The following is a 288,358-nucleotide window of genomic DNA, read 5'->3' on the forward strand; positions in this document are numbered from 1 at the left end:
TATGAGGAAAGGAGAGGACGGCAACAAGTCTTTATGAGGAAAGGAGAGGAGAGGATGGCAACAAGTCTTTATGAGGAAATGAGAGGACGGCAACAAGTCTTTATGAGGAAAGGAGAGGAGAGGATGGCAACAAGTCTTTATGAGGAAAGGAGAGGAGAGGACGGCAACAAGTCTTTATGAGGAAAGGAGAGGATGGCAAGAAGTCTTTATGAGGAAAGGAGAGGACGGCAACAAGTCTTTATGAGGAGAGGAGAGGATGGCAACAAGTCTTTATGAGGAAAGGAGAGGACGGCAACAAGTCTTTATGAGGAGAGGAGAGGATGGCAACAAGTCTTTATGAGGAAAGGAGAGGAGAGGACGGCAACAAGTCTTTATGAGGAAAGGAGAGGAGAGGACGGCAACAAGTCTTTATGAGGAAAGGAGAGGAGAGGATGGCAACAAGTCTTTATGAGGAAAGGAGAGGATGGCAACAAGTCTTTATGAGGAGAGGAGAGGACGGCAACAAGTCTTTATGAGGAAAGGAGAGGACGGCAACAAGTCTTTATGAGGAAAGGAGAGGAGAGGATGGCAACAAGTCTTTATGAGGAAATGAGAGGACGGCAACAAGTCTTTATGAGGAGAGGAGAGGACGGCAACAAGTCTTTATGAGGAGAGGAGAGGACGGCAACAAGTCTTTATGAGGAAAGGAGAGGACGGCAACAAGTCTTTATGAGGAAATGAGAGGACGGCAACAAGTCTTTATGAGGAGAGGAGAGGACGGCAACAAGTCTTTATGAGGAGAGGAGAGGACGGCAACAAGTCTTTATGAGGAGAGGAGAGGACGGCAACAAGTCTTTATGAGGAAAGGAGAGGACGGCAACAAGTCTTTATGAGGAGAGGAGAGGATGGCAACAAGTCTATGAGGAAAGGAGAGGAGAGGACGGCAACAAGTCTTTATGAGGAGAGGAGAGGATGGCAACAAGTCTTTATGAGGAAAGGAGAGGAGAGGACGGCAACAAGTCTTTATGAGGAAAGGAGAGGAGAGGATGGCAACAAGTCTTTATGAGGAAAGGAGAGGAGAGGACGGCAACAAGTCTTTATGAGGAAATGAGAGGACGGCAACAAGTCTTTATGAGGAGAGGAGAGGACGGCAACAAGTCTTTATGAGGAAAGGAGAGGACGGCAACAAGTCTTTATGAGGAAAGGAGTGGAGAGGATGGCAACAAGTCTTTATGAGGAAATGAGAGGACGGCAACAAGTCTTTATGAGGAGAGGAGAGGACGGCAACAAGTCTTTATGAGGAAATGAGAGGACGGCAACAAGTCTTTATGAGGAAATGAGAGGACGGCAACAAGTCTTTATGAGGAGAGGAGAGGACGGCAACAAGTCTTTATGAGGAGAGGAGAGGACGGCAACAAGTCTTTATGAGGAGAGGAGAGGACGGCAACAAGTCTTTATGAGGAAAGGAGAGGACGGCAACAAGTCTTTATGAGGAGAGGAGAGGATGGCAACAAGTCTATGAGGAAAGGAGAGGAGAGGACGGCAACAAGTCTTTATGAGGAGAGGAGAGGATGGCAACAAGTCTTTATGAGGAAAGGAGAGGAGAGGACGGCAACAAGTCTTTATGAGGAAAGGAGAGGACGGCAACAAGTCTTTATGAGGAAAGGAGAGGAGAGGATGGCAACAAGTCTTTATGAGGAAAGGAGAGGAGAGGATGGCAACAAGTCTTTATGAGGAAATGAGAGGACGGCAACCAGTCTTTATGAGGAAAGGAGAGGAGAGGATGGCAACAAGTCTTTATGAGGAAAGGAGAGGAGAGGATGGCAACAAGTCTTTATGAGGAAAGGAGAGGACGGCAACAAGTCTTTATGAGGAAAGGAGAGGAGAGGATGGCAACAAGTCTTTATGAGGAAAGGAGAGGACGGCAACAAGTCTTTATGAGGAAAGGAGAGGAGAGGATGGCAACAAGTCTTTATGAGGAAAGGAGAGGAGAGGACGGCAACAAGTCTTTATGAGGAAAGGAGAGGACGGCAACAAGTCTTTATGAGGAAAGGATAGGAGAGGACGGCAACAAGTCTTTATGAGGAAAGGAGAGGACGGCAACAAGTCTTTATGAGGAAAGGAGAGGACGGCAACAAGTCTTTATGAGGAGAGGAGAGGATGGCAACAAGTCTATGAGGAAAGGAGAGGAGAGGACGGCAACAAGTCTTTATGAGGAGAGGAGAGGATGGCAACAAGTCTTTATGAGGAAAGGAGAGGAGAGGACGGCAACAAGTCTTTATGAGGAAAGGAGAGGACGGCAACAAGTCTTTATGAGGAAAGGAGAGGAGAGGATGGCAACAAGTCTTTATGAGGAAATGAGAGGATGGCAACCAGTCTTTATGAGGAGAGGAGAGGATGGCAAGAAGTCTTTATGAGGAGAGGAGAGGACGGCAACAAGTCTTTATGAGGAAAGGAGAGGACGGCAAGAAGTCTTTATGAGGAGAGGAGAGGATGGCAACAAGTCTATGAGGAAAGGAGAGGACGGCAACAAGTCTTTATGAGGAGAGGAGAGGATGGCAACAAGTCTTTATGAGGAAAGGAGAGGAGAGGACGGCAACAAGTCTTTATGAGGAAAGGAGAGGAGAGGACGGCAACAAGTCTTTATGAGGAAAGGAGAGGAGAGGACGGCAACAAGTCTTTATGAGGAAAGGAGAGGAGAGGATGGCAACAAGTCTTTATGAGGAAAGGAGAGGACGGCAACAAGTCTTTATGAGGAGAGGAGAGGACGGCAACAAGTCTTTATGAGGAAAGGAGAGGAGAGGATGGCAACAAGTCTTTATGAGGAAAGGAGAGGAGAGGACGGCAACAAGTCTTTATGAGGAAAGGAGAGGATGGCAAGAAGTCTTTATGAGGAAAGGAGAGGACGGCAACAAGTCTTTATGAGGAGAGGAGAGGATGGCAACAAGTCTATGAGGAAAGGAGAGGAGAGGATGGCAACAAGTCTTTATGAGGAAAGGAGAGGAGAGGATGGCAACAAGTCTTTATGAGGAAATGAGAGGACGGCAACAAGTCTTTATGAGGAAAGGAGAGGAGAGGACGGCAACAAGTCTTTATGAGGAAAGGAGAGGAGAGGACGGCAACAAGTCTTTATGAGGAAAGGAGAGGAGGGCGGCAACAAGTCTTTATGAGGAAAGGAGAGGATGGCAACAAGTCTTTATGAGGAAAGGAGAGGAGAGGACGGCAACAAGTCTTTATGAGGAAAGGAGAGGAGAGGACGGCAACAAGTCTTTATGAGGAAAGGAGAGGACGGCAACAAGTCTTTATGAGGAGAGGAGAGGAGAGGACGGCAACAAGTCTTTATGAGGACAGGAGAGGAGAGAATAGCTATAAGTCTGATGAAACGCAGGGTAGCGGCGATGGGTTCCTAACAGCCTGTCCAGTAGCATTCTGTACTCGTGATATCACGGCTCCACCCCCCCATTACGCACAGGCTCCCTAGCAGGGGGGGGGAGGAGAGGTAGAGGGGGAAGGGGGCTCAGCCAGAGGGGCTCTTTGTGTTATACAGCGATGTGGTTAACCTAAAGACCTATCATGGACGTCACAACCCCACCCCTCCTCCTCCCCCTCCCTCAGAGTCCTGGGTGGTTAGGGGAGGGTATGGATGGCGTGAGGAGGGGGAGGGGTTGATGAGGCTCATGGGAGGTGATAGGTCATTATTCAGCATGGTGAAAAGCAGCAGGAGATGGGACACTTTTTCATACTTCTCTCTGTCTCTCTCCCTTTGTCCTCCATCTCTCCCTGTGAATTAGATCATATACAAAAGTGAAATAAAGAATAAAATGAACAGTAAACATTACACTCACAGAAGTTCCAATATAATAAAAACATTACAAATGTCATATTATGTATATATACAGTGTTGTAGCGATGTACAAATATGGGTTGTATTTACAATGGCACACTGGGATTTTAACCTAGTAGATATGGGAGTTTAATCAAAATTGGATTTGTTTTTGAGTTCTTTGTGGGTCTGTGTAATCTGAGGGAAATATGTGTCTCTAATATGGTCATACATTTGGCAGGAGGTTAGGAAGTGCAGCTCAGTTTCCACCTCCTTTTGTGGGCAGTGTGCACATAGCCTGTCTTCTCGTGAGAGCCATGTCTGCCTACGGCGGCCTTTCTCAATAGCAAGGCTATGCTCACTTAGTCTGTACATAGTCAAAGCTTTCCTTAATTTTAGGTCAGTCACAGTGGTCAGGTATTCTGCCACTCTGTACTCTCTGTTTAGGGCCAAATAGCATAGTTTGCTCTGTTTTTTGTTAATTCTTTCCAATGTATCAAGTAATTATCTTTTTGTTTTCTCATGATTTGGTTGGGTCTAATTGTGTTGCTGTCCAGGGGCCCCGAGGGGTCTGTTTGTGAACAGAGCCCCAGACCAGCTTGCTTTTAGGGGACTCTTCTCCAGGTTCATCTCTCTGTAGGTGATGGCTTTGTTGTGGAAGGTTTGGGAATCGCTTCGTTTTAGGTGGTTGTAGAATTTAACAACTGGATTTTGATAATTAGCGAGTATCGGCCTAATTCTGCTCTGCGTGCATTATTTGGTGTTTTACATTGTACACGGAGGATATTTTTGCAGAATTCTGCACGCAGAGTCTCAATTTGGTGTTTGTCCCATTTTGTGAATTCTTGGTTGGTGAGCGGACCCCAGACCTCACAACCATAAAGGGCAATGGGTTCTATAACTGATTCAAGTATTTTTAGCCAGATCCTAATTGGTATGTCGAATTTTATGTTCCTTTTGATGGCATAGAAGGCATTTCTTGCCTTGTCTCTCAGAACGTTCACAGCTTTGTGGAAGTTGGCGACTGGACCTTTTTTGGAACACCATTATTTTGGTCTTACTGAGATTTACTGTCAGGGCCCAGGTCTGGCAGAATCTGTGCAGATTATTTAGATGCTGCTGTAGGACCTCCTTCGTTGGTGACAAAAGCTGCAGACTGTTCTAGTGCCCTCGCAAATTCGTTGATATATATGTTGAAGAGGGTGGGGCTTAAGCTGCATCCCTGTTTCACCCACGGCGCTGTGGGAAGAAGTGTGTGTTTTTTGCCTATTTTAATCGCACAATTGTTGTTTGTCTACATGGATTTTATATTGTCGTATGTTTTCCCCCCAACACCCCTTTCTATCAGTTTGTATAGCAGACCCTCATGCCAAATTGAGTCGAAGGCTTTTTTGAAATCAACAAAGCATGGGAAGACTTTGCCTTTGTTTTGGTTTGTTTGTTTGTCAATTAGGGTGTACAGGGTGAATACGTGGTCTGTCGTACAATAATTTGGTAAAAAGCCAATTTCACATTTGCTCAGTACATTGTTTTCACTAAGGAAATGTCTGCTGTTAATGATAATGCAGAGGATTTTCCCAAGGTTGCTGTTGACGCATATCCCACTGTAGTTATTGGGGTCAAGTTTGTCTCCACTTTTGTGGACTTTTGTGGATTGGTTACAAATATTGGGGAAGATGCTAAGGATGATGTTAAAGAGTTTTAGTATAGCCAATTGGAATTAGTTGTCTGTATATTTTATCATTTAATTGAGGACACCTCCAACACCACAGGCCTTTTTGGGTTGGAGGGTTTTTATTTTGTCCTGTAGTTCATTCAAGGCAATTGAAGAATGCAGTGGGTTCTGGTAGTCTTTAGTAGTTGACTCGAAGATTTGTATTTGATCATGTATACGTTTTTGCTGTTTGTACTTTGTTATAGATAGAGCCAAAAGGATTGGAGAAGTGGCTTACCCATACATCTCCATACATCTCCATACATCTCCATTTTGCATAGATAATTATTTGTGTTGTTGTTTGTTTAGTCTTTTCCAATTTTCCCAGAAGTGGTTAGAGTCTATGGATTCTTCAATTACATTGAGCTGATTTCTGACGTGCTGTTCCTTCTTTTTCCGTTGTGTATTTCTGTATTGCTTAAATGGGGGGGGATGTGGATGGTGGTGCTGTGGTCTGGATGTAGGTCCTCTATTGAATCTATCACTCCAGTGTTAATCTGCTAAATTGTAATTACTTCACTACTATGGCCTATTTATTGCCATACCTCCTCACGCCATTTGCACACACTGTATATAGATTTTATTTTTTTCTATTGTGTTATTGACTGTACGTTTGTTTATTCCATGTGTAACTCTGTGTTGTTGTTTGTGTCGCACTGCTTTGCTTAATCTTGGCCAGGTCGCAGTTGTAAATGAAAACTTCTCAACTAGCCTGGTTAAATAAAAGTGAAATATATATATTTTTAAAGATATGTTGCTCCTGTGTGAAGTGTTGAGGCTGCGTTTGAGAGCGATGTCCTTTAGGGCCCGGGCGAAGGTGGGTACTGCTGCCTTGTAGAGGTGGACCTGGTCGCAAAGGCTGTTCATGTCCAGGGTGGAATGGTGGGCCAGGTAAACATTTGGTTTTGAGGCACCGTCACAGGAAATACTTGCGTTTAACCGCTGTATGGTAGCAGGGTAGACGTCTTTTTGGGGTAGCAAGGTTGAGATAACCACTTGTGTTGGGGAAAGTAGAAGAAGCTTTTTCAATCACTCCCTTGAGTGCTGTGGCCACCCTTTCCTGCTGTGCTCTCAGGTTGTTTGTACCTGTGTGTATTAATATGTGGCTGGGTGACCCTAGTTGGTCCTCAGACAGAAGGTCTAGGGCGCGCTGGGTGAACCTAGTTGGTCCTCAGACAGAAGGTCTAGGGCGCGCAGGGTGACCCTAGTTGGTCCTCAGACAGAAGGTCTAGGGCACGCTGGGTGAACCTAGTTGGTCCTCAGACAGAAGGTCTAGGGCACGCTGGGTGAACCTAGTTGGTCCTCAGACAGAAGGTCTGGGGCACGCTGGGTGAACCTAGTTGGTCCTCAGAGGTCAGAAGGTCTCAGACAGGGTCGCGCTGGGTGAACCTAGTTGGTCCTCAGACAGAAGGTCTAGGGCACGCTGGGTGAACCTAGTTGGTCCTCAGACAGAAGGTCTAGGGCTCAGACAGAAGGCTAGGGGCACGCTGGGTGAACCTAGTTGGTCCTGAAGGTGAACCTAGTTGGTCCTCAGACAGAAGGTCTAGGGCGCGCTGGGTGAACCTAGTTGGTCCTCAGACAGAAGGTCTAGGGCACGCTGGGTGAACCTAGTTGGTCCTCAGACAGAAGGTCTAGGGCACGCTGGGTGAACCTAGTTGGTCCTCAGACAGAAGGTCTAGGGTGCGCTGGGTGTATTATTGTGTGGCTGGGTGAACCTAGTTGGTCCTCAGGAGGGCTGACGGGGGGGGGGGTGCTCACAAATGTTCAATTGAATTGAAAGGGCTTTATTGGCATGGGAAACATGTTTACATTGCCAAAGCAAGTCAAATAGATTAATCAAATAAAATGTTATTTGTCACATGCGTCAAATACAACAGGTGATTTTCACCTTACAGTGAAATGCTTATTTACAAGCCCTTGACCAACAATGCAGTTAAGAAAATAGCTATAAAAAAAAAGAGATAGGAAATAATTAAAGAGCAGCGGTAAATAAAAATAGCAGGGCGAAATACAGGGGGTACCGGTACAGAGTCAATGTGGAGGCTATATACAGGGGGTACCGGTACAGAGTCAATGTGGAGGCTATATACAGGGGGTACCGGTACAGAGTCAATGTGGAGGCTATATACAGGGGGTACCGGTACAGAGTCAATGTGGAGGCTATATACAGGGGGTACCGGTACAGAGTCAATGTGGAGGCTATATACAGGGGGTAGGCTATATACAGGGGTACAGAGTCAATGTGGAGGCTATATACATACCGGTACAGAGTCAATGTGGAGGCTATATACAGGGGATACCGGTACAGAGTCAATGTGGAGGCTATATACAGGGGGTACCGGTACAGAGTCAATGTGGAGGCTATATACACAGTACAGAGTCAATGTGGAGGCTATATACAGGGGGTACCGGTACAGAGTCAATGTGGAGGCTATATACAGGGGGTACCGGTACAGAGTCAATGTGGAGGCTATATACAGGAGGTACCGGTACAGAGTCAATGTGGAGGCTATATACAGGGGTACCGGTACAGAGTCAATGTGGAGGCTATATACAGGGGGTACCGGTACAGAGTCAATGTGGAGGCTATATACAGGGGTACCGGTACAGAGTCAATGTGGAGGCTATATACAGGGGTACCGGTACAGAGTCAATGTGGAGGCTATATACAGGGGTACCGGTACAGAGTCAATGTGGAGGCTATATACAGGGGGTACCGGTACAGAGTCAATGTGGAGGCTATATACAGGGGGTACCGGTACAGAGTCAATGTGGAGGCTATATACAGGGGGTACCGGTACAGAGTCAATGTGGAAGCTATATACAGGGGGTACCGGTACAGAGTCAATGTGGAGGCTATATACAGGGGGTACCGGTACAGTGTCAATGTTGAGGCTATATACAGGGGGTACCGGTACAGAGTCAATGTGGAGGCTATATACAGGGGGTACCGGTACAAAATCAAATCAAATCAAATTTTATTTGTCACATACACATGGTTAGCAGATGTTAATGCGAGTGTAGCGAAATGCTTGTGCTTCTAGTTACGACAATGCAGTGATAACCAACAAGTAATCTAACTAACAATTCCAAAACTACTGTCTTATACACAGTGTAAGGGGATAAAGAATATGTACATAAGGATATATGAATGAGTGATGGTACAGAGCAGCATACAGTAGATGGTATCGAGTACAGTATATACATATGAGATGAGTATGTAGACAAAGTAAACAAAGTGGCATAGTTAAAGTGGCTAGTGATACATGTATTACATAAGGATGCAGTCGATGATGTAGAGTACAGTATATACGTATGCATATGAGATGAATAATGTAGGGTAAGTAACATTATATAAGGTAGCATTGTTTAAAGTGGCTAGTGATATATTTACATAATTTCCCATCAATTCCCATTATTAAAGTGGCTGGAGTTGGGTCAGTGTCAATGACAGTGTGTTGGCAGCAGCCACTCAATGTTAGTGGTGGCTGTTTAACAGTCTGATAGCCTTGAGATAGAAGCTGTTTTTCAGTCTCTCGGTCCCAGCTTTGATGCACCTGTACTGACCTCGCCTTCTGGATGATAGCGGGGTGAACAGGCAGTGGTTCGGGTGGTTGATGTCCTTGATGATCTTTATGGCCTTCCTGTAACATCGGGTGGTGTAGGTGTCCTGGAGGGCAGGTAGTTTGCCCCCGGTGATGCGTTGTGCAGACCTCACTACCCTCTGGAGAGCCTTACGGTTGAGGGCGGAGCAGTTGCCGTACCAGGCGGTGATACAGCCCGCCAGGATGCTCTCGATTGTGCATCTGTAGAAGTTTGTGAGTGCTTTTGGTGACAAGCCGAATTTCTTCAGCCTCCTGAGGTTGAAGAGGCGCTGCTGCGCCTTCTTCACGACGCTGTCAGTGTGAGTGGACCAATTCAGTTTGTCTGTGATGTGTATGCCGAGGAACTTAAAACTTGCTACCCTCTCCACTACTGTTCCATCGATGTGGATAGGGGGTGTTCCTCTGCTGTTTCCTGAAGTCCACAATCATCTCCTTAGTTTTGTTGACGTTGAGTGTGAGGTTATTTTCCTGACACCACACTCCGAGGGCCCTCACCTCCTCCCTGTAGGCCGTCTCGTCGTTGTTGGTAATCAAGCCTACCACTGTTGTGTCGTCCGCAAACTTGATGATTGAGTTGGAGGCGTGCGTGGCCACGCAGTCGTGGGTGAACAGGGAGTACAGGAGAGGGCTCAGAACGCACCCTTGTGGGGCCCCGTGTTGAGGATCAGCGGGGAGGAGATGTTGTTGCCTACCCTCACCACCTGGGGGCGGCCCGTCAGGAAGTCCAGTACCCAGTTGCACAGGGCGGGGTCGAGACCCAGGGTCTCGAGCTTGATGACGAGCTTGGAGGGTACTATGGTGTTGAATGCCGAGCTGTAGTCGATGAACAGCATTCTCACATAGGTATTCCTCTTGTCCAGGTGGGTTAGGGCAGTGTGCAGTGTGGTTGAGATTGCATCGTCTGTGGACCTATTTGGGCGGTAAGCAAATTGGAGTGGGTCTAGGGTGTCAGGTAGGGTGGAGGTGATATGGTCCTTGACTAGTCTCTCAAAGCACTTCATGATGACGGAAGTGAGTGCTACGGGCGGTAGTCGTTTAGCTCAGTTACCTTAGCTTTCTTGGGAACAGGAACAATGGTGGCCCTCTTGAAGCATGTGGGAACAGCAGACTGGTATAGGGATTGATTGAATATGTCCGTAAACACACCGGCCAGCTGGTCTGCGCATGCTCTGAGGGCGCGGCTGGGGATGCCGTCTGGGCCTGCAGCCTTGCGAGGGTTAACACGTTTAAATGTCTTACTCACCTCGGCTGCAGTGAAGGAGAGACCGCATGTTTTCGTTGCAGGCCGTGTCAGTGGCACTGTATTGTCCTCAAAGCGGGCAAAAAAGTTATTTAGTCTGCCTGGGAGCAAGACATCCTGGTCCGTGACTGGGCTGGGTTTCTTCTTGTAGTCCGTGATTGACTGTAGACCCTGCCACATGCCTCTTGTGTCTGAGCCATTGAATTGAGATTCTACTTTGTCTCTATACTGACACTTAGCTTGTTTAATAGCCTTGCGGAGGGAATAGCTGCATTGTTTATATTCGGACATGTTACCAGACACCTTGCCCTGATTAAAAGCAGTGGTTTGTGCTTTCAGTTTCACGCGAATGCTGCCATCAATCCACGGTTTCTGGTTTGGGAATGTTTTTATCGTTGCTATGGGAACGACATCTTCGACGCACGTTCTAATGAACTCGCACACCGAATCAGCGTATTCGTCAATATTTCCATCTGACGCAATACGAAACATGTCCCAGTCCACGTGATGGAAGCAGTCTTGGAGTGTGAAGTCAGCTTGGTCTGACCAGCGTTGGACAGACCTCAGCATGGGAGCCTCTTGTTTTAGCTTCTGCCTGTAGGCAGGGATCAGCAAAATGGAGTCGTGGTCAGCTTTTCTGAAAGGGGGGCGGGGTAGGGCCTTATATGCGTCGCGGAAGTTAGAGTAACAATGATCCAAGGTTTTACCACCCCTGGTTGCGCAATCGATATGCTGATAAAATTTAGGGAGTCTTGTTTTCAGATTAGCTTTGTTAAAATCCCCAGCTACAATGAATGCAGCCTCCGGATAAATGGTTTCCAGTTTGCAAAGAGTTAAATAAAGTTCGTTCAGAGCCATCGATGTGTCTGCTTGGGGGGGGATATATACGGCTGTGATTATAATCGAAGAGAATTCTCTTGGAAGATAATGCGGTCTACATTTGATTGTGAGGAATTCTAAATCAGGTGAACAGAGGGATTTGAGTTCCTGTATGTTTCCTTCATCACACCATGTCTCGTTAGTCATGAGGCATACAGAGTCAATGTGGAGGCTATATACAGGGGGTACCGGTACAGAGTCAATGTGGAGGCTATATACAGGGGGTACCGGTACAGAGTCAATGTGGAGAATATATACAGGGGGTACCGGTACAGAGTCAATGTGGAGGCTATATACAGGGGGTACCGGTACAGAGTCAATGCGGAGGCTATATACAGGAGGTACCGGTACAGAGTCAATGTGGAGGCTATATACAGGGGGTACCGGTACAGAGTCAATGCGGAGGCTATATACAGGAGGTACCGGTACAGAGTCAATGTGGAGGCTATATACAGGGGGTACCGGTACAGAGTCAATGTGGAGAATATATACAGGGGGTACCGGTACAGAGTCAATGTGGAGGCTATATACAGGGGGTACCGGTACAGAGTCAATGCGGAGGCTATATACAGGGGGTACCAGAACAGAGTCAATGTGGAGGCTATATACAGGGTGTACCGGTACCGGTACCACCGTTGTCGAGGTAATTGAGGTAATTATGTACATGTAGGTAGAGTTATTAAAGTGGATAATAACAGAGATTAGCAGCAGCGTGTGTGGTTGGAGGGGGGGGGGCAATGCAAATGGTCTGGGTAGCCATTTGATTAGCTGTTTAGGAGTCATATAGCTTGGGGGTAGAAGCTGTTTAGAAGCCTTTTGGACCTAGACTTGGCGCTCCGGTACCTCTTGCAATGTGGTAGCAGAGAGAAAAGTCTATGACTAGGGTGCCTGGAGCCTGACAATTTCCAGGGCCTTCCTCTGACACCGCCTGGTATAGAGGTCCTGGATGGCAGGAAGCTTGGCCCCGGTGATGTACTGGGCCGTACGCACTACCCTCTGTAGTGCCTTGCGGTCGGAGGCCGAGCAGTTGCCATACTAGTGTAACGGATGTGAAACGGCTAGCTTAGTTAGCGTGCGCGCTAAATAGCGTTTCAATCGGTTACGTCACTTGCTCTGAGACCTTGAAGTAGTAGTTCCCCTTGCTGTGCAAGGGCTGCGGCCTTTGTGGAGCGATGGGTAACGATGCTTCGAGGGTGACTGTTGTTGATGTGTGCAGAAGGTCCCTGGTTCGCGCCCGGGTATGGGCGAGGGGATGGTTTAAAATTATACTGTTACATTGATGCTGTTGACCCGGATTACTGGTTGCTGCGTAAAAAGGAGGAAGGTCAAAAGGGGGGTGAGTGTAACGGATGTGAAACGGCTAGCTTAGTTAGCGGTGCGCGCTAAATAGCGTTTCAATCGGTTACGTCACTTGCTCTGAGACCTTGAAGTAGTAGTTCCCCTTGCTCTGCAAGGGCCGCGGCTTTTGTGGAGCGATGGGTAACGATGCTTCGAGGGTGACTGTTGTCGATGTGTGCAGAGGGTCCCTGGTTCGCGCCCGGGTATGGGCGAGGGGGACGGACGTAAAGTTATACTGTTACACTAGGCAGTGATGCAACCCGTCAGAATGCTCTCGATGGTGCAGCTGTAATAAACAAAAGTTAAATAAACTTAAAATCAGAAATTAACAGTAAACATTACTCACAAGTTTCAAAAGAATAAAGACATAGTTCTGGCTATTTAAAGTGTTGTAACAATGTGCAAATACAAAAGGGAAAATAAATATTATTTTCTTGTGGCAATAGGTCACACATCTTGCTGCTATGATGGCACATTGTGGTATTTCACCTTATAGATATGGGAGTTTATCAAACTTGTATTTGTTTTCAAATTCTTTCTTTCTCTAACACACACACACACACATACATACACACGCACACTCAGCCTCTCCCACACACACCACCCCCTCTGCGTTTGACAATGTTGTCCCCTCTCGTCCACTTAATGACAGTGTGAGTGTGAGAGGAGTCTCAGTGTGAGGGCCCTAGCTGCCCTCTCCCTCAGGCGCTGGCTCTTTGTAGTGTAATGTAGTGGCAGTGCTAAGCAGGTGGCTGTGTCTGTAAGTATGGCTGCTAAATAATCAGCAGCACCATCTCCTCATCCCCTTAGCAACAATATAAGATGGGGATTGGAGGGGTGGGGGTTGGAGTGATAAACACACATCAATGTCCCAGTGTGTGTTGCAATGATGTCAGGGCATACAGAATGAAAAAATAACTGTAATGAAAAATATACATTTGATTAATAATCATTTTGTCATCTTCATGTTTCATCATGTCTTTTCTGCATAACATTTCTGAACTAGTACTTGTGATGTGGTACAAAATCAGGGGAAAGGTAGCCTTTCTCCCGGCCTTCAAACTCCATTGACATGACTTCTACCTTATACTGCCAGCTAACAGATGCCGAAAGGCAGGCATCACTGGTTTTCATGTGTCAATATTTCCCATTCATGGCCTCCGAGTGGCGCAACGGTCTAAGGCACTGCATTGCAGTGTTAGCGCCGTCAATACAGATCCGGGTTTGATAATGGGCTGTGTCGCAGCCGGCCGTGACCGGGAGACTCATGAGGCGGCGCACAATTGACCCAGTGTCATCCAGGTTAGGGGAGGGTTTAGCCGGCCGGGATGTCCTTGTCCCATCACGCTCTAGTGACCCCTGTGAGGGCCGGGTGCATGCACGCTGACTTCAGTCTTCAGGTGTACAGTGATTCCTCTGACACATTGGTGCAGCTGGCTTCCGGGTTAAGCAAGCAGTGTGTGTCAAGAATCAGTGCTCTCGACCTTCACCTCTCCCGAGTCCATAGGGGAGTTGCAGAGATGGGACAAGACTGTAACTACCAATTGGGGAGAAAAAGTACAAAATAAAGTAATTCATTTTCATTGTACTCAAATAATAAATGTGCATGTGTATTAGCATGAAAAAAGTAATGGGAATGGCAGGAGGACAGACAGAAGGAAAGGTGGGAGGACAGACAGGAGGATAGACAGAGCTCGTTCTGTCTGTGAACGTCACATGTCATATATATTGTATCTGGAAACAGTTTTCAAAGATGGATTTTCTAAGAAAACAGCGTTAGCTTAGGAACCTACAGTACATCAATATAGAAGGTTTGTGTGTGTATGTGCACTGTGCAGGCTAAGCGTGTGTATGTGCACTGTGCAGGCTAAGCGTGTATATATGCACTGTGCAGCCTAAGCATGTGTATGTGCACTGTGCAGGCTAAGCGTGTGTATGTGTACTGTGTAGGCTAAGCGTGTATATATGCACTGTACAGGCTAAACGTGTGCATGTGCACTGTGCAGGCTAAACGTGTGTATGTGCACTGTGCAGGCTAAGTGTGTGTATGTGCACTGTGCAGGCTAAGCGTGTGTATGTGCACTGTGCAGGCTAAGCATGTATATATGCACTGTGCTGGCTAAGCGTGTGTATGTGCACTGTGCAGGCTAAGCGTGTATATGTGCACTGTGCAGGCTAAGCGTGTGTATGTGCATTGTGCAGGCTAAGCGTGTGTATGTGCACTGTGCAGGCTAAGCGTGTATATATGCACTGTACAGGCTAAACGTGTGTATGTGCACTGTGCAGGCTAAACGTGTGTATGTGCACTGTGCAGGCTAAGCATGTATATATGCACTGTGCAGGCTAAGCGTGTGTATGTGCACTGTGCAGGCTAAGCGTGTTTATGTCCACTGTGCAGGCTAAACATGTATATATGCACTGTACAGGCTAAATGTGTGTATGTGCACTGTGCAGGCTTAGCGTGTGTATGTGCACTGTGCAGGCTAAACGTGTGTATGTGCACTGTGCAGGCTAAGCGTGTGTATGTGCATTGTGCAGGCTAAACGTGTGTATGTGCACTGTGCAGGCTAAGCGTGTGTATGTGCGCTGTACAGGCTAAGCGTGTATATATGCACTGTACAGGCTAAGCATGTGTATGTGCACTGTGCAGGCTAACACTGTGCAGGCTGCATGTATATGTGCACTGTGCAGGCTAAGCATGTATATATGCACTGTGCAGCCTAAGTGTGTGTATGTGCACTGTGCAGGCTAAGCGTGTTTATGTCCACTGTGCAGGCTAAACATGTATATATGCACTGTACAGGCTAAATGTGTGTATGTGCACTGTGCAGGCAGGCACTTAGCGTGTGTATGTGCACTGTGCAGGCTAAACGTGTGCATGTGCACTGTGCAGGCTAAGCGTGTGTATGTGCACGGGGCAGGCTGCATGCACTGTGCAGGCTAAACGTGTGTATGTGCACTGTGCAGGCTAAGCGTGTGTATGTGCACTGTGCAGGCTAAGCGTGTGTATGTCCACTGTGCAGGCTAAACGTATATATGCACTGTACAGGCGTGTGTATGTGCACTGTGCAGGCTAGTGTGTGTATGTCCACTGTGCAGGCTATGCATGTACAGGTAAATGTGTGTACACTGTGCAGGCTAAGCATGTGCATATATGTGCACTGTGCAGGCGTATGTGCATTGTGCAGGCTGTGGATGTGCACTGTGCAGGCTAAGCGTGTGTATGTTCACTGTGCAGCCTAAGTGTGTGTATGTGCACTGTGCAGGCTAAGCGTGTGTATGTGCACTGTGCAGGCTAAGCGTGTGTATGTGCACTGTGCAGGCTAAGTGTGTATATATGCACTGTACAGGCTAAACGTGTGTATGTGCACTGTGCAGGCTAAACGTGTGTATGTGCACTGTGCAGGCTAAGTGTGTGTATGTGCACTGTGCAGGCTAAACGTGTGTATGTGCACTGTGCAGGCTAAGCGTGTGTATGTGCACTGTGCAGGCTAAGTGTGTGTATGTGCACTGTGCAGGCTAAGCGTGTGTATGTGCAGTGTGCAGGCTAAGCGTGTATATATGCACTGTACAGGCTAAACGTGTGTATGTGCACTGTGCACTGTATATATGCACTGTGCAGGCTAAGCGTGTGTATGTGCACTGTGCAGGCTAAGCGTGTGTATGTCCACTGTGCAGGCTAAACATGTATATATGCACTGTACAGGCTAAATGTGTGTATGTGCACTGTGCAGGCTAAGCGTGTGTATGTCCACTGTGCAGGCTAAACATGTATATATGCACTGTACAGGCTAAATGTGTGTATGTGCACTGTGCAGGCTTAGCGTGTGTATGTGCATTGTGCAGGCTAAATGTGTGTATGTGCACTGTGCAGGCTAAGCGTGTGTATGTGCATTGTGCAGGCTAAACGTGTGTATGTGCACTGTGCAGGCTAAGCGTGTGTATGTGCACTGTGCAGGCTAAGCGTGTGTATGTGCATTGTGCAGGCTAAACGTGTGTATGTGCACTGCAGGTGCAGGCTGTACAGGCTAAGCGGGTATATATGCACTGTACAGGCTAAGCATGTGTATGTACACTGTGCAGGCTAAGCATGTGTATGCACTGTGCAGGCTAACATGTATATATGTGTGTATGTGCACTGTGCAGGCTAAGCGTGTATGTTCACTGTGCAGCATGTGCACTGTGCAGGCTAAGCGTGTGTATGTGCACTGTGCAGGCTAAGCGTGTATATGTGCACTGTGCAGGCTAAGCGTGTGTATGTGCACTGTGCAGGCTAAGCATGTATATATGCACTGTGCAGGCTAAGTGTGTGTATATGCACTGTGCAGGCTAAGCGTGTGTATGTGCATTGTGCAGGCTAAACGTGTGTATGTGTACTGTGCAGGCTAAACGTGTGTATGTGCACTGTGCAGGCTAAACATGTGTATGTGCACTGTGCAGGCTAAGTGTGTGTATGTGCACTGTGCAGGCTAAGCGTGTGTATGTGCACTGTGCAGGCTAAGCGTGTGTATATGCACTGTACAGGCTAAACGTGTGTATGTGCACTGTGCAGGCTAAACGTGTGTATGTGCACTGTGCAGGCTAAGCGTGTGTATGTGCACTGTGCAGGCTAAGCGTGTGTATGTGCACTGTGCAGGCTAAGCATGTATATATGTACTGTGCTGGCTAAGCGTGTGTATGTTCACTGTGCAGGCTAAACGTGTGTATGTGCACTGTGCAGGCTAAGCATGTATATATGCACTGTGCAGGCTAAGCGTGTGTATGTGCACTGTGCAGGCTAAGCGTGTGTATGTCCACTGTGCAGGCTAAACATGTATATATGCACTGTACAGGCTAAATGTGTATGTGCGCTGTGCAGGCTAAGCGTGTGTATGTCCACTGTGCAGGCTAAACATGTATATATGCACTGTACAGGCTAAATGTGTGTATGTGCACTGTGCAGGCTTAGCGTGTGTATGTGCATTGTGCAGGCTAAACGTGTGTATGTGCACTGTGCAGGCTAAGCGTGTGTATGTGCATTGTGCAGGCTAAACGTGTGTATGTGCACTGTGCAGGCTAAACGTGTGCATGTGCACTGTGCAGGCTAAGCGTGTGTATGTGCATTGTGCAGGCTAAACGTGTGTATGTGCACTGTGCAGGCTAAGCGTGTGTATGTGCGCTGTACAGGCTAAGCGGGTATATATGCACTGTACAGGCTAAGCATGTGTATGTACACTGTGCAGGCTAAGCATGTGTATGTACACTGTGCAGGCTAAGCATGTATATATGCACTGTGCAGGCTAAGCGTGTGTATGTGCACTGTGCAGGCTAAGCGTGTGTATGTGCACTGTGCAGGCTAAGCGTGTGTATGTGCACTGTGCAGGCTAAGCGTGTGTATGTGCACTGTGCAGGCTAAGCGTGTGTATGTGCACTGTGCAGGCTAAGCGTGTATATGTGCACTGTGCAGGCTAAGCGTGTGTATGTGCACTGTGCAGGCTAAGCATGTATATATGCACTGTGCAGGCTAAGTGTGTGTATATGCACTGTGCAGGCTAAGCGTGTGTATGTGCATTGTGCACTGTGCAGCAGGCTAAAGCGTGCACTCTGCAGGCTAAACATGTATATGTGCACTGTGCAGGCAGGCTAAGCGTGTGTGTGCATTGTGCAGGCTAAACTGTGTAACTGTGCAGGCTATGCGTGTGTATGTGCACTGTGCAGGCTAAATGTGTGTGCACTGTGCAGGCTAAGCGTGTGTATGTGCACGGTGCAGGCTAAGCGTGTGTATGTGCACTGTGCAGGCTACGGTGCAGGCGTGTGTATGTCCACTGTGCAGGCTAAACATGTATATATGCACTGTACAGGCTAAATGTGTGTATGTGCACTGTGCAGGCTTAGCGTGTGTATGTGCACTGTGCAGGCTAAGCGTGTGTATGTGCACTGTGCAGGCTAAGCGTGTTTATGTCCACTGTGCAGGCTAAACATGTATATATGCACTGTACAGGCTAAATGTGTGTATGTGCACTGTGCAGGCTTAGCGTGTGTATGTGCACTGTGCAGGCTAAACGTGTGCATGTGCACTGTGCAGGCTAAGCGTGTGTATGTGCATTGTGCAGGCTAAACGTGTGTATGTGCACTGTGCAGGCTAAGCGTGTGTATGTGCGCTGTACAGGCTAAGCGTGTATATATGCACTGTACAGGCTAAGCATGTGTATGTACACTGTGCAGGCTAAGCATGTGTATGTACACTGTGCAGGCTAAGCATGTATATATGCACTGTGCAGGCTAAGCGTGTGGATGTGCACTGTGCAGGCTAAGCGTGTGTATGTTCACTGTGCAGCCTAAGTGTGTGTATGTGCACTGTGCAGCCTAAGCGTGTGTATGTGCACTGTGCAGGCTAAGCGTGTGTATGTGCACTGTGCAGGCTAAGTGTGTATATATGCACTGTACAGGCTAAACGTGTGCGTGTAAACGTGTGTATGTGCACTGTGCAGGCTAAGTGTGTGTATGTGCACTGTGCAGGCTAAGCGTGTGTATGTGCACTGTGCAGGCTAAGCATGTATATATGCACTGTGCAGGCTAATGTGCACGGGGCAGGTGTGTATATGTGCACTGTGCAGGCTAAGCGTGTGTATGTGCACTGTGCAGGCTAAGCGTGTGTATGTGCACTGTGCAGGCTAATGTCCACTGTGCAGGCTAAACGTGTGTATATGCACTGTGCAGGCTAAGCGTGTGTATGTGCACTGTGCAGGCTAGTGTGTGTATGTCCACTGTGCAGGCTAAACGTGTATATATGCACTGTACACTGTGCAGGCTATGTGCATTGTGCAGGCTGTGTGTATGTGCACTGTGCAGGCTAAGCGTGTGTATGTGCATTGTGCAGGCTAAGCGTGTGTATGTGCACTGTGCAGGCTAAGCGTGTATATATGCACTGTGCAGGCTAAGCGTGTATGTGCACTGTGCACTGTGCAGGCTAAGCAGTGCAGTGTGCAAGCGTGTATATATGCACTGTGTGTATGTGCACTGTGCAGGCTAAACGTGTGTATGTGCACTGTGCAGGCTAAGTGTGTGTATGTGCACTGTGCAGGCTAAACGTGTGTATGTGCACTGTGCAGGCTAAGCGTGTGTAAGTGCACTGTGCAGGCTAGTGTGTGTATGTGCATGTATATATGTACTGTGCTGGCTAAGCGTGTGTATGTTCACTGTGCAGGCTAAACGTGTGTATGTGCACTGTGCAGGCTAAGCATGTATATATGCACTGTGCAGGCTAAGCGTGTGTATGTGCACTGTGCAGGCTAAGCGTGTGTATGTCCACTGTGCAGGCTAAACATGTATATATGCACTGTACAGGCTAAATGTGTGTATGTGCGCTGTGCAGGCTAAGCGTGTGTATGTCCACTGTGCAGGCTAAACATGTATATATGCACTGTACAGGCTAAATGTGTGTATGTGCACTGTGCAGGCTTAGCGTGTGTATGTGCATTGTGCAGGCTAAATGTGTGTATGTGCACTGTGCAGGCTAAGCGTGTGTATGTGCATTGTGCAGGCTAAACGTGTGTATGTGCACTGTGCAGGCTAAACGTGTGCATGTGCACTGTGCAGCGTGTGTATGTGCATTGTGCAGGCTAAACGTGTGTATGTGCACTGTGCAGGCTAAGCGTGTGTATGCTGTACACTGCACTGTACAGGCTAAGCGTGTGTATGTACACTGTGCAGGCTAAGCATGTGTATGTACACTGTGCATGCATGTATATATGCACTGTGCAGGCTAAGCGTGCACTGTGCAGGCTAAGCGTGTGCAGCCTAAGTGTGTATGTATGTGTATGTGCACTGTGCAGGGCGTGTGTATGTGCACTGTGCAGGCTAAGCGTGTATATGTGCACTGTGCAGGCTAAGCGTGTGTATGTGCACTGTGCAGGCTAAGCATGTATATATGCACTGTGCAGGCTAAGTGTGTGTATATGCACTGTGCAGGCTAAGCGTGTGTATGTGCATTGTGCAGGCTAAACTGTGCAGGCGTGTGTATGTGCACTGTGCAGGCTAAACATGTGTATGTGCACTGTGCAGGCAGGCACTGTGAAGGCTAAGCGTGTGTATGTGCATGTGCAGGCACTGTGCACAGGCTAAGCGTGTGTATATGCACTGTACAGGCACTGTGCAGCGTGTGTATGTGCACTGTGCAGGCGTGTATGTATGTGCACTGTGCAGGCTAAGCATGTATATATGTACTGTGCTGCATGTTCACTGTGCAGGCTAAACGTGTGTATGTGCACTGTGCAGGCTAAGCATGTATATATGCACTGTGCAGGCTAAGCGTGTGTATGTGCACTGTGCAGGCTAAGCGTGTGTATGTCCACTGTGCAGGCTAAACATGTATATATGCACTGTACAGGCTAAATGTGTGTATGTGCGCTGTGCAGGCTAAGCGTGTGTATGTCCACTGTGCAGGCTAAACATGTATATATGCACTGTGCAGGCTAAATGTGTGTATGTGCACTGTGCAGGCTAGCGTGTGTATGTGCATTGTGTATGTGCACTGTGCAGGCACTGTATGTGCATTGTGCAGGCTAAACGTGTGTATGTGCATGTGCAGGCTAAGCGTGTGTATGTGCATTGTGCAGGCTAAACGTGTGTATGTGCACTGTGCAGGCTAAGCGTGTGTATGTGCGCTGTACAGGCTAAGCGGGTATATATGTGCACTGTACACTGTGCAGGCTAAGCATGTGTATGTACACTGTGCAGGCTAAGCGTGTATATGTGCACTGTGCAGGCTAAGCGTGTATGTACATGTGCACTGTGCAGGCTAAGCGTGTGTATGTGTGTATGTGCACTGTGCAGGTGCAGGCACTAAGCGTGTATATGTGCACTGTGCAGGCACTGCAGGCTAAGCGTGTGTATGTGCACTGTGCAGGCTAAGCGTGTGTATGTGCACTGTGCAGGCTAAACGTGTGTATGTGTATGTGCAGGCACGTGTATGTGCACTCTGCAGGCTAAACGTGTATGTGCACTGTGCAGGCTGTGCACAGGCTAAGCGTGTGTGCATGTGCACTGTGCAGGCTATGCGTGTGTATGTGCACTGTGCAGGCTAAACGTGTGTATGTGCACTGTGCAGGCTAAGCGTGTGTATGCAGGCACGTGTGTATGCAGTGTGTGTATGTGCACGGTGCAGGCTAAACGTGTGTATGTGCACTGTGCAGGCTAAGCGTGTGTATGTGCACTGTGCAGGCTAAGCGTGTGTATGTGCACTGTGCAGGCTAAGCATGTGCACTGTGCAGGCTAAGCGTGTGTATGTGCACTGTGCAGGCTAAGCGTGTGTATGTGCACTGTGCAGGCTAAGCGTGTGTATGTGCACTGTGCAGGCTAAGCGTGTGTATGTGCACTGTGCAGGCTAAGCGTGTGTATGTGCACTGTGCAGGCTAAGCGTGTGTATGTGCACTGTGCAGGCTAAGCGTGTGTATGTGCACTGTGCAGGCTAAGCGTGTGTATGTGCACTGTGCAGGCTAAGCGTGTGTATGTGCACTGTGCAGGCTAAGCGTGTGTATGTGCACTGTGCAGGCTAAGCGTGTGTATGTGCACTGTGCAGGCTAAGCGTGTGTATGTGCACTGTGCAGGCTAAACGTGTGTATGTGCACTGTGCAGGCTAAGCGTGTGTATGTGCACTGTGCGAGCATACATTAAGCGTCACTGCCAGCGTCACTGCCAGAATAATGTAGCGACCTCATCAAGGGGTTTGGACCTCTTAGTGTAATGGTTAAGGTGTTGGCTAGACAATCGCTGGACCCGGGTTCGAGTCTCGGTCGGGGCTACCCCCTGAATTTGCTACAATATGTCTGTGCATGCTTGCATGTTCTGCCCACCAGTGTTGTTGACATTATTATGGATGTAATATTTGTCCTCCATTCTTGTGGAGGTTTCACCATACTTCTCTATTTTTTGGGATAGTGACTGAATAAATATCAGAGGAGGCTGGTGGGACCGTGGGAGGACGGAATGGAATACATGGAACGGAGTCAACACACAGAGAGATAGAGAGCGAGAGAGAGAGAGAGAGAGAGAGATTACTCAATTAAACCCCAAAACAAGACTGACTGGGGAGTATGGACATAGCTCAGCTCACAGTGGAGATCCATCTTGGCCCAATCAATATTCAGTGTCATGATGAGGTCATTTATGGGGCCAGAATCTTTATGAGATATGAGACAGAGTGAGACATGATAAAACACTGTAGCAGCTGCCTGAAGACGGATGCCTCTAAAAACCTGTGCTCATATTTCACCAGGCCTCTCCTTTAATTTAACACCTGGGTCCCAAAATCTGAGAGACAGATATCGCCCAGGTAAAGTATGCGTAATGAGAGTATCGGCATGGCTCGATTTTACTGTAAAATACGGCGCCCAGATAAGGTCTTTATTGTGAGTTACTGCACCCTTAATCCCAATGGTCTCTCAAAGATATGGGATGTTGGAATGCTGGGATTTACTTCCTGTTTGTTGAAAGTTGATTTGAATTTCAGAGATAGGAGTGATTATTGATTTTGTAGGAGTATTTATTTACATCAGAATGTCTCTATGAAATACAAAGGTTTATATCATCCAATCAAACACAGCCCCAAGATTTGTGGGATAAATCAAACACATCTGAAAATGCTTGTGGTGAAGGATTATGTGCAACCATTCGATGCGTAGTGCTGAAGATCTGGGCTACAGCATGATTGAAATTTAAAGGCAAAGTTTGCACATTCGCAGAGACCGCATTCACAGTGAACACTGCATATTCCGGCAAAATCAGAAATTACTTAAACATTTCAATCACGCCGTAGCACAGCTTTTCAGCTCTAGGGATTGTATCTAGCCCTAACTCAGCAGTACATTCATTAAACACACTTTCCCACCTTGTGGGGAGAATGTAATTTACTGACTTTCTCCAGGAATCCAGTTTCCATTTTTGATTGATTTGGGCCCTGAGTCTTTGTTAGGCCTTCAAGCTATAGGGAATCCCAATGGTTACATACAGTTTCTTTTTGATTTCACAGTTGTATATCTGCCCCCAATGCCAATTCAGTGTTTCCCAAACTCAGTCCTGGGGACCCCAAGGCGTGCATGTTGAGTTTTTTTGCCATAAAACTACACAGCTGATTCATATTATCAAAGCTTGATGATTAGTTGATTATTTGAATAAGCTGTTTAGTGCTAGGACAAAAAACAAAAATGTGCATCCAGAGGGCCCAAGGACCGAGTTTGGGTAATCCTGCGTTCATTTCAGTCTGGCCCTCAAGCTACAGAGATGCTTTCACTGACTAATACGGCACAGTCTCTCTTGGGCCTCAGAGCTACAGGGAAGCTTTGCTGTGAAATATGGTTTATTTTCAGATTTCACAGCTACAAGAGGGAGACTTTCCAAGGCTTTAATATCCCTGAGATATACTGTTTCCTCACTCGGGCCCTAAAACTACAGGGAAGTGGAATTTTACTACTATAAATTCCCTGGAGGACCATTGAGTGAAAGGCCCCTGGTTGGTTTCTCTCTCTGGGTTTTCACAGTTAGAGTGGCTGCTAAACTTCAGAGTGAAATCTGTTGTCACTGTGAAGGCCTTAAGTGACAGTACTGGAGGACTGTGTGTGGGTGCGTGTGTGTGGGTTCGTGTGTGTGTATGCGTGTGTGTGTGTGTGTTATATCTCCATAGAGTCCAAAAGGACAGAAGAGCCAATGAAACCATGATGAGTCACCACCTCAGGCCTGATTCAAATGACAGTGTTGTGCTGCAGCATATCTTAAACCACAGATTCAATTTGCTAATAATATAGAATTATAGGACAGACGTACATTGTGCTGTTGTCAGGGATTGTATCAAATCCTAGAGTTTGTGCTGTTGTCAGGGATTGTATCAAATCCTAGAGTTTGTGCCGTTGTCAGGGATTGTATCAAATCCTAGAGTTTGTTTGTACCCCTTATGTATGCTACTTGACCCAAGCCTTCCCATAATGCTGGCTAACTGCATGAATGACAGCTGACAGGAAAGTTGAAGAGCATTAGCAAAGTGTGGAGGTGAATAGTACTAACAGGGGTCTTCTATTGCAGTGTGAATACTGTACAGGGTTTGTGCTGTTGCTCTTTCAGCAGAAACCTCACCTAGCATCCAGGGCCTGATGGTTGGTTCTCTGTAAGTGCGAAAGTGTGCATGCATGAATGTCAGCGTGTAGGTGTAGGAGGGGGGAACTTATGTACACATGTATAAGCGTGAGTGTGTTTTACTGCCTCCAAATGTATGTGTGTGTGAGTGTTTGTGTGTGCGCATCAGTGGGTCTTTGAATGTGTGATGCAGGGGAGCAACTTTCACTGGGGACAGGAGGGACATGTCCCCCCACATTCTGAAATGGCATTTTTGTCCCCCCAGTTTTATCATTGGAATGTGATATAAAACTAGGCTACGGTGTGCTTTAGGACCATGCGGACGCCTCCGACTCAATAAAAAATTACAATAATTATGTCCCCCCCCCACTACTAAAACCAAAGTAGCGCCCCTGGTGTGAGTGTATAAGTGTGTGTTTGTGTGTGTGCGTGCATGTGTGTGCAGTGAGGAGCAAGATACTCATCATGCAGCCCACCCTCAATGTCACGCGCCACTCATCCGTCTCCTGGGGAACCGGGTGGTGTGAGAGCGTGTGACACTTTTAAATCCCCTCAGGTGGAGAGGAGGACATCTGCCCCCTCCTTTCCCCTCCTCTTTTCTCTCCTTCCCCCTTTCCCACCCCTACCAACCGGTGTCTCCAGCACAGGTTACTACGATAAATCACGTTGCCGTGAGAGCGAGGCCCTGGGTCATCACGGCGATTGCAGATGGCTCTTTATCTGCGAGGAGCAGAGCCCCCGCCGCCATGGATGGGCTGAATTAGGATTTATCCGGCTGCACTTTCAACAAACAGCCTTCTGGACTGACTAGGGCTGCAGCCTGCAGCAGGATCTGGTGAGAGGTGGACCTCTGGGCAGCTTTAGGCCTGGAATAGCTATTTTGCCTGTCGAAATACTGGACTGACAAGATCTAGTTTGGAATATCTATTCTTTCTGTTGAAAACTAGACTGGGCAGTTCTAGGTCTGCAATATCTATTGTATTTTGTCTGGTGAAATGGGTGGGCTGGCTGGATATAGCCCTGGTATGTCTACAGATCTATCAGGCATAAAGGTATATACGTAGATAGTAGTAGCTAGCTGGTAGCTTACCTAGGCTAGGGACTATGTAAATTCACTAGTACTAGTATATTCTCCAAATAATGTGAAATAGTCTGAAACACACTAGATTATATGCAGACACTAGGTTTGTATGCAGACCAATGGAAAGGTGCGTGCATGCAGAAGTAGGCCCAAATGGCATCCACAGATGTGTATTAACTCATTAGGGCCTCGCAATTAGCATTAGTCTCACTCCAGCAGGCCAGCCTTCTATCCTGAGCACTGAGCAGTCACAGGCTGCATCTCAATAGTGATCATGGTTTCCTCTCCTGGTCTCCTTATGTGCACTTATGTGAAAGAGCTGAACAGTACAAGAGAGATTCTCTATAGTAGGACATTGCATTGCTTTCACCTATCCTTTGTTTTCAGGGTATCAGTGCAGATGAAATGAAGATATTTTGGAGAGGAGGCCGTTTATATACAAAACCATTGAATAACAGAATCAGGGAGGTTAACTTGCTTCTGTCAATCTTGACATGCTTTTACAAGGTTTGACCTTGTTGTATTGAAGTGACATTAGGGATGTGAGGGAGCCCTGCACTTCAATGAAATCTAATCTAGCCTACAGTAATTATTCTGCTCTTTGAATGGAGCGTACAGTACAGTGTACACTCAGCCTCCACTACACTTAACCTTGAATAAATGCAATATGTTTGTCCTGTTAATAAGTACATGGATTTGGGGTGTATTGAATAATGGTTATAAGGAGACTGATATAAAGCTGTTATCATTGTGTCATATTAAATGTAATAACTTTTACATACAGTTGAAGTCGGAAGTTTACATACACCTCAGTCAAATACATTTAAACTCAGTTTTTCCACATTTCCTGACATTTAATCCTGGTAAAAATTCTCTGACTTAGATCAGTTAGGATCACCACTTTATTATAAGAATGTGAAATGTCAGAATAATAGTAGAGAGAATATTTATTTCAGCTTTCATTTCTTTCATCACATTCCCAGTGGGTCAGACATTTACATACACTCAATTAGTATTTGGTAGCATTGCCTTTAAATTGTTTAACTTAGGTCAAACGTTTTGGGTAGCCTTCCACAAGTTTCCCACAATAAATTAGGTGCATTTTGGCCCATTCCTCCTGACAGAGCTGGTGTAACTGAGTCAGGTTTGTAGGCCTCCTTGCTCGCACACACTTTTTCAGTTCTGCCCACAAATCTTCTATGGGATTGAGGTCAGGGCTTTGTGATGGCCACTCCAATACCTGTACTTTGTTGTCCTTAAGCCATTTTGTCCATTTGGAAGACCCATTTGCGAACAAGCTTTAACTTTCTGACTGATGTCTTGAGATGTTGCTTCAATATATCCACATAATTGTCCATCCTCATGATGCCATCTATTTTGTGAATTGCACCAGTCCCTCCTGCAGCAAAGCACACCCACAACATGATTGCCACACCCGTGCTTCACGGTTGGGATGGTGTTCTTCGGCTTGCAAGCCTCCCCCTTTTTCCTCCAAACATAACGATGGTCATTATGGCCAAACTGTTCTATTTTTGTTTCATCAGACAAGAGGACATTTCTCCAAAAAGTACGATCTTTGTCCCCATGTGCAGTTGCAAACCGTAGTTTATGGCGGTTTTGGAGCAGTGGCATCTTCCTTGCTGAGCGGCCTTTCAGGTTATGTCGATATAGGACTTTATTGTGGATATAGATACTTTTGTACCTGTTTCCTCCAGCATCTTAACAAGGTCCTTTACTGTTGTTCTGGGATTGATTTGCACTTTTCGCACAAAAGTATGTTCATCTCTAGGAGACAGAACGTGTCTCATTCCTGAGCGGTATGACGGCTGCGTGGTACCGTGGTGTTTATACTTGCGTGCTTTTGTTTGTACAGATGAACGTGGTACCGTCAAGAGTTTAGAAATTGCTCCCAAGGATGAACCAGACTTGTGGAGGTCTACAATTTTTTTCTGAGGTCTTGGCTGATTTCTTTTGATTTTCCCACAATGTCAAGCAAAGAGGCACTGAGTTTGAAGGTAGGTCTTGAAATACATCCACAGGTACACCTCCAATTGACTCAAATGATGTTATTGACTCAAATGATGACACTCAGAAGCTTCTAAAGCCATGACATCATTATCTGGCATTTTCCAAGCTGTTTAAAGGCACAGTCAACTTAGTGTATGTAAACTTCTGACCCACTGGAATTGTGATACAGTGAATTATAAGTGAAATAATCTGTCTGTAAACAATTGTTGGAAAGATTACTTGTGTCATGCACAAAGTAGATGTCCTAACCGATTTGCCAAAATTATAGTGTGCCTTTCCATATCATGTACATTCAATTAAATTTACCATAGGTGGACTCTCAAGTCCATCTCAAGGATGGTCAATGGAAACATGTTGCACCTGAGCTCAATTTCAAGTCTCAAAGCAAAACATTTCTAAAAACCTATTTTCACTTTGTCATTATGGGCTATTGTGTAGATTGATGAGGAAAATGTTTCATTGAATCCCTTTTAGAATAAGGCTGTAAAGTAACAAAATGTGGAGAAAGGGACGGGGCCTGAATACTCTCTGAATGCCCTGAATCTCATTCATTTTTTCAACTGGTACCGGGGGACCTTAAGGCAAGTCTTGTGAGGCCTGTGGGCATCCTAGAGCAAAACAACCAACATGCACATGTTCATGAGAGTCTCACCCTTCCACAGAGGGGTCATATTAGAGTGTGTAGCCCAAACTGTACGGACGCTGCAAATCAAATCAAATGTTATTTGTCACATACACATGGTTAGCAGATGTTAATGCGAGTGTAGCGAAATGCTTGTGCTTCTAGTTCTGACCATGCTGTAATAACCAACGAGTAATCTAACCTAACAATTCCAAAACTACTACCTTATACACACAAGTGTAAAGGGATAAATAATATGTACATAAAGATATATGAATGAGTGATGGTACAGAACGGCATAGGCAAGATGCAGTAGATCGTATAGAGTACAGTATGTACATATGAGATGAGTAATGTAGGATATGTAGACATTATATTAGCATTGTTTAAAGTGGCCAGTAATAAATTTCCATTATTAACGTGGCTGGAGTTGAGTCAGTGTGTTGGCAGCAGCCACTCAATGTTAGTGGTGGCTGTTTAACAGTCTGATGGCCTTGAGATAGAAGCTGTTTTTCAGTCTCTCGGTCCCTGCTTTGATGCACCTGTACTGACCTTGCCTTCTGGATGATAGCGGGGTGAACAGGCAGTGGCTTGGGTGGTTGTTGTCCTTGATGATCTTTATGGCCTTCCTGTGACATCGGGTGGTGTAGGTGTCCTGGAGGGCAGGTAGTTTGCCCCCGGTGATGCGTTGTGCAGACCTCACTACCCTCTGGAGAGCCTTACTGTTGTGGGCAGAGCAGTTGCCGTACCAGGCGGTGATACAGCCCGACAGAATACTCTCGATTGTGCATCTGTAGAAGTTTGTGAGTGCTTTTGGTGTCAAGCCGAATTTCTTCAGTCTCCTGAGGTTGAAGAGGTGCTGCTGCGCCTTCTTCACGACGCCATCTGTGTGGGTGGACCAATTCAGTTTGTCCGTAATGTAGTTATCAGATCGGCTGTACTGACTTCAGACTAATCACTTGTGGGGGTCATAGAGCACCATCGTGTTCCTGAGTCTCCTCTTTCTATAGAGGAGTCATAATAGTTTTTAGGCCAAACCGTTTGGATGCTACAGACGATTTTGTGAGAAGACATATCTCTAGCTTAAACTGACTGATTAGATTTCCGCAGGGGCGCGGACATCGAACTTAGTGAGTTTTAAACAGGCCGCTGGGCCAGACAGAATACCAGGATGTGTACTCAGAGCATGCACTGAACAGCTGGCAAGTGTTTACACTGACATTTTCAACCTATCCCTGACCCGATCTGTAATACCAACTTGTTTTAAGCAGGCCAACATTTGTCCTGTGCTCAAGAACACCAAGGTAACCTGCCTTAATGACTATCCAATTCACACACTGCTCCCAAATCAAATCAAAGCACATGCGCCAAAAACAACAGGTTTACAGTGAAAGCTATGAAGTGCTTTGTATTTACTAAAATAAAAAGTAAAAAACAAGCTGGTCAGTAGCAAGGCTCACATCAACACCATCATCCCAGACAGCTGTTAAGAAGCCTTTGGGCCCACTCCAATCTGCATACTGCCCCAACAGATCCACAGATGACGCAATCTCTATTGCACTCCACACTGCCCTCACCCACCTGGACAAAATGAACACCTATGTAAGAATGCTGTTCATTAACAACTCAGCATTCAACACAGCCTATAGGGAGGAGGTCAGAGACCTGGCAGTGTGGTGCCAGGACAACAACCTTTCACGACAGCACCTATTCCCCACTCAGGAGACTGAAAAGATTTGGCATGGGTCCTCAGATCCTCAAAGGGTTCTACAGCTGCACCATCAGAGCATCCTGACTGGTTGCATCACTGCCTGGTATGGCAACTGCTCAGCCTCCAACCGCAAGGAACTACAGAGGCTAGTGCGTAAGGCCCAGTACATCACTGGGGCCAAGCTTCCTGCCATCCAGGACCTCTATACCAGACGGTGTCAGAGGAAGGCCCTGGAAATTGTCAAAGACTCCAGACACCCTAGACATAGACTGTTCTCTCTGCTACCGCACGGCAAGTGGTACCGGAGCGCCAAGTCTAGGTCCAAGAGGTTTCTTAATAGCTTCTACCCCCAAGCCATAAGACTCCTGAACAGCTAATCAAATGGCTACCCAGACTTTTTGCAGTGCCCTCCCCCCTTTTACGCTGCTGCTACTCTGTTTATTATCTATGCACAGTCACTTTTTCTCTACCTACATGTAAATATTACCTCGACTAATCTTATATTTCTTAAAACTGCATTGTAGGTTAAGGGCTTGTAAGTAAGCATTTCACTGTATTCTGTACATGTGACAAATACAATTTGATTTGATTTAGTCCAGGTAGCCATTTGATTAGTTATTTATCTGTCTTATGGCTTGGGGGTAGAAGCTATTCAGGGTCCTGTTGGTTCCAGACTTGATGCACTGGTATCCGCTTGCCGTGCGGTAGCAGAGAGAACAATCTATTGCTTGGGTGGCTGGAGGGGAATAGGCTTTGTCGTGCCCTCTTCACGTCTGTCTTTGTGCGGTTGGACCATGATAGTTTGTTGGTGATGTGGACACCAAGGAAGTTGAAGCTCTCAACCTGCTCCACTACAGCCCTGCCAATGAGAATGGGGGCATGCTCGGTCCTCCTTTTCCTGTAGCCCACAATGATCTCCTTTGTCTTGATCACATTGAGGGAAAGGTTGTTATCCTGACACCACACGGCCAGTTCTCTGACCTCCTCCCTATAGGCTGTCTAATCGTTGTCGGTGATCAGGTCTACCACTGTTGTGTCATCGGCAAACTTGATGGTGTTGGAGTCGTTCCTGGCCATGCAGTCATGAGTGAACAGGGAGTACAGGACTGAGCACACACCCCCGAGGGGCCCCCATGTTGAGGATCAGCGTGGCGGATGTGTTTTTACCTCCCCTTACCACCTGGGGGCGGCCCGGCTATATTAGCCACGACTTACCATTCTTTGCGCAGCTTCAAATATCGAACAAAGTTGGAAGTTGTTGCTCCTCCATCTGATATTTTCTTCCTGCATGTTCTGCAAGTTGCAATACGTTTTTTTGTTGATACAGCGTCGTCTTTATATCCGAAAATAATCATTTTGGGTATCATCTTTCCAAGGGCTCCATCTGAATTTCTCCTGCTGACATTCCTCTGCACTCCCATGCGCAACATCTCTCAGCTGGCACAATTTGATTGGCTGCTGTCCGATTCAAACTGTAAGACGTTAAATGAAGAGTTGATGCGCTGCACACTTTTTAAAAATAGCATACATTTTAATATTTGGGCTTGGGGAGGGTATCATCGGCTACGAAAAGCCAACTGACATTTACTCCTGAGGTGCAGACTTGTTGCACCCTCGACAACTACTGTGATTATTATTATTTGATCCTGTTGGTCATTTATGAACATTTGAACATCTTGGCCATGTTCTGTTATAATCTCCACCCGGCACAGCCAGAAGAGGACTGGCCACCCCTCATAACCTGGTTCCTCTCTAGGTTTCTTCCTAGGGAGTTTTTCCTAGCCACCGTGCTTCTACACCTGCATTGTTTGCTGTTTGGGGTTTTAGGCTGGGTTTCTGTACAGCACTTTGTGACATCAGCTGATGTAAGAAGGGCTTTATAAATACATTTGATTGATTGATCAAATCAGTCCAAGATTGGTGTTAAAGTCAAAGTTGAGTTGCAAGTCATCATATTTGTGACTCGAGTCCACAACTCTGGTACATAGGCATGTTATTTTTACTCGTAATTTATTCACTCTGTATTTGTGTCACTATTTCCTTTTTTTCATCTTTAACTCTGCATTGTTGGAAAAGGACCCTTAAGTAAGCATATCACTGTTAGTGTACACTTGTTGGCTTCGAAGCATGTGACAAAGACAATTTGATTCGATTTTTAAATTATTTTTCCTTTTCAAGTGTCCCTTTCTAACACGGAAAGCTTCCCAGACACAATGAATGCTGGGAAAGCACAGGAGAACAATGTATTTCACGACCCACTTCATCGAGAGAGCACGATTATGAGAGACGTCTGTCAGGGGAAAACCAGTCGCCCATCCAGTCTCCTCTCCATCCGCTAGAGTAAACACACACACAGGGTCTCCAACTCCCCACCACACGGGCTGCCTCGTCTGCCCCTCCTGTCAGTATGTGTCATATCAGTAGGTCCATTGGGAAAGCTGCCATTTATGACAACTGCCCGAGTTACCAGACCGACAGCCACCAGGCAGCATATGGGGACTCCGATGGCCCAGTTGGTTGGAACATGGTGTTTGGAGCATAAATCTTAGATTTGATTCCTGCATGGGCCAAATATGTTCAAAGGCCCAGTGCAGTCAAAATTATGTTCTTCCTGCATTTATCATATTGAACAGCTGATGAAACTAACAGAGTTCACCCCTCCCCACTCAGACCACTCCCAGACAGTCCAAGCAAAATTCTTGCTTGCATCTGTTGAAAGACTATCATGAGGCATATGCCCCAGTAAGAAGCCAAGTTAATGACCCTTAGGACTCCCATTCTCAAATGGCCTCATTACATCCATATTGGCTCCTTCTCATGACTATAAAGATAAGAGGACTAATTAGGGTTGTATGAGATTGCTTTCACCTTCTGATCAGGTGAGAGGAGAGCTGACAATCAGCCAAAGTCTACATCTCTAGGTAACTGTCCCCTTCTTTCTTAGGGTGGATGGATGGTGTCACTGTTCTAGTGAATTGCAAAATTACAACATGTGCAGACAATTATTTTGCTATGAAATTAAATGTCTGACATGTAATTCTTAAGTGAATGTCGTTGATTTTATTGAATCGTTAGTGGATATTTGTAATAGACAGAGGCAATGAACACATTTGGCGTAAAGTGGTCCATCTGCACTTAGAAACCCTTTATTTTCAGATTCTGGGGTATTTACTTAATTTTCTGCTGCTTTCTGACAATATCACCACCATGAATCAACCAACGTCATTTAACACTCAAAATAGACATCTACATTTAACATCTAATTCCAAAACAGTCACAACAAGCACTCTGGGTTTGGTTTCCTAGGCGAATATCATGATTCACTTTTATTAAAAGCGTCATAACAGTTCATCATACGATGTTCCAAAAAAATAACAGACACACAAAAAAACCATTTACAACGTATGTCTGTAAACTTCAAGGTTAGTTAGAATTGAGGTAATGCTGTTCAGCTTGGTGGCTAAAAGAAACAAAGTCCATTCAAAGATAAAAGGTACCTGATTATTTTACTCTTACACCAGTGCATCATCAGGAATAGTGAGACGAATTGCTTGCAGAACGTTTTAATGTAATCATTTGTATGCAATTTCGTTTCTCTTTTTCACCAACACTTGTAGTTGTGTTTAAATGGGAGAGCGATGTTTGAAACATTCAAAAGCTGCCTTCGGTTATTGCTGTCTCACTCGCTTTGTGGGAGAGAGGATTCTCCTCTGCTCGGCTTTGTCAGTGTCAGACTAAAAACAGGCAGGAGACTCGGGGCCATCGGTCGCTGTGAAACTGGAAAACTGTTTCTATAACCGGTGTGACTTGGAAGAGTCAGACAATATGGGTGTTAATAGTAGACAGAAAACAGGTACTGAGAAGGGTAATGGGAGAGGAACGGTTGGAGGGTGACGGTAGGACCGTCAGGTTGGATTGTTAGATTGTAAGACTACAGGAATAGACAGTCGGGTGTGTGTGGGTGTAGACGTGTGTGTGATCATCAGTGAGGGACTGGGAACAGTCAGGTTGGATTGTTAGAGTGTAAGACTACAGGAATAGACAGTCGGGTGTGGGTGATCATCAGTGAGGGACTGGGAACAGTCAGATTATTAGGCCATCTGATTTGTGAGAACTTCATCCTGCTCTTAAAAGCAGAACAGTACAACAGCAAAATCTAAATTACCCATGATCCTTTTCATCAGCAGCATATAGACAGACGCTTAATGCCGTTAAATTGTACGCCACTGGAGAGATACGAGATGCTACTTACTGTCACAATATCCACAAAAATGTAATAATAAATGAACCAGAAAAGCAGCATAGCACTATTGGAACGATTAATTCCTGTAATAATATTTGAGGAAATTTCCCATTTCATCTAGAATGCACCGTTCAGTGAACAAAGACCAAAAATAACACCCTTAAAACATCCGCAAAACTCTACTTCAGTTAGTTTTTCCCCTGACTATGCCATTAACAATACATTAAGAGCCTTTTAGCTACATATGCTCTCCCTGATTTAAATGTTTACCTGTGAAAGAAACAAAAACAATGAAAACAAAAAAGAAAAAACAAATTCATATGTTTGGATATCAAGTTGGTGGGGGGGTCAAAGGCCAGTTAGATTCAGTCACTTCTCCTCCTCCTCAAGGGCATCCTCTCCTTCCTCCAGGTCTTCCGGTGAGTCGGCTTCCCCTGCCAATGCAGAGGTCTCATCTTCTAGCGCAGACAACTCTGCAGTCTTCTCCAGGCTCTCAGCTGAGTCACTGTCATCAGCAGTCTCTGGGTCTGCAGCAGCAGGGCAGTCCAGGGCAACCTGGCTGGGCTCCTTCTCCCTGCCCTGAGCTCCAGAGGCAACACCCATGGCTCCAGCCATGGCACTCTGCAGGTCGGTCAGGGCAGTGGGGGGGAAGCCAGGCAGGGTGAGACCTCCCAGGCCAGGGGGCAGGAACATGTAGGGGGAAAAGAGCCCCGGGGCCATGGTGGAGAGCAGGAAGGGATTGAAGGCCAGGGAGTTAGCCGACATGCCGGAGGCGGCCATAGCGGCAGCAGCCACATTCAGAGCCGCAGCCTCCCCAATAGCCTTGCTCGACTCTTCCTCCTCCCCAGTGTCGTCCTTCTCCTCATCCTGCTCTTCTCCACCCTCCCTGGCGTCTCTCTTCAATGTCTCGTCCGAATCGTCCTCGTTGTTGGTGCCATTGGAGGCTGCAGCATGGGAGGCTGCAGCCAGGTTGCTTGCGAACAGGCCTCCCAGGCCAAACATGTTGGGCAGAACGCCCATACCAGCCATGCCAGGCAGCATGAGAGGCAGCATGGCCGAGGGGTGTTTAGCGTCAGCCACCCCCATGCCGGGGAAGCCCATGAGCTGCAGCTGCAGACTCTGGAGGCTCTGTAGGCCCTGCAAGCTGGTGAGGTCCATGCCTCCAAACAGGCCATTTATCAGCAGGGGGTTAAGGCCCCCAGAGGATGCAGCCGAGGCAGCCGCTGTTGCCTTGGCGATCTCCGATTTGGGACGTCTTCCCCGACGACGGACGCCCTCCTCACGCACCAAGGGCCCAGTCAGGAGACGGTCGAACATGGCCTCAGGGAGGAAGCCCTAAGGAATGGAGAGGAGACCACAGTTAGCTTGACGTTACACTCATGGCAGTCAATGATAATTTAGCGATTAGGCATAAATGTATATTCAAACATCAGAATTCAAACTGCTTGTTGCAATTCCATCAGATAGTCAAAATATAAAACAAGTGCTGATTGGAATCATTAGATGGCTAAACAGGAGGACAAATGACTCACCGATTGCTTGACAATGTCAGTCCAGTCTGGAGCGACGGCAAAATCTGAGTTCTCCAGGAGCCATCTGGGAAGATCCTTCATGGGAGGGGCCATGGCTCCACCCATCTGGGAAAGAAATGGAACGAAATGGTTCATAAGCTACCAATACCTTCTATGAAAATACAAAATCAGGTCTTTGAAACTGTTGCTACACAGCGACCAATGCATTTGTGAAAATGGATTTGTACCGAAACGAGCCCAAACCTTTCTGTACCGAAACGAGCCCAAACCTTTCTGTACCGAAACGAGCCCAAACCTTTCTGTACCGAAACGAGCCCAAACCTTTCTGCACCGAAATGAGCCCATACCTTTCTTCCATTTCTCCGGTTGACCACGGGAACCCTCTCTTCTCCGGTGAGCGTGTTGATGTCGATCTTGTTGGGGTTCCGGCAGCGGTGTCTCTTTTGCTTGGGTTTGGGGAACTGGGAGGAGAGGAGAGTTTCCTCACTCTTCTACAGTGAGGCAGACAGGAGAAGGGACAGGGTTTAGGAACCATGACAGGACCAGACATCTGAGATTTTTTAAATACTTTTTAGTATACTACAAACGTTACAAAATGGAATAGCTAAATGTTATATTTTGTAACCATAGTTGAATCACTGAAAGGGTTGTGGTAAGATTTGATTTAGGAAAGGGAACAGGGAGTTGAAGTTAAGGGGAAGTCATATTCCACATGAATGGATAGTTCCACTGGATAGGGAAATCTGATAAATATTGTATACAAAAAAAGTCTAGTACATACTGGTGTGTACGCAGTAGGCATGTCCATGGTGTATGTGGGGTGCTGTCTGAGCCAGTCACTCAGGTCTTTGTTAGAGGGGGTACCAGCCTCCCTGTCCTCCATAGCGCTGACAGAGGGGACACGGGCGGAGGTGCTGGGAATGTTGTGGCGGTAGGAACGTGGGGGCATCTGCAACCCCTTCACTGAAGCTTTGGTCCTCTCTGAATCCTCCTGTTGCGGGAAGGCAGGAGAAACTGTTCATTACCATGTAAAATTAAATCATAATCTGTTCACTACCATGTAAAATTAAATCATAGAGTATTTGTGTGATTTATCTTTAATTTTTTAAAATCAAATATATACTGAAAAAGAATAAACGCAACATAAGTTATTTCAAAGATTTTATATAGCTCATAAGGAAATCAGTCAATTGAAATAAATTAGACCCTAATCTATGGACTGTGAATACAGATATGCATCTGTTGGTCACAGATACCTTAAAAACAATTGGCCTCGTCATGGTATTTCTGCCCATCCCATAACCTCACCTCCACCATGAGGCACTCTGTTCACAACTTTGACATCAGAAAACCGCTCGCCCACACGATGCCATACACATGGTCTGCGGTTGAGGCCGGTTGGATGTACTGCCAAATTCTAAATCTACGTTGGAGGTGGCTTATGGTTGAGAAATGAACATTCAATTCTCTGGCAACAGCTCTGGTGGACATTTCCGCAGTCAGCATGCCAATTGCACTCAACATTTTGGACATCACATTTTGGACATCTGTGGCATTGAGTTGTGTGACAAAACTGCATATTTTAGAGTGGCCTTTTATTGTCCTGAGCACAAGGTTTACCTGTGTAATGATCATGCTGTTTAATAAGCTTCTTTATATGCCACACATGTCAAGTGGATGGATTATCTTGGCAAAGATTAAATGCTCACTAACAGGGAAGTAAACAAATTTGTGCACCAAATTTGAGAGAAATAAGCTTTTTGTTATTATGGAATATTTATGGGATCATTTATTTCAGCTCGTGAAACATGGAACCAACACTTTACAGTTAAATTTTCCTTCAGTGTAATTTGATGTTTTCATTCCTATCAAATTTATTTGAATGTAGTTTAGCCTAATTGAGAAAGCATGCCTTTTGCCAAAAATATTCAATCTGTATAATGTTCAGGGCATTTTACAAAAATGTTCAAAACTATATCCATCTGTTTATTTTCTTTATAGTTATTCACGTAACATGCATTTCTCTAGTAATGAGTCCTGTACCGTGGCTCCTCTCATGAACAGCAGCTCCAGCCCCTCCACATTTTTCCTGCGGCCCCGCCTCCTCCTGGTGGGCAGGTCAGCCTCGGCCAATGAGCAGTTGGCCCTGTGTCTGGAGGGTGTGGCCGCCTGCAGAAGCTCCATCTGTGCCTTGAGGGCAGCAGGTGACACCATGCTGCTGGAGTAGCTCACCGGGGACGGCGCTGAAGACTTGTGATGCTGGTGCAGAATACCCTGGAAAAGAGAAACCAGTATGGAAACTTTTAGAGTAAACGAATAGATTAAAATACAATCCCCGTAACAAAAATGGAAACTTTAATATAATAATTTACATAGTGCTTTACACATTTGATTAATTTATATTAATAGACGTTATGATAAATACATTTTATTGGGATCCATTTTACTCATACACATTTTATTAAATTTTTATTTGACCTTTATTTAACTAGGAAAGTCAGTTAAGAACAAATTCTTATTTACAATGACGGCCTAGGAACAGTGGGTTAACTGCCTGTTCAGGGGCAGAACGACAGATTTGTACCTTGTCAGCTCAGGGGTTTGAACTCGCAACCTTCTAGTTATTAGTCCAACGCTCTAACCACTAGGCTACCTGCCGCACATGATATTTAAATTTAAATATTTAAAAATCAGGGACCTGACTCAAAACTATAATTTAAAAAAATGATACAATGCAGTTGTAAAAAGTGAAGCATAAATCTCATTTCTGAATTTAGTATTAATTCCTAATTCTAAAGACTGTGCCTTGGTAAGATCCATGGCCTGGCTCTGGGACTCTGCAGCGTGAGATTCTCTGAGCTGGGCCACCATATCCATCAGGTTCCTGCGCTTGGCCGCACGCTCCGCCTCTATCTCAACCTTCCGCCGCCTGCGACGACGCTGCTTCGGCAAAGATATGCTCAGAGCATCCTCCTATACGGAGGAAGGGAAGAAGAGAGGGAGGGATGATTAAGATGTGATCACAACAAAATCAATGAAATTAAATTGCAATGATGTAAGGAATAAGTGTTTTTATGATTAATAAAGGAATATCTATTTACACACTGCATTAATAAATTAACTTCAATTAATATCTCAATAAAGTATGCAGAACAAACTAAACCTACTTTGGGAGGGTAGGGATAGTCTTCAGTTAGCGGTTTCGGGCCTAGCTAGCGACTTACATTAACCTGGGGCGAGAGGGTGAGGTCCTCGCTGCCACTGAAGTTGGTCTGAGCGGCCGCTGCCATCGACAGTTCGGCCAGGCTCTGCCTCGGCATGGGGCTTTCAGACGTCATGGGGCCGGGGTATCCAGGCAACAGGCCCGGGAAGTCAAAGAACTGGCGTCGGTTGGCGGGCCACTTGCCCTTGATGACCGCATCGCAGATGTTGTCCATGCGATTGATCATGACACGGTCCTGGAAGGAGGGGACAGAATGAATTCTAGAGCAGGGTTTTTATAGAATACCACTAGTACTTTCATGATGGAGTGATGTCAAACTTGAACAGGTCTTTGCTTGTTTTCCAAAAATGTGTGTTATATCAATACAGAACTTAAAGGGAACTCATGGATACCATTTTTATGTCTCTGTGTGCAGTTTGACAAAAGTATGTGGAACCTGCTCGTCAAAAATCTCATTACAAAATCATGGATATTAATATGGAGTTGGTCTCTCCTTTGCTGTTACAACAGCCTTCACTCTTCTGTGAAGATTTTCTACTAGATGTTGGAACATTGCTGAGGGGACTTGCATCCATTCAGCCACAAGAGCATTACTGAGGTCAGGAACTGATGTTGTGCGATTAGGCCTGGTTCGCAGTCGGCATTCCATTTCATCCCAAAGGTATTTTATGGGGTTGAGGTCAGGGCTCTGTGCAGGCCAGTCAAGTTCTTCCACACTGATCGACAAACCATTTCAGTATGGACCTCGCTTTGTGCATGGTGGCACTGTCATGCTGAAATAAGAAAAGACCTACCATAAAGTTGGAATCGTCTAGAATGTCATTGTATGCTGTGGCGTTAAGATTTCCAGTCACTGGAACTAAGAGGTCTAGCCCGAACCATGAAAAACAGCCCCAGACCTTTATTTCTCATCCACCAAACTTTACAGTTGGCACTATGCATTGGGGCAGGTAGCGTTCTTCTGGCATCTGCCCAACCCAGATTTGTTTGGACAGCCAGATGGTGACGCATTATTCATCACTTCAGAGAACGCGTTTCCACTGCTCCAGGGTCCAATGGAGGCGAGATTTACACTAATCCAGCTGACGCTTGACATTGCGCATGTTGATCTTAGGCTTGTGTGAGGCTGCTTGCCAATGGAAACCCCTTTCATGAAGCTCCCGATGAACAGTTAATGTGCTTACGTTGCTTCCAGTGGCAGCTTGGAACGCAGTAGTGAGTGTTGCAACCGAGGACAGATGATTTTTACATGCTAATTGCTTCAGCACTCGGAGGTTCCATTCTGTGAAGTTGTGTGGCCTACCACTTCGTAGCTGAGCCGTTGTTGCTCCTAGACGCTTCCACTTCACAATAACAGCACTTATAGTTGATCGGGGTAGCTCAAGCAGGGCAGACATTTGAGGTGGCGGCATCCTGTGATGGTGCCATGTTGAAAGTTGCTGCGTTCTCCAGTAAGGCCATTCTACTGCCAATGTTTCTCTATGGAGATTGCAAGGCATGCTAGCAGTTACGCTAATGCTAGTTAGCAACTTCCTTCAAACTGCAGACAGACATAAAAATTCATCTGACTCCGGGGAAGTAGATAACCGGCTTCATGTCAAAATATTGAAGTATCCCTTTAACACTCTGTCCAATGAGTACTTTATGTACACCAAACATTAGGAACACCGTCCTAAAATTGAGTTGCACACAATTCTTGTCTTGATAATTCACCCTCTGAATGTCACACACACAATCCATGTCTCAATTGTATCAAGGCTTAAAAATCCTTCTTTAACCTGTCCCCTCCCCTTCATCTACACTGATTGGTGGATTTAACAAGTGACATCAATAAGGGATCATAGATTTCACCTAAATTCACCTGGTCAGTCTGTCACGGAATGAGCAGGTGTTCTTAATGTTTTGTACACTCAATGTATATAGTGTGTGCCTAACATCCACTGACAGTTCCAACAATGTGTGTTTTTATACATTTGAATACATATGTTGAAAAAAATACATTTGTATATATTGTTGGGGGTCAATTGTCAACATGACGGGTGTTTTCATTTGTTTATTCATATAATTCACCACTACATTAATACACATGAGAATGTATATCTGACTGAATGTATATCGTTTACTACCAACCTTGGGCCAGAAGGATGAGGTGGCTCTCTCCTGGAGGGCCAGGATGGCAGAGGGCTCTTCCTCGGGGCAGAACCCGTCGCGGGTCTCATCTCTGGCTGTGGTGCTCAGTGAGGCGTTGCTCTCCTCGTCAAAGTTCTTCTGCTCTGAGGTGGCACCTGCTGAAAATCAACAACAGTGCTTTGTCAATACCAGCCACAGGAGAATCTACAAATGGCTTCATATACAGTACTTCCTTAATACTAGACACAGCAGAATACTACGAGAACCATACAGTAAGTCCTCAATGCAAGCCTAAGCAGCCTAATTATACAAACACACAGCCATGTCCTTTCTAAATGTCATCTAAAGCAGACCAACTACACACTGCCATTAACTGTTGTGGCTGGATTCAACATAAAGCAGTAGACCCATCTAAAGCAGACCAACTACACACTGCCATTAACTGTTGTGGCTGGATTCAACATAAAGCAGTAGACCCATCTAAAGCAGACCAACTACACACTGCCATTAACTGTTGTGGCTGGATTCAACATAAAGCAGTAGACCCATCTAAAGCAGACCAACTACACACTGCCATTAACTGTTGTGGCTGGATTCAACATAAAGCAGTAGACCCATCTAAAACAGACCAACTACACACTGCCACTAACTGTTGTGGCTGGATTCAACATAAAGCAGTAGACCCATCTAAAACAGACCAACTACACACTGCCATTAACTGTTGTGGCTGGATTCAACATAAAGCAGTAGACCCATCTAAAACAGACCAACTACACACTGCCACTAACTGTTGTGGCTGGATTCAACATAAAGCAGTAGACCCATCTAAAACAGACCAACTACACACTGCCATTAACTGTTGTGGCTGGATTCAACATAAAGCAGTAGACCCATCTAAAGCAGACCAACTACACACTGCCATTAACTGTTGTGGCTGGATTCAACATAAAGCAGTAGACCCATCTAAAGCAGACCAACTACACACTGCCATTAACTGTTGTGGCTGGATTCAACATAAAGCAGTAGACCCATCTAAAACAGACCAACTACACACTGCCACTAACTGTTGTGGCTGGATTCAACATAAAGCAGTAGACCCATCTAAAACAGACCAACTACACACTGCCATTAACTGTTGTGGCTGGATTCAACATAAAGCAGTAGACCCATCTAAAACAGACCAACTACACACTGCCATTAACTGTTGTGGCTGGATTCAACATAAAGCAGTAGACCCATCTAAAACAGACCAACTACACACTGCCATTAACTGTTGTGGCTGGATTCAACATAAGGCAGTAGACCCATCTAAAACAGACCAACTACACACTGCCATTAACTGTTGTGGCTGGATTCAACATAAGGCAGTAGACCCATCTAAAACAGACCAACTACACACTGCCATTAACTGTTGTGGCTGGATTCAACATAAAGCAGTAGACCCATCTAAAGCAGACCAACTACACACTGCCACTAACTGTTGTGGCTGGATTCAACATAAAGCAGTAGACCCATCTAAAACAGACCAACTACACACTGCCATTAACTGTTGTGGCTGGATTCAACATAAAGCAGTAGACCCATCTAAAACAGACCAACTACACACTGCCACTAACTGTTGTGGCTGGATTCAACATAAAGCAGTAGACCCATCTAAAACAGACCAACTACACACTGCCACTAACTGTTGTGGCTGGATTCAACATAAAGCAGTAGACCCATCTAAAACAGACCAACTACACACTGCCACTAACTGTTGTGGCTGGATTCAACATAAAGCAGTAGACCCATCTAAAACAGACCAACTACACACTGCCATTAACTGTTGTGGCTGGATTCAACATAAAGCAGTAGACCCATCTAAAACAGACCAACTACACACTGCCATTAACTGTTGTGGCTGGATTCAACATAAAGCAGTAGACCCAACTAAAACAGACCAACTACACACTGCCATTAACTGTTGTGGCTGGATTCAACATAAAGCAGTAGACCCAACTAAAACAGACCAACTACACACTGCCATTAACTGTTGTGGCTGGATTCAACATAAAGCAGTAGACCCATCTAAAACAGACCAACTACACACTGCCATTAACTGTTGTGGCTGGATTCAACATAAAGCAGTAGACCCATCTAAAGCAGACCAACTACACACTGCCGTTAACTGTTGTGGCTGGATTCAACATAAAGCAGTAGACCCATCTAAAACAGACCAACTACACACTGCCACTAACTGTTGTGGCTGGATTCAACATAAAGCAGTAGACCCATCTAAAACAGACCAACTACACACTGCCATTAACTGTTGTGGCTGGATTCAACATAAAGCAGTAGACCCATCTAAAACAGACCAACTACACACTGCCATTAACTGTTGTGGCTGGATTCAACATAAAGCAGTAGACCCATCTAAAACAGACCAACTACACACTGCCATTAACTGTTGTGGCTGGATTCAACATAAAGCAGTAGACCCATCTAAAACAGACCAACTACACACTGCCATTAACTGTTGTGGCTGGATTCAACATAAAGCAGTAGACCCATCTAAAACAGACCAACTACACACTGCCATTAACTGTTGTGGCTGGATTCAACATAAAGCAGTAGACCCAACTAAAACAGACCAACTACACACTGCCATTAACTGTTGTGGCTGGATTCAACATAAAGCAGTAGACCCATCTAAAACAGACCAACTACACACTGCCATTAACTGTTGTGGCTGGATTCAACATAAAGCAGTAGACCCATCTAAAGCAGACCAACTACACACTGCCACTAACTGTTGTGGCTGGATTCAACATAAAGCAGTAGACCCATCTAAAACAGACCAACTACACACTGCCACTAACTGTTGTGGCTGGATTCAACATAAAGCAGTAGACCCAACTAAAACAGACCAACTACACACTGCCACTAACTGTTGTGGCTGGATTCAACATAAAGCAGTAGACCCATCTAAAGCAGACCAACTACACACTGCCGTTAACTGTTGTGGCTGGATTCAACATAAAGCAGTAGACCCAACTAAAACAGACCAACTACACACTGCCATTAACTGTTGTGGCTGGATTCAACATAAAGCAGTAGACCCATCTAAAGCAGACCAACTACACACTGCCATTAACTGTTGTGGCTGGATTCAACATAAAGCAGTAGACCCATCTAAAGCAGACCAACTACACACTGCCACTAACTGTTGTGGCTGGATTCAACATAAAGCAGTAGACCCATCTAAAACAGACCAACTACACACTGCCACTAACTGTTGTGGCTGGATTCAACATAAAGCAGTAGACCCATCTAAAACAGACCAACTACACACTGCCGTTAACTGTTGTGGCTGGATTCAACATAAAGCAGTAGACCATAAAGCAGTAGACCCATCTAAAACAGACCAACTACACACTGCCACTAACTGTTGTGGCTGGATTCAACATAAAGCAGTAGACCCATCTAAAACAGACCAACTACACACTGCCACTAACTGTTGTGGCTGGATTCAACATAAAGCAGTAGACCCATCTAAAACAGACCAACTACACACTGCCACTAACTGTTGTGGCTGGATTCAACATAAAGCAGTAGACCCATCTAAAACAGACCAACTACACACTGCCACTAACTGTTGTGGCTGGATTCAACATAAAGCAGTAGACCCATCTAAAACAGACCAACTACACACTGCCATTAACTGTTGTGGCTGGATTCAACATAAAGCAGTAGACCCATCTAAAACAGACCAACTACACACTGCCACTAACTGTTGTGGCTGGATTCAACATAAAGCAGTAGACCCATCTAAAACAGACCAACTACACACTGCCACTAACTGTTGTGGCTGGATTCAACATAAAGCAGTAGACCCATCTAAAACAGACCAACTACACACTGCCATTAACTGTTGTGGCTGGATTCAACATAAAGCAGTAGACCCATCTAAAACAGACCAACTACACACTGCCACTAACTGTTGTGGCTGGATTCAACATAAAGCAGTAGACCCATCTAAAACAGACCAACTACACACTGCCATTAACTGTTGTGGCTGGATTCAACATAAAGCAGTAGACCCATCTAAAACAGACCAACTACACACTGCCATTAACTGTTGTGGCTGGATTCAACATAAAGCAGTAGACCCATCTAAAACAGACCAACTACACACTGCCACTAACTGTTGTGGCTGGATTCAACATAAAGCAGTAGACCCATCTAAAACAGACCAACTACACACTGCCACTAACTGTTGTGGCTGGATTCAACATAAAGCAGTAGACCCATCTAAAACAGACCAACTACACACTGCCATTAACTGTTGTGGCTGGATTCAACATAAAGCAGTAGACCCATCTAAAACAGACCAACTACACACTGCCACTAACTATTGTGGCTGGATTCAACATAAAGCAGTAGACCCATCTAAAACAGACCAACTACACACTGCCACTAACTGTCGTGGCTGGATTCAACATAAAGCAGTAGACCCATCTAAAACAGACCAACTACACACTGCCATTAACTGTTGTGGCTGGATTCAACATAAAGCAGTAGACCCATCTAAAACAGACCAACTACACACTGCCACTAACTGTTGTGGCTGGATTCAACATAAAGCAGTAGACCCAGCTGTTTGTCTAGACTTTCACAGACTCACTGTTGATGGTTTAAAATGCATTCAAACACCAATTGCCCTAAAATGGCATTTTTCCATGTGAAAATACTTTTTTAAGCAAATGGAGTTAGGAGTAGGACCTACCTTCAGCTTGAGAAGACTTCTCAGACTTGTCGTCTTCCTCCATCTTCTCCTCACCGGGCCCTTTCTCAGCCACTGGTTTAGGAGACATGGCAGGGCTTCCTTCTTTCTCATCGCTCTCTTCCTTCTTGGTTCCCTGCTGTTCTGATGCTTTAGGAGACTCTGATGCTTTAGGAGACTCTGATGCTTTAGGAGACTCTGATGCTTTAGGAGACTCTGATGCTTTAGGAGACTCTGATGCTTTAGGAGACTCTGATGCTTTAGGAGACTCTGATGCTTTAGGAGACTCTGATGCTTTAGGAGACTCTGATGCTTTAGGAGACTCTGGTTTCTCCTGGAAGTCCAGCTTTTTGTCCTGGTCCTTGGTCTCCTCAGTGGGAGCTTTGCACTCCTTCTCGGATTTGGCCTCCTTGGAAGTCTCTCCGTCAGCGTCGCCGGTGACCTCCACTTTCTCCTCTCTGTCTTCCTCCTCTCCCTTCTCTTCCTCCTCGTCCTTCACCTTCTTGGGAGACTTGGCCTTCTCTTGCTTCTTCGCCTCCATCTCTTCTTCCTTGACTTCGTCTGGTTTCTCAGGTTTAGTACATGGAATATCATCACCTTCCTCTTTCATCTCCTTCCCTTCTTCCTCCTCTTGGACAGGTAAGGATTTCTCAGCACCAGCAGTAGCTGTGGCCTGCTCAGTAGAAGAGGAAGAAGCAGTAGAGAGAGCTCCATCGCGGGGCGGCTGAGGCACCCCAGCCGATGCCCCCTTGGTGAACTTCCTGTGGGCCTCCAGGAAGCCCAGCGCCGGGTCGTTGAGGATGTGGTAGTCAGTGCGGCTCACGCCGTGCTTGGAGGCGCCCAGGAGGAGGTCGTGGTCGTGCCGGCAGCAGGCCCACCACTCAGGCAGGTCGGAGCTAGGCTGGCAGAGGCGCAGGCGCTCACCTAGCAGGGGGTTGGGCAGCACCTGCTCGCGAATGCGACGCAGCAGCTCAATGCGGTAGAGGGTGCGTGAGGCGCGCTCCTCCGTGATGGGGTCGATGATCAGGGTAGGGTCTGGGAGCTCTGCCAGACAGAAAAGAGGGAGGGAGGAAGGAGGGTGGGGGGTAGATAAGGAGTAAGAGGGTGGGGGGTAGATAAGGAGTAAGAGGGTGGGAGGGAGGAAGGAGGGTGGGAGGGGGAAGAAGGAGGGTGGGAGGGAAGAAGGAGGGTGGGGTAGATAGGGAATAAGGAGGGTGGGGTAGATAGGAATAAGAGGGTGGGGGGGTAGATAAGGAGGAAGGAGGGTGGGAGGCAGGAGGGTGGGAGGGAAGGAGGAGGGTGGGGTAGATAGGAGTAAGAGGGTGGGGTAGATGAGGAAGGAGGGAAGAAGGAGGGTAGGGTAGATAAGGAGTAAGAGGGTGGGGTATATAAGGAGGAAGAAGGGTGGGAGGGAGGAAGGAGGGTGGGAGGGAGGAAGGAGGGTGGGAGGGAGGAAGGAGGGTGGGAGGGAGGGAGGAGGGTGGGAGGGAGGGAGGGAGGGAGGAAGGGGGTGGGGTAGATAGGAGTAAGAGGGTGGGGTAGATAGGAGTAAGAGGGTGGGGTAGATAAGGAGGAAGGAGGGTGGGAGGGAAGAATGAAGGTAGGGTAGATAAGGAGTAAGAGGGTGGGGTAGATAAGGAGGGGGTAGGGTAGATAAGGAGTAAGAGGGTGGGGTATATAAGGAGGAAGAAGGGTGGGAGGGAGGAAGGAGGGTGGGAGGGAGGAAGAAGGGTGGGAGGGAGGAAGAAGGGTGGGAGGGAGGAAGAAGGGTGGGAGGGAGGAAGAAGGGTGGGAGGGAGGAAGAAGGGTGGGAGGGAGGAAGAGGGTGGGAGGGAGGAAGAGGGAGAGAGAGAGATGGGGATAAAGGAAGAGTTGTCTTTTCAGGGAAAGGTACTTTGCTTTAGCGCAAGCAAATTTGAACTATGAGTGAGGGTTGTTGTGGTCGGAGACAACAGAACTTGATCATTGAGGGCCCTTACCTGTGTTGGCCTTGACCTGCATGCGACACACCCGTTTGCACATGGCCAAGAAGGAGAAGTAGTATTTCTCCAGGCTCTCGTCACTCTTCTTGTCCAGCCGGGCGAAGGCCCTGAACTGGGTCCAGTCAAAGAGCTGGCGGTCCGTGTCATAGATCACACCAAACGTGGACACAACCCGGTAGAAGTCTGATTCCTCACGCCTGGTCCACCTCAGGGAACAAGACAAGGAAAGGGTTAATCCAACAACCAATGGGACGAAAAGCAATGCATGAATAGTGTATTGATAAGGAGACTGGAGAATTGTGGGTACTGTAGTACAGTTAGAAGTAGGGCTTCTCAAACGATCATTCAGGAACAGTTGATATTGGAGAGCTTCTTGTAAGTTCTAATGCCTTCTATACAGCAGGCTAACAAATTCTACTGTTTATTATACACAAGTCATCATAAACTGTCCATATGGTTTATCTTGTACAGCATCAGTCAGAGATCTATACCTCTGACGCTTCTCTTTGAAGGCGACCCCTCCTTCCGCCGGGAGCACCGTCGCCTCAGGTATAAAAGCACCGCCCTTGGCCATATAAGGACTTCCCTCTGCCATGAAGGCTCCGTCCTCCTGCACGTAGGCCCCTCCGTCTGTGACCATGGAGAAGAGATGCTCTCGGGGCCGGCGGCGGCGGCGTCCGTCGGGCCGGGCCATGGCTTCCTTGCGGAGCTGCTCCCTCTTGTGCGTGCGCTGGTAGGCCGTGATGAGGCGGCGGAGTCTAGCGGTGAGGGCCGAGGTCGCCGGCCAGTACAGACGACCCGCCCCTCTGCTGCCTGCTACATCCTCACCTGGTTTAGCTGGGAGGAGGAGGAATATTAGAACTACTAAATTAGTCTGCATACTGTTGTGATGAGTCTGAAGAGCAACTTTGGTTTCTTTAGATGCGCACATTGGTGGTTTGATACAAAATAGAAATGTTTCAATTAAATCACTTAAATGATGGACTGATGAATGGTAAATGATCCTCTGATTTCTATCAGATTGCTCAGAAATGTCATTTTCAACCTTTTTATTCCACTTATCCCAAATGGTGTTTTGTCATATGACAAAGCGAGACAAGCCCAGTCATTCACTTACATTCACCACTCTCAACGTCCACAGTCTCGTCTTTGTCATCCAGGGGCGAGTTCGCAAAGTCCTCCATCTCATCTTTAAAGGTCATGCGGAGAGGCTTGTACTCGGGGTCTTCATCCTCTCTGTACACACAAAAAATGGGGATGGAAAGAAAGAGAAACAGAATGAAACAAAGGAGCAGGGAAAAGAGGGGAACATGGGAAAGAACATGGGGAGAAGAGGGAGATGGGAGGTTGGAATGAAAAGGAAAAAAAGATGAACAAATGGAGAGAGACAGGAGGTGGAAAAGAAGAGGAGGAAAAAAGTGGTGGTGGTGAATATTGGCTGAGTGTCTTACCCCTCCGGACCATCTGCCATCATGTCCGCCCCCCTCTGCTCTGCAGCGATGGCCTTGGCGTCGGGCATGCCCACCCGCTCTAAGAAACACAGCGCAGGGTCGGCACGCATCGAGTTATACTTCTCATAGCCTGGATAGACAGACAGGAAGACAGACAGGAAGACAGACAGGAAGACAGACAGGAAGACAGACAGGAAGACAGACAGGAAGACAGACAGGAAGACAGACAGGAAGACAGACAGGAAGACAGACAGGAAGACAGACAGGAAGACAGACAGGAAGACAGACAGGAAGACAGACAGGAAGAGAATGAGAGAAAATGGGTAAGACAGTGATTGAATTACTGAGTTCTACTTTTCACATCAGGGGAGGAGGAGAGAGGAAGTGGGTGAGAGATTATTGAATTATTATGACTGGGAACCTACATGCATAGGAACAAGGCCTATAACTAAGTCGAGTTTGAATGACAATTTACATTGAAACTATATAGGCTACACACACCTAGCCGTCACTCACGAAAGACACCGTAGCATCAATCATGAAAGATAACGAAATGCAATACCACGCCAGAAGGATCCGCTTGCATACAGAGATAAAACTAAACCATTATGAAATTCACAATTAGAATAAAACATAACTGCCATCCGTATGAAATGCAGCTGAAGAGGAGAGAAAAACAGAAAGCATGACCCCAGGATCCAGATGCAGACAGAGGGCAGCGCCTGTTGGAGTTGCGTCAGTGGGTGTGTGGACAAGAAAATCTGTGTCTAAGTGTGTGTGCGCATTTGCCCAAGTGTGCCAGCGAACGAGAGAGATTACCCGTTGAAGTCATCCAAGCAGAACAGATAAGAGCCTGCAGATCCGACTAAGCACGGCGGGTGGGAGGAGGGAGGGAGAGAGGCACAGGCTGGACAACCGTGACAGTGAGCAGACCAGACCATCAGCCCCCCCCTCCACAAAGCCCCCGCAGAACATCACATTTCAATTAGGATTTATGCGGTGACACATTGTTCCTAACCGCCGCTGCGCCCCGAGCAAAGCGCTAATCATGAGGGGCTTTTATAGGCCATCACTCTTCCTCTTGCAGTCCTGGAGAGTGTGCGCGAGTGTTGTGTGAGACAGTGTGTGTGTTTGTACGTTGTGTGCGTGTAGGGTGTGTGAGGCAGAGATCAGCATCCTCCCCAGGCCTCCCAAGTGAATGAGGATTATGATTAACTATAGGCTAGCTCTATTGTATCCATGTGTGTTTGAGACAGCGCCCGTGTTTGTGTGTGTGTGTGTGTGTGTGTATGCTTGTCAGGGCTGAGGCACAAGGTGGCAATTACAGAGAATAATGACAATTATCCCAAATTAATATTAATCACCATCAATATAATTACCACTATTAAATCATTAGAATTCTAGCTTGTAATCTTGTTTGGCACTGTAATACAATTCAAATGGTCCAATGTAAACCAGCTAACTCATAGCTAGAAGAGATCAAACAGACGTGCGTCAACCAACTGCGGTGGACAGAACACTGTCTAACCATGAAGTACAACACGTCCACACACCGACAGCCTCTTCTCGGGCGGCTGGACATGGCCACCAATCAATCTCCTGACGTCTCACTGAGCCAGCTGTGCTCCGCGGTCGCTATGGGAACACCAATCAAGATGAAAAAGCCAGGGTTGTGTGTGTGTGTGTGAAGCGGAGGGGTTGGGCTTACCGTGTTTGAAGACACCGATGAGCAGCGATTTGTCTGCCTCGCTGTCCCACCAATCGGCGGGCACCTCGGCGTGGAAAGGCTGAGGGATCCAGATATCCATTTCACTGTGGGCTCAAACAAAGGAGAGAGAGAGAGAGAAAAAGACAGACCGAGAGACAGGCGGAGAGGAAAACGGATTAAAATGGTCTAAAATCAACACGCAATCGTTGAATCTGATGTGTGTCTGTAATGGGCCCCATCTCCAGGGGTATGGGGGGAAATATGGTCATAACCAACTCTGGAACATCTCAAAAGAGGCCAAATGGTACCCTATTCACAACATTGCGCCTTGACCAGAGCCAAAAGTAGTGCACTATATGGAAAAGGGTGCCATTTGGGAAGCAACCCATCTGGAAAGAGACAGGCAGAAGAGGCCAAATACCATCACCACTACCAGACAACTGTCCCCACCACCATCACCACTACCCGACTACTGTCCCCACCACCAGACTACTGTCCCCACCACCAGACTACTGTCCCCACCACCAGACAACTGTCCCCACCACCATCACCACTACCCGACTACTGTCCCCACCACCAGACTACTGTCCCCACCACCATCACCACTACCCGACTACTGTCCCCACCACCAGACTACTGTCCCCACCACCATCACCACTACCCGACTACTGTCCCCACCACCAGACAACTGTCCCCACCACCATCACCACTACCAGACAACTGTCCCCACCACCATCACCACTACCCGACTACTGTCCCCACCACCAGACTACTGTCCCCACCACCATCACCACTACCCGACTACTGTCCCCACCACCATCACCACTACCCGACTACTGTCCCCACCACCAGACTACTGTCCCCACCACCATCACCAATACCAGACTACTGTCCCCACCACCATCACCAATACAAGACTACTGTCCCCACCACCATCACCACTACCAGACTACTGTCCCCACCACCATCACCACTAATACCAGACTACTGTCCCCACTACCATCACCACTAACAGACAACTGTCCCCACCACCATCACCACTACCAGACTACTGTCCCCACCACCATCACCACTACCAGACTACTGTCCCCACCACCATCACCACTACCAGACTACTGTCCCCACCACCATCACCACTAATACCAGACTACTGTCCCCACTACCATCACCACTAACAGACAATTGTCCCCACCACCATCACCACTACCAGACTACTGTCCCCACCACCATCACCACTACCAGACTACTGTCCCCACCCACCAGACTACTGTCACCACCACCACTACCAGACTACTGTCCCCACCACCATCACCACTACCAGACAACTGTCCCCACCACCATCACCACTACCAGACTACTGTCCCCACCACCATCACCACTACCCAACTACTGTCCCCACCACCAGACTACTGTCCCCACCACCATCACCACTACCAGACAACTGTCCCCACCACCATCACCACTACCCGACTACTGTCCCCACCACCAGACAACTGTCCCCACCACCATCACCACTACCAGACAACTGTCCCCACCACCATCACCACTACCCGACTACTGTCCCCACCACCAGACTACTGTCCCCACCACCATCACCACTATCAGACTACTGTCCCCACCACCATCACCACTACCAGACTACTGTCCCCACCACCAGACAACTGTCCACACCACCATCACCACTAATACCAGACTACTGTCCCCACCACCATCACCACTACCAGACTACTGTCCCCACCACCATCACCACTAACAGACTACTGTCCCCACCACCATCACCACTACCAGACTACTGTCCCCACCACCATCACCACTACCAGACTACTGTCCCCACCACCATCACCACTACCAGACTACTGTCCCCACCACCATCACCACTACCAGACTACTGTCCCAACCACCATCACCACTACCAGACTACTGTCTCCACCACCATCACTACTACCAGACTACTGTCCCCACTACCATCACCACTACCAGACAACTGTCCCCACCACCATCACCACTACCAGACTACTGTCCCCACCACCACTACCAGACTACTGTCCCCACCACCATCACTACTACCAGACTACTGTCCCCACTACCATCACCACTACCAGACAACTGTCCCCACTACCATCACCACTACCAGACAACTGTCACCACCACCATCACCACTACCAGTCAACTGTCACCACCACCATCACCACTACCCGACTACTGTCCCCACAACCATCACCACTACCAGACTACTGTCCCCACTACCCGACTACTGTCCCCACCACCATCACAACTACCAGACTACTGTCCCCACCACCATCACCACTACCAGACTACTGTCCCCACTACCAGACAACTGTCCCCACTACCAGACAACTGTCCCCACCACCATCACCACTACCAGACAACTGTCCCCACCACCATCACCACTACCAGACAACTGTCCCCACCACCATCACCACTACCAGACAACTGTCCCCACCACCATCACCACCACCCGACCACTGTCCCCACCACCATCACCACTACCAGACAACTGTCCCCACTACCAGACAACTGTCCCCACTACCATCACCACTACCAGACAACTGTCCCCACTACCATCACCACTACCAGACAACTGTCACCACCACCATCACCACTACCAGACAACTGTCACCACCACCATCACCACTACCCGACTACTGTCCCCACAACCATCACCACTACCAGACTACTGTCCCCACAACCATCACCACTACCAGACTACTGTCCCCACTACCATCACCACTACCAGACTACTGTCCCCACAACACTCACCACTACCAGACTACTGTCCCCACAACCATCACCACTACCAGACTACTGTCCCCACAACCATAACCACTACCAGACTACTGTCCCCACTACCATCACTACTACCAGACTACTGTCCCCACTACCATCACCACTACCAGACAACTGTCACCACCACCATCACCACTACCAGTCAACTGTCACCACCACCATCACCACTACCAGACTACTGTCCCCACAACCATCACCACTACCAGACTACTGTCCCCACTACCCGACTACTGTCCCCACCACCATCACAACTACCAGACTACTGTCCACACCACCATCACCACTACCAGACTACTGTCCCCACTACCAGACAACTGTCCCCACTACCAGACAACTGTCCCCACCACCATCACCACTACCAGACTACTGTCCCCACAACCATCACCACTACCAGACTACTGTCCCCACTACCCGACTACTGTCCCCACCACCATCACAACTACCAGACTACTGTCCCCACCACCATCACCACTACCAGACTACTGTCCCCACTACCAGACAACTGTCCCCACTACCAGACAACTGTCCCCACCACCATCACCACTACCAGACAACTGTCCCCACTACCATCACCACTACCAGACTACTGTCCCCACCACCATCACCACTACCAGACTACTGTCCCCACCACCATCACCACCACCCGACCACTGTCCCCACCACCATCACCACTACCAGACAACTGTCCCCACTACCATCACCACTACCAGACAACTGTCCCCACTACCATCACCACTACCAGACAACTGTCCCCACCACCATCACCACTACCCGACTACTGTCCCCAGAACCATCACCACTACCAGACTACTGTCCCCACTACCAGACAACTGTCCCCACTACCAGACAACTGTCCCCACTACCAGACAACTGTCCCCACTACCAGACAACTGTCCCCACTACCATCACCACTACCAGACAACTGTCCCCACCACCATCACCACTACCAGACAACTGTCCCCACCACCATCACCACTACCAGACCACTGTCCCCACCACCACCACTACCCGACCACTGTCCCCACCACCATCACCACTACCAGACTACTGTCCCCACCACCATCACCACTACCAGACTACTGTCCCCACCACCATCACCACTACCAGACTACTGTCCCCACCACCATCACCAGACAACTGTCCCCACTACCATCACCACCACCAGACAACTGTCCCCACTACCATCACCGCCACCAGACGACTGTCCCCACCACCATCACCAGACAACTGTCACCACTACCATCACCACTACCAGACAACTGTCACCACTACCATCACCACTACCAGACAACTGTCACCACTACCAGACTACTGTCACCACTACCAGACTACTGTCCCCACTACCAGACTACTGTCCCCACTACCAGACTACTGTCCCCACCACCATCACCACTACCAGACTACTGTCCCCACCACCATCACCACTACCAGACTACTGTCCCCACCACCATCACCACTACCAGACCACTGTCCCCACCACCATCACCACTACCAGACTACTGTCCCCACCACCATCACCACTACCAGACTACTGTCCCCACCACCATCACCACTACCAGACCACTGTCCCCACCACCATCACCACTACCAGACCACTGTCCCCACCACCATCACCACTACCAGACTACTGTCCCCACCACCATCACCACTACCAGACTACTGTCCCCACCACCATCACCACTACCAGACTACTGTCCCCACTACCATCACCACTACCCGACTACTGTCCCCACTACCAGACTACTGTCCCCACTACCAGACTACTGTCCCCACTACCAGACTACTGTCCCCACTACCAGACTACTGTCCCCACTACCAGACTACTGTCCCCACTACCAGACTACTGTCCCCACTACCAGACTACTGTCCCCACCACCATCACCACTACCAGACTACTGTCCCCACCACCAGACTACTGTCCCCGCCACCAGACTACTGTCCCCGCCACAATCACCACGACCAGACGACTGTCACCACCAACACCCGACTACTGTCCCCACCACCATCACCAGACAACTGTCCCCACTACCATCACCACTACCCGACTACTGTCCCCACCACCAGACAACTGTCCCCACCACCATCACCACTACCAGACAACTGTCCCCACCACCATCACCACTACCCGACTACTGTCCCCACCACCAGACAACTGTCCCCACCACCATCACCACTACCCGACTACTGTCCCCACCACCATCACCAGACAACTGTCCCCACTACCATCACCACTACCCGACTACTGTCCCCACCACCAGACAACTGTCCCCACCACCATCACCACTACCAGACTACTGTCCCCACCACCATCACCACTACCCGACTACTGTCCCCACCACCATCACCACTACCAGACTACTGTCCCCACCACCAGACTACTGTCACCACCACCACTACCAGACTACTGTCCCCACCACCATCACCACTACCAGACAACTGTCCCCACCACCATCACCACTACCAGACAACTGTCCCCACCACCATCACCACTACCCGACTACTGTCCCCACCACCAGACAACTGTCCCCACCACCATCACCACTACCAGACAACTGTCCCCACCACCATCACCACTACCCGACTACTGTCCCCACCACCAGACTACTGTCCCCACCACCATCACCACTACCAGACTACTGTCCCCACCACCATCACCACTACCCGACTACTGTCCCCACCACCAGACTACTGTCACCACCACCACTACCAGACTACTGTCCCCACCACCATCACCACTACCCGACTACTGTCCCCACCACCATCACCACTACCCGACTACTGTCCCCACCACCATCACCACTACCAGACTACTGTCCCCACCACCAGACTACTGTCACCACCACCACTACCAGACTACTGTCCCCACCACCAGACTACTGTCCCCACCACCATCACCACTACCAGACTACTGTCCCCACCACCATCACCACTACCAGACTACTGTCCCCACCACCAGACTACTGTCCCCACCACCATCACCACTACCAGACTACTGTCCCCACCACCATCACCACTACCAGACTACTGTCCCCACCACCATCACCACTACCAGACTACTGTCCCCACCACCATCACCACTACCAGACTACTGTCCCCACCACCATCACCACTAATACCAGACTACTGTCCCCACTACCATCACCACTAACAGACAACTGTCCCCACCACCATCACCACTACCAGACTACTGTCCCCACCACCAGACTACTGTCCCAACCACCATCACCACTACCAGACAACTGTCCCCACCACCATCACCACTACCAGACAACTGTCCCCACCACCAGACTACTGTCCCAACCACCATCACCACTACCAGACAACTGTCCCCACCACCATCACCACCACCAGACGACTGTCCCCACCACCATCACCACTACCAGACAACTGTCCCCACCACCATCACTACTATCAGACTACTGTCCCCACTACCATCACCACTACCAGACAACTGTCCCCACTACCATCACCACTACCAGACAACTGTCACCACCACCATCACCACTACCCGACTACTGTCCCCACAACCATCACCACTACCAGACTACTGTCCCCACTACCCGACTACTGTCCCCACCACCATCACAACTACCAGACTACTGTCCACACCACCATCACCACTACCAGACTACTGTCCCCACTACCAGACAACTGTCCCCACTACCAGACAACTGTCCCCACTACCAGACAACTGTCCCCACTACCAGACAACTGTCCCCACCACCATCACCACTACCAGACAACTGTCCCCACCACCATCACCACTACCCGACTACTGTCCCCACCACCAGACTACTGTCCCCACCACCATCACCACTACCAGACTACTGTCCCCACTACCAGACAACTGTCCCCACTACCAGACAACTGTCCCCACTACCAGACAACTGTCCCCACCACCAGACAACTGTCCCCACCACCATCACCACTACCAGACAACTGTCCCCACCACCATCACCACTACCCGACTACTGTCCCCACCACCAGACTACTGTCCCCACCACCATCACCACTACCAGACTACTGTCCCCACCACCATCACCACTACCAGACTACTGTCCCCACCACCAGACTACTGTCACCACCACCACTACCAGACTACTGTCCCCACCACCATCACCACTACCCGACTACTGTCCCCACCACCATCACCACTACCCGACTACTGTCCCCACCACCATCACCACTACCCGACTACTGTCCCCACCACCAGACTACTGTCACCACCACCACTACCAGACTACTGTCCCCACCACCAGACTACTGTCCCCACCACCATCACCACTACCAGACTACTGTCCCCACCACCATCACCACTACCAGACTACTGTCCCCACCACCATCACCACTACCAGACTACTGTCCCCACCACCATCACCACTACCAGACTACTGTCCCCACCACCAGACCACTGTCCCCACCACCATCACCACTACCAGACGACTGTCCCCACCACCATCACCACTACCAGACGACTGTCCCCACCACCATCACCACTACCAGACTACTGTCCCCACTACCAGACAACTGTCCCCACTACCAGACAACTGTCCCCACCACCATCACCACTACCAGACCACCATCACCACCACCCGACCACTGTCCCCACCACCATCACCACTACCAGACTACCAGACAACTGTCCCCACCACCATCACCACTACCAGACCACCATCACCACCACCCGACCACTGTCCCCACCACCATCACCACTACCAGACAACTGTCCCCACTACCATCACCACTACCAGACAACTGTCCCCACTACCATCACCACTACCAGACAACTGTCCCCACTACCATCACCACTACCAGACAACTGTCACCACCACCATCACCACTACCAGACAACTGTCACCACCACCATCACCACTACCCGACTACTGTCCCCACAACCATCACCACTACCAGACTACTGTCCCCACCACCATCACAACTACCAGACTACTGTCCACACCACCATCACCACTACCAGACTACTGTCCCCACTACCAGACAACTGTCCCCACTACCAGACAACTGTCCCCACTACCCGACTACTGTCCCCACTACCCGACAACTGTCCCCACTACCCGACAACTGTCCCCACTACCAGACAACTGTCCCCACTACCAGACAACTGTCCCCACCACCATCACCACTACCAGACAACTGTCCCCACCACCATCACCACTACCAGACTACTGTCCCCACCACCATCACCAGACAACTGTCCCCACTACCATCACCACCACCAGACAACTGTCCCCACCACCATCACCACTACCAGACAACTGTCCCCACCACCATCACCACTACCAGACAACTGTCCACCACCATCACCACTACCAGACTACTGTCCCCACCACCATCACCAGACAACTGTCCCCACTACCATCACCACCACCAGACAACTGTCCCCACCACCATCACCAGACAACTGTCACCACTACCATCACCACTACCAGACAACTGTCACCACTACCCGACTACTATCACCACTACCCGACTACTGTCCCCACTACCAGACTACTGTCCCCACTACCAGACTACTGTCCCCACTACCAGACTACTGTCCCCACTACCAGACTACTGTCCCCACCACCATCACCACTACCAGACTACTGTCCCCACCACCATCACCACTACCAGACTACTGTCCTCACCACCATCACCACTACCAGACTACTGTCCCCACCACCATCACCACTACCAGACCACTGTCCCCACCACCATCACCACTACCAGACTACTGTCCCCACCACCATCACCACTACCAGACTACTGTCCCCACCACCATCACCACTACCAGACTACTGTCCCCACCACCATCACCACTACCAGACTACTGTCCCCACCACCATCACCACTACCAGACCACTGTCCCCACCACCATCACCACTACCAGACTACTGTCCCCACCACCATCACCACTACCAGACTACTGTCCCCACCACCATCACCACTACCAGACTACTGTCCCCACCACCATCACCACTACCCGACTACTGTCCCCACCACCATCACCACGACCAGACTACTGTCCCCACCACCATCACCACTACCAGACTACTGTCCCCACTACCATCACCACTACCAGACAACTGTCCCCACTACCCGACTACTGTCCCCACCACCATCACCACCACCAGACTACCGTCCCACCACCAGACTACCGTCCCCACCACCAGACTACCGTCCCCACCACCAGACTACCGTCCCCACCACCAGACTACCGTCCCCACCACCAGACTACCGTCCCCACCACCAGACTACCGTCCCCACCACCCGACTACCGTCCCCACCACCCGACTACCGTCCCCACCACCCGACTACCGTCCCCACCACCCGACTACTGTCCCCACCACCCGACTACTGTCCCCACCACCCGACTACTGTCCCCAGCACCATCACCACTAACAGACAACTGTCACCACTACCATCACCACCACCCGACTACCGGCCCCCACCACCCGACTACTGTCCCCACCACCATCACCACTACCCGACTACTGTCCCCACCACCATCACCAGACAACTGTCACCACTACCATCACCACTACCAGACTACTGTCCCCACCACCATCACCACTACCCGACTACTGTCCCCACCACCATCACCACTACCCAACTACTGTCCCCACCACCATCACCACTACCCAACTACTGTCCCCACCACCAGACTACTGTCCCCACCACCATCACCACTACCAGACTACTGTCCCCACCACCATCACCACTACCCGACTACTGTCCCCACCACCATCACCACTACCCGACTACTGTCCCCACCACCAGACTACTGTCCCCACCACCATCACCACTAACATACAACTGTCCCCACCACCATCACCACTACCCGACCACTGTCCCCACCACCATCACCACTACCAGACTACTGTCCCCATCACCATCACCAGACAACTGTCCCCACTACCATCACCACTACCAGACGACTGTCCCCACCACCATCACCACTACCAGACTACTGTCCCCACCACCAGACGACTGTCCCAACCACCATCACCACTACCAGACGACTGTCCCAACCACCATCACCACTACCAGACGACTGTCCCAACCACCATCTCCACTACTAGACAACTGTCCCCACCACCATCACCACCACCCGACTACTGTCCCCACCACCCGACTACTGTCCCCACCACCCGACTACTGTCCCCACCACCCGACTACTGTCCCCACCACCATCACCACTACCAGACTACTGTCCCCACCACCATCACCACCACCAGACTACTGTCCCCACCACCATCCAACTGTCACCACTACCATCACCACTACCCGACTACTGTCCCCACCACCACCACTACCCGACTACTGTCCCCACCACCATCACCACTACCCAACTACTGTCCCCACCACCATCACCGCAACCCAACTACTGTCCCCACCACCATCACCAGACTACTGTCCCCACCACCATCACCACTACTGTCCCCACTACCATCACCACTACTCGACTACTGTCCCCACTACCCGACTACTGTCCCCACCACCAGACAACTGTCCCCACCACCAGACAACTGTCCCCACTACCATCACCACTACCAGACTACTGTCCCCACTACCAGACTACTGTCCCCACTACCAGACTACTGTCCCCACTACCAGACTACTGTCCCCACTACCAGACTACTGTCCCCACTACCAGACTACTGTCCCCACTACCATCACCACTACCAGACAACTGTCCCCACTACCATCACCACCACCAGACTACTGTCCCCACCACCATCACCAGACAACTGTCCCCACTACCATCACCACTACCCGACTACTGTCCCCACAACTATCACCACTACCAGACAACTGTCACCACTACCATCACCACTACCATCACCACTACCCGACTACTGTCCCCACCACCATCACCGCTACCAGACAACTGTCTCCACCACCATCACCAGACAACTGTCCCCACTACCAGACAACTGTCACCACTACCATCACCACTACCAGACAACTGTCCCCACCACCATCACCACTACCAGACAACTGTCCCCACCACCATCACCAGACAACTGTCCCCACTACCATCACCACTACCAGACAACTGTCACCACTACCATCACCACTACCAGACAACTGTCCCCACCACCATCACCACTACCCGACTACTGTCCCCACCACCATCACCACTACCACTACCAGACAACTGTCACCACTACCCGACCACTGTCCCCACCACCATCACCAGACAACTGTCCCCACTACCATCACCACTACCAGACAACTGTCCCCACTACCATCACCACTACCAGACTACTGTCCCCACCACCACCACCATCACCACTACCTGACTACTGTCCCCACCACCATCACCACTACCTGACTACTGTCCCCACCACTATCACCACTACCAGACCACTGTCCCCACCACCATCACCAGACAACTGTCCCCACTACCATCACCACTACCAGACTACTGTCCCCACTACCATCACCACTACCAGACAACTGTCCCCACTACCATCACCACCACCAGACTACTGTCCCCACCACCATCACCAGACAACTGTCCCCACTACCATCACCACTACCAGACAACTGTCACCACTACCATCACCACTACCATCACCGCTACCAGACAACTGTCCCCACTACCATCACCACTACCAGACAACTGTCCCCACCACCATCACCACTACCAGACAACTGTCCCCACTACCACTACCAGACAACTGTCACCACTACCCGACCACTGTCCCCACCACCATCACCACTACCAGACAACTGTCCCCACCACCATCACCACTACCAGACTACTGTCCCCACCACCACCACCATCACCACTACCTGACTACTGTCCCCACCACCATCACCACTACCCGACTACTGTCCCCACAACTATCACCACTACCAGACAACTGTCACCACTACCATCACCACTACCCGACCACTGTCCCCACCACCATCACCACTACCCGACCACTGTCCCCACCACCATCACCAGACAACTGTCCCCACTACCATCACCACTACCAGACAACTGTCACCACTACCATCACCACTACCAGACAACTGTCCCCACCACCATCACCAGACAACTGTCCCCACCACCATCATCACTACCCGACTACTGTCCCCACCACCATCACCACTACCACTACCAGACAACTGTCACCACTACCCGACCACTGTCCCCACCACCATCACCACACAACTGTCCCCACCACCATCACCACTACCACTACCCAACTACTGTCCCCACTACCATCACCACTACCCGACTACTGTCCCCACTACCATCACCACTACCAGACTACTGTTCCCACCACCCGACCACTGTCCCCACCACCATCACCACTACTACCAGACTACTGTCCCCACCACCAGACTACTGTCCCCACTCCCGACTACTGTCCCCACTACCTGACTACTGTCCCCACCACCATCACCACTACCAGACAACTGTCCCCACCACCATCACCACAACCAGACTACTGTCCCCACCACCATCACCACTACCAGACTACTGTCCCCACCACCATCACCACTACCAGACTACTGTCCCCACCACAATCACCACTACCAGACTACTGTCCCCACCACCATCACCACTACCAGACCACTGTCCCCACCACCATCACCACTACCCGACCACTGTCCCCACCACCATCACCACTACCAGACTACTGTCCCCACCACCACCACCACTACCAGACAACTGTCCCCACCACCATCACCACTACCAGACTACTGTCCCCACCACCATCACCAGACAACTGTCCCCACTACCATCACCACCACCAGACAACTGTCCCCACTACCATCACCGCCACCAGACAACTGTCCCCACCACCATCACCAGACAACTGTCACCACTACCAGACAACTGTCACCACTACCCGACTACTGTCCCCACTACCAGACTACTGTCCCCACTACCAGACTACTGTCCCCACCACCATCACCACTACCAGACTACTGTCCCCACCACCATCACCACTACCAGACTACTGTCCCCACCACCATCACCACTACCAAACTACTGTCCCCACCACCATCACCACTACCAGACCACTGTCCCCACCACCATCACCACTACCAGACTACTGTCCCCACCACCATCACCACTACCAGACTACTGTCCCCACCACCATCACCCGACCACTGTCCCCACCACCATCACCACTACCCGACTACTGTCCCCACCACCATCACCACGACCAGACTACTGTCCCCACTACCATCACCACTACCAGACAACTGTCCCCACTACCATCACTGTCACCACCAGACTACTGTCCCCACTACCAGACTCTGTCCCCACTACCAGACTACTGTCCCCACTACCAGACAACTGTCCCCACCACCATCACCACTACCAGACTACTGTCCCCACCACCATCACCACTACCAGACTACTGTCCCCACCACCATCACCACTACCAGACTACTGTCCCCACCACCATCACCACTACCAGACTACTGTCCCCACCACCATCACCACTACCAGACTACTGTCCCCACCACCATCACCACTACCCGACTACTGTCCCCACCACCATCACCACTACCAGACTACTGTCCCACCACCATCACCACCACTGTCCCCACCACCATCACCACTACCCGACTACTGTCCCCCCACCATCCACGACCACCACCATCACCACTACCAGACAACTGTCCCCACCACCATCACCACTACCAGACACTGTCCCCACTACCAGACTACTGTCCCCACCACCATCACCACTACCAGACTACTGTCCCCCCACCAGACCTGTCACCACCACCAGACTACTGTCCCCACCACCAGACTACTGTCCCCCACCAGACTACTGTCCCCGCCACCAGACTACTGTCCCCGCCACCAGACTACTGTCTCCACCACAATCACCACTACCCGACGACTGTCCCCACCACCATCACCACTACCCGACTACTGTCCCCACCACCATCACCACGACCAGACGACTGTCCCCACCACCATCACCACGACCAGACGACTGTCACCACCACCCGACTACTGTCCCCACCACCATCACCAGACAACTGTCCCCACTACCCAACTACTGTCCCCACCACCATCACCACCACCACACTACTGTCCCCACCACCACACTACTGTCCCCACCACCAGACTACTGTCCCCACCACCAGACTACTGTCCCCACCACCAGACTACTGTCCCCACCACCAGACTACTGTCCCCACCACCAGACTACTGTCCCCACCACCAGACTACTGTCCCCACCACCAGACTACTGTCCCCACCACCAGACTACTGTCCCCACCACCATCACCACTACCAGACTACTGTCCCCACCACCATCACCACTACCAGACTACTGTCCCCACCACCATCACCACTGTCCCCACCACCATCACCACTACCAGACTACTGTCCCCACCACCATCACCACTACCAGACTACTGTCCCCACCACCATCACCACTACCAGACTACTGTCCCCACCACCATCACCACTACCCGACTACTGTCCCCACCACCATCACCACGACCAGACTACTGTCCCCACCACCATCACCACTACCAGACTACTGTCCCCACTACCATCACCACTACCAGACTACTGTCCCCACTACCAGACTACTGTCCCCACCACCATCACCACTACCAGACTACTGTCCCCACCACCAGACTACTGTCCCCACCACCAGACTACTGTCCCCACCACCAGACTACTGTCCCCACCACCAGACTACTGTCCCCACCACCAGACTACTGTCCCCACCACCAGACTACTGTCCCCACCAGACTACCGTCCCCACCACCAGACTACCGTCCCCACCACCAGACTACCGTCCCCACCACCCGACTACTGTCCCCACCACCATCACCAGACAACTGTCCCCACTACCATCACCACTACCAGACAACTGTCACCACTACCATCACCACTACCAGATACTGTCACCACACCATCACCACTACCAGACAACTGTCCCCACCACCATCACCCTCACCAGACCACTGTCCCCACCACCATCACCACTACCAGACTACTGTCCCCACCACCATCACCACCTGTCCCCACTACCAGACTACCAGACTACTGTCACCACCACCATCACCACTACCAGACACTGTCCCCACCACCACCACCACCACTACCAGACTACTGTCCCCACCACCATCACCACTACCCGACTACTGTCCCCACCACCATCACCACTACCAGACAACTGTCACCACTACGACCAGACACTGTCCCCACCACCATCACCACTACCAGACAACTGTCCCCACCACCATCACCACCATCACCAGACAACTGTCCCCACACCATCACCACTACCAGACACTGTCACCACTACCATCACCACTACCAGACAACTGTCCCCACCACCATCACCACTACCAGACAACTGTCCCCACCACCATCATCACTACCCGACTACTGTCCCCACCCCCACCACCATCACCACTACCACTGACTACTGTCCCCACCACCATCACCACTGCCCAGACTGTCCCCACCACCATCACCACACTACTGTCCCACCATCACCACACCAGACTACTGTCCACCACCATCACCAGACCACTGTCCCCCACCACCAGACACTGTCCCCACCACCAGACTACTGTCCCCACCACCATCACCACTACCCGACTACTGTCCCCACCACCATCACCCTACCAGACAACTGTCCCCACCACCATCACCACTACCAGACTACTGTCCCCACCACCATCACCACTACCAGACCACTGTCACCACCATCACCAGACACTGTCACCACTACCATCACCACTACCAGACTACTGTCCCCACCACCATCACCACTACCAGAGACTACCAGACTACTGTCCCCACCACCATCACCACTACCAGACTACTGTCCCCACCACCATCACCACTACCAGACTACTGTCCCCACCACCATCACCACTACCAGACTACTGTCCCCACCACCATCACCACTACCAGACTACTGTCCCCACCACCATCACCACTACCAGACTACTGTCCCCACCACCATCACCACTACCAGACTACTGTCCCCACCACCATCACCACTACCAGACTACTGTCCCCACCACCATCACCACCACCAGACTACTGTCCCCACCACCATCACCACTCACCAGACTACTGTCCCCACCACCATCACCACCACCAGACTACTGTCCCCACCACCATCACCACTACCAGACAACTGTCCCCACTACCATCACCACTACCAGACAACTGTCCCCACCACCATCACCACTACCAGACAACTGTCCCCACCACCATCACCACTACCCGACTACTGTCCCCACCACCATCACCACTACCAGACAACTGTCCCCCACCATCACCACACCAGACTACTGTCCCCACCACCATCAGACCACTGTCCCCACCACCATCACCAGACAACTGTCCCCACCACCATCACCACTACCAGACAACTGTCACCACCCCACCACTACCAGACAACTGTCCCCAGCACCATCACCACTACCAGACAACTGTCCCACCACCATCACCACACCAGACAACTGTCCCCACCACCATCATGTCCCCACCACCATCACCACTACCACTACCAGACTACTGTCCCCACCACCATCACCACTACCAGACAACTGTCCCCACCACCTCACCATCACCACCACCACTACCCAGACTACTGTCCCCACTACCATCACCACTACCCGACTACTGTCCCCACCACCATCACCACTACCAGACTACTGTTCCCACCACCCGACCACTGTCCCCACCACCATCACCACTACCAGACTACTGTCCCCACCACCAGACTACTGTCCCCATCACCACTACCCGACTACTGTCCCCACCACCATCACCACTACCAGACAACTGTCCCCACCACCATCACCACAACCAGACTACTGTCTCCACCACCATCACCACTACCAGACTACTGTCCCCCCACCCACCGACTACTGTCCCCACCACCATCACCACTACCAGACAACTGTCCCCACCACCATCACCACAACCAGACTACTGTCCCACCACCATCACCACTACCAGACTACTGTCCCCACCACCATCACCACTCACCAGACTACTGTCCCCACCACTATCACCACTACCAGACAACTGTCACCACTACCATCACCACACCGACCACTGTCCCCACCACCATCACCACTACCCGACCACTGTCCCCACCACCATCACCAGACAACTGTCCCCACTACCATCACCACTACCAGACAACTGTCCCCACCATCACCACTACCAGACAACTGTCCCCACCACCATCACCACTACCAGACAACTGTCCCCACCACCATCACCACTACCCAGACTACTGTCCCCACCACCATCACCACTACCACTACCAGACAACTGTCACCACTACCCGACCACTGTCCCCACCACCATCACCACTACCACACAACTGTCCCCACTACCATCACCACTACTACCAGACTACTGTCCCCACCACCAGACTACTGTCCCCACTACCCGACTACTGTCCCCACTACCCGACTACTGTCCCCACTACCCGACTACTGTCCCCACCACCATCACCACTACCAGACAACTGTCCCCACCACCATCACCACAACCAGACTACTGTCCCCACTACCCGACTACTGTCCCCACCACCATCACCACTACCAGACAACTGTCCCCACCACCACCACCATCTACTGTCACCACTACCATCACCACTACCCGACTACTGTCCCCACCACCATCACCACTACCAGACTACTGTCCCCACCACCATCACCACTACCAGACTACTGTCCCCACCTACCATCACCACTGTCCCCACCACCATCACCAGACTACTGTCCCCACCACCAGACTACTGTCCCCACCACCATCACCACTACCCGACTACTGTCCCCACTACCATCACCACCACCAGACTACTGTCGCCACCACCATCACCCGACTACTGTCCCCACTACCATCACCACCACCAGACTACTGTCCCCACCACCATCACCACTACCATCACCACTACCAGACAACTGTCCCCACCACCATCACCACTACCAGACAACTGTCCCCACCACCATCACCACTACCAGACAACTGTCCCCACCACCATCACCACCCCAACTGTCCCCACTACCATCACCACTACCAGACTACTGTCCCCACCACCACCACCACCACTACCTGACTACTGTCCCCACCACCATCACCACTATCACCACTACCAGACAACTGTCACCACCACCATCACCACCACCATCACCACATCACCACGGACTACTGTCCCCACCACCATCACCACTGTCACCCACCAGACCACTGTCCCACCACCATCACCACTACCAGACAACTGTCCCCACTACCATCACCACCTCACCAGACTACTGTCCCCACCACCATCACCACTACCAGACTACTGTCCCCACCACCATCACCACTACTGTCCCACCCACCACTGTCCCCACCACCATCACCACTACCAGACAACTGTCCCCACCACCAGACTACTGTCCCCACTACCCGACTACTGTCCCCACTACCCGACTACTGTCCCCACTACCCATCACCCTACCAGACAACTGTCCCCACCACCATCACCACTACCAGACTACTGTCCCCACCACCATCACCACCACTACTGTCACCACCATCACCACCCAGACACTGTCCCCACCACCATCACCATCACCACTACCATCACCACTACCCAGACTACTGTCCCCACTGACCATCACCACTACCAGACTACCACCATCACCACCATCACCACTACCGGACTGACTACTGTCCCCACCATCACCACTGCCCTACTACCATCACCGCTGCCAGACAACTGTCCCCACCACCATGTCCGGGGTGCTGTCCACCACCATGGGGCCACCAGACTACTGTCCCCACACCATCACCACTACCAGACTACTGTCCCCCACCATCACCATCACCACTACCAGACACCACCAGACTGTCCCCACCACCATCACCCAGACAGCTGTCCCCACCACCATCACTGACCACTGTCCCCACCACCATCACCACTACCACTACCACTGTCCCCACAGCCATCACCACTACCGGACAGCTGTCCCCACCACCATCACCACTACCAGACAACTGTCCCCACCACCATCATCGCCAGACGGCTGTCCCCACCACCATCACCACTACGACAACTGTCCCCACCACCATTACCAGACTACTGTCCCCACCACCATCACCACTACCCGACTACTGTCCCCACTACCATCACCAGTGGACTACTGTCACCAGACAACTGTCCCCACCACCATCACCACTGCCGGTTGGTGCAAATCGCCGCTGTGGAGAAGATCCTGCCACCACGCCTGTCCCCACCACCATCACCACCACCACCCCTCCTGTGCCTCCGGACTACTGTCCCCACTACCATCACCACTGCCTACTGTTCACTACTGTGTCCCCGCCGCCGGGCTGCCTACTGTCAGACTGTCCCCACCACCATCACCACTGCCAGACAACTGTCCCCACCACCATCCCACTACCGGACTGCTGTCCCCACCATCACCACTACTGTTCCCCCACCAGACCACTGTCCCCACCACCATCTGCCCCGGAGGTCCCCCACCACCACTGCCCCACCACCATCACCACCAGACCTGTCCCCACTGACCACCAATCACCGGACCTCCACCATCACCCACCTGACTGCTGTGCCACTATCACTGGACAGCTGTCCCCACCACCATCACCACCCGGACTACTGTCCCCACCACCATCACCACTACCAGACTACTGTCCCCAGTCACCACCTACTGTCCCCACCACCATCACCACTGCCAGACTACTGTCCCCACCACCATTCTGCCGGACTGCTGGACCACCATCACCACTGCTGTCCCACCACACCACATCAAGGACTGTCCCCACCCCCAGACAGCTGTCCCCATCACCATCACCACTGCCAGACTACTGTCCCCCCACCATCACCACCACCAGATTCTGTCCCCACCACCATCACCACTGTCTTGGACTGTACACCGCCCCACTACTGTCCCCAGACCAATCACCGGACTGTCCCCACCACCTGCCACATACTGTCCCCACCACAGACACCACCAGACAACTGTCCCAGGACTACCTGTCCCCACATCACCACTACTGTCCGCCACCACTGCTGTCTACTGTCCCCACTGCCCTGCCGGACTACTGTCCCCACCACCATCACCACTACTGTCCCCAGACCTACCAGACTACTGTCCCCACCACCACCACCATCACCACCAGACAACTGTCCCCACCACCACCACTGCTGTCACCACTACCAGACTACTGTCCCCACCACCATCACCACTACCAGACTACTGTCCCCACCACCATCACCACTAGGACTACTGTCCCCACCACCATCACCACTACCAGACTACTGTCCCCACCACCATCACCACTACCAGAGCTGTCCCCACCACCATCACCACTACCAGACTACTGTCCCCCACCATCGGACCACCATGACACCATCACCAGACCACTGTCCCCACCACCATCACCACCACCATCACTACTGTCCCCACCACTGCCAGACTACTGTCCCCACCACTACCAGACACTGTCACCACTCACCACTGCCAGACTACTGTCCCCACCACCATCACCACTACCAGACAACTGTCCCCACTACCATCACACTGCCAGACTACTGTCCCCACCACCATCACCACTACTGTCCCCACCACCATCACCACTAGACTACTGTCCCCACCACCATCACCACCAGACAACTGTCCCCACCACCATCACCACTACTGGACTACTGTCCCCACCACCATCACCACTACCAGACAGCTGTCCCCACCACCATCACCACTACCGGACTACTGTCCCCCACCACCATCACCACTACCAGACAACTGTCCCCACCACCATCACCATCACCTGTCCCCACCACCATCACCAGACTGTCCCCACCACCATCACCACTACCCGACTACTGTCCCCACCACCATCACCACTACTGTCCCCACCACCATCCCAGACAACTGTCCCCACTACCATCACCACTACCAGACCGTCCCCACCACCACTGTCCCCACCACCATCACCACTACCAGACTACTGTCCCCACCACCATCACCACTGTCCCCACCACCATCACCACTGCGGACTACCACTACCTACCAGACTACTGTCCCCACCACCATCACCACTACCAGACTACTGTCACCACTACCCCACCACCATCACTGTCCCCCGCCACTCACCAGACGTTGTGTCACCACTGTCCACTGTCCCCACCACCATCACCACTGCCAGACTACTGTCCCCACCACCATCACCACACCAGACTACTGTCCCCACCGGACCGGACACTGTCACCACCTCACCACTGCCAGACTACTGTCCCCACCACCACCATCCCAGACAACTGTCCCACCACCATCACCACTGCCAGACTACTGTCCCCACCACCATCACCAGACAACTGTCCCCACCACCATCACCACTACCAGACTACTGTCCCCACCACCATCACCACTGCCAGACTACTGTCCCCACCACCATCACCACTACCAGACTACTGTCCCCACCCCCACTACGGACACTGTCCCCACCACCATCACCACTACTAGACTACTGTCCCCACCACCATCACCACTGCCGGACTACTGTCCCACCATCACCACTACCAGACTACTGTCCCCGCCACCATCACCACCACTACTGTCCCCACCACCATCACCATCACTGTCCCCCACCCACTGCCAGACTACTGTCACCACCATCACCACTATCCAGACACTGTCCCACCACCATCACCACCCAGACTGCTGTCCCCACCACCATCACCACTACCAGACAGAACTGTCCCCACCACCATCACCACTGCCGGACACTGTCCACCACCATCACTACCAGACAACTGTCCCATCACCACCAGACCACCACCTGTCACCATCACCACTACCAGACAACTGTCCCCATCACCACCGGATCACCACTACCAGACAACTGTCCCCACCACCATCACCACACCAGACAACTGTCACCACCACCATCACCACTGACTACTGCCACTCCCCACCACCATCACCACTACCAGACCACTGTCCCCACCACCATCACCAGACAACTGTCCCCACCACCCACCACCACCATCACCACTACCAGTCCCACCACTGTCACCACCATCACCAGACTACTGTCCCCACCACCATCACCACTACCAGACAACTGTCCCACCACCATCACCACTACCAGACTACTGTCCCCACCACCATCACCACCATCAGACACTGTCCCCCGACCCCCACCATCACCACACCCGACAACTGTCCCCACCACCATCACCACTGCCAGACTACTGTCCCCACCACCATCACCACTACCAGACTACTGTCCCCACCACCATCCCCAGACTACTGTCCCCCCACACCACCACCATCACCACTACCAGACCACTGTCCCACCATCATCACCACTGTCCCACCACCCACTGTCCCCACCACCATCACCACTACCAGACAACTGTCCCACCACCATCACCACTGCCAGACCTGTCCCCACCACCATCACTGCCAGACACTGTCCCCACCACCATCACCACTGCGGACACCACCACCATCACCACAACTGTCCCCCCACCACCATCACCACTGTCCCCCCCACCACCATCACCCTACCATCACCACTCCAGACACTGTCCCCACCACCATCACCACTGCCAGACTACTGTCCCCACCACACCACCATCATCACCACTACTACCAGACTACTGTCCACCAGACTACTGTCCCCACTACCCGACTACTGTCACCACTACCCAGACACTGTCCACCAGACAACTGTCCCCACCTACCCGACCACTGTCCCCACCACCATCACCACTACCAGACAACTGTCCACCACTACCACCATCGCCACCAGACCACTGTCCCCACTGTCCCCACCACCATCACCACTACTACCAGACATCACCACTGTCCCCACCACCATCACCACTACCAGACTACTGTCCCCACTACCATCACCACTACCCGACTACTGTCCCCACCACCATCACCACCACCAGACTGTACTCACGACACTCCCACCACCATCACTGTCCCCACCAGACTACTGTCCCCACCACCCACCACCACCAGACTACTGTCACCCACCTACCAGACTACTGTCACCACATCACCGACTACTGTCCCCACCACCAGACAACTGTCCCCACCACCATCACCACCACCATCACCAGACTACTGTCATCACCCAGACTACTGTCCCCCACCATCACCACACCAGACAACTGTCCCCACCACCACCACCATCCCCACCACCACCAGACTACTGTCCCACCATCACCACTACCCACTACTGTCCCCACCACCATCACCACTACCAGACTACTGTCCCCACCACCATCACCACCACTACCATCACATCACCACTGACTACTGTCCCCACCACCATCACCACCACCCGACTACTGTCCCCACCACCATCACCACTACCAGACTACTGTCCCCCCACCACCATCACCACAACTGTCCCCACCACCATCACCACTACCAGACTACTGTCCCCACCACCATCACCACTACCTGTACCCCCACCAGACTATCACCATCACTACCAGACTACTGTCCCCACCACCATCACCACTACCAGTCCCCACTATCCTACTACTAGACAACTACTGTCCCCACCACCATCACCACTACCAGACTACTGTCCCCACCACCATCACCACCAGACTGTCCACCAGACTACTGTCCCACCACCATCACCACACCAGACAACTGTCCCCACCAGACTATCACTGTCCCCACCACCACCATCACCACCACACCAGACTACTGTCCCCACCACCATCACCACTACCCGACTACTGTCCCCACCATCACCACCATCACATCACCCCAGACTACTGTCCCCACCACCATCACCATCACCAGACTACTGTCCACCACCACAGACACTGTCACCACCATCACCACTACCAGACCACTGTCCCCACCACCACTGCCCACTGTCCCCACCACCATCACCACTACCGGACTACTGTCCCCACCACCATCACCACACTACCACTACCAGACAACTGTCCCACTACCATCACCACTACCAGACACTGTCACCACCACCATCACCACTACCAGACAACTGTCCCCACCACCATCACCACTACCAGACACTGTCCCCACCACCATCACCACTGACTACTGTCCCCACCACCATCACCACTGTCCCACTACCATCACCACTGTCCCCACCACATCACCACTGCCAGACAACTGTCCCCACTACCATCACCACTGTCCCCACTACCATCACCACTACCACGACAACTGTCCCCACTACCATCACCACTACCAGACTACTGTTCCACCACCCGACCACTGTCCCCACCACCATCACCACTACTACCAGACTACTGTCCCCACCACCATCACCACTACCCGACTACTGTCCCCACTACCCGACTACTGTCCCCACTACCAGACACTGTCCCCACCACCATCACCACTACCAGACTACTGTCCCACCACCAGACAACTGTCACCATCCACCACCAGACCACTACCATCACCACCACCAGACTACTGTCCCCACCACCACCACCACCATCACCAGACAACTGTCACCACTACCATCACCACTACCCGACTACTGTCCCCACCACCATCACCACTACCAGACTACTGTCCCCACCACCATCACCACTACCAGACTACTGTCCCCACCACCATCACCACTACCAGACTACTGTCCCCACCACCATCACCACTACCAGACTACTGTCCCCACCACCATCACCACTACCAGACTACTGTCCCCACCACCATCACCACTACCAGACTACTGTCCCCACCACCATCACCACTACCAGACTACTGTCCACCATCACCACTACCAGACCACTGTCCCCACCACCATCACCACTACCAGACTACTGTCCCCCACCATCACACACCATCACCACATCACCCGGACTACTGTCCCCACCACCATCACCACCACCAGACTACTGTCCCCACCACCATCACCACTCACCAGACTACTGTCCCCACCACCATCACCACACCCGACCACTGTCCCCACCACCATCACCAGACAACTGTCCCCACCACCATCACCACTACCAGACAACTGTCACCACCCATCACCACACAGACACTGTCCCCACCACCATCACCACTACCAGACTACTGTCCCCACCACCATCACCACTACTACCAGACTACTGTCCCCACCATCACCACCACCAGACTACTGTCCCCACCACCATCACCACCACTACCAGACTACTGTCCCCACTACCATCACCACTACCAGACTACTGTCCCCACCACCATCACCATCCCACCACCCACCACCACTACTACCAGACTACTGTCCCCACCACCATCACCACTACCAGACTACTGTCCCCACTACCACTGTCCCCACCACCATCACCACTACCAGACAACTGTCCCCACCACCATCACCACCACCAGACTACTGTCCCCACCACCATCACCACTACCAGACTACTGTCCCCACCACCATCACCACTACCAGACTACTGTCCCCACCACCATCACCACTACCAGACTACTGTCCCCACCACCATCACCACTACCAGACTACTGTCCCCACCACCATCACCACTACCAGACTACTGTCCCCACCACCATCACCACTACCAGACTACTGTCCCCACCACCATCCCACTACCACTGTCGCCACCACCATCACCCGACTACTGTCCCCACTGTCCCACCACCAGACTATCACCACCTCACCAGACTACTGTCCCCACCCCCACCACCACGCCACCACCATCACCAGACTACTGTCCCCACCACCATCACCACTACCAGACTACTGTCCCCACCACCATCACCACCCAGACTACTGTCCCCACCACCATCACCACCCGACTACTGTCCCCACCACCATCACCACTACCAGACTACTGTCCCCACCACCATCACCACTACCAGACTACTGTCCCCACCACCATCACACTACCAGACTACTGTCCCCACCACCATCACCACACCACTAGACACCCGACTACTGTCCCCACCACCATCACCCGACTACTGTCCCCAGACATCACTACTGTCCCCACTGTCACCACCATCACCCGACTACTGTCCCCACCACCATCACCCGACTACTGTCCCCACCACCATCACCCGACTACTGTCCCCACCACCATCACCCGACTACTGTCCCCACCACCATCACCCGACTACTGTCCCCACCACCATCACCCGACTACTGTCCCCACCACCATCACCCGACTACTGTCCCCACCACCATTACTGTCCCGACTACTGTCCCGACTACTGTCCCCACTAACCGACTACTGTCCCCACTAACCGACTACTGTCCCCACTACCATCAACACTACCCGACTACTGTCCCCACCACCATCACCACTACCAGACTACTGTCCCGATGCCCGCAATACAGACATGCTGGCTGGCACATGCACACACACCATCAAGTGGCACATTTATAGGCGTACACAGACACTCTTCGTCACTAACTAGCTGGCACATACACATATGACCAAAGGTATGTGGACACCTTCTCGTTGAACATCTCATTCCAAAATCACGAGTATTAATATGGAGTTGGTTCCCCCCTTTGCTGCTATAACAGCCTCCTCTCTTCTGTGAAGGCTGCAGGGACTTGCATCCATTCAGCTACAAGAGCATTAGTGAGGTTGGGCACCGATGTTGGGCGATTCGGCTTGGCTCGCAGACGGCATTGCAATTCATCCCAAAGATGTTTGATGGGGTTGAGGTCTGGGCTCTGTGCCGGCCAGTCAAGTTCTTCCACACGATCTCGACAAACCATTTCTGTATGGACCTCGCTTTGTGCACCGGGTACATTGTCATGCTGAAACAGGAAAGGGCCTTCTCCAAACTGTTGCCACAAAGTTGGAAGCACAGAATCGTCTAGAATTTCATTTTATGCTGTAGAATTATTTATTTTATTTTTATTTTACCTTTATTTAACCAGGCAAGTCAGTTAAGAACATATTCTTATTTTCAATGACGGCCTGGGAACAGTGGGTTAACTGCCTGTTCAGGGGCAGAACGACAGATTTGTACCTTGTCAGCTCGGGGGTTTGAACTCGCAACCTTCCGGTTACTAGTCCAACGCTCTAACCACTAGGCTACGCTCCCTTCACTGGAACTAAGGGGACCAAACCATGAAAAACTGCTCCAGACCATTATTCCTGCTCCAACAAACTTTAAAGTTGGCACTATGCATCCAGGTAGGTAGCGTTGTCCTGGCATCCACCAAACCCAGATTCATCTGTCAGACTGCCAGATGGTGAATCACTCCAGAGAACGTGTTTCTACTGCTCCAGAGTCCAATGGCGACGCGATTTACAGCACTCAAACCGACGCTTGACATTGTGCATGATCTTAGGCTTGTGTGTGTGTTTGCTCAGCCATGGAAAACCATTTCTTGAAACTCCCGACGAACAGTTCTTGTGCTGACGTTGCTTCCAGAGGCAGTTTGGAACTCGGTAGTGAGTGTTGCAACTGAGGAAAATATATTTTCACGCCCTGAGCGCTTCAGCCCTCGGCGGTCCCGTTCTGTGAGCTTCTGTGGCCTACCAACTTCACGTCTGAGCTGTTGTTGCTCCTAGACGTTTCAACTCCACAATAACAGCTCTAGCAGGCCAGAAATTTGACAAACTGACTTATTGAAAAGGTGGCATCCTATGACAGTGCCACCTTGAAAGTCACTGAGCTCTTCAGTAAGGCCATTCTAATGCCAATGTTTGTCTATGGAGATTTCATGGCTGTGTGCTTCATTTTATACACGAGTCAGCAATGGGTGTGGCTGAAACAACCAAATCCAATACTAATTTGAAGGGGTGTCCACATACTTTTGTATATATAGTGTATATGCGCGATTACACACTAACTGGCGCACATATGCATGCACACACAATTACAGCATTTTATTCAGCGAAGAGCCTCAGATACCATCAATACAGAGCACACGTTTCTGCATTATACATGCATGCACATCTGGGTGAGGGGCGGAACTCGGGGATGGAAGAGGGAGAGAGGGAAGATCAAGCAGGCAGGGGCTTGGGTGTGTTGGAGAGATTAAGAGATGGAGGAGCATGGATGCCAACCTTGAGTCTCTTCCCTCTAGGATTCTGTCGGCGTGGTCACTGATGACTTCCTGTCGCAGATAGTAGAGCATACGGACCCTCAGGAGAACTCTGTGGGAGGGAGAGAGAGGGGAAAGAGATAGAGGAAAGGGGGGGAGATATATATAGAGAGAGATTGGAGGGAGAAAAAAAAGATACGGAGAGAGGGGGAGGGTAAAAAAAAAAGAGTGAGTTTTTAAACTCTGGTTCGTGCACGTGTGCCAGCAGCAGTAGCTGGGTAGAGCGACAGTAGTGGCTCTTTGGCACGAACCCCTGCCCATCCATCATGCTGCCAGGCCTGATCAGCCACGCTGCGCACCAGCCCCCGCGCCTGACAGATGGCACCACATAATCACCCCTGTGTGTGCCGCCTTTCACCCACATCCAACAGGTCTGCCTGGCACCTGGCCTGGCGCCAGCCTCGGCCCCAAAAACCTGGCCGTCGCAAAATCTCCCCAACAACAGCAGAGTAGAAAGAAGAAGAGCGGAGAGGAGAAGAGTTTGAGTAAATAGGACACTGCCTAGAACTAAACAAAAGACTGAAGTGAAAAGTGTGTTGGTGTTTGTCACTAGCAGCTCATGGGGAATAGGATTACTGGGGACTATGTTCTAAATGAAACCTCCATGTGTGGAAACTGGGTGTTTTGTGTTTGGTTTGAGGTTCGAGGTCAAAGGGCTGACAAAAGGCTCACTTCTTCCTGTGGCATTTGAACTACAGTGTTGGGGTTAGAGGTCAGAATTTGGGGTTAAAGGTCAGTTGTGACTTACTTGTTACAGTGGTGTTTGAGGTGTCTCTTGTAGCTGTCCTCCTGCAGTAGCAGGTCAGGGTTACAGCTGGCCAGCCACTCTGCCCTGGGGAGCTGGGGAGGGGCAGGTGGGGCTGGTTTCCCCTTCTTCCCCTTACGACCCCGCGGTACTGGAGTAGACAGACCTACAAGGGGGGGGGGGGAGTATTACAATGGGCAGACTCACAGGTTCAAAATGTCAAATTCAGGTGACATCTCTTTAAACAAGAGACCTGGGTTGGACAAGTCTATTATCAGCAAATACTTGATTATTTATTTAAACAATTTAAAATGGCTATTTGCAAACTATAATTGAAAGCAATAGCAACTAATTGGGCCAATTGGAGTCCATGTTTTTTTTTTACCAATCAGACTCTAGTGTTGGCTTCTGAGTGAAACCAATGAGGATTAAGGTCAAACAAGACAAGGAAGTTCAGAATCTGAACCAGTTGGAACCAGACCGCCACAATGTTAGAGTAAGGTCAGGTCAAGAGTCGTGGGGAGGTGGGCTTGAGTGAGGGAGCGACTTAAGTGGTGGGACTGAAAAATCCTATGGAATTCAATGGATGTTTATTCACTCTACTCCTACAAGTGGTTATTGGGAAGGCCTTGCGGAGCAGTTCATCGGGGTGTTACTGAGTGGAAAGTGTGTGTTTGTTATGTTGTAGCTAAGCTATAGTTGTGCTGCGTTAGGAGTGTGTAGGGATACATACCGGAGTGGTTGGTGAGTGTGCGGCTCTGTCCGTCCTCAGAGGGCGTGATGAGGTCCCAGATGAAGCGCTTGATGTTCTCGTCGCCACGGTAGTGCAGAAGGCAGTAGGCCAGCAGGGCGCGGCAGATGGTCTCCACGTCTTGTTCCTGCAGGGGCCGCTTGAAACGCCCGCGGGACAGGACGTCTCCCCAGCGACCCCACCTAGCAGGGAGGAGAGAGAGAGGGAGGGGAATTTAGTCTGGAGTATTATCATTTATCCTGATGATTGACATTTACAGTCTCGGGCTGGGAGGTTTCATATTGTTACATCCCTCCCTATCCACTACAGTAAATGAAGAGAGGAGGGGGTAGGTGTGGATGGGGCTGTGTTATGTCTGGCTCTCTGAACTTCAACCACGGTCCGATGTCACACCGCGATCTGATTCCGTGACACAATTCGTTCATGACCTGTCTAGACCACTGGGTTATAGGGCAAATTATAGAGCCACCACGTCTGAGGACTCTTCCCCATTCAACTGACATCCCATCTCCCTACCGTGGGTGACCCAGAGTAGAACACCAACAAGTGACAACCGACCGAAGACTCGTCTCTCCCTAAATGCTTTTACACAACAGTGAGATAACCCTAGTTGGCATTCAACCCACCAACACCTAAATTCTAGTACAATCAATTTGACTCTCTGTGTGTTTGTGGGTCGATGGAGACTAGGTCTGGGTTAGGGAAGGGGATAGAGAGAGGGAGTCAATGGCAGCAGCGTCAGTTGAGGGGAAGAGTCCTCAGACGTGGTGGCTCTATAATTTGCCCTATAACCCAGTGGTCTAGACAGTTGTCGAGTCGGTCGGATTGTGAAAAACAACCCCACTGCTGGTCAGACGTGTTTGGTGCGTGCAGCCAGCCGTGATCTGTGACTGTAGAAGGCAGTCGGGCAGGGCGACTAATAGTGTGGGTGTGTGTGATTGGTTCACTGTGCGGGTGTGTGTGATTGGTTCACTGTGCGGATGTTGGGTCATATTAGGAGTGCATGCAAGATGGATCTGGGCTCGTGTGTGTGCAAGTATGCAGGCATGTTTAATGGTCCCATGCGTGTCGGAGCCTCAGATTGCTGTGTAAGTTAAATGACCCTACATGTGAGTGGACACGCATTAGCACTCTGTGACCATTATTTCCCCCCAGACCACCTCAGCATGTGTTCAGCCACTGAGGTAAGCACACACCCTAGACCTCATCATACTTCAAGGACCTGGCAGCCAATAAAACAGACAGGATATGAGATCTCTCAGGTGGACTTCCTGAGCGAGAAGATGTAGATATGGTAATATCCCTCTGGTAGGCTTGTGGCAGTGTCTGACATATTTCTTACATCCCCCCTGCAGTCTCAGGAGTCTAGAGGTAGACATTGGAATGGGCACGTCTCCATACCAAATTTACCACTATGGCAAAACCAAGTCTATCGCCTAGTCTCTTGAGCGTGAGTCCTGGCCAGCTCTACCGCTATCTCTCTCAGAATGACCTTCTTGATCCAAATCAGTCAGGTTTCAAGACTAGTCATTCAACTGAGACTGCTCTTCTCTGTATCACGGAGGCGCTCCGCACTGCTAAAGCTAACCTCTCTCCTCTGCTCTCATCCTTCTAGACCTATCGGCTGCCTTCGATGCTGTGAACCATCAGATCCTCCTCTCCACCCTCTCCGAGTTGGGCATCTCCGGCGCGGCCCACGCAGTTGCGTCCTACCTGACAGGTCGCTCCTACCAGGTGGCGTGGCGAGAATCTGTCTCCTCACCACGCGTCTCTCACCACTGGTGTCCCCCAGGGCTCTGTTCTAGGCCCTCTCTTATTCTCGCTATACACCAAGTCACTTGGCTCTGTCATAACCTCACATGGTCTCTCCTATCATTGCTATGCAGGACACACAATTAATCTTCTCCTTTCCCCCTTCTGATGACCAGGTCATCTCTGCATGTCTGGCAGACATATCAGTGTGGATGACGGATCACCACCTCAAGCTGAACCTCAGCAAGATGGAGCTCCTCTTCCTCCCGGGAAGGACTGCCCGTTCCATGATCTCGCCATCACGGTTGACAACTCCATTGTGTCCTCCTCCCAGAGCGCTAAGAATGGCGTTCCTGGACAACACCCTGACGTTCTCAACTAACATCAAGGCGGTGTCCCGTTCCTGTAGGTTCATGCTCTACAACATCCGCAGAGTACGACCCTGCCTCACACAGGAAGCGGCGCAGGTCCTAATCCAGGCACTTGTCATCTCCGTCTTGATTACTGCAACTCGCTGTTGGCTGGGCTCCCTGCCTGTGCCATTAAACCCCTACAACTCATCCAGAACGCCGCAGCCCGTCTGGTGTTCAACCTTCCCAAGTTCTCTCACGTCACCCCGCTCCTCCGCTCTCTCCACTGGCTTCCAGTTGAAGCTCGCATCCGCTACAAGACCATGGTGCTCGCCTACGGAGCTGTGAGGGAAGGCACCTGTACCTCCAGGCTCTGATCAGGCCCTACACCCAAACAAGGGCACTGCGTTCATCCACCTCTGGCCTGGCCTCCTACCACTGAGGAAGTACAGTTGCTCAGCCCAGTCAAAACTGTTCGCTGCTCTCCCCCTGGTGGAACAAACTCCCTCACGACGCCAGGACAGCGGAGTCAATCACCACCTTCCGGAGACACCTGAAACCCCACCTCTTCAAGGAATACCTAGGATAGGGTAAGTAAGGGTAAGTAATCCTTCCCCCAACAAGATTTAGATGCAAGTGGCTGTTCCACTGGTTGTCATAAGGTGTATGCACCAATTTGCAAAACCGCTCTGGATAAGAGCGTCTGCTAAATGACTTAAATGTAATGTAAATGTAGTCTGTAAAGACTGCAAAGTGGATGGTTAACCAAATCATTAAACATCTACTAAATTCGCTCAGGTCTACGAGGGGTATGTAGTAGAGGTGTGCCGACCTGCACAAACTCTTAATCGTATCCATAAATTGACAGTCGGATTGGATGATACTAGTGATCGGAAAAAACTGTTTTCATATGCCTAAATTGGTCAGAAGGTGCATCAGCAGTTCATCTTTCCACCTACCTTCTCCCCGCTAGTTAGATGTTATGCACATTGATAGCTTGCTAGATGTTATGCACATTGATAGCTTGCTAGATGTTATGCACATTGATAGCTTGCTAGATGTTATGCACATTGATAGCTTGCTAGATGTTATGCACATTGATAGCTTGCTAGATGTTATGCACATTGATAGCTTGCTAGATGTTATGCACATTGATAGCTTGCTAGATGTTATGCACATTGATAGCTTGCTAGATGTTATGCACATTGATAGCTTGCTAGATGTTATGCACATTGATAGCTTGCTAGATGTTATGCACATTGATAGCTTGCTAGATGTTATGCACATTGATAGCTTGCGAGATGTTATGCACATTGATAGCTTGCTATCATAGTAGGCTAGCAGGAGGCAGCAGCAATCTAAACGATCTAACCGAAAGAGAAGTGATTGGGTGAAATTATTAAACAAGCGAGGACACAGAAATACAGCTCCAATCAAAGCAGCAGGATCAACGTACAGCCTGCCCTTCTATTTACAAACAGACAAACTAGCCAGTTGAGTTTAGACTACGTAGCACTTCGCACTTGATTGAAAGATGTAAGTTGGCACCCATAAATAAAAGTATTAGATCACAGACAATTACAAAAATAAACTCTTGATCATATATCGGGAAAATTGCTTATATCCATTACGATACCAGTTTTGTCCGACTACTCGGCACGCCCCTAGTATCTAGAGCGGGGGCGTATGCCTCATGACTAACGAGACATGGTGTGATGAAAGAAACATACTATGAACTCAAATCCTTCTGTTCACCTGATTTAGAATTCCTCACAATCAAATGTAGACCGCATTATCTACCAAGAGAATTCTCTTCGATTATAATCACAGCCGTATATATCCCCCCCAAGCAGACACATCGATGGCTCTGAACGAACTTTATTTAACTCTTTGCAAACTGGAAACCATTTATCCGGAGGCTGCATTCATTATAGCTGAGGATTTTAACAAAGCTAATCTGAAAACAAGACTCCCTAAATTTTATCAGCATATCGATTGCGCAACCAGGGGTGGTAAAACCTTGGATCATTGTTACTGTAACTTCCGCGACGCATATAAGGCCCTGCCCCGCCCCCCTTTCGGAAAAGCTGACCACGACTCCATTTTGTTGATCCCTGCCTACAGACAGAAGCTAAAACAAGAGGCTCCCAAGCTGAGGTTTGTCCAATGCTGGTCCGACCAAGCTGACTCCACACCCCAAGACTGCTTCCATCACGTGGACTGGGACATGTTTCGTATTGCGTCAGATAACAATATTGACGAATACGCTGATCCGAATACAAACAGTGCAGCTATTCCCTCCGCAAGGCTATCAAACAAGTCAAGCGTCAGTACAGAGACAAAGTAGAATCTCAATTCAACGGCTCAGACACAAGAGGCATGTGGCAGGGTCTACAGTCAATCACGGACTATAAGAAGAAACCCAGCCCAGTCACGGACCAGGATGTCTTGCTCCCAGGCAGACTAAATAACTTTTTTGCCCGCTTTGAGGACAATACAGTGCCACTGACACGGCCTTCAACGAAGACATGCGATCTCTCCTTCACTGCAGCCGAGTTGAGTAAGACATTTAAACGTGTTAACCCTCGCAAGGCTGCAGGCCCAGACGGCATCCCCAGCCGCGCCCTCAGAGCATGCGCAGACCAGCTGGCCGGTGTGTTTACGGACATATTCAATCAATCCCTACACCAGTCTGCTGTTCCCACATGCTTCAAGAGGGCCACCATTGTTCCTGTTCCCAAGAAAGCTAAGGTAACTGAGCTAAACGACTACCGCCCCGTAGCACTCACTTCCGTCATCTTGAAGTGCTTTGAGAGACTAGTCAAGGACCATATCACCTCCACCCTACCTGACACCCTAGACCCACTCCAATTTGCTTACCGCCCAAATAGGTCCACAGACGATGCAATCTCAACCACACTGCACACTGCCCTAACCCATCTGGACAAGAGGAATACCTATGTGAGAATGCTGTTCATCGACTACAGCTCGGCATTCAACACCATAGTACCCTCCAAGCTCGTCATCAAGCTCGAGACCCTGGGTCTCGACCCCGCCCTGTGCAACTGGGTACTGGACTTCCTGACGGGCCGCCCCCAGGTGGTGAGGGTAGGCAACAACATCTCCTCCCCGCTGATCCTCAACACGGGGACCCCACAAGGGTGCGTTCTGAGCCCTCTCCTGTACTCCCTGTTCACCCACGACTGCGTGGCCACGCACGCCTCCAACTCAATCATCAAGTTTGCGGACGACACAACAGTGGTAGGCTTGATTACCAACAACGACGAGACTGCCTACAGGGAGGAAATGAGGGCCCTCTGAGTGTGGTGTCAGGAAAATAACTTCACACTCAACGTCAACAAAATTAAGGAGATGATTGTGGACTTCAGGAAACAGCAGAGGGAACACCCCCCTATCCACATCGATGGAACAGTAGTGGAGAGGGTAGCAAGTTTTAAGTTCCTCGGCATACACATCACAGACAAACTGAATTGGTCCACTCACACAGACAGTGTCGTGAAGAAGGCGCAGCAGCGCCTCTTCAACCTCAGGAGGCTGAAGAAATTTGGCTTGTCACCAAAAGCACTCACAAACTTCTACAGATGAACAATCGAGAGCATCCTGGCGGGCTGTGTCACCGCCTGGTACGGCAACTGCTCCGCCCTCAACCGTAAGGCTCTCCAGAGGGTAGTGAGGTCTGCACAACGCATCACCGGGGGCAAACTACCTGCCCTCCAGGACACCTACACCACCCGATGTTACAGGAAGGCCATAAAGATCATCAAGGACATCAACCACCCGAGCCACTGCCTGTTCACCCCGCTATCATCCAGAAGGCGAGGTCAGTACAGGTGCATCAAAGCTGGGACCGAGAGACTGAAAAACAGCTTCTATCTCAAGGCCATCAGACTGTTAAACAGCCACCACTAACATTGAGTGGCTGCTGCCAACACACTGACATTGACCCAACTCCAGCCACTTTAATAATGGGAATTGATGGGCAATGATGTAAATATATCACTAGCCACTTTAAACAATGCTACCTTATATAATGTTATTTACCCTACATTATTCATCTCATATGCATACGTATATACTGTACTCTATATCATCGACTGCATCCTTATGTAATACATGTATCACTAGCCACTAACTATGCCACTTTTTTTTTATTTTATTTTTTATTTATTTCACCTTTATTTAACCAGGTAGGCTAGTTGAGAACAAGTTCTCATTTGCAACTGCGACCTGGCCAAGATAAAGCATAGCAGTGTGAACAGACAACACAGAGTTACACATGGAGTAAACAATTAGCAAGTCAATAACACAGTAGAAAAAAATGGGCAGTCTATATACAATGTGTGCAAAAGGCATGAGGAGGTAGGCGAATAATACAATTTTGCAGATTAACACTGGAGTGACAAATGATCAGATGGGCATGTACAGGTAGAGATATTGGAGTGCAAAAGAGCAGAAAAGTAAATAAATAAAAACAGTATAAAAACAGTATGGGAATGAGGTAGGTGAAAAAGGGTGAGCTATTTACCTATAGACTATGTACAGCTGCAGCGATCGGTTAGCTGCTCGGATAGCTGATGTTTGAAGTTGGTGAGGGAGATAAAAGTCTCCAACTTCAGCGATTTTTGCAATTCGTTCCAGTCACAGGCAGCAGAGTACTGGAACGAAAGGCGGCCAAATGAGGTGTTGGCTTTAGGGATGATCAGTGAGATACACCTGCTGGAGCGCGTGCTACGGATGGGTGTTGCCATCGTGACCAGTGAACTGAGATAAGGCGGAGCTTTACCTAGCATGGACTTGTAAATGACCTGGAGCCAGTGGGTCTGGCGACGAATATGTAGTGAGGGCCAGCCGACTAGAGCATACAAGTCGCAGTGGTGGGTGGTATAAGGTGCTTTAGTGACAAAACGGATGGCACTGTGATAGACTGCATCCAGTTTGCTGAGTAGAGTGTTGGAAGCCATTTTGTAGATGACATCGCCGAAGTCGAGGATCGGTAGGATAGTCAGTTTTACTAGGGTAAGCTTGGCAGCGTGAGTGAAGGAGGCTTTGTTGCGGAATAGAAAGCCGACTCTGGATTTGATTTTTGATTGGAGATGTTTGATGTGAGTCTGGAAGGAGAGTTTGCAGTCTAGCCAGATACCTAGGTACTTATAGATGTCCACATATTCAAGGTTGGAACCATCCAGGGTGGTGATGCTAGTCGGGCATGCGGGTGCAGGCAGCGATCGGTTGAAAAGCATGCATTTGGTTTTACTCGCGTTTAAGAGCAGTTGGAGGCCACGGAAGGAGTGCTGTATGGCATTGAAGCTCGTTTGGAGGTTTGATAGCACAGTGTCCAATGACGGGCCGAAAGTATATAGAATGGTGTCGTCTGCGTAGAGGTGGATCAGGGAATCGCCCGCAGCAAGAGCAACATCATTGATATATACAGAGAAAAGAGTCGGCCCGAGAATTGAACCCTGTGGCACCCCCATAGAGACTGCCAGAGGACCGGACAGCATGCCCTCTGATTTGACACACTGAACTCTGTCTGCAAAGTAATTGGTGAACCAGGCAAGGCAGTCATCCGAAAAACCGAGGCTGTTGAGTCTGCCGATAAGAATTTGGTGATTGACAGAGTCGAAAGCCTTGGCGAGGTCGATGAAGACGGCTGCACAGTACTGTCTTTTATCGATGGCGGTTATGATATCATTTAGTACCTTGAGTGTGGCTGAGGTGCACCCGTGACCGGCTCGGAAACCAGATTGCACAGCGGAGAAGGTACGGTGGGATTCGAGATGGTCAGTGACCTGTTTGTTGACTTGGCTTTCGAAGACCTTAGATAGGCAGGGCAGGATGGATATAGGTCTATAGCAGTTTGGGTCCAGGGTGTCTCCTCCTTTGAAGAGGGGGATGACTGCGGCAGCTTTCAATCCTTGGGGATCTCAGACGATATGAAAGAGAGGTTGAACAGGCTGGTAATAGGGGTTGCGACAATGGCGGAAGATAGTTTCAGAAATAGCGGGTCCAGATTGTCAAGCCCAGCTGATTTGTACGGGTCCAGGTTTTGCAGCTCTTTCAGAACATCTGCTATCTGGATTTGGGTAAAGGAGAACCTGGAGAGGCTTGGGTGAGGAACTACGGGGGCGGAGCTGTTGGCCGAGGTTGGAGTAGCCAGGCGGAAGGCATGGCCAGCCGTTGAGAAGTGCTTATTGAAGTTTTCGATAATCATGGATTTATCGGTGGAGACCGTGTTTCCTAGCCTCAGTGCAGTGGGCAGCTGGGAGGAGGTGCTCTTGTTCTCCATGGACTTCACAGTGTCCCAGAACTTTTTGGAGTTGTCCAGAACTTTTTGGAGTTGTCCAGAACTTTTTGGAGTTGTTTACTTTGTCTACATACTCATCTCATATGTATATACTGTACTCGATAACATCTACTGTATGCTGCCCTATACCATCACTCATTCATATATCCTTATGTACATATTCTTTATCCCCTTACACTGTGTATAAGACAGTAGTTTTGGAATTGTTAGTTAGATTACTTGTTGGTTATTACTGCATTGTCGGAACTAGAAGCACAAGCATTTCGCTACACTCGCATTAACATCTGCTAACCATGTGTATGTGACAAATAAAATTTGATTTGAGTTACCCTTCCAAAAGGGCCAGGGTTTAGAGAACAGTCAACCTTTCTGAAAGACGAACAAACATGTTAGAGATGTCCACTCACCCATAAACCAGCAGATTCTTCTCCACCCTGAAGCACTCGCTGCGGGGGTACCCGTGAGCTCGGTCCTGGGGTCGCCTGAGTTTGGTCAAGGGCTTCTCATTCTCGCCGTCACTTTCCAGCTCGGAAAACTCTGCCAATTCGTCCTCCTTCATTGAGCTGTAGTGCCGTGTCTGCTTCCGCACCCTGGGAGTGTCAATCACAAGGGTGTTCTTGGAGAAAAACAATACGTGTCAAAAAAAGCAATCACACTTTCCCCTCTCCTCCATCTCCCAAGTGTTAAAATGCAAAAAAAAAAAGGGTAGCATGTTTTTATTATTTACCTCATTAGCATAGTTTCCCTGCTAAACTCAATATAGCTATAAAAAAAGAAAACGCTGACGTGTCTGTTTATGCGGCTGGATTAAGTGCTATACTCCAGGGCCCTTGGGGAGAGGGAGGGCGAGTACGGGAGCGGCGTGGAGGAGAGGAGAGAAAAGGACTTGCTTTAGACTGACTAAGTGATGTCTCTGCTCCCCTCCGGAGGCAGCGTAAGCTGCTTACTGCCTCTGGGTCCACTGAAGAGGGGAACTCAGGGTAATTAAGGAATATAAAGAGATTCCCACGGCTACCATTTTAAATTAGCTCACCGTAGCCCAGTTATGACTGGGGCTCCACACATGGCTAGCCTGGGGTAATAAGACTAATTAATTAACGCTTATGAGGGAGAGAATACCACTGATCTCCAATATTGTAACGTGGCGTCGACAGGGAGGGTAAATGCTGGTGTGGTTTCTACCATTCCCATAGCGGTTAAGAGCGTTGGGCCAGTAACCGAAAGGTTGCCGGTTTCAAATCCCGAGCCAACAAGGTGAAATAATCTGCCGTTCTGCCCATTAGCAAGGCAGTTAATCCACTAAAGTCGATGTCCGTGCGGAAATCTAATTAGATTAATACAAAAATCTATTTAAAGTAGATGTTTATTTTTGCATTGGATGACTTATTTATTGGCTTTTATATTTATTTATTTTATCAGACAAAAGTCGGCTATTACCCTTGCCTCGGCTACATCTTGATTAACCCAGTTTATCAATCCAGATTTACCATTAAAATAAATTACCACCATTATGTAGTTGTAGTTGTATTGGTAAAAACAAAGTGAAATGTATTGTAAACTCAGCAAAAAAAGAAACGTCCTCTCACTGTCAACTGCGTTTATTTTCAGCAAACTTGTGACTAACAAATGGAATAATGTGTCCCTGAACAAACAAAACAAAGGGGGGAGGGGGGGGGGTCAAAATCTAAAGTATCAGTCAGTATCTGGTGTGGCCACCAGCTGCATTAAGTACTGCAGAGCATCTGCTCATGGACTGCATCTGCTCATTGACTGATTTGCCAGTTTTTGCTGTGAGATGTTACCCCACTCTTCCACCAAGGCACCTGCAAGTTCCCAGACATTTCTGGGGGGAATGGCCCTAGCCCTCACCCTCTGATCCAACAGGTCCCAGATGTGAGATCCAGGCTTTCGATGGCCATGGCAGAACACCGACATTCCTGTCTTGCAGGAAATCACGCACAGAATGAGAAGTATGGCTGGTGGCTTTGTCATGCTGGAGGGTCACGTCAGGATGAGCCTGCAGAAAGGGTACCACATGAGGAGGATGTCTTCGCTGTAACGCACTGCGTTGAGATTGCCTGCAATTACAACAAGCTCAGTCCGATGATGCTGTGACACACTGCCCCAGACCATGACAGATGATCCACCTCCAAATCGATCCCGCTCCAGAGTACAGGCCTCGGTGTAACGCTCATTCCTTCGACAATAAACGCGAATCCGACCATCATCCCTGGTGAGACAAAACCGCGACAGTGGAGAGCACCTTTTGCCAGTAATGTCTGGTCCAGCGACAGTGGGTTTGTGCCCATAGGCGACGTTATTGCCGGTGATGTCTGGGGACCTGCCTTTACAACAAGCCCTTAGTCCAGCCTCTCTCAGCCTATTGCAGACAGTCTGAGCACTGATGGAGGGATTGTAGGTTCCTGGTGTAACTTGGGCAGTTGTTGCCATCCTGTACCTGTCCCACAGGTGTGCTGTTTGGGTGTACCGATCCTGTGCAGGTGTTGTTACACGTGATCTGCCAATGCGAGGACGATCAGGTGTCCGCCCCGTCTCCCTGTAGCACTGTCTAAACGGTCGGGCGTGACGTTGGCCTGTTGGTGAGGTTTATGACCCACATAAATACTTTTCCCCCCTTTCCTCTCTCTCTAGTCTACAGAGTGACTCATGGAAAGCCTTTTGTTAACAGAGTGTTGGGTAACATCAAAAGGGTGGTGAACAGAACCACATTTCGGTAATCCAACCAGTTGAAAATATGCGTTGGTACTTAAAGAATATGATGTCAGATCAGTTGTCATCTGAGACATTTGATGATAGGATGACAAACTGTATCTTGGAAAGTCTACACATTCTAGTTATCAGATTCACATGGAATTGTTGTGCAATTTAAACATTTAAATATGAAACTATTTGTGAAAAGATTAAATGTAATTTTAGCTTCGAAATGAGAGAATTGTTTCCATAAGGTAAAATCTGTTCACTCTGTGGCCCCGCCCAAGTAAACAGACATTGGTTGTAAACTATGAAACACACCCTTCTCTCCCCACTACATAAGTCCCCGTTAATGAAATTAACATGTGTGTTCCCAAGGACGACGGTCCATACGTTAAAAGGGCTAATATCAAATCTCTTCTACCAAACACACGACAGTACGACAACGTATCCGTTCTACCACAAGACATACAGTGGGGCAAAAAAGTATATAGTCAGCCACCAATTGTGCAAATTCTCCCACTTAAAAAGATGAGGCCTGTAATTTTCATCATAGGTACACTTCAACTATGACAGACAAAATGAGAAACAAAATTCCAGAAAATCACATTGTACGATTTTTAATGAATTTATTTGCAAAATATGGTGGAAAGTAAGTATTTGGTCACCTACAAACAAGCAAGATTTCTGGCTCTCACAGACCTGTAACTTCTTTAAGAGGCTCCTCTGTCCTCCACTCGTTACCTGTATTAGTGGCACCTGTTTTAACTTGTTATCAGTATAAAAGACACCTGTCCACAACCTCAAACAGTCACAATCCAAACTCCACTATGGGCAAGACCAAAGAGCTGTCAAAGGACACCAGAAACAAAATTGTAGACCTGCACCAGGCTGGGAAGACAATCTACAATAGGTAAGCAGCTTGGTTTGAAGAAATCAACTGTGGGAGCAATTATTAGGAAATGGAAGACATACAAGACCACTGATAATCTCCCTCGATCTGGGGCTCCACGCAAGATCTCACCCGTGGGGTCAAAATGATAACAAAAATGATCACAAAAATCCCAGAACCACACGGGGGGACCTAGTGAATGACCTGCAGAGAGCTGGGACCAAAGTAACAAAGCCTACCATCAGTAACACACTACGCCGCCAGGGACTCAAATCCTACAGTGCCAGACGTGTCCCCCTGCTTAAGCCAGTACATGTCCAGGCCCGTCTGAAGTTTTCTAGAGAGCATTTGGATGATCCAGAAGAAGATTGGGAGAATGCCATATGCTCAGATGAAACCAAAATATAACTTTTTGGTAAAAACTCCATACCTACTGTGAAGCATGGGGGTGGAAACATCATGCTTTGGGGCTGTTTATCTGCAAAGGGACCAGGACGACTGATCCGTGTAAAGGAAAGAATGAATGGGGCCATGTATCGTGAGATTTTGAGTGAAAATCTCCTTCCATCAGCAAGGGCATTGAATATGAAACGTGGCTGGGTCTTTCAGCATGACAATGATCCCAAACACACCGCCTGGGCAACAAAGGAGTGTCTTCGTAAGAAGCATTTCAATGTCCTGGAGTGGCCTAGCCAGTCTCCAGATCTCAACCCCATAGAAAATCTTTGGAGGGAGTTGAAAGTCTGTGTTGCCCAGCAACAGCCCCAAAACATCACTGCTATAGAGGATATCTGCATGGAGGAATGGGCCAAAATACCAGCAACAGTGTGTGAAAACCTTGTGAAGACTTACAGAAAACGTTTGACCTCTGTCATTGCCAAATACTTCCACCATAATTTGCAAATAAATTCATAAAAAATCCTACAATGTGACTTTCTGGATTTTTTCTCTCTCATTTTGTCTGTCATAGTTGAAGTGTACCTATGATGAAAATTACAGGCCTCTCATCTTTTTAAGTGGGAGAACTTGCACAATTGGTGGCTGACTAACTACTTTTTTGCCCCACTGTATTCTTCAAAGGACAAGGGAGATCTCTGTTGGGCAACATGGCCTTCCATCTACGACCAACCTATTGAAGCACCGCTCAGAGTAGATATTTCTTGCATTTCCTTTTCCAAATGGGCGGTTATTTAGAATGCATTAGATTCTGTATTTACGATAGCATAGCTTCACAAGGTCCGATCAGAGACCAAGTTCCTTTGTTCCTAAGTCTTCCGGTGCTTTCATTCAAAACCCAAAACTCTTTCTTTGTGTAACCAGCCGTCATACATGTTCCGTCCGCCAGGGACGTTTTATTTTATGACATAATTAGTCATCAATATATGACGCATCTTGTGTGTGTAACTCTGTGTGATTGTTTAGGTATTTAGTAAATAAATAATTAAACCAAATTTTGCATTGCTGATTCAACTTGTTAGCCAGGGTTTGTGAAGATATCTGAAGTCGTAGAATTCTTGGTTGAGACTGAATAAGGTGACGATTAAGAATTGACCGCTATTGATGTAAAAGATTATCAGGTCTAAGAGTTTATTCGGAAGATAAAAGCTCTATAAACGTTATTTTCGTGGTACCCCAACTTTCTAGTTAATTACATTTACATGATTAGTTCAATCAGGTAATATTAATTACAGAAAAATTATTTAAAAGAAAAGCATGTCATATCACTTAATCCGGCATAGCAAAGACAACAGGCGTCTCACAGTAACACAATGCAATTTATTGCCCTGGCCACATCTGCAGTCCTCATGCCTCCTTACAGCATGCCTAAGCCACGTTCAGGCAGATGAGCAGGGATCCTGGGCATCTTTCTTTTTGTGCTTTTCAGAGTCAGTAGAAAGGCCTCTTTAGTGTCCTAAGTTTTCATAACGGTGACCTTAATTGCCTACTGTCTGTAAGTTGTTAGTGTCTAAATGACCGTTCCACAGGCGCATGTTCATTAATTGTTTATGGTTCTTTGAACAAGCATGTGAAACAGTGTTTAAACTCTCTACAATAAAGATATGTGAAGTTATTTGCATTTTTAAGAATTATCTTTGTCAGGGTCCTGAAAAAGGGACGTTTCTTTTTTTGCTGAGTTTATAATTGATTTAAGACATACATGGATGTCTCTGAAAAACACTGACGTAAAAAAATTCAAATGTAATGATATTGATCTCAAAAGATACCCAACGATTAAACAGAGCAGTAGCTAAGTTTATCTGTCTGGATCAAGTGCCACTGTGACAAGGGCTAATTAGCCTTCTTGTTTTTGCCTTGGTATCATTTTGGAATAGAGTATCTTGATGGTATCTAATATTGTGATATTAAACCTGGTATTGGTATCAAAGTCAAAATTCTGGTATCGTGATAACACTACCGGTTACAGTTGAACCCTCAGCATTTTTGTTGTTGTTGCATTCCTTGAGACAAATACTGACCAAGCCAAGTCTTTGCCCCTTACGTCATCCCGGTTACACTACATTTCCCACAATACATTTTCCCGAAGCTCACCCGTCCATTGATGGCTTCCATGTCGAGCTCCGCCTTCTTGGCCCACTTCTGCCAGAAGTCCGGGTCCTCCAGGGAAATGTCTGTCCTGTTCCCAGCAGCCACAAAGCTCGCCTGGGGAGTATGGGTAAAAGAAGAAACGGCCCCAACGGTGAATCTCCTGAATGCATTTTCTCTGCCTTTCTTTTCCAATTACGCTTTTGATTTCAAAAGTGCTGCTGGGTTGGCCACTGGAACAAGCTCCCACTGACACTGCACAGTTGGATTCTGAAAGAGCCTGGCTCTCTACTGGTAATGAGCATAGAAATAGAATTACTAGAATGGGCCATCAGAACACCTAGACCCATTGACTTGAATGGGAAATCTGTTATAGTAAATTCAATTCCTATGTTACTGACCACGCTACAAAAATGGTGCTAAGAACACATGTGAGACAGCGTATTGAAGCTACCTTGGCGAAGGTGGACCCCTTGCCCTCGGACTCAATGGTGATGGTCTGGGTTCGTCTCAGGAGGATCTGGTCAATGTCCTCTTCGCAGAACTTTGAGCCCTCGTCCTCCTCGTCCATCAGAGCTCCGTAGGCTCCTTTACGGAGGAGGTCCTCCACCTCCTTCTTAGACAGCTGTGGAACCTGAGGTGGTGGAGCACATTTGATGGTTTAGACTACTGAGCTCAGTATATCAACAATAGTTCACCTTTATTAAGACTATATTTTGTCACGAAAAGATGCTCGACTATGCATATAATTGACAGCTTTGGAAAGAAGACACTGACGTTTCCAAAACTGCAAAGATATTGTCTGTGAGTGCCACAGAACTGATGTTACAGGCGAAACCCAGATAAAACTCCAACCAGGAAGTGCCGCATTCTTTGAAACCGCCTCATGCCAATGACTCCTTCTATGGCTGTGAATGAGCGTACGTTTTCCACGTATTCCACAAGGTGTCTACAGCATTGTGACGTCATTTTATGCATTTCCATTGAAGAATAGCCGTAAGGGAGCATATTTAGCAAGTGGTCACATGGTGTCTCCCACAGAAAATCTTGCTTAAAATACTGAGGTAGCCATTTTTCCAATCGCTTCTTATGAGAAACCAATTGCCTCGACAGATATATTTTCGAATATATATGTTAAAAACATCTTGAGGATGGATCCTAAACAACGTTTGCCGTGTTTGTCGATATTATGGAGTTAATTTTGAAAAAGTTTGGCGTTGTAATGGTAGCATTTTCCGGTCGATTTCTCAGCCAAGCATGATGAACAAACGGGAGCCATTTCGCCTACAAAAAGAATACTTTTGTAAAAAAGGAACATTTGCTATCTAACTGGGAGTCTCCTGAGTGAAAGCATCCTAAGTTCTTCAAAGGTAAATGATTTAATTTGGTTGCTTTTCTTATTTTCGTGAAAATGTTGTCTGCTGCCAGCAGAGCTAGCATAGCAATATGCCATGATAAACTTACACAAATGCTTGTCTAGCGTTGGCTGTAACGCATATTTAAAAAATCTGAGATGACAGTGTTGTTAACAAAAGGCTAATCTTGTGTTTGGGGCGGCAGGGTAGCCTAGTGGTTAGAGCGTTGGACTAGTAACCGGAAGATTGCAAGTTCAAACCCCCGAGGGACAAATAAGGGACAAATCTGTTGTTCTGCCCCTGAACAGGCAGTTAACCCACTGTTCCTAGGCCGTCATTGAAAATAAGAATTTGTTCTTAACTGACTTGCCTAGTTAAATAAAGGTAAAATAAAAAAATACATTTCATTTGTGATTTTCATGAATAGGAAAAGTTACTAGGGGTATTTATGTCCACTGCGTTATGCTAATTCGTTTGAGGCTATGATTACGATCCCGGATCCGGGATTGCTCGTCACAAGAGGTTAAATGTGCGTGTGTTTGTGTGTCTTACCCCGTTGGCTGCATTTTCTCGGCCACTCATGGACTGCAGCACAGCCTTGTCGAGGCCAAGCTTGAGGCTGGCCTTGTCAAACATCTCCCTCTCATAGGAGTTCCTGGTGATCAGCCTGTAGATCTTCACTGCCTTGCTCTGGCCAATCCTGTGGCATCTGGCTTGCGCCTGAGAGAGGGAGAGGAAAAGAGTGAGAAGATTTTTTTTTTTTTTTACTTAGAAAGCTTAGATTGAGTAAAGCATAGACCAACTGACAACAAACAAAGTTATGTAGTGGTGTACCAGTGGTGTGATAACATTGTTTGTTTCCTGTTTTATGAGTTTCTCTGAACCTGTGTACTGCGTTTCAACATGTCTCTACTGTATCTTAACAGGACTGTCTTCTTTCAAAGTTTACTGAAGTAGCACGGTATTTACCTGTGTAGTAGTGACCACAGTATTCCATAAATTGCATCTTCAACTTTAGTATTTAACAAAGTGGTAATGCTCTATTTGCAAGCCCAGCCCACTCACCTGTAAATCATTCTGGGGGTTCCAATCAGAGTCAAAGATGATGCAGGTGTCGGCAGCGGTCAGGTTGATGCCCAGACCTCCGGCCCGGGTACACAACAGGAATACAAAGCGGTCAGAGTCCGGACGAGAGAAGCGGTCAATTGCAGCCTGCCGGAGGTTACCCCTCACACGACCATCGATACGCTCATACGGGTACCTGGTCGGAAGGAGACAGTCATAGTCAGCTTTAGCAACAGATAAAACACAATCATAAAAAACAAACCACATTTATGACATTGTCATTGATGTGCTCACGCAGATGACTAGTAAAATACATTACATTTATATATAGTATGAAATATGGTGAAGCTCAAATGCATTACCCCTCACACGGCCATCATCAGAATAAATAATCTATGGAGCGGCATTATAGGCTGACCACACCGCTCACGTCACGAGCGTTGCAAAATACATTTAGAAATCTATGTTATTCAATTATTTCACCCACACTACTCGCACGCGCCAACGAGCATCTGCGTTGACAAGGGCTAAAATAGAAGTCAGTTCTATTTCTGACGCAGATCGCGCTGCAAGCCCTGCCTCCCCCCATCTCCTCATTGGTTTATAGAAGCAGGTACCCACGTGCCATCTCCTCATTGGTTATACCCATATGGGTGATTGAAAGACGAAATGTGTTGCCAGTTGTCATGGTAATACTATGAAAGTGTAGATGCCATATAAGATCACCATATAAGTTCAAAGATGAAAAAGCCTGGAAGGAGGAGAGATGACTAGAAGTGATTCGGTTGACCGTTTTATGTGTGGATTAATTGTCGGAGTAGAGGGCCTTTCATTTCAGGTAAAATAACAACTCAATGTTTATATCCCAGGACAAATTAGCTAGCAACAGCAAGCTAGCTAAATAGGACAAATTAGCTAGCAAGTGAAAGCTAACTAGCTAAATTGCCATACATGTTTAATGCTTTTCGACCTGTCCCCAAATTAATGTCATTGGTTCAGAATTTGTTTTGATATTTTAACCTGCGTGTCGTGATCGCATTTGGTGAAGGGGGACAAAATAAATGTATGCATTACAGCGCACAATGGCGCACGCATGCAGCCAGTTTGGGTTCTGTGTTAGGGTAGGGTTCTCAAAATCACACAATTAAAAATTATATATATATATTTTTAAAAGAATTGGCTTGCAGGCCGCATCTGGCACACAGGGCCCCAGTTTCAGTCCCCTGGGTTAGGTAAGAGTGAAATGGAAGAGAAAATCTGGGAGAGAACATAATAGGGCTACTTCGAATCAAATCTTCAGGGGTAAAAGGTCAGATCCGTACCGTTTTTGGATGAGGTAGTCCTCCAGGATGTCCAGGCAGCGCACCATCTGGGAGAAGACGAGGACCCTGTGTCCCCCGGCCTTCAGCTTGGGCAGCAGCTTATCGATCAGCACCAGCTTGCCCGCTGCCTGGATCATGGCCTGTAGGTGGAATTGGGGCATCTCGGCATGGTGGTTCTCACGGAAGTCGTCCAGGATCTTCTCCTCTGCACCTAGAACATCATTAAACCAACGCCATGCATCAGAATCATTAAAAGCAGTGAGACTAAACCCAGCAAGTTCACAAACCAACCCAAGCTAAGTACTAACAGAGGTTAGGGCACTTCCTGTGCCCCACCCAAGAAAATTCAACACTCAGAGCGTCCAAAATAAACACTTTAAGCCAAAAGACTGAGTGAGGACTATGTTAGTGTGTGTTAAGCCTTCCGCATGCTTCGGCTGGCACCTAGCTAAACTCAGCTAGGTGACCTGAACAAATGTGTTCACATACTCCCTTAAAAGACCTTCCCTTGAAAAATGTGAGATAAAAGCAGCAATGGTACTGTTTGTCCATCTTGGAGATGCCGTAGCCAGTATAAAGACTTCAAAATAGTCCGAATTCATCTAAGATTACTCAAGACAACTGTCATTCATTTAAACTTGTTTGTCGAGGAGATCTTAGATACAATCACCAACGAAGGGACGTAGACTTCGAGAAAAATGTAGCGTGCACGAACAGCTGGAAAAACCTTTGCCGAAGACCAAAACGTTACAAAATGTTGTCATAATATATGCATAAACTGTTCAAGATGGGAAGCATGCGGACGCCAATTGTGTGCGTGTTCCGTACCATTGATGAGGTAGGGGTGGTTGCAGCACTTCCTCAGCTCCATCATGGTGTTGAGCAGATTGGGGACCTGTGCACCTCCACCTCCCCATGCGCCACCTCCTCCTCCCGGTCCACCTTTAGACAGGAAGGAGAAGTTCTTCTCCAGGATGGCCCGGTAGTACTTCTTCTGGATGTTGGTCAGCTCCACCTGAGAGCAGGAGATGGGAACGACATCAGTTAGGTAAACTCAGTGGAGAGAAATTACATCACTTGACCATGAGGAATGGACACAAAGTCAAACACAGAAACAAACACCTCGATGATGGTCTCCTCCTTGGGGGCCAGGTTCTTCTCCACGTCCTCCTTGAGACGTCGCAGCATCATGGGCTTCAGGATGGCCTGCAGCTTCTGGACCTGCTCCTCAGTCTTGAGGTCTCCAAACTCCTGCATGAAGGTGTTCTCAGAGGGGAAGCGTTCAGGCTCCAGGAAGTTGAGCAGACTGAAGAGCTCCTCCACCGTGTTCTGCAGGGGGGTCCCGGTCAGCAGCACCTTGTGCTCCTTTACAGAGGGAGAGGAGGACTTGGTTTTTACTATACTTAGGTCCTTCCAGTATGTCATTATAGATGGGTTTTTTATTACTCCTGTGATAGGAGAGGACGAAGGGGGAAACGTCCCATTGATGTCCATAAAATATGAGCATTTTATCAATAACTATTGCTTATTTTCCAACAGGTTCAATGGCAAGTATTCCAAAAAAACACAGGAGAAATAGAAGTTAACAACTAGACATCTCTCCATGTCAACTCACCATGTCCATCATCTTAAGACCCTCCAGCAGTTTGCAGTTCCTGTTCTTGAGGCGGTGAGCCTCGTCGATGACCACACAGCGCCACGAGACGCTACGCAGCTCCGGACAGTCTGTCAGAATCATCTCAAATGTGGTGATGACCGCATGGAATTTGTACGCTCCCTTTATCACACGACCCTGAAAATGGAGGGAGGAGAAGACAGAGCGAGGTCAGAACACAGGGACGAGCGTCATGGTGTATGGCCAGTAGTTTTTCCTACTTAACTTAAATCGGGAAAACTCTGGACCCTGGTCAGGGAAATCTGGCCTTTGGTCAATTTACTGAATCAAAATGGACTCAACATAATGTAAAACATATTTGCTCAATATGAGGTTGGTGGAGTAAGTTTACACATTTAAATGGTTAGTGGAGTAGGTTATGGTCCCATTTCAGTCACTCATTATTTGGTCGGTACAGTCAGTGTGGAGCTCTGATTAATGTTGTTAAATACCTGACTGTCTAAGGTGCTTCTTGCGGGATTATTCCTAGATTAGGGTTAAGAACCGACTGTACCATACTATATCCATGTGGCTCGGAAGGCTTGAGTGTCTGTCACTTAGGCCTGAGTCTTGTGAGGTTATGGTTTGTTATGTAATGGCAAGTTTATGGTGTGGTTGGGTTCGCCTCGCAGGCCGAAGTTACATAGCTATAGAACCGTTGCATTTTGGTCATGTTACCTGTGCATCTGGCCTTTTTATTTTATTTTTTTATTTCACCTTTATTTAACCAGGTAGGCTAGTTGAGAACAAGTTCTCATTTGCAACTGCGACCTGGCCAAGATAAAGCATAGCAGTGTGAACAGACAACACAGAGTTACACATGGAGTAAACAATTAGCAAGTCAATAACACAGTAGAAAAAATGGGCAGTCTATATACAATGTGTGCAAAAGGCATGAGGAGGTAGGCGAATAATACAATTTTGCAGATTAACACTGGAGTGATAAATGATCAGATGGTCATGTACAGGTAGAGATATTGGTGTGCAAAAGAGCAGGAAAGTAAATAAATAAAAACAGTATAAAAACAGTATGGGAATGAGGTAGGTGAAAATGGGTGAGCTATTTACCTATAGACTATGTACAGCTGCAGCGATCGGTTAGCTGCTCGGATAGCTGATGTTTGAAGTTGGTGAGGGAGATAAAAGTCTCCAACTTCAGCGATTTTTGCAATTCGTTCCAGTCACAGGCAGCAGAGTACTGGAACGAAAGGCGGCCAAATGAGGTGTTGGCTTTAGGGATGATCAGTGAGATACACCTGCTGGAGCGCGTGCTACGGATGGGTGTTGCCATCGTGACCAGTGAACTGAGATAAGGCGGAGCTTTACCTAGCATGGACTTGTAGATGACCTGGAGCCAGTGGGTCTGGCGACGGATATGTAGTGAGGGCCAGCCGACTAGAGCATACAAGTCGCAGTGGTGGGTGGTATAATGGTGTTGTTACGTCAGGTCATGCCTGTAGTGGATGGTACTGTTATAGTCATGGTTACAGTGGGGTCACAACGTACCTGCACGTCGCGGTAGTTCATTTCGTAGGCCTGGATGGTCTTGCGGCTGGCCTGGCTGCCGTGGTAGACGATCACGTTGAGTTCGGTCCAGGTGCGGAACTCCCTTTCCCAGTTTGGAATGGTGGAGAGGGGGGCGATGACCAGGAAGGGCCCGTGGATCCCCTTCAGGTAGATCTCATAGAGGAATGTGATGGACTGGATGGTCTTGCCCAGGCCCATTTCATCTGCTAGGATGCAGTTCCGTCTGGAGGGGAACAAAGAGAGAACATGATGAAAGGGGAACAATGAGTCACCAGTCACTGTATTAGCAGTAGTGAGTAATGTGAATGGGGTCTCCTAGGAGGGCAGAAAGGTGAGAAAACAGTGCAAATGAATGAGATGTAACAGGGATAGTCAGTGTCTCAAATTACACCCTATTCACAGTGTAGTGCCCTACCTATGACCAGAGACCGAGATAGAGCACTATATTGGCAATAGTGTGTCCTTAAGACTCTGTGCACTCTATTCGTGAGTGAGTAATCTAATGAACAGTTAGATAACCCTGTAAAGGCAGATCAATGACACTCAAACTAAGAAGTTGGCTGTGTGGCTATTGCATCATACTGACTGACTGTGTGTGTGTTGTGTGCAGCAGTGGTAGATCACACATTAATGATTGGTGTGAGAAAAGCACAGATTGGGTACACACATGTCCCTGCAACACATGGGTTGGAGGACACAATATGGGGCATGGATGTGTTGATTGTATTTACACATGCTGGGTGACATGGTTCAGTATTATCTATGCGAGTGTGTTGGATAAACACATAGCATATATGGTCCTACTTGTTATTGAGTAGTTGTGGGTTATGAAGGCAGACTTTAGTCTGTAGATATCTTGTATATTATACTATGCAATAGTTCCATAATATATACAGTACCAGTAGATATCTTGTATATTATACTATGTAATAGTTCCATAATATATACAGTACCAGTAGATATCTTGTATATTATACTATGTAATAGTTCCATAATATATACAGTACCAGTCAAATAATTGGACACCTATTCATTCCATTGTATTTCTTTACTATTTACTACATTTTTAAAATATCTTTCCTTCTTAATGCGTTTGAGCCAATCAGTTGTGTTGTGACAAGGTAGGGGGGTATACAGTCAATCAGTTGTGTTGTGTATACAGAAGATGGCCCTATTTGGTTAAAGTCCATATGGCGAGAACAGCACAAATAAGCAGAGAAATGACAGGCCATCATTACTTTAAGATTTGAAGCTCAGTCAATCCGAAAGATTTCAAGATTCTTCAAGTACAGTCGCAAAAACCATCAAGCACTATTATGAAACTGTCTCTCATGAGGACCGCCACAGGACAGGAAGATCCAGAGTTACCTCTGCTGCAGAGCATAAGTTCATTAGTGTTAACTGCACCTCAGATTGCAACCCAAATAAATGTGCCAGAGTTCAAGTAACAGACACATCTCAACATCAACTGTTCAGAGGAGACTGTGTGAATCAGGCCTTCATGGTCAAACTGCTGCAAAGAAACCACCACTAAAGGACACCAATAATAATAATAAGAGACTTGCTTGGGCCAAGAAACACTGGCAATGGACATTAGACCAGTCAGTGGAAATCTGTCCTCTGTCCAAATTTCCGATATTTGGTTCCAACCACAGTGTCTTTGTGAGACGCAGAGTAGGTAAACGGATGATCTCCGCATGTGTTGTTTCCACTGTAAAGCATGGAGGAGGTGTGATGGTGCTTTGCTGGTGACACCGTCAGTGATTTATTAAGAATTCAAGGCACAATTAACCAGCCTGTCTACCACAGCATTCTGCAGCAATACGCCATCCCATCTGGTTTGCGCTTAGTGGGACTATCATTTGTTTTCAATAGGACAATGACCCAACATACAGGCTGTGTGAGGGCTATTTTTGTATTTTATTTAACTAGGCAAGGCAGTTAAGAACAAATTCTTATTTACAATGACAGCCTAGGAACAGTGGGTTAACAGCCTTGTTCAGGGGCAGAATGACAGATATTTACCTTGTCAGCTCGAGGATTTGATCAAGCAACCTTGGGGTTACTGGCCCAACGCTCTAACCACTAGGCTACCTGCCACCCCTATTTGACCAAGAAGGAGAGTGATGGAGTGCTTAATCAGATGACCTGGGCTCCACAATCACCCAACCTCAAACCAATTGAGATGGTTTGGGATGAGTTGGACCGCAGATTGAAGGAAAAGCAGCCAACAAGTGCTCAGCATATGTGGGAACTCCTTTAAGACTGTTGGACAAGCATTCCTCATGAAGCTGGTTGAGAATGACAAGAGTGTGCAAAGCTGTCATCAAGGCAAAGGGTGGCTTTTTGAGGAATTTCTAATATATTTAGATTTGTTTAAAACTTTTTTGGTTTCTACATGATTCCATATGTGCTATTTCAAAGTTGATGCATGTAGAGGTCTGTAATTTTGATCATAGGTACACTTCAACTGTGAGAGATGGAATCTAAAACCAGAATCCAGAAAATCACATTGTATGATTTTTAAGTAATTAATTTGCATTTTATTGCATGACGTAAGTATTTGATCACCTACCAACCAGTAAGAATTCCGGCTCTCACAGACCGGTTTGTTTTTCTTTAAAGAATCCCTCCTGTTCTCCACTCATTACCTGTATTAACTGCACCCGTTTGAACTTGTTACTTGTATAAAAGACATGTCCACACACTCAATCAAACAGACTCCAACCTCTCCACAATGGCCAAGACCAGAGAGCTGTGTAAGGACAACAGGGATAAAATTGTAGACCTGCACAAGGCTGGGATGGGCTACAGGACAATAGGCAAGCAGCTTGGTGAAAAGGCAACTACTGTTGGCGCAATTATTAGAAAATGGAAGAAGTTCAAGATGACGGTCAATCACCCTCGGTCTGGGGCTCCATGCAAGATCTCACCTCGTGGGGCATCAATGATCATGATCAGCTCAGAACTACACGGCAGGACCTGGTCAATGACCTGAAGGGAGCTGGGACCACAGTCTCAAAGAAAACCATTAGTAACACACTATGCTGTCATGGATTAAAATCCTGCAGCACACGCATGTCCAGGCCCGTCTGAAGTTTGCCAATGACCATCTGGATGATCCAGAGGAGGAATGGGAGAAGGTCATGTGGTCTGATGAGACAAAAATAGAGCTTTTTGGTCTGAACTCCACTCGCCATGTTTGGAGGAAGAAGGATGAGTACAACCCCAAGAACACCATCCCAACCGTGAAGCATGGAGGTGGAAACATCATTCTTTGGGGATGCTTTTCTGCAAAGGGGACAGGACGACTGCATCGTATTGAGTGGAGGATGGATGGGGCCATGTAACACGAGATCTTGGCCAACAACCTCCTTTCCTCAGTAAGAGTATTGAAGATGGGTCGTGGCTGGGTCTTCCAGCATGACAACGACCCGAAACACACAGCCAAGGCAACTAAGGAGTGGCTCCGTAAGAAGCATCTCAAGGTCCTGGAGTGGCCTAGCCAGTCTCCAGACCTGAACCCAATAGAAAATCTTTGTAGGGAGCTGAAAGTCCGTATTGCCAAGCGACAGCCCCGAAACCTGAAGGATCTGGAAAAGGTCTGTATGGAGGAGTGGGCCAAAATCCCTGCTGCAGTGTGTGCAAACCTGGTCAAGAACTACAGGAAACGTATGATCTCTGTAATTGCAAACAAAGGTTTGTGTACCAAATATTAAGTTCTGCTTTTCTGATGTATCAAATACTTATGTCATGCAATAAAGTGCAAATGAATCTTAAAAATCATAATGATTTTCTGTTTTTTTTTTTTAGATTCCATCTCTCACAGTTGAAGTGTACCTATGACAACAATTACAGACCTCTACATGCTTTGTAAGTAGGAAAACCTGCAAAATCGTCAGTGTATCAAATACTTGTTCTCGCCACTGTAATTGAGTCTCACACACACACACATCATACATCTTAACACATGCACACACGAACAGTAGGTTTTAGTACTTCTTACGTATTGTACCAGTTGAAGAGCAGCCAGTTCACTCCCTCCAGCTGGTATTCCCTAAGTGCGTTGTCGTTTTTATAATCCCTGGAACTCTCGGATTTATGCCAGTTTTCGGTGGGAGGTCGCTCCTGTTTCAAATAAAAGTCTACCGTTAGTGGTTTCTGTGCGACCGTTAAAGGGCTGGGGCCAGAAAAGGGCAGCAGGAGATTGTATTGTGTGTGTGATGTTTTTATTTTACACACCACGCGTTTGGTCTCGGGCTGACGGGCTGCCACGGCCTCGTACTCATCGATCTTGGCCTGGTCGATGTCGGCCTTCAGCTCCCAGGTTATCTCCTCATAGGGCAGGGAACACCACTTCACCAGGTACAGCTTTACAGGCTGGGGGGGCAGAGAGAGGTTGGGGTTAGTGTGTGTGTTGGAGCAGAGAGGGCGTTAGTATGTGGGGAGGGGTAAGTCTGTGTTGGGGGGGTTAGTGTGCATGTGTGTGTGTTGAGGGGTTAGTGTGTGTGTGTGTGTTGGGTGGGGAATAGTGTGTGCGTGTGTTGAGTGGGGAATAGTGTGTGCGTGTCTTCCTGCGACAGGAAAGGAAAGGGCAACATTTGTTCGGAACTTAAAAAGGAACGTTTCGCCAAAGCATCAACTTCAATCAACGACATAACCAAACGTATTCCAACGTTTGAGGTCGTTTAGAGGTCATATAGAACAGGAAGGAGGGAGAGAGCAAGAAAAGGAACGCACCTCTCCGTTCTCATCTCTGCTCTCTGACACGTCCAGTACCCGGTCCACCTCAACGTAGTCTGGGTTGAAAGGCTCGTCATCCATCTGGAGGGAGGGAGAAAGGGATGAGAGAAGGATGGAGACCTTGAGGTTCGTGTTACCATAGCAGAGAGTGAATGGCTTGGTGAGGGAAGACAGAAAGGAAGACACTGAGGGAAGACAGAACTGTGGGACTGACCTCTGTCACAAAGGTGGGGAGGGCCTGTTTGGCCCTGAACCGCTTGACCTTCTGGTGGATCCTTTTGTCCTTCTCCAGCTCCTCCAGATCTGCCCAGCGACAGTGCAGGTAGGAGCTACACAGAGAGAGCGGGGGAACACACACCATTACATACACATACACTATTGACTCTCACTCAAATACACCCACCCGTGACAGATACAATAATATACACATCATATCTCATACACCATAAACACACCTCACAAAAAGACAATGCAAAACACAGACACCATCACAAAACCAAATGTGCTAATGTACAGCATTATACAATTTCCTCTTCGGTCCAAACATTAAACCTGTGGTTTACAGAGTGTTTATTTGATTTCACATTAATCCACCATTTCCCCCGTAGCTGGAGGAAATAAAATGACACGGTGAACCAAGGCCACAGTCGTGTTGGTACTTACAAGCTCTTCAATTTGACATAGAATTCTTCCACTTCCATTTTCTCTCCAGATTCCATCTTTGGAAAAAGTTACATTTGTGTCAGTTGTTGATTAGAGTCAGCAGATGGGTGAGTTTTAATGTTTCTCAAAAAATATATAAAATCAAGGCCACCGTTTTCTAACAAAGTAGTCAATTAACAAACATCTTCTGGCAGAGTTCTATATATTTTAGGAGACTATAACAAAACACTGTCAATAACCCCCCCCACCAACCATCTCCACATGGTGCTGTAATATCATTAACCCCCCAACCAACCATCTCCACATGGTGCTGTAATATCAATAACCCCCCCACCAACCATCTCCACATGGTGCTGTAATATCAATAACCCCCCTACCAACCATCTCCACATGGTGCTGTAATATCAATAACCCCCCCCCACCAACCATCTCCACATGGTGCTGTAATATCATTAACGCCCCCACCAACCATCTCCACATGGTGCTGTAATAACCCCCCACCAACCATCTCCACATGGTGCTGTAATATCAATAACCCCCATCTCCACATGGTGCTGTCAGATAACCCCCCCCAACACCACATGGTGCTGTAAGATCATAACCCCCCTACCAACCATCTCCACATGGTGCTGTAAGAACAATAACCCCACCACCAACCATCTCCACATGGTGCCTGTAAGATCAATATCCCCCTACCAACCACCTCCACATAGTCCTGTACAATCAATACCCCCCCTACCAACCATCTCCACATGGTGCTGTAAGATCAATAACCCCCCCACCAACCATCTCCACATGGTGCTGTAAGATCAATAACCCCCCACCAACCATCTCCACATGCTGCTGTAAGATCAATAACCCCCCCTACCACCCATCTCCACATGGTGCTGTAACATCAAACCCCCTCCTAAGAACCATCTCCACATGCTGGTATAATATCAATAACCCCCCATACCAACCATCGCCACATGGTACTGTACGATCAATACCCCCCCCACTCCACCAACCATCTCCACATGGTGCTGTAAGATAAATAACCCCCAATACCAACCATCTCCACATGGTGCTGTAAGATCAATAACCCACTCCCTACCAACCACCTCCACATAGTCCTGTACAATCAATACCCAATCAATGCACGCTCACAGACGCCTGTGGGCCCGCTACACTGTGCACGCTCACAGACGCACGTGGGCCCGCTACACTGTGCACGCTCACAGACACACATGGGCCCGCTACACTGTGCACGCTCACAGACACACGTGGGCCCGCTACACTGTGCACGCTCACAGACACACGTGGGTCCGCTACACTGTGCACGCTCACAGACGCACGTGGGCCCGCTACACTGTGCACGCTCACAGACGCACGTGGGCCCGCTACACTGTGCACGCTCACAGACACACATGGGCCCGCTACACTGTGCACGCTCACAGACACACATGGGCCCGCTACACTGTGCACGCTCACAGACGCACGTGGGCCCGCTACACTGTGCACGCTCACAGACACACATGGGTCCGCTACACTGTGCACGCTCACAGACACACGTGGGCCCGCTACACTGTGCACGCTCACAGACACACATGGGCCCGCTACACTGTGCACGCTCACAGACACACATGGGCCCGCTACACTGTGCACGCTCACAGACACACATGGGCCCGCTACACTGTGCACGCTCACAGACACACATGGGCCCGCTACACTGTGCACGCTCACAGACACACATGGGCCCGCTACACTGTGCACGCTCACAGACACACATGGGCCCGCTACACTGTGCACGCTCACAGACGCACGTGGGCCCGCTACACTGTGCACGCTCACAGACGCACATGGGCCCTCTACACTGTGCACGCTCACAGACGCACGTGGGCCCGCTACACTGTGCACGCTCACAGACACACATGGGTCAGCTAAACTGTGCACGCTCAAAGACACACATGGGCCCGCTACACTGTGCACGCTCAGACACATGGGTCAGCTAAACTGTGCACGCTCAAAGACACACGTGGGCCCGCTACACTGTGCACGCTCACAGACACACATGGGTCAGCTAAACTGTGCACGCTCACAGACACACATGGGCCAGCTAAACTGTGCACGCTCACAGACACACACACATGGGCCCGCTACACTGTGCACGCCACAGACACACATGGGCAGACCGCTAAACTGTGCACGCTCACAGACACACATGGGCCCGCACAGACACACATGGGCCCGCTACACTGTGCACGTTCACAGACACACAATGGCCCGCTACACTGTGCACGCTCACAGACACACATGGGCCCGCTACACTGTGCACGCTCACAGACACACATGGACCTGCTACAATGTGCACGCTCAGACACACACGGTTCCATTCAGAGAGGTGACCCAAGGCCTGGCTTCCTGCCAAAACCACAGCGCTACGACAGACGCCAGCGTTTCCTCTGGAAGGGTGTGTGTAGGGGGTTACCCATTCATAGCTACCTTACTTTGAGTCCCACCCGCCAGACAGCCTGTGTGAGTGTTCATATAGTTCTTGGCAGAGGTGAACCAAGCTTTATTTTGGAGCAGCTTTTTCAAAGGGTGTGAAACCCCCCCCACCCACCTCTCTCCCACTCCCGCACACACACCTCACTCCCGCACACCTCTCCCGTACACACACCTCTCCCGCACACACACCCCTCACATACCCCCACCTCACACACGCACATACCTCTCTCTCACACAAACCCCACTCAGTCACATACACACCACTCCCCCCGCTCTCTCCACACACCCTCTCTCACTCCATACACACCCCTCTCCACACAACCCTCCTCTCTCCACACACACACTCAACACCCCCCACCATCAATCCACCCCCACCCCTCTCCCCACAACCCTCCACACACACCCCCAATTACACACACCCAAACCCCACTAACTCAAACCCCACTCACACAGACCCCACTCAGTCACTCACATACACACCATTCTCACACAAACACACCACTCACTCATACAAACATCACACACACACACCTATCCCTACACCTCTCACACTCCACACACACCCTCATCCCCCCTCACAAGAACACCACTCCACCCCACTCACAAGAACACCACTCACACACACCCCCCCTCACTCCACATACACACCCTCTACCCACACCCACCCCCTCTCTCACTCCACAACCCCCACACACACAAACCCCACTCACTCACACACAGCACACACAAACCCCAATCATTCACTCCACACCCCCCTCTCTCTACACCCCCTCACTCCACCCTGCCCATACCCCCTCTCAATCCACACCCCCCTCTTACTCTACACACACATACACCCCCTCACTCCACACCCCCTTCACTCCACCCCCGCCCACACCCCCCTCTCTCACTCCACCCCCCCTCTCACTCACACCACCCATGTCCAAACCCCATCTCTCCACACACACCCACTCAAGCCCACCCTCAATCACACAAACTCAAACAAATCACTCACACGAAGACACGAATCACACAACCCCCATGTCAACAACCCTTCTCTCCACACCCCTCCCTCTTCACAGCCCCCTCTCCATCTACACACAGACCCCCCATCTCTCTCACCACACACCCCCATCAATCTACACACACCCACCACTCTCACTCCACAAACCCCCACGCACACAAACCCCAATCTCACACACACCACTCACACAAAATACGACACTCACTCAAACCCCACTCAATCAATCACTCACACATATACCACTCGCACACACAAAATACCCCACTCACTCACACACCACACACCGTCTCTCACTACACCTCCCCTCTGTCCACAGCCCCCTCTCCCTCCACACAGACCCCTCTCTCCACCCCTCTCCCTCCACACAGACCCCCTCTCCATACCCCCTCTCTCACTCCACATGTCCACACACACACCCTGTCTCACTCCACACACACAAATCCCACTCACAAACCCCACACACTCAAACTCCTCTCACACACAACCCTCCTCTCTATCCAACCCCCCAATCTCTCACCACTCCCCCTCCACACACACCTTTCACTCCACTCCCCCTCTCTGTCCACACCCCCTCACTCCACACACCCCTCTCAAACCCCAAACACTCACTCAAACCCACTATCAAACCACACACTCACTCAAACCACACAGTTCTCACACACACACCACTCACTCACATACCGCAATCACTCACACACACCCCACTCAGACACAAAATATCCCAGTCACTCACAAAACACTACTCACGGACCCCCTCTCTCTCCACATCCCCACCACACATACACAAACCCGACTAACACAAAATTCCCCACTCATTCACACACAAAAACACCACTCACTCACACAAAAACACCACTCACATACCCTCTACACCCCCTCACTCGGCACCAGCCCGTCGTACATAGCCCCCCTCACTCCACACACCACCCATGTCCAACCGCCCCCCCCTCCACATCCCGCCCCCACTCATTCACACACATCCCTCATACACACATCCCCTCTCCACGTACCCCCATTTCTCACACTCCACACCCCCCCCCATCACACACACAAAACCCCCTCACACACACACAAACATTCACTCACAAACTACACACAGCTCTAACACCACTCACTCAAAATACCCCACTCAAACATATACTATCACTCACACAGAAAATAGTACATCTCTCTCTCTCTCTCTCAACTCCTCTCTCTCTCTCTCTCTCTCACACACTAACACACAACCACTCACACAAAACACACCTCTCCATCACTCACACACAAACTCCACCCAGGTCACTCACACACAACCCCACCTCTCCCTACACACACCTCTCACCACGTACACACACTCTCACCACACACACACACACCTCTCACCACGTACACACACACACCTCTCACCACGTACACACACACACACATCTCATCCCGCATACACACACACATCTCATCCCACACACACACACACACACACTCTCACCACACACACCACACACACACACCTCTCACCACACACACACACACACCTCTCACCACACACACACACCCTCTCACACACACACACACACACCTCTCACCACACACACACACACACCTCTCACCACACACCTCTCACCTCTCACCACACACCTCTCACCACACACCTCTCACCACACACCTCTCACCACACACACACACACACACCTCTCACCACACACCTCTCACACACACACACACACCTCTCACACACACACACACCTCACCACACACACACACACACACACCTCACCACACACCTCTCACACACACACACACCTCTCACCACACACACACACCTCTCACCACACACACCTCTCACCACACACACACCTCTCACCACACACACACACACACACACACCTCTCACCGCATACACACACACCTCTCACACACACACACACACACCTCTCACCACACACACACACACACCTCACCACACACACACACACACCTCTCACCACACACACACACCTCTCACACACACACACACACACACACACACACCTCTCACACACACACACACCTCTCACCACACACACACACACACACACACACACACACACACACACACACACACACACACACACACCTCTCACACACACACACCTCTCACCACACCTCTCACACACACACCTCACACACACACACACACACACCTCTCACACACACACACACACCACACCTCTCACCACACACACACACACACCTCTCACACACACACACACACACCTCTCACCACACACACCTCTCACCACACACCTCTCACACACACACACACACACCTCTCACACACACACACACCTCTCACCACACACACCCACCTCTCTCACCACACACACACCTCTCACACACACACACCTCTCACCACACACACACACACACACCTCTCACCACACACACACACACACCTCTCACCACACACACACACACCTCTCACCACACACACACACACACCTCTCACCACACACACACACCTCTCACCACACACACACACACAAACACCTCTCACCACACACACCTCTCACCACACACACACCTCTCACCACACACACACACACACACACACCTCTCACACACACACACACACACACCTCTCACCACACACACACACACACACCTCTCACCACACACACACACACACCTCTCACCACACACACACCTCTCACCACTCACCTCTCACCACACACCTCTCACCTCTCACCACACACCTCTCACCACACACCTCTCACCACACACCTCTCACCACACACACACCTCTCACCACACACCTTCACCACAACACACACACACACACATTCACCACACACACACACATTCTCACCACACACCTCTCACCTCTCACCACACACCTCTCCTCTCACCACACACCTCTCACCTCTCACACACACCTCTCACCACACACCTCTCACACACACACACACAGTCTCACACCTCTCACCACACACCTCTCACCTCTCACACACACCTCTCACCTCTCACCACACACCTCTCACCACACACACACACACACCTCTCTACCACACCACACATGAACACACACACACACCTCTCATGAACTCACACACACACACCTCTCATGAACTCACACACACACACCTCTCACCACACACCTCTCTCACACACACACACCACACACACAGTCTCTCACTACACACACACTCACCACACACACACACCACACCTCTCACCACACATTCACACACACACACACACACACACACACACCTCTCACCACACACACAGTCTCTCACCACACACACACACACACACACCTCTCACCAAGTCTCTGCACACACACACCTCTCACTCACACACACACCTCTCACCACACACACACACACCTCTACACCACACACACACCTCTCACCACACACACACACACCTCTCACACACACACACACACACACCTCTCACCACACACACACCAACTCACCACACACACACCTCTCACCACACACACACACACACACACACCTCTCACCACACACACACACACACACACACCTCTCACCAGTCTCACACACACACACCTCTCACACACACACACACACCTCTCACTCACACACACACACACACACACCACACACACACCTCAATGACCACACACACACACACCTCTCACACACACACACACACACACTCTCACCAACACACACACACACCAACTCATGACACACACACACACACCTCTCACCACACACACACACACCTCTCACCACACACACCAACTCACCACACACACACACACCTCTCACCACACACACACACACCTCTCACCACACACACACAACACCTCTCACCACACACACACACACACCTCTCACCACACACACACACTAAACAAGTCTCACATTCACACCACACACCTCTGCACTACACACACACCTCTCACCACACACACCTCTCACCACACACACACACACACACACACCTCTCACCACACACACACACACACACACACCTCTCACCACACACACACACACACACCTCTCACACACACACACACACAACACCTCTCACCACACACACACACACACACCTCTCACCACACACACACACACACACCTCTCACCATGAACACCTCTGCACACATTCACACACACACACACACCTCTCACCACACACCTTCACACACACCTCTCACCTCTCACCACACACCACACACCTCTCACCTCTCACCTTCACCTCTCAACTCTCACCTCTCACCTCTCACCTCTCACCACACACTCTCACCTCTCACCACACATTCACCAACACACACCTCTCACCTCTCACCACACACACACACACCTCTGCACCCACCACACAACACCTCTCACCCACACACCACACACCACACACCTCTCACCCACACACCTCATTCACCCACACACCTCTCACCCACACACCTCTCACCCACACACCTCTCACCCACACACCTCTCACCCACACACCTCTCACCCACACACCTCTCACCCACCCACCCACCCACACACACACACAGAAGTGTAATGTAACATACAAAACCAGCCGGTTTTGTAGGAACACAAAGCAAGCTGGAATGCTCTTCTCCTTTTCTCATCCCCTACTTTACCTCTCTACACAACCATTACTAGAACTACACTACCACCCTTCACTGGAAGCAACAGATAGTCACCATGAAGAACCTGGACGTTTAAAGTTTCACCTCACCCATTTTTACATGGTCCCTTATTTTTCATTATCGTGGATCCCCACCAAACTGCTTTCATTAGAGAAAATTGGGAGACATTTTGCTGGGTCATCACTTGCCATTGACTATAATGCAATATGCAAATATGTCTCAAGCATATTAGAAAACACCAACTCAATGAAGTCTCTGCACTACATTCACACCAACTCAATGAAGTCTCTGCACTACATTCACACCAACTCAATGAAGTCTGCACTACATTCACACCAACTGACTGAAGTCTCTGCACTACATTCACACCAACTCAATGAAGTCTCTGCACTACATTCACACCAACTCAATGAAGTCTTTGCACTACATTCACACCAACTAAATGAAGTCTCTGCACTACATTCACACCAACTCAATGAAGTCTCTGCACTACATTCACACCAACTAAATGAAGTCTCTGCACTACATTCACACCAACTCAATGAAGTCTCTGCACTACATTCACACCAACTCAATGAAGTCTCTGCACTACATTCACACCAACTCAATGAAGTCTCTGCACTACATTCACACCAACTCAATGAAGTCTCTGCACTACATTCACACCAACTCAATGAAGTCTCTGCACTACATTCACACCAACTCAATGAAGTCTCTGCACTACATTCACACCAACTCAATGAAGTCTCTGCACTACATTCACACCAACTCAATGAAGTCTCTGCACTACATTCACACCAACTAAATGAAGTCTGCACTACATTCACACCAACTCAATGAAGTCTCTGCACTACATTCACACCAACTCAATGAAGTCTCTGCACTACATTCACACCAACTCAATGAAGTCTCTGCACATTCACACAATTCATGAAGTCTCTGCAACATTCACACCAACTCAATGAAGTCTGCACTACATTCACACCAACTCAATGAAGTCTCTGCACTACATTCACACCAACTCAATGAAGTCTCTGCACTACATTCACACCAACTCAATGAAGTCTCTGCACTACATTCACACCAACTAAATGAAGTCTCTGCACTACATTCACACCAACTAAATGAAGTCTCTGCACTACATTCACACCAACTAAATGAAGTCTCTGCACTACATTCACACCAACTAAATGAAGTCTCTGCACTACATTCACACCAACTAAATGAAGTCTCTGCACTACATTCACACCAACTAAATGAAGTCTCTGCACTACATTCACACCAACTCAATGAAGTCTCTGCACTACATTCACACCAACTCAATGAAGTCTCTGCACTACATTCACACCAACTAAATGAAGTCTCTGCACTACATTCACACCAACTCAATGAAGTCTCTGCACTACATTCACACCAACTCAATGAAGTCTCTGCACTACATTCACACCAACTCAATGAAGTCTCTGCACTACATTCACACCAACTCAATGAAGTCTCTGCACTACATTCACACCAACTAAATGAAGTCTGCACTACATTCACACCAACTGACTGAAGTCTCTGCACTACATTCACACCAACTCAATGAAGTCTCTGCACTACATTCACACCAACTCAATGAAGTCTCTGCACTACATTCACACCAACTAAATGAAGTCTGCACTACATTCACACCAACTCAATGAAGTCTCTGCACTACATTCACACCAACTCAATGAAGTCTCTGCACTACATTCACACCAACTCAATGAAGTCTCTGCACTACATTCACACCAACTCAATGAAGTCTCTGCACTACATTCACACCAACTAAATGAAGTCTCTGCACTACATTCACACCAACTAAATGAAGTCTCTGCACTACATTCACACCAACTAAATGAAGTCTCTGCACTACATTCACACCAACTCAATGAAGTCTCTGCACTACATTCACACCAACTCAATGAAGTCTCTGCACTACATTCACACCAACTAAATGAAGTCTCTGCACTACATTCACACCAACTCAATGAAGTCTCTGCACTACATTCACACCAACTCAATGAAGTCTCTGCACTACATTCACACCAACTCAATGAAGTCTCTGCACTACATTCACACCAACTAAATGAAGTCTCTGCACTACATTCACACCAACTAAATGAAGTCTCTGCACTACATTCACACCAACTAAATGAAGTCTCTGCACTACATTCACACCAACTAAATGAAGTCTCTGCACTACATTCACACCAACTCAATGAAGTCTCTGCACTACATTCACACCAACTAAATGAAGTCTCTGCACTACATTCACACCAACTCAATGAAGTCTCTGCACTACATTCACACCAACTCAATGAAGTCTCTGCACTACATTCACACCAACTAAATGAAGTCTCTGCACTACATTCACACCAACTCAATGAAGTCTCTGCACTACATTCACACCAACTCAATGAAGTCTCTGCACTACATTCACACCAACTCAATGAAGTCTCTGCACTACATTCACACCAACTCAATGAAGTCTGCACTACATTCACACCAACTCAATGAAGTCTGCACTACATTCACACCAACTCAATGAAGTCTCTGCACTACATTCACACCAACTCAATGAAGTCTCTGCACTACATTCACACCAACTAAATGAAGTCTCTGCACTACATTCACACCAACTCAATGAAGTCTCTGCACTACATTCACACCAACTCAATGAAGTCTCTGCACTACATTCACACCAACTAAATGAAGTCTGCACTACATTCACACCAACTAAATGAAGTCTCTGCACTACATTCACACCAACTAAATGAAGTCTCTGCACTACATTCACACCAACTAAATGAAGTCTCTGCACTACATTCACACCAACTCAATGAAGTCTCTGCACTACATTCACACCAACTCAATGAAGTCTCTGCACTACATTCACACCAACTAAATGAAGTCTCTGCACTACATTCACACCAACTAAATGAAGTCTCTGCACTACATTCACACCAACTCAATGAAGTCTCTGCACTACATTCACACCAACTCAATGAAGTCTCTGCACTACATTCACACCAACTAAATGAAGTCTCTGCACTACATTCACACCAACTCAATGAAGTCTCTGCACTACATTCACACCAACTCAATGAAGTCTCTGCACTACATTCACACCAACTCAATGAAGTCTCTGCACTACATTCACACCAACTCACTGAAGTCTCTGCACTACATTCACACCAACTCAATGAAGTCTCTGCACTACATTTTATTAAAGAAATGCTCCACTGTGACAAATTGATGTTAAAAAAAAAAGATGCAAATAAGGATTCATGGGACAGTGGACCATTTAAAAATAACTACAAATTGTTGAGAGATAATCAAATCAAATCAAATTTATTTATATAGCCCTTCGTACATCAGCTGATATCTCAAAGTGCTGTACAGAAACCCAGCCTAAAACCCCAAACAGCAAACAATGCAGGTGTAAAAGCACAGATAATGTAGAATGGGATTCTGATGTAATACTTTGTTCGTTTGGAGCATTTTCTAACATGTTTCAGACAGTTTCACAAAGCAATGTAGCCAATGTGTCGACCCCGAACAATGTGTCTACCAATTTTCTCTGTAATGAAACAAAATATAAAAACACTGTTTAAGGAATCAACTACAAGCACAGAAAGAGTGAAAATAAGTCTCCAGACCACTGCTAGCGTGTCCTCTCCAGACCACTGCTAGCGTGTCCTCTCCAGACCACTGCTAGCGTGTCCTCTCCAGACCACTGCTAGCGTGTCCTCTCCAGACCACTGCTAGCGTGTCCTCTCCAGACCACTGCTAGCGTGTCCTCTCCAGACCACTGCTAGCGTGTCCTCTCCAGACCACTGCTAGCGTGTCCTCTCCAGACCACTGCTAGCGTGTCCTCTCCAGACCACTGCTAGCGTGTCCTCTCCAGACCACTGCTAGCGTGTCCTCTCCAGACCACTGCTAGCGTGTCCTCTCCAGACCACTGCTAGCGTGTCCTCTCCAGACCACTGCTAGCGTGTCCTCTCCAGACCACTGCTAGCGTGTCCTCTCCAGACCACTGCTAGCGTGTCCTCTCCAGACCACTGCTAGCGTGTCCTCTCCAGACCACTGCTAGCGTGTCCTCTCCAGACCACTGCTAGCGTGTCCTCTCCAGACCACTGCTAGCGTGTCCTCTCCAGACCACTGCTAGCGTGTCCTCTCCAGACCACTGCTAGCGTGTCCTCTCCAGACCACTGCTAGCGTGTCCTCTCCAGACCACTGCTAGCGTGTCCTCTCCAGACCACTGCTAGCGTGTCCTCTCCAGACCACTGCTAGTGTGTCCTCTCCAGACCACTGCTAGCGTGTCCTCTCCAGACCACTGCTAGCGTGTCCTCTCCAGACCACTGCTAGTGTGTCCTCTCCAGACCACTGCTAGTGTGTCCTCTCCAGACCACTGCTAGACTGCTCTATGAAGTGGCTGTCTAAGAGGCAGGGTATGTGGGTGTGTAATCTGCTTGGAGCTAGTATCCTCTCTCTCTCCACAGACCCAGCTGTCTCACCTCTTTCTTCCCCATGCGTATGGACAGGATCTTCTCCACCACAGGCCCCTCTGTCTCCACCTCCTACAGTCACACAGATTGAACAACATTAGCACAGTCAAATGTAAGAGCAATGAGCACAAACCTATTCACACATTTTCTCTCTGGAACGCATGCACACCTGCACACATTGTGGGTGCTGACCTGCTGTTCAGAGGTGTTGAAGGGCGACTTGGGAGCGGGGGAAACATCTCCATCATCATCTGAGATCCTGAACTCCAGTTCCTCTGTATAGCGCTTCCTCTTCACCTGACGACTGGAACGACGCTTCTATAGAGAGAGAGAGCGCGAGGTGAGAAGAGCGAGGTTCGAGGAGCGAGGCGCGGCGGAGAGCGAGGCGCGGCGGAGAGCGAGGCGCGGCGGAGAGCGAGGCGCGGCGGAGAGCGAGGCGCGGCGGAGAGCGAGGCGCGGCAGAGAGCGAGGCGCGGCAGAGAGCGAGGCGCGGCAGAGAGCGAGGCGCGGCAGAGAGCGAGGTGAGGCGGAGAGCGAGGCGCGGCAGAGAGCGAGGCGCGGCAGAGAGCGAGGCGCGGCAGAGAGCGAGGTGAGGCGGAGAGCGAGGCGCGATGGAGGCCAAATATTGCCACAAATTATTAAAGCAACAAAAAAAATGTGTTGTAACGTTTCTAAAACAATACATGTATTACTTGTAAGAAGTAAATTAATTTATGATTTTTTGGAGACCTGGGTCTTTTAACCAAAATAGAGATAAGACAAATGTTCACCTGCCAATTTAAGGGTGGGGGGTTACCGTAGTAATGCAACCCCAGAGTCATGTGCCTGTGAGTTTCAGAGTCTGACTAATAGCCGTGCTGTCTTCTCTAGCAGCTGAAATTTCTCTAGCAGCTGAAACTCAAACATAGAAAAACAACCTGTGAACAAAACAATGTAAATAGACCAAGAAACACAAGGACAAAGTCTCACTTCAGTAGACTTTCATTTCAAGTAAACTAGACCAACTGTTCTGCCTGTCCACAGCGCTTCTAAAAACAAATCTTTCACTCAGCGCTTCAGCCAAGCAGTGTTGCAGAGCGAAGTGGGATAGGCTATAGGAGTCATAGTTCTTTGACATTGTGTGATTAATTTACCAGTTATGAATCAAGACAGCAGAAATACTTTCAACATAATACTTTTTATTCACAAATGCAAGTGAAATGCTCACACTGGAGCCCTGAGCACCTGCAAACGTGGCTGGTTAAATGGACATCTTACCCGACAATGGCAAAATCCACCCATATTTGGCAGGTGGCGGGTGTTCATTTTAGGCCGTGCATACAAACAATGAGTTTAGACGGTGCCTCAGTTGTCTTCTGTTTGGTGTTTAACGAACATGACCCAGGTATGTTATTGATCATAGATAAATCACAGGAGAAACGTCTACAGATTCATTTTAAATCAGGTAAGCTCACAACACTCCCACAACGTCCACAATCTACAGCACAGTCTAACCTAGGAGCAAGCCACACGACCAGTGTCTAGCACGAGGCAGGCAGCCCTCTCAGTCTGTCCTGAAGGGGTAAACCCTAACCGCTGCAGACATGGTATTTCATCAGTCAGGCAGCGCCTACTGGTGAACATTGGGCAGCGCCTACTGCTGAAGGCTGGTGAACATTGGGCAGCGCCTACTGCTGAAGGCTGGTGAACATTGGGCAGTGCCTACTGCTGAAGGCTGGTGAACATTGGGCAGCGCCTACTGCTGAAGACTGGTGAACATTGGGCAGCGCCTACTGCTGAAGGCTGGTGAACATTGGGCAGCGCCTACTGCTGAAGGCTGGTGTACATTGGGCAGCGCCTACTGCTGAAGGCTGGTGAACATTGGGCAGTGCCTACTGCTGAAGGCTGGTGAACATTGGGCAGCGCCTACTGCTGAAGACTGGTGAACATTGGGCAGTGCCTACTTCTGAAGACTGGTAAACATTGGGCAGTGCCCGTGTATCAGCCAGCTGGGTCACCTGGATATTTGGGTTGGTTTAGTAATTTGCTGCTAAGAGCTCCCATATGCCTGCATCAGAGTGGAGGAGTGTCACAATATTTTGATTAAAATCACTCCTGAAAAATGCCAGGACCAGTCCAAACCCCCAGAACCAGTCCAAACCCCCAGAACCAGTCCAAACCCCCAGAACCAGTCCAAACCAGTCCAAAACCCCAGAACCGGTCCAAACCAGTCCAAAACCCAAGAACCAGTCCAAAACCACAGGACCAGTCCAAAATTGAACAAGAATGCCGGTAGAAACTAGAGTCAGAAAGCGTCTCAATCTGCACCCTAGTCCCTATATAGTACACTACTTTTGTATGGCTAAATAATTCATTCAAACAATTAAGACCAGAAGTATGTCAATAAATGAACACAGGCATCTTCATAGAGGGTCGCAGATAGACCTGGGTTAAGAGGTTCTGAATGTGTAATCTGGTGCTGAACAGTTTCATCCCAAACCTGTTCTACAATAAACACCACTAGCTTCCATGATTAAGAGTAATAGCGGATGTTTGTAGAAAAGTGCTGCTTGCTTGTATTGTCACTACGCCACCCCCAGGCTCATGCCAACATTGGATAACTTTTTTTGCATTTAATTTGGAAAGGGTTTGTCTGTCTACTGTACCACCGATGTTACGGTGTGTGTTTACAATTAGCCTCTGCAGAGTCCCCCAACAACCGGATGTTCTGGTTTTCAGAGGAAATGGAAAGAGCCTACCACATGACTTCCACTTTTGGATGTTAAAAAGGAGACTCAGTCTTCTCCTCCACATTTACCGGATTGGTTGAACAGTGCAGGAGATAACGAGAGAAAAAAAAGTGTTAAGAGGTTAAGACCAGTATGTAGGGGATCTAGCTTCAGGCCAGTATGTAGGGGATCTAGCTTCAGGCCAGTATGTAGGGGATCTAGCTTCAGGCCAGTATGTAGGGGATCTAGCTTCAGGCCAGTATGTAGGGGATCTAGCTTCAGGCCAGTATGTAGGGGATCTAGCTTCAGGCCAGTATGTAGGGGATCTAGCTTCAGGCCAGTATGTAGGAGATCTAGCTTCAGGCCAGTATGTAGGAGATCTAGCTTCAGGCCAGTATGTAGGGGATCTAGCTTCAGGCCAGTATGTAGGGGATCTAGCTTCAGGCCAGTATGTAGGGGATCTAGCTTCAGGCCAGTATGTAGGGGATCTAGCTTCAGGCCAGTATGTAGAGGATCTAGCTTCAGGCCAGTATGTAGGGGATCTAGCTTCAGGCCAGTATGTAGGGGATCTAGTTTCAGGCCAGTATGTAGGGGATCTAGATTCAGGCATTTATTTTACACCTGCTATGTTAGGTTAGCTCAAAACTGATGTTACTGTGTGTGTCACTAACGTTACAGTGGGGGTGTGTGTGTGTACCTGGATACCGTCATCATCGTCGTCCTCATCGGAGGGGCCTGGGGGTGACTTCTCCACATCGGAGCTGACAGAGGGCTCCCTCATCCTCTTAGTCTCCTTCACACTGCTGCCAATGCCCTCCGCTGACTCCACCTTCTTAGTGCTTCTAGAGGCAGGAGGGGAAGAGGGGTTAGGAGAAGGATGAAAGAGCGACAGAAGAGGAGAGGGTGGGATGAAGATGAAAGAGCGACAGAGAAGAGGACGGAAGGGATTAGGAAGAGAAGGATGAACGAGAGGTTGATATGAAAGAGGTGGAGAATATGTAGAGAAGGACTAATGAGTGAACACCATCTCATGTCATCATCTTAAAACAGGTATTACAGTCAGCTTTCGCTTCTGTCTCTGATAGTATGAAGTCAACAACGCTTAAAACAGTGTTTCCCAACCCCAGGCCTCGGGTACACTCAACAGCATACATTTTTGCACTGAAGGACTGGAGTTAAGACACACTGGCCTAAAGTATAGATAACTTTACACCACAATCTTTAAACTCCTGAAAAACTCATCATCTGCTTCCACTATATAGACTTTCCACAGCATGAGGACCCACCGTAGACACCAGCGGAAACCATTTTGATGACTGTTGGAACAACAATCATCCGTACACAAGAGCATTTAGCAAGTTAAACCTGTGGTTTCAAAGTTGATGTTCAGATACACAATGAGATGTTAGTCGTGGGATTTCTAGTAACCATCTTGGAGATGCCATGTTTTAAATTAACAGTTTGAGGTCAATTCATTTAATTGAGGCTGGATGACGGACGGTAGAACCATGAACAGCTAGAGAAGGGAAGAGAGGAGGGAAGCTGTGTCTCTTTCCACACAGAGAGCGCAAGAGACCGCTCCGCTCCTCCCTACCACAGATTACACAAAGCCCTGGAGGCGAGCAGTCAACCCCCCCCTCTCCTTAGCTCACTCCCTTGCTGGCTCTACTCTAGGGTCCCCCTCTACTTTCATTTGCAGCCAAGAGCAATCACATCGCCCTGGTAACCCGCGGTCACGTGATCCGCACCTGTTCCTCTGGCTGGACTCCACAGGCTGGAGCCATCTGTTCTACTCAGACACTCTACTCCTCTCCCTCCATCACTTATCTCCTCCTACTGCTGCTACACTGAACAAAAATAAAATGCAACATGAAACAATTTCAAAAGATTGTACTGATTTTGTCTGATTTCCTTAAATGAACTATTTGAGTGAATGAATTAGGCCCTAATCTATGAATTTAACTTGACTGAATACAAATATGCATCTGCTGGTCACAGCGATGTAAAAAAAAAAAATATGGATCAGAAAACCAGTCAGTATTTGGTGGGACCATTTGCCTCATGCTGCGCGACATCTCTTTCACATAGAGTTGATCAGGCTGTTGTGGCCTGTGGAATGCTTTCCCACTCCTCTTCAATGGCTGTGTGAAGTTGCTGGATATTGGCCGGAACTGGAAAAAGCTGTCGTACACATCGATCCAGAGCATCCCAAACATGCTCAGTGGGTGATATGTCTGATGAGTATTCAAGCCATGGATGAACTGACATTTCAGCTTCCAGGAATTGTGTACAGATCCTTGTAACACGGGAACATGCAGTATCATGCTGAAACGTGATGGCAGCGGATGAATGGCACAACAATGGGGCTCAGGATCTCGTCACGGTATCTCTGTGTATTCAAATTGACAAATTGTGGTCCTTCTGTAGCTCAGTTGGTAGAGCATGGCGCTTGTAACGCCAGGGTAGTGGGTTCGATCCCCGGGACCACCCATACGTAGAATGTATGCACACACGACTGTAAGTCGCTTTGGATAAAAGCGTCTGCTAAATGGCATATATTTATATATATATTATATTACATAAATAAAATGCAATTGTGTTCGTTGTCCATAGCTCTTGCCTGTCTATACCATAACCCCACCACCACCATGGGGCATTCTGTTCACAACGTAGACATCAGCAAACCGCTCACCCACAAGACACCATACATGCTGTCTGCTAGCAGCCCGGTACAGATGAAACTGGGATTCATTCACGAAGAGCACACTTCTCCAGCGTGCCAGTGGCCATCTGAAGTGTAATGACGCTGAACTGCAGTCAGGTTAAGACCCTAGTGAGGACAACGACCACGCAGATGAGCTTCCCTGACTGTTTCTGACAATTTGTGCAGAAATTCTTTGGTTGTGCAAACCCACAGTTTCATGTACATCCCGGGTGGCTGGCCTCAGCCAGCAGGTGAAGAAGCCGGATGTGGGGGTCCTGGGCTGGCATGGTTACATATGGTCTACGGTTGTGACGTACTGGCAAATTTCTCTAAAACGACATTGGTAGAGAAATGAACATTTATTTATCTGGCAACAGCTCTGGTGAACATTGCATGCTCCCTCAAAATGTGAAACATCTGTGGCATTGTGTTGTGACAAAACTGCACATTTTAGAGTGCCCTACTGTCCCCAGCGCAAGGTGAATCTGTGTAATGATCATGCTGTTTAATCAGCTTCATGTTATGCCACCCCTGTCAGGTGGATGGATTATCTTGGCAAAGAAGAAATGCTCTCACCCCCCTTTCCTTCTCCATCTCTTTCCACTTAGTCAGCCTCTCAACCTCTTCTCCTGTCTCCGATTATTCTCTACCCCGCTATCAAGTCTCCCTTTCTCTCCTAACCACTCATTCTTCTCTTCCCTACTATCCCGCTTACTCCTTAACCTATTCAACCTATGGGGGCGCTATGTCATTATTGGATTAAAAAACGTGCCCGTTTTAAGAGCAATATTTTGTCACGAAAAGATGCTCGACTATGCATATAATTGGCAACTTTGGAAAGAAAACACTGACGTTTTCAAAACTGCAAATATATTATCTGTGAGTGCCCCAGAACTGATGCTACAGGCGAAACCAAGATGAAACCTCAAACAGGAAATTAGCTGAATTTTTGAAGCTCTGTTTTACTATCATCTCCTTACATGGCTGTGAATGTGCTGTGAACGAGCTTATGCTCTCTGCCGTTCGTCCAAGATGTCTGCAGCATTGTGACGTATTTGTAGGCATATCATTGGAAGATTGGCCATAAGAGACTACATTTGCCAGGTGTCCGCCCGGTGTCCTTTGTCTAAATTGGTGCGCAATTCTCAGCGGCAATCATTTTACCATGCGATACAGAGGGAGAAGCACACTTCCAGGAACGATACATCATTGAAGAGATGTAGAAAAACACCTTGAGGATTGATTCTAAACAACGTTTGCCATGCTTCAGTCGATATTATAGAGTTATTTTGGAAAAAGTTTGGCGTTTTTATAACTGAATTTTCGTTTTTTTTAGTAGCCAAACATGACGCAGAAAACGGACCGATTTCTCCTGCACAAATAATCTTTCAGGAAAACTGAACATTTGCTATCTAACTGAGAGTCTCCTCATTGAAAACATCTGAAGTTCTTCAAAGGTAAATGATTTATTGAATGTTTTTGCTGGTTTTTGTGAAAATGTTGCCTGCTAATGCTAACGCTAAATGCTAATGCTAAATGCTAACGCTAAATGCTAAATGCTAGTTTGCTATGGTTGAGAAGCATATTTTTGAAAATCTGAGATGACAGTGTTGTTAACAAAAGGCTAAGCTTGAGAGCTAGCATATTGATTTAATTTCATTTGCGATTTTCATGAATAGTTAACGTTGCGTTATGGTAATGGGCTTGAGGCTGTAGTCATGATCCCGGATCCAGGTTGGCTCGACGCAAGAAGTTAATACTGCTCTCCAGTAACAATGGCTTGTGGGCAGGGTTAAAGGCTGTGTGTATGCAACCAGGGGAGGAGGAAGGTAGCAGAGGCAGCAACACAGAGGGCTAACGCCTCTAACCAACGCTGTTATATAATTGTTTTTTAAAACGTAATCATTATTTAACTAGGCAAGAACAAGTTCTTATTTACAATGACGCCAACCCCGGCCAAACCCGGACGACGCTGGGCCAATAGCGCGCCGCCCTATGTGACTCCCAATCATGGCCGGATGTGAAATACTATGTTTTAGAAGGTGGCTCTAGTATGTAGGGCTAAAATACCAGTCTGCCATTATGGTGCTTAACTACATTAACAAGTGGGATTTGTTAAAGTGGACCACTGGAATTCATCTGGAATGCAGTGTCTGAGGTGCACTGGGTGGCATTTAGGCAAGTGGTCCTCCAGCAGGAGGAGAGGGAAGGAAGAAGGTCCGAGGGAGAGTTACAGGACATCTGCCGTTCGCTGGTGAGAAGAGTCATACACAGCTAGACCCCCTGACACTCCCCCCACCACCACACGCTTTTGCATACTTGCTAAGGGCAATGCATGTACACAGGGGTATATACACAGAGCTTCAGCATAGTGCCTGCAATAACTCTGGAGACATTAACAAGGTACGGTTATCTCAGTCATGTCACTGGCTTGGGAGGGGAGGTGCCTCGATGCAGAGAGAGTAAGCAACAAAATAAACAGATGGAATGGTGAGAGCTGTGTGTGCTGATTGGGGGCTGAAGGCACTTCTGTCCTTTCAGTATGAGCAGGAGACATTGTAGTACCACGCCTCTAAATGCATAGCGTTCCTCTGCACGTTGTTTTAGGGACGACCCGCTGTAGACGTCTGACTGACTACATTTTTTTGCAAAATAGGTGCACACGCGGTCAGCAAATTCTGTTCAGGGGTACTCTTAGCCAGCAAACACTTTGTGTGTCTGAGCCCTTAAGGGTTAACACGTGGTTTAGTTTGTTTGCATTCAGGGAGAGAAACACACACAGGTGAGGTGGCTGCAGCTGTGCTTCCTTCCTGACAGCTGTGTGCAGTGCAAACAAATCTAGGACACACCACGTCACACCCATCTGTGGGTGTGGCAGCAACATGAGTGATGACACAGGAGACAATGGGCAGCTATTAATAGCTCAGCTTTCTCCCAGGATGACCAAGCACACAAACAAGGTCAAAAGCCAGCCTGCTACCTACCTGCCATTGGCTCACGGACCGTCCCCCTCTTGCCTGAAGCCTCGCACTCCACCCATGTCAGTGAAGCTGGCTAGGCAAGCAAGGGACAAATAAGTCCACTCTCTCCTCATCGATTTAAGCCAAACTGCCACTTGACACTGTGCAAAGGACACATATATATATATATATATATACACACACACACACACACACCAGTGAGGAAAAGGATTGTGAAAGCAATATGGCAGAAACTTTCACATAGCCACTTCTTTTAGATCAGTGTAGTAATACATCAGGACTAAGAGTAACCACCTAGGTGCTAAGATACTAATACATCCAGGACTAAGAGTAAACACCTAGGTGCAAAGATACTAATACATCCAGGACTAAGAGTAAACACCTAGGTGCTAAGATACTAATACATCAGGACTAAGAGTAAACACCTAGGTGCTAAGATACTAATACATCAGGACTAATAGAGTAAACACCTAGGTGCTAAGATACTAATACATCAGGACTAATAGAGTAAACACCTAGGTGCTAAGATACTAATACAACACCTAGGTGCTAAGATACGAATACATCAGGACTAATAGAGCAGGAGGTGAACACTGAGGTTATTTTCCCTCTGAGGAGAGAGGACAGGGTCAAGACCAAGTTTGACTGGGTCGGTGTGGGCGGGCATGTCTAGGGTTAGTTCAATTTTCCCCACCTCATGGTTGAGACCTGGGTTGGGGGAAATCTGATAACCCAATTTCAGAGTTGAAATCTTCTGCCTGGAGCAATTAGACCGAGAAGGGTTTATTTAGTCCACCCTTCCAGTATAGGGTGGAGGTTGAGTAAATGTGCTGCCATCATGCTAAATTAAAACGACTGGCCTAGCCATCACAGAATGGAAGGTTGCAAAGAAGGGACTTAGCCCCAGTTGATTGGAGCTCATTTAGCTGTCAGCGACACAGCCTTTTTGCTGTGCCTCATTCCGGTGCTAGTCAGGCCTGGAGGCTAAATGAAGAAGCCTTGCCTTGATTACCATTAGCAGCCATTTTACTCCACAAAATACCCACTCCCTCCACACACACACAAACAAACAAACACACACACACACTTCCATCTCCCTCACATGCATACTTTCCCCCCCTCCCACAACACACACCTCCCCCATCTGCTGACCCCTGCGCTGTCACTGGCTCCTCCCTCTTCCTCTGGATGAAAGTGGCAGGAGGAGTGACAGCACTGCGGAGGAGTGCAGGAGAGGAGAGGGATAAGGGCAGTGGGATGGAGCGAGAGCAGAGAAAGAAGTGGGGGTCGGGAGGCTCTGCTGACATTCCTCAGGAAGCTCATGTTACTTCCTACACAATGAAAAGGACTCATCTCTCACTGGCTCGTTCACACGCTCTGTCCCCCTGCTTTGCATTTCCACCCAGGTCGGCAGAGAGAGTAAGAGGCATTGACCAGATACTCAACATGCTCTGCTCAAACCTAATGGTCCAAATCTAAACGAATAACAATGGATACTTTGGAAAATTAAGCTTTTACCATTTCATGCTGGAATATACAAGGTCTGAAGTAATCTGCCTTTGGCCTGGGAGACAGACCCACTGGTTGCACTTTAGGTTAGAGAGCTGGGAGTCAAAACCACCAAACTACCAGGAGTGAAACAGGGAAGGTACATTGTGTCCTGCGTGCTACATATTAGGCTTGGGCGGTATACCTTATACAACATTTTTTAATAAAACATTTTAAAAAATCTTTAAAACGGTTGAAACTATATTTTTTTACACATTTGAATATGTGTAGTTACTTTAAATAACTGCAGACAACTTGAGCAACATGCTAGGAGATAAAGGGCGGCAGCGTAGCCTAGTGGTTAGAGCGTTGGACTAGTAACCGGAAGGTTGCGAGTTCAAATCCCCGAGCTGACAAGGTACAAATCTGTCGTTCTGCCCCTGAACAGGCAGTTAACCCACTGTTCCCAGGCCGTCATTGAAAATAAGAATATGTTCTTAACTGACTTGCCTGGTTAAATAAAGGTAAAAAAAAAAAAAATTGGCTCCTTATCAAAATACCGTACGACAGACAACGTATACACCCTACATACCATTATTGACAAACAAAAACATTTGTCTCATGCTTTGTTGATTTCAAAAAATATTTTGACTCAATTTGGTGTGCTTTACAAATTGATAGAAAAACATGACATATGTTTTAGTAATAGAGGTCGACCGATTATGATTTAACGCCGATACAGATTATTGGAGGACCAAAAAAAGCCGATACCGATTAATTGGCTGATTTTTTATATTTATTTGTAATAATGACAATTACAACAAGACTGAATTAACACTTATTTTAATTTAATATAATACATCAATAAAAATCCATTTCGCCTCAAATAAATAATGAAACATGTTCAATTTGGTTTAAATAATGCAAAAAAAAGTGTTGAAGTAAAAGTGCAATATGTGCCATTTAAAAAAGCTAACGTTTGAGTTCCTTGCTCAGAACATATGAAAGTTGGTGGTTCGTTTTAACATGAGAATTCAATATTCCAAGGTAACATATTTTAGGTTGTAGTTAATATAGTATTTATAGGACTATTTCTCTCTATAGCATTTGTATTTCATACACCTTTGACTATTGGATATTCTTATATGCACTATAGTATTGCCAGTGTAACAGTATAGCTTCCGTCCCTCTCCTCGCTCCTCCCTGGGCTCGAACCAGGAACACATCGACAACAGCCACACTCGAAGCAGCGTTACCCATCGCTCCACAAAAGCCGCAGCCCTTCAGAGCAAGGGGAATAACTACTCTAAGTCTCAGAGCGAGTGATGTTTGAAACGCTATTAGCGCGTACCCCGCTAACTAGCTAGCCATTTCACATCGGTTACACCAGCCATTAGGCTGATAGGCTTGAAGACATAAACAGTGCTGTGCTTGCGAAGAGCTGCTGGCAAAATGCACGAATGTGCTGTTTGACTGAATGCTTACGAGCCTGCTGCTGCCTACCATCGCTCAGTCAGACTGCTCTATCAAATCATAGACTTAGTTATAACACACAGAAATACGAGCCTTTGGTTATTAATATGGTCGAATCCGGAAACTATAATTTCGAAAACAAAACGTTTATTATTTCAGTGAAATACGGAACCGTTCGGTATTTTATCTAACGGGTGGTATCCCTAAGTCTAAATATTCTTGTTACATTACACAACCTTCAATGTCATAATTACATACAATTCTGGCAAATTAGGCAGCCCAAACTGTTGCATATACCCTGACTCTGCGTGCAATGAAAGCAAGAGAAGTGACACAATTTCACCTGGTTAATATTGCCGGCTAACCTGGATTTCTTTTAGCTAAATATGCAGGTTTAAAAATATATACTTCTGGTATTGACTTCTGGCATTGGTGTTTATGGTAAGGTACAGTCGTCCAACGATTGTGAATTTTTCGCAAATGCGCTTTTGTTAAATCATCCCCCAGCGTTGCATTGATTATATGCAATGCATGACACGCTAGATAAACGAGTAATATCAACCATGTGTAGTTAACTCGTGATTATGATTGTTTTTTTACAAGATAAGTTTCATGCTAGCTAGCAACTTACCTTGGCTTACTGCATTCGCGTAACTGGCGAATGCAGGTGCCTCCTTGTGGAGTGCAACGAGAGGCAGGTGGTTATAGCGTCGGACTAGTTAACTGTAAGGTTGCAAGATTGTCACCTTGTCAGCTCGGGGAACAATCTGCCGTTCTGCCCCTGAACAAGGCAGTTAAACCCACCGTTCCGAGGCCGTTATTGAAAATAAGAATGTGTTCTTAATTGGCTTGCCTAGTTAAAAGTGTATATATATATATATATATATTATTATATTATTATTATTTTTTTTAATCGGGCAAAATCGGCACTCCAAAAATCCTGATTTCCGATTGTTATGAAAATTTGAAATCGGCCCTATTAAACTTCGAGATAGGGGGCGCTCTTAATTTTTGGATAAAAAACGTTGCCGTTTTAAACAAGATATTTTGTCACGAAAAGATGCTCGACTATGCATGTAATTGACAGCTTTGGAAAGAAAAAACTCTTGACGTTTCCAAAACTGCAAAGATATTATCTGTGAGTGCCCCAGAACTAATGCTACAGGCGAAACAAAGATGAAATTTCATACAGGAAATGGTCCAGATTTTGAATGCCCTGTGTTCCAATGTCTCCTTATATGGCTGTGAATGCGCCAGGAATGAGCCTGCACTTTGTCGTTTCCCCAAGGTGTCTGCAGCATTGTGACGTATTTGTAGGCATATCATTGGAAGATTGACCATAAGAGACTACATTTACCAGGTGTCCGCCCAGTGTCCTCCCTCAAAATGATTGCGTAATCTCCAGGTCCATGCGCGTTCCATTTTCTTCAAAGGAGAAACCAAACTGCCACGAATGATTTATCATCGATAGATATGTAAAAAACACCTTGAGGATTGATTCTAAACAACGTTTGCCATGTTTCTGTCGATATTATGGAGTTCATTTGGAAAAAAGTTTGCGTTGTAATGACTTAATTTTCTGTTTTTTTCTTACCCAAACGTGATGTGGGATATGCTTAACACCCCGGCAGTCCTACAATCTAAGCTAGATGCCCTCAATCTCACGCAAATCATCAAGGAACCCACCAGGTACAACCCTAACTCTAAACAAGGGCACCCTCATAGACGTCATCCTGACCAACTGGCCCTCCAAATATACCTCCGCTGTCTTCAACCAGGATCTCAGCGATCACTGCCTCATCGCCTGTATCCGCCACGGAGCCGCAGTCAAACGACCACCCCTCATCACTGTCAAACGCTCCCTAAAACACTTCTGTGAGCAGGCCTTTCTAATCGACCTGGCCCGTGTATCCTGGAAGGACATTGACATCATCCCGTCAGTTGAGGATGCCTGGTCATTCTTTAAAAGTAACTTCCTCACCATTTTGGATAAGCATGCTCCGTTCAAAAAATGCAGAACCAAGAACAGATACAGCCCTTGGTTCACTCCAGACCTGACTGCCCTCGACCAGCACAAAAACATCCTGTGGCGGACTGCAATAGCATCGAATAGCCCCCGTGATATGCAACTGTTCAGGGAAGTCAGGAACCAATACACGCAGTCAGTCAGGAAAGCTAAGGCCAGCTTCTTCAGGCAGAAGTTTGCATCCTGTAGCTCCAAATCCAAAAAGTTCTGGGACACTGTGAAGTCCATGGAGAACAAGAGCACCTCCTCCCAGCTGCCCACTGCACTGAGGCTAGGAAACACGGTCTCCACCGATAAATCCATGATTATCGAAAACTTCAATAAGCACTTCTCAACGGCTGGCCATGCCTTCCGCCTGGCTACTCCAACCTCGGCCAACAGCTCCGCCCCCCGTAGTTCCTCACCCAAGCATCTCCAGGTTCTCCTTTACCCAAATCCAGATAGCAGATGTTCTGAAAGAGCTGCAAAACCTGGACCCGTACAAATCAGCTGGGCTTTACAATCTGGACCCGCTATTTATGAAACTATCTGCCGCCATTGTCGCAACCCCTATTACCAGCCTGTTCAACCTCTCTTTCATATCGTCTGAGATCCCCAAGGATTGGAAAGCTGCCGCAGTCATCCCCCTCTTCAAAGGGGAGACACCCTGGACCCAAACTGCTATAGACCTATATCCATCCTGCCCTGCCTATCTAAGGTCTTCGAAAGCCAAGTCAACAAACAGGTCACTGACCATCTCGAATCCCACCGTACCTTCTCCGCTGTGCAATCTGGTTTCCGAGCCGGTCACGGGTGCACCTCAGCCACACTCAAGGTACTAAATGATATCATAACCGCCATCGATAAAAGACAGTACTGTGCAGCCGTCTTCATCGACCTCGCCAAGGCTTTCGACTCTGTCAATCACCATATTCTTATCGGCAGACTCAGTAGCCTCGGTTTTTCGGATGACTGCCTTGCCTGGTTCACCAATTACTTCTCAGACAGAGTTCAGTGTGTCAAATCAGAGGGCATGCTGTCCGGTCCTCTGGCAGTCTATGGGGGTGCCACAGGGTTCAATTCTCGGGCCGACTCTTTTCTCTGTATATATCAATGATGTTGCTCTTGCTGCGGGCGATTCCCTGATCCACCTCTACGCAGACGACACCATTCTATATACTTTCGGCCCGTCATTGGACACTGTGCTATCAAACCTCCAAACGAGCTTCAATGCCATACAGCACTCCTTCCGTGGCCTCCAACTGCTCTTAAACGCGAGTAAAACCAAATGCATGCTTTTCAACCGATCGCTGCCTGCACCCGCATGCCCGACTAGCATCACCACCCTGGATGGTTCCAACCTTGAATATGTGGACATCTATAAGTACCTAGGTATCTGGCTAGACTGCAAACTCTCCTTCCAGACTCACATCAAACATCTCCAATCAAAAATCAAATCCAGAGTCGGCTTTCTATTCCGCAACAAAGCCTCCTTCACTCACGCTGCCAAGCTTACCCTAGTAAAACTGACTATCCTACCGATCCTCGACTTCGGCGATGTCATCTACAAAATGGCTTCCAACACTCTACTCAGCAAACTGGATGCAGTCTATCACAGTGCCATCCGTTTTGTCACTAAAGCACCTTATACCACCCACCACTGCGACTTGTATGCTCTAGTCGGCTGGCCCTCACTACATATTCGTCGCCAGACCCACTGGCTCCAGGTCATCTACAAGTCCATGCTAGGTAAAGCTCCGCCTTATCTCAGTTCACTGGTCACGATGGCAACACCCATCCGTAGCACGCGCTCCAGCAGGTGTATCTCACTGATCATCCCTAAAGCCAACACCTCATTTGGCCGCCTTTCGTTCCAGTACTCTGCTGCCTGTGACTGGAACGAATTGCAAAAATCGCTGAAGTTGGAGACTTTTATCTCCCTCACCAACTTCAAACATCAGCTATCCGAGCAGCTAACCGATCGCTGCAGCTGTACATAGTCTATAGGTAAATAGCTCACCCTTTATCACCTACCTCATTCCCATACTGTTTTTATACTGTTTTTATTTATTTACTTTTCTGCTCTTTTGCACACCAATATCTCTACCTGTACATGCCCATCTGATCATGTATCACTCCAGTGTTAATCTGCAAAATTGTATTATTCATCTACCTCCTCATGCCTTTTGCACACATTGTATATAGACTGCCCATTTTTTTCTACTGTGTTATTGACTTGCTAATTGTTTACTCCATGTGTAACTCTGTGTTGTCTGTTCACACTGCTATGCTTTATCTTGGCCAGGTCGCAGTTGCAAATGAGAACTTGTTCTCAACTAGCCTACCTGGTTAAATAAAGGTGAAATAAAAAAATAAAATAAAAAATGAACAAAACGGAGCGATTTGTCCTACACAAATAATATTTTTGGAAAAACTGAACATTTGCTATCTAACTGAGTCTCATTGAAAACATCTGAAGTTCTTCAAAGGTAAATTATTTTATTTGAATGTTTTTCTTGTTTTTGTGAAAATGTTGCATGCTGAATGCTAGACTTAATGCTATGCTAGGCTATCAATACTCTTACACAAATGCTTGTTTAGCTATGGTTCAAAAGCATATTTTGAAAATCTGAGATGACAGTGTTGCACGCAGGCGTCCCATCTAGAGCTCTGGAAATGCAAATGCGCTACGCTAAATGCTAATAGTATTAGTTAAAACTCAAACGTTCATTAAAATACACATGCAGGGTATTGAATTAAAGCTACACTCGTTGTGAATCCAGGCAACAAGTCAGATTTTTAAAATGCTTTTTGGCGAAAGCATGAGAAGCTATTATCTGATAGCATGTAACACCCCAAAACACCCGCAGGGGACGTAAACAAAATAATTAGCATAGTCGTCGCTACACAAACCGCACAAATAAAATATAAAACATTCATTACCTTTGACCATCTTCTTTGTTGGCACTCCTAGATGTCTCATAATCACTATTGGGTCTTTTTTTCGATTAAATCGGTCCATATATAGCCTAGATATCGATCTATGAAGACTGTGATAAACGGAAAAAAATAGCGTTTCATAACGTAACGTCATTTTTTAAAATTCAAAAAGTCTACGATAAACTTTCACAAAACACTTCGAAATACTTTTGTAATGCAACTTTAGGTATTAGTACACGTTAATAAGCGATAAAATTCATCAGGAGGCGATGTCAATTCTATAGGTGTCTGTCTCGAAAAAATGTCTGGAGAGAGCTCGACCAAAACATCCGGTCGGAGACCGGAGGGAATCGGTTCCCTTGATTCGGTATGACCAAGAATCAAAGCTGAATCAAATGACAAGACTCTAGACAACGTGTGGAAGCTGTAGGCACTGCAACCTTGGCCTCATTTAATTCGGTTCACTTTGAACAATTCCTTGAAGTCGCGCATGGATATTTATTTCCATTTTCAGTGATCAGATTTTCCTGCACTTTTCGATGAAACACACGTTCTGTTATAGTCACAGCCGTGATTTAACCTGTTTTATAAACGTCTGAGTGTTTTCTATCCACACATCATATGCATATACTATATTCCTGGCCTGAGTAGCAGGGCGCTGAAATGTTGCGCGATTTTTAACAGAATGTTCTAAAAAGTAGAGGGTCGACTTAACAGGTTAACAAAAGGCCAAGCTTGAGAGCAAATATATTTATTTCATTTCATTTGCGATTTTCATGAATAGTTAACGTTGCGTTATGGTAATGCGCTTGAAGCTATAAATAGGATCCCGGATACGGGATTGCTCGTCGCAACAGGTTAAATCGGCCATTCCGATTAATCAGGGGAAAACAATTGGCAATAAAGATGTGTTCTCAGGGCTGCGAAATGAGACAGGGATGCAGCTTGAGCACCACCCTCTTCAACATGTATTCACAACCCTTCACTTTTCCACATTTTGTGTTACAGTCTGAATTTAAAATTCAACGGAGATGTTGTCACTGGCCTACACACAATACCCCATAATGTAATGTGGAAAATTTAGACACTTCTACAAATTAATAAAAAATGTAAAGTTGAAATGTCTTGAGTCAATAAGTATTCAACCTCTTTGTTATGGCAAGCCTAAATAAGTTCAGGAGTAAAAATGTGCTTAAGTCACACAATAAGTTGCATGACCTCACTGTGTGCAATAATATATAGTTAATGATAACATCTCTCTACCCAACAAATGATCTTTGACCTGTTGAGTGTATGGGGCAGGATTTTGATGTTTGGTTGAAAAACATACCCACATTAAACTGCCTAATTCTCAGGCCCAGACACTAGAAAATGCAGATTAGGAAAGAAAACTGAAGTTTCCAAAACTGTCAAAATATTGTCTGTGAGTATAACAGAACTGATATTGCAGGAGAAACCCTGAGGAAATTCCAATCAGGAAGTGCCTCTTATTTTGAAACCCCTGTCTTTCTATGCATCCCTATTGCCCATTGAAAGGGATATCAACCAGATTATTTTTTCTGTGGCTTCCCTAACATGTCTACAGCCTTTAGACAGTTTCAGGCCTTTATTTTGAAGAATGAGCGTAAACGACTACATTGAGTCAGTGGCCAGCTGAGGGCTCAGAGTGATTCTTGCGTAAAGGACAGAGGTAGTCATTTTCTCTCACTCCTACTGAAAAGCCAATTGTCGCGGTTGATATATTATTGAATAGATATTTGAAAAACACCTTGAGGATTGATTATAAAAACCGTTTGCCATGTTTGTCGATATTATGGACATAATTTGGGGGGAAAAATATGCCGTTGTCGTGACCGCTATTTCCGGAGGATTTCTCAACATAACGTGACCAACAAACGGAAGTATTTTGGGTATAAAAATAATGTTTAAGGAACAATAGGAACATTTGCTGTCTAACTGGGAGTCTCGTCAGTGAAAACATCCGAAGATCAAAAGGTAAACGGTTAATTTGATTGCTTTTCTGATTCTCGTGACCAAGCTTCCTGCTGCTAGCTGGACATAATGCTATGCTAGGCTATCAATAAACTTACAAACGCTTTTCTTGCTTTGGCTGTAAAGCATAATTACAAAATCTGAGATGACGGGGTGATTAACAAAAGGCTAAGCTGTGTTTCACTATATTTCACTTGTGATTTCATGAATATGAATATTTCCTAGTAATGTTTTTTGACTGTTGCGCTATGCTAATTAGTGCAGTTGATGATACTTCTCCCGGATCCGAGATGGGAAGTTCCAAGAGGTTAAGTTCCTTGCTCAGAACATATGAAAGCTGGTGGTTCCTTAACATGAGTCTTCAATACTACCACTTAAGAAGTTTTAGGTTATAGTTATTATAGGAATTATAGGACTATTTCTCTCTATACCATTTGTACTTCATATACCCTTGATTATTGGATGTTCTTCTAGGCACTTTAGTATTGCCAGTGTAACAGTATGGCTTCCGTCCCTCTCCAACAGCCACCCTCGAAGCAGCCACCCTCGAAGCAGCCACCCTCGAAGCAGCCACCCTCGAAGCAGCGTTACCCATGCAGAGCAAGGGGAACAACCACTAAGTCTCAGTGCGAATGACGTTTGAAACGCTATTAGCGTGCGCTAACTAGCTAGCCATTTCACATCGGTTACACCAGCCTCATCTCGGGAGTTGATAGGCTTGAAGAGCTGCTGGCAAAACGCACTAAAGTACTGTTTGAATGAATGCTTACGAGCCTGCTGCTGCCTACCACCACTCAGTGAGACTGCTCTATCAAATCATAGACTTAATTATAACATAACACACAGAAATATGAGCCTTAGGTCTTTAATATGGTCAAACCCGGAAACTATCATTTTGAAAACAAAATGTTTATTCTTTCAGTGAAATACGGAACACTTGAGTGTTTTATATCCAATATTAATATGCATATATTAGCATATGGGACAGAGTAGGAGGCAGTTCACTCTGGGCACGCTATTCATCCAAAAGTGAAAATGCTGCCCACTATCACATCAGAGTTAAACTAGTAATATCATCAACTATGTGTAGTTAGCTAGTGATTAGGTTAAGATTGATTGTTTTTTATAAGATACGTTTAATGCTAGCTAACACCTTAACTTGGCTCCTTGCTGCACTCGCATAGCAGGTAGTCAGCCTGCCCCACAGTCTCCTCGTGGAGTGCAATGTAATCAGCCATGATCGGTGTCAAAAATGACCATTTAAAAAAAAATATATATATATATTTCACCTTTATTTAACCAGGTAGGCTAGTTGAGAACAAGTTCTCATTTGCAACTGCGACCTGGCCAAGATAAAGCATAGCAGTGTGAACAGACAACACAGAGTTACACATGGAGTAAACAATTAACAAGTCAATAACACAGTAGAAAAAAAGGGGAGTCTATATACAATGTGTGCAAAAGGCATGAGGTAGGCGAATAATTACAATTTTGCAGATTAGCACTGGAGTGATAAATGATCAGATGGTCATGTACAGGTAGAGATATTGGTGTGCAAAAGAGCAGAAAAGTAAATAAATAAAAACAGTATGGTAATGAGGTAGGTGAAAATGGGTGGGCTATTTACCAATAGACTATGTACAGCAGCAGCGATCGGTTAGCTGCTCAGATAGCTGATGTTTGAAGTTGGTGAGGGAGATAAGTCTCCAACTTCAGCGATTTTTGCAATTCGTTCCAGTCACAGGCAGCAGAGTACTGGAACGAAAGGCGGCCAAATGAGGTGTTGGTTTAGGGATGATCAGTGAGATACACCTGCTGGAGCGCGTGCTACGGATGGGTGTTGCCATCGTGACCAGTGAACTGAGATAAGGCGGAGCTTTACCTAGCATGGACTTGTAGATGACCTGGAGCCAGTGGGTCTGGCGACGAATATGTAGTGAGGGCCAGCCGACTAGAGCATACAAGTCGCAGTGGTGGGTGGTATAAGGTGCTTTAGTGACAAAACGGATGGCACTGTGATAGACTGCATCCAGTTTGCTGAGTAGAGTGTTGGAAGCCATTTTGTAGATGACATCGCCGAAGTCGAGGATCGGTAGGATAGTCAGTTTTACTAGGGTAAGCTTGGCAGCGTGAGTGAAGGAGGCTTTGTTGCGGAATAGAAAGCCGACTCTGGATTTGATTTTCGATTGGAGATGTTTGATATGAGTCTGGAAGGAGAGTTTGCAGTCGAGCCAGACACCTAGGTACTTATAGATGTCCACATATTTAAGGTTGGAACCATCCAGGGTGGTGATGCTAGTCGGGCATGCGGGTGCAGGCAGCGATCGGTTGAAAAGCATGCATTTGGTTTTACTAGCGTTGAAGAGCAGTTGGAGGCCACGGAAGGAGTGTTGTATGGCATTGAAGCTCGTTTGGAGGTTAGATAGCACAGTGTCCAATGACGGGCCGAAAGTATATAGAATGGTGTCGTCTGCGTAGAGGTGGATCAGGGAATCGCCCGCAGCAAGAGCAACATCATTGATATATACAGAGAAAAGAGTCGGCCCGAGAATTGAACCCTGTGGCACCCCATAGAGACTGCCAGAGGACCGGACAGCATGCCCTCCGATTTGACACACTGAACTCTGTCTGAGAAGTAATTGGTGAACCAGGCAAGGCAGTCATCCGAAAAACCGAGGCTACTGAGTCTGCCGATAAGAATATGGTGATTGACAGAGTCGAAGGCCTTGGCAAGGTCGATGAAGACTGCTGCACAGTACTGTCTTTTATCGATGGCGGTTATGATATCGTTTAATACCTTGAGTGTGGCTGAGGTGCACCCGTGACCGGCTCGGAAACCAGATTGCACAGCGGAGAAGGTACGGTGGGATTCGAGATGGTCAGTGACCTGTTTGTTGACTTGGCTTTCGAAGACCTTAGATAGGCAGGGCAGGATGGATATAGGTCTGTAACAGTTTGGGTCCAGGGTGTCTCCCCCTTTGAAGAGGGGGATGACTGTGGCAGCTTTCCAATCCTTGGGGATCTCAGACGATATGAAAGAGAGGTTGAACAGGCTGGTAATAGGGGTTGCGACGATGGCGGCGGATAGTTTCAGAAATAGAGGGTCCAGATTGTCAAGCCCAGCTGATTTGTATGGGTCCAGGTTTTGCAGCTCTTTCAGAACATCTGCTATCTGGATTTGGGTAAAGGAGAACCTGGAGAGGCTTGGGCGAGGAGCTGCGGGGGGGGCGGAGCTGTTGGCCGAGGTTGGAGTAGCCAGGCGGAAGGCATGGCCAGCCGTTGAGAAATGATTATTGAAGTTTTCGATAATCATGGATTTATCGGTGGTGACCATGGTACCTAGCCTCAGTGCAGTGGGCAGCTGGGAGGAGGTGCTCTTATTCTCCATGGACTTCAGTGTCACAGAACTTTTTGGAGTTGGAGCTACAGGATGCAAACTTCTGCCTGAAGTAGCTGGCCTTAGCTTTCCTGACTGACTGCGTGTATTGGTTCCTGACTTCCCTGAACAGTTGCATATCGCGGGGACTGTTCGATGCTATTGCAGTCCGCCACAGGATGTTTTTGTGCTGGTCGAGGGCAGTCAGGTCTGGAGTGAACCAAGGGCTGTATCTGTTCTTGGTTCTGCATTTTTTGAACGGAGCATGCTTATCTAAAATGGTGAGGAAGTTACTTTTAAAGAATGACCAGGCATCCTCAACTGACGGGATGAGGTCAATGTCCTTCCAGGATACCCGGGCCAGGTCGATTAGAAAGGCCTGCTCACAGAAGTGTTTTAGGGAGCGTTTGACAGTGATGAGGGGTGGTCGTTTGAATGCGGCTCCGTGGCGGATACAGGCAATGAGGCAGTGATCGCTGAGATCCTGGTTGAAGACAGCGGAGGTGTATTTGGAGGGCCAGTTGGTCAGGATGACGTCTATGAGGGTACCCTTGTTTACTGAGTTAGGGTTGTACCTGGTGGGTTCCTTGATGATTTGTGTGAGATTGAGGGCATCTAGCTTAGATTGTAGGACTGCCGGGGTGTTAAGCATATCCCAGTTTAGGTCGCCTAACAGAACAAACTCTGAAGCTAGATGGGGGGGCGATCAATTCACAAATGGTGTCCAGGGCACAGCTGGGAGCTGAGGGGGGTCGGTAGCAGGCGGCAACAGTGAGAGACTTATTTCTGGAGAGAGTAATTTTCAAAATTAGTAGTTCGAACTGTTTGGGTATGGACCTGGAAAGTATGACATTACTTTGCAGGCTAACTCCTCCCCCTTTGGCAGTTCTATCTTGACGGAAGATGTTATAGTTGGGAATGGAAATCTCTGAATTTTTGGTGGCCTTCCTGAGCCAGGATTCAGACACTGCAAGGACATCAGGGTTAGCAGAGTGTGCTAGAGCAGTGAGTAAAACAAACTTACGGAGGAGGCTTCTGATGTTGACATGCATGAAACCAAGGCTTTTTCGATCACAGAAGTCAACAAATGAGGGTGCCTGGGGACATGCAGGGCCTGGGTTTACCTCCACATCACCCGCGGAGCAGAGAAGGAGTAGTATGAGGGTGCGGCTGAAGGCTATCTGGTCGCCTAGAGCGTTGGGGACAGAGAATAAGAGGAGCAGGTTTCTGAGCATGGTAGAATATATTCAGGGCATAATGCGCAGACAGGGGTATGGTGGGGTGCGGGTACAGCGGAGGTAAGCCCAGGCACTGGGTGATGATGAGAGAGGTTGTATCTCTGGACATGATGGTTGTAATGGGTGAGGTCACCGCATGTGTGGGAGGTGGGACGAAGGAGGTAACAGGGGTATGAAGAGTGGAACTAGGGGCTCCATTGTGAACTAAAACAATGATCACTAACCTGAACAACAGTATACAAGGCATATTGACATATGAGAGAGACATACAGCGAGGCATACAGTAATCACAGGTGTAGAATTGGGAAAGCTAGCTAAAACAGTAGGTGAGACAGCAACAGCTAGTCAGCTAGCACAACAAACAGCAGGTAAAATGGCGTTGACTAGGCAACGGGGCCGACAGAAAACAAACAAGCAGAATGGAGTACCGTGATTAATGGACAGTCCAGCGTGCATCAGCTATGTAGCCAAGAGATCAGTGTCCAGGGGGCAGCGGTGGATGGGCAGGGAAGCTGGACTGGCGAGTGTTATCCAGGTAAAAAAAATAAAAATAAACTAACAACGACTAAATAGCTTGTAGCTAGTTAGCTGGTTAGCGTCTGGAGGTTCTTGAGTGTGTTCTAAAAGATTAAAAATAATAGTGATTCCGTATCACAATGGGTGAGGCAGGTTTCCGGAAGGTATAAACAATTTAAAAATCAAAAAGAGATAGAAAGTAAATATGGGTCCAGAGAGTGTTTGGGACGCGGCGATTCAGACGGTTAGCAGGCCTGTGCTAACAAGCTAACAGTTCGTAGGCCCGGGCTAGACAGGGTAGCAGGGGTGTGCTACAGGTGCTCTGGCCGGGCTAGCTTCAAGCTAAGTGGGTGGAAACGCTAGCCAGGGGTAATCATCCGGGGTTGCAGTTTAGCTAGATAGCTAGTTGTGAAGATCCAGCTGAAAAATGTTCCGTTTGCGGTGGGAATCCGGGGATGAAAAATAAATAGGTGCGTTGTGCTCTGGTTAGAGTCGCGTTGTTCGAACTGGCGAGAGCTTTCCGGGCTAAAGGTTAGCTGATGACCGGTTAGCTGAAGACCGCTAGCATAGCTGGTGGATTAGCTGGCTAGCTTCAGTTGAGGGGTTTCGGTTCCGAAGTAAATATAAATACTTTAGGAAAAATAGCTACATTGGGTGAGGCGGGTTGCAGGAGAGTATTTGGAAGCTTAGATTTAGCTAAATGTTTTTAAAGAGGTATGCGAAGAAAAATATGTAAAAAAATGAAAAAGACGCGATATATACAGGGGACAGGACGACAGGACTTACTGCTACGCCATCTTGGATTCACCTTGGATTACCGATTATGAACATTTGAAATAGGCCCTAATTAAATCGGCCATTCCGATTAATCGGTCGACTATCACCTACGTCTTCGTTATGGTTCAGGGACGCACTGCTGTAACTAGCAAACTGCCTTTGCACCCTACTGCTGTCTTTCCAGAGCACGCGCTGATGCTGTAACTAGAAACTTGGTTGTCTCTTCTCTCTTCAGTGGCGTGCTCCAAACACGCATCACTCGTTTGCATACAGCCAGTAGTGAGCCAAAGCCACCCACCCCCACTCCCAAACTTTTCTCATTGTAGTCACACAAATCCCATAGGCCACCTATATCGGATTACAAACGGAACATTTTGCCAAAAAGGTGAATAATTTGCATCCCTGGTGTAATTTTCAAAAATGTCTAAAAACATGTTTTCACTTTGCCATTATGGGGTAGTATGTGTAGATCTTTGAAAAAAATGTATTTAACTTCTTGGTGACAGGGGGCAGTATTTTCACATCCGGATGAAATGCATGCCCAAATTCAACTACCTGCTACTCATCCCCAGAAGATATGCATATTATTAGTAGATTTGGATAGAAAACTGACGTTTCTAAAACTGTTTGAATCATGTCTGAGTAAAACAGAACCTATGTAGCAGGCAAAACCCTGAGGACAAACCATTCAGAATTGTTTTTTTGGAGGTGACTCTTTTCAATGAATTTTCATTGGGAATCTAGATTTCTAAGCGACCTTCTTGCAGTTCCTACTGCTTCCACTGGATGTCACCAGTCTTTAGAAATCGGTTGAGGTTTTTACTTTGTGTAATGAAGTAGCCCTGTTCAAAACGAGTGTCACTTCAAGTGTACTGTTAGATAGAGGCGCGTGACCAGAAAGCTAGCGTCAGTTTGTTTTCTTCCTGTATTGAACACAGATCCTCCCGTCCTCAATTTAATCGATTATTTACTTTAAAAAATACCTAAAGTTGTATTACAACGGTAGTTTGAAATGTTTTGGCAAAGTTAACAGGTAACTTTTGAGATATTTTATAGTCACGTTGTGCAAGTGTGTTGTTTCTGGTGTTTTTTCTGGATCAAACGCGCCAAATAAATTGACATTTTGGATATATATTGACGGAATTAATCTAACAAAAGAACCATTTGTGATGTTTATGGGACATATTGGAGTGCCAACAAAATAAACTTGTCAAAGGTAAGGCATGATTTATATTTTTGTGTTTTGTGTCGTGCCTGCAGGGTTGCAATATGTTCTCTCTCTTTGTTTACAGAGGTGCTATCCTCAGATATTAGCATTGTTTGCTTTCACCGAAAAGCCTTTTTGAAATTTGACATGTTGGCTGGATTCACAACACGTGTAGCCTTAATTTGGCATCTTACATGTGTGATTTCATGAAATTAATTTATTTGAATTTGGCACTCTGCATTTTCACAGGCTTTTGGCCAGTGAGGTTAATCAATTTTGAATTCAGGTTGTAAAATGTGGAATAAGTCAAGGGGTATGAATACTTTCTGAACATACGGTATATCAATATATTGGCATGGGCACTGGAACAGTCAGCAGCAACCGGCCTCCCCCATACTGGACTGAGAAATCAAATGTCTGTTTACAGATGATCTGGTGCCTACAGCAGCAACTATATATCCAGCCAATTACAGAATCAGTACGACTAAAATAATGCAGATCCAAAAGGCCCAGTTGCCAGAACAAAAAGTACAAATTCTAATCTAGACACCGTTGCCCTAGAGCACACAAATAATTATATCTACCTCGGCCTAAACACCATCACAGTTAACTTACAAGGCAAGGGTCTTCATGCCATCAAAAGGAACATCCCAATTAGGATCTGGCAAAAAATATATATACTTCAAATCAGTTATAGAACACATTGCCCTCTATTGTTGTGAGGTCTGAGGTCCACTATCCAACCAAGAATTCACAAAATGTGACTAACACTCAATTGAGAATCTGCATGCAGAATTCTGCAAAATGTACAACACAAAACCACAGACAATGCATCCAGAGCAGAATTGGGACTAAACTAGTTATCAAAATCCAGAAAAGAGCTGTTACATTCTACAACCACCTAAAAAAAAGAAGTGATGCCCACACATTACACCACAAAGCCCTCAACTTTTTATTTTATTTATTTTTATTTCACCTTTATTTAACCAGGTAGGCTAGTTGAGAACAAGTTCTCATTTGCAACTGCGACCTGGCCAAGATAAAGCATAGCAGTGTGAAAAGACAACAGAGTTACACATGGAGTAAACAATTAACAAGTCAATAACACAGTAGAAAAAAAGGGGAGTCTATATACAATGTGTGCAAAAGGCATGAGGTAGGCGAATAATTACAATATTGCAGATTAACACCGGAGTGATAAATGATCAGATGATCATGTACAGGTAGAGATATTGGTGTGCAAAAGAGCAGAAAAGTAAATAAATAAAAACTGTGGGGATGAGGTAGGTGAAAATGGGTGGGCTATTTACCAATAGATTATGTACAGCTGCAGCGATCGGTTAGCTGCTCAGATAGCTGATGTTTGAAGTTGGTGAGGGAGATAAGTCTCCAACTTCAGCGATTTTTGCTATTCGTTCCAGTCACAGGCAGCAGAGTACTGGAACGAAAGGCGGCCGAATGAGGTGTTGGCTTTAGGGATGATCAGTGAGATACACCTGCTGGAGCGCGTGCTACGGATGGGTGTTGCCATCGTGACCAGTGAACTGAGATAAGGCGGAGCTTTACCTAGCATGGCCTTGTAGATGACCTGGAGCCAGTGGGTCTGGCGACGAATATGTAGCGAGGGCCAGCCGACTAGAGCATACAAGTCGCAGTGGTGGGTAGTATAAGGTGCTTTAGTGACAAAACGGATGGCACTGTGATAGACTGCATCCAGTTTGCTGAGTAGAGTGTTTGAAGCGATTTTGTAGATGACGTCGCCGAAGTCGAGGATCGGTAGGATAGTCAGTTTTACTAGGGTAAGCTTGGCAGCGTGAGTGAAGGAGGCTTTGTTGCGGAATAGAAAGCCGACTCTTGATTTGATTTTCGATTGGAGATGTTTGATATGGGTCTGGAAGGAGAGTTTGCAGTCTAGCCAGACACCTAGGTACTTATAGGTGTCCACATATTCAAGGTCGGAACCATCCAGTGTGGTGATGCTAGTCGGGCATGCGGGTGCAGGCAGCGATCGGTTGAAAAGCATGCATTTGGTTTTACTAGCGTTTAAGAGCAGTTGGAGGCCACGGAAGGAGTGTTGTATGGCATTGAAGCTCGTTTCGTTATGAAAAAGCAAAAAGGATACCCATTTCACACACTGGAAAGAAATCAACAAGAAAACAGAGCAAGATTGGAATGCTATTTGGCCCTAAACAGAGAGTACACAGTAGCAGAATACCTGACCACTGACTGACCCAAAATCCTTGATCATGTGCCGACTCAGTGAGCATTGCCTTGCTATTGAAAAAGGTTACCATAGGCAGACAGGATATTTCCCCACGGTCTACAAAATGAGGTGGAAACTGAGCTGCCAAATGTATGACCACATTAGACATTTCCCACAGATCACAAAACCACAGAATTTTTTTAAAACAAAAAATCCCACCACCCATGTTTACTTTTTTGCTTGTGTATTCAGTGACTGTTGCACAGGCAGCTTCTCCTACTCTCGTTTGCACCAGAATTGAGTGAGAAAAGTGGCTAAATGCTATAAAAACCATAAAAACCCACTGTCAAAAAACTCCAAAGGCAGACTGAAATGTAGCTGTGTATTTGTTGCTAGACACTTACCAATAAACGTCGCTGGAAAGGTTTGAAAACTCTAAATATAGCGACAAAGTCGCTTAATTGGCAAAATTGATAAGGTGATGTTGATAGCTTAAGGTGACCCTCCCATATGGCCTGGGAAACAGGCCAATGAAACATAGATCAAATCTCTGATCTTGGAAATTAAGTTGCTGATGGTGGGGATGAGTATGCGCTATCAATTCCAAGTAGACTTGAGAGTAAAGTTTATCCAATAAAGTCCTAAGAGCATAAATACCGACCTGAACACAAATCAGCTTTAAGACCCTAACCAAAACACATTCACACCGGAGTGAATACTGATCCCTGAGGAACACCAAAGCTTTCATTCAAAGCATTCAATAAAAGTAGTAACAGAGAAGCTGACTTCGAGGTATGGGCCCTGCCTAGATCTAGCCCAGCTAATGTTGTGTTAGTATAAATGGCCTAGATCTAGCCTAGCTTGTGTAGTGCTGGTATAAATAGCCTAGATGTAGCCTAGCTAATGTAGTGCTGATATAAATAGTTAAGCCTAAACTAAAGTGACATTTAGTACATTTAGCTTATGTAAAGCAAATGTAACCTACCTGGGCTTCTTGGGCATCTTGACCTTGGGGGTAATGCTCTTGGCCTTCTCCTTGGGCTCTTTGGGGGTCTTGGGTGTTTTCAGAGTCTTGGGCGCTTTAGGCTCCTTCGGTTTCTTCTTTGTCTTCACCATAAGTGATTCCTCCAGGGCACCTGTCAGACAGTTAACCTCCACCCAGGGACCGTCCCCGACCTTTCGTTTCCCCTCCTCGCCACATTCCTCTATACATCCTTTCTTCTTTTTGGGCTTCTTTTCCCCCTCCACCATCACCTTCGCTTTCTTCTTTTTTGGTTTCTGCTCGGTGGGCTTCTTGTCACAGTTGGCTGGCTGGAGGTTAGCCCCCGAAGCGGGTGTCCTGTCAGAAGCTGTCATCTCAGATGACGTAGAATACTACCGGGAGAAGGGGAAGGAATAATAACCTAGTAAATATTTTCGGCAGCAGGAGAAACAAAAACCAACCAACCGCTCTGAGGCGGTTCATCAGACAACAAACAACTCTAGGTTTAAACAGTTTTTGTTAAGATTTGAACAAAATATATTTACCACAAATTTCCACTGCCTACCCGAGTCCTTACCTTTATCTCCATATGACCATTACTAGCTTTATACTATTCTTAAATTCAGCACGGTGGCAACGATAATCTATAGCTCAATAGAGAAAGAGCAAATGTCTAACTTAAACCTATTACAAAACATGTAATTTATTCAGACTGCTGGTTCAATTGAGAATTTTATACCTAAAGAGAGTGAGGGGCTAGGACTCCTCTAGCCTCAAATCCTAAAGAGGGACTTGGAAATTCTTGTCTAACCTCTATTCCTATAGAGACTGCGCTGGCCCTCTCCCCACCACAACCCCAGCAGAGCAGGGCTGATAGGGAACCAGTTGGCAGCTGTTTGGGGCTTTCAGCTGGGAGGGGGAGGGGGCAGCATTTATCAGCAAATGTACTGCAATATGCCACACTGCTCTCCAAAAGGAGTCTTCGAAAACAACACCCTTGTCTGAGCTAGTTCAAGTGTGTGCAAGTGTTTCCACTAAAGACAGAGTGAAAGAAAATTCAGAAGAATGAAAGATGTGAGGTTCTGTTTGTAGAGCACTTGCTTTATCCCGGATGCCCACAGTTCACTCAAAGACAAAACTTGAGAAACCACATCAACTGCGGCAGTCGAATGCAAATTTCCTGTAAACAGGCGAGCAGACAGATTGGTTGCATGGTGCATGCCAAACATCACCAAGGTCACAGAGAAAGCGTTTACGCCCATCTCCAAACAGAGGTGTGCAGAAGACAGGCCGACCATAGAAAGAGAGCGAGGCGAGAGAGGAGGGCTGCTGCTTTAAATGGATAAATGTCTCCTCTTGCCCAGCTTTCCCGATAATCAATCCCATGAATGACAATGGGCCCGGTGCACTTACTGCATCACTAATGTGACAGCAGCAGTGACGAATACGATACGGACGGTATTGGGTTTCATCTCTCGGAGGGGGAAGAGTGACGTGTCGGTCAATCTGACAGCCAAAGTGCTCGCTCTAGAAGCTAAATACTCCTTAAAGGAGCAGAGCAGAGGCCTGCCACCGCTGTTGAGTGGCTGTGGTCTTTCATACCCAACACTATCAGGGTGGGCAAAGGGCCTGGCGTCGCTATCGAGACTAGAGGTCGGCCGATTAATTACAGTCGATTTCAAGTTTTCATAACAACAGGTAATCAGCCTTTAGGACATTGCAATCCACGAGGAGACTGTATGGCAGGCTGACCACCTGTTATGCGAGTGCAGTCAGCAAGGAGCCATGGTAAGTTGCTAGCTAGCATTAAACTTATCTTATAAAAAAAACATAATCACTAGTTAACTACACATGCTTGATGATATTACTAGTTTAACTAGCTTGTCCTGCATTGCATATAATCAATGCGGTGCCTGAAATTGTGTCACTTGTCTTGCGTTCGGTGTAAGGGTATATGCAGCAGTTTGGGTCGCCTGGCTCGTTACGAACTGTGGAAGACCATTTCTTCCAAACAAAGACCATAATTAATTTGCCAGAATATTACATAATTATGACACAACATTGAAGGTTGTGCAACGTAAGAGCAATATTTAGACTTAGGGTTGCTACCCATTTGATAAAATACGGAACAGTTCCGTATTTCACTTTAAGAATAAACGTTGTTTTTTTTAAATGATAGTTTCCGGATTTGACCTAAGGCTCATATTTCTGTGTGTTTATTATAATTGAGTCTATGATTTGATAGAGCAGTCTGACTGAGTGACGGTAGGCAGCAGCAGGCTCGTAAGCATTCATTCAAACCACACTTTCCTCCGTTTGCCAGCAGCACTGTTTATGACTTCAAGCCTATCAACTCCCGAGATTAGGCTGGTAATACTAAAGTGCCTATAAGAACATCCAATAGTCAAAAGGTACATGAAATACAAATGGACAAGAGAGAAATAGTCCTATAATAACAACTACAACCTAAAACTTCAACTGGGAATATTGAAGACTCATGTTAAAAGGAACCATCAGCTTTCATATGTTCTCATGTTCTGATCAAGGAACTTAAACGTTGGCTTTCTTACATGGCATATATTGCACTTTTACTTTCTTTTCCAACACTGTTCTTGCATTATTTAAACCAAATTGAACATGTTTCATTATTTGAGACTAAATTGATTTTATTTATGTCTTATATTAAGTGTTCATTCAGTAAGTCATTATTACAATATTATTAAAAAAAATATATATATTTTCTAAATTAAATTTGACATTTAATTTTAAAAAATATAAAAAAATAAAAGCTGATTAATCGGTATCTGCTTTTTTTGGTCCTCCAATAATTGTTATTGAAAAATCAATCGGTCTTCCTCTAATCGAGACACTACAAATATATATTTTTTTATATTCAGTATTCCTTGACAGAGCCATAGGACGGACAATGATGCTAGTGTTGTGACAATAGCAGTATGGCAATATTTTTTATATGGCAAAAAGAAAAAACGCAAAACAGACCAAACTCTATGGTCCTTTAAAAACCTACCATATGTAAAAGGCCCTTGAGGTGGGATGGCCAATAGTGATATTTAGATGTGTCACACACCCTATCTTGTGAGCGTTCTATATAGCATGCAGCTCCAAAGGTCAAGGAACCAGCTCAGCGACCTTGAGCTGCTGACTAGCTTTTTAAGAGTACTTAGGTAGCCCGGTGCAGTGTGCACTACACACCCATAACCATATTACAGCATACAGCGCAGACACGGCTAAGAGCTGCAGGAGGTGGTCTCAGACATGTAGGAATACGTAGCCCTGCATGCCTCCCTATAACCAGAGAGAGTACTGCAAGACGGCTACCACGACCACGCATCAGAAAACACCATCATGGTCAGACATCCTCCGGGCACATTTCCCTCAGCCAGACTAACAGATAATCGGGGTACGTTCTTGCAACCAGGGACCAAAGCGCACCAAAGCGATGCTATGAGACTTAACTGTGTGCCTAACATCTAGGTCATTCACATTGGACAAATTAACTCCGACATCTTAAATGTCAACCACAAAACTCCCCAATCAGAGCCCCAGTATCGGGAGGATGGGGGAGGGGGACACTGGTAAAGGGGAAGAGGACTGGAGAGTGGCGACGATGGTGTGAATAAGGAAGACGCCTAATAGAGATGCTAAGTGCTGGATGTGTGCGCTGCCACGGGGCGACCATTGTATGTTAATGGGTCAGCAGAGGCGGCGGCTTTGAGCACAAAACAAGCTAATGGAACCCAGGACACGTGACTGACACACAAACACACACAGAGTGAGTTATTGAGAGCTGCTAACCTCCACTCCCCACCGGCTGCCCCATCCTCCCTTCTCCGCCCCTTTCCCCCTCCCCCGACAGGGCACATCCTGCTGTACACCATTAACTCACGCATGAGTCCTCAGAGACAGACAAGGCAAACACACACAGAGAGCGAGAAGGAATAGAGGGAGAGAGAGCAGAGCGGGCGGAAAGAGAGCAGACGGGAGAGGAGAGATTCTTAGAGAGCAGGAAGGGAGTATTCCCACTCAGAGAGGGGGTGGGGATGGGAGGGGGTTAGGAGATTAGCACAGTGGCGCCTGGATCTTGGGGAGGGCCAGGATATGCAGTGGAGAGGAAACAAACAGCTGTAAAAAATCTATTTCCCCACATACAAACACCTCAAAACCCCCAATCAACAGAGGAACGCTGAGTTTTTAAATGTCACGCACCCACTCACACACTCACACACAAATACGCACATGAAAACAAACTCACAAAAACCCCCACACACACAAACATCAAAGCAAACTCACCTGAATGTGAGGCACTTTCTGGGGGGTTGGAGGCGACTGGTGTCCTGCCGGCGCCCAAGGTGGCTGGTTGGGCGGGGAGCTCTGGTGGTGGGGGCCGGCCAGATGTGTCTGAGCCTGCAATGGGGGCAAAGCAGTCTGGGCTGGGTGCACCTGCTGCTGGAAGGCCATGGGAGGAGGCTGCAGCCCAGATTTGGGTGCCTGTTGCTGGGGAGTGAGCAGCCGCTGGTCCTGTGGCCCTGGATGCTCACCGTGGGCCATAGGACCTGGAGGTCTCACCTGGTCGAGAGGGCCTCTTTGGTTGGGGGACATACCCTGGTAGAGCTGCTGGCTCGGGGGCATGTGGGGGTGCTGCTGTGGGTGGGAGAGGTGCTGGGAATGATGTTGCGGTTGCTGCACGCCCAGGGGAGTGGTGTTTCTCTGAGGGGGGGCCACGGGGTTAGGGGCCTGGAGTGGCACTCCGGGGTACCCCCCTACCTCGGGAGCAAGACCTGCACTAGGGGGTTGGACCTGTTGAGGCAGAGGTGTGACCGCGGTGGTTCCCATGCCCTTCATGGGGGACATGGAGGTGGGAGAGCCGTAAGATCCATGAGGTGGTGTGGGGAGGTGGGGCTGCTTATGGGGGGTGGCCTGTGGCTGGGAGGGGTGCATGGGCTGGCCAGGGATTTGGTTGGGGTGGACAGGCTGCTGGTGTACCTGAGGATCCGGGTAGCACTGTGGGCCCCCCCCTGTGTTGGGGTAACACTGGACTTGGTCTGGCCCCATAGGCCCGCTGGCACAACTGTTGTTGTTGCTGGTGCTGCTGAGGCTCATGCCGGGACTCATCCCTGCACTGCCGGCTAATCCCTGATTAAGGTTGCCGTACTGGGGGTAGGGGGGGTACGGGCCTGAGCTGGTTACAGCACCAGGAGAGGCTGCCTGGCCGTGCATGTTGAACCCCATGTTCTGGTGTGGCCTCCCGGCCAAGCCCTGGTGCTGCTGGTGAGAGGTGTGGGAGGCCATGTGGTCCTGGGTGTGAACAGGGCCCTGGCCGGGCCGGTGGAGGAACTGCTGGGGGGGCTGCTGTTGCTGTGCCGGGTGGCCTGTCATGCTGGAGTTCTGCTGGAGCCCCACGTGGCCCATGTAGTGGTTGGGCTCCTGGCCCATGCCTGGAGGGAAGTGGTTGATCCTGGGTGGCGTCTGGGTCTGGCAAGGGTGGCCCTGCATAGTGGCATAGTCGGACCGGCCCATGTAGGGGCCCATACGGTGGCCGTGGTCCTGGGGCCCTGAGGGGTCGTGCTGCTGGTGGGAGGGGGCCTGGGGCCCAGAGGGTCCATGCTGCTGGTGGGAGGGGGCCTGGGGGGATGCCTGTTGCTGCTGGAATGGAGGCCTGCCCTGCCCGGGGCCAGTCTGGGGGCCCCATACGGCTCCTCCGTCAGGGAAGGACTGCCCGTGCCCATCGCCTTGGGCTCTGGGGTAGACATGGTGCCCCCCTCCGGGTTGTTGGGGGCTGTTGTGGTAGCGCGAGTGCGGTGTCACCATGCCGTTGACGGCGGGACTGTTGCCCTGCTGCTGCTCGTAGCCTGCAAAGGGGTCGTAGGGGTGGCCAATCTTGGGCTGTCCGGGGCCAGCCTGCGAGGGGTGGTGGAGTGAGTTGGAGGAGAGCGACCCGTAGCCCTGGTGCTCCTGCTGTCCTATGGGGTTGGTCTGGCCCTGGGGGAAGCCACAGTCCCCCAGGCCCTCCAGCCCGTCCGAGAACAGGTTGGTATCATCCCCAAACAGGCTCAACATCCCCGGGTCAGCCATTGCTGCTGGGGGGGGGGAAATGAGGCTCCAGGGAACCTGCGCTCACACAGAGGTGGATGACCTCAAAGCCTCTAATCCGCTAACTAATCTGCAGCATGTCACTCCATATTTCCCTAATTCTCCCAGAGAATGAGAATGCAGAGTCAGGCAAAGACAGGTTACAGGACCTGGAGGGAGAGGAGGAGAGAGAGATAAGAACAGAGTGTCAACCTCTCTGAGCACGGAACCCGCTAGAGGGCTGAAATTCCACAACATACGGTGATCGCTACATATATAGTCATATTAAACATTCATGAAAATACAACTGTCTCACATGTATCGAAAGCCTAGAATCTTGCTAATCCAACTGCGTTGTCAGATTTAAAAAAGGATTTACTGTGAAAGAATACGATGCGATTATCTGAGCATAGAGCCCCATAAAAAAATATATATATTTCAACCAGCACAGGCGTAACATAATCAAACTGCATTAACATAAATAGTTTACCTTTGACGATCTTCATCTGTTTGCAATCCCAATGCTCATTGTTACACAATGAATGATCTTTTGTTTGATAAAATCCATTTTTATAGCCTAACACAAAACATTTTGTGAACCACTTACGTCATGAATTCCATCTCATTCCATTTGACGACACATTCCAGGTAAATAACCCACACGGAACGTGACTTTTCCAGTCATGTTTGGCTTCACTGCAATCAACTGGTTTGTTTGTAACACAAACCTGATGGGTCATTTCGCGGGACGTATTGCCTGAAAGAAACCGATTTGAAGACAACAAGTCATGACATCGTTGTGCACCAATGATTTGCCTGCTGTTTCGTTGATTGACTGTATTTTAACCCAATGACCACTGATAGTCTTGAAATCTAGCTGGGTAGATGGCCAATGAGCTGAGGTAAACGGCAATAGGTCATGTTTATGTGTTGCAAGACCAACCCATGTAGTAATCTCCAGTGTAAAGAGAGTAATTCGCTATTGAAGTTTCATACTGGAAGGAGAAACACATTACGCACTGCATTGTTGGGTAAATGCGCAGATTCAGCTGTTTTATATATATATATATCAATCAGTATGACGACTAAGTCAGGGAAAGCTACATCTAAGTCTAGATATACAGATGTACACAATTTTAGAATACATTGATTGGGAAAGTGAGACAGATTGTTGTAGGACGATTCATTTAGCGATTGTGGAGGAATATTTTTTGAACGGGAGAGGACATCGTTTTGGACTGGTAAGTTATTATCATGCTAATGCCCTTGTTTGAAATTAATAATATAAAATGTGATTTTTTATTTATTTTAGAAGCAATATTTAAACATGTAATGTCATGAAATGTGAGATGTGTGTGTGCCACCCCACCCCCAAATGAAATAGCCTATTTGAGGCTGTTGAGGGGAGGGCAGGCCCACAACAATGGCCAAAGTGAAATGGAGACAGTAGATACAGCTGGTCTGTCATAATATAAAAGAGACAGATCTAGCAGGTCATAATAATATATTCAACCTTATGTTCCCTGTAATGTAATAAATAAATAAATTTAAAAAAATTAAAAAATATATATATATATCCTTGCGAAAGTATTCGGCCCCCTTGAACTTTGCGACCTTTTGCCACATTTCCGGCTTCAAACAAAGATATAAAACTGTATTTTTTTGTGAAGAATCAACAAGTGGGACACAATCATGAAGTGGAACGACATTTATTGGATATTTCAAACTTTTTTTACAAATCAAAAACTGAAAAATTGGGCGTGCAAAAGTATTAATTATACACACACACACACATACATAACACATATACATATATGTTTATTATACCTGTTGATACAGGGCTCATATGTGAAACTATTCTAACTGAACATTTTCTTTCACAGTGACACTGACTCCGAATGGCAGCCCCCAGGGCCAAGGTTTCCATCCCCCAATGAAAATATATATATGAAGCTGGTTCATCCAGCTCCTGCCACAAGTGGTGTTCATCTGCCCAAATGTATTTCTGCAGGCATAGATGTGCCTCAGGGCCAAAAGGGCACAGCATGGAGGCGTCGCTGTGTTCTTTGCTAAATTAAGTCCCATATCACCTGCGCCACATGCTTGGTGACCCCCTTCTTTACAGCAGAAAGAGACTGCTATGGCACCTGGCATCAGCAGCACAATATTGTGTAGAGCTTTGGCAAAGTGGGTGGGGTTATATCCTTTCTGTTTGGCCCTGTCCGGGGGTCTCATCGGATGGGGCTAGTATCTCCTGACCCCTCCCGTCTCAGCCTAGGGTCTAGGGTCAGTTTGTTATATCTGGAGTACTTCTTCTGTCTTATCCGATGTCCTGTGTGAATTTAAGTATGCTCTCTCTAATTCTCTCTCTCGGAGGACCTGAGCCCTAGGACCATGCGTCAGGACTGCCTGGCATGATGACTCCTTGCTGTCCCCAGTCCACCTGGCCTTGCTGCTGTTCCAGTTTCAACTGTTCTGCTTGCGGCTATGGAACCCTAAACTGTTCATTTTTACTCTTGAGGTGCTGTCCTGTTGCACCCTCTACAACCACTAATCTCCACCCGGCACAGCCAGAAGAGGACTGGCAACCCCTGCATTGCTTGCTGTTTGGGGTTTTAGGCTGGGGCTATATAAATTGATTTGATAGAGAACGGAGGGTCTTCCAAATATTGAAAGTTTTCCCTTTTTTCTTTTCATTTTTTCCCCTAAATCTTTTGGGGGGTGTGTGTTAGAGAACCATTTTGGTATTTTGTATATAGTTATTTGTTTCAAAATGTATACCTTCACCAATTTGGCCACATTTGGGCTACTTGTGTGGGACACCTGGGTGACTTCATGATAAATGTCATGTAGCACACTCATTTTGGAAGTTATCATTCTGAAACTTTGCACAAGTACTGTTGCCCTCATTTTTCACTGATATTGTCCCCATCATCCTATCTGAATGTTTGTTTTATCTTGTTCATCTTAAAGATGACGATACAAAAATAAAATAAAACGTATGGTTTTTTTCATTGTTTTATCTAAACCAGATCTAAACCAGACCTAGAGTGTTTTCTTTCAAATGGTACCAAGAATATGCATATCCTTGGTTCTGTGCCTGAGCTACAGGCTGTTCGATTTGGGTATATCTTCAGGCAGAAATTGCACAAAGTAGGGGGGTAGCTCTAAGAGGTTAAATTAAGCTAAGCAGGGGCTATAATCAGATGAGGTCCATTGTGCAACCTTACTCCCATTCTTTAACCTCCTGCTCATGGTGCAACCTTACTCCAGTTCTTAAACCTCCTGCTCATTGTGCAACCTTACTCCCGTTCTTAAACCTCCTGCTCATTGTGCAACCTTACTCCCGTTCTTTAACCTCCTGCTCATTGTGCAACCTTACTCCCGTTCTTTAACCTCCTGCTCATTGTGCAACCTTACTCCCGTTCTTTAACCTCCTGCTCATTGTGCAACCTTACTCCCGTTCTTTAACCTCCTGCTCATTGTGCAACCTTACTCCCGTTCTTTAACCTCCTGCTCATTGTGCAACCTTACTCCCGTTCTTTAACCTCCTGCCTGCTCTTTAACCTCCTGCTCATTGTGCAACCTTACTCCCGTTCTTTAACCTCCTGCTCATTGTGCAACCTTACTCCCGTTCTTTAACCTCCTGCTCATTGTGCAACCTTACTCCCGTTCTTTAACCTCCTGCTCATTGTGCAACCTTACTCCCGTTCTTTAACCTCCTGCTCATTGTGCAACCTTACTCCCGTTCTTTAACCTCCCATTGTGCTCATTGTGCAACCTTGCAACTCCCGTTCTTTAACCTCCTGCTCATTGTCGTTCTTTAACCTCCTGCTCATTGTGCAACCTTACTCCCGTTCTTTAACCTCCTGCTCATTGTGCAACCTTACTCCCGTTCTTTAACCTCCTGCTCATTGTGCAACCTTACTCCCGTTCTTTAACCTCCTGCTCATTGTGCAACCTTACTCCCGTTCTTTAACCTCCTGCTCATTGTGCAACCTTACTCCCGTTCTTTAACCTCCTGCTCATTGTGCAACCTTACTCCCGTTCTTTAACCTCCTGCTCATTGTGCAACCTTACTCCCGTTCTTTAACCTCCTGCTCATTGTGCAACCTTACTCCCATTCTTTAACCTCCTGCTAATTGAATTGGAGTTTAAGTGGCACATGTTCAGCAGTTTAAACAGTTGTAAGAAACCCCCCCACAAGATGGCCCTTTCATCGCATCCCCCACCCTCCCACCTCTGTTTCCATTTGCTTTCAAACAAAAGATTTTCTTCCAACACAGAGAGAGACAGGCACCAAACCTAAACCCATTCATTCTTTAGGGAAAGAACAAAGGCCTGGGCAGAAGCAGGGGTGTTTAAACAGCAGCAGCTGCCAGATCAGCCCGGCAGATGTGAAAATACAAGGAGGGAGCCACCTGCTCAAGTGTGTGTTTTGTTGGGCAGAGAGAGAGGGAAGGAGAGAACGATGCAAAGATTCAGAATGTGAATGTGTAAGGCAGTGAGTGTATGCACATATATTTTAGAGTAGCTGTGTGTTTTTGTGTGCGTGTGTGTGTCCTCAACCTGCTCATCCCCTGAGCTCTGTAATCAGATGAGCAGGGGTTATTATGGAGGTGTGAGAAACCAGGCTGAAAGGAGAGCCAGCACAGGGATTGGATGTCCAACTCAACACGCGATGTGTGTTTATGTGTGGGCGTGTGCAGACTTGAGGCTATATGTGTGCCTGTATTACTATCCTCATGTGTCCTGGAAATACCCAAAAGTCCCCACAAGGTCAGTAAAATAAGGAAAATTCTACTCATGGGGATATTTCCCAGAGGACAAAGCCTCTCCTCGTGGCTGCTAGCACCACTACCACTGACCTTACGTCAATGAACAGAACGGAAACCATTTTCTGCAAAATAGAGACTTTTCAAAAAGGGGCATAAGCCCTTGTAAAACAACTTGGAGACACTGAACTTCACTTTCTCAAACTCAAAAGGTAAGAAATCCCTGAGGTGAGAAAGAGAGCGCATCCCGCAACTTAAGTTGCTACACAACATGCTTTAGCAACAGACTCGAAAAGGAATTAAAAGAAACTTGCTGGGCGACTCACCAGATGAAGAAACCAGCTGTAACCGATCTCTAAAGACAAACCGCAACACAGGTAGCAGTGTCGACAGAGGAGACAGACATGTAGCCTAGGCCTACGCAGTAGTGAAAACACCGTATAGCAAACAGATATACTACAACATATTTTAATTAAACTAGAATTGCTACATTTGTAGAACAACCATAATACACTTATTGCTTACATCTACAGATACGATTGGACAAGTCTCAAACACAATATAGACCTAGAGCACAGACATCTAATACTACCACTTACAGTACTTGTTTCCAGTCACCTTCAATTAAACGGCCACATCATCATGCTCCTTACATTTGCCCTACATAGTTTCAGCCATAGTAGAAGCCCAGTGAAATGTATGATAATGAGTCAGTAGCAATCAACACAACACTCAAATTAATTAAATGCCACTTGGGCCTTCGAGGAAAAGACTCACGAGGGATGGAGAATTAACGAGGCAGAGGCACGCTCTTCCATTAAAAATAAAAACTGTCATATTACTGCATGGCTGGGAAAGGATCTCTTCTGTCATCTGGTTTACATTTGGAGAGATTGAGCCTTATGATTTAAAATGTCTTTCATCATGTCAAAGATCTCACTGAGCAGGAGGAATTTTCCTGCTTACTCTCCTCCTGGGCCATAGATCCCCTCTGCTGCCATTCAGCAGCTCAGCTCCTCCAGCATAGAGAGAAATCTCCCATGGCCTCCTTATGACACCACACCCTGGGGGTGGAGACAAGGCAGTGGAAGTGTGTGTGTGTGTGTGTGTGTGTGTGTGTGTGTGTGTGTGTGTGTGTGTCAGTGTTCATTTAGTCAACAATGACGACAAATACTGAGCAATGACACATTTTTCCTGACAGACGCCCTGGAAAAAACGGTAACTATTACAAACCAGCACTGAACACATGGGGTGCTGTTTTCAAAACACCATTGATACTCTAATCCGAAGGTTAGCAATGCTAACATGTAAAATCCCAAAGAGAATGCTAAATGCTAACAAGCGCATTGTGAACATTGTGTAGTTTCTGATCAAAACTACACAAATAAGTCGAAAAATCTATTTTGCTGCAAACAAAACAAATATTAGCAGGCAAGGCTCTTGATCCAGAAGGGGATTCTCTGTAGTTCCCAAGTGAATGTTTGATTTTTGAAGAAGCTAACCACTTAGCTAACTAGCAACTAAATGAGCAAACCAAATGCACAACTGCAAAGCATTTGGAACATTTTAGACAGTTAACTTGATAGTTAAGATATTTAGCTGGCAAATATTTAGCTATGAAAAGCATACTGTAATTATACTTAAATATAAGATGCAACAATTTCAACTATGTTACAAGGAAAATCAGGAAAATTCATTAGGCCCTAATCTATAGATTTCACATGACAATGCAGGGGTGCACCCACTTGGGAGTCAGGCCCAGCCAATGAAAGTGAGTTTTTCCCAAACAAAAGGGCTTTATTACAGTTTCGTCAGCTGTCCAGGTAGCTGGTCTCAGACGATCCCACAGGTGAAGAAGCCGGATGTGGAGGTCTTGGGCTGGCATGGTTACACATTGTCTGCGGTTGGAAGTACTGCCAAATTCTCTAAAATGACATTGGATGAGGCTTATGGTAGAGGAAACAACATTCAATTCTCTGGCAACAGCTCTGGTGGACATTATTTAAGTCAGCATTCCAATTGCACGCTCCCTCAAAATTTGTGACAAAACGGCACATTTTAGAGTGGCCTTTTATTGATGCAAACTAATTTGTGCACAAAATGGGAGAAATAAGCATTGTGCGTATGAAACATTTCTGGGATCTTTTATTTCAGCTCATGAAACCAACATTTCACATGTGTTTATATTCCTGTTCAGTATAGATCACCTGACGCATGCTGCACAACAGTGAATGACTTACAAGGCTCCGGTATCGCGTCGTTGTGTGCTTGTAAACAAACACCACGTGACATGTGACTGGGGACTACCGTAAGTTTCATAATGTGTCAGGTGGAATGAAGAACGCAATGTACTTTATCTCCTAACGTATTGCACAAGATTGACTGCAGATATTCACTTAAAAAGTAGCTACAAATATTCAAATGTATTTTAAAAACTTCAAAAATAAGTAGTTTCAACAGTACTGATGGTATTAAAAAAAAACATTGTGGAGTCTAAGCTGGCGGGCTGACCGTTCACCTAATTCCCTCTACAGTGACATGTGACTTATTGACAGGGCCATTCCCATGTCTCTTTCCCTCTTTCTCTACACCCCACCCCAGTGTGTGTGTGGGAAAGGAAGGTGGTTTGGAAAGAGAACAAGCTGGAGGTATAGGGGATTGCAAAATCCAAGATGGCAGCATGTCAAGTCGTTTGGCTGTGACAAGTAGATTTGAACCTACTAATAAGCTATTAATTTATGGTTGAGTAAATCCACAATTTCCTTGTTGTGTACTGCAAACTATTTTGTTTTGCTGGTGTAAAGATCACGGGCCTCCCTCAACTCAGCACATTTTTTCCCCTCGCTATTTGCACTTCTTTACTTGAGGTTTACCAAGGTAACCCCATCTCTGGCTGGCCTGAGTTGTTTCTTCAGTTCTCTCCGCAGCGTATCTCGACCAAGCTGCTCCTCTTCCCTCTCCGCCTGGTTGTCAGAGGCAGCTCAACAATCCCCAACCCGTTCTCTCAATTTACCCCAACACCCAATCGACACACACACACACACACACACACCCTCTCTCCCCTTACCTTTCCTTGGCCTCTACTTCTTACATCTCTCAGAGAAAATGACAATTTGTGGTATTGCTTTGTGCACTGAATTTACTGAACATTGTCTGCGGGAACTCAAGCTTTTTCACTCCGTCCAAGTGCCGATGCATTTGTGGTATGATGTGAACAGTACGAACTTATGTCACTACCAAAGTCTAATGGTTTTAAATGGCTGTTTTGTATTGTCTGGAAACTCACTTGTAGAATTCACTTGTAGGTCTCTTAAAAAAAAAAAAAAAGAGTCCATGCAAGGTTATTAAACAGAGGTGCTTAGTTTTTCTTCTTTTGTTGATATCAGGTAACGTGCAACCTGGCCCTGATATGCAATGTCTCTAAACCCCCTCTGATTTTAAATCTAGATCTGGTTTTGGTATTTTTCATTTAAATATACGCAGCCGGTTGTCAAAAATGGATGGGGTTTTGGGCTAAAACAAGTGATGCAATTGTGTTTTCTGAAAGCTGGCTCAGCAAGTCTGTTTGAGAAGGATATTTGTATAAGTGGTTACAATGTTAATCACACTGATCGAGTTAAGGTGGGGGTGTGGCTATACATGTAAACACTAAATTCCATGTAAGTGTGGCAAAGTCGGAAACTATTTGTAAACAGTTGGAATTTCTTGCTTTGACTAGTGGAGTTTCAAAGGGTCTCTATAACTGTGATTGGCTGTTATAGACCCCCCCTCTGCGATTGGCTGTTATAGACCCCCGCCCCGCGCTCTGTATCTGTGATTGGCTGTTATAGACCCCCACCCCGCGCTCTGTATCTGTGATTGGCTGTTATAGAGACCCACCCCGCTCTCTGTATCCGTGATTGGCTGTTATAGACTGTTATAAAACTCCTAAGAGTTTTAATGAGCAGGCTTTCCTTCATGATTAGTTTTATTTTGACTGGAGCAGATAGAGTTTATCCTTGGTGTGGAAACTGACTCAATTCTTTCATGATGTTTTTTTCCAAATAGTAAACAAACATGCCCCATTCCGCAGGTTCAGGGTTAAAGGGTGGGATAATCCATGGTTTTGTTCTGAGCCGTCTTGTATTATTCAGAAACGTAATCTAGCCTGGGCTAAAGCAAGGAAATCATGTTCTGATGCTAATTGGCTTCTATTTAGGCAGTTACGAAACAAGTGTTCTTTTCTTCTCAGGAAGGCCAAGTCTGAATATTTTATGTCTGTTACCACTGTTAACCTGAATGACCCTAGAAAGTTTTTGAAGGCTATTAAGTCTCTGGAAACCGTAATGTTCATGAATTACCATTATGTGTATTGAAGGACTCTTGCTGTATATGACAAAACTGAAATGCTGAATTGTTTCAATGAGCACTTTGTATCATCTGGTAGGCTGTTTGATTCAGTGTCCTCAGTCTCCTTACAACCCTGTGTAGATGAACCAGCGAGAGCTGGTCAAACTTTGAGCTTGTTGCCATTCTCAGTGCAGGAGGTACATAACGCCCTGAAATCCCTCGCATTGTTTGCTTTTGACAAAAAGCCTTTTAGAAATCTGACGTGTTGGCTGGATTCACAACACGTGTAGCTTTACTTTGGTATCTTACATGTGTGATTTCATGAAAGTTTGATTTTCATAGGAATTTATTTGAATTTGGCACTCTGCATTTTCTCTGGCGTTTGGCCAAGTGGGACGCTACCGTCCCACATATCCCAGAGAGGCAAAAGGAGTTATATAGGTACTATTTTATCAAATGTACCAATCAGGCTTCAGGAAGAAGCATAGCACAATTACAGCAGCCATGAAGGTTTTAAATGATATCGCCGAAGCCCTTGACAAAAAAACAGCACCGTGTCTCACTTTTTATTGATCTCTAAGGCTTTTGATAGCATTGATCATGCTATACTGAGGCAGAGATTGTTGAGTGTAGGTCTTTCGGAGCATGCAATTGCATGGTTTGCTAACTATCTATGATAGAACTCAGTGCACTCATTTGATGGGCTCATGTCTATTAAATAGTCTGTCTAATGCTGTGCCCCAGGGCTCTGTACTTGGTCCCCTCTTATTCACTATTTATATAAATAAGACAATGCGCAACTTCACTTTCATGCTCATACTGTTATTCATTGTTGTGCCTTGTCTCTCACAAAAGCTTTCCAGAACTTGCAAACTGCTTTATATACTGTTCAACAAACGTTATGGCAATTGAAGCTTATCCTCAATACTGACAAAACTAAAGTTATTTTCTGAAGCAAGAATAGCTCTCTGAACCTTTAGTCTATTACTACCTGTCAGGGCAATGAGACTAATCTCAAATATTGTGGAATTTTTATTGATGGCATCTTTTAAATTGCATATTCAACAACTTAACTTCTTGCGTCGAGCCAACCCGGATCCGGTATCATGACTACAGCCTCAAGCCCATTACCATAACGCAACGTTAACTATTCATGAAAATCGCAAATGAAATTAAATCAATATGCTAGCTCTCAAGCTTAGCCTTTTGTTAACAATACTGTCATCTCAGATTTTCAAAAATATGCTTCTCTACCATAGCAAACTAGCATTTAGCATTAGCATTTAGCGTTAGCATTAGCAGACAACATTTTCACAAAAACATTCAATAAATAATTTACCTTTGAAGAACTTCGGATGTTTTCAATGAGGAGACTCAGTTAGATAGCAAATGTTCAGTTTTTCCTGAAAGATTTTTTTGGGCTGGAGAAATCGGTCCGTTTGGTGCGTCACGTTTGGCTACCAAAAAAAACAGACAATTCAGTTATCCAAACGCCGAACTTTTTTCCAAATTAACTCCATAATATCGACCGAAACATGGCAAACGTTGTCTAGTACCAATCCTCAAGGTGTTTTTCACATATCTCTTCAATGATGTATCGTTCCTGGAAGTATGAGTCCTTCTGTATCGCATGGTAAAATAATTGCCACTGGGAATTACGCACCAAATTAGACAAAGGACACCGGATGGCCCCCTGGCAAATGTAGTCTCTTATGGCCAATCTTCCAATGATATGCCTACAAATACGTCACAATGCTGCAGACATCTTGGACGAACGGCAGAGCGCATAAGCTCGTTCACAGCATATTCACAGCCAAATAAGGAGACCAGTGTAAAACAGAGCGTCAAAAATCCTGCTCATTTCCTGTTTGAAGTTTTATCTTGGTTTCGCCTGTAAAATCAGTTCTGGGGCACTCACAGAGAATATCTTTGCAGTTTTGAAAACGTCAGTGTTTTCTTTCCAAAGCTGGCAATTATATGCATAGTCTAGCATCTTTTCGTGACAAAATATTGTGCTTAAAACGGGCGCGTTTTTTTATCCAATAATGACATAACCTCTTCAACCTATGGGGGCTCTAAGTTAGAATTTTATTTTAGGAATAAGGCCCGTTTTTCTTTTGAAGCCAGGAGGAGGCTAGTATTAGCTACATTTATGCCTTTACTAGACTATGGGGATATTTTATATATGAATGCTTCCACTCAGTGTTTGAGATTAATTGGACACCCTTTACCATGGTGCTTTGAGATTTATTTTAAAACAGCAAAACCCTTACGCACCACTGCGCTTTGTATACCAGGGTTGGCTGGCCTTCTCTAGTCACTCGTAGGCTCAGTCACTGGTATACTTTTATTTACAAAGCCATTTTGGGTTTACTACCATTTTATTTGGGCATTTTTATTGTTCAGAAATGTGGTAGGTACTCTTCATTTACAGGACTTTATCCTGCTAACTGTTCCTGCTAACTGTTCCAAATGTCCCAACTGAATTTGGTAATAGGGCTTTTTACGTACTCTGCGCCATCGTCTTGGAACACATTACAAAATACTTTTAAACTGGAAGAACTTTTCCTGATGGGTGTTTTTAAATCACTGATTAAGGATTTTGAGACCGATACCCTGACCGGTAAAAGTTTTTATTTCGCTGTTTTATAATTTTGTTATATTGTTTTTTACTAGAGTACTTGTAGTTTTGCATGTTGTCTTTCTGTAATTGTGTAATGACTTGGTGCTGCCTATCTTGACCAGGACGCTCTTCAAGAAGAGATTTCAAATCTCAATGAGCCCTTCCTGGTTAAATAAAAATAGGGGAGGGAGCAAGCAAGAGGTGGAATGAGAGAAAGATGGAGTTCAGTCAGCGGGCTGGGTGACGACCGATGAGTGTGTGGCGAGGTGCGAGTGGGCGGTCAGGCATGCCCTAATGCAGAAAACATTAGGAGGCACCTACCGGTACACACACTAACAACCAGACCAACACTTTCTCTCTTGGGGTTAGCCGACGTGTGGTGCACTCATACAGCTCCTTCAGAAAGTATTCAGACCCCTTGACTTTATCCACATTGTTAGGGTACAGGCTTATTCTAAAATGCATTAAATTGTTTTTCCCTCTCTCAATCTACACATAATGACAAAGCATAAACAGGTTTTGCGAAATGTCTCATTTATAAAAAATAAAAATCTAACTTACATAAGTACTCAGACCCTTTACTCAGTACTTTGTTGAAGCACCTTTGGCAGCGATTCTAACCTCGAATCTTCTTGGGTATGACGCTATAAGCTTGGCACACCTGTATTTGGAGAGTTTCTCCCATTCTTATCTGCAGATCCTCTCAAGCTCTGTCAGGTTGGATGGGGGGCATTGCTGCACAGTTATTTCCAGGTCTCTCCAGAGATGTTTGATCAGGTTCAAGTCTGGGCCACTCAAGGACCTTCGTAGACTTGTCCTGAAGCAACTCCTGCGTTGTATAACATGTTGACCAGACCACACGCTTGCGTGCACATGTTGATTTTGTCCCCCCACACCAGACTCGATCAGGACACGCAGGTTGAAATATCAAATTCAGGAACCAATTATATTACATTTGGGGACAGGTCAAAAAGCATTAACCTGTTAGGTTAGGGGGCAGCATTTTCACTTTTTGATGAATTGCGTGACCAAACTTAACTGCCTCCTACTCTGTCCCAGATGCTAATATGTGCATATTATTATTAGTATTGGATAGAAAACTCTGAAGTTTCTAAAACTGTTTGAATGATGTCTGAGTATAACAGAACTCATATGGCAGGCAAAACCCTGAGAAGAAATCCAAACAGGAAGTGAGAAGTCGAATTTCAAAACAATGCCTATTTAAATCCGATAGTTATGGATGTGCTTGCACTTCCCAGGGCTTCCACTAGATGTCCCCGTCTTTAGATCCTAGTTTTAAGATTATACTATAAAGGAGGGGCTCATGAGACCTCTTTTAGTGAGTGGTCTGGTAGAGATCCTCAGTCTCATGACGCGCGCTCCCGAGAATGTTAGCCCCCGTTCCAATGCTTTTATTCAGACAATGAAATTCTCCAGTTGGAACCTTAATGATGATATATGTTAAAAACATCCTGAAGATTGATTTGGAGACATGTTTTGACTTGTTTCTACGACCTGTAACGGAACTTTTTGAGTTCTTGTCATTGAGGAAATGGTCGCGCCTCATGAAGATGGATTACTGGGCTGAACACGCTAACAACAAATGGCTAAATGATGGGCTTTATGGAACAAAGTCATTTATTGTCAAACTGGGATGCCTGGGAGTGCCTTTTGATGAACATCAAAAGGTAAGTGAATATTTAGTGTTTTTTCTAACTAATGTTGACTCCAAGATGGCGGAATTGTCTAATTGTTTATATGCAGGTACAGAGCGCCGTTCTCAGATTATGCTTTTTCCGTAAAGTTTTTTTGAAATCTGACGCAGCGGTTGCATTAAGGAGAAGTCTACCTTTAATCCTGTGAATAACAGTTGTATCTTTTATCAATGTTTATTATGAGTATTTCTGCCAAATCACCGGATGTTTTGGAATCAAAACATTACTGCACGTAACACGCCAATGTAAACCAATTTTTGGATATAAATATGCACATTATCGAACATACACAATTCATGTAACATGATGTCCTATGAGTGTCATCTGATGAAGATCAAAGGTTGGTGATTAATTTTATCTATATTTCTGCTTTCTGTGACTCCTATCTTTGGCTGGAAAAAATGGCAGTGTGTTGTTTTGACTTGACTATGAGCTAATATAATCATATGTTGTGCTTTCGCTGTAAATCATTTTTGAAATCGGACACCACACACCGTGTCCGGTCTGGTCAGCATGTATGGGTCGTTGCTTGGCATTCAGGCCAAAGATTTTCATCTTGGTTTAATCAGACCAGATAATCTTGTTTCTTATGGTCAGAGTCTTTAGCTGCCTTTTGGCAAAGTGCCTTTTACTGGTTGTCCTCCTAGAAGGTTCTCCCATCTCCACAGAGGAACTCTCTCGGAGCTCTTCGAATAATTCCTTCGACCTCATGCCTTGGTTTTTGCTTTGACATGCACTGTCAGCTGTGGGACCTTATATAGTCAGGTGTGTGCCTTTCCAAATCATGTCCACTGAATTTAAATAACCACAGGTGGACTCCAATCAATTTATAGAAACATCAAGGATGATCAATAGAAACAGGATGCACCCGAGCTCAATTTCGAGCAACATCGAAAAGGGTCTGAATAGTTATGTAAATAAGGTATTTACGTTTTTTTATTTTTAATACATTTGCCAAAAGCTCTAAAAAAACATTTCTACTTTGTCATTATGGGGTAGTGTGTAGATTGCTGGGGATTCTTTTTCATTTAATCAATTTTCGAATAAGGCTGTAATGTAACAAAATGTGGATAAGTCAAGGGGTCTGAATAATTTCCTAAGACAATAACGACCCAAACCATAACTACTAATCGACAGCTGTCTAACTACCATTGTACATGAACTAGTCACAAAATTGAATGTAGCAAGTGAAAGAACAGACAGTGGGCTAGTTACACACAACCCCCCCGCGCTCTTGTTTAGCTGAAGAGACATATGTCCAGGCAATCCCCAAAATGTGACCAGGAGACATTTCCTGCTCATGGGGAGGTGAGCTGACAATGCCATTTTTGCTTTCACACTAACACAATACCATCATAATAATAGCCTTTCAGTAGAAATACTATCAGAACATTGCCGTGACCATGTATAGAAGGTAGACAGTGTGGGGAAGGAAGGGAAGTCGAAATGTTGATTGTTCCAGATAGCGTGACCACAGGTCTTCATAAAATGTGCGCTGCTGTTTTGTTTTGAATGTTGGCTGGCACGCCCAACGGCTGTGCTGCTATTGACACGAGCAACGGTGACAAACAGACAAGCTTCTAATTATACGTGATTAGGGATCATTCAAAACAGTTGGCCTCCACTTTAGCTACTCTCACAGTGCTCGTGGTTTTATGCAGTTTAGATTGCGAGAGGTCTAGGAAGAACATTGAAAATTCAAATGAGAAAAACCTGACGCCATATTTACCCCAAACTGCACTGTATCCGTATGCGTTTATAAACAAAGGAATGATTCAAGTCAGAACAAAAGAGCAAAAGCAACAGACTACTTTCCCAGTTGGAAAGGTAGAGAAGTTCTGCTTTCCAAATGCTCTTGTTCACACCTTTCTAAACAGGCCTATTTTTATTTTACCTTTAACTAGGCAAGTCACTTAAGAACAAATTCTTATTTACAATGAAGGCCTATCCCAGCCAAACCAATTGTGTGCCGCCCTATGGGACAACCAATCACGGCCGGTTGTGATACAGCATGCAATCGAAACCAGGGTCTGCCGTGACACCTTTAGCGCTGAGATGCAGTGCCTTAGTATGTGGCTCCCGAGTGGCGCAGTGGTCTAAGTTCTCCAGTAGCATTCGGTGGAGTTTGTTTACACATTTTGGAGTGTGCTCAAGAAATGAGAATATTTGACACTGGAAATTCAAGCCACTTAATTTTATGCTACAGCAACTAGCCTACTTCTCACTTCATAAACACCCTAAGCTAATGACGGATTATGTTCTTTAGCTTTAATGATAACACTAATTATGTAAATGTGCGAGTAGCAAACAAGCTTAACTATGAGAATAGTTTCACTGCAGGGTATCTAAACAGGTTGGTGCAGAAACTGTTCTCAAGGACTTAATTTGAAGTGGGTTAGTATATCTGGCTATCTACTACTGATATATTACAAGTAGAGTGGTGGTCTAAGTTTGTTGGCTACTGGCTAGATCTCTGCTTATCAAATGACACTAAGTCATTTTCACTTGACATGTTGAAAAGATCTCCTCAAAAGAATCTCAAGACAAGTTTAGCGTTACTAATTGGGTACCTGACAAATGACTGACATGTCCTAACCAAACTGTCAACATTTCAAGATTAATTGTCATACTCAACTGTCTGCTCTCTTTTATGTATAGCCTACTTAAGGCAGTCCCAATTGAATAAACTTGAACACTGCCATTGTAACTTCCAAAAGCTAACCACGCTTCCATTTCAAAAGTAATGGTCACAGGGGTCGTATTTTTAGACATCGAATTACACATAAAACATAAGTAAAAGTCTTCAGAGCTCTCAATGTCTTGGTCCCACTAATCCGGGGCTATCTGATTCAGTGGTGTCCCTGTGGACTGGCCTGGTATAATCAACTGGGGTGTCTCCCTCCCTCAGCCTTGAGAGCCCTCAAGAGTACAGGTGGCACATCATGCCCCAGTGAGAGGCCAGCCCTCTAGAGGCACACCTTATCACTGATTTTATCTATCCTAACCCCCTACCCCCCACAAGGAGGGTAGGGATGCCTGTTGTGGCTAATCGTATATTTGAGGACCCTATTTGATTTTTTCTATTCAATTCAGTCTGGTATGAGAATGGTAGTCCATATCTGCAAAAGCAGGGTATCTTGGTTATTGCTCTGTGCCTTCAAAATCTTGTGTGACTTACTACAATATATGGGCATACGAATATAAGGGCAGGTCGAGACGATGACCTCATTTCAAGATGGCTGCTATCTACATTTCAGTAGCGTTGTGAAGCATAAACATGGAATACATTGATAAACACCGAAAGACTGTACTCCACAGATCATGAGGATTTCGACACGACCAACGAAGATTGCTTTCTCGAAGGATTGGATCCACTAAGACCTACAAGAAAAATTAATTGACTTTATATTGCTAATTTAATGTATTTTGTTTTCAAAAGTTGTCTGTTTTTGTACTTTTAGTTTACATTAGGCCTTTGTAACAAGTCATTTCCATGTTAAATAATTCCAAAGTAGTTGTCTGTTTCATATTAGTTCACTGTTCTAAGTTTCATCCTTGTAACTTTGGAGGCCATTAAACTCTCATGGCCACTTTATTTATTTGTAGTTGTCACCTCTGCCTTTGGAGACCGTGTTACTGTTTACATTGTATGTGTGTGCTTCACACCTTCTGTGTGAGTCACTGTACAGATATAGTTTAGGCTTGTGTTTTTACTTTACAGCCATGTCGTTTTGTAAATTGAGTCAACTGTAATTATGTGTCTTACAACAATATATCCCTTTATTTTATTCAGGATACAGAGGATTTGAATGATGACGTTTGGGAGCCACCCCCCCTGCCGGGCAAGGTCTTCAGTCCCACACTGCAGTGTCAATCATCCTATCTGATGTTTCTACATCCACTTTTCATAGACCCCTTGAAAAATAAAAGGACAAATGGTGCCACAAGCCCCTAAAAGAACCGGTTTCCCCAAGTCCAAGGTAAACAAAATCACAAAGACAGCGGAGAGGGGGACCATACGTTGGGTCAGGACTAACATGCCGTTTTGTGTAAAATGGAAGGACACTAGGGAAGTAACTATGCTTACCACACAGCATGAGGTATTCAGTAATGACCATGTCTCAAGGAGGGTGAAAAATGCCAATGGGGCATGACATGGGTGAGGAAGAATGTCCCAGTTCCTGTGAAGGACTACAATGCCAGCATGGGGGTTGTCAACCTATTTGATGCTCTGATAGGCTACTAGCAGGTCCTCCACCAGACCAGGAAGTGGTATAAGACTTTTTTTTTACCACTGTGTGGACATTGCAACAGTAAATGTTTTCATTCTCCACAAGCAGATGTCCAAAGCAAAAGGTCAAACTCCTCTCTCCCAGTTGGCCTTCCGAGAGCAGCTGGTGTTGGAAATGGCTGAATTGGGGGCCCAAAGCAACCTCACAACCATCACAAAACCCCCCACTCAAGGTCAGCATCATTATCCAACACACATGCCAAAAGGAAGAACTGCAAGTTTTGCAAAAAAACACATGGGGAAAAGGGGTGAAATACCAGTACGCCTTTTGTTTCCTGGCAGAGGGACTGCTTCAAAGACGATCACGACAGGCACAAGCTATGGTGAAAGTGAAAGCTATTCTACACCTGGAATGTAAAACTAACACAAATGCCATTTGTAAATAGTTCAGCTTATTTCTATTTTTGTGAAGGACACGTGTAACCAAGTGTGTGTTCGATAAGACTTTTTCAAAAAAAAAATTAAAAAAATAATAATATATATATATATATTATATAGCATTTCTATTGTTTTTGTTGGATACGCCTAGGCCAAACAGGATACGCCTAGGCCAAACAGGATACGCCTAGGCCAAACAGGATACGCCTAGGCCAAACAGGATACGCCTAGGCCAAACAGGATACGCCTAGGCCAAACAGGATACGCCTAGGCCAAACAGGATACGCCTAGGCCAAACATTCAGGCACTTTGTGGTGGTGTTGTCGGTATGGTAGAAATAGTTTTTATACTGAACAAATAGCATTTAGGGAATGCAAATATGTAATTATCTATTTACAGATATAAGCCACTTTGGAGAGGTTTATGGACACTTGGACATGTCCCGTGAACACACCTGACACCACTTACTAAAACATCTGCCCATTTCAAGTTGTTAGGTCTATCAATCCCTTTTTTTCTGATATTGTTCACGTTTTGGAAGCCGTCTGATGCGTTTCCAGGTCTAGTCGTTAAAATGTACTTATTGCTTTTCAATGAAAGATTACTTTCTTTTTTTATGTTTGTGTGTGCTTGATCTTGTGTATTCTGAACTATATAACTCCTGTTTTCTGAGCATTTCCTCATAGTTGCCTAGATTTCTTCTTTCCAAATAAACCCAGTTTTTCATTGTCAGAATCAAGTAATTACACATGAATAGTTATTACCCAAAAGTATGTCTATTTAGGCGGAAATCTAAATTTTGCCATTACATTTAAGAGGTTAATGGACTTTCAGTTGTCTACAGCAGGGAGGGGTAAAACAGGAAGGAGTTCTGTTTATGCAATCTGCTCTCCACTTTAAACATGTGGGCTTAATATCTCCCGAAAAAAAATCACTGTCCAACGCTGAGGCCTTTCCCTGGTCAAGAGTGGGGCCGAGGGGAGGAGTACTCTTGGGAATACAAAAGGTTGTCAGTAATATATTCAGCAGAACTTGACTCCCAGGGAATGGCGGCACCTTGCCTTCCTCTTTGGCACTCTTCGTCTGACTGGCTGCCCACCGGCAGAGGGACCTGCTGCAGCTCCCCCTAAGCACTCACCCCTGGGGCTTTTGGGCTGGCCCGTAGCAGGCCTGGGGGCGGCAGCCATGCATGTGGCCTTGACACGGGCGTGTGGGAATAAGGGGGGCTTTAACTTCCTGCCAGGGATGTCTGGCTCAGCAGAAAGAAATGACAGAGCCAGGGGAAGAGCGAGAGAGAGACGAAGTTAAGAGGAAAGACGTGGGGAGAGAAGAAGTTCAGCTTTGGAGGTTATCTTTTTCTGTCTGGAGTCCGTGGCATTGAGGGAATGTTTGGTATGGTAGAAAGAATGGCTCAATTCATTAATTTGTTCCTCCATAAATTCAGTCTGAAACAATCCCCCAAACTGTACTGAAGTTTGTGTGTGCCATTTTTCCTGGAAGAGTCTTGTTTGCAAATCATCCAGAATGATGTGCTTAGAGTGCATTTAGAGGTTATACGTAAATAACAAATAAAAAACAGACTGGGTCATACTAAAAATGTATCCAGCACATTTTTTTTATGTTGAGATGACTAATCAAATTTTTGGGTCACATGTTTAGCAGATGTTCTCAGGTGTAGCAAAATGCTTGTGTTTCTAGCTCCAACAGGGCAGTAATATGTAACAAGTAATATCTAACAAATTCACAAAAATATACAAATCTAAGTAAAGGAATGGAATTAAGAATATATAAATATATGGACGAGCAATGTCAGAGCGGCCTAGACTAAGATACAGTAGAATTGAATTCTACTACTAGCCTCTGCTTTAAAACAGACTATTGAGCAATTCAATTGGCACCAAATACCATGTTCAAAGTTGGTCTTACTATAAGTTTAACAGTTTCCATGGTGAACAGTTAAAACACAAAACCTCTATCCTTCCATTAAGAAGAATTAATTACAGGATTCCCGGGCCTCCCAGAGAGCTAAATCATTCAGAGAGACCACCAACACAACCATGCTGAAAGTATCAGTGGCTGTGAGTGTGACTGGTGGGAGGTGGTGCAAGGGCTACCAATGCACAGTTAAAAGCTGAAGCCTCCAGGTGGGTTTAAGACGCCAGCCAAACTGAAGCAAAATTGTCTAGCCGAACAAACGCGCGCGCTTGTTTGTTCATATTGAGATGCCGTAGCTAGTATACACTCCCCACAAAAGTTCAAATGAAACTAAAAGTACGCAAGAAAGCTGTCATTAATTAACATTTTTGCAGAGGAGATCTTAGTCTAACAGCACCATCTAAGATGTTTGGTGCAGTATTTTTCAATTAAAAAATGTGCATTGAAAACAAGGTATTTCTCATTGAATGAGAGACGATTGAAGAATCCCTACTGTTGCCCAATCACCAACGAAGGGGCGTAGACTTCGGCTCCGAACTTCAGCTTGTATTTAGAGAAAAATGTGTACCCGAACAGCCAAAGTTCAAAACATCACAAAACACTGTAATTAATATATACAAACTCTTCCGAACTGTTTCAGATTGGAAGCATGCGGATGGATGCCTTTAACCTATTAGTTTTATGACACGCTCCCTCAGGTCAAATGATTTCTGACTGTATTTCCTGAGGCCCTTCCGACAGAACACAAAACTCGCCTTAGGGGCGAGGTGTAGGGGCAACTTCATCCCACTCCTGCCGTAGGACTCAAGTCATGAATGGTGTCTCCTTTTCTACCGCTGCACTGATAGCCCTGGACAGGACAACGCGAGCCCTTGTTGTCTTTAGCTGTATTGCCTTCATCTACACTGAGTGTACATTAGGAACACCAGCTCTTTCCATGATTTAGGCTGACCAGGTGAAAGCTATGATCCCTTACTGATGCCACTTGAATCAGTGTAGATGAAAGAGAGGACACGGGTTAAAGAAGGGTATGAAAGCCTTGAGACATGGATTGTGTATGTGTGCCATTCAGAGGGTGAATGGACAAGACTTGATTTAAGTGCCTTTGAACAGGGTATGGTAGTAGGTGCCATGCGCACAGGTTTGAGTGTCAAGAACTGCAGCGCTGCTGGGTTTTTCATACTAAACAGTTTCCGTGTGTTTCAAGAATGTTCCACCACACAAAGGACATCCAGCCAACTTGACACAACTATGGCAAGCATTGGAGTCAACATGGATAGTGTGTCAACATCCCTGTGGAACGCTTTCAGCGCCTTGTGGTGTCCATGCCCTGACGAATTGAGGCTGTTCTGACGGCGGGCGGGGGGGCTCAATTTGAGAACGTTCCTCTAATGTTTTGTACACCGAGTGTATATGATTATACTATCATTTCAAATCCATGCCTAGGAAGGACCTACTTTACACTAATCTAGTGAGATGCTTCCCTGACTAATGTCTTTAAAATCTCCTCTAGGCTATCTTGAGATGAATTATCCTTCAGACACTAACACTTAAGCACTACACTGAATCGCAGCTGTGACTGTGCCATGGTTTGAATAAGAGGATGAGGACTGAGAGAAAAGGCCACCTAATGAATGGACAGAGGGAAATACCCTCTACTTCTGTCATAACTAGATGATGCTACTGGATGAAAAAAATGGGGCATCTAGAAATACAGATTTGACAAAAGCTGCCTCGCAGGAGCCATACAAAGGTGAGCAGAGTGAATAATACAATCTAATCAGCTGTTGCCAATCTTTAAACACATTCTGTTCAGAAGAAAGGAACTGTGACACACAAGCAAGGCTTGGGGGCTGGCTAGGCTTCACTTCAGACAGAAGCAGCAACTCAAATCTTCACCACTACTAGAGGTAGACAGATGGGTGAAGAGGGGGGGGGGTTGCTTGTTTTCCAGGCACAGGAGGCCAGCACAGCCCTCCTGCTAACCTCGGAGGAGAGGCAGAGGAGCAAAGGGAGGCCTGGGGGAGAGGGGCATGATGACAGAACCATGCGAAGCTTCTTCCACTGACAGGAGCAACAACCGCCACTTAACTAAACAAAATGGCAGTGATAATAAGTGGTCAGATGTGATGATCTACACAGACAGTGTCCATAGCATTCATACAAGGACTCAGTTGAGAGTCTTAAAACTGTCTTTATATACCCATTTAAGTCCTGATTAAGTCAGAGTAGTAGTTTGAACGTGCAACTGAAACCAGTAGGAGTAAAGATGCAGATTTCTGGACAGGGCTGCGCTCAGAGTTTCTTGCCTTGGTAAATCGCGCTGTTAAGACACAGACGCCCTTTGCAACCATGTACCTATGTGAGAGTGGATTCTCAGCCCTCACCAGCATGAAAACTAAATACAGGCACAGACTGTGGAAAATGATTTAAGACAAGACTCTCCAATACAACCCAACATTGCAGAGTTATGTGCATCCTTTCACGCACACCATTCTCATTAACATGTGGTGAGTTCACAATTTTTGATGAACAAATAAGGTTTTATGTAAGTTGCTTAAAGAGCAATGGCAAAACACATTTGAGAGTGCTCTGACCCTGGTGCTAGAGGCACGCAGCTGGAGGTTGAATGTTTGAAGGTGTACAGGACTAGAAAAAGTTTTGGAACCACTGCTCTACACCATAAAAATGGGGAGAGGGGGGGGCGCTGCTAAACAATGCTAATTTTCACAGAAAAAACAACATGGAACTGTTTACAAGGGACCCTAGTGTTCACTCTGTCAAGAGGGAAACAATGTATCTGTCTCCTCTTGGTTTCCCCTCAACTCTCCATCTTTGCATTTTAAGTTTAGTTTCTCGAGTGTGGCCCCTAGGGATCGACGGTGTATGCTTGTTAGGATCCTGTAGTTGCATCTATTTTTACATTTTAGTAATTTAGCAGACGTTCTTATCCGGAGCGACTTACAGTAGTTAGTGAGTGCATACATTTTCATATGGGTCCCCTGTGGGAATCGAACCCACAATCCTATGCTCTACCAACTGAGCCACACGGGACATATGGGGCTAAGATCTGAAACTGGGTTGAGTCATGTTTCTTTTTTGTTTTAAATACTGACACCACAGGTCTTAAAATCTGATCTCGCATACATCTTGCCGAAACACAGTTTCTCTCCAGTCTAAAGATGGATGAACTGGCACAATATCATACAAATATGAGGTAGTAGAGATCACTCCCAAAGTACTGTATGCAATTTTCCTACACTTGTGCTAGGTGGATTCAGAAATTCCATGGTCATAATCCTTCAAATGATCTTGAACTCTGACAGGGCCTTGGATTTTGTCGTCAAATATATATTTTTGCAAAAACTGTTTAACAGTAGGGCATCAAAGAACCCCACCACACTTCATACCCGACCACTTCATGAAGTTAACGCAACTATACAAGCCAGTCGAATAAAGTACCTCAACAACCACAAGGGCAGGCTATGGCGGAAGCCACAATAGTTAAAAACATCTGTTCCGCCCGACATACCCGGGACCTCTTATCTGTTGGCTGAGTGACCCAACTGACTTTAGAAGCTGCCATCTTAGGTTCGAGACTTCGCGGAAGGTGGGGTAGTATTTCATGGGATGCTCTATTATCTGTGAACACGTAGCTAGCCTGGTCGTTCAATAAAATTTATTTTTTTCTATGTACAGTTTTTTAAATAACAGTTCGTTTTCGTTCTGTTATGAAAGGTGGAAAGTAGTCACGTCTGTAGTTGCTGGCGACCCATTATGCTGGTTGACTGATTACAAAAGAATGGAGCGAAGACCGACGCGTTCGGGAAAATAATGGTAATCTCGCACTTAGAAATACAGCCAGGAACTATACAGCGGCAGGTGCTTTTTAATCGAAAATACATGGATGAACCGATGGTAACAAGTGAAGTTATTCCAAGTTCACCCAGATCCAATGTTTATGATAAACAAGCCCCCTTAAACGTTAAAATGCGGAAACGCACTACAACTGCAACCATCGCTTGCTGTTGATCAAAGTGGCACCGCAGGAAAATGTATGTGTAGGTTTTTTTTCGACGAGCAACAACCGCCATCAGTGTAGTCCACTGGCACAGGATTAGCCTTTGGGCTAGCAGCAAGACAACGAGGGCGATGATACAGTGCTCGAATGTTGGCTCCAGGCTCAACTTCTCCACTTAACAATGGGGCCACTTCCAACTAGCTAGCAGCAAGCTAATTAAGGCCATCACACAGCTGACGGAAACGCAGAGCTCGCCTAGTTATTCCCTACTAAAATATAATAATCCCGAACCATATAAAATGAATATAGTCCATGTACTTTAACAATGATATATAGATATAAAGGGAGAGTAAAAAACATGGCTAAACAGGAATGACCGTCTGGCCTCAAGCAACCCTCGGTCCATATTCATCGTCCAATAAAACAACAGACAGGCTACTTTTTTTATCTCGTCATTAGCAAGTTAAATACCATGTGAATGAACTCAATTTAAGAAATGCAAATTGGACTTCTGTCTGGATTTATGTATCAAAATCCAGCTGTGTGGTATGCCGTATTTAAAAAAAAATAGTTTTCATAGCTAGTGTGCACCCAGGGAATATCCCTTCGCTAGCAACCTACAGTATTAAATAATTCAGCTCCGCCACCGACTCACCTCTAACTACATTTAAACCACCTCGTGTCTCACTAGCTGAACACACAATTAACTAGCTAACCCAAGCGAACGAACACTCACCCTTGCCTATTGTAGTATAAATAAATAAAACCAATTCAAAATGTTTCCAAATTCAACAAGTTGTTTACATTGCTTGCTTAACGAGATCTCATCGTGTTGGCTAGATAATATTCTTCACCTAGTGAAAAAAAAACTATGGTGATCTCAGCGGAAGGCGAGTTAAACTTGCTAACTGTAGTTAGCGTTTCAGCATGGTAGTTTACGGACCTGCAGTAACTTGTGTTGGGAAATTACTGTATCCCATTCTCATTTACTTTTCAGAATAAACTGCGTTTACAGTAATTCGCTGAATAGACCAAAAGTCAGTTTCCAAACAAACTTGCATGGTAGATTAAAAGTCGATTGTAAGTGGGAAAACCCGTTCTATAACATTACATGGGTTACTTACAGGTAAGAGTAACACACAACTAATTTACCATGTGAACAAATGGGATATAGAGCGACTACGGAATTCAACCATTCAAAAAAAAATCATTGCTCGCTTACCCAACAAGCTTGGTCAATTCAGGGTTTCTCAAATTAACTCCCGTTAGTATCTCCAGTACAATCCTTTCTGGTCCGTTAATAAATTACGAAATTAAAGTTATTTTATAATGTTCGGCGTGTCGGTATCCCGTCTTCACCGGCTCGTTTTGTCCTTTGTGTTAATTTCACTCAATTCGAGTTTAATCCGATCGATCCCGGCAGTCGCGTACTTGAGTCGTCTCTTCCAGATACTCTCTCACCTTCTACGGGCAGGGGGCGCGTTCGTGGCTCCAATGGATAAACATGCGTGCGCGTGAATGACCCTGCTGGGCTGTGACGAATGTGCGCTTTATTTTTCAGTTCTTGTAACATAGTAGATGCGATTAAAGCTGCACCTTTTAATTTCTTATTTTGGCGTAGGGTTATGGGAGTTATTGATACATGCAATGTGGACATCAAGTTGATTTTAAATTGCTCCAATTGATTCTCAAATTAAAAACTGGAACTTGGCATGGGATAATGACGTCTATAAATTATAAACCTCAAATGATATGGTATTCTAAAAGCTCATACCGTTTCAAAACGAGTTCAAAACATGTTCCCAATTGCAATGGAACTGTATCAACTGAAATGAGTGGATGGTTTTATTTGTTTGGAGCATCAGTTCGTCCCCGATAACGACTTTCATAATAATTCCACGTGAACTGCAGATTAATAATTATGATTATTAGAGATGGACATCATGCAAGTTCACGATTCAAATTGACATAATACTTGTTCTTCTACCGAGCCTGAGAGCCTATTCTACCTGGTCCAATGGGCACGCACAGGGCCAACCTGAGGATTTCAGAGTAGTTCGAGTCCTTGCATTTTGCGAAGTTAAAAGCTAAACATGTGCAACCATTTTCGATAGAAATATATCAAAATGAAGAAATATGTATTCCACACTTGTGTGAAGGTCTCATCCTTGATGAACACTACAGAGGAATCATCGGGCAAGTTACCCGCAAGTCCTTTGCGCGGTCATTCATTTGCTGAGCATAACAACCTGCCCCACAGGAGTACTGTATTTAAAGGCGCAAGCATCCACTTTCTGTATGCCCAAATAAATGTCCTCTCAAATCGACTGGATATATTTTTGTGTTTACATGTGTATGTGGTGATGAATATAAGCTTGTAAATATTCCAATGGATCACTTATACATTTTGCAGTATTCGGAACATAATTTAATAGAGCATGTCTTTAAAAATATAAATGTCCTTAGCGTTTGTGGGTTTAATTTGCATGAGAGAAGGCTATCGTGAAGGTCACACTACTTGAATTGCATTCACTAAAATCAAACTTACATTTTTGAAACAGTTAATACAATTCATGCAGTAGGCATACTACTACCGTTTCAGAGGATTCACTAATCTGTTCAACACAAGCTTTTCCGTTTTCACATTTCCTTTCTTTACTGCTTTCAAAAGTAGGTCATGAGAATTGTAAGGATTTGATCATGTGATCACACCTATAACATCATAAGCTGTTGCTGTGCGTGACTACCATCAAAAAACAATTTCAGGTTACATCCTAATGTTAAGGGATGTAATGGGGATGATGAGTAAAGAATATATCTCATGAACTATATCTGACTGCAATGCACACCCACCCAACATTGATTTTTTGATTTGCTGTTGGCCTATTTGACAAACCTTGCACACTGGGCCGGTTTACCAAAAGCATATTAACAATAAATGGATTGTTTGAACTATAGGATCATATGGTTCTAAGGATGAACTTAGCCTTAGAATGCTTTTGGGAAACCAGGCCCAGAGCAGTGTTTATTTTATAATAGACTAAAGCACACAAATAAGGTGAAATAAGGTGCATATCCAGTAAGTTATGTGGAATTATTTCATAACGACATAGGAGACCTAGAAATTAAATCACACTTTCAATTGAATATCACCTGTAAACTATCAAGGCCTACCTGAAACACATGTAACACAGAGCAAAGTGTGTTAAAAAGCCAGTTGAATTGGTACTGGGTGCATATGCCCCTTTAACCTTAGTGTTCATATTTTAATGTGTAAATCATAGTCCACAGACATACAGTAGCTTCGCAGCTCTGCACCATCTGAGGATGCAAAGCCCAAACGTGCTCCTCCCCACAATTCCCAACCAACTCGGCTCCAGTATGCATCCTCTATTCATTTGAATGTGTTGACATTTGGAGAAATTGCTTGAGCCTTGCTGAAATATTCAGAAAGAATGAAAGCCAACAGTCCAATATTCCAGAACACTGCTGTGTGTAGGGGTACCCATTTTGGACTATGATAAATACATGGAAAGGGTGCAGTGATCATTTCAGAACCAAGCCTGTATGAAAGCGTTTCCCAAACTCGGTCCTGGGGACCCCAAGGGGTGCACATTTAGTTTTTTTGCCATAAAACTACACAGCTGATTAAAATTATTAAAGCGTGATTATTAGTTGATTATTTGAATCAGCTGTGTAGTGTGCTATGATGAAAAAACAAAAGGTTCACCACTTTGGTTATGAGGATGCTGCATAATCTTACAGGAATTCCAAAACTCCAGGCAGCTCTGAAGACACACATGCTTCACTTTATAAATTGATAAATCAAGAGATACAATACAGTATGGATCCATATATATATAATCGTTTCATTCATATACCAACACAGACACTCAGAAAAGTACTATAGGGAGATGCAAAATATCAACTCTAAAAAGGAAATTACAAAATGTAAGTTTAAACATTGCACATTTCTTCCACATAAATTTATATTTCATTTTATATATTTTTTTATTATTTGTGATAGCATTTTTTTTATTTTTAAGAAAAACCAACACAGCAAACGTCGGGGGGGTCACAGACACTCCAGGTTCGGCTTTTCCCGCGCCGCTCTTACAGACGCGATGTTCACCATAATATCTACTAACAGAACGCACTGCCAAAGAAAGCAAGGCTTTACACAGCCACTCACACACCTACAGGAAAACGCTGCTCTGCACTGATGCTCCACAGCGGACTGCTTGGAAAACAAAATCCTGAAGAGAAAATATGTATGCATGCAGACTTGTATGTATAAATAGACAACTGTGGGTACACATGTATGCATTTAGGAATGCATGTACTTTCTTAATATACGTGTATACATACACACATTTAGAGCAGGGGTTCTCAATCCTGGTCCTGGTGATCCAAAGGAGTGTACAGTTGTGTTTTTTCCATAACACTGCACACCTGAGTGAAATGACCAACTCATCATCAGGCTTCAATAATTAGAGTCAGGTGTGTAGTTCAAAAAGAAAACATGTGCACCCCTTTGGGTCCCCAGGACCAGGATTGAGAACCAGTGATTTAGAGAATGTCTGCAACACGTGTTTGAATGTAAAACAAACAAAAAAAGTGTTGTGTATGTGCTGTGCATGTATAAGACTATGCACATGTAGTTAGTGGAATGATTCCTTTGCAACCTGATTATGTTTTTCTATCGTTTTTCTGCTGTCCCAATCTTTTCGTTAAGGCAAACAGCTGAGATCCCTTTCCAGAGTAGAGGTGACCAAATTCTGGAGTTTGTGGTTATTGAACACAGGTAAACAACATTTTGGCATTAAAATAGATAAGATGCAGAATATTGAGCCAAAGTTTCTATACACAGTCATAGCAGATCTAGGGCACAGAGAGATAGCGAGGGGAGGGGGGAGGCAGATGGCAGGACAAACTAAAAGTAAAATCTTAAAATGGTGTCCAAGTAGGTTTTTTTAGCAATACTGTTGCAGTTTCAAGCTCTATTCGTAAAGTCTAGATTTTTCCAAGAAATTCAAAGATTCTAGCTCGGTCAACATACACCAAAGCAAGAAAGGATTACTATATATATATACAGAATGTGAGTGATAAATACAGAATTAAAACAGCCCTGTTTTTTCTCCTTTTAGCTTCTTCACTTCAGACATGGCTGCTGCTCGACACAACTCTACGTTTCTTTTTCTCTTTTATTTCAAACTTCTGCGTTAACCACACGTTCCCAAAGCTTTCTTTCTCCCACATGAAACCAATTCAAATACTAATTGATGACCAAGCTTGTAGTGTTTGATACAATTCAGCTTTAAGTCAAAACGTCAAAAAGAAAGACATGATCCACAACTGGCTCACAGATGTACAGATAGATACGAGTCCCTATCCTAAAGCATCCTGCCTGTTTGATGTACAGATAGATATGAGACCCTATCCTAAAGTATCCTGCCACAATAGTAACAGTAAACCCTACCATTCTACAACCCAGACAGGCTCCAATGCAGGACAAGCATTTTTGCCCCAGGACCGGGGGTACTTTAACGTGTTTTGCTTGGTATATATTGACTGACAGTCATGGAGTATACAATTAGACTCTCCTGTGGCAAGGCTGTGTAGAGGGAGGGGTTAAGAAAATGTTACTGAGCCCGACCAGTCCAGAAGAAACGCAGGGGGCAGGATGGGTGGTTGGGGGAGGGGTATGAGACAGAGGGGCAGGGTGTTCAGCAGCATCCCCCTCCAGCCTGTTGGCCTCCCTGGCTACCGGAGAGTGTGGAGTTGGTGGCAGCGTGCTGGGGCCCAATCTTAATGCCGTTAGCCTGCCGAGACAAAACCAGAACATGCAAACGGCTCGTCAGGAAAATGGAACGTGATGATGGTCAGGTGTGGTTTGACGATTTAGAGTTTGAGTGTTTGTGTTTTTCTAGCGTGGATTAAATGGATATAACAAGAAATATCAATTGTGACAAATTCTCTTTGGCTCACAGTCACATGCACACTCTTTTGTAAGCATCTCTCCCACACACACCAGCAAGTGGCACTTTCATGCATTGCCCCACTTTCATCTCTCCAGTCCTTTATTGGCTGAAGAGAACACAGAGTGGCTAAAAGGCATCACTCCAATATGAGCCTGTGCTGCTGTGGCTTTAAGCAGTAGTAGCTATTAAGTCAACTCAATCGTTCTAAATCACATTTATAGTGTTCAGGGAAGAGGAGGAGGTTGGAGGGGGGGGGGTTCTCACGACGCCTGCCAGCAAGCGACGGGAATTCTGACCAGGGCTTCCCCCACGTCAGTCAGCTGATGCGGTTTGGACCGTGTCCCTGGCCTCACTTTCCCCCACCCCCTCTCCCCCTTATTTTACCCTTTACTACCTCTCAAAGAAGGCATACCCAACGGCTGCTCAGGGACTCGCCTCCTTCACGCTGGCTGTAACCTTGTGGGATGTGAGGAATTTATGCACTGGCCAGCAGCCAGGGCTAGCGGAGAGAGGGAAGGAGAGGGAGGGGAGAAGGGGAAAAAAGTGGAAGTTTTGCTCGGCTCTGCAGACTGGAACCTGCTCTGCTTCTTCTTGCCTTTCTTTAGAGGAGAGAGATGGGGAGTGGGCCGCTACAAATAAGCTGATGTGGAGGGGCTGCCTCGAAAATATGAATATGGGTGCAGTGTCTCCTAGGAGCATGTGACTTCGTAACAGAGTAAGCTAACACAATGACTTTCTGGCCTTCAAATGGGCCTTTTTTTCCCCAATAGGATTTATCCAACGTCTGCTCTGTCAAGATTTTATACTCTTCACTCTGTTTATGACGTGGGCTTAGGGCACTACGAAGGGAGCAAGGGCATTTGACCACTTGGCCATATCTCAGTTGATGACTTAAATCTAAGAAGTCAAGTCATGTCAAGAAGATGGTCTGTCAAAACTGCAGTGTACAAAATGGACACAAAATGTGTCTCTCCTATGTCAAATGACCTCATTGTTGATGTCGAAGACACCCTCCTGGATCTTCTCGTAGATCTCCTTCGCTGTGTTGATGAATGCCTGAAAAGAGAGAGTGCCTAGTTAGTATAGGATCAGAGCTGAAATCCACAGCATCTAGATGGAACCGTTGTAATAACTGATAAACTCCCCTGCAAGATATCAAGCCTTGGACCAGTCAAACCATCATATACGTGGTTCTCGTTAACTGAATAAGTTCTAAAAGAGTGTGATTTACAGGAGTTCAGCCTCTGGCTTGTTGCCACAGATAATACATCTTCGTCACTCCGCTGTACAAACCACGCACGCAGACGTATAAAGAGACCCTTAGTTTTAGCCTGAATGTACAGCATGGTAGGCCTTATATAATCATTAAGTACACCTCAAAAGCGAGACGAGTCCAGGGTGCCCATCTATAGTAAATACTGCCTGTAATTCAGCTTTTTACCACAGAGGGAGGCCTACTTTAGAATCTGAAAGCAAATGTGCACCTCACATTTAGCTCAAGAGGCTCTGGCCTGATCTAGTCCCCTCTGGCCTGATCTAGTCCCCTCTGGCCTGATCTAGTCCCCTCTGGCCTGATCTAGTCCCCTCTGGCCTGATCTAGTCCCCTCTGGCCTGATCTAGTCCCCTCTGGCCTGATCTAGTCCCCTCTGGCCTGATCTAGTCCCCTCTGGCCTGATCTAGTCCCCTCTGGCCTGATCTAGTCCCCTCTGGCCTGATCTAGTCCCCTCTGGCCTGATCTAGTCCCCTCTGGCCTGATCTAGTCCCCTCTGGCCTGATCTAGTCCCCTCTGGCCTGATCTAGTCCCCTCTAACCTCCCTGCCTCTTCACACATGAAATTGTTTATCAGCAACAGATGGGTTTCCCTCAGCCTGAGGCAAATCTCCCCCACCTGACCATGTAGGCCCAGGGCATAACCCAGGGACCCAGCATTATCCTCAACACATTACTCTCCATATAGTGCATACGATAGTAGCATAGGAGCCTGATTGGCATTCGGCTGTCACTTAGGATAGGAGAGCAGAGGGGAGGCTATGAATGTCGGCGATGTACACGTCACTGAGGGAGAGGAGAGGTATCGGAAGGATTCAGGAGACACTAATGAGACAAATGAATCATATCAGGGGTTTCTGCTGGGGGAGGGGTTATATAAACCAGTCTCCCCCTGCCTTAAATCCTCAGAGAGCCTGGCTACCCAGCAAACTGAAGAACAGATGTGTATGTGTGCGTTCGAGTGTTTGAGAGGTGGGTAATATTAATAGGCAAACGTGTCAGTTCAAACAAACAAATGCACACACAATTTAGTGTGAGCAGGAGGTACCTCTTCTACATTGGATGCGGTCTTGGCGGAGGTCTCCATGAAGATAAGGCCGTGCTCTCTGGCGAAGGCCTCTCCCTCCTCCTTCTTCACCTCTCTCCTGGACTCCAGGTCACTTTGGGGAAAACGCCAAACACATTCAGTATTTCACACACATTACCATAGTTATTTTAGCATGGTCTTGTGTCTCTGTTTTATTGCAAATGTTAATTCATTCGGTTTCGTTTTCCAGTTAGGAGATATGTCATTAACTAGAGGAGACACGAGCACACAGGGAGCAGGGCTGTGACCTGGGTGGGTGTATATCAATTGTCAAAAATGGCTTCCTCACACTTTTTCCTTTCCTTCATTTGAAAGCAAAGAACACAAAGCATCCACCATTTAGACTTGACATAACCCATGCTTTAAGATAAGACAAAATGAAGAAAAGTTGCCATTTCAGAACCTTTGAGGCATAGCCTGTTTAGTAGCCATGACAACCACGACTAGGTCGTTTGGTAACCATGAGTGACAGGGAGATGTATCTGACCTCTTGTTCCCAATGAGCATGATGACCATGTTGGAGTTGGAATGTTGGCGAGCGTCCTCTAACCAGGTTGTCAAGTGGTTGAAGGTGTCCCTTCTAAAACAAAAACAGTTGAGCAATACTTAACATAAGAACAATAAATGTTCCTTTCCTAGTAAACTAATGCATAAACATGTCCTTCATTAGGTGAATGTAGGTCCCTTTTGTAACAACAGTTGACCCACATGAGCAAAATAAGGGCATTGGGGCGGGAGATTAAATTACATCCAAAATGTATTATACAAACAAATCTCAGTGGCTCCAACTATTGTTAAACTGAATTAACTTTATAAGAAAACAACATTTCCTTTCCTCTTAAACAAACTAATATATATATATTTTTTTTTACATTTGTCAAGAGCAATAGTCATGTCCTAAATCCTAGGGTAGACTTAGTGGCCAAAGTGTTTACATAGATAAGACCTGGGGAGAAAATGGCCACCAGACTGACCTTGTGATGTCATACACGAGCAGGGCGCCAGCTGCCCCTCTGTAGTAAGACCGGGTGATGGAGCGGAAGGACTCTTGGCCGGCCTGACACACACACACACACACACACACACACACACAATTAGTGCCAAAGACAAACAGACATAGTACACACACACACAGACGCTCTGTTAAAGCAAAGACAAAGTTCAGCACAGAAGCATAGTAACCCATAGAAAGGGTACAAACAAGAGCCAGCAGTACTTCAAAGTAGTAGTAGTAAGCTGAACAAAGCAACTACTCTTAAAGGAGTCTTACTTCAAGTGCTCAAGGGTGTGTTAGACAAAATACCAACACAGATGTACTGTGTTACTAGGATCAGGGGTTCTTCTGAGTCCATGTCCTGAAACTCCTGGCCCGAGCCATGTTTTACTCATGCATGTCCTGCCTACTACACTCCTCCAGTCCAGGCTTTCCAGCAGCTTTCTCCTAATCCATATACATTCCCAACACGATAGATATTCCCAACCAGACAGCCAAGCCTCCTGATTTTCCCTGTGCAGAGAGGCAGAGCACAGGCAAACCCCTGTCACTGTGTACAAAAGGCTCCTCTCTTTCTCTGCATCCCATACCTGACTGACTGAGTCCTCATAAACAAGGGGCTCATTGTGTTCCACTATAGCCCACAATACCACATTCTACCCCTCTCCCCACACTCAGTGTTGGGTTAAAACAGCAGGCAGGCAGATAAGACCTGTCGATAGATGCCATTGTCAGCAGCTTATAAAATGGCTTCCCTGTTCCCTGGCTAGCAGCTGTTGTACCTTGGCCTACTCTATGCTGTTCTACATCAATTCCAGCCTGGCAGCAGGTGAGTGAGAACCAGGCAGCCCAGCACTGCAGCACATTTGAATTCAATAAGGCCCAGTCAGTGAGTCAGTGGCAACAGTCCCCCTGAGGCAGCTGCTAACGTTGGAGCTAATGGAGGCCATTGTGAATAAATGATGAATGACACCTTTATGCCTGCCATCTGCCAGATCTCAAAGGTTACAGGAAGACCAGAAATGCAGATTTTGGCTATTACATCACTCCCAGGCCAGGCAGTACCTCCCTACTCCTCCTCCTGTGCTCACACACACATGGCGGAACACACACTGATACAGCTACACAGACGGTACCCACGCCCTGTGTTTGATTTGATGTAAGCTAAGCCACAGACCATTCTAAGAGAGGGTATATTAATAGTGGTGTTTCGAAAATATAAAAGTGAAATTGTCATTTCTCAAAATGGCAGCTACATTACCAAAGTGCCCAATCAAAGGTTGCCATTCTTATCCCCCTTGGCATCTATTTCTGCTGAATTCCAGCCGTACCTTTTCATCAACCAAAATGCACCTGTGTTGCCATGTGGCCTAGTAAGCACATAGCAGCTGGCTTGGTCTGAAGGCCAAAAGGCCTTCAGGGCCTCGACTTGCACCATCCATCAGAATTACTGCTGAGAAATTCAATTCTTATTTATAGAACTGTGTCTCCCCCTAGAGGCCAATAGAAATACTACACTAACACCAAGATCATATCCTGTAGTGTTCATATTTCCTCAGCACAGTAGGGCACTATAAAATCCGGGTTAAGTAGAAAATGGACGTAATCATGGAATCCAAACTTTTAAATGGAATTCAACAATATATTCAACTTGAAATTAATACATTTTCCCAAGTTAATCATATGACATGAACAAACGGCATCAGTGTATTTTCCTGCAACGGTTACAGGAATGCCTGTGTTTGTGGTGTGCATATATGCCAACACTTTATGTAACCGTCAGTCATGATGGTAATGATTAGCTTCTTCTGGTAGATATGGAAAAGCTTCAACAAAAAGATCCTCAATTTAACAAAAAAAAAAAAAAAAATTTACTACAAAAAGTAGCCTATAGCAGATCGATATGATGATAGTTTATCAATCCAGTGCCAATTTGTTTTGCACACCCCAAAAAATAAAAACATTTTTCCTAAACCTCAAAAGTCTCATGATGTGTTTTAAGCAGTGTTGTGTACTTAAAGAAATACAAATTGGATGTTCTATATATTTTAAGTATGATTTAGAGAGCAAAATAGATAAATGAAAAGAAACCTAGAAAAACAAAATGGGGGAAAATATGGAATTTGGGTAAATTCTAGAAGAAAAAAAAAAAAAAAGACCAAAAAAATGTAAACAGCTTTTAATGGGCCCTAGCAAAGCACAGGGAATCCCACATAATTAACAGTAGGGCACACTGAGAAACCCTAATTAACACTTCAATCTTTACTCCTAATTAGGGATGTTAAATGGTTAACGGCTAATTGGTTAGGCACCGAAAACACATTTGACTGGTCATGCTATAGGTTAATTTGTATAATTTAATGTAATTAAAAATTCCGGTGTGTGTTAGTCGTCATGCACCTTATTTATCACATGCAGAATAGCCTATCAAATCAAACTCCAATTTATTTATCACATGCACACAGCATACAGAGCCTAGTTTGAGGAGCGGAATAGCCTATCAAATCAAACTCCAATTTATTTATCGCATGCTTCATAAACAAGAGGTGCAGACTAGCAGTGACATTTTTACATATGGAGCCTTTTCAACAACGCAGAGAGAAATGACAATAGAAAAGTAACACGTAATAAAAAGTAAACCATAAGTAACGATAAGATGTCTTTATACACGGGGTACCATTCCTGAGTTGATGTGCAGAGGTACGAGATAATTGAGGTAGGTATGTACATATAGCTAGGAATAAAGTGACTAGGCAACAGGACAGAAACAGTAGCAGCAGCATATGTGATGAGTCCAAAAGAAGTTAGTGCAAAAAGGGTCAATGCAGATAGTTAAATAGTTAACCAAAAGCCACCCGGACTAACTATTTAACAGCCTTATGACTTGGGGGTAGAAGCTGTTCATGGTCCTGTTGGTTGCAGACTTGGTTTATTGGTATCGCTTGCCGTGCGGTAGCAGAGATAATATTCTATGACTTGGGTGTCTGGAGTCTGACAATTTTAAGGCCTTTGTCTATACCAGGCTGTGTCAGAGGTCCTGGAAGGAAGGGAGCTCGGCCCCAATGGGCTGTACTCACTACCCTCTGCAGCGCCTTACGGTCAGATGGCAGTAATTGCCATACCAAGCAGTCATGGAGCCAGTCAAGATACTCTCAAATGGTGCAGCTGTAGAACTGAGTATCTGAGGGTCCATACCAAATCGTTTCAGCTCCTGAGGGGGAAGAGAAATTATTCTACCCTTTTCATGACTGTGTTGGTGTGTGTGGACATTGAGATACTAAGTGATGTGGACACAGAGGAACTTGAAGATCTCGACCAGCTCCACTACAGCCCTGTCAATGTAAATGGGGTTGTGCTCGGCCCTCCTTTTTCTGTAGTCCACGATCAGCTCCTTGCTGACATTGAGGGAGAGGCTGTTGTCTCATCATCATCGTCGGTGATCAGGCCTACCACCGCTGTGTCATCAGCAAACTTAACGGTGTTGGAGTCGTGCTTGGCAACGCAGTCGTGGTTGAACAGGGAGTACAGGAGGGTACTAAGCACGCACCCCCAAGGGGCCCATGTTGAGGGCCAGCGTGGCGGTTGTGTTGTTGCCTACCCACACCACCTGGGGACGGTCTGTCAGGAAGTCCAGGATCCAGTTGCAGAGGGAAGTTTTCAGACCCAGGGTCCTTAGCTTAGTGATGAGCTTGGAGGACACTATGGTGTTGAACACTGCGCTGTATCACCCATCAGACAGCACTAGAGCAGCTTCTCAAAGAGCTGGTACTGGACTGAAATGTGCTTTTGTAAGCCCAGGCATTAAGCAACATATAACATTTCTAAAATGCAATCGCATGTTAAACTGTTTTGACGGCCACGGTTAAAAATAGCTACTATCTCAATCTAAACTGGTAATTAAAGCGCGCCTCCCATTTGTTATTTGAGTGCCTAGGCTATAGTCAACAGTATGCAGGCTATCAGCGCGTCACCACCACTTTGCAACGTGAGCTTGAGGCAGTAATCGTTTGAAACCTGAACGTTTTACTTTACTTCATATTATGAGTCATGTCTTACCTTGTTTCAAAGTAGCCTAGCCGAAATCCAGCCATAGAAAAGTGGAGGCAGATATTTTAGAAAAAAAGACTTCATGACATCAAATCAGCATTTCTCTGTGGTTCTATTGGTTTTACATCAACTTTTGTTGTCCAGAAACCAAAGTCGCAACCCATCCTAGTGGTTATTAGATTCCCCCTTTTGCTACAGATATTTTCATTATGGCACCGCTCTCATTATGTGTACTGTTTAAAACAGTATTTTCCTGTAAAATGCATTTTGGTAAATGTTTGAAAAATAGAGTTGAATGTTCAATAATAGACTATAGCCTTTTGACTGCATGACGATGGGCTTGCTATTGTTGCATGTCTCCATTAACTGCTTCATGAAAAATGTCCGGTCCTTGTATGCATGCACAGTACTGTATTTTCTACTGGTCACATCATTTTACTGTTTGGAAAGAATGTAACCGTTTGTTGACTGGTTAATGAGGGTCAGTTAGTATGCAACAAAAAAAACATTTAAAAATAGAAAACTTCTCACAATTACACAATCACAATTATTTGAGAAGAGGGTGAAACATGTGAACAGCGAACTGACAAATGCTGTTGTGTAGGGCTCTGTCATTGTTCTCTTTACAAGGCAAGCAACATGTCCATAGTGACACAAAATGGTGATACACATGCTGAACAAAACGTCAATAGCATGTACTGTATGTTGAAAATAAAAAAAAATTCTCCAGGTGTACAAGATTCCATTGACTCCAAGATTTAAAAATCTCCTTATCACTGATAAGATACCGATGTACCAAAGAGAATTCCGAGAATATCATGATTACAGTCGACCCCTGATAAGTGCACTTGAGATAGGCTAAGTATAAACTGTTTAATTGGCAGAATGAACCTGTATCACTTCAACAGTACATTGACTACATTCTTTATGATTGAACTGCATGCAGTAGTTGACAACTTAACTGATGAGAACTGTTCCACACTGCTGCATGTATCAGGAGTCGACTGTATCGTCTGTTCAGGTAAATAATCATATCTGTTCAATGTGAAAACAGGGCAGGTATCTTACCGTGTCCCAGATCTGCAGCTTGATCTGTTTACCATCTATGGTGATCATCCGCGCCCCAAACTCCACACCTGGGAAAGACACACCCACCACAAGGACACAGTCAGTCTACAACTCACTTGCATGAAAACACTAATACCAAGATTCAATGGAAATCATGAATGGTTAGTACTATAAGGAATCCTTGGGATGTCACTACCCTAAACTTAGCCAAAACATTTTGCAGGTCTGGGTTTGGGAAACACTGTTCTAGAACCCCTCCCCTGCCTCCACCACAGAAACACCCTAAAAGCCTATGTTGACTAATGGTTAGAGTTGACACAGTGTAGTAGAGGAGGCAGACACGCACTGGCCAAACATTAAATGATTTGTTTTTTAAATAGTCAAAAAAACTGAATTCAATTGTTGCCAGTAACACAGTGCAGTCACTAACTCTCTTGATAACATTTTACTCGCCCTAGCAGAGCTGATTTGTGTTAAGAGTGAGGTGTTCTGTTATGTGTCTTGAAGTAGTTAGCAAGCTAAAATAAAATCCATCTCCCTCATCGTCAGAGGTTAGACCAGAGGAGTGATGAAAATCCTTAGGAAATTAATTAAGACAAGGGCAGGGCGTGACATTAACGCTTGCCCAGGGCAACTAAAGAAAAGTTGTCCGATATGGAGATCACAACATGGAAACAATTAGGCTGCGCCAATCAGAATTGGAACAAAGCCCTTACACCCAGCAGCTCTCCAAATGGAGGGTTGACGGATCACGTGTTTTATACAGTAGCATATCAGTGGGGGGGTAAGAGCCTTGCACAAGGCCACAACGGCAGGAGATATAATGCATGGGATCAGAGACCAGCAGCCTTATATTGTCAATTCCAGTGAAAATAATGAATGTTATTTTGTGAAGTGGGTCCTTGCATCAACCCATTATTTTTATTTCTACTTTGCACATTCTTCCACTGCAAATCTACCATTCCCGTGTTTTGCTTGCTATATTGTACTTACTTTGCCACCATGGCCTTTTTTGCCTTCATCTCCCTTATCGCACCTCATTTGCTCACATCGTATATAGACTTGTTTCTACTGTATGTTTGTTTTACTCCATGTGTAACTGTTGTTGTATGTGTCGAACTGCTTTGCTTTATCTTGGCCAGGTCGCAATTGTAAATGAGAACTTGTTCTCAACTTGCCTACCTGGTTAAATAAAGGTGAAATAAAATTAAAATAAATCATACAACTCAATTTGTCACCTTTTTGGCCCATGGTGTTATACCTTTTTTGGGGGAGGAGGGGCAAGTGACCTGAGCTTTCAGACAAATGGCTAAAAAGGTTCATGCCAAGCCCTGGGCGTGGAGATCTGAGCTGAGCACAGATGATTTAATTGAGGTCCCTCCAGTGCAGCTAGGCAGTGCAGAGGCAGGATACATTTCAATCACAGTCGTTGTTAAACGTTATAATGAATATAGAGGAGCCTTACCGATAGTGAGGTCGTGCACCGGCTGAAACCGCTTGTCTGTGAACTGTAATAATAGGCATGATTTTCCCACACCTGTAAAACAAACATGCACAGTTAAACAGAGGCACACACATGACCAAATAGGCACTCTGTCTGCATAACTAACATCATTTAGCCAGTCACACACACGTTGGAAAACCAACAACACATCTGGTCGCACACACACATTAAAGAAGTTGAATCCCATTCTTTGATATGATGTGTCAGAGAACAAAAAATTACATAAGGAGGGTAATTTAATGAGATAAAAATGTCAGACTGTATCAGGCCCTACAGCCCTCTGACTACACCCACACACACAATGGTAAAGAAGCTCATAGTCAGTCCTGCTGAAGCCAAGAGGCTAGTCAAACAAGTAGAATTCTGGTTGTCATTTTTTTCTGGAGTAGGTAGAGGATGCATTAAAACACATTCAGGGTGAGATATCGTTTTATTCCCTCAATGGTCCAGGGTGCGATAGTGTTATCCGATCCTGGATCAGTGGTTAAGATGAGCCATTTCCTCCTCAAACTTGTTTCTTCAGGAGGACCTGTGTTCGAGGCACTGTCAACATGATGATGAAGCTCCTGATAGGGATGGACATTTTATCAAAAATGTCAACACACAAATGTCATGACTCATGAGGTTGTTTGGTGTGATGAAACAAAGATATTCCCAGGTAGCACTGACCATAATGAATGCAATAATTAGCCTAAAGATGAGCGGCTAACTCCATTTATTACAAAGTACACCTAAATATAATGTGTGGCTTGCGCCTGTGTGAATAATTAAATAAGTAAACGGTGACAGTGAAACACACTGCCATATTGTGGAGGGGGGACCTGTGAAAACGTGTCCTGCACTGTATGGTTATAAGGCAAACAGGTGAAACCTTTAGGACACCAGAGAAGGCTATCATTAGTGTTTCTATGGGTTACCACCACCGTTGCTAGGCAGGGGAGTCAGGGTGATAGAAGACATCATGAGAAGGATGTAACAAAACAAAGCTATGTCACCCTTTTAACTGTGTACCTGCTAGACAATCAGCCTCTAGCACTGAATAGATAGTCCATCTGGTTCTTTAGTGGTCAGGTCATTATCTTAAAGCAACAGCAATTAGACAGGGGTGCCAAATCAAAGACTAGCCTAATTACCCCCCCCATCACTAATTGAAAAACTGCATTTGATTGGGCAGGAAGAGGTGTACAACTGGATTTTGAATCAGGTGAAAACTATGGTTTATGGTATGGAGGCTGAGAAATAATGCATCCTTTTGGATAGGGGTTTCTCAACTATCACCTCATCTAGCCAAGTTACCAACCACATAGCGTAGACTATATCTTACTGCTTGAACAGCTGGGATAGCCATAACTAAACAGCAAAGTCATGTAGAATGTGAGTGGGTAATGTGAAAACACTGAATGATCAACAGCTTGGGTTGCAGGGGGTCACATGATGGCCCCCAGTGAAGCCAGGGCGATGACAGGTCTGCAGTGTTGCAACTAGAGCTGTGACGATACCAGTATCGCAAAAATATTCCATGGCAGAAATGAAAACAAAGCAGACCAAACTCTTTGGTCCTTTAAAAACCTACTGTATGTAAAATATTGTGTGCTATAGTTTAGAAAATAAATGTGACTGGATGACAACATGATGTTTGTTTCCACATCAGGGCTGTTTTTCTTGATGTGTAATCCCTTCGTGTTTTTTTCTTTCCTTGCCACAGTACTAACGAGTATCGCGATACTGGTGTCGTCCTGACCCTATTAATTATACAAATAAAACAAGGGGGAAAACTCTGCTGGATGTAGCCTGGGAAAAAAATGCACTGACAGATTTGTCCTCCCAAATGCTGACCACTGTTTTGGGTTGGAAATGATGTCTCCAGTTTGAAACAAGCAAATAGTCTGGTTCAAGTAAAATTCTGCCCTTTCATCTCAGAGAAATGCAGAGGAGCATGCTGCTTAATCTGTTATTGGCCTTCCTGCAAACAGGGTACACTTCCCTTCACGGATACTTTCAAACAGAATAAACCACAGTAAATTGGTACTTTTAAAAAGGCACTGTACCCTTTGAATGTACAAGCCTTATTGATCAATTAATAAACTAAAGTGAAGGAAGTCTTAGCATCACAACATTCCCCCTGTGGTCTTGAGATGCCAACCAGGTACATATGTTTATTTCTCAGTATCAAACACTGTCAATCTGTAGTCAGAGAGATAGGTAATCTCAGTATCCCTCGTTGTCCCTGGGTAATATGCATAGCAAGCGGTGCTGCTCTTAGGCTATTTCAACAAGGATCCGGGTTGAGCAATAGATGTATAACAGATCTAATCAAATAAGATGATGCACATAGTTATACTGTTTTTGATAAACAAGTACATACGTCGCCTGCTTCTAATGCAACCTGCAATAAATTATCTGGACAAAAATGTAGGTTGGCTTTGGCAGCATCCACAATATTTGGGAAACCTACTCAGTCCGCCTAGTCTAGGTAAACAAACGACAGTGAACTGCTTAACCTCATTAACATAACACCCGTGTAAAAGTACATTTTAACAACACGAGCATAAACAGCTAAACTAGAATGCTGCCGTAGCAGGCAACCGTACAAAAAAGTTGCTAAAACGCCATTTCGAGGGAGGGCGCTTGGTGCTTGTGGCCTAGCAATACAACCGCGCAAAAAAAAACAGACAGCCCAAAACCTTGGCTTGACTCTGTCCAAGTGACTGACATAGCCAGTGTTCACGCCCATGTTGTAGAGAAGCTGTCAAACTAGCTGTTTTTTTATGTCGCTGTAAACAGCTACTTTGCCAACGTTAACGTTACCTTGCTAGCTAATAGGCGAAGTAGCAAAACTAGCTTAGCACCCCCACCCTCAGTGCACAACCGAAGGACAATAGGCAGTCGGCTTGTTAAATTAACACGCTACTAGTTGACCACAACATTATGCGATGTAAAGTGGGAATTTTTGGGGAGGATTATTTCACGTTAATGACAAGCTATTAACGACGTTTGCAAGCGAGAAATCTGTCAGTCATCCCACCTCCCGCGTCTCCGCTTTTACCACGTCACATTGGACTCTCCAACACTGCGGAAATAAAAGATATCTGCTTGCTAACTACCGTTAGCAATATTTGCTGCTATTGACTAGTGCTTACCTGTGTCTCCGATAATGATGTATTTGAAAAGGTATGCATATGCCATGGCCACTGGGTCCTGTGTCAACCTTCCTCTGCCGTTGTTTTGTGTAATTGAAACCGTATGAAAATGGTCTATGTAATCGTTAAATCTTCCCCTTTCTAGCCTCCTTTCGCTCTTCGACGGGAAGGAACAAATAACACCTCCAAGCTTCAGCTGAAAACGTCATACGTTCCGCCCTCGCCACGCAAACTAAAAGCAATAATTCACCCCAGTTGCCACTGGTAGTAGGCTATTAATTGATATTGTGTCACTTAGACTCTTTAAAACAAATCTAAACCTGATTAACTAAACGATTTGCAAGACATGTAATTAATGTGCACATGATATAGCATAGCTGTTTAGACCTGCACAATCTGATGTAGGCCTGGTAGTCCTTGTTAAAAAAGGGTCCCCCTTAACGCATTCCAAGGAGTCCCTGTAAATCCATTTGTTTTCATTATTTGATAGTTGCTTGCAGATTATTTAACCCCTTATGACATGTCAATATTCATTTTATTGGGGGCAAAGACAGGTCAGTGAAAGACACTCAAAAGGGGTGCATGACATGTCCACCAGAACTGTTGGAGAGCAGAATGACAACAAGGTAAGTATTTTCTCTTTAACAGGAAATAGTTGATTACCAATGCAATGCATATTCTGCTGTGGTGTACATGACCATGAATATACACAAATCAGGCTACTATTCTGGAACCCACTCAGACCTGTGATACCAGAAGTGCCCCATTACTTCAATATTTTTTTCTTAATTGATTTGCCATTTCTTTTAAAATGCTGAAAACTCCACTTATGTATATGGGAAAACCCATTCTGGGAAAATCGCCTGTGGAACAAGAATAACAATTATTTACATCACAGCTACTTCAGCCATATGTTATATTACTGCAAAATAAAAGCTCTGCTATTGAAATGTATTCATTTAGGAAGGACTGTCCAGAGTTATACCTCAATAGGGTAGAGTGCATGGGGCAAGTTTCTGCCTGCCAACCTGGGAGCAATCAAATGGCACAGCCTGCCTGCCAACCTGGGAGCAATCAAATGGCACAGCCTGTCTGCCAACCTGGGAGCAATCAAATGGCACAGCCTGTCTGCCAACCTGGGAGCAATCAAATGGCACAGCCTGCCTGCCAACCTGGGAGCAATCAAATGGCACAGCCTGTCTGCCAACCTGGGAGCAATCAAATGGCACAGCCTGTCTGCCAACCTGGGAGCAATCAAATGGCACAGCCATTGGTGCCACGAGGGTGGTGTGTGGGCAAGGGAGCTGGCCAGGCCTCTGGCTTTGAGGCATTGTGATGGTCCTATTAGGGTACATCATTGTAGGGTATCTGCTGCCCCATAGACCAGCTGTAAGTGTTACATATGTTAGCAGGAGATCACCAGAGAGAGCAATGACTGGCTGGCACAGTATTGGAGCAATATTCAACTGCTTCACTCCTTCAGTCCTTTGGAAAGACTGCCAGAGTTCCCCAGATACCCATTCGTCCCCAACAGGGGAGGAAGTGGAACAAGCTTGTTCTGTAAAACACATCAACAGATTTTCAAAATTAGTTACATTCTCACATTGAAATTCAAAAGTCATCAATTGATTTAAATTGATCTGATTATTTGGAATGAATACCTCAGCATTGGGCTCACTTTTGTCGACCAACTCCGTATGGTCTGATCCCAGACAATCTGAGGGAGCAATGGGAATCAAGCTACAGAGAAATAGATGAATCCACTGAAGTGTCTGCATAAAGAATATAAATAACAGGTTCTTAATGGAGTTGTCTTTGTCATCAGTCAGATGAACCCCTTTCTTTTTGCCACCAATGACCCAGCTGAGCCAGCCTCCACTGTTTGGTGATTTCTGTACTGCAGGGGTCTCAGGCTAATCGGCTTGGCCTCTGGTTGGTGGTGGTCATCATAGCAGGGTCCACAACATATCTACTTTGGATATCTGTGACAAATGGGAGAAGTCAGGAGACTCCGCTCATGTCACTACACAGAACAATCACTACTAGCTGACAGTAGGAGCATCTTGCTCTGATACTCTGTTACAGCCCAAAGTATAATAGCCTAACCACCATATGAATAGCAGCCATTCCTCCAAACTGCCAGCGTACCTGAGCAGAGGGAGGGGATCCTCTCCACAGGTATCATTCCTCCACCACCACCTCCCATCATCCCCATGGTAGAAAAGGAAATACCCAGATTCTGCACTCAAATCTCATTTTATTTGTCACATATGCCGAATTCAACCTTACCGTGAAATGCTTATTTACAGGCTCTTAACCAACAATGCAGTTGAAGAAATAGATTTAAGAAAATATTAACTAAATAAACTGAAGTTAAAAATGTAATAAAAAGTAACACAATAAAACAAAGTCAATGTGCGGGGGTACAGGTTACCCAAGGTCATTTGTACATGTAGGTAGGAGTAGAGTGACTATGCATAGATAATAAACAGTGAGTAGCAGCAGTGTAAAACAAAAAAAGGGGAGGGTCAATGGAAATACTCCGGGTGGCCATTTCATTAATTGTTCACTATTCTGGGCGACTTTAACAACACCAGTCTGAGCCATGAGCTGTACAGTTACAAACAACTGTTGAAAGGCCACACAAGAAAACAGAAAACCTTAGATCACAGTTACAACACCATCAAAGGAGCATAACACGCTACCCCCGCTCCCCCCTGGGGAACTCTGACCATGTGATGATCCAACTCATCCCCTTATACAGACAGAAACTGACAACCGCCAAGCATTTTTTTTAAACGGTGAGGAAATGGACCGGTGAGGTCATAGGGAAATTTAAGGACAGCCTGGAATCCAACGATTGGGATATTTTCAAAAATGACAATACCACAATTCAGGATTTTTGACAGGGTCACATCTTACATTGGTATCTGTTAGGAAAACTGCATTCCAACCAGCACATTGTCACATTCAGCAAAGACAAACCCTGGTTCAATGCAGAGTTGAAAGGTCTATGCTCTGCCAAAGGTAAGGCACATAGGAGTTGTAATATGGACCATTACAGAGTGGAATAGCAGCCACTGAATTGACAATGGACATTACAAGGAGAGGCTAGAACAACAACTCTCCACGTATGAATAAACAGGTACAAAGTATTTTGGTTTAGGCATATGCTCTGGGGTCCTAGAATCTAATAACATCAAGAATGGACACTATATCATCAATGATTTGTTTTATATCTGTGATGTTTTAGCCTACTATTTAAAAATATTTCTGAAAGGTTGCTAGATTAAAATCCCTGAGCTGACAAGGTAAAAATCCGTCGTTCTGCCCTGAACAAGGCTGTCAACCCACTGTTCCTAGGCCGTCATTGTAAAAAAGAATGTGTTCTTAACTGGCTTGCCTGGTTAAATAAAAATGATCTCATTATTTGATAAATAGAACTACAAATAAAGACTGGACACTTGGGATAGGCTTAAAACAAATAATGTAGGTTGTGATGTTTTACTTCTCATATTAAAATAAAACCTCAGCATGCGCTTTTTACGGCCTGTCCCCTGCCCCGTATCAAGTGCCCCGCCAAGGCAACAAACATGAGCTGGTAGATTCCCATGCTGGAGAGGGGGACATTTGTTTAAAAACGTTTCATTTCCAAGAGAATGTAAGTGGCATGATTCAAATGAGTGGATTCAGCTATTTCAGCCACACCCATTGCTGAGAGGTGTAGAAAGTCGAGCACACCACCATGCAATCTCCATAGAAAAACATTGGCAGTAGAATGACCTTACTGAAAAGCACAGTGACTTTCAACGTGGCACCGTCATAGGATGCCACATTTCCAACTAGTCAGTTCATCAAATGTCTGCCCTGCTAGAGCTGCCCTGGTCAACTGTAAGTGCTGTTATTGTGAAGTGGAAACGTCCAGGACCAGCAACGGCTCAGCCGCGAAGTGGTAAGCCACACAAGCTCACAGAACGGGACCGTTGAGTGCTGAAGCGCATAGCGTGTAAAAATCGTCTGTCCTCAGTTGCAACACTCACTACTGAGTTCCAAACTGCCTCTGGAAGCAACGTCAGCACAAGAACTGTTTGTTGGGAAATGGGTTTCCATATCTGAGCAGCCGCATGCAAGCCTAAGATCACTTTGCGCCATGCCAAGCGTCGGCTGGAGTGGTGTAAACGTCGCCACTATTGGACTCTGGAGCAGTGGAAACGGGTTCTCTGGATTGATGAATCATGCTTCACCATCTGGCAGTCCGTCAGATGAATCTGGGTTTGGTAGATACACTACCTGCCCCAATACATAGTGCCAGCGGTAAAGTTTGGTGGAGGAGGAATAATGGTCTGGTGCTGTTTTTCATGGTTCGGGCTAGGCCCCTTAGTTCCAATTAAGGGAAATCTTAACGCTACAGCATATAATGACATTCAATCAATCAAATCTATTTATAAAGCCCTTCTTACATCAGCCGATGTCACAAAGTGCTATACAGAAACCCAGCCTAAAACCCCAAACAGCAAGCAATGCATATGTAGAAGCACAGTGGCTAGGAAAAACTCCCTAGAAAGGCAGGAACCTAGGAAGAAACCTAGAGAGGAACCAGGCTAGGAGGGGTGGCCAGTCCTCTTCTGGCTGTGCCGGGTGGAGATTATAACAGTACATGGCCAAGATGTTCAAATGTTCATAGATGACCAGCAGGGTCAAATAATAATAATCACAGTGGTTGTAGAAGGTGCAACAGGTCAGCACCACAGGAGCAAATGTCAGTTGTCTTTTCATAGCCGACTATTCAGAGTTAGAGACAGCAGGTGCGTTAGAGAGAGAGAGTCAAAAGAGCAGGTCCGGGACAAGGTAGCACGTCCGGTGAAAAAGGTCATGGTTCCATAGCCACAGGCAGAACAGTTAAAACTGGAGCAGCAGCACAACCAGGTGGACTGGGGACTGCAAGAAGTTATCAGGCCAGGTAGTCCTGAGGCAGGCCTCAGAGAGAAGAGAGAAAAGAGAGAGAGTTAGAGGGAGCATACTTAATTTCACACAGGACACTGGATAAGACAGGAGAAATACTCCAGATATAACAGACTGATCCTAGCCCCTGAAACATAAACTATTGCAGCATAAATACTGAAGGCTGAGACAGGAGGTGTCGGGAGACACTGTGGCCCCGTCCAACTATACCCCCAGTCAGGGCCAACCAGGCAGGATGTAACCCCACCTACTTTGCCAAAACACAACCCCCACACCACGAGAGATATCTTGAACCCACCGACTTACTACCCTAAGACAAGGCCGAGTATAGCCCACGAAGATCTCCCCCACTGCACAAACCCGAGGGAGCGCCAACCCGGACAGGAAGATCACGTCAGTGACTCTATCCACTGAAGTGACGCACCCCTCCTAGGGACGGCATGGACGAGCACCAGTAAGCCAGAGACTCAGCCCCCGTAATAGGGTTAGAGGCAGAGAATCCCAGTGGAGAGAGGGGAACCAGCCAGGCAGATACAGCAAGGGCCGTTCGTGGCTCCAGTGCCTTTCCGTTCACCTTCACACCCCTGGGCCAGACTACACTCAATCATAGGACCTGCTGAAGAGATGAGTCTTCAATAAAGACTTAAAGGTTGAGACTGAGTCTGTGTCTCTCATATGGATAGCCAGAACATTCCATAAAAATTGAGCTCTATAGGAGAAAGCATTGCCTCCAGCTGTTTGCTTAGAAATTCTAGGGACAATAAGGAGGCCTGCGTCTTGTGACGGTATGTACGGCAGGACCAAATTGGAAAGATAGGTAGGAGCAAGCTAATGTAATACTTTGTAGGTTAGCAGTAAAACCTTGAAATCAGACCTAGCCTTAACAGGAAGCTAGTGTAGAGAGGCTAGCACTAGAGTAATATGATCACATTTTTTGTTTCTAGTCAGGATTCTAGCAGCCGTGTTTAGTGTAGCCGATGTGAAATGGCTAGCTAGTTAGCGGTGGTGCGCGCTAGTGGCGTTTCAATCGGTGACGTCACTTGCTCTGAGACCTTGAAATAGTGGTTCCCCTTGCTCTGTGGCATCATCAGTTTGGAGAAGGCCCTTTCCTGTTTCAGCATGAAAATGCCCCTATGCACAAAGCGAGGTCCATTCAGAAATGGTTTGTCGAGATTAGTGTGGAAGAACTTGACTGGCCTGCACAAAGCCCTGACCTCAACCCCATCGAACACCTTTGAGATGAATTGAAACGCTGACTACGAGACAGGCCTAATCGCCCGACACCAGTGCCCAACCTCACTAATGCTCTTGTGGCTGAATGGAAGCAAGTCCCCGCAGCAATGTTCCAACATCTAGTGGAAAGCCTTCCATGAAGAGTGGAGGCTGTTATAGCAGCAAAGGGGGGACCAACTCCATATTAATGCACATGATTTTGGAATGAGATGTTCGACGAGCAAGTGTCCATGACTTTTGGTCATGTAGTGTACTTATTCTACTCTATTTGAGACTCTTCTGACACTACATTAGAGATGGTACTCTGCATCTCAAACGGCCCCTTCGTGTTGTTCAGCTGCCCCTGCATGTGGTTCATCGACTGCTTTACATTGTTCAGCAGGACCAAAATGTCACCCCTAGAGGAAATCAGGAGATCAACAGACTGAGATAAAGAGAGAGGCTTCATACCCATTGGACCATCTTTGTTTCTTTCTCACTTAACACCAATCTTATTAGGAAAGCACCATTGTGTAGATGTTAAGTCCTATTTAGAAAAGCCTTACCTTGACAGACGCCTTTGGACTGATGGGATGTCTTGCTCACCGATGGAGAAATGTGATTCAGATAAGAGGACAAAGCTGGACATTTGACATTTTTAGTGGCATATCCAGAGACCAAAAACCTGATTGTAAATCATTCATTTTTCATGATATACCGCCCAGAAGGGCAGGGTGCTGCTATTAATTGTTAAAAGAATAACGCCAGCTCTGGGGTTCACTCTCACTTTTAGATAAAGTTATACAAGTATTAGACCCATCCGAAGGGTAATTGCTTTGCTCCGTGAAAATATTGGCCCCTGTTATTTTTGGCATGTATTGTCCCCGTTTTGCACATATTGTGAAGAATCCTTAGTCAAGTCAACATTTTGTTAGCAATTCCAGAGAAAGAGCATTAACATTTCTACTTAAGGCAGTGCTTCTAGGTATGGGAGGTATAAAAGAAAGTCACGAATCTGTTGTCTGAGTACTTATTGGAGAGGTGTCCATGGTTAGCGTTCTAGATGAATGAAGCCAGAAGCTAGCACCCTGGCTGGGTCAAAAATAGATTGATACACAGCATTGGGCCTGGAGGATGAGACAGTACAGGTATCGCTCAGTTTTATGACATATTATTGATTCATAATCACGACTGCTTATTAACTAGGGAATCTCGAAATCATTGTGATATTCACCAATGTCATAGTAACCACTAACCAGACACACATACTGTTATCACTAACTATGTTATGATTGTGATGTAATCAATCAATATGTATGTAATCCATTATTGCATAGTATTTTCTGACTGTCTGTATGGAAGAAATGTGAAAGGTCATAATTATGACAAACAATTCCAACCTTTTTCCAACAATAGTCTTATAGGCCAATATCTTATTCAATAATTTTCTTATACTGTGGCGTATATACAGTGCCTTGCGAAAGTATTCGGCCCCCTTGAACTTTGCGACCTTTTGCCACATTTCAGGCTTCAAACCTAAAGATATAAAACTGTATTTTTTTTGTGAAGAATCAACAACAAGTGGGACACAATCATGAAGTGGAACGACATTTATTGGATATTTCAAACTGTTTAACAAATCAAAAACTGAAAAATTGGGCGTGCAAAATTATTCAGCCCCCTTAAGTTAATACTTTGTAGCGCCACCTTTTGCTGCGATTACAGCTGTAAGTCGCTTGGTGTATGTCTCTATCAGTTTTGCACATCGAGAGACTGACATTTTCTCCCATTCCTCCTTGCAAAACAGTTCGAGCTCAGTGAGGTTGGATGGAGAGCATTTGTGAACAGCAGTTTTCAGTTCTTTCCACAGATTCTCGATTGGATTCAGGTCTGGACTTTGACTTGGCCATTCTAACACCTGGATATGTTTATTTTTGAACCATTCCATTGTAGATTTTGCTTTATGTTTTGGATCATTGTCTTGTTGGAAGACACATCTCCGTCCCAGTCTCAGGTCTTTTGCAGACTCCATCAGGTTTTCTTCCAGAATGGTCCTGTATTTGGCTCCATCCATCTTCCCATCAATTTTAACCATCTTCCCTGTCCATGCTGAAGAAAAGCAGGCCCAAACCATGATGCTGCCACCACCATGTTTGACAGTGGGGATGGTGTGTTCAGGGTGTTGCTTTTACGCCAAACATAACGTTTTGCATTGTTGCCAAAAAGTTCCATTTTGGTTTCATCTGACCAGAGCACCTTCTTCCACATGTTTGGTGTGTCTCCCAGGTGGCTTGTGGCAAACTTTAAACGACACTTTTATGGATATCTTTAAGAAATGGCTTTCTTCTTGCCACTCTTCCATAAAGGCCAGATTTGTGCCTGATTTGACTGATTGTTGTGCTATGGACAGAGTCTCCCACCTCAGCTGTCGATCTCTGCAGTTCATCCAGAGTCTGATACTCCTTCCATTTCATTATTATCGCTTGCACAGTGCTCCTTGGGATGTTTAAAGCTTGGGAAATCTTTTTGTATCCAAATCCGGCTTTAAACTTCTTCACAACAGTATCTCGGACCTGCCTGGTGTGTTCCTTGTTCTTCATGATGCTCTCTGCGCTTTTAACGGACCTCTGAGACTATCACAGTGCAGGTGCATTTATACGGAGACTTGATTACACACAGGTGGATTGTATTTATCATCATTAGTCATTTAGGTCAACATTGGATCATTCAGAGATCCTCACTGAACTTCTGGAGAGAGTTTGCTGCACTGAAAGTAAAGGGGCTGAATAATTTTACACGCCCAATTTTTCAGTTTTTGATTTGTTAAAAAAGTTTGAAATATCCAATAAATGTCGTTCCACTTCATGATTGTGTCCCACTTGTTGTTGATTCTTCACAAAAAAATACAGTTTTATATCTTTATGTTTGAAGCCTGAAATGTGGCAAAACATCGCAAAGTTCAAGGGGGCCGAATACTTTCGCAAGGCACTGTAAATGATGTCTGAGTGTGCCCCTGGCTATCCGTAAAAAAAGAAAATAAATGGTGCCACCTGGTTTGCTTAATATAAGGAATTTGAAATTATTTATACTTTAGCTTTTGATACTTAAGAATATTTTAGCAATTACATTGACTTTTGATACTTAAGTATATTTAAAACCAAATGCTTTTAAACTTTTACTCTAGTGGTATTTTACTGGGTCACTTTTACTTGAGTCGTTTTCTTTTAAGATATATTTACTTTTCTCAAGTATGACAATTGTGTATTTTTTCCACCACTGCATATAAGCCATATAGACCTAGCACATATAGATCTAGTACATATGTCAGTCATCAGTCAAAAAGAGGGTGTCTTGTCCTGCTCCTGAAATCTGCTTCTGCATTTCATCAGCAACAGAGCATTGGGGTAGGTGCATGTCTGACATCAATGTGTGCACAATTACAATAATCATTTAATATAGTCAATTTTAGAAAATGTTATATAACTTAAGCATACTGTTGACAAGTACGCTATGGTTTAATGGAATGTTTTGCCTTGTGTGGTAGGTTTGCCTTGTGTGGTAGGCTTTGCCTTGTGTGGTAGGATTTGTGGGTTTTGACCCTCTTATTTAGGCGTCATAACCAGCCATAAAGTAACGCAATATGTCACAATAGGTCTAAATATATGTTATGACCATATTATGACAAGTTATGTCAACTGTTATGACATATTATGGCATAGTTATGACCATATCAAAACGTGTTATGATGCTGGGTGTCAAGTAAAGTGTTACCCACAGTTAACCCTAATTGCTCCTGTAAGATGCTCTATATAAGAGCACTTGCTGAAATGTAAATGGAATTGGTCTTTCCCAACCAAATTTTTATTAGCCTATCCCCAATTATTATGATTTTTTACTTTGATTTAATAAGAAGTTTCAGGGGGAACAGAAAGCTAGGTTGAAGATACTCTATCCCCGGCATAGAGCAGGATAGAGGCCTCTAGTGGCCAAAAGGCTGTTATAAACTGGGTGGTTTGAGCTCTGAATGCTGATTGACTGACAGACGTGGTATATCAGATCCAATACTACGGGTATGACAAAACACTTATTTTTACTGCTCTAATTCTGTTGGTAACCAGTTTATAATAGCAATAAGGCACCTTTGTGATATATGGCCAATATACCACGGCTAAGGGCTGTGTCCAGGCACTCCACGTTGCGTTGTGCCGAAGAACTTAACCGTGGTATATTGGCCATATACCACACCCCCTCAGGCCTTATTGCTTAATTATAGCATTGGCAGCACCATTGTGGGCTTCCATCATTTTAATGTAGTCAATTGGGTGGGACTTCAAACTTTATTGGTTGATTCCTGCTGATGACCCTGTTGGAGGGAGCAGCCAATTGTGAAGAAGAAAATGTACTACTTCTGAATGGAGATTGCCTTCATGGGGGTGCCGTCTGCTCAGACGAAATAATGGGAACTAACCTGAACTAAAATATGAACGCAACATGTAAAGTGTTTGTCCCATGTTTCATGAGTTCAAATAAAAGTTCCCAGAAATATTCCATACTCACAAAAAGCTTATTTCTCTCAAATTTTGTGCACAAATGTGTTTACATCCATGTTAGTGAGCCTTTGCCAAGATAATCCATCCACCAGACAGGTGTGGTATATCAAGAAGCTGATTAAACAGCATGATCATTACGCAGGTGCTGGGGACAATAAAAGGCCACTCTAAAATGGGCAGTTTTGTCACACAACACAATGCCACAGATGTCTCAAGTTTTGAGGGAATGTGCATTTGGCATAATGACTGCAGAGCTGTTGCCAGATAATTAAATGTTAATTTCTCTACCATAATGTAACGGCTCTCGTTTGTTGAATAAAGTGTGGACCAAGACACAGCGTGGAAAGTGTTCATGATTTTGATATTAAAAACCACTCAAACAAAAATAACAAACAGAAAACAAGATCCCACAAAACCCAAAAGGAAAATGACAACTTATATATGATCCCCAATCAGAGACAACGATAGACAGCTGCCTCTGATTGGGAACAACACTCGGCCAAAAACAAAGAAATGGAAAACATAGACTTTCCCACCCGAGTGGGGAGGGGAGGGTCCGGGTGGGCATCTACTCTCGGTGGAGGCTCCGGTGCGGGACGCAGACCCCGCTCCGCTTGAGGCTCCCCCCACTTTGGTGGCGCCTCTGGTGCAAGGATCGTTGCCGGGGCCTCCGGACTGGAGACCGTCGCTGGAGGCTTCCTTCCCTAGATCATCACTGGAGGCTCTGTGCCATAGATCATCACTGGAGGCTTCGGGCCATGGATCATCACTGGAGGCTTCCTTCCCTGGATCATCACTGCAGGCTCCGTGCCATGGATCATCACTGCAGGCTCCGTGCCATGGATCATCACTGGAGGCTCCGTGCCATGGATCATCACTGGAGGCTTCGGGCCATGGATCATCACTGGAGGCTTCCTTCCCTGGATCATCACTGGAGGCTTCCTTCCCTGGATCATCACTGCAGGCTCCGTGCCATGGATCATCACTGCAGGCTCCGTGCCATGGATCATCACTGCAGGCTCCGTGCCATGGATCATCACTGCAGGCTCCGTGCCATGGATCATCACTGCAGGCTCCGTGCCAAATCAAATCAAATCAAATTTTATTTGTCACATACACATGGTTGGCAGATGTTAATGCGAGTGTAGCGAAATGCTTGTGCTTCTAGTTCCGACAATGCAGTGATAATCAACAAGTAATCTAACTAACAATTCCAAAACTACTGTCTTATACACAGTGTAAGGGGATAAGGAATATGTACATAAGGATATATGAATGAGTGATGGTACAGAGCAGCATACAGTAGATGGTATCGAGTACAGTATATACATATGAGATGAGTGTGTAGACAAAGTAAACAAAGTGGCATAGTTAAAGTGGCTAGTGATACATGTATTACATAAGGATGCAGTCGATGATGTAGAGTACAGTATATACATATGCATATGAGATGAATAATGTAGGGTAAGTAACATTATATAAGGTAGCATTGTTTAAAGTGGCTAGTGATATATTTACATCATTTCCATGGATCATCACTGCAGGCTCACTGCAGGCTCCGTGCCATGGATCATCACTGGAGGCTCCGTGCCATGGATCATCACTGGAGGCTCCGTGCCATGGATCATCACTGCAGGCTCCGTGCCATGGATCATCACTGGAGGCTCCGTGCCATGGATCATCACTGCAGGCTCCGTGCCATGGATCATCACTGGAGGCTCCGTGCCATGGATCATCACTGGAGGCTCCGTGCCATGGATCATCACTGCAGGCTCCGTGCCATGGATCATCACTGGAGGCTCCGTGCCATGGATCATCACTGGAGGCTTTGGGCCATGGATCATCACTGGAGGCTTCGGGCCATGGATCATCACTGGAGGCTTCGGGCCATGGATCATCACTGGAGGCTTCGTACGTGGAGCCGGAACAGGTCTCACCGGACTGAGGAGACGTACTAGAAGCCTGGTGTGGGGAGCTGCCACAATGCGTCCTGGCAGGATACCCACTTCAGCTCGGTGAGTGTGGAGAGCTGGCACAGGAAACACTGGGCTGTGAAGGCGCACTGGAGGCATAGTGCGTAGAGCCGGCGCAGGATATACTGGGCCATAGAGGCGCACTGGAGGTCTGGAGCGTAGAGCTGGCACAACATGTCCTGGCTGAATACCCCCTATAGCACGGCAAGTTTAGTGAGCTGAAACAGGCCGCACTGGGTTGTGCTGGCGAACTGGGGATACCGTGCGTAGAGCTGGCGCAGGATATCCTGAACCGAGTAGACTCACCGGAGACCAGGAGCGCTGAGCTGGCACAATCCGTCCTGGCTGAATGCCCACTCTAACACGGCAAACGCGAGGAGCTCCATTCCGGCCTGGATCTCCTCCCACATCCAGGATCCTTTACCATCTCAGATGTCCTCCCATGTCCAGTCCTCCTGGTCAGGCTGCTTGGTCCGTTTTTGGTGGGATCTTCTGTAACTGCTCTCGTTTGTAGCATGAAGAGTAGACCAAGACGCAGCGTGGAAAGTGATTTTAATATTCAAAAACACTCAAACAAAATAACAAACGTGAAAGCGAACAGTTCTGTCAGGCAAAAACCACTAAACAGTGGCAGCTCCCCGCACCAGGTTTCTAGTACATAGAAAACATAGACTTTCCCACCCGAGTCACACCCTGACACAACCAAACATAGAGAATAATAAGGATCTCTAAGGTCAGGGCGTGACACATAAGCCGAGTCCAACGTCGTTTTAAAGATTTTGGCCGTATGTCCAACCGGCCTCACAACTGCAGACCACATGTAACCATGCCAGCCCAGGACCTCCACATCCGGCTTCAGATCGTCTGAGACCAGACACCCGGACAGCTGATGAAACTGTGGGTTTTTACAACCGAATAATTTCTGCACAAACTGTCAGAAACTGTCTAAGGAAAGCTCATCTGCAGTTCGGCGTCATAGCCAACTTCAGTGGGCAAATGCTCACCTTCTATGGCCACTGGCACGCGGGACATGTGTGCTCTTTACGGATGAACCCCCATTTCAACTCTACCGGGTAGATGGCAGACAGAGTGTATAGCGTTTTGTGGGCGAGCGGTTTGCTGATGTCAATGTTGTGAACAAAGTGATCCATGGTGGGGTTATATATAGGCCAGGCATAAGCTACGGACAACGAACACAATTGCATTTTATCTATGGCAATTTGAATGCACAGATATACCGTGACGAGATCCTGAGGCCCATTGTCGTGCCGTTCATCCGCCGCCATCACCTCATGTTTCAGCATGATAATGCACGACCCCATGTCGCAAGGGTCTGTACACAATTCCTGGTATCTGAAAATGGTCTAGTTCTTCAATGCCCTGCATACTCACCAGACATGTCACCCATTGAGAATGTTTGGGACGCTCTGGGTAAACATGTATGACAGCATGTTCCAGTTCCCGCCAATATCCAGCAACTTCGCACAGCCATTGAAGAGGAGTGTGACAACATTCCACAGGCCACAATCAACAGCCTGATCAACTCTATGCAAATGAGATGTGTCGTGCTGCATGAGGCAAATGGTGGTCACACCAGATACTGACTGGTTTTCTGATCCACGCCCCTACCTTTTTTTAAATGTACAGTAAGTGTCCTGCAATATCCTATATTGTCCACCAGAGAGCGGTGGTGTTATTGACTTTAGATCAAAATTGAAAAAGGTGCCTTGGACAGGAGTTGAGAGTCGGATCTGGCATACTCTGATGGCTAGAGAAACTATTTGTTATAAGAAATGCCTACAGCATTATACAAATCTGACAGAATACATTTAATAATACTATATTATAACACTAATAGATTTAGTGAATATTTGCAGTACCAGTCAAAAGTTTGGACAGACCTACACGTTCAAGGGGCTTTTCTTTATTTTTACTATTTTCTGCATTGTAGAATCATAGTGAAGAAGACATCAAAACTATGAAATAAGCAAATCAAAATATATTTGAGATTTGAGATATTTACATTTACATTTAAGTCATTTAGCAGACGCTCTTATCCAGAGCGACTTACAAATTGGTGCATACACCTTATGACAACCAGTGGAACAGCCACTTGCATCTAAATCTTGTTGGGGGAGAGAAGGATTACACCCTTACTTACCCTATCCTAGGTATTCCTTGAAGAGGTGGGGTTTCAGGTGTCTCCGGAAGGTGGTGATTGACTCCGCTGTCCTGGCGTCTGGAGTTTGTTCCACCATTTGCGAACAGTTTTGACTGGGCTGAGCGGGAACTGTACTTCCTCAGTGGTAGGGAGGCGAGCAGGCCAGAGGTGGATGAACAGTGCCCTTGTTTGGGTGTAGGGCCTGATCAGAGCCTGGAGGTACTGAGGTGCGTTCCCCTCACAGCTCCGAAGGCGAGCACCATGGAGCGGATGCGAGCTTCAACTGGAAGCCAGTGGAGAGAGCGGAGGAGCGGGGTGACGTGAGAGAACTTGGGAAGGTTGTTGGCTGCGGCGTTCTGGATGAGTTTAGGGGTTTAATGGCACAGGCAGGGAGCCCAGCCAACAGCGAGTTGCAGTAATCAAGAGGGGAGATGACAAGTGCCTGGATTAGGACCTGCGCCGCTTCCTGTGTGAGGCCGTACTCTGCGGATGTTGTAGAGCATGAACCTACAGGAACGGGACACCGCCTTGATGTTAGTTGAGAACGTCAGGGTGTTGTCCAGGATCACGCCAAGGTTCTTAGCGCTCTGGGAGGAGGACACAATGGAGTTGTCAACCGTGATGGCGAGATCATGGAGCGGGCAGTCCTTCCCGGGAGGAAGAGGAGCTCCGTCTTGCTGAGGTTCAGCTTGAGCGGTGATCCGTCATCCACACTGATATGTCTGCCAGACATGCAGAGATGCGATTCGCCACCTGGTCATCAGAAGGGGAAAGGAGAAGATTAATTGTGTGTCGTCTGCATAGCAATGATAGGAGAGACCATGTGAGGTTATGACAGAGCCAAGTGACTTGGTGTATAGCGAGAATAAGAGAGGGCCTAGAACAGAGCCCTGGGGACACCAGTGGTGAGAGCGCGTGGTGAGGAGACAGATTCTCGCCACGCCACCTGGAGCGACCTGTCAGGTAGGGACGCAACCAAGCGTGGGCCGCGCCGGGATGCCCAACTCGGAGAGGGTGGAGAGGAGGATCTGATGGTTCACAGTATCGAAGGCAGCCGATAGGTCTAGAAGGATGAGAGCAGAGGAGAGAGAGTTAGCTTTAGCAGTGCGGAGCGCCTCCGTGATACAGAGAAGAGCAGTCTCAGTTGAATGACTAGTCTTGAAACCTGACTGATTTGGATCAAGAAGGTCATTCTGAGAGAGATAGCGGTAGAGCTGGCCAAGGACGGCACGCTCAAGAGTTTTGGAGAGAAAAGAGAGAAGGGATACTGGTCTGTAGTTGTTGACATCGGAGGGATCGAGTGTAGGTTTTTTCAGAAGGGGTGCAACTCTCGCTCTCTTGAAGACGGGAGGGGACGTAGCCAGCGGTCAGGGATGAGTTGATGAGCGAGGTGAGGTAAGGGAGAAGGTCTCCGGAAATGGTCTGGAGAAGAGAGGAGGGGATAGGGTCAAGCGGGCAGGTTGTTGGGCGGCCGGCCGTCACAAGACGAGATTTCATCTGGAGAGAGAGGGAGAAAGAGGTCAGAGCATAGGGTAGGGCAGTGTGAGCAGAACCAGCGGTGTCGTTTGACTTAGCAAACGAGGATCGGATGTCATCGACCTTCTTTTCAAAATGGTTGACGAAGTCATCTGCAGAGAGGGAGGAGGGAGGGGGGGGGGGAGGATTCAGGAGGGAGGAGAAGGTGGCAAAGAGCTTCCTAGGGTTAGTAGCCATCCTTTTCCTTGATGACGGCTTCACACACTCTTGGCATTCTCTCAACCAGATCATGAGGTAGTCACCTGGAATGCTTTGCCAACCGTATTGAAGGAGTTCCCACATATGCTGAGCACTTGTTCGCTGCTTTTCCTTCACTCTACGGTCCAACTCATCCCAAACCATCTCAATTGGGTTGAGGTCAGGTGATTGTGGAGGCCAGGTCATCTGATACAGCACTCCATGATCTGATACAGCACTTGGTCAAATAGGCATAACACAGCCTGGAGGTGTGTTGGGTCATTGTCCTGTTGAAAAACAAATGATAGTCCCACTAAGTGCAAACCAGATGGGATGGCGTATTCCTGCGGAATGCTGTGGTAGACATGCTGGTTAAGTGTGCCTTGAATTCTAAATAAATTACTAACAGTATCACCAGCAAATCAGTGTAGCCTAGTGGTTAGAGCATTGGGCTAGTAACCGAAAGGTTGCAAGTTCAAATGCCCGAGCTGACAAGGTACAAAATCTGTCGTTCTGCCCTTGAACAGGCAGTTAACCCTCTGTTCCTAGGCCGTCATTGAAAATAAGAAATTGTTCTTAACTGACTTGCCTAGTAAAATAAAGGTAAAAAAAAAGCACCATCACATGCAGGAACCACACATGCAGAGATCATCCGTTCACCTACTCTGTGTCTCACAAAGACATGGAGGTTGGAACCAAAAAATCTCACATTTGGGCCAAGCAAGTCTCTTCTTCTTATTGGTGTCCTTTAGTAGTGGTTTCTTTGGGGGGGGGGTCTCAATATTAGGAAGATGTTCCTAATGTTTGGTATACGCAGTGTATACAAGGTTGTTATCAAAATGAATCAACAAAGAATATGAGAAAATTAACATAAAACTACAGTATATGAAGAAGTCAAGATTAGAAAAGAAAGAAAAGTAGACCAGTTTCCAAAATATATCCAGAATTGATTCGCGTCCGAAGAGGATTATCAGGCTAAAGTTATGCTATTTAAAAACAAATTGTTTTAAGCTCATATCTGGTCCTATGGGATCTAAATGACCTCATTATGAAGATTCTGACAGAGAGTGGGATGTGCAATCTATTCAATTTAGGAAATGAGGGTCAAGGTGGTTTCCTAGTACAGAATATTAAGCAATTAATCAATCTTATTCCCTTTGACAAATTCTATACTTTGGGACAGGCATATGACACAGTGGGATATATCATATCTTGCCAGAACAGTACTGGTCAGTTCTACTCTATAAGCTAATCCTCTATGTTTGCATCTATTGACAATGAAAGGATTGGTTTACTTTGTGCTGTAAGTAAGGAACCTTGCACAAGCCTTTATGCGAGCAGGAATGGCTCATAGGAGCTGGAGTCGTATTTCTGTAGCATGAGACAGTTTGATGTACACCACCTCAACAGGACACTAGTCTTAACCCAAATCTCTCTCCTTAATTCTGAGGGCCAAGCAGAGACGCACTGGGTACCAGTTTTTGTCTTTGGTATGACTCCCAACCTTCCAATCTCAAGACAGACACAAGGCAACAAGGCCACTAAGTGCTGAGTTAGTCAACAAAAAGCCTAGCCAGTAAAGGACTTCCACAGGAATGTGCACGTGTAATATGTGACACCACTTTTACATAAACCTTCTATTTTTCAAGAATAGTGTTAATCTGTTCTCTTTGCACAAACAGATAGACATTTTTTTCCCGGAAATCTCTGAGGAAACACAAATCTGGACAAACATTCTAATATGGAAATACTGACTGTCAATTTCTTCACCTGAAAAACATCAGGATCATAATATCTATTCCTAACAGTAACCCCTCTGAAAAGCGCTCCACTTCTCTTTTTGTTGTTGTTGGTATTGATTCCCATCAGCTGTTGCGAAAGCTGCAGCTACTATTCCTGGGGTCCATACAGAACATGAAATAATACAGAACATTAATAGACAAGAATAACTCAAGGACAGAACTACATACATTTAAAAATGGCACACAGCCTACATACCCAGGTCAAATAGGGGAGAGGCGTTGTGCCGTGAGGTGTTGCTTTATCTGTTTTTTAAACCAGGTTTCAAAAAACAGCAATATGGGATGGAAGGGAGTTCAATGCAATAATGGCTCTATATAATACTGTATGCTTTCTTGAATTTGTTCTGGATTCGCAGACTATGAAAAGACTCTTGTTGACATGTCTGGTGGGGTAAGTGTGTGTCACACTTACCCCACCACACACACACACACACACACACACACACACACACACACACACACACACACACACACACACACACACACACACACACACACACACACACACACACACACACACACACACACACACACACACACACACACACACACACACACACACACACACACACACAGATCTTCCTTTCCTTACACCACAGTGAATTGCTGAGCTGTTTAAAAGGTGCTCCACTTTGACAGGGACTTGACTCATCCAATCCAATCTCTGTCTGTGTGGGGCGGGGACTCTGTGGGCTGCTAGTGCTGAAAGAGAGTTTTGAAACTTACCTAGAGTGTCTGTTGATGGGAGAGTCTACACTGCAGCCGAGAGAGAGAGACTTTCACTCTCTCCTATTAGATGGACTGAGCAGGAAGAAAGAAAACGGATCAAATCAAAAGCCAAAGACTTTGACATCAAATCAAAGCAGGTGTGTTCAGTAAAAAGACTTGTTCCATACTGCCATGGCAGACAGCATGACTGAGGAGTCTGACTACTACCCTGGGAAGGATGATCTGGACTGGGGATATCAGGAAGGTAAGGGCTTTGGAGGTTTTTAGTAAACACTTGTGTACCGAACACTTGTTTCCCTTTCTCTCACAAAACATAACTTTCTTTACCATTTAGGCACTAAACAATGCATGCATTGATATGGAAATTCTTTCTTCTCAGATATAAACAGAAAAAAATAGCCATCTCTTCTCTCTCCCTCTCTCTCTCTCCCCCTCTTTCTCTCTCCCCTCTTTCATTCTCTCTCTCTCTCTCTCTCTCTCTCTCTCTCTCTCTCTAACATACAGTAGGTAAAGAACCCAAAGAAGGTAGGGTATTTTGATCAATGCACTTCTTATCGGGGTAACTTGATCATGCAAATGATGTATAGAGCTGAACTTGAGATTCTGGAGTCACACCCATGATTAAGTATTCTAAGAGAGTAGTGGTCTAGCTACCATGCTTTTATGGTTCTGGGCTTTCAAGTGCTCTTGTTCAGGGCACCATTGTGTGCATTGTCTCAAAATGCCTCTGGGCTCTTGGAGGGTAATTGTCAAGGTTTCCAGTAGCTGGGAAAAAAAGAGAGCTTTTATAACCAAAGTCAAGAGCTAAACTTTTAGTAACTAATGTTGTTATTGGTGTTGACTTGAAATAAAAAAGAATCTGGTTGGTAGGGGATAAAGTCATCCATACACTGAAAGAGAAGAGAGGACTTGTCTGTAGTCCTAACTAACTTAGCCTCACTGTTCCCGCACATTCTTCTTATTCTGTTTTTCACACTGTGTATTCATATATTCACTCAGCTCATTCTAATATATCTACTACTCTACATTGCATTTTGTTACACTGTTTATTCACACAGTGTATTGATATACTGGATTCTTGACATAGCTCACTGTCATTTATCTACCTTTGTACATGTCATTCTTACCCACTGGGCACACACTGGTTGAATCAATGTGGTTTCCACATCATTTCAATGAAATTACGTTGAACCAACGTGGTATAGATGTTGAATTGACGTCTGTGCCCAGTGAGTAGTATATATTTTTGGTTTGTAATACGCATAGATTGTATTTGGATTACTGATAGTGTTGTTTGGGTTGTTAACTGGATTCGTTGTGACATTTGTGATTTCTTGTTCTAGTTTTTGATTATTATTTGTGTTCTTGTTTGACATTTTACTGCATTGTAAGGAACGAGTAAGAAATATTTCACACTTACAGCCAAGTGATAAATAACTTTGAAATAATTCAGGGCATAATATGGAAAGAGCAGAGACCTAAGACCGCTAGCTAACAGAATGTTCTTACAAAGTGTGAAAAGAAGTGACAATGAGAAGGAGAAGATTTGTACTCTTTGTGGAAGATTGAAGGAGGGGGTATGACGAAATGTGAAAAAGAGAGGAAGAGTGTCAGTGAGGTATAGACAGAGAGGAAGATGGTGTCAGTGAGGTATAGACAGAGAGGAAGATGGTGTCAGTGAGGTATAGACAGAGAGGAAGATGGTGTCAGTGAGGTATAGACAGAGAGGAAGATGGTGTCAGTAGGGTATAGACAGAGAGGAAGATGGTGTCAGTGAGGTATAGACAGAGAGGAAGATGGTGTCAGTGAGGTATAGACAGAGAGGAAGATGGTGTCAGTGAGGTATAGACAGAGAGGAAGATGGTGTCAGTGAGGTATAGACAGAGAGGAAGATGGTGTCAGGGCGGTATAGACAGAGAGGAAGATGGTGTCAGTGAGGTATAAACAGAGAGGAAGATGGTGTCAGTAGGGTATAGACAGAGAGGAAGATGGTATCAGTGAGGTATAGACAGAGAGGAAGATGGTGTCAGTGAGGTATAGACAGAGAGGAAGATGGTGTCAGGGAGGTATAGACAGAGAGGAAGATGGTGTCAGTGAGGTATAGACAGAGAGGAAGATGGTGTCAGTGAGGTATAGACAGAGAGGAAGATGGTGTCAGTAGGGTATAGACAGAGAGGAAGATGGTGTCAGGGAGGTATAGACAGAGAGGAAGATGGTGTCAGTGAGGTATAGACAGAGAGGAAGATGGTGTCAGTAGGGTATAGACAGAGAGGAAGATGGTGTCAGGGAGGTATAGACAGAGAGGAAGATGGTGTCAGTGAGGTATAGACAGAGAGGAAGATGGTGTCAGGGAGGTATAGACATAGAGGAAGATGGTGTCAGTGAGGTATAGACAGAGAGGAAGATGGTGTCAGTGAGGTATAGACATAGAGGAAGATGGTGTCAGTGAGGTATAGACAGAGAGGAAGATGGTGTCTGTGAGGTATAGACAGAGGAAGATGGTGTCAGTAGGGTATAGACAGAGAGGAAGATGGTGTCAGTGAGGTATAGACAGAGAGGAAGATGGTGTCAGGGAGGTATAGACAGAGAGGAAGATGGTGTCGGTGAGGTATAGACAGAGAGGAAGATGGTGTCAGTGAGGTATAGACAGAGAGGAAGAGGATCCAGTAAAAAGAGAGGAAGTGTGAGCGGTGTTAAGAAAGAAGAGCTAGAACATCCTTGTGTCCCTCTGGTGAGGGTTATTCCTGGTACAGACTCCCCAGGTGCTCAGTTCAATGACATTCAGCGATTGGCGTACTCTTAGCCCAGTTTAGCTTCAGTGTGTGTGTGTGTGTGTGTGTGTGTGTGTGTGTGTGTGTGTGTGTGTGTGTGTGTGTGTGTGTGTGTGTGTGTGTGTGTGTGTGTGTGTGTGTGTGTGTGTGTGTGTGTGTGTGTGTGTGTGTGTGTGTGTGTGTGTGTGTGCATGCACATTTGTGTGTCCTCAGGTATACTTTGTTTATGCTGCTTGTGTATTCAAAGGCTGGATTTACACTCCACCAGACATCACCACTTTGTGACTTCACCACACACCATAGAGGACTCTGCATGGAGGTCTCAGTGCAAGCCAGAGGTTGTAACCTCACTGAGGTTACTCTAAGGAGAGCATTTGGTGGAGTTTAAGTCTAAGTTGTGTGGGTTTTCAGGTGTAGAGTGGGGTTTGCTGTTCCCTGATGCGAATGGGGAGTACCAGTCCCCGATCAACCTGAACTCCCGGGAGGCCCGTTATGACCCCTCTCTCCTGGACGTGGGGCTCACGCCCAATTATGTGGTGTGTCGGGACTGTGAGGTCATCAACGATGGACACACCGCACGCATCATTCTGAGGTCCAAATCAGGTGAAAGTTGATATTACATTACCACAGTATCATCAAAAGAATGAATGGGTTAACTGTACCTGAACACTCCACTAGACTGGGGATCTTGCAAACACCTTTTCAATGAGCTCACATTAACCGTAATAACTGAGCGTTGAGTCAATGACTGTGTGCTGCGTGTGATACACACTTAGAGAAATCAGAGTTGCACCAGAATTCAGACCTACATTCAAAACCCCCAGCTAATTTAGTATGTTCTTCATTTCTTGTGTCTGCTCTTGACGCTCTGGGTTTCCTGTCTGCAGTGGTAACTGGTGGCCCATTGCCAAGTGACCACGAGTATGAGCTACATGAGGTGCGCTTCCACTGGGGCAAGGAGAACCAGCGGGGATCAGAACACACCGTCAACTTTAAGGCCTTCCCCATGGAGGTATGAGTCTCAGCCAAACACACACACACACACACACAGACACAGACACACACACACACACACACACACACACACACACACACACACACACACACACACACACACACACACACACACACACACACACACACACACACACACACACACAGTCTACTTCAAGGCCATGACCATGGATGTTTGTCTCAGTTAGAGGCCACTGTCACAGTACTCAGATTGAGTTGGTATGTTATTTTCACATAAAACAAGGTTATTTAAGGTCAGGGCTTTTGTAACGGAGTCCTGTATGGCTCAGTTAGTAGAGCAGGGTTGGAATTCCTGGGGCCACCTATACACAAAAATGTATGAACAAATTACTGTAAGTTGCATTGGATAAAGCATCTGCTAAATGACATATATTATTGTTATTATTATTATACAGTATATTAGCTCGTTACTGTTTCATGTATTTACAAATCACTGAGACCATTGATGTAAACAAGTGTTTGAAAGGCCCTGAAGAAGCTATGCCGCTGGTGGTTTGGATTTATAAGCTTCCTTCTCTATCACAGGTGCTTGGTACTCTATTTCAAATTGAAGAGTGCACTTACGTCCCATACACCTGCCCTGTCGTCTACAGCCTCATTCTGCCTATGATCTTTCTGTCTGTCTGTCTCTTTCTCTGAGTATCAAATGTGGTTGATCTCTTTTGTGATCAACTTCCCTGTAATATGATACAATATAAATATAATACAATAAGTGTGCTTCCCCCCCAGCTCCATCTGATCCACTGGAACACAACGCTGTTCAACAGTGTGGAAGAAGCCCTGGCGAAGAAGAACGGAGTTCTCATCATCGCTCTGTTTGTGCAGGTATTGATTTGGTTCACTCTGTAGTGATATGAGTCCTCTCTTCTCGTGGTCTGTATGGTTTTTAGGGACTTGCCAACTTGGTACTGTAATTTATATCATATGAGCTAAAGTCAACATATATCCATCCACTTGTTTTTCAATTGGACTGAGAAAACCCCCAACATTCAAATAACCACAATAACATTTGATTGACGTGAGCTGGCTTGAGGCTTACTGTTTACCTAAACGTATAAAACCGTCTGTTTTAAGTGAACCCATCACTTTGCCCTTCCTGTTTTTGAAAGCTCCAAGAGTTTCCCCCGCCACCACCACATCCTGGCAGGACTCACGTCAGCAGCCCCATGTTAACACCTGTTAACATCGCAACATAATGCTTATATGTTAGGACAGTGATATTCAAACTCGGTGTCGCAAAAACTGCAGTGGGGTCGCCAAATTATTAATTTTTTATAAAAAAAATATATATTTTTTTTTTGGGAAGAGTACAGATTATTGTATGGCACGTTTTTGTGAAAGAATTTGAAAAATGTAATTGGTTTATTTGAATTTTGTTAAGAGATGAAAATGTAATGAATTGAAGGTTATTTGTTAAAACTTCTCTAGGGTAGGGGGCAGCATTTGGAATTTTGGATGAAAAGCGTTCCCAAATTAAACTGCCTTCTACTCAGGCACAGAAGATAGGATATGCATATAATTGGTAGATGTGGATAGAACTCTAAAGTTTCCAAAACTGTTAAAATAGTGTCTGTGAGTATAACAGAACTAATTTCCATTCAGGAAGTAGGATTTTTGTTGTTGTTGTAGTATTCTATTCAATGCCATTACAGTATCCATTGACTTAGGACTCAAATTGCAGTTCCTATGCCTTCCATTAGATGTCAACAGTCTTTAGAAATTGTTTCAGGCGTGTATTCTGAAAAAGGAGGGAGTAAGAGCAGTCTGAATGAGTGGACCCTGCCGTGTCACAGAGCTTTTTCATGCGCGCGACAGAGAGTGCCTTTCTTGTTTACCTTTTCTATTGACGACGTTATTGACCGGTTAAAATATGATCGATTATTTAGGCTAAAAACAATCTGAGGATTGATTATGAACATCGTTTGAAATGTTTCTACAAACTTTATGGATACTATTTGGATGTTTTTGTCTCCCTGTTGTGACTGCATTTGAGCCTGTGGATTACTGAAGAAAACGCGCAAACATAACGGAGGTTTTTGGATATATAGAGACTATCAAACAAAAGGAACATTTATTGAATAAATGAATGTCTTCTGAGTGCAACCATATGAAGATCATCAGAGGTAAGTGATTAATTGTATCTCTATTTCTGACTTGTGTAACTCTTCTACTTGGCTGGTTACTGTTTGTAATGATTTGTCTGCTGGGCTATGTTCTCAAATAATAGTAAGGTATGCTTTCGCCGTAAAGCATTTTTTAAATCTGACACCGTGGTTGGATTCACAAGAAGTTCATCTTTAAACCTATGTAAAATAGTTGTATATTTTCTGAATTATTATAATGAGTGTTTCTGTATTTGAATTTGGCACTCTGCAATCTCACTGGATGTTGGCCAGGTGGGACGCTAGCGTCCCTACATACCCTAGAGAGGTTAATTTAAAAATCGAAATGGACGGATTTTTAAGGTTGTGTCATTATATTTGGGGTGGGGTCTTGAAAAAAATGCTAAAACAAATGGGGTCCCCAGAAATTCTGGCAGAAAAAAAGGGTCCCTGCTGAAAAGGTTTGAATACCACTGTGTTCGGACCCTCTTTCCTTAACTCTTTCTGACTCAATGCCCTTGACGTTGTTTCCTTCAGATAGGGAAGGAGCATCTGGGGTTGAAGGCCATAACAGAAGTGCTGCAGGACCTACAATACAAGGTAAGACGTTGCCATTCATTTTGTTGTCCAAGTGATTATTTAGTGATTAGTGATTATTTAGTTATTATTCAACCATGCTGGTCATTTATGAACATCTTGGCCACGTTCTGTTATAATCTCCACCGGCACAGCCAGAAGAGGACTGGCCACCCCACATATGCTCTCTCTAATTCTCTCTTTCTTTCTCTCTCTCGGAGGACCTGAGCCCTAGGACCGTGCCCCAGGACTACCTGACACAATGCCCCAGTCCACCTGACTGTGCTGCTGCTCCAGTTTCAACTGTTCTGCCTTATTATTATTCGACCATGCTGGTCATTTATGAACATTTGAACATCTTGGTCATGTTCTGTTAAAATCTCTACCCGGCACAGCCAGAAGAGGACTGGCCACCCCACATAGCCCGGTTCCTCTCTAGGTTTCTTCCTAGGTTTTGGCCTTTCTAGGGAGTTTTCCTAGCCACCGTGCTTTTACACCTGCATTGTTTGCTGTTTGGGGTTTTAGGCTGGGTTTCTGTACAGCACTTTGAGATATCAGCTGATGTACGAAGGGCTATATAAATAAATTTGATTTGATTTGATTTGATTTGATATTGTTATGGCGATGATGTTATGGTTATGAGTTTTCATGGTGATGAGAGGGCAGATGTTATGATAAATTACTGATATGACCTAAGGGTGTAGACGCCCAATGCTTAACTGAGAGATAGAGGAAGACATACAGAACATAGACATTCAAATTAGGGTCTGTGCTATCGGGGCTCCTTGGGACGTCCCTACTCCATTGAAGTTGACATTTAAAAGGGTTAAAGTAAGGGTTAAAGTAAGGGTTAAAGTAAGGGTTAAAGTAAGGGTTAAAGTAAGGGTTAAAGTAAGGGTTACGGTTAGGGTTAGGGTAGGAGTTCAGGTCCCAAGACATCCCTACCCTAAATAGCATTAACCATCAAATTAGGCAGTTAACAGACAAATCAGCAGCTGCAACAGTTGGAGCATGCGGCAATTTATTAGTTTATAGATTTTTCAATGAAACCTGATGCAATTAATGCTCCAGGTTGATTTGAGACCATGTGAAACATGTAAGATTAGACAGGAGAAATGTTGAATGTGAAGAATGTGAAGGAAGAGGTCCAGTAGTACAGATGACATGGTGGCTAAATGAAGAGTACATTACAAATTAAGAAAAACAACCAATATTCTTTGTTTTGTTTTGACTTATCTTTACAGGGGAAGACCAAAATAATACCGTGCTTCAATCCCAACACACTACTTCCTGGTGAGTCCTTCATCTAATTGTGTATAATTCCTGCTTGCATGTATGGTGTGACACAGTATTAGATGAAGTTATGGTATGTGTTTGTTACTCCCTACAGACCCCCTCCTGAGAGACTACTGGATATATGAGGGCTCCCTGACCACACCTCCATGTAGTGAGAACGTCACCTGGATCCTGTACCGCTACCCACTCACTATCTCACAGTTACAAGTAGGCCATCTGACACAATGGCCTGGTCAAAGCAATCAAATGTATTTTATAAATCTATTTGTACATCAGCAGTTGTCACACTTCTATATTTTGTCTTGCCAATTCACCCTCTTAATACACACATAAACAATCAATGTCTCAAAGTTTAAAAGTCCTTATTTAACCTGTGTCCTCCCCTTCATCGACACTGATTGAAGTGTATTTAACAAGTGACATCAATAAGGGATCATAGATTTGACCTGGATTCACCTGTTTTGTACACTGTGTACTGCCGACGTGATCGCCCGATGTGGTCTCAATAGGCTATTATGTCGCTGAAGAACCATCTACCAGCCCCGGCCCACTAGCTTTTCTGAACTCTGTGTCTCCTGCTCACTTAGCGTAGTAGTGACAACCGAACGGCACCCTGACTCACCTATTGCTGCTCTTTTGAACCTATGATCACTCGGCTACACAGCTGATGCCTCCTGGACTGTTTCAATAACACGGTACCTCATTTTGTTTACCTGTCAGCCCCAGCCTCGAACTCAGGTTCTGTATGTACCTAACTGACCTGCTCTGCCCATTCATCGCCATTTACCTGTTGTTGACTTAGCTCTTCTGATCAACACCTGTGATTGCTTTATGCCTCTCTCTAATGTCAATATGCCTCGTCTACTGCTGTCTTGGCTAGTTCTTACTGTTTTATTTCACTGTAGAGCCGTCAGTCCCGCTCAACATGTCTTAAATAGCTCTTTTGTCGCACCCCACACACATGCGGAGACTTCACCTGGCTTAACTGGTGCCTCCAGAGATGAAACCTCTCTCATCGTCACTCAACACCTAGGTTTACCTCCACTGTACTCACATCCTACCATTCCATTGTCTGTACATTATGCCCTGAATCTATTCTACCAGCCCAGAAATCTGCTCCTTTTATTCTCTGTTCCCAAAGCACTAGATGACCAGTTCTTATAGCCTTTAGCCGTACCCTTATCCAACTCATCCTCTGTTCCTCTGGTGATGTAGAGGTTACCCCAGGCCCTGTAGCCCCAGTTCCACTCCTATTCCCCTGGCGCTCTCATTTGTTGACTTCTGTAACCGTAAAAGCCTTGGTTTCATGCATGTTAACATCAGAAGCCTCCTCCCTAAGTAGGTATATTTCACTGGTCATCCCCAAACCCAACTCCTCATTTGGCCACCTTTCCTTCCAGTTCTCTGCTGCCAATGACTGGAACAAATTGCAAAAATCACTCAAGCTGGAGTCTTATATCTCCCTCACTAACTTTAAGCATCAGCTGTCAGAGCAGCTTACTGACCATTGCACCTGTTCACAGCCTATCTGCCAATAGCCCACCCAACTACCTATTGTTATTTTGCTCCTTTGCAGCCCAGTATCTCTACTTGCACACTCATCTTCTGCATATCTGTCACTCCAGTGTTAACGCTAAATTGTAATTATTTCGCCACTATGGCCTATTTATTGCCTTACCTCCCTATTATTACTAGATTTGCACACAGTGTATATAGATTTTTCTATTGTGTTATTGATTGTATGTTTGTTTATCCCATGTGTAACTCTGTGTTGTTTGTGTCACACTGCTTTTCTTTATCTTGGCCAGGTCACATTTGTAAATGAGAACTTGTTCTCAACTGGCCTACCTGGTTAAATAAAGGTGAAATAAGAAAAAAAAACAAGAAAAAAAAACATAATAGGGCTCACATGGAAAGAGGAGTCTAAAATAGCCCAGGACAGGCATTCAGTAAAATGCTAATATTTATCCACACCATAATCACTACACAGAACACTTAATTAATCTATCACCACTCATTCCCTTCCGTGTAACTTCTCTCTCTTTCTTCCTCCATTTCCCTAATTTCCCTCATCTCATCACTCTCTTTCTCATGCCTCTCTCCCAGATAGAGGAGTTCAGGAGGCTGAGGTCCCATCTAAAAGGTGCTGAGCTTCCTGAGGGAAACGATGGGATGTTGGGAGACAACTTCCGCCCCACTCAGCCCCTTAGTGACAGGACGGTCCGGGCTGCCTTCCAGTGACACCCCCTCCCACAGTCCATCCTCCACGGGAATCCCTAGCTACATGTTCCACAGGTAAAGGTCAACAGTCAGACTGTTCTGAGCCCCTCACAACCTCACATATAGTTTCAGGCCCTTAGAAGGTTTCTTTTTAGAAGTTGTGGCCCTCTTTCTTGCGGAGAGGTACTTTTAGCAATACAGCCAATAGTTTAGCAGCGGTCCTGAATGGCGCAGTGGTCTAAGGCTCTGCTTCGCAGTGCTAGAGGCGTCACTACAGACCCGGGTTTGAGCCCATGCTGTATCACAACCAGCCGTGATCGGGAGTCCTATAGAGCAGCGTACAATTGGCCCAGCGTCCGGGTTAGGGGAGGGCTTGGCTGGGGGGGACTTTACAAGTAGGCCGTCATTGTAAATAAGAATTTGTTCTTAACTGACTTGCCTCATTTAAAAGGGTTAAATAAAAATAAAATATTGATGCATAGACTATGTTCTTCAATGACCTGGATTGATGGATAATAATGTATACCACGAAGAACCATGTATCAGGGTCACATTGGCTTGCCCTGGAAGTTATACTTTAACAGAAATAGGCCAGGTATTTCCCAGAGGTACAATCATAATGGTACCACTAAACACTGGAGCCGTGGCAGAGCTATAGTAATAATGAGCTAACCCAGTTCTCCCACTAATCTAGGACTAGCTGTGTTGTGTGTGTGGACCGGAGTGATATATCTATTTTAGAGCTAGCATTGGGAACACCTAGGATACTGGCAAATTACTCATTTTGAAAGGAGTGGGTGGATTTGGATGTGCTCAATTGAAGGCACATGGACAAAGTGTGTCTAGACTCACAACTGTATTATGCAAACAGTGAAGAGAAAGAACAGGATTGTATCAAAGAGCCAGATAAGCCCATTGTTTGGTAGTTTGACAGTGTAAGTATAAGCACATCAACGTTTCAACTGGGTGGAAAAGGTTGTATAATAGTTGTGAGCTGCTATGTAGCTACAGAGGGAAATGCCAGAGGGACTGTGGAAGAGATAGTGGAGTATTGTCTCTGGTAAGGGATATTTAAGTGGTCATGTGACCTGGCCAGACCTAAGAGGGGCCAGGAAAGGGGGAATAGAGGAAGAAGGAGGAGGGATAGAGGAAGGGGGTTCTGAAGGGACTCAAATTGCATAATTAAGCAATACCTTAAATTACATTGCCAAACCATTCGTAGTTAATTATAAGGGAATAATGCATGTAATTACATTGTAGCATGTTTGTAAATGCAGGTACTGTAGTTAAATGGGTCTGCCAAATGTTAGTTCTGTTTACCATGGAAATACAAAAAGGACGGTGGTCAGTACTGCATAATTGCATGTACTTACTAGATATAATTGTAGCAATCATATAAAGTGCATAAGTGATTATGTGACAAAACGTGTGGCCGAAAACATCACATTTCTAGCTCTGTAACCATCATAGCTCATCCAAAGAAAACAGGATATTAGTTTGTGGATTTTAGAGCGGAAAATAGTACATCTTAACATTGCACAATGTCCAACAATTCCAATCCAAAACATGGGACTTATAAAATAACACTTTGCTCTTCTATCTGCCACCTTTGTTTCCAAAGTCTTAGGGCGACATTATTGCTGGAATGTTCCGACATCTACAAAATATTCAATTTTTTCTTTTCATAGTGAAACAAGAGGAGGAGATAAAGGAGAGGAGAGGGAGAAACAACCTTGCTGACTCAGCTGGATGGTTGGATGTTATGTTACATTGGATCACTTGGACTGGGAGGGAGCTAACAAAGGCACCATTTTACTCCGTGTTGATGAAGGCAGTGCTGACAGATCAACCGGCTTACTTCACCTGTGACCTGGAACCAATGGCATTAATACGTGTCATATATCAATTTTCAAACAACGTAAAAAATATATATATATATTGAGTTAATAAAGTCGCATACAAACATGGTCTCTTTTCTTCTTTGTTGAGTAAGGCAGCTCCAAAATGCAGGTGTTTCAGCCGAGCTCAGTGCTTTCTGTGGAGGGACAGCATGCGGAAAATACAGTGTAGGGATTGGTAATCTTCTCTAGTTGCGCTGTGATTGGCTCAGTCTTGTCACTCACGGAGACACTGCGTCACAGCAAAATCTACAGGGAGAGCTAGAAAGTTCAAGCCCCTTTGGGTGCTGCCATAGATTTACATTAGAAGTGCCCATCCAAGAAGGCTCAAGGTCATTGGCCACAGATAGCAAGCTAGATAAGCTGTTATCATCATGAATCACGTCGACAATCTACTGCCAAATCCTTTTCAATACTTGTCATATGAAGATAAATTATAGATAAAAAGTATTGGTGCTCATCGGCCATTGGACATTACACAACAAGTTGGAAATCGCAAATTCAACAATGAGGTGGTGGAAGGAATCAGTGGCTAACTGCAAGCGTTGCAAAGTAATCACCATTTTTCATCCCCTGCCTGCTATTCGGTGGAGAAGGTGTGTGGTTCAAGTTTTCAGTTTAAGGGTCTCTTAAACGTTAACAAGGTTGGGTAAGTTACAACCAAACGGCTCTCCTGTGAAGTCGTGACTTGCGACATACACGTAGTTTCCTGAATCAGGTCACAAATGACAGTTACTAGCTACCTGTCCAAAATTGTAATCAGTAACGTAACTTTTTACCCAAACTCAATCTGATTACATTCAGTTACTTTTAGATTACTTTCCCCTTAAGAGGCATTAGAAAAAGACAAACATGTATGTTACCAATTGAAGGACATCTATTGCAGGATAAATCAATGTTAAAGTTTACAGAAAGGGAAAAAAGTATTTGATCCCCGTTTGCCCACTGACAAAGAAATTATTAATCTATAATTTTAATGGTAGGTTTATTTGAACAGTGAGAGACAGAATAACAACAAGAAAATCCAGAAAAACGCATGTCAAAAATTTTCTAAATTGATTTGCATTTTAATGAGGGAAATAAGTATTAAACCCCCTCTCAATCAGAAAGATTTCTGGCTCCCAGGTGTCTTTCATACAGGTAATGAGCTGAGATTAGGAGCACACTCTTAAAGGGAGTACTCCTAATCTCAGTTTATTACCTGTATAAAAGACACCTGTCCACAGAAGCAATCAATCAATCAGATTCCAAACTCTCCACCATGGCCAAGACCAAAGAGAACTCCAAGGATGTCAGGGACAAGATTGTAGACCTACACAAGGCTGGAATGGGCTACAAGACCATCGCCAAGCAGCTTGGTGAGAAGGTGACAACAGTTGGTGCGATTATTCGCAAATGGAAGAAACACAAAATAATTGTCAATCTCCCTCTGCCTGGGGCTCCATGCAAGATCTCACCTCGTGGAGTTGCAATGATAATGAGAATGGTGAGGAATCAGCCCAGAACTACACGGGAGGACCTTGTCAATGATCTCAAGGCAGCTGGGACCATAGACACCAAGAAAACAATTGGTAACACACTACGCCGTGAAGGACTGAAATCCTGCAGCGCCCGCAAGGTCTCCCTGCTCAAGAAAGCACATATACATGCCTGTCTGAAGTTTGCCAATGAACATCTGAATGATTCAGAGGACAACTGGGTGAAAGTGTTGTGGTCAGATGAGACCAAAATGGAGCTCTTTGGCATCAACTCAATTCGCCGTGTTTGGAGGTGGAGGAACGCTGCCTATGACCCCAAGAACACCATCCCCACTGTCAAACATGGAGGTGGAAACATTATGCTTTGGGGGTGTTTTTCTGCTAAGGGGACAGGACAACTTCACCGCATCAAAGGTACGATGGACGGGGCCATGTACCGTCAAATCTTGGGTGAGAACCTCCTTCCCTCAGCCAGTGCATTGAAAATGGGTCGTGGATCGGTATTCCAGCATGACAATGATCCAAAACACATGGTTAAGGCAACACAGGAGTGGCTCAAGAAGAAGCACATTAAGGTCCTGGAGTGGCCTCGCCAGTCTCCAGACCTTGATCCCATAAAACATCTGGAGGGAGCTGAAGGTTCGAGTTGCCAAACGTCAGCCTCGAAACCTTAATGGCTTGGAGAAGATCTGCAAAGAGGAGTGGGACAAAATCACTCCTGAGATGTGTGCAAACCTGGTGGCCAACTACAAGAAACGTCTGACCTCTGTAGTTTTACCACCAAGTACTAAGTCATGTTTTGCAGAGGGGTCAAATACTTATTTCCCTCATTAAAATGCAAATCAATTTATAACATTTTTGACATGCGTTTTTCTGGATTATTTTTGTTGTTATTCTGTCTCTCACTGTTCAAATAAACCTACCATTAAAATGATAGACTGATCATTTCTTTGTCAATAGGCAAACATACAAAATCAGCAGGGGATCAAATACTTTTTCCCCCTCACTGTACATAGCTGGCCATATGGATGTTAAATTTTACTTTATGGGTCGGTTATGTAGGCTTCTTCTAACCCATCGCTTTCTACCACATATAGTAATACGATTCAATTAGACATTGATTTAATGTAAATATATATCAGAATTCCAGTCATTCCAATAAATGTTATACCCCTTGATATTCAAGAAGAGGACTTGGAAATATAGATTAGCCAAATTGTTTTACCTGAGCATAACCCCAAAACTAAGGACTTCTTAGCCAGCCCTACTCTGTTGTTTATGATTGTTGTCGTCATGGAGGACAGATTGGGCTCATTGATTCAAGTTGGAAAAATAAATACTGCGCTCATTGAATGGCATGGTTTGAGCACTACCGAAAAGTGTTATTTACATGTGAAAAATGAATGCTATATGCTGCATTTGCTGTAGGCCTATTGCTGACCTTTTTGTTGGTGACACTTTGGTATCTTCATAATATGTAGCTGTTTAAAGGGCAAATCTACAGGTGAAACAATAATAAAACATACACTGGACAGAGGAATTTTGGAAAAAAGTGTTATGGACAGACAAATCTAAGTTTGAGGTGTTCGGATCACAAAGAAGAACATTCGTGAGATGCAGAAAAAAAATGAAAAGATGCTGGAGGAGTGCTTGACGCCATCTGTCATGGTGGAGGCAATGTGATGGTCTGGGGGTGCTTTGGTGGTGGTAAAGTGGAAGATTTGTACAGGGTTGAAGGTGATCTTGAAGAAGGAAGGCTATCACTCCATTTTGCAACTCCATGTCATACCCTGTGGATGGTGCTTAATTGGAGCCAATTTCCTCCTACAACAGGACAATGACCCAAAGCACAGCTCCAAACTATGCAATAACTATTTAGGGAAGAAGCAGTCAGCTGGTATACTGTCTATAATGGAGTGGCATGCACAGTCACTGGATCTCATCCCTATTGAGCTGTTGTGGGAGCAGCTTGACTGTATGGTACATAAGAGACCATCAAGCCAATCCAATTTGTGGGAGGTGCTTCAGGAAGCATGGGGTGAAATCTCTTCAGATTACCTGTCACGATCGTCGTAAGAAGCGGACCAAAGCGCAGCGTGGTGTGAATGCATCATTTAATAGATGACAATAAACACAAAGTAAACTGTACAAAAACAATAAACGGCCGTGAAGCTGTCATAAGAACTGTGCTGACACAAGCAACTAACATAGACAATCACCCACAAACAAACAGTGAAACCCAGGCTACCTAAGTATGATTCTCAATCAGAGACAACTAATGACACCTGCCTCTGATTGAGAACCATACTAGGCCGAAACATAGAAATCCCAAAATCATAGAAAAACAAACATAGACTGCCCACTCAAACTCACGCCCTGACCATACTAAATAATGACAAAACAAAGGAAATAAAGGTCAGAATGTGACATTACCTCACCAAATTGACAACTAGAATGCCAAAGGTCTGCAAGGCTGTAAATGCTGCAAATGGAAGATTCTTTGACGTAAGCAAAATTTAAAGGACACAATTATTATTTCAATTAAAAATCATTATTTATAACCTTGTCAACATTTTGACTATATTTCCTATTCATTTTGCAACTAATTTCATGTATGTTTTCATGGAAAATAAGGTCATTTCTAAGTGACCCCAAACTTTTGAACGGTAGTGTACATCAATAAGGGATCATAACTTTCACCTGGATTCACCTGGTCAGTCGATGTCATGGAAAGAGCAGGTGTTCTTGATGTTTTGTATACTCAGTGCACATGGGCAGGTCTGGTTTAATAATGTATAATAATTTCAGGAGACTCATAGACTAATATTTGTTGAGATATTTTGGTTGGCTTCTAACTCCTGTCCTTGCGGTATTGAAAGCTGAAGAGTGTTTTGGTGTTTTTAGATAACTGCTTATCTAGTGGTAGGAAGCTTGACAATATACGTTAAGACCACAGGGTGCCCTCTCTTGTAAAAACAAAGGAAACATGCATCAAAGGTAAATTACCTCAAGGGCTACAGACACACAGAATGGCTCAGATTTATAGGTTATGAAAATTAAACAATGAGAGACTTGATATGATGTTTTTAGACATTTTACACGGTACTGTGATTCTTGTACTGATAGTCATTTGATGATGATAAAGATGACTATTACTGTAAGTTAACAATAAAAGGTCAAACTGTTCTTAGTAATACATTTGTCATTGGTGTTATGTCAACCATCTAGCCTGTCACATGGACCTACTCAATTTCCCATTACACCACTAAAAAAGTTCACTACCATCCAACTAACTGCCAAAATAAAGGAAACACTTGAGTAAATGAGGGATACATTTGATTTGATTTGATATAAAGTACTGTATATTCAAAGCAGGTGCTTCCACACGGGTGTCGTTCCTGAGTTAATTAAGCATTTAACATCCCTTCATGCTTAGGGTCATGTATAAAAAGGCCCAGTTGGTCATTATTTTGGCTAACATGGCTAGAAGAAGAGATCTCAGTGACTTTAAAAGAAGGGTCGTGCGTGCATGTGTGTCTCTCAGTTACCAAATCTCAACCCAATTGAATACTTATGGGAGATTTTGGAGCGGCCCCTGAGAGAGCGTTTTCCACCACCATCAGCAAAACACCAAATTATGTAATTTCCCGTGGAAGAATGGTGTCTCATTCCTCCAAGAGTTCCAGAATCACTTCTTGACAGTAACGTACTGTTAAACCAAAGTTTATTTGGAATTTATGGTAACATCCTATACTTTTTTTAAACTTTAGCTTACAGGTAACTAGCTGCCAGGAAATTCCCTTAAAAACAACAGGATTTTTTTTTACAGTGTACATCCTGGTGTAATCATACCCACCTATCTAACACAACTAATCTGCCCATAGGGAGCTCTCATCTCACAGCGCAAAAGTACAACAAAGTTCCACACATAGTATTAGTATAAGCTTAAACACACAGCTAAGCCATAAACATGCTGTAATACAGTACAGGACAGTGACTGAGGTCCTTCTAGTGCCTTGCGGTTGGAGGCCGAGCAGTTGCAATACCAGGCGGTGATGCAACCATTGCTCTCAATGGTGCAGATGTAGAACTTTTTGAGGATCTGAGGACCCATGCCAAATCTTTTCAGTCTCCTGAGGAGGAAAAGGCGTTGTCGTGCCCTCTTCACGGCTGTCTCGGTGTGTTTGGACCATGATAGTTGTCAGTGATCAGGCCAACCACTGTGTGTCATTGGCAAACTTAATGATGGTGTTGGAGTTGTGCTTGGCCATGCAGTCATAGGTGAACAGGGAGTACAGGAGGGGACTGAGCACACACCCCTGAGGGGCCTCGGTGTTGAGGATCAGCGTGGCAGATGTTTTGTTACCTCCCCTTACTGCCTGGGGGGCGGCCGGTCAGGAAGTCCGGGATCCAGTTGCAGAGGGAGGTGTTCAGTCCCAGGGACCTTAGCTGAGTGATGAGCTTTTAGGGCACTATGGTGTTGAACACTGAGCTGTAGTCAATGAATAGCATTCTCACATAGGTGTTCCTTTTGTCCAGATGGGAAAGGGCAGTGTGGAGTGCAATAGAGATTGCGTCATCTGTGGATCTGTTGGGGCGGTATGCAAATTGGAGTTGGTCTAGGGTTTCTGAGATAATGGTGTTGATGTGAGCCATAACCAGCCTTGCAAAGCACTTCATGGCTACAGACTTTAGTGCTACGGGTCGGTAGTCATTTAGGTAGGTTGCCTTTGTGTTCTTGGGCACAGGGACTATGGTGGTCTGCTTGAAACATGTTGGTATTACAGACTCGGTCAGGGACAGGTCGAAAATGTCAGTGAAGACACTTGCCAGTTGGTCAGCGCATGCTCGGAGTACACATCCTGGTATCTGTTTGAATGTTGATCTGTTAAAAGGGCTTGCACACCTCGGCTACCGAGAGCGTGATCACACAGTCATCCCAGAACACCTGGTGCTCTCATGCATGCTTCAGTGTTGCTTTTCTCGAAGCGAGCTTGGAAGTAATTTAGCTCGTCTGATAGGCTTGTGTCACTGGGCAGTGGCCGTGCTTCCTTCTGTGGCCCATAATAGTTTGCAAGCCCTGCCATATCTGACAAGCGTCAGAGCCGGTGTAGTATGATTAAATATTAGTCCTATATTGACGCTTTGCCTGTTTGATGGATCGTCGGAGGGCATAGCATGATTTCTTATAACTGTCCGGGTTACAGTCCCACTCCTTAAAAGCGGCAGCTCTACCCTTTAGCTCAGTGCAGATGTTGCCTGTAATCCATGGCTTCTGGTTGGAGTGTGTACGTACAGTCACTGTATGGACGACGTCATCGATGCACTTATTGATGAAGCCAGTGACTGATGTGGTTTACTGCTCAATGCCATCGGGAGAATCCAATAACATACTCCAGTCTGTCTTAGCAAAACAGTCCTAAAGCTTAGCATCTGCATATTCTGACCACTTCCGTAATGAGCGAGTCACTGGTACTTCCTGCTTTAGTTTCGCTTGTAAGCCGGAATCAGGAGGATAGAGTTATGGTCATATTTGCCAAATGGAGGGCGAGAGAGATTTTTGTATGCGTCTTTGTGTGGAGTAAAGGTAGTCTAGAGTTTTTTCCCTCTGGTTGCACATGTAACATGCTGGTAGAAATGAGGTAAAATGGATTTAAGGTTCCCTGCATTAAAGTTCCCGGCCACTAGGAGTGCCGCTTCTGGATGATAATTTTCTTGTTCGCTTATGGCCTTATACAGCTCATTAAGTGTGTTCTTAGTGCCAGCATCGATTTGTGGTGGTAAATGGACAGCTATGAAAAATATAGGCTCTCTTGCTAAATAGTGTGGTCTACAGCTTATCATGTGATACACTACCTCAAGCGAGCAAAACCTAGAGACTTCCTTAGTATTAGATTTTGTGCAGCAGTTATTATTTACTAATAGACACAGACCGCCACCCCTTGTCTTACCGGAGGCAGCTGTTCTATCTTGCAGATGGATAGAAAACCCAGCCAGCTGTATGTTATCCATATCGTTGTTCAGCCACGACTCAGTGAAACATGAGATATTACAGGTTTTAAAACCTCACAAGGGTAGGGGGCACTATTTTCACCTCCGGATGAAAAGCGTGCCCAAAGTAAACTGCCTGCTACTCAAGCCCAGAAGCTAGGATATGCATATAATTAGTAGATTTAGATAGTAATAATATAATAATAATAATAATATATAGAAAACACTCCAACGTTTTTAAAACGGTTAAAATAATGTCGGAGAGTATAACAGAACTGAAATGGCAGTCGACAACCTGAGACAAATCCATCCTGGAAGTGGGATTTTTTTATGTTTGTCGTTTTCCATTGACTGCCTATACAGATTCCATTGACTTGGGACTCACATTGCACTTCCTATGGATTCCACTAGATGTCAACAATCTTTAGAAATTGTTTCAGGCTTGTAGTCTGTAAAATGAGGGAGTAAGAGCAATCTGAATGAGTGGACACTGCAGTGTCCCAGAGGTTTTTCATGTACGCGACTGAGTGCGCCTTTTTTGTTTTCCTTTTATAATGGTCGAAGCTTTTGTCCGGTTGAAATATTATTGATTATTATGACTAAAAACTACCTGAGGATTGATTATAAACATAGTTTGACATGTTTCTATGAACTTTACGGATACTTTTGGGATTTTTCACCTGCCTGTTGTGACTGCCTTTGAGCCTGTGGTTTACTGAACAAAACGCGCTAATAAAACGGAGGTTTGTGGATATAAAGAGGGACTTTATCGAACAAAATGAACATTTATTGAATAAATCCATGTCTTCTGAGTGCAACCATATGAAGATCATCAAAGGTAAGTGATTAATTTTATCTGACTATTTCTGACTTGGCTGGTAACTCCTCTACTTGGCTGGTAACTGTTTGATATAATTTGTCTGCTTGGCTATGTTCTCAGATAATCGCATGTTATGCTTTCGTAGTAAAGCATTTTTGAAATCTAACACCGCAGTTGGATTAACAAGAAGTTCATCTTTAAACCGATGTATAACACTTGTATGTTTTATGAATTTTTATAATGAGTATTTCTGTTTTTGAATTTGGCACTCTGCAATTTTACTGGATGTTGGCCAGGTGGGACGCTACCGTCCCACACCCCCTAGAGAGGTTAATGTTCCGTTGGTAGGATAGTCTTGATCGGAGCTCATTCAGTTTATTCCAATGATTGCACGTTGGCTAATAGGATTGATTGATGGTAGAGGCAGATTACTCACTTGCCGTCGGATCCTTTCAAGGCACCGCAATCTACGTCCCCATTATCTCCGTCTCTTCTTCATGTGAATGAGGGGATTTGGGCCTTGTCCGGTGTCTGAAGTAAATCCTTAGCTTCCAACTCGTTAAAGAAAAAATCTTTGTCCAGTACGAGGCGAGTAATCGCTGTCCTGATATCCAGAAACTCTTTTTGGTTAGAAGAGATGGTGGCAGTACCATTATGCACAAAATATATTTTTTAAACATACACAATAGCACAATTGGTCAGGAGCCCGTAAAACAACAGCCATCTCCTCCGGCACCATTCTATTCAGCATGTTTTACTGTTTGTGGCCTTGACGAGAGCAGAACACTAGATAAAGAGACTGGAATTAGTCAGCGTCGTGACCGGAACTGCAGTGCGGTCGCCAGTACAGATTATTGTATGGGTGAGTAAAAGATCATTTTAACATTTTGATTTTATTATGTAAATGTATTTACTGGTTTAATTTCATTTTGATAAGAGACAAAAATGTAATTAATGAAAAGTTATTTGTTGACATTTTTTGTAACTGATTTTAAGGTTGCGTCATTACATTTGGGGTGGGATGGGGTCCCCAGAAATTCGAGTGGAACATTTTTGAAAATATTCATACAAATATTGGGTTTATTCATAAAAAGAATAATGCCATTCAAATATTTTCCATCTGTCATACAATATATACATTATAATTCATTATATGATTGCTACACATTTAATAGAGCAACTTAATATATAGTGTGATGGATTTCAGCAGGAAACCATATAGAGTGCAGCAGTACTAGTATGACAGTGCCCTCCTCTGTCTGAAAGACTAATGGCAGCATAGAAAACAGAGCCCCTTCAAATGTCAGAGAAAACACACTGCACCTCATTACCATTTAAGTATGCTCTCTCTAATTCTTTATTTCTTTCTCTCTCTCGGAGGACCTGAGCCCTAGGACCATGCCTCAGGACTACCTAGCATGATGACTCCTTGCTGTCCCCAGTCCACCTGGTTTTGCTGCTGCTCCAGTTTGAACTGTTTTGCCTGCGGCTATGGAACCCTGACCCCTTCATCGGACGTGCTAACTGTCCCAGACCTGCTGTTTTCAACTCTCTAGAGACAGCAGGAGCGGCAGAGATACTCTGAATGATCGGCTATGAAAAGCCAACTGACATTATACTCCTGAGGTGCTGACCTGTTGCACCCTCGACAACCACTGTGATTATTATTATTTGACCCTGCTGGTCATCTATGAACATTTGAACATCTTGGCAATGTTCTGTTATAATCTCCACCCAGCACAGCCAGAAGAGGACTGGCCACCTCTCATAGCCTAGTTCCTCTCTAGGTTTCTTCCTAGATTCTGGCCATTCTAGGGAGTTTTTCCTAACCCCTGTGCTTCTACACCTGCATTGCTTGCTGTTTGGAGTTTTAGGCTGGGTTTCTGTACAGCACTATGAGAGATATCAGCTGATGTAAGAAGGGCTTTATAAATACATTTGATTTGATTGGACCAGGCAATGTTTTTCCATTCCTCAATTGTCTTGTTAGCTGATAGGAGTGGAACCCGGTGTGGTTGTCTGCTGCAATAACTAATCCATGGCAAGGATCGACTAGTTGTGCGTTCCGAGATGCCGGTCTGCACACCACTGTTGTACTGTGCCATTATTTGTCTGTTTGTGGCTTGCCTGTTAGCTTGCACAATTTATTGCCATTCTCCTTTGAACCTCTCTCATCACAAGCCGTTTTCGCTCAAAGGCTTGCCACTGACTGAATGTTTTTTGTTTGTTGCACCATTCTCTGAAAACTCTAGACACTGTTGTGCATGAAAAGCCCAGGAGGACAGCTGTTTCTGAGATACTGGATCTGGCACCGGCAGTCTTACCACGCTAAAAGTGACTTAGGCCACTCATGTTGCTTATTCTAACTTTCAATCGAACAGTAACTGAATGCTTCAATGCCTGTCTACCTGCTTTATATAGCAAGCCACGGCCACACAACCAATTTTCGTGAATGGGATGATGTACCTAATAAATTGTCCGGTGAGTGTATATAGAGTTGAAGTCGGAAGTTCACATACACCTTAGCCAAATACATTTAAACTCAGCTTTTCACAATTCCTGACATTTAATCCTAGGAAATATTCCCTGTTTTAGGTCAGTTAGGATTACCACTTAATTTTAAAATGTGATTTTTAAAATTTTATTTCACCTTTATTTAACCAGGTAGGCGAGTTGAGAACAAGTTCTCATTTACATCTGCGACCTGGCGTAGTTGTAAATAATAGTAGAGAGAATGATTCATTTCAGCCTTTATTTCTTTCATCACATTCCCAGTGGGTCAGACGTTTACATACACTCAATTAGTATTTGGTAGCATTGCCTTTAAATTTTTTAACCTTGGGTCAAACATTTCGGGTAGCCTTCCACAACCTTCCCACAATAAGTTGGGTTAATTCTAGCCCATTCCTCCTGACAGAGCTGGTGTAACTGAGTCAGGTTTGTAGGCCTCCTTGCTCATACACGCTTTTTCAGTTCTGCCCACAAATTTTCTATAGGATTGAGGTCAGGGCTTTGTGATGGCCACTCCAATACCTTGACTTTGTTGTCCTTAAGGCATTTCTCCACAACTTTGGAAGTATGCTTGGGGTCATTGTCCATTTGGAAGACCAATTTGTTGACTGATGTCTTGAGATGATGCTTCAATATATCCACATAATTATCAATCCTCATGATGCCATCTATTTTGTGAAGTGCACCAGTCCCTCCTGTAGCAAAGCACCCCCACAACATGATACTGCCACCCCCGTGCTTCACGGTTGGGATGGTGTTCTTCAGCTTGCAAGCCTCCAACCTTTTTCCTCCAAACATAAAGACGGTCATTATGGCCAATCAGTTCTATTTTTGTTTCATCAGACCAGAGGACATTTCTCCAAAAAGTATGATCTTTGTCCCCATGTGCAGTTGCAAACCGTAGTCTGGATTTTTATTGCGGTTTTGGAGCAGTGGCTTCTTCCTTGCTGAGCGGCCTTTCAGGTTATTTCGATATAGGACTCATTTTACTGTGGATATAGATACTTTTGTAGCTGTTTCCTCCAGCATCTTCACAAGGTTTATTTGCACATTTCACACCAAAGTACGTTCATCTCTAGGAGACAGAAAGCATCTCCCTCCTGAGCGGTATGACGGCTGCATGGTCCCATAGTGTTTATACTTGCGTACTATTGTTTGTACAGATGAACATGGTACCTTTAGGCGTTTGGAAATTGCTCCCAAGGATGAACCAAACTTGGAGGTCTACAATTTTTTGGGGCTGATTTATTTTGATTTTCCCATGATGTCAAGCAAAGAGGCACTGAGTTTGAAGGTAGGCCTTGAAATACATCCACAGGTACACCTCCAATTGACTCAAATTATGTCAGTTAGCCTGTCAGAAGAAGTTTCTAAAGCCATGACTTCATTTTCTGGCATTTTCCAAGCTGTTTAAAAGCACAGTCAATTTAGTGTATGTAAACTTCTGACCCACTGGAATTGTGATACAGTGAATTATAAGTGAAATAATATGTAAACAATTGTTGGAAAAATTACTTGTGTCATGCACAAAGTAGATGTCCTAACCGACTTGCCAAAACTATAGTTTGTTAACAAGAAATTTGTGGAGTGGTTGAAAAACGAGTTTTAATGACTCCAACCTAAGTGTATGTAAACTTCCGACTTCAACTGTTGCAAACATGACACCTGGGGAAGCAGTGACTAGGTGAAAAATATGATGATGTGCCTTTGTGCAGAACACTTAACCCTAATTGCTCCTGTAAGTTGCTCTGGATATTTTTTTATTTATATAACTTGGCAAGTCAGTTAAGAACAAATTCTCATTTTCAATGACAGCCTAGGAACAGTGGGTTGGTTAACTGCCTTGTTCAGGTATAGAATGACACATTTTCACCTGGTTAGCTCAGGGACTTGATCCTTCAACCTTTCGGTTACTAGTCCAATGCTCTAACCACTGGGCTACCTGCCGCCCCAATTGTGGGCCACCCTATGGGACTCCCAATCACGGCCGGTTGTGAAACAGCCTTCAATCGAACCAAGGTCTGTTGTAACACCTCTAGCACTGAGATGCAGTGCCTTAGACCGCTGCGCCACTCAGGAGCCCATATGAGTGTCTGCTAGATGACTAAAATGAAAGGTCACTGGTAAAGGTCATATGACTGTGGCTAGATGTACTGTAGGCTAATACCTTGACTACACTGCTTGCATCGCGAGCGTTGCAAAATAAACCTTGAAATCTATATTATTCAATTATTGCACCCACACTGATCGCGCACACCAACCAACGAGTGTCTGCGTTTCCAAGTGCTAAAATAGAAGTCAGTTCTATTTGTGATGCAGATCGCGCAGCAAGTCCTGCCTCTCCCATCTCCTCATTGGTTTATAGAAGCAGGTACCCCTTTCCATCTCCTCATTGGTTATACCCACATGGGTGACTGAAAGACGAACGAGGTCGGTGCCGGTAATGCACCTAATTTATGAACGTTGCCATTCGCAATATAAAGTCAAGAGAAGAAAAAGCCTTGAATGAGAGATGACTAGAAACGATTCGGTTGACCTTTTCAAGTGTGGATTAATTGGTGGAGTAGAGGACCTTGTGCATTTCAGGTAAAATATCAACTCAATGTTTATATCCCAGTACAAATGAGCTACCAACAGCAAGCTAGTTAAATAGGACAAATTAGCTAGCAAGTGCAGGCTAGCTAGCTAAATTGCCATAAATTTGTAATACTTTTTGATCTGTCCTCAAATTAATATAATCGGTTCAGAGTTTTTCATATTTTAACCTGCGTGTCGTGATCGCTTTTGGTGTGGGGGGACAAAATACATTTATGCATGATGGGTTCCGTGTAATAGGGTGAGTCTTAGTGAAAAGACATGTATTTGACACAAATTTACCATCATTACCTTACTTGTTTGACAATCCTCTGTTTGTGACTTAATAATATTTCTTATCTTAAGATTCACCATTTAATTCTTTAAAATCATGGAGTTAATTGTGTGCATGCAGGGGAGCCGTATGGGGGGGAAAGTTCGGACGATTCTAAGGGCCTGTGTTACGCACGCCTCTATGAAGAGGGAACGCAACACCCTGCTACAACTAAACTCTCCGTGAAGTGAAAAAGGTATGGACTGTAGGTGCGAGTAAGGATGACAACAGACAGAATGTGGTACCGTTTACAAGGACTTTATTCCTTTACACGGTAATATGGGGAAAAGGGGCTGGACGGAACCAAAGCAAAGAAAGTAACTCAAAGCCCCCTCCTATCTTACCTGCCTACCCACTACTTACCTAATTTAGCACCACCTGGTGCCCTAACCAAAATACAAGCGCGAGTCAATCACCACCTTCCAGAGACACCTGAAACCCCACCTCTTTAAGGAATACCTAGGATAGGATAAAGTAATCCTTCTCACCCCCCTTAAAAGATTTAGATGCACTATTGTAAAGTGGCTGTTCCACTGGATGTCATAAGGTGAATGCACCAATTTGTAAGTCGCTCTGGATAAGAGCATCTGCTAAATGACTTAAATGTACAAGGGGGTAGTCCGCCCAGGTCTTACCTAGTGTGCCTAGACAGCGAATATGCTACGGGTATATGTATGCCCGCGGGCCTCTTGCCTAAGCACTCCCTAGGTGCCTTCCCCTTCCCCCCTGGGAACAAATGAAACAGAATATTAAACAATTTCACAAACAAACTAAGAAACAAACAAAGGACATCAAATAAGCTCTATCTGAGCAACAAACTTACAAAACATACCAACTCTCAGCAATGAACTCCCAGCAAAATCTCTTTCCTACAAAATTTTCTCTAGCAAATCTACCTCCAGCAAAATCTCCTTCTCCTGAACAGAACACTGGCTTTTGTATATCTTCAGATGGAATGGGTAATTGGAGACAGCTGTCTTGACGAGGGGGCGGGGTCAGCTCTCCAATTAGCCATGGAGTCGACCAATCAGCTGCCTGAGGGATTTCAGGAAGCCATTTTCCTGAAATAAACACATGCAAATACACAAACTACAACACATAAACTGGGGAACGTAACAGCCTGTGATTGCCTGTCACATATACACTCCCTCTCTGGCCTCTAGATCATCAGGCTGCTGATTATCCTCCTTGATTATCTTCTCTATATCTGTCACTCCCCTTGGTTCTTCCCCCAGGTGTTATTTACTCTGTTTTCATGTTGGTGCGTTGTTTGTGTTTCGTGTTTATTGTTTTGTTTATTTATTAAAACACTCCCTGTATTTGCTTCCCGACTCTCAGCCTACTTGTTACAGAATAACCCCTCACCTAAGGGAAGCATCAGGGAGTGTTTTTTTATTTTATTTTTGTGTCAGAGTAATGACGTTGGGTCCGGGAACTGCTGCAGGCTCTCATGCTTCAACCAGATCGCCAGGCTCCACTACCTCCGCCGGCTAGTTGGGCTTTTATGCCTTAGCCGGTTCCCCTGCCTCAACCGATCTGTCAGGTTCCCGCGCATCAGCAGGGGGGACTGGTCCAATTCTGATTCCCGGGGTTCGTCCCCTTTGATGGCGTCCTGCACGTTGGGGAGGGGGTGCTGTCACATTCTCCCACTCCGTCCTATATGTCATCAGGCTGCTGATTATCCCGCACACCTGTCACCAGTGTCTCGCGCACCTGCGCCTCATGACACTCACCTGGACTCCATCACCTCCTTGAATATCTTCTCTATATCTGTCACGCCCCTTGGTTCTTCCCCCAGGTGTTATTTACTCTGTTTTCATGTTGGTGCGTTGTTTGTGTTTCGTGTTTATTGTTTTGTTTATTTATTAAAACACTCCCTGTACATGCTTCCCGACTCTCAGCGCACTCATTACACTGACAGGGGTTCTAAAAGATTATTAGAATTATTTTTTTCAATATTAAATTATTAACCTATCATAAATATTCTATTTTATTTGCAATGTACTAATAAAACTAACGGTTTGTTTTTATTTTCTTGTTTTCGGCAAAAAGTAAACATCCAGAGAGCCTCTGTATTCTGGCTTCTAAAAACGAAAAGAAAGACAGGAGAGAACATTTCTCACAGAGGAAGGTGGGTGTCATTCGTGAGATGTGGAAATGAACCTGTTAGCTTAGTCCATAGTGAAAGGCTACTTTTGCTGCCCTAACATTAGTTTTCTTCACAGAAAATTCGGAGTGTTTACATTTCACTCCTATTTTAGTCGACATTTAATCAATGCAGGCAAACTTTTAGCAAGCTATTCATTCTAAATCAGTTGTCTCTGCCCCTGACTAGTGCCAGGCCCAACACATGTAGCTTCAGGCTCAGCAACCCTGTCTCCCCATCCCCATACCCCTTAACCAGCCTTACTCCCGACTGAAGGAGGTGAGCAGCATTGTGTTGAATGACATGTCAGTTGGCAAAATTGCAGGTACTGCAATGCATTGAGAACAGGAATGTGATTCTCCAGTCAGGAAAAATCTCACTTGACACAAAGGCATCCAATATCAGAGCCTTTAAGGAAGAGATGCAGGCTCTTAAGAGATGGATGGAAGTCTCTCCTGTCTGAGGCAACACTGATTGCTACACAAATGGATGTTGCACTTCAATTTAGCATGGAACACCGCCAGAGGAAGAGGAAGAGACTCCATGATGAGACCTCAAGAGGAGACAGCTCAGGACAGTGCAGCAACGGTGTTTTGGAACACAGTGTTTTTTACTGCTATGGACAACATCATAAGTGACTTGGAAACGAGGTTCCACACCACTGCCAAAAATTGTAGAATGATTTTCTGCTGTTCTGAAAGTTGGGCAGATTAGTGAGGGTAAAGTCCCTTCTGTGTGCCAACCACTGATCATGAAGTATTGCAGAGATGAGAGATCTTACACCTGAGTTTCAAAATGAAGACACCTGAAGACTGTATATTCTGCCACTTTCCCCCCTAACTTGTCCCCCCTTGGTCTCCTGAATGCAATTTGTAAGATGCAGCTGCATTTTTGGAGAAGTGTGCATTGCTTTATGTATATTTTGCACACTGCCTGTGACTGTTGCTGGTGGCGAGAGCTTTCAGTAAGATAAAACTACTAAACTATTTGAGGTCCACTGTGTCCCAGGACAGGCTGTGCAGTCTTGCCAAGCTGTCCCATTGAAAGTCAGTTAGCTAGAAAGCTGGACTTCAAAGACTTGATCAGTGACTTTGCTAGCAAGAAGGCTCGGCACTGGGCTCTTGGTGAGTAAGGCTGAGCAAGGCCCAGTGATAACTGTTTAATGGCATGGCTGTGGATATTGGGTCACTACACACATGATGCCCACAGGCTGAGAACAAGACTGAAAACAGACTGAGAACAAGATATATCTCAAAGTAATGGCTGGATTGCCATAAAATTACTGGTGCACAATCAGGACCCCACGTGGAAGAAACATATTGTTTTTTAGTTCAAAAATCTGCTGCTGATTTTATTATTTTGTTTGTTATATTATTCTATAGATGATGATGTAAATGTATTTTAATTGAAGAGGTTAATGTATATTTAAGTTATATTTATTTTAAGTTATTCATTAATGTTGAGAATTTTCCATTCAAGAATTTTACCATTAAAATGACATTTTACTGTAAAAGATGGCCTTTAGCACATTTCTTGTAGAGGGCATCAGTCCTGCATCAAATAGTGAATTCCACTGTATGCAGAATGTTGCATGCATGTCTGCACAGTGTTATATTTTCACAGCTCACTGTCAGTAAATATCATACAGTAATTGGACTACAAGAGAGTCGCAAGCCTGCAAAAGTAGTTATATAAAGCTTTGAATGGGTCGATTGGGTTCTGGAGGTGTGTGGTTACAGCAATTGCGCTGGGTTGGCGTGGCCTGATATCTTTTCACATGGCCCAAAATCCCTGGCGCCCCTGTGTGCATGCATCATTCACAGTAATTGCCTCCATAGTTTCCTTACTTATGTTTCTGAGTTGCAGTTCTTCAGTGAAACAGTTGGGGGCACTCTAATCTAATCCTGCGAGAACCTGGTATCAACTACAGCGGTACAGAGACGGAGAGGCATGGGGAGCGGATATGGAGGAGACAGGGGGAATGTTCCGGGCCACAGAGCATCTAACTGTCTTATCAGCTGTGGCTTTTCACACACCGAGAGAGACTATTGGAGATGATGGAACATCTTGTCTGACATTTCTTCTATTTTTCAGCTTCTTCCTCTCTCACAGGGAGGGAGGTTAGAAAAAGCTACTTTATATGATTATATGATCGAGAGAGAGAGAGAGAGAGAGATAAAGCGAGAGAGAGGAGAAAAGAGAGAATTCAAATTGAGCCTTTCTGTAGTAAAATGTCCCTCTTGCATCCTCAAGAGATTGCAATTGTATAGCACAGTGTACCTTCACTTCACTAGATGCTCTCTCACTGAGTCAGGAGAAAAAGGCATCCGGGCACTAGCCTGGTTAGCCATCTCTGTTCAGGTATTAAATTCCACTCCTTGCCACTCCTGTCATTTGCCAAAGAGACGGGCCTTTCTGCAATCTTCAAATATGAACATTCTATCATTAATGAGCTCAAGGAGATCAGAATATTTGGTCCTGGTTCGATAACCCTCAAAACTATCATCCAATCACAATGTGTATGCAAATTAGACTGATAGGAAAACATTCTACTTCATACATTTTATTGGAAACATTCTAACTTTGGGCATTCTGACTTAGTACATTTAATTGTAAACATAAGCATTGGGAGGCATTTTGACAACCACATCATGCCAGATCAGCTCTCACCATTCAAACTTCCACTTCAGTTCATTGAAAACGCTTTAACCTATTTTATCTCCAGTAAGCAAGAGCAAGGTGCTTATTTCCTCGAATATACAGTGGCCCAGTGGCCCGAGGTGGGAGAAAATGGAGCGAGATGGATTTTGGCCGACATTCTGCACATTTTCTCATCGATTAAACCTTTGATTTCTATACACTTTTCTGTTTCCAAAACTAGATCTGTAACAAACAGAGTGGACTGCGCTTTACCATATGCCAAAGTTTTAAAAAATTGCCTTGTTTAGAAAGAGTTCAAGTGAGAATTGAGTTATTGCAGACGCGCATTTCACAGAGTAAACGTTCCCAACGGAAATGTGCAAATAAATGCTAGAATGTGCCATTAGGATCTCACTAGCTCATGTCCACTTCTTTGCTTGTTTTTTGAATGTTTTTATTTAACTAGGCAAGTCAGTTAAAACAAATTCTTATTTACAATGAAGGCCTACCCCTGCCAAACCCTCCCCTACCACGGACAATGCTGGGCCAGTTGTGCACCGCCCTATGGGACTCCCAATCATGGCAGGTTATGATACAGCCCAGGATCGAACCAGGGTCTGTAGTGGCGCCTCTAGCCCTGAGATGCATTAGACTGCTGCGCCACTCAGGAGCCCTCTATGATTCATTTGCTCCCATTGGAAACAACAGGACCTGGTCTATCTTGGGTTAATTATACAAATCTTAGTCCTGTGTTTATTTGTTATTGGAACATACAATCTACCTGCAGTGAAGCTGCTCAACATTTACATTACATTCAGTCATTTAACAGACTCCCATCCAGAGCGATTCACAGGAGCAACCAGGGTCAAGCGCCCCAACCAAGGGCACGACGACAGATCTCCCACAAAGTCAAAAACAGGGACGTGTTACATGTAGTTTTGTAATTGACTAAAACAAGCAGAGAACAAGAAAAATAATATTGACTCAGAGTATAGTCCCAGTCGGTATTAGATAGAATGTGCGGCCCACCTGCCTGTGGGGAAAACAACCTATGGTTACCTAGGTTACCCCATTGGATTACAGCAAAAAATGTGACCTTTTTGAAACGCAATTTTCATGTGGTCTGCTTGCTTTAGTCAATTACAAAACTACATTTAAGACCATGTCGAAAGATTACTTTTCAACATTGCCACGTGAGTTGAGTGCTAGCTAGCTACCAACCAGAACATTAAGGTATCCAAGACCAACAACACAAACAAACTGACTATGGAGCTACAACTAGTGAGTGGATTTACAAAAATACTAAACAAGTTAAATGTCTTACCTGTGATGAAATGTTTCCACACACACATAGCTACGTATGGCCTACTCGGACACTGGGTCTCTTAATTTCCCACTCCCCAATGCCAAATAGCCTGAATCCACAGGTCTCTATTTCCCTACATGGGAGCATTGTGAACCGTAGGTTGGGATTTTTGACCTGGTTACATATACATTGAACAATACAGCAGCTTTTCAGCATGTTTTGTTATTTCTTCTATGGGAAAGCATGTTTACTATCCCCAATTTGTGGGCGTGGTCGAGGAGAATTCCTTCTTATGACATGACTATGGACTCGGAGCATCCTCCTATTTGTCCACCTCAGCATTCTCTCTCGGCGTAATAGATTTATCTACATAGAGCAGATGATGTTTGACGCAGAGGTACTGACCATAGTCCAGCAATGGGCTCTTCTATTGTTCTGCACCCATTCAGAGGTTTATTGATGTACCTCTTAACGTGACCCTTTTGACTCAAATTGTTTGGACAATAGAGACAGAAGCCCAAACAGATGGGCAGGTCTTCACACACAGAAGAGGAGGAGAGACTCTGACCTTGGTAAGCTATAGCTGCCATAACATTACACCAATGTTATTCTGTACCCAATCATTCACATTTCAGCGAACCAAGGGGTGGTAATGAAAGTGTAATGACAGGTAATGATGGCCGATCCTTACTCTGTGAGGTGGGGGAATGAGTGTAGATATCTATAGGTATCTAATAGGTTGGTAATAGCTAGGCCAGGGGTGTCAAACTCTATTTCCCTGCATGTCGCATTGGGTCTTCACCGAGGTCCAGGTGGGCGCACATAAAATGTATCATATTTCCTCGCCATCAGGATTTGCTAAAAAAAATATTTTGGAATTATCGATGGTTCCTGAATGTTGGCTAGCCTTCATTTCGATTACTTTTAGCAAGCTGGACAGAGTGAAGAGACTAGAAATGTACACACGTACTCATTCAAGGGTTTATCTTGATTTGTACTATTTTCTACATTATAGAATAATAGTGAAGACATCAAAATTATGAAGTAACACATATGGAATCATGTAGTAACCAAACAAGTGTTAAACAAATTAAAAGATATTTTATATTTGAGATTCTTCAAAGTAGCCACCTTTTGCCTTGATGACAGCTTTGCACACTCTTAGCATTCTCTCAACCAGCTTCATGAGGTAGTCACCTGGAATGCATTTCAATTAACAGGTGTGCCTTGTTAAAAGTTCATTTGTGGAATTTCTTTCCTTCTGAATGCGTTTCAGTTGTGTTGTGACAGGTAGGGATGGTATACAGACGATAGTGCTATTTGGTAAAAGACCAAGTCCACATTATGGCAAGAACAGATCAAATAAGCAAAGGGAAACGACAATCCATCGTTACTTTAAGACATGAAGGTCAGTCAATCTGGAAAATGTAAAGAACTTTGAAAGTTTATTCAAGCGCAGTCGTGAAAACCATCAAACGCTATGATGGAACTGAATCTCATGAGGACCGCCACAGGAAAGGAAGACCCAGAGTTACCTCTGCTGCAGAGGATAAGTTCATTAGAGTTACCAGTCTCATAAATTGCAGCCCAAATAAATGCTTCACAGCATGCTCTTGGCATAGGATCTTAATTTGTGCCAGTGTGCTACAGCAGGAAATTAATCCTGCTGCAACAGGAAATGTGAATCATTCTGTTGATTATAATCCACGATTTTCTTTTAGGGGTTGATACATTTTTTGTTACAGCAAATCTAGTCGGAAATGTTTAAATGGAAATGTCAAACTTTAGAAGCCTTTTTAAACCTCGAATACAATACACATTTGCATTTCCTTCCTTGCAGGAAAATTCTCAACAACAAAAGAGTGCTAAAATTAAGATCTTACATCTGTATCTAGTTCCCCCATTTGAAGGTGTCATAAGTATTTGGACAAATTAACTTATATGTGTATTAAAGTAGTCAAAGGTTTATTATTTCATCCCATATTCCTAGCACACACTGACTACATCAAGCTTGTGACTGTACAGCAGTTTGTTTTGGTTGTGTTTCAGATTACAGTATTCATACCCGTTGATTTATTCTACATTTTGTTGTGTTACAGCCTGAACTCAAAATTAATTCAATTGTATTTTCTTCTCACCCATCTATACATAATACCCCATCATAACAAAGTGAAAACATGTTCTTAGAAATTTCAGCAAATTTATTGAAAATTAAATACAAAAATATCTAATTTACATAAGTATTCACACCCCTGAATCAATACATGTTAGAAGCACCCAGGGAGGAATCAGACAGCATACTGTAGACAGGGAGGAGTCTTTCTGGGTAAGTCGCTAAGAGCTTTGCATACCTATATTGTACAATATTTGTCCATTATTCTTTTCAAAGTTTTTAAGCTCTGTCAAATGTGTTGTTGATCATTGCTGGACAACCATTTTCATTTCTTGCCATGGATTTTCAAGCAGATTTAAGTCAAAACTTTAACTCAGCCACTCAGGAACCTTCACTGTCTTCTTGGTAAGCAACTCCAGTGTAGATTTGGCCTTGTGTTTTGGGTTATTGTCCTGCTGAAACATGAATTCATCTCCCAGTGTCGGGTGGAAAGCAGACTGAATCAGGTTCTCCACTAGGATTTTACATGTGCTTACACCATTCCATGTATTTTTTTATCCTAAAAAACACCCCAGTCCTTAACGATTACAAGCATAGCAATTAAACATGATCAAATCAAATTGTATTAGTCACTTGCACTTACAACAGGTGAAATACGTACTTGCGAGCCCTTTCCCAACAATGCAGAGTTAAAAGTACAAAAATTAAAACGAGCAAATGAGATATAAAAGGAAATAGTAACACAATAAAATAACAATAATGAGAAAGTTACAGAGACAAACACATTATACCACAACACATTCTAACCTCTCACCATTACCAATAACAGGGAAGGTTAGCATTTTTGGGGGGGTATGATATTTATGTGCCTGTAACTTTCTCACTCATCATTAGTCATGATTCATTCATGATTATCCATTATCATGGTAGCATCCATGGTAATGTTGAAGTGTTCAGAAACATATTCTATTCTTATTTAGAATAAAACCGACTCATAAATGACATAATCCATTACTTACCATTAATTTCTATTGGGCACAAACTAATCTGAAACACAACCAAAACAAACTGCAAATACATCCAACAAGTTTGTAGAGTCACAAGCGTGATGTAGTCATTGTGTGCTAGGAATATGGGTCCAAATAATAAACTTTTGACTAAATTGATTACAGAATAAGTGAACTTGTCCAAATACTTATGACACCTTCAAATGGGGGGACTATATACATAGAGTGCATTCATTTCTAAACGGCAAAATGTATGTATGAACATTCTGTTGCCTCAAAATAAAAATTTGATCTCAAACCCAAAATGCTGGAGTATATAGCCAAATTATACGTTTTAGCTTCACTGTCCAAATAAATACATAGGGGAGTGTACGGGCATGTGTTCCTGCATACATGTGTATGTATTACGTGAGTACATACCCCAGGTATCTGTGAGGAGGGTACTGACCCCACCCTGCATTTCGTTGGACATGTGTGTCCTGTACATACAACTTATAAAACTTGAAACTTAAAACTATACTGTATAGCAGGGGTTGACTGCAGGCCTGAGTGGAGTGGGCCATTCCTGGAGTGCAGCGGAGCATCGTAGGGACAGATTGGAGCTGATGTGTGATTGTGTGAGGGCAGGGACCCAGAAAATAGCCTGCTATTGAGCCCACTCTCTTTGGAGGGGGCAGCAAAACAATGTCCCTTTCAAACCCTGGGAGTTGCACAAGTATACCCATGGATACTGACGGTAAAACACAAATATGAAATGTACTTCCTGGTTGGTGCGACACTGAGCCACCCAATGGTATACATTTGGGTTTGGGTGTGAGTGAGGGCACAGAACCAGCTCTGCTCATCTTCAACAGTGTCGTAATCCATTGGTGAAAAGACTTCTCTGATCTGTTGTGGACAGACTACGTAACATAGAGACCTGAGACTTGTGAGAAATGATGTCTATTCCTGAGTGTGAAAAGGTAGTTTTAGTTTACAACAGCAAGATCGCTGTAAAATAATCATTGGTAAAAGAGGTAGAATTGTGGCAGAGCGGTAATCTTTTTCTGACCAACAGCAACTCGGCTAGAGCCTGGGTGCCAGAATGTTTATACTTTAGCCAACTAATTGGTCTTTGTCATGCCTAACTGAGAAAAATGTTGTGTCAAACTACTCACCACCACACTGACACGTTGCATGGGTTGTGCTCTGTAAGTTTGATGGACCTAGCCTGTGTTCTATAAGCTAATGTATCACTACTGTTCTGCATTGCAGTATGTACTGTCAATTATTTTGTGTTCTCTGGAAACTATGCTTGTTCTCAGTTCAATAAGTCTGGCTTGATCTTGCTCATCTGTTATTTCTGATCTCTCATCTCTGTATCATGTAAGTTATTCCTCATTGTTTATAAATTAAACCTATTCTCTACATAACTTCAGCCTGGTGTGTATTATTTTTCATGACTCTCTACCCCAAAGGGAATGAAGGGATGAGGGGGGAGGGGAGCATGTAAATGCAGCTGCCCCTTATAAAACATTGCTGTCGTTCCCAAACTCAAATGCCACAACGGAGTCATGGAGCCAAGTCAAACATCATGCACTTTATACCGTTTATTACATGTATACACTGGATGATTGATGGATCCTACCGAAAAAAAAGCTCTTCTGTTAGTTCTCTACTCCTTTGTGAGCCATTGGTGGCTTATCATCAATGTATTGATTAGTAATTTGTTATGCTTTGGATTACGGGATATGGTCTGGCCCTAGGTGTCTGATTATGAATTGCAATCAAATTTGCCAAACAAATTTGTCTAAAAGGAGAGAGACAGAGAGCAAGAGAGAGACAGAGAGCAAGAGAGAGAGAGAGAGAGACAGTGTGAGAGAGAGAGAGAGACAGTGTGAGACAAAGAGAGAGAGAGAGACAAAGAGAGAGAGACAAAGAGAGAGAGAAACAGACAAAGAGAGAGAGACAAAGAGATAGAGACAGACAAAGAAAGAGAGAGAGAGAGAGAGAGAGACAGGGAGAGAGCGAGAGAGGGAAAGAGAGAAACAGTACACAGAGACCCAGATAATGGTAAATTCCATAATTACTACTGTGAGACTTTAAAACTCTATAAAACTCGTACACTTAGAACCAAAAAATAACAGTACAACAGCAAGCAGCTAACACTAAAGTACAAGCTCAGTGAGCACAGCCTTGCCATTGAGAAGGGTAGACACAGGAAAACCTGTGAGAGAGAGCGAGAGAGAGAGAGAGAGAGAGAGAGAGAATGAAGCAAACAGCAGAATGCTATTTGTGTGCAGGAGTGTCACGAGTCGGCCCCTCTCCTTGTTCGGGCAGCGTTCGGTGTTCGGTGCTCGGCGTTCGGCGTTCGGCGGTCGACGTCACCGGCTTTCTAGCCATCGCCGATCCATTTTTCTATTATCCATTTGTTTTGTCTTGTTCCATTCACACCTGGTTTTCATTCCCCAATCACCCTACTTGTATTTATTCCTCTGTTCCCCCTCATGTCTTTGTGTGAAATTATTTGTGTGTTACGTGTTGTACGCACTAGGCTAAGTGTTTGTTATTTTCCATGTGTTTTCACGAAACTTATTTGTATTGTTATACATTTATGTTGTGTGACTATTGTGTGCGCTATACACTTTACCTTGCTGGCTGGAGGAGGTTTTTGAGGCAGCTGCATCCGTCTGTATATCTCTCCTGCCGTAATAAAGTGTGCCTGTTCACAATTCTCTGCTCTCCTGCACCTGACTTCACCTCAGGTACGCACACGCCTGACAAGGAGACATGTTCAGAATTTCTGGAACTACAAGATAGTGGTACTCATCAGAGGCAGTGTGAATAGTAGTTTTGTGAAACAACAGTGTGGCACTTTTGTTTTTTCCAATAAATGAACTTCCATGGTATAAAATACAGTATTTCCATATTATTGATAAGAATAACAGGAATTGTCCAAACATGTCTTAATAACCCATTTAGTACAAGACAAATTTTATTTCTCTCTTTAAAGGCTCTAGAGAAGTAAAATTTGAACTCAACAAATAAGTAATATATTATCCATTATTAAAGTGTCTAGTATGATTCAGAGAAGTTTCATATGATTTCTTAAAAGACCACAAGCATAAATCTCCAAGGTGTACTCTTACAGGGTGAATTTGGCACCAGAATTCTGTACTCAACAGCATAAAAAACAAATACATTGTTGAAATGTAATTTATTTGTAAATATAATGTTTAAAGGGTCTAATTTACATAATGTCTTCAGAAAGTATTCACACCCCTTGACTTTTTAAATCTAGATGTGTTTGTCACTTGCATACACACAATACCCCATAATGTCAAAGTGTAATTATGTTTTTTGAAATGTTTACAAATTAATAAAAAACGAAAAGCTGAACTGTCTTGAGTCAATAAGTATTCAACCTGTTTGTTATGGCAAGCCTAAATCAATCAACCAATCAATCAATCAATCAATGAATTAAATGTATTTATAAAGCCCTTCTTACATTAGCTGATGTCTCATAGTGCTGTACAAAAACCCAGCCTAAAACCCCAAACAGCAAGCAATGCAGGTGTAGAAGCACGTTGGCTAGGAAAAACTCCCTAGAAAGGCCAGAACCTAGGAAGAAACCGAGAGAGGAACCAGGCTATGAGGGGTGGCCAGTCCTCTTACATTTACATTTACATTTAAGTCATTTAGCAGACGCTCTTATCCAGAGCGACTTACAAATTGGTGCATACACCTTAAGACATCCAGTGGAACAGCCACTTTACAATAGTGCATCTAAATCTTTTTAGGGGGGGTGAGAAGGATTACTTACCCTATCCTAGGTATTCCTTGAAGAGGTGGGGTTTCAGGTGTCTCCGGAAGGTGGTGATTGACTCCGCTGTCCTGGCGTCGTGAGGGAGTTTGTTCCACCATTGGGGGCCAGAGCAGCGAACAGTTTTGACTGGGCTGAGCGGGAACTGTACTTCCTCAGTGGTAGGGAGGCGAGCAGGCCAGAGGTGGATGAACGCAGTGCCCTTGTTTGGGTGTAGGGCCTGATCAGAGCCTGGAGGTACTGAGGTGCCGTTCCCCTCACAGCTCCGTAGGCAAGCACCATGGTCTTGTTGGCGGATGCGAGCTTCAACTGGAAGCCAGTGGAGAGAGCGGAGGAGCGGGGTGACGTGAGAGAACTTGGGAAGGTTGAACACCAGACGGGCTGCGGCGTTCTGGATGAGTTGTAGGGGTTTAATGGCACAGGCAGGGAGCCCAGCCAACAGCGAGTTGCAGTAATCAAGACGGGAGATGACAAGTGCCTGGATTAGGACCTGCGCCGCTTCCTGTGTGAGGCAGGGTCGTACTCTGCGGATGTTGTAGAGCATGAACCTACAGGAACGGGACACCGCCTTGATGTTAGTTGAGAACGACAGGGTGTTGTCCAGGATCACGCCAAGGTTCTTAGCGCTCTGGGAGGAGGACACAATGGAGTTGTCAACCGTGATGGCGAGATCATGGAACGGGCAGTCCTTCCCCGGGAGGAAGAGGAGCTCCGTCTTGCTGAGGTTCAGCTTGAGGTGGTGATCCGTCATCCACACTGATATGTCTGCCAGACATGCAGAGATGCGATTCGCCACCTGGTCATCAGAAGGGGGAAAGGAGAAGATTAATTGTGTGTCGTCTGCATAGCAATGATAGGAGAGACCATGTGAGGTTATGACAGAGGCAAATGACTTGGTGTATAGCGAGAATAAGAGAGGGCCTAGAACAGAGCCCTGGGGGACACCAGTGGTGAGAGCGCGTGGTGAGGAGACAGATTCTCGCCACGCCACCTGGTAGGAGCGACCTGTCAGGTAGGACGCAATCCAAGCGTGGGCCGCGCCGGAGATGCCCAACTCGGAGAGGGTGGAGAGGAGGATCTGATGGTTCACAGTATCGAAGGCAGCCGATAGGTCTAGAAGGATGAGAGCAGAGGAGAGAGAGTTAGCTTTAGCAGTGCGGAGCGCCTCCGTGATACAGAGAAGAGCAGTCTCAGTTGAATGACTAGTCTTGAAACCTGACTGATTTGGATCAAGAAGGTCATTCTGAGAGAGATAGCGGTAGAAGCTGGCCAAGGACGGCACGCTCAAGAGTTTTGGAGAGAAAAGAGAGAAGGGATACTGGTCTGTAGTTGTTGACGTCGGAGGGATCGAGTGTAGGTTTTTTCAGAAGGGGTGCAACTCTCGCTCTCTTGAAGACGGAAGGGACGTAGCCAGCGGTCAGGGATGAGTTGATGAGCGAGGTGAGGTAAGGGAGAAGGTCTCCGGAAATGGTCTGGAGAAGAGAGGAGGGGATAGGGTCAAGCGGGCAGGTTGTTGGGCGGCCGGCCGTCACAAGACGCGAGATTTCATCTGGAGAGAGAGGGGAGAAAGAGGTCAGAGCATAGGGTAGGGCAGTGTGAGCAGAACCAGCGGTGTCGTTTGACTTAGCAAACGAGGATCGGATGTCGTCGACCTTCTTTTCAAAATGGTTGACGAAGTCATCTGCAGAGAGGGAGGAGGGGGAGGATTCAGGAGGGAGGAGAAGGTGGCAAAGAGCTTCCTAGGGTTAGAGGCAGATGCTTGGAATTTAGAATGGTAGAAAGTGGCTTTAGCAGCAGAGACAGAGGAGGAAAATGTAGAAAGGAGGGAGTGAAAGGATGCCAGGTCCGCAGGGAGGCGAGTTTTCCTCCATTTCCGCTCGGCTGCCCGGAGCCCTGTTCTGTGAGCTCGCAATGAGTCGTCGAGCCACGGAGCGGGAGGGGAGGACCGAGCCGGCCTGGAGGATAGGGGACATAGAGAGTCAAAGGATGCAGAAAGGGAGGAGAGGAGGGTTGAGGAGGCAGAATCAGGAGATAGGTTGGAGAAGGTTTGAGCAGAGGGAAGAGATGATAGGATGGAAGAGGAGAGAGTAGCGGGGGAGAGAGAGCGAAGGTTGGGACGGCGCGATACCATCCGAGTAGGGGCAGCGTGGGAAGTGTTGGATGAGAGCGAGAGGGAAAAGGATACAAGGTAGTGGTCGGAGACTTGGAGGGGAGTTGCAATGAGGTTAGTGGAAGAACAGCATCTAGTAAAGATGAGGTCAAGCGTATTGCCTGCCTTGTGAGTAGGGGGGGAAGGTGAGAGGGTGAGGTCAAAAGAGGAGAGGAGTGGAAAGAAGGAGGCAGAGAGGAATGAGTCAAAGGTAGACGTGGTGAGGTTAAAGTCGCCCAGAACTGTGAGAGGTGAGCCGTCCTCAGGAAAGGAGCTTATCAAGGCATCAAGCTCATTGATGAACTCTCCAAGGGAACCTGGAGGGCGATAAATGATAAGGATGTTAAGCTTGAAAGGGCTGGTAACTGTGACAGCATGGAATTCAAAGGAGGCGATAGACAGATGGGTAAGGGGAGAAAGAGAGAAAGACCACTTGGGAGAGATGAGGATCCCGGTGCCACCACCCCGCTGACCAGAAGCTCTCGGGGTGTGTGAGAACACGTGGGTGGACGAAGAGAGAGCAGTAGGAGTAGCAGTGTTATCTGTGGTGATCCATGTTTCCGTCAGTGCCAAGAAGTCGAGGGACTGGAGGGAGGCATAGGCTGAGATGAACTCTGCCTTGTTGGCCGCAGATCGGCAGTTCCAGAGGCTACCGGAGACCTGGAACTCCACGTGGGTCGTACGCGCTGGGACCACCAGATTAGGGTGGCCGCGGCCACGCGGTGTGGAGCGTTTGTATGGTCTGTGCAGAGAGGAGAGAACAGGGATAGACAGACACATAGTTGACAGGCTACAGAAGAGGCTACGCTAATGCAAGGAGATTGGAATGACAAGTGGACTACACGTCTCGAATGTTCAGAAAGTTAAGCTTACGTAGCAAGAATCTTATTGACTAAAATGATTAAAATGATACAGTACTGCTGAAGTAGGCTAGCTGGCAGTAGCTGCGTTGTTGACACTACACTAATCAAGTCGTTCCGTTGAGTGTAATAGTTTCTACAGTGCTACTATTCGGGGCTAGCTGGCTAGCTAGCAGTGTTGTTTACGTTACGTTGCGTTAAAAGAACGACAATAGCTGGCTAGCTAACCTAGAAAATCGCTCTAGACTACACAATTATCTTTGATACAAGGACGGCTATGTAGCTAGCTATGTAGCTAGCTACGATCAAACAAATCAACCCGTTGTACTGTAATGAAATGAAATGAAAATGTGATACTACCTGTGAATGCGACCGGGTTGTTGAATACTATTCAGTAGACGTTGGCTAGCTGTTAGCTGTTAGCTGTTGGCTAGCTAGCAGAGTCTCCTACGTTAAGGACGACAAATAGCTGGCTAGCGAACCTCGGTAAATTAAGATAATCACTCCAAGACTACACACTCTAAACTACACAATTATCTTGGAAACAAAGACAGCTATGTAGCTAGCTAACACTAAACTAATCAAGTCGTTCAGTTGAGTGAATAGCACTACAGTGATGCTAATCTGTGGGCGTTTGCTAGCGTATGCTAGCTGCTGGGCGAATAGCAGTGAAGGCTACGTTAGGGCGACGAAATACGATAATTATGCAATTATCTCTGATACAAGGACGGCTATGTAGCTAGCTAAGAAGAAATTGCTAAGATTAGACAAATCAACCGTTGTACTATAATGAAATGTAATGAAAAAGTTATACAACCTGCGGAGCGAAGTGCGATGCGACCGCTCGCTCCAACCCGGAAGACTGTCGGAAGACTCTTCTGGCTGTGCCGGGTGGAGATTATAACAGAAGATGGCCAAGATGTTCAAATGTTCATAGACGACCAGCATGGTCAAATAATAATAACCACAGTAGTTGTCGAGGGTGCAGCAAGTCAGCGCCTCATTTTTAAGAGTATCTCTACCGCTCCTGCTGTCTCTAGAGAGTTGAAAACAGCAGGTCTGGGATAGGTAGCACGTCCGGTGAACAGGTCAGGATTCCATAGCCGCAGGCAGAACAGTTGAAACTGGAGCAGCAGCACGGCCAGGTGGACTGGGGACAGCAAGGAGTTATCAGGCCAGGTAGTCCTGAGGCATGAGAGAGAGAGAGAGAGAGAGAGAAAGAAAGAAAGAAAGAAAGAAAGAAAGAAAGAAAGAAAGAAAGAAAGAAAGAGAGAGAGAGAGAGAAAGAAAGAGAGAAAGAGAGAAAGAGAGAAAGAAAGAGAGAGAAAATAGAGAAAATAGAGAGAATTAGAGAGAGCATACTTAAATTCACACAGGACACCGGATAAGACAGGAGAAATACTCAAGATATAACAAACTGACCCTAGCCCCCCGACACATAAACTACTGCAGCATACATATTGGAGGCTGAGACAAATAAATAAATAAGTTCAGAAGTAAAAATGTGCTTTACAAGTCATATAATAAGTTGCATGGACTCACTCCGTGTGCAATAATAGTGTTTAACATGATTTCTGAATGTGTACCTCATCTCTGTACCTCACACATACAATTATTTGAAAGGCCCCTCAGTCGAGCAGTGAATTTCAAACACAGATTCAATCACAAAGACAAGGGAGGTTTTCCAATGGCTCGCAAAGAAAGGCACCTATTGGTAGATGGGTAAAAATAAAATAAAAAGCAGACATTGAATATCCCTATGAGCATGGTGAAGCTACAGTAGACTTTACTAATTGGGTTCAAAGCACAGCTGCAGACTTCATAGACATGTCAAATGGAGCTGAAGTACAGGTGCAACCCTGGTTTGTATGAATATTGGTGCTGAAGTACACCTTTTTTTTACATTTGGGGCTGACATGTTCCAATAGACATGCTTCAAAAAATAATCTATATTGGGTTAGACGTACCTGGTCTGTAAAAATATTGGGACTACAAGTGTAGACCTGGTTTATATGAATGTTGAGGCTTGGGCACTGTGGCATGGATTTACCTGGTTTATATGAGTATGCCCATGGATTTACCTGGTTTATATGAGTATGCCCATGGATTTACCTGGTTTATATGAGTATGCCCATGGATTTACCTGGTTTATATGAGTATGCCCATGGATTTACCTGGTTTATATGAGTATGCCCATGGATTTACCTGGTTTATATGAGTATACCCATGGATTTACCTGGTTTATATGAGTATGCCCATGGATTTACCTGGTTTATATGAGTATGCCCGTGGATTTACCTGGTTTATATGAGTATGCCCATAGATTTACCTGGTTTATGAGTAATGGGTTGCAGGGATACACAAGGTTCATACAGGTAATGGGTCTGGATGGACTTGTATTGCCCATTTAAATCCTTTCGGGGAACAATTTTGTGGTAGGAAAAAAGATAATGGGGCTGTACTATGAGTTTATCTATTAAACTATTAGTGTATACAGGTCACAGGTCACAGGACTAAGATATGCAAATATCAGGGTTGGGGTTTGCAGCAAATAGCTGGGTATAGGTTACTGCTGGTGACCTGGGGAATACAGGAAAGAGGGTAACAGGGCTGAGATAGGCAAGTAACCGGGATGATGTGTATTGGCAAAGGAACTGGGGTCTCGGAGTAACAAATAGGGCATTCAGGGCTAGGGTATGGGTGTATCATTCAGGGCTATGCTATGGGTGTATAATTCAGGGCTAGGGTATGGGTGTATCATTCAGGGCTAGAGTATGGGTGTATCATCAGGGCTAGGGTATGGATGTATCATTCAGGGCTAGGGTATGGGTGTATCATTCAGGGCTAGGGTATGGGTGTATCATTCAGGGCTAGGGTATGGGTGTATCATTCAGGGCTAGGGTATGGGTGTATCATTCAGGGCTAGAGTATGGGTGTATCATTCAGGGCTAGGGTATGGGTGTATCATTCAGGGCTAGGATATGGGTGTATCATTCAGGGTTAGGATATGGGTGTATCATTCAGGGCTAGGGTATGGGTGTATCATTCAGGGCTAGGATATGGGTGTATCATTCAGGGCTATGTTATGAGTGTATCATTCAGGGCTAGTGTATGGGTGTATCATTCAGGGCTAGGGTATGGGTGTATCATTCGCGGCTAGGGTTTGGGTGTATCAGTACTTGATTGTATCAATATTAGGGTGTTGGCATGTGGGTTTCAGGGTTAGGGCATGGGGGTAACAGGGCTGAGGTGTGTGGGTTATTGGGTTTGGGTTTAGGTGTGTGGGTAAGTGGGCTGAGGTACATAGATATTGGGGCTGAGGAAATGGGTCTGTTAATGTTATTATAGGCATCGGTCATGTCTGTGACAGAGAATAAAAAATATTTTTGTACATACTTTTCTATATAATAATAATAATAATAATAATATAGCTATAATGGCGTAAGATTAACATGGTCTGGGAAAAATGTGGGAACAAATGGGTTAAACATGGAAAGTACACATTGACAACAGTGGTGTACTGTAGTAGTGTAACCTATAACCTCAGCTCTCATAGTTACAGTAGTGTGTTTTGTGTATTCTCAGCAGCATTGATAGTAACAGTTTATTATTTCTCATAGCAGCCAATGTTCTGTGCACTACTCCACTGGTTCCAGGCAGTCTGGGCTCTACAGTTAGCCTGTATAGAGGGCTTTTTGTTCAAGTCCCGCTGGACCAGTCTTGTTCTACGTTATATCCTTTTCTGACAGCAAGAGTCTGTAGTACACCACCACAGTACAAACAAAATCAGCTTAACACAATATTATTACAGATGAACAAAATGAAACCAGATGACCCAAAGCAATCTATTTCTCCGAGGTTTATTGCCTCATCATTTTCACCTTTTTTCATTAAATCTTTCATTTTTCCCTCTCCTTTTCCTGCTTTTAAACAAGAGGTGATTCGATATCTCAACACAGAGTCATTTCCCCGTTTATTGACTGTGGCACAGGTACAGAAACACACGCAGTGGAGCGTGGGATACGCTCCATCTGGAGGACTGGAGGACTGAGGCGACAGTAAAGAACACACAAGCTACGGTTCCCTCAACAGAACACCGATATGAGTTTTCTTGCAAGATTACAACAGATAACAGTGCACATCTCATCTGCTGCACTTTATGGATTTAGTAACTGATGATTTTGATTGTAAAAGATTGATTGATTGATTGTAAAAGACCTGTGTACAATTTTAGCACAGTTGATAGTAATATAATAATAATATAATATATGCCATTTAGCAGACGCTTTTATCCAAAGCGACTTACAGTCATGTGTGCATACATTCTACGTATGGGTGGTCCCGGGGATCGAACCCACTACCCTGGCGTTACAAGCGCCATGCTGTACCAACTGAGCTACAGAAGGACCCATTACAGTAATAGCAGTGATTGGCACGGTTGTCTGTACATGGCGGATCTACTGTGGTCAAGTTGTATTGGCATATATGCACATTGCACAAATGTGTGAAACACTACTATACTCTGCAACCCATTATTATTGAGCCAGGAGATTCTTTGTGATCCAATGTGGTCGTGTTTAATCTTGCATCCTACTCATTTCAGTGCCTACACAGTCTACGTCAAAACCAAAGTCTTTTTAAGTCTATGGTTCTGCCGTATTAACTTCCTGTTGCTTTTCTATCAGCAGCCTGTGTGAGCTAAATAAACCTGATAAACCTGCATGGTGTTACGTGGAAACATCATGGGTGAATTAGGGCCAATTTGACCTGCTTGCAGACAGCCTGTCCTCAGGGTCATTACCCATCAACCTCCCCATCAACCCTAACCCATCCCCTGATTTGTCTCAGAAAAATTCCACTCACGAAAAGAACAAAATGGTGCTTGTGATAGAGATGATGGATAGCGACTATTTGCCATTAATTACAGGAGAGGGTAAAGGAGAATGACGGGTAGAAAAAAAGAAGAAAAAAAGAGGAAAAAGAAAGATGGTGGCGGATGGTGGTGGGGATTTGCTGAGAATGTTTTCCAGGGTAATATTAGTGTAAGCTAGGGCCTGAATACTGCCTTTGAGGGATGGGGGAATGGGGAACTCTGTCTCTGGCAAGGGTCCTAGAATCACAGAGACAGAGCAGAGGCTGGTGAGGTCATGTGGTTGTCCACAGTAATAGCTGGGTTCACAGAGGTATGCAGCCAGGCCACATTTGAGCCTTTTACCTTGAGCTCTATGACAGATGGAAGCAGAGCCATGGCTTGTAGTTTTGCCAATGCACTTTACCATCAGGATTCCTGGAGTTGGATCTATTGCAAATAAGGAATGATATACCCGGGGGTATGCTTATACAATGAAGCCTATACAGTGCCTTCAGAAAGTATTCACACACCTGAACTTTTTTCACACACCACATTTTGTTGTGTTACAACCTGAATTTAAAATGGATTAAATGTAGAATGTTTGTTACTGGCCTACATGCAATATAATATAATACTACTACATGTTATTAGAGCATTTACAAATGTATAAAAATGGCAACAAGCTCAACAATTCACATAACAAGTTGCATGGACTCACTCTGTGTGCAATAATAGTGTTTAAGATTTCTGAATGACTACATCATCTCTGTACCTCACACATACAATTATCTGTAAGGTCCCTCAGTCGAGCAGCGAATTTCAAAGGTAGATTCAACTACAAAAACAAGGAAGGTTTCCCAATGCCTTACAAAGAAGAGCACCTACTGGTAGATAAATATCACTTTGAGCATGGTGAAGTAATGAATTACACTTTGGAAGGGGTATCAGTACACCCAGTCACTAGAAAGACACAGGTGTCCCTTCTAACTAAGTAGTCAGAGGGGAAGGAAACCACTCAGGGATGCCAATGGTGACTTTCAAAATCAAATCAAATCACATTTTATTTGTCACGCGCGCCGAATACAACAGGTTACCTTACCGTGAAATACTTACTTAGAAGCCCTTAACCAACAATGCAGTTTTAACAAAATGTTAAAATGTGAGTTTACCAAAAAATAAATAATAATAATAAAGAGTCTAGATAGATGTAGGTTAAAAAGTGTTGTCATGCCGTCTTCACGACTGTCCTGATGTGTTGGCTCCACTACAGCGCCATCGATGTGAATGGGGGCGTGTTCAGCCCTCCTTTTCTTGTAGTCCACGATCATCTCCTTTGTCTTGCTCACGTTGAGGGAGAGGTTGTTGTTCTGGCACCACACTGCAGGTCTCTTACCTCCTCCCTATAGGCTGTCTCATCGTTGTTGGTGATGAGGACTACCACCGTTGTGTCATTGCGAAGGTAATAATGGTGTTGGACTCGTGCTTGGCCATGCAGTCGTGGGTGAACAGGGAGTACAGGATGGGACTAAGCACGCATCACTGAGGAGCCCCCGTGTCGACGATCAGCGTGGCAGATGTGTTGTTGCCTACCCTTACCACCTGGGGTCGACCCATCAGGAAGTCCAGGATTCAGTTACAGAGTGAGGTGTTTAGTCCCAGGGTCCTTAGCTTAGTGATGAGCTCTGTGGGCACTATGGTGTTGAACACTGAGCTGAAGTCAATGGACAGTATTTTCACATAGGTTTTCCTTTTGTCCATGTGGGCAAGGGCAGTGTGGAGTGCGATTGAGATTGTGTCATCTGGGGATCTGTTGGGGCGGTATGGGTCTAGGGTTCCGGGATGATAGTGTTGATGTGAGCCATGACCAGCCTTTTAATGCACTTCATGGTTAACAAAGTGAGTGCTACGGGGCTTTAGTCATTTATACATGTTATCTTTGCTTTCTTGGGCACAGGGACTATATGGTGATCTGCTTGAAACATGTAGGTATTACAGACTTGGTCAGGGACAGGTTGAAAATGTCAGTGAAGACACTTGCCAGTTGGTCCGCGCATGCTCTGAGTACACATCCTGGAAATTCGTCTGGCCCCATGGCCAGACGTTTGAAGGTACTGACCTGTTTAAAGGTATTGCTCACATCGGCTACAGAGAGCTTGATCACACAGTCGTCTGGAGCATCTGGTGCTCTCATGCATGCCTCAGTGTTGCTTGCCTCGAAGCGAGCATAAAATACATTTAGCCCTTTTGGTAGGCTCTCGTTCCTGGGCAGCTTGAGGCTGGGTTTCCCTTTGTAGTCTGTAATAGTTTACAAGCCCTGTCACATCCGACAAGTGTCAGAGCCGGTGTAGTAGGATTCAATGTTAGTCCTGTATTGACTCTTTGCCTGTTTGATGGTTTGTCTGAGGTCATAGCGGGATTTAGACCTGCGTCCGGATTAGTGTCCCGCTCCTTAAAAGCAGCAGCTCTAGCCTTTAGCTCGGTGCGGATGTTACCTGTAATCCATGACTTCTGGTTGGGGCATGTACGTACAGTCACTGTGGGGACGATGTCGTCGATGCACTTACTGATGAAGCCGGTGACTGAGGTGCTTCCTGCTTTAGATTTTGCTTGTAATTAGGAATCAGGAGGATATAATTATGGTCAGATTTGCCAAATGGAGGGTGAGGGAGAGGTTTGTATGCATCTCTGTGTGTGGAGTAAAGGTGGTCTAGAGTTTTTTTCCTCTGGTTGCACGTGACATGCTGGTAGAATTGAAGTTTGCCTGCATTAAAGTCCCCGGCCACTAGGAGCTGGATGAGCATTTTCTTGTTTGCTTATGACCTTATACAGCTCTTTGAGTGTGGTCTTAGTGCCAGCATCGGTTTGTGGTGGTAAATAGATGGCTACGAAAAATATAGATGAAAACTCTCCTGATAGATAGCATGGTCTACAGCTTATCATGAGATATGCTACTTCAGGTGTGCAATACCTAATATTAGACATCGCGCACCAGCTGTTATTGACAAATAGACACACACCCCCACCCCTCGTCTTACTGGACGTAGCTGTTCTGTCCTGCCGATGCACAGAAAACCCAGCCAACTCTATATTATTTGTGTTGTCGTTCAGCCACGACTCGGTGACACATAAGATATTCGATTTTTTAATGTCCCGTTGGTATGATAGTCTTGAATGGCGCTCATCCAGTTTATTCTCCAGTAATTGCACGTTTGCCAATAAAACGGATGGTAGAGGCTGGTTACCCACTCGTCGACGAATTCACACAAGTTACCCTGATCTGCGCCCCCTGTATTTCCTTATTTTCTTAATGTAAATGATGGGGATTTGGGCCTGGTCCGGGAGCAACAATATATCCTTTGTGTCAGACTCATTAAAGAAAGAATCTTTGTCCAGTTCGCAGTGAGTAATCGCTGTTCTGATACCCAGAAGCTATTTTCGGTCATAAGAGACGGTAGCATCAACATTATATACAAAATAAGTTACAAACAATTGGTTAGGAGCTCATAAAACGGCAGCCTTCCCCTTCGGCGACATTCTTCGTCTTTAAAACAGTTACAGAGTTAAATGGCTGTGATAGGAGAAAACTGAGGATGGATCAACAATTTTGTAGTTATTCCACAATATCAAACGAGTTGACAGAGTGAAGAGAAGGAAGCCTGTACAGAATAGAAATATTACAAAAGAAGGGCTGGGAAGTTTTTCAAGATAAAAAATAAACGGAATGGAGCTAAGCACAGGTTAAATCCTAGAGGAAGACCTGGTTCAGTCACCAGACACTGGGAGATGAATTCAACTTTCAGAAGGAGAGGCTCCTGAGTGGCGCAGCGGTTTAAGGCACAGCAGCTCAGTGTAAGAGGCGTCCCTATATTACCTGTTTCGAATCCTGGCTGTATCATATACAGCTTTTATTGTGACTCCCATACTGTGGTTCACTATTGTTCCGGATTTGGCCGGAGTAGGCTGGTATTGTAAATAAGAATTTGTTCTTAACTGACTTGCCTGGTTAAATATAATAATTTAAAGGATGCTAACCTAAAACACAAGGCCAAATCTACGCTAGAGTTGCTTACCAAGAAGGCAGTGAATGTTCCTGAGTACAGTTACAGTTTTGACTTGAATCTACTTGACAATCTATGGCAAGATCTGAAATGGTTTTCTAGCAATGATCAACAACCATTTTGACAGAGCTTGAAGAATTTTGAAAATAATGATTGGCAAATGTTGCACAATCCAGGCGTGGAAAGCTCTTAGAAACTTACACAGAAAAACTCAAAGCAGTAATTGCTGTCAAAGGTGCTTCTACAATATATTGGCTCTGGGGTGTGAATACTTATGTAAATGAGATATTTAATTTTCAATAAATGTGCAACATAAAAATAAAAATGTAGTTTTCACTTTGTTATTATGGGGTTTAGATGGGTGAGAAAAAAATCTATGGAATCAATTTTAAATTCAGGCTGTAACACAACAACATGTGAAATAGGTTAAGGTTTATGAATACTTTCTGAAGGTATATGGACCAATGCTACTAGAGAGACAAATGTTAACTTAATACTTGTGCTTTTTCAACGCAAATCTTTCGTTGACATCAATCCATTATTTCTTTGAAGCTGCATGCACAAATCTCAAGATAGGATTTGAACTCACTGTACATTTGAATGTTGGAATCTCTGTTGGTTGTTGTCTATATTTATATTCATAATCAAATCAACATAACACATTCATAATCAAATCAACATAACACATTCATAATCAAATCAACATAACACATTCATAATCAAATCAACATAACACATTCATAATCAAATCAACATAACACATTCATAATCAAATCAACATAACACATTCATAATCAAATCAACATAACACATTCATAATCAAATCAACATAACACATTCATAATCAAATCAACATAACACATTCATAATCAAATCAACATAACACATTCATAATCAAATCAACATAACACATTCATAATCAAATCAACATAACACATTCATAATCAAATCAACATAACACATTCATAATCAAATCAATATAACACATTCATAATCAAATCAACATAACACATTCATAAGCAACACAGAGGGCATTGACCTTTCATCTTCAACCTTTTTGTCCTTCATTGTGTTACCAAACCGCCATTACATCTCTCAGAGTAGCTTCTTAACGTGTATATACTCTGAGGTTCTCTCAGAGCCCGTCGGACAAAAATGCAAACAGCCACATCTTCTAAAGGCTTGATTAAGCACTCGAGGTCAGAGTTCTACAGTAGTGAAGAATCTCCAAGAAGCCATCTTCGTTTATGGAGTGACGATAACTCATCCTAGAGCCATATTTTACCACCATATAGAGAGTGTAGAGAGGATAGAGAGTTTTTGTGGGTTTTAACCCTTTGAAGCAGGAATCATTATGGGAAAAAGTCAGGCATTCTTATAGTACCAACCCCCCACCACAACACAACCCAATCCATTATTTATCAATGCAGATTCCCCTGCTATCGATGGTCCTTTCTGTTGAAGACTCTCATCACATTGACAGTTGAGCATTAATAAAACATAACTTCTTTGCATGATGTCGTCTATATGCCAAACACCCGCCATCAGCATGCCAGAATAATATTATCTCCTTCTTGTCTGCCATGAGGTGATCTGAAGAAAGAGCGAGAAAGGGAGACACAGGTGGTGATTGTTTTTTACTTCAGAAGACCAGCACCTTAAGTCCTGGTTCATCTAAGCACTATACAGATTATGGTGGTGGAGGTGGGATGGGCCTGTGGTACAATTTGATCAATATACGATATATACAGTTATTGTTTGGTTTTGATCAATAAAAATAACTATTATTTTTTATTGTTGTTGTTTTTATTATCGCATCACCTTTTAGATCCTGAATGTGGAAACATTTTAATATAAGCCTATGTGTCACGCCCTGGTCGAAGTATTTTGTGTTTATCTTCATGTATTGGGTCAGGCCAGGGTGTGGCATGGGGTTTTTGTATTGTGTTGTGTTTTGTCTTAGGGTTTTGGTGTGTATGTATTGGGATTGTAGCTAGTGGGGTGATCTAGCAAAGTCTATGGCTGTCTTGAGTGGTTCTCAATCAGAGGCAGGTGTTTATCGTTGTCTCTGATTGGGAACCATATTTAGGCAGCCATATTCTTTGAGTTTGTCGTGTGTGATTGTCCTTAGTGTCCTTGTTCCTGTCTATGTTAATTTTCACTAGTATAGGCTGTTTCGGTTTTCGTTACGTTCTTTGTTTTGTAGTGTTTGTGTTTTAGATTCGTGTTACGTTTTTTGTTCATTAAACATGGATTGCAATCTACACGCTGCAGTTTGGTCCGACTCTCCTTCACCACACCTAGAAAACCGTTACAGAATCACCCACCGTAAATGGACCAAGCAGCGTGTCAATAGGCAGGAGCAGCCCAAAGAGGAGATGCGAAATAAGGATTTCTGGACATGGGAGGAAATCCTCGATGGGAGAGGACCCTGGGCTAAACCAGGGGAGTGTAGCCGCCCAAAGGTGGAACAGGTGGAGGCAGCGAGGAGAGCAGAGTCAGCCGGTGAGAGGAGCCGGCGATATGAGGGAACACGGTTGGCAAGGAAGCCTGAGAGTCAGTCCCAAAAATGTTCTTGGGGGGCTCAGGGAGAGTGTGGCAGAGTCAGGAGTCAGACCTGAGCCAACTCTCCCTGTTTATCGTGAGGAGCCAAGGAGGAGACCAGAACCAGAGCCGGTGTTGGAGGTGAGCGAAGCAGAGACCGTGAAGGAGTTAATGGGGAAATTGGAGGAGAGAGAAATGAGGGAGTTGCTGTGTTGGTGCTTTTTGCATGGAATTCGCCCGACGGAACGTGTCAGGGATTTGATGGCACCTGGGTCAGCGCTCCATACTCGTCCTGAGGTGCGTGTTAGTCGCCTGGTGAAGTTGGTGCCAGCCTCACGCATCAGGCCTCCTGTGCACATCCCTAGCCTTGCACGTCCTGTGCCAACACTGCTCTCAAGATCTCCAATACGCCTTCACGGTCTAGCCCATCCTGTGCCACCTCCACACACCAGCCCTCCGGTAGCAGATCCCCGCACCAGGCTTCCTGTGCGTGTCCTCGGCCCAGTACCACCAGTGCCAGCACCACGCATCAGGCCTACAGTGCGCCTCGCCTCTCCTGCGCTGCCGGAGCCTCCCGCCTGTTCAGCGCTATCAGAGCTGTCAGTCTGCATGGAGCAGCCAGAGATTTCAGTCTGCATGGAGCAGCCAGAGCTGTCAGTCTGCATGAAGCAGCCAGAGCTGTCAGTCTGCATGAAGCAGCCAGAGCTGTCAGTCTGCAAGGAGCTGTCAGTCTGCAAGGAGCTGCCAGTCTGCAAGGAGCTGCCAGTCTGCAAGGAGCTGTCAGTCTGTAAGGAGCTGTCAGTCTGCAAGGAGCTGCCAGTCTGTAAGAAGCCGCCAGAGCTGTCAGCCCACATGGAGCAGCCAGAGATGTCAGTCTGCATGGATCAGCCAGAGATGTCAGTCTGCATGGAGCAGCCAGAGCTGTCAGTCTGCATGAAGCAGCCAGATATGTCAGTCTGCATGAAGCAGCCAGAGCTGGCAGTCTGCAAGAAGCTGTCAGTCTGCAAGGAGCTGCCAGTCTGCAAGGAGCTGTCAGTCTGAAAGGAGCTGTCAGTCTGCAAGGAGCTGTCAGTCTGCAAGGAGCTGCCAGTCTGCAAGGAGATGTCAGTCTGCAAGGAGCTGTCAGTCTGCAAGGAGCTGCCAGTCTGCAAGGAGCTGTCAGTCTGCAAGGAGCTGTCAGTCTGTAAGGAGCTGTCAGTCTGCAAGGAGCTGCCAGTCTGTAAGAAGCCGCCAGAGCTGTCAGCCCACATGGAGCAGCCAGAGATGTCAGTCTGCATGGATCAGCCAGAGATGTCAGTCTGCATGGAGCAGCCAGAGCTGTCAGTCTGCAAGGAGCTGCCAGTCTGTAAGGAGCTGTCAGTCTGCAAGGAGCTGTCAGTCTGCAAGGAGCTGTCAGTCTGCAAGGAGCTGCCAGTCTGCAAGGAGATGTCAGTCTGCAAGGAGCTGCCAGTCTGCAAGGAGCTGCCAGTCTGCAAGGAGCTGTCAGTCTGCAAGGAGCTGTCAGTCTGTAAGGAGCTGTCAGTCTGCAAGGAGCTGCCAGTCTGTAAGAAGCCGCCAGAGCTGTCAGCCCACATGGAGCAGCCAGAGCCGCCAGTCAGCGTGGAGCAGCCAGAGCCGCCAGTCAGCGTGGAGCAGCCAGAGCCGACAGTCAGCATGGAGCAGCCAGATCTTTCAGTCTGCCCAGCGCCACCAGTGCCGCCAGTCTGCCCAGCGCCGCCAGTCTGCCCAGCACCGCCAGTCTGCCCAGCGCCGCCAGTATGCCCAGCGCCGCCAGTCTGCCCAGCGCCACCAGTTCCGCCAGTCTGCCCAGCGCCGCCCGCGCCGCCAGTCTGCCCTGCGCCGCCAGTCTGCCCTGCGCCCCCAGTCTGCCCAGCGTCGCCAGAGCCCCCAGTCTGCCCAGCGCCGCCAGTCTGCCCAGCGCCGCCAGTGCCCCCCGTCTGCCCAGCGCCGCCAGTGCCGCCAGTGCCGGCGAGGGTGGACTATCCAGGGACGCAAGGAGAGGGGACTAAGACATTAACTGAGTGGGGTCCACGTCCCGCACCAGAGCCGCCACCATGGACAGACGCCCACCCGGACCCTCCCTATTGTTTTGAGGTGCGTTCGGGAGTCCGCACCTTAGGGGGGGGTTCTGTCACGCCCTGGTCGAAGTATTTTGTGTTTATCTTCATGTATTGGGTCAGGCCAGGGTGTGGCATGGGGTTTTAGTATTGTGGTGTGTTTTGTCTTGGGGTTTTGGTGTGTATGTATTGGGATTGTAGCTAGTGGGGTGATCTAGCAAAGTCTATGGCTGTCTGGAGTGGTTCTCAATCAGAGGCAGGTGTTTATCGTTGTCTCTGATTGGGAACCATATTTAGGCAGCCATATTCTTTGAGTTTGTCGTAGGTGATTGTCCTTAGTGTCCTTGTTCCTGTCTATGTTAGTTTTCACTAGTATAGGCTGTTTCGGTTTTCGTTACGTTCTTTGTTTTCTAGTGTTTGTGTTTTAGATTCGTGTTACGTTTTTTGTTCTTTAAACATGGATCGCAATCTACACGCTGCAGTTTGGTCCGACTCTCCTTCACCACACCTAGAAAACCGTTACACTATGCCTTGTGGAAGCCTATGCCTTGTGGAAGCCTATGCCTTGTGGAAGCCTATGCCTTGTGGAAGCCTATGCCTTGTCTTACATCAGTAAAGAAATATCAACAGTGAGGTTATTACAGTGAGACAAGCGTATTTAGCAGAATTATATGTAGAAAAGCTTTCCTTTAGATCAATGTTCAGACCATCGAAATAGAATAATGGTGTTTAATGTTATATGGTGTTTTCATGGTGTTTAGATGAAACACAGCAACGACACACATTATTGTGAACAGTCTTTCACCGAACCACTCACCATATACAGTATCATAACGGTTGACTGTCTGTTCCATCTAAGATGGAAGAGGTAAAATGATTAAGAATATTGTACTTGGTTGCCATGGCACTGTGGATTTGCTCATCTTGCAGAAGTGTAATCACTACAGTTTCAATGACGGCCAGATAGTGGTGCTTGAGGGATATTTCCATGGCAACAGCAATAGTAATAATCCTATGGTTGATGTTCCACTCTGCTTTTTCCTGTTTTGGCTGTTCTCTCTCTCTCTCTCTCTCTCTTTCTCTCTTTCTCTCTTTCTCTCTTTCTCTCTTTCTCTCTTTCTCTCTTTCTCTCTTTCTCTCTCTTTCTCTCTTTCTCTCTTTCTCTCTCTTTCTCCCTTCAGCAAGGCTTCATATAGTTTATTAGTCTGTCAGGCTAGTTTATGAGATGCTGCTGAGAATGCAATAACCTTGTTCCTGCCCATAATGACATGCCACATTCAGTGTTTACACAGTCCCTGAGTATAGAACAATCATCAACAAATTCATCATGCTTCAACACAATCTACTATTGAATCTTGAGTAAACAAACTGATAATTACTATACCTAGGTTGTATGAAATTAAAGCAACAGGATGTTAAAGCTCATACAGAAATAGTTATCCCATTATGTGGTTTTTGATAATTACGTTGACTTGATATGGAAAATGTAATGGGAATGCTATTTGAGTAGGTACATTGTGTGTGTGTGTGTGTGTGTGTATGTGTGTATGTATGTACAGTTTAAGTCGGAAGTTTACATACACTTAGGTTGGAGTCATTAAAACTAGTTTTTCAACCACCATAAATAAGTTTTTCAACCAACCATAAATTTCTTGTAAACAAACTATAGTTTTGGCAAGTCAGTTAGGACATCTACTTTGTGCATGACAAGTTATTTTTGCAACAATTGTTTACAGACAGATTATTTCACTTATAATTCACTGTATCACAATTCCAATGGGTCAGAAGTTTACATACACTAAGTTGACTGTGCCTTTAAACAGCTTGGAAAATGCCAGATAATGATGTCATGGCTTTAGAAGCTTCTGATTGACATCATTTCAGTCAATGACATAATTTGAGTCAATTGTAGGTGTACCTGTGGATGTATTTTAAGGCCTACCTTCAAACTCAGTGCCTTTTTGCTTGACATCATGGGAAAATCAAAAGAAATCAGCCAAGACCTCAGAAAAAATATTGAAGACCTCCACAGGTCTGTTTCATCCCTGGGAGCAATTCCCAAACGCCTGAAGGTACCACGTTCATCTGTACATACAATAGTAAGCAAGTATAAACACCATGGGACCACGCAGCCATCATACCGCTCAGGAAGGAGAGGCGTTCTGTCTCCTAGAGATGATCGTTCTTTGGTGAGAAAAGTGCAAATCAATCCCAGAACAACAGCAAAGGACCTTGTGAAGATGCTGGAGGAAACAGGTACAAAACAATCTATATCCACAGTAAAACGAGTCCTATATCGACATAACCTGAAAGACCGCTGCTCCAAAACCGCAATAAAAAAGCCAGACTTCGTTTTGCAACTGCACATGGGGACAAAGATCATACTTTTTGGGGAAATGTCCTCTGGTCTGATGAAACAAAAATAGAACTGTTTTGGCCATAATGACCATCATTATGTTTGGAGGAAAAGGGGGGTGGCTTGCAAGCCGAAGAACACCATCCCAACCGTGAAGCACAGGGGTGGCAGCATCATGTTGTGGAGGTGCTTTCCTGCAGGAGGGACTAGTGCACTTCACAAAATAGGTGGCATCATGAGGATGGATAATTATGTAGATATATTGAAGCAGCATCTCAAGACATCAGTCAGGAAGTTAAAGCTTGGTCGCAAAGGGGTCTTCCAAATGGACAATGACCCCAAGCATACTTCCAAAGTTGTGGCAAAATGGCTTAAGGACAACAAAGTCCAGGTATTAGAGTGGCCATCACAAAGCCCTGACCTCAATCCTATAGACAATGTGTGGGCAGAACTGAAAAAGTGTGTACAATCAAGGAGGCCTACAAACCTGATTCAGTTACCACAGCTCTGTCAGGAGGAATGGGCCAAAATTCACCCAACTTATTGTGGAAAGCTTGTGGAAGGCTACCCAAAACATTTGACCCAAGTAAAACAATTTAATGGCAATGCTACCAAATACTAATTGAGTGTATATAAACTTTTGACCCACTGGGAATGTGATGAAAGAAATAAAAGCTGAAATAAATCATTCTCTCTACTATTACTCTGACATTTCACATTCTTAAAATAAAGTGGTGATCCTAACAGACCTAAGACTGGGAATTTTTACTAGGATTAAATGTCTTTGGCTAAGGTATATGTAAACTTCCGACTTCAACTGTATGTGTGTGTGTGTGTGTGTGTGTGTGTGTGTGTGTGTGTGTGTGTGTGTGTGTGTGTGTGTGTGTGTGTGTGTGTGTGTGTGTGTGTGTGTGTGTGTGTGTGTGTGTGTGTGTGGACACCCTGAGCATGGTTCTTTAGTGTAAGCTCAATGGAACAATGTCTCGCCATACTGGTTCAATCCACTGCTATGAGGTTGGTAATGACTCTACTCTGCAGTGAGCCACACAAGTAAACCACCATTCACCTCAAAACAGTTAATCTAATAAGCAGTGGATAGATCACTGGACTTGGATAATGTTATTGCACTGGGGAACCTATTTAGTAAAGTAGTGTTCTTTAGCTGTTTGCTGGGCGTCTCATTTATTTTTATCCACTAAACTTCAGTTATTCAACTAAATTCAGTTATTCGACTATATTCAGTCATTCCACTCTACTCAGCGGACCACAGTTATTGTGTTCTGTCTAAATGTTGTGTTTTTCAAATCCACACTGAACCAAGAGGTTATCAACCTCATTCAGCTACTGGTATTCCACTCTCCCCTTGGTACTATACAGTATTCTCTGAGACAGGTATTCTGACCACGCGTTGTCATGCTAAACCTTGCATCTGCCCAAACAAGACAGTACCCTACTACCAAATCCAAACCATGAGATTGTTATTGCTTTCAGGGTATTCGGTTATCATAATGCATTATAAATATTAATATCAAGACTTACCTATCAACACAGATGTCCATTTTTACATGACAACACAGTGCTACTTGAGCAATATGAGAAAACAAAACACATTTAACCCTTTATAGTACTTCAGCTGAAATGAGGAGATGATGTAAGGAGGAGAATATAAGCGTATAAGCTGCAGGGTTGTAGGACTTGGGCTGATGAGAAGAGGAGGGAGGGTGGAGAAATCTCTCCAGCATGAACCCATGTGACATTATTCAATCTGATGGTGATGTGCCCCATTTAAGAGACTGAATCAATCTCACTGTGTCATTGTGTTAAGAGCATTCAGGTGTGTGTGTGTGTGTGTGTGTGTGTGTGTGTGTGTGTGTGTGTGTGTGTGTGTGTGTGTGTGTGTGTGTGTGTGTGTGTGTGTGTGTGTGTGTGTGTGTGTGTGTGTGTGTGTGTGTGTGTGTGTGTGTGTGTGTGTGTGTGGAATAAAGAAACATTTCTATCCGGGATCCTTGGAATGTCCCTACCACATTGAAGTTGACATTAAAAATGGTTAAGGTAAGATTTTATCAAGTCAGTTAAGAACAAATTATTATTTTCAATGACAACCTAGGTACACTGGGTTAACTGCCTTGTTCAGGAGCAGGACGACAGATTTTTACCTTGTCAGCTCAGGGATTCAAACTTGCAACCTTTCAGTTACTAGTCCAACACTCTAACCACTAGGCTATCTGACACCCCAGTTAGCCTAGATAAGGTAAGGTAAGGGTTAAGGTTAAGGTTAAGGTTAGGTAAGGGTTATGGTTATGGTTAAGGTTAGGGCAAGTGTAGGAGTTAAAGTTAAGGTTAGGATTTAGGGTAGGAACATTCCAAGTATACCAGATAGCACTAACCCTCAACAGTACCATCACAGTTACAAATCCATCTATATTGATACAGTTCCACACATTACCACCAAGCCCATATTATCTCATGTATATAGCTGGTGTTTTGCGGACTGTCACTCCACATAAAGAACAATATCACATTAGTTCTAATCAAGCCAAGCATGATTTGTCTCACAATTTAGAAATGTTGACATATTAATCACATTAAAATTGTGACATATTAATCAGTGAGGTAGATAAGGAGATAATAGTGGGGGAGACGGATGAACCTTCAGACAACTCTAATATAAACTAATGAGCCAGTCACAATTACTGTCTCCTCTGGACAGACAGACAGGCTCACATCATAGGAAAGTCTTGTCAGTAGCCTTGCTTCACTGTGGCATGTTATAGATTGCAGGGATGGTCAAGCACAGGCTAGTGTATCGAAGACAGGCTACTGACAAGCCATTCAATGGTAACTGGAGGATACTTGTGCGTAATTCAAGAATATAAAGTTGGGCAAAAAGGTTCACGTGTATGAGAAGGAGTATAAGGTGTTACGGAATATGCATTTGTGTGTGTATGTACTGTATGTCTGTCTGTCTGCTCTGTTTATCTGTCTGTCTCTCTGTCTGTCTGCTCTGTTTATCTGTCTGTCTCTCTGTCTGTCTGCTCTGTTTATCTGGTTGTCTCTCTGTCTGTCTGCTCTGTTTATCTGTCTGTCTCTCTGTCTGTCTGCTCTGTTTATCTGTCTGTCTCTCTGTCTGTCTGCTCTGTTTATATGTCTGTCTGCTCTGTTTATCTGTCTGTCTCCTCTGTCTCTCTCGCTGTCTGTCTGCTCTGTCTCTCTGTCTGTCTGCTCTGTTTATCTGGTTGTCTCTCTGTCTGTCTGCTCTGTTTATATGTCTGTCTGCTCTGTTTATCTGTCTGTCTGCTCTGTTTATCTGGCTGTCTGCTCTGTTTATCTGTCTGTCTCTCTGTATGTCTGCTCTGTTTATCTGGTTGTCTCTCTGTCTGTCTGCTCTGTTTATCTGGTTGTCTCTCTGTCTGTCTGTCTGCTCTGTTTATCTGGTTGTCTCTCTGTCTGTCTGCTCTGTTTATCTGTCTGTCTGCTCTGTTTATCTGGTTGTCTCTCTGTCTGTCTGCTCTGTTTATCTGGTTGTCTCTCTGTTTATCAGGCTGTCTCTCTGTCTGTCTGCTCTGTTTATCTGCCTGTCTCTCTGTCTGTCTGCTCTGTTTATCTGTCTGTCTGCTCTGTTTATCTGGTTGTCTCTCTGTCTGTCTGCTCTGTTTATCTGGTTGTCTCTCTGTCTGTCTGCTCTGTTTATCTGTCTGTCTGCTCTGTTTATCTGTCTGTCTGCTCTGTTTATCTGGCTGTCTCTCTGTCTGTCTGCTCTGTTTATCTGCCTGTCTCTCTGTCTGTATTTTTGACTGTGAGAGGCAGACGCCCTGTCAGATTGTGTAGTCTGAAGACAGAGTGCGACAAATGTCTGTTCCGTTTTGACAGGCTGTCCACTCCACATTGGAGAATCACAAAACAAATTGGATTTGATCAGATGGACCTCCTTGGAAGACCTGGTTGTCAAGGTGACCGGAGTGAACCTAAACTGAGCTATCAGATCGAGCTGATAGGTTTGATCAATGGAGGACACTAAATGGGTCACTCTGCATGCACAGAAACAAACAATAACATACATCGTAAAGACAATAACAACAACATCATTATCATCACCACATCATCATCAACAACAACAAAAACAAAAACTGCATCATCAACAACAACATTACCATGTTCATTATAGTGTAATTACTGTGGTGTAATACATTGTGTGCTGGCGTGTTGTAATACAAGGTATAATGTATACAGTGTCATTTAATATTATACCATATTATGACTCACAATCACAGTGAAATGTGCACAATACAATGCACCTCAAGAGGAGCTCTATCAAATGCTGCTTACCTATGCCGTGTGTTCGCATAGCTATAGCTTATTACATATGTAGGGTCTGAATACTTATGTAAACACGCTATTTCTGTTTTTTATTCTTAACACATTTGCATTATGGGGTATTTTGGGGTATTGTCATTATGGGGTGCTGTGTGTAGATTGATGAGGATTATTTAAAATGTTGTTATCCATTTCAGAATAAGGCTGTAACGTAACAAAATGTGGAAAATGTCAAGGGGTCTGAATACTTTCCGAATGCAATGTATAGCTTAATACAAATGTATAACATAAAGTTAAATTGGTACGAGACATAACTAGCTGTACATCGATGACTTCCAGCGCCGACAGAGATGGCCGCCTCGCTTCGCGTTCCTAGGAAACTATGCAGTTTTTTGTTTTTTTACGTGTTATTTCTTACATTAGTACCCCAGGTCATCTTAGGTTTCATTACATACAGTCGAGAAGAACTACTGAATATAAGATCAGCGTCAACTCACCATCAGTACGACCAAGAATATGTTTTCCGCGACGCGGATCCTGTGTTCTGCCTTACAAACAGGTCAACGGAATTGATTCCATGCAGCGACCCCCCAAAAAAACGAGTTCGTAAAAGAGGGAAACGTAGCGGTCTTCTGGTCAGACTCCGGACACGGGCACATCGCGCACCACTCCCTAGCATTCTTCTTGCCAATGTCCAGTCTCTTGACAACAAGGTTGATGAAATCCGAGCAAGGGTAGCATTCCAGAGGGACATCAGAGACTGTAACGTTCTCTGCTTCACGGAAACATGGCTCACTGGGAAGACGCTATCCGGGGCGGTGCAGCCAACGGGTTTCTCCACGCATCGCGCCGACAGAAACAAACATCTTTCTGGTAAGAAGAGTGGCGGTGGCGTATGCCTCGTGACTAACGAGACATGGTGTGATGAAAGAAACATACAGGAACTCAAATCCTTCTGTTCACCTGATTTAGAATTCCTCACAATCAAATGTAGACCGCATTATCTACCAAGAGAATTCTCCTCGATTATAATCACAGCCGTATATATCCCCCCCCAAGCAGACACATCGATGGCTCTGAACTAACTTTATTTAACTCTTTGCAAACTGGAAACCATTTATCCGGAGGCTGCATTCATTGTAGCTGGGGATTTTAACAAAGCTAATCTGAAAACAAGACTCCCTAAATCAGCATATCGATTGCACAACCAGGGGTGGTAAAACCTTGGATCATTGTTACTCTAACTTCCGCGACGCATATAAGGCCCTGCCCCGCCCCCCTTTCGGAAAAGCTGACCACGACTCCATTTTGTTGATCCCTGCCTACAGACAGAAACTTAAACAAGAGGCTCCCACGCTGAGGTCTGTCCAACGCTGGTCCGACCAAGCTGACTCCACACTCCAAGACTGCTTCCATCACGTGGACTGGGACATGTTTCGTATTGCTTCAGATAAAAATATTGACGAATACGCTGATTCGGTGTGCGAGTTCATTAGAACATGCGTTGAAGATGGCGTTCCCATAGCAACGATAAAAACATTCCCTAACCAGAAACCGTGGATTGATGGCAGCATTTGCGTGAAACTGAAAGCGCGAACCACTGCTTTTAATCAGGGCAAGGTGTCTGGTAACATGACCGAATACAAACAGTGCAGCTATTCCCTCCGCAAGGCTATTAAACAAGCTAAGCGTCAGTACAGAGACAAAGTAGAATCTCAATTCAACGGCTCAGACACAAGAGGCATGTGGCAGGGTCTACAGTCAATCACGGACTACAAGAAGAAACCCAGCCCAGTCACGGACCAGGATGTCTTGCTCCCAGGCAGACTAAATAACTTTTTTGCCCGCTTTGAGGACAATACAGTGCCACTGACACGGCCTGCAAAGAAAACATGAGGTCTCTCCTTCACTGCAGCCGAGGTGAGTAAGACATTTAAATGTGTTAACCCTCACAAGGCTGCAGGCCCAGACGGCATCCCCAGCCGCGCCCTCAGAGCATGTGCAGACCAGCTGGCCGGTGTGTTTACGGATATATTCAATCAATCCCTATACCAGTCTGCTGTTCCCACATGCTTCAAGAGGGCCACCATTGTTCCTGTTCCCAAGAAAGCTAAGGTAACTGAGCTAAACGACTAATTGGTCCACTCACACTGACAGCGTCGTGAAGTGAACCTCAGGAGGCTGAAGAAATTCGGCTTGTCACCAAAAGCACTCACAAACTTCTACAGATGCACAATCGAGAGCATCCTGGCGGGCTGTATCACCGCCTGGTACGGCAACTGCTCCGCCCTCAACCGTAAGGCTCTCCAGAGGGTAGTGAGGTCTGCACAACGCATCACCGGGGGCAAACTACCTGCCCTCCAGGACACCTACACCACCCGATGTTACAGGAAGGCCATAAAGATCATCAAGGACATCAACCACCCGAGCCACTGCCTGTTCACCCCGCTATCATCTAGAAGGCGAGGTCAGTACAGGTGCATCAAAGCTGGGACCGAGAGACTGAAAAACAGCTTCTATCTCAAGGCCATCAGACTGTTAAACAGCCACCACTAACATTGAGTGGCTGCTGCCAACACACTGTCATTGACACTGACCCAACTCCAGCCACTTTAATAATGGGAATTGATGGGAAATTATGTAAATATATCACTAGCCACTTTAAACAATGCTACCTTATATAATGTTACTTACCCTACATTATTAATCTCATATGCATACGTATATATACTGTACTCTATATCATCGACTGCATCCTTATGTAATACATGTATCACTAGCCACTTTAACTATGCCACTTTGTTTACTTTGTCTACATACTCATCTCATATGTATATACTGTACTCGATACCATCTACTGTATGCCCCTTACACTGTGTATAAGACAGTAGTTTTGGAATTGTTAGTTAGATTACTTGTTGGTTATCACTGCATTGTCGGAACTAGAAGCACAAGCATTTCGCTACACTCGCATTAACATCTGCTAACCATGTGTATGTGACAAATAACATTTGATTTGATTTGATTTGATCAATGATAGAGCATCCCCTCAGCTACCATTAGTGACAGCCTGACACAGTATGTCAGAGCAGCACTATATCCCACTGTAAGTATTCCAGTATGGATCAATGTGACGTAAATGTGCCTCCCTTCTCTTCGTAGCGCAGTTCTGTAATAAATAGCCTGGCATGAAATAATGATGAGATATGTGATAAAAAAAAAAAATCACCAGAAAAATAGTGTTGAATGATGCATGGGCCTCTGGCTGAAAATGTGCAAATGAATTCTATGTACTTCACAATCATCTATGAGGAGATTGTCAGATCACAGGAATTGTGTGTGAGTGTGTGCGCGTGTGCGTGTGTGTATGTGTGTGCATGCTTGCGTGCGCGCGTGTGTGTGTTTGTGTGTCAGAGAGCGAGGGAGAGAGAGAGACAAAAGACAGAGAGAGAGAGAGAGAGAGAGAGAGAGAGAGAGAGAGAGGAGACAGAAAGAAAGAAAGAAAGAAAGAAAGAAAGAAAGAAAGAAAGAAGACCGTGAGTGATAGAGGGTGAAAGTGTGAGGGTCAAAGCAGTACAGGGCCTTCAGAAAGTATTCGTACCTGTCACGCCTTGGTCATTGTATTTTGTGTTTTCGTTATATTTTTGGTCAGGCCAGGGTGTGACATGGGTTTATGTTGTTGTATTTCGTATTGGGGTTTTTGTATTATTGGGATTGCGGCTGAGTAGGGGTGTTGTATGGGCTTGGCTGCCTGAGGCGGTTCTCAATCAGAGTCAGGTGATTCTCGTTGTCTCTGATTGGGAACCGTATTTAGGTAGCCTGGGTTTCGCTGTGTATTTCGTGGGTGATTGTTCCTGTCTCTGTGTAGTTTCACCAGATAGGCTGTAATTAGGTTTCACGTTCCGTTTGTTGTTTTGTATTTTGTATCGTTATTTCATGCGTCACTTTCTTCATTAAAGTCATGAGTAACCACTACGCTGCATTTCGGTCCGACTCTCTTTCCACAAACGAAGAACGACGTTACAGTACCACTTGATGTATTCCACATTTTGCTGTGTTACAGCCTGAATTAAAAATGGATTTAAAATAAATCCATCACCCATCTACACACAATACCCAATAATGATGAAGTGAAAAGTATTCACACCACTGAGTCAATTACATGATAGAATCACCTTTGGCAGCGGTTACAGCTGTGAGTCTTTCTGGGTAAGTCTCTATAAGCTTTGCACACCTGGATTGTACAATACTTGCCAATTATTCTTGAACAAATTCTTCAAGCTCTGTAAAATTGGTTGTTGATTATTGCTAGACAACCATTTTCAAGTCTTATCACATTTTTACACCTATTTAGGCTTCCCATAACAAACGGATTGAATACTTATTGACTCAAGACATTTCAGCTTTTCACTTTTTATTCACTTGTAAAATAAAATCTAAAAACATAATTCCACTTTGACATTATGAGCTATTGTGTATAGGCCAGTGACAATAAAAATATATATTTTATCCATTTTAAATTCAGGCTGTAACACAACAAAATGTGGAAAAAGTCAAGGGGTGTGAATACTTTATGAAGGCCCTGTACATAATGAACATGTTATATTTTCTCCATGTTTGCTTGGGGTGTATTGCACTGCATGTAACAAAGGAAAGATATATTAGGATTGGTAGCCGATTACCTATTGTGCTCCAGACTCCACACTGTATTGATTTAAAGGCTAATACCATATCTCTTAATACAATTGTCTGTCTCGTCTTACAATAAATTAGTGAAGTTGTGGAGTGGTTGAAATGATTTGATCCTTCTTATTACAAATCCACATCTTAGGAGTGGACATTTGGGGCATGTAAAAAGTAGGCATTTGTGGAAAGCCATCTTGTGATTCACATGAGTGATTTATATTATGTTGATGTATATTCTTATCAGGGACATGTTGTGTTGCATTGTAATACGTGGAGACTATTTGCTCTGGGGTAGTTGTAATGACATCATACATGATGAGTTAGTGCTAAGTAGAATATACATGAGGAGACCATGCTCTAGGCTAGTTGGTAGAATTTCATGCTAATGAGGAAAAGTATTGCATTCCATGCTAATGACGAAAAGTATTGCATTTCATGCTAATGACGAAAAGTATTGCATTTCATGAAATGTTTCTCAGGATAAATCAGTTTCCACTCAGTATCTGTCTCTGCACAAGGGCTGTGCATTTCTAATGCAAAGTCAGTGCTATGACACAAACCATTCAAAATCAAATCAGGAATTTCATGAAAAACTGCAGCATGCCTGTTTTCTTTGTGTTGTGTGTGTGTGTGTGTGTGTGTGTATGTGTGTGTGTGTGTGTGTGTGTGTGTGTGTGTGTGTGTGTGTGTGTGTGTGTGTGTGTGTGTGTGTGTGTGTGTGTGTGTGTGTGTGTGTGTGTGTGTGTGTGTGTGTGTGTGAGAGAGAGAAAGAGAGAGAGAGAGAGAGAGAGAGAGAGAGAGAGAGAGAGAGAGAGAGAGAGAGAGAGAGAGAGAGAGAGAGAGAGAGAGAGAGAGAGAGAGAGAGAGAGAGAGAGAGAGAGAGAGAGAGAGAGAGAGGGTTTATGGAGAGAATATGAGGTTTTGTGGTGTGTGGAGGAGAAGTATGCTGGTGTGCATTAATGCTATTTTTGAGGGGGAGGGTTGTGTGCGGGGGGATGGGCCAATGTAAGACTACTTATGTATGCTAAGTGTATGTTGGATGATGGTGTGTGTGTACGGGTGTGCGTGTGCATGCGTGCGTGTGTATGTGCGTGTGTACGTGTGTGCGTGTGTGCGTGTGTGTGCGTGCGTGTGTGCGTGTGTGTGCGTGTGTGTGTGCGTGTGCGTGTGTTCGTGTGTGTGTGTGTGTGCGTGCGTGTGTGCGTTCTTCTGAGTGTGAATGTGTGTATCTGTGTGCAGGGATTAACATTAAAGTCTGAAAAGCACTTGCCCATTTGGCAAGTCGGGAGTATTTCTTGGGTTGCCAGAAGATTATGATCACTTGCCAGAAAATATAAATGAGCTGTTCTTTGTATTTTGGTTGTTATCAGAAGAAAAAAAATCTCAGCGCATGCTCAACATGCACGACTGCTAAATTGACTTGCCCCAGGCATAAGGGCAACATATAGTCTCAATCTCTGGTGTGTGTGTGTGTGTGTGTGTGTGTGTGTGTGTGTGTGTGTGTGTGTGTGTGTGTGTGTGTGTGTGTGTGTGTGTGTGTGTGTGTGTGTGTGTGTGTGTGTGTGTGTGTGTGTGTGTGAAAACAGTCCCCTTGATCCGCAGACATTTTAAATAAACTGATTAATGGATGTATGGAATAATCAGGATCCTATAGAATGTGTCTGGACAACTACCTGTGTGTGTTAATGCGTAGTGTGTGTGTGCATGCGCATTTACTTGTGTGTGTCGGCCCACCTAAGTAGGTGTGTGTGTGGGCGCCCACGTAAGTGTGTGGTGTGTGTGTGGGCGCCCACGTAAGTGTGTGTGTGTGTGTGTGTGTGTGTGTGTGTGTGTGTGTGTGTGTGTGTGTGTGTGTGTGTGTGTGTGTGTGTGTGTGTGTGTGTGTGTGTGGTCGCCCACGTATGTGTGTATGTGGTGTGTGTGTGGGCGCCCACGTAAGTGTGTGTGTGTGTGTGTGTGTGTGTGTGTGTGTGTGTGTGTGTGTGTGTGTGTGTGTGTGTGTGTGTGTGTGTGTGTGTGTGTGTGTGTGTGTGTGTGTGTGTGTGTGTGTGTGTGTGTGGGCGCCCACGTATGTGTGTATGTGGTGTGTGTGTGGGCGCCCACGTAAGTGTGTGTGTGTGTAACTCTAAACCCCGTAATATTAGTCTGCAGCCTCCTGCTTTGAATGCCAGTTCATATTCTAAAAGGTTAATGGAACAGAGAAGTCATTGTGCGTTTTGTTCACTGGATGTGGGCATCGTATTGTTCCTTAACCAAATGTCAGGGTTTCTCCAAAGGTTAATGATTTCAACTGTTTCTCATGCTTTGCTTGTGTGCAGGGTATTTGGCCAGTCAGTAGTTCATAGGCCTCAATGCAGTGGTGTGAATGACTAAGTTTCTTATTTAAAGAGCTGTGATGACTCTTACTATTAAATATAACCAAGAGTAAATCCTCTCTGTTGTTGACTTAATTGCTGATGGATGTAACTAGAAGTAGCCTATAATCATCAACGTCTATAAACTGTTCCTGTACAGTAGTTTATATTTCTTGTTTGTGTTTTAACAAACTCAGAACGAATGAGTAATTCATTTATAAATCAACTGTCATAACCAATATACTCGATCATTTTAACAAGATAGTGGACCCTAAAGTAAAATAAAGTGTAACCAATGCTTTTCAGTGTACCAGCCTTGATCAGGGTGCTAAACAGGGGAGCGAGACTTCCCACCCAAAAATGTGATGAAGCCAAAGCGTTTTAGAGGCTTGCTTTGTCATATTGTATTGAGATTAACAGTCATTGAATGAAAAGGTGCTGACAAGACATGAATCGGACAGCTGCTTTGAGCTGGCATTCCACATTGCCTCCACCACAGCAGACACATCTAAATGCACAGAGGGCATTCACACTATACAGTACATTGCCTCCACCACAGCAGACACATCTAAATGCACAGAGGGCATTCACACTATACAGTACATTGCCTCCACCACAGCAGACACATCTAAATGCACAGAGGGCATTCACACTATACAGTACATTGCCTCCACCACAGCAGCCACATCTAAATGCACAGAGGGCATTCACACTATACAGTACATTGCCTCCACCACAGCAGACACATCTAAATGCACAGAGGGCATTCCACTATACACAGCCTCCACCACAGCAGACACATCTAAATGCACAGAGGGCATTCACACTATATACATTGCCTCCACCACAGCAGACACATCTAAATGCAGAGGGCATTCCACAGTACATTGCCTCCACCACAGCAGACACATCTAAATGCACAGAGGGCATTCACACTAAATACAGGGCATTACATTGCCTCCACCACAGCAGACACATCTAAATGCACAGAGGGCATTCACACTATACAGTACAGTGCCTGCGGAATGAGGGCATTCACACTATACAGTACAGTGCCTGCGGAATGTATTCAGACGCCTTGACTTTATCCACATTTTGATAGGTTAAGACCTTATTCTAAAATGGATTAAATAGTTTGGAGCAGGTTTTCATAAAGAACTCTTTGTACTTTGCTCCGTTCATCTTTGCCTCGATCCTGACTAGTCTCCCAGTCCCTGCCGCTGAAAATCACCCCCACAGCATGATGCTTCCACCACCGTGCTTCACCGTAGGGACTGTGCCAGGTTTCCTCCAGACGTGATGCTTGGCATTCCAGCCAAAGAGTTTGGTTTCATCAGACCAGAGAATCTTTTTTCTCATGGTCTGAGAGCCTTTGGGTGCCTTTCGGCAAACGTCAAGTGGGCTGTCATGTGCCTTTTACTGGGGAGTGGCTTCGGTCTGGCCACTCTACCATAAAGGCCTGATTGCTGGAGTGCTGCAGAGATGGTTGTCCTTTTGGAAGGTTCTCCACAGAACTCTAGAGCTCTGTCAGAGTGACCATCGGGTTCTTGGTCACCTCCCTGACCAAGGCCCTTCTCCCCCGATTGCTAAGTTTGGCCGGGTATCCAGCTCTAGGAAGAGTCTTGGTGGTTCCTTACTTCTTCCATTTAAGAATGATGGAGGCCACTATGTTCTTGGGGAGCTTCAATGCTGCAGAAATGTTTTGGTACCCTTCCCCAGATCTGTGCCTCGACACAATCCTGTCTCGGAGCTCTACAGACAATTCTTTCAACCTCATGGCTTGATTATTGCTCTTACATGCACTGTCAACTGTGGGACCTTTGACAGGTGTGTGCCTTTCCAAATCATGTCCAATCAATTGAATTTACCACAGGTGGACTCCACTCAAGTTGTAGAAACATCTCAAGGATGATCAATGGAAACAGGATGCATTTCAGCTCAATTTCGAGTCTCATAGCAAAGGGTTTGAATTCTTATGTAAATAAGGCATTTCTGTTTTTTTTGTTTAAAAAAATATATAAATTAGCATAAAATATGCTTTGTCATTATGGGGTGTTGTGTGTAGATTGATGAAGATTTTTTACTTTTATTGTCCATTTCAGAATAAAGCTGTAATGTGTTGAAATGTGAATAGTACAAGTCAATACTTGGAAGTGAATACTTTCCGAGGGCTGTATATACATGCGTTACCACAGATACAGGAGCCTGACATCTGATTCCAGTCATATTTATGTCCTTTTTATCACTATGATGTCACTAACATTCAACTCCTGTTTTTTTTTATCGCTTTAGTGCATTTTTCACAGGTATGTGGTACATTTTCACAGGTATGTGGTACATTTTCACAGGTATGTGGTACATGTTCACAGGTATGTGGTACATTTTCACAGGTATGTGGTACATTTTCATAGGTATGTGGTACATTTTCACAACTCTTAGTACAAAACTCAAAACAGATCATAAAAAAAGCAGTTGTTTCCAAACTCGATACACGTTTTCATTTAACTAAGTACAACACACAAAATCATACAGTCCCTCAATTTTAAT

At 45.7% G+C, this 288,358-nt stretch overlaps 3 protein-coding genes and 1 long non-coding RNA gene across 10 annotated transcripts; 2 read left to right on the forward strand and 2 right to left on the reverse strand.

Moving 5' to 3' along the window:
• Positions 1 to 33,249: 33,249 nt before the first annotated feature.
• On the reverse strand, positions 33,250 to 180,251 carry LOC118381149 (chromodomain-helicase-DNA-binding protein 7-like). 6 transcript variants are annotated; one of them, XM_052463548.1, is made up of 39 exons: positions 179,992 to 180,251; positions 155,310 to 155,459; positions 152,924 to 154,872; positions 148,616 to 149,004; positions 123,428 to 123,572; positions 120,215 to 120,340; positions 120,032 to 120,094; positions 107,416 to 107,471; positions 106,967 to 107,081; positions 106,750 to 106,833; positions 106,252 to 106,389; positions 106,016 to 106,137; positions 101,989 to 102,232; positions 100,444 to 100,620; positions 99,951 to 100,193; positions 99,657 to 99,843; positions 98,829 to 99,039; positions 97,507 to 97,702; positions 96,994 to 97,161; positions 95,541 to 95,720; positions 95,093 to 95,203; positions 89,346 to 89,554; positions 80,494 to 80,693; positions 79,764 to 79,926; positions 78,978 to 79,067; positions 51,157 to 51,260; positions 49,449 to 49,578; positions 49,115 to 49,233; positions 48,489 to 48,834; positions 47,995 to 48,203; positions 46,019 to 47,059; positions 41,254 to 41,411; positions 39,125 to 39,358; positions 38,706 to 38,873; positions 37,944 to 38,174; positions 36,682 to 36,891; positions 36,248 to 36,391; positions 35,901 to 36,005; positions 33,250 to 35,703 (listed from the first exon to the last, which is right to left on the reverse strand). In XM_052463548.1, the coding sequence occupies exons 3-39, from the start codon at positions 154,703 to 154,705 to the stop codon at positions 34,738 to 34,740; spliced, it is 9,564 nt and encodes a 3,187-aa protein (XP_052319508.1). In that variant the 5' UTR covers positions 154,706 to 154,872; positions 155,310 to 155,459; positions 179,992 to 180,251; the 3' UTR covers positions 33,250 to 34,737. The 6 variants fall into 6 exon arrangements, with proteins under 6 accessions (XP_052319508.1, XP_052319510.1, XP_052319511.1 ...); XM_052463550.1 differs by lacking the exon at positions 155,310 to 155,459 and having other exon boundaries at positions 123,428 to 123,569; XM_052463551.1 differs by lacking the exon at positions 155,310 to 155,459 and having other exon boundaries at positions 41,254 to 41,408.
• Positions 149,623 to 157,709, forward strand: LOC127907617 (uncharacterized). The gene is made up of 2 exons (XR_008065170.1): positions 149,623 to 150,400; positions 157,079 to 157,709. It is a non-coding gene; the product is annotated as an uncharacterized LOC127907617 (long non-coding RNA).
• Positions 180,252 to 182,558: 2,307 nt separating the features above from the next.
• LOC118375076 (ras-related protein Rab-2A) lies at positions 182,559 to 198,074 on the reverse strand. The gene is made up of 8 exons (XM_035761568.2): positions 197,860 to 198,074; positions 194,681 to 194,752; positions 193,216 to 193,283; positions 188,081 to 188,163; positions 187,594 to 187,686; positions 187,068 to 187,179; positions 185,738 to 185,806; positions 182,559 to 184,591 (listed from the first exon to the last, which is right to left on the reverse strand). The coding sequence occupies exons 1-8, from the start codon at positions 197,903 to 197,905 to the stop codon at positions 184,496 to 184,498; spliced, it is 639 nt and encodes a 212-aa protein (XP_035617461.1). The 5' UTR covers positions 197,906 to 198,074; the 3' UTR covers positions 182,559 to 184,495.
• Positions 198,075 to 216,924: 18,850 nt separating this feature from the next.
• On the forward strand, positions 216,925 to 228,929 carry LOC118375074 (carbonic anhydrase-related protein-like). 2 transcript variants are annotated; one of them, XM_052463564.1, is made up of 10 exons: positions 216,925 to 217,205; positions 217,466 to 217,486; positions 220,144 to 220,335; positions 220,620 to 220,744; positions 221,497 to 221,592; positions 223,407 to 223,469; positions 224,690 to 224,738; positions 224,836 to 224,948; positions 226,848 to 227,036; positions 228,650 to 228,929. In XM_052463564.1, exons 1-9 carry the CDS (start codon positions 217,133 to 217,135, stop codon positions 226,980 to 226,982), a joined length of 867 nt encoding a protein of 288 aa, XP_052319524.1. In that variant the 5' UTR covers positions 216,925 to 217,132; the 3' UTR covers positions 226,983 to 227,036; positions 228,650 to 228,929. The 2 variants fall into 2 exon arrangements, with proteins under 2 accessions (XP_052319524.1, XP_052319525.1); XM_052463565.1 differs by lacking the exon at positions 217,466 to 217,486 and having other exon boundaries at positions 216,929 to 217,205.
• The last annotated feature ends 59,429 nt before the right edge of the window (positions 228,930 to 288,358 follow it).

This window comes from Oncorhynchus keta, chromosome 15 (genome assembly GCF_023373465.1).
Source record: "Oncorhynchus keta strain PuntledgeMale-10-30-2019 chromosome 15, Oket_V2, whole genome shotgun sequence".
In the NCBI taxonomy this organism is placed as follows: domain Eukaryota; kingdom Metazoa; phylum Chordata; class Actinopteri; order Salmoniformes; family Salmonidae; genus Oncorhynchus; species Oncorhynchus keta.

Coding starts and splice junctions, on each gene's coding strand:
- LOC118381149 (XM_052463547.1), bottom strand. CDS start 154,705: ATGGCTGACCCGGGGATGTTGAGCCTGTTTGGGGATGATACCAACCTG. Junction 79,927..80,493: donor CACACTCACCAACCACTCCG/GTATGTATCCCT, acceptor CCCCCCTTGTAG/GTCTGTCTACTCCAGTACCG. Junction 35,704..35,900: donor CTGACATTGTCAAGCAATCG/GTGAGTCATTTG, acceptor TCCATTCCTTAG/GGCTTCCTCCCTGAGGCCAT.
- LOC118375076 (XM_035761568.2), bottom strand. CDS start 197,905: ATGGCATATGCATACCTTTTCAAATACATCATTATCGGAGACACAG. Junction 193,284..194,680: donor GGTGCACGACCTCACTATCG/GTAAGGCTCCTC, acceptor TGTCTTTCCCAG/GTGTGGAGTTTGGGGCGCGG. Junction 185,807..187,067: donor CCGCATCCAATGTAGAAGAG/GTACCTCCTGCT, acceptor CTCTCTTTTCAG/GCATTCATCAACACAGCGAA.
- LOC118375074 (XM_052463564.1), top strand. CDS start 217,133: ATGGCAGACAGCATGACTGAGGAGTCTGACTACTACCCTGGGAAGGAT. Junction 220,745..221,496: donor TTAAGGCCTTCCCCATGGAG/GTATGAGTCTCA, acceptor CTTCCCCCCCAG/CTCCATCTGATCCACTGGAA. Junction 221,593..223,406: donor TCATCGCTCTGTTTGTGCAG/GTATTGATTTGG, acceptor TGTTTCCTTCAG/ATAGGGAAGGAGCATCTGGG.